General features: G+C 37.1%; 1 protein-coding gene and 1 long non-coding RNA gene across 2 annotated transcripts; one reads left to right on the top strand and one right to left on the bottom strand.

The window, feature by feature from the left end:
• The first annotated feature begins 64,308 nt into the window (after nt 1-64,308).
• On the top strand, nt 64,309-271,384 carry LOC141505506 (uncharacterized). The gene is made up of 7 exons (XR_012473622.1): nt 64,309-64,527; nt 105,293-105,427; nt 244,660-244,738; nt 249,317-251,670; nt 252,098-252,186; nt 260,598-260,683; nt 271,302-271,384. It is a non-coding gene; the product is annotated as an uncharacterized LOC141505506 (long non-coding RNA).
• LOC141505505 (small ribosomal subunit protein uS13-like) lies at nt 187,342-187,827 on the bottom strand. The gene has a single exon (XM_074211394.1). The coding sequence runs from the start codon at nt 187,804-187,806 to the stop codon at nt 187,348-187,350; it is 459 nt and encodes a 152-aa protein (XP_074067495.1). The 5' UTR covers nt 187,807-187,827; the 3' UTR covers nt 187,342-187,347.
• Nucleotides 271,385-288,358: the final 16,974 nt, after the last annotated feature.

Here is a 288,358-nt window from a genome sequence, read left to right as displayed (position 1 = left end):
AATGGCTTTTCATTTCCTATGACCTTAAGTCTAAACTCTCCAAGTTGAAATTCAAGGTCTTCTAATATCTGGCCCTACATCACTTATCCAACTTTATCTTTAACTAATCCTTAGCACATATATTTTCCTCTGTTAGGGTGTTAAGGTTGGACCATTCATTAACCTTAGGCAAAATATTTGTCAACCCCCCCCTGCAAAAAAAAAAAACAACTAAAAACCTTTTTTCTCATCTGTTTTATTATCTATAAAATGGGGGTTAAGTACTTACCCAACCTATCTCATAGGTCTGCTGTAAGAAAAAATGAAATCATATACATGAGCACACACACATATGAATATAAGGATGGAACCACAGAACATTTTATAAATGTTAGTTGAACTTTGTAAGATAGTCCTTTTTAAAGTCATATGGATAACCCAAATTGCCATTATGAAGGGTTATTAGTATACTAATTTATATATTCCTTTTTATTCATTGGCCCTCATGGTACAATGAAAAGAGTGTAAAAAAACTTGAAGTTAAAGAACCCGAATTTAGATGTCAGCTTTGCTGATTACTACCTGTGTTTACTTTGGAAATTACTTAACCTCTCAAGACCTCAGTTTTTTTCTATCTTAAAAACAAGGAAGTTAAACTTTTTTTTTTTTTTGCAAGGCAATGGGATCAAAGTGATTCACTCAAGATCACTCAGCTAGTAAGTATCAAATGACTGAGATCACATTTGAACTCAGGTTCTCCAGACTTCAGGACCAGTACGGTATCCACTGTACCACCTAGCTATTTTTAGGAATGCTCAATGGGAGAGCTGTGATTCCGATATCCACATCACTAAGATAGTGTTATGTGCAAAATGAATCCTCAATTGACAAAGCTACCCAGTGAGCTGAATGATAATACATACATACTTTGCATTATATGTATAAGTGTACAACTGATTAAGAATCATGGCAAGCTAGGGAATAGAATATATTTGAACCCCAGTGTTAGATGAGTGAGGTTTTGGTGCTGAAATCTAGTCCTTTATCTCATAAATACAACCTTTGAGGTAGACTTTGGGAGGGGTAGCAGAGAATAAAACTGAAGAGATAATTAGCATGCTTAGGTGGTTCAGTGTCATGCCCAAAACAATGTTTGCCAAGCACCTTCCCAGCCTACTAGAGGGACCCAGAGACTGCTGCTTGCAGCCTTTCTCTTAGGAGAATCTATCACAAGACATTTGCAAATAACTATGATTTCCTTAAAATGGAGGAAAGAAGCAAATTTTCCAATTACAGACTTGGTGATTGCTCCAGCTTGTTTAATTAATGGAGTGTGCATCTGTTTGTGGAGGCATTTTTGAATGTATTTTTTTTCCTGGAGTTCCTTAATTAGTTACAAAAAGCTGCAGGTGTACTGGCACAGACGATTAGTGGAGCTGGGATGTCTTCCAGAAGAGAGAATCTTTTTTAATGTAAATATTTAGCAGTATGATGATGAGTTTTATTTTAAAGTTCCCTACACTATTTGGTTTGTGTGCAATGGTGTTGTAAAATATATTCTGGCTCTGCTTGGGTTGTTGACAAAATAAATTGAAATGGAAGAGGCCAATTTCCATGATGACAGATACTTATATATGGTTAGATTATTACCAGAATGACAAGTTATTCTCACTTTGTCACTGTAATACAGCTGTCTAGTCTTTTAGGCAAAGCATTCCCAAATAGAGTTGCAATGTTGCATACAAATTTTGTAGATTGCACCACAACATTACACACATTTGAAATGGGTGTCACTTTATGAGAGCTTTAGTAATACTGCCAAATGAAGAAAATTGCCTTGCCAGTGTTATAGGGGTGGCGGGTTAACACTCTTGTATGTATTATTTCCTTCCCCGCATCCCCATCATTTATGAGAAGTGATAGCTTTTGCTTATATCTGCAGTAATTACCATCACTGGATTTGAGAGATGATGTTGTCATTCAAAAGGTGTTCAAGGCTGAACTGATAGAAAATGGGATGTGCTCAGTGTATGTGCTGGAGGATGGGGATGGTGGTTTCAGGGGAATGAATGTGTGTACTCACCCACCAGACAGGTACTTGTGCTCTCCTGGGAAGAACCTGGATGTGGGAGAGCAGAGTTCTATTGCAGCTAAGCCATTAGTTTTGTGATTTTAGACAGGTCACCCAATCTCTAATTTTTTTCCACCTATAAAATAGGAGGAAAGCATACCTACTTTATATACCTTACATATTGATTGTTTAGAGGGAATTAATGGATGGGATGGGAAGTTTGTCTAGATGACCTCCAAGTTCACTTTCAATCCTGTGTCTAGGATTCTAAATAAGATAATGGATGTTAAAATGCTTTGGAAAGTTAAAAGCTCCACACATAAACTATTATTTATTGAAGTAAATTTTTCAAGATGAGCAATATGCTAAGAGATGGACTTTAAAAAAAATCTGAGCTGTAGAATTACTGTAGAATGTATATTTAACTATATATTCATGATAAATGGAGGGTACTATTACAATGCATAATTCAAAACAACACATAATTCACAAATCCTCTATATTTGAGGTGGTTTTTTTTAAGGGTTTGGGCAACTTTCTTAAATTAAGTCTTTAAGAGTTGCCTGGAATAGGGGGGCATTGTGCTTAAGTGACTTGCCCATGTTTACATAGTCAACATATGTAAGAGGGAAGATTTGAAACCATATTTTTCTGACTCATTATAAATGTGTAATCTAGAAAATTATTTAATCTATTATTCAGTCAATAACTATTTACCAAGAATCCACTATATACTGTAGAGTTATATAATGATATAGAAGACTGAGTCTCAGTTTCCCTATCTATGAAATAGGATAATATCCTTGCCTAGCTTCTTTATATGGATATTATTAAGAACAGATCATTGTGAATCAATTACTTCATAAACCATTCAATCCAATGTAAAAGAACATTTTTCATTCTTTTTAATACTGTAACATCATGAATTTCTTTCCTTAAAATAAACATGATCTGATGGAGTATTGGTATTGGTGTCAAAAAGACAGAAACTCAAATCTGGCCTCAGATTTCTAGCTGTGTGACTCTGGGAAAGTCACTTAACTTCTTTATGCCTCAGTGTAAAAAGGGGATAAAAATGGTACTTACTTCCCAGGGTTATTGTCAGGATCAAATGAGATAATGTTTTGAGTACAGTACCTATAATATTGTTTTTCTTTTTCATTAATTCCTTCCTTCTTTCCTTCTTCCTTCCTTCCTTCTTTTCTTTCCTGAAGGAATTTGCAATCTGAGAACTTAAAACATATAATAAATGAAAAGTAAAATAATGTATATGATAAATACTGAGTAATTGTTAGAGACAACAATACTTATGAGAATGCAGAGCATGATCAGACTCTATAGGCTGGGGTGGTTAAGAAAGATTCAAGAACTCTTAAGGTTTTAAATTTTGAAACAAAGTAGTTTTGACAAAATAGATAGTCAGGTGAGAAAGTGTGAAACATCAAGTTTTAGTCATAATATTAAATAATGGGAAAGGATCTTAAAGGTCACAGTACTTCCCACATAATAGATCTTCAATAAATGTGGAATGAATGAACCAGTGAATGATGCAAAATATTTTGGACAGTTGCCCATTTTCTCATTAAAGTTTTACCTTTTTTCTTTTTCTTCCCTCCCTCCATTTCTACCTTCCTTTCCTTCCTTCCACTCAAGTGCTAATAATGGTGTTAATTTGGGGGCATTTGGGAATTAATGTTGAATTATTGACCTTGGAGTCAGGAAGACATGTTAAATTTTTTCCTCTGATCTAAATGAGTTCTATGATTAATTGACTATTCTGTGATCTTACAGATTTAAGTTATATGGTATGAGTGATAGGGTGGTGCTAAACATAACTGAACTTAATTTAGTGACAACTACAACTGCCCTTTGCTGGAGCCTCCATTTTCTCCCATGGGTCAGCTTTACTTGCCCCTCAATTACATCTTCCTCAATTCATAGTTTAATTGTTTATTGTTAAATGCCCATCATCTTTATTAACACAATCAGATTAAAAATAATCAAAACAATGCTTCAAATAACAATAATATTATAACCTGGGGTTGATTTCTCCCATGGAAGGAAAAGGGATTGAGCAGATTTTTTTTTATTAGAAGCTTCCTTAGCAAAACTCTCTGAGGAGGAAAATATCTGGGGCCTGGAATCTTGATTTTACCAGTGGCAAATATCAGTTTTTCCTCATTTTCAATCATATTCTTCACTTCTTCCAGCTCTCTCTAGGCTGTTCTTGGTTTTGTCAACATTCTTGTCAGAAAGCTGTGTGAAAGTCTCCTCAAAGAGATCTTCATCTATACTTTGCATCCCTCCCCTTCTCTAGTCTTTGTGGGCAATACATCCCATCTTCTATTCCCTGACACAGACCAGGAAAGACTGGGACAGCTCCAGCAAAATTTTTCCTTACCCATTTCAGTTTGCAAACATGTAGATAAGTTTTTCAAAAGGCCAAGGAAAATGGAATCCCCAAAACACTGGGAACTGTTTGACTGAACACATCTCTCAATTTACTAGGACTCTGATTTGCTGCCCTCTTCCTCCATTAGGGTTATGAATGAGTTGCTGATCTGCATCAGTGAAAGTAGTTTCCATATGGGGAGTTTCCTTACTTTCTAGTTTTTCTTACACCTTACACCCGACTGTGATCTGTGATGTAGTATCTTATTTCACATAAGTATCTCTAGCAAGACACTCTATCTCCAGTCTCTCAGCATTTCCATTGGTTGTTCTGCCACGTCTAATATACCCTCTCTCCTCATATTTGCTTCCAGGTTTCCATCAAATCCTAGCTAAAATCCCACCTCGGACAGGAAGACTTTCTTAATTCCCCTTAATTCAAATGCTTCCTTCTATTGATTGTCCCAATTTTTAGTGTCTATATTTTGTTTGCAAATAGAGATTTTCATTTTCTCTTTCCTATTTGATGATGAGATCCTGAGGAACAAGGACCCACTTTTGTTTGTATCTCCAATGCTTAACATGCTGCTGGAACACAGTAGGTATTTAATAAATATTTTTTGATGGAATGATGAAATTTTCAATAATGAAAATCTTTAATCATCTTTTTTAATACTGAAATTGTATCTGGATTCACTTCAGGCAGTAATAATATTTGTAGTAAAAAGTGAGAATTTGAGGGGTGTATTTATAGAAATCTCACCAGGGGAGTAGGGGGCAAAACATTCAAAACCTTAGCTCCTAAATCTTTGAGCCAAGAAGATTTCCTATACTTTCTACTAGTATGAATAGAATTCAGCTACCCATACCAGATTTAAATGCTTTGAAGCTAGGGATTATTTTTTTTTGCCTTTTAATGAGAACCTAGCATAGTGCCAGTTGTTATTTAATAAATGTTTGTTGAATTAAATTTCTTAATTGATACAATTAAATGTCTTCTTATACTTTTAGAAGTTTCCATGAAAAAATCAGAACACATTTTATAATTAAACCTCAAGAATATTAAATATTTTATAACTTTCCAATCTTTCTTTCCAATCTTGGAACACTTGTCCTCTGAACAAAATCCCCCCCAAAACTGTATCAGTCAAATAAATGATTCTTCTTAAGCATAATTATAGTACTAATTGTTTACATTACTATTGTCTCCTTTCTTAACATTGCTAACATGATGGACTTTTATATGATAAAAGAAGATATGCATGACCCTTAAGCAATGTCCTTTATTGAGGTTTCATTGTTCCAAGCTTACTCTCTTAGCTTTCATTTGCTACTTTTTTGCTCTTTTTTAAATGCTCTGATTAGTGGTAATCACACAAAAAATAAATCTTCATGTCTTAAACCTTAATATCTGCATGTCCCAAAAGACTAACTTACATTGGTCTTATCTTATTTCATTAACTAGAGTTTCGTTTCTGGGCCAGAATAAAGGTTTGGAAACAAAATTGATGTTAACAAATCGTCCTGTGAGGATTTAGACACAGCTAGGTGAGCTTAGTTCATGCATATGTTTTATTTAACTTCAACCAAGACATGGTGCTCACATAAATAATACAATTAAAGAGTGAAGATACAGTTACTTGCAGAGGTTTAGTATCCTGAGACCAATTCTTATTATCTTGGTAGTGTAGTAGCAGCCTCATGGCACACATCCCTCCCTTCTAATTCTACACACCCCATTAAGCCTTGTCTTAGCCTGAAGGTGTCTAGGTGACAAAGTAAGGCAAGGATGAGATGATATGAACGGGTGTCACAATAGGTGGTGTGGGAATTGTAGCTGCTGTGCCCACCAACTGTGATGGGATGTTGATGAAATAAGCATTCTTTGTTGGCTTCTCTATTCAGAAAGCCTGGAAAGAGAATAACTATTAGTTTTCTGAGGAGCTTTTAGGAAATTTAAGGAAGTGTTTTATTTAAGATAAGAGATGTTCTTTCTGCATTGTGGAGTGGGAATATTGTATATAACTTATTATGAGAAAAAGTTTCAATCTTCTACTTAATTCTTTGTGTAATTAAAAATCCTAATATTTGAACTGTTTAACAAAGTACTCCATTTATATATGAATATATATAAATATAAATATATATATATATATATATATGATTTCATTTGATTCTCACAATAACCCTGTTAAATCAGCAAGAATTATTTCTATTTTTGAGAGGAGGAAAGTGAGACTCAAAGAGGTAAAATGTCCAAAGTTAAGAGCTAGTAAGTGGTAAAGGTGGGTTTGATTTATGACATAACTGGAAAGTATGGCAATGTTTACTCCTGTTCTGCAATGTGATATGGCAGATAAAACACTAACTTGATTTTAGACTATATTTATGAAAGCACAGAGTATTAAGTTTGCTGATACTCTGCCTCTGTCAGATCAAGTCTGGCATAATGTGTTCAAATCTAGGCACCATATTTTAGGAAGGCTATTGACAAGCTGAAATATAACCAGGAGGGCAGCCAAGATGATTAGTGGACTAGACACAGGGGAACAGTTGAAGGAAGAATTAGTGATGCTTATCTGGAGAAGAGAAAGCTTAGTTGGTAGCGATAGTGGGGTAACAAAATTAATATTTTCAAAACTTTAAAAGTCTGTCCAATGTGAAAAAGTTACTTTTTATGCTTCATTCCGAAGGAGTGAGGATTGCATATCAAAACTAGAACTCACTATTCCCATCTCCAACTCATCCCACCTCCATACTTTCATATTTCTGCTAAAGGTATCATTGGACTTCTAGTTACTCAAGCTTTCAATGTCAAAGTTAACTTATGACTCTTCCTTCTCTTTTAGACCCCAAATCCAATAAGTTGTAAAATCTGGTTGATTTTTCCTCTACAATATTTCTCGTAAGCATCTCTACCACCCTAATTCAGTTGTACTATTTTACTATTCACTTGTACTATTATAATATCCTCCTAAATGGCTGCCTACTCCCTTTAAGAGGGGACATAACTGTTAAATTAGTAATCCTAAAACATAGTTCTGACCTTGTCACTCTCCTGCCTAAAAAAACTTCAGCTCCCTATTGCCTAAAGAATAAAATATAAATGCCTCAGTCAGGTATTTAAGGTCTTTCACAGTCTGAATTGCATTTCCTTTTCCATATTTATTTTATGCTATTCTCTTTTACATATTTTACATTCCTAATTACATTTTAAAGTCCTAATAGTTGTTCAAATTTGACAGTCTATACTCTGTCCTATGCTCTTCACATTTTAGTATGCTCCCTCTGACCTCTTCCTCTTGGTAGTCTTACCTTCCTTAAAAACTCAGTGCAGAGACCACTTCCTGTATGAAATCTTTTCCAATATTCTTAGTTGTTGAATTCTTTTGTTCTCAAATTCCAAAGATCTTTTTCTTAGTTCTCATCCTTTTTAATCTTCCAGTAATTTTTGACATCATTAACTATCCCTTCAGCTGAACATTCTCTTTCCCCCTAGCTTCTTTGACACTGCTTTTCCTTGGTTCTCTTTTCTCTATCTGATCATTCCTTCCAGTTCTTTTTTTCTCTGGATCCTTGTCCTCCTCCATTTAAGTGTAAACTTCAAGGCTGTGTCCTGGGCTTTCTTTTCTCTCTCTGCGCTGTCTTTGGTGATGATCTCAGCAGTTTCCATGGGTTCAATTATCATTTCTATGCAGATGATCCCCAAATTCAGCTATAAACTCTACTCTGAACATATTACTGCCTATTGAGTCACCTACATGCCCCCTTAATATCTCAAACTCATATCCAAAAATTGAGCTCATTATCTTCCCACTTTCCCCAAGATCATTTTTCTATAAGCTTATCCATTTCTGTTGATGACCACACCATCTTTCTAGTTATCTGTGTTTATAAATTTAGTCATATTTGACTCCTACTTCTTTCTTGACAATAATATAAAAATCTGTTGCCCAATCTTATTCCTTTTACTTTCACAACATCTCTCATGCTCACTTCTCCTCTTGCCTCATTTAGCCTCTATTTTTTGTTCAGGATCTAATCATCTCCTGCCTGGGTTATTGAATAGCTTCCTTATTGTTCTGCATACCTCCAGTCTCCTGTTTCTTCAATACATCCTCTACACAGCTGGCCAAATTGAAACGCCTAAAAAAAGTCCATATCTAACCATGTCACCACCTTTGTTCAAAAATTTCAGTGGATCTCTATTGCTTTTAAGACAAAATAGAAAATCTTTAACTTGATTAAATTTTTTTTTACAATCTGGTTTCTACATATTTTTCCAGTATTATTTCATATTATTCCCTTTCATGTGCTCTCTGTTCTAGTCTGCAATTTGCCCTCCAAACTCTTCTTCATTGTTCATGAAATTTACTCTCCTGTCTATCAATTGGCACAAGTGGTCCCTTCATGTCTAGGATGTCCTCTCTCCTCATCTTCACCTCTTAGAGTTCTCTGTTCCCTTCAAAATCTAGTTTAAGTATTACAGAATCTTCTCTGATGCTTTCATCTTCTAGTGTATTCCAGAAAATTATCTTGTATTAGTTTTGTTTGTAAACCTATCTATTTATCCACATGCATAGATCGGCTACTTCAATAGAATGTAAGTTCTTTGAAGGCAGGACTTTTTCATTTTTTTCCCTTTTAAATGCTTAGCAGTAGCATACTGCCTGGTCCATAGTCAGTGCCTAAAAATACTCACTAATTGATTGAGATCTTTTATGATTCCCTTGTCACCTACTTCCTCTTGAATTCATTTTGTATTACTTTGTATGTATTTACTTGTGATAAACCACTCCAGAGTTGGGATTCTTTCATATTTGTTTTTATATCTCTACTACCCCACATAGTGTTTAATGTGTTTGTTGAGTTGAAGTGACAGAGACAATTTTAGATTGATACACTTTAAACTCTCCTATAACTTCAGCGTTCAAAAGTATAGTGAATTGCCTCAGGGAGCAGTTAATTCCCTATTTCTGGTTATCGTCTTCACAAATACTGGAGCTGTTGTGGAAGGTAGTGAACTTAAAATTTAAATATAAACCAGTGACTCCATTACTTTGACCACAAGGAGGTCAAAGATAAATTACCCATATTCATTAACTATTGCCACTCTTTTTTTTTTTTTTAGGTTTTTTTTTTCTTCAAGGCAATAGGGTTAAGTGGCTTGCCCAAGGCCACATGGCTAGGTTAATTATTAAGTGTCTGAGGTCAGATTTGAACCCAGGTACTCCTGACTCCAAGGCCGGTGCTCTATTCACTGTGCCACCCAGCCACCCCACCACTCTTCTTATTAGCAAGAAATTAAAATACTGTAGAAGATCATCAAATGGGGGAATGGCTAAATAAATTGTGGAAACTAAATATATATATATATATTAGAATGAAATATTAAAATATTGTAAGCAACAGTGACTATGAAGAATAAAGAGAAATGAATAGAACACTGGCCCAGGAGCCAGAAAGACCTAAGTTCAAATCTGGCCTCAGACATTCACTAGCTATGTAACACTGGGTGTTTCTTATTCTTAATTGCTTTAAAAACAATGGAATAGAAAGAAGTATGGCAACACTTATGTTAACTTACATGCCAAGTGAAATAAAAAAATTGGGAGAGTAATGTACATATTAATTGGAACCATGTAAATGAAATTTAAGAACATTAATTAAAAAACGAAATGGAATGTTGCAAAATTATAGTGACTAGGAGGAGGTATTATAATGTACCAAACTTTATTCTTTCCAGAAGTGGGGGACTATGGGTATGAAACACTGCATGTAATATAAGAATTGGTTAATATTAGTTAATTTTGATTTTTCTCCTTTCTTTTTCTAATTCCTTGTTATAAAGATGTCTCTCTGAGAAAGGGAGATAGGAGGAGTATATTGGGAAATGAAGGCATTGTAAAAAATGAATGATACAAATAATTTCTTAAAAGTATGAATTGTGTTAAGATGGTCTTTGAAATACTTTTCAGAAATGAAAGTTTATAAATTTGAGATGATAAAATAATCCTGTTTGTTTTCAGAGAGTTCCATTACTTAGGGATCTCTCTTATTTTATATTATACTGCTTTATATTGCCTGCTTTTCCTTGTTCAAAGAATTTGCCTTGGGAGAGCTCTAGGGCATGTTTTGAGAGAAGTCAAACTTTAAGTAGACTTTAAATAGAAATATTCATATTTCATTTTAAATTTTGAATGGTTATGAATGGAGAAAGCATTATAGTGATATTTATAAGTAAAAACAACTTCAGTAGCTGCATTTATATATATATATATTTGTACATTTATACAAATGCATATATATATATAGTTAAAAAATCCTCACTTTAAAACATATCCTTTAATCTAGCATCTTTATGTTCATTTTCCTTTGTTTAATAACAAAAAATTTTCTTCCCATTACTAAAAGCATCTCTTTTGACATAAACCAAAAAAGACATTTACACATCTTATATGCTAGTTTTCCCTGCATTTCTCAAAGCAAAAGCATTTCAATTAAATATTGGCTGAGGGTTCTTTTGAGGTAGAGACCTTTGGAAATTGCTCTAACCCTTTAACATTTAGAAAGGCATATTTATAGAAGTAGAATGTCTTTGCAGTATATGCTTGCTTTTCATGAAGGGAAAAATTGCTTTCTCTTTTACAAATCCCCACCCTTAAGACCATCCCAAGAATGAATGGATTCCATCTCAAATTTGGCCATTAGACATAATGGAGAGATAGTCTTGATGAGGTTTCCGAGAGGTTGGTATAGATAAATGTTTCATATAATTAGCTGCAAATGAGTGAGGGTTCAGGGCTCTGACTGAAATAATTCCTAGGCAACAACCAAGTCTTACTGATGAGTGCTGGGGAGCAGAGAGTCATAGGTACTCAAAACCTAGAATGAAAGCTTGTCTCTAGGTTCTGAATAGAGGTGGGGTAAGAAAAAGTGTAGAATCGGAGGTACCATATATAGACAAGAGAAGGCTCACTTTTAAGTCAGAGACCTGGGTTCAAATCCTCTATCACTTAATATCTCTTAATATCTTGGGCATTCCTTTCCCAAGGTAATTCCCTTCTCTGGAACTCAGTTTTCCCATTTATAAAATGAGAAAGCTGAACTAGACCATCTCTACATTCCCTTCAAGCTTTAAATTCTATGGTATACTGGGTAACTTTAATGTTAATTGAGAATATAAATCAAAGAAGGTCCCACAATAAGTAATGATCATATAGACTTCATTTGAAAATAAAATATAAATAGTCCAGGAATAATTCATCTCTTCAGGAATATAATAAAAATGTAGTTTTGAATTAAGAATAGATATTTGAGAATTAAGAATTATTTACACAACACTTCCTCTATTATAAATTATAGAGTTAAGAATATTGCCTAATCTTGATGAACAACTACTGAACCAACTCCCTTTTTTGTACCCAGACTTATGGTTTGGTCCAGTTTCAGTTCTGGTGAAGTCTGGCTTCAATTGGGAGAAATTCGGTTCCTTTTTTCTCACATTTTCTATCAAGGCCCCAGGAACAAATTTACTTATAGCTTAGCTCATGTCTAGAGGCCTACTCCCTCTCCCCCAAAAGGGGAGGAAAAATATACTCAATATACAATAAGAATCACTGAGAACTGGAAATTTATTTCTATTTATGGAAGAAATATGCAACTCAAATGATTCCCAGTCTGCACTAACATAATGACTTAGACAGGTTTCAGTAATTTAATTGCTATTGTAATCTTTTGGGAGGTTGTTATTTAAACCTCATCATAATATAAAGCATTTTGACACTTTGCTATATTAGGCATTTTACACTTCACCTCAACTCTGCACTGTCTGTGGTCAGGCTTAGAACAGTTGTCTTGTTGGTGGTCCTCTTCCAAAACTATTGGATCCCTCTCTTGCTGTCAATGACCTTTAACTAATGTGACTTCCAGACATTTTGAATTCATAAAGGGCACTCCAAGTCTGTACTTGTTCATCTCAGGAGAGATAAATTCTTTCCTTAAGATCAGGAAATACACTGGCCTTGGAGTCAGGAGTACCTGAGTTCAAATCTGACCTCAGACACTTAATAATTACCTAGCCATGGGCAAGCCACTTAACCCCCTTGCCTTGCAAAAACTAAAACAAACAAACAAAAAGATCAGGAAATAACAAGAGAAAAAGAGGCAGCCCAAATTAAGATTCATATTTGTTTACCAGGACATGTGCTCTATCTACCAATCCATCTGTCTTTCCATTTCTCAATTCATTTAGTCATTCATTCATTCACTAACATTCATTTATTTATTCATTTACCTGTCTTCATATTTGTCTATTTAGTAATTTCTTTACTTATGTATCTGCTCATCTATTTGCTAGATCTTTCAGTATGGAGGTGCAGTAGTTACCAAGCAGATCAACCTCAGTGTTGTTTGGTATGGAAGTTTAAATCTGTTCTCTTTTCTCAGCACTCAGGTTGTCTCTACTTAAGCTGCCTGATGATCCTCTGCTCCTGAGAGCTCATTATTTTAGTGCTCAGTATTCTAGTTGTCTTTAGCCCTACTGTAACTCAGAACACCTGCATTCAAGGTATCCATCAGTTCCAGTCTCCCCCAGTGCAGGAATCTCAGGCAGGTATAACCATATGCAATCAGGACATTTTCTTTGAATGCCATTGTGCTCATAACCACCATGATGTTGGGGTAAAGAAAAGTCAGACTTTCCCCAATCCTAACTGGAGATATTAAAGTTTTATGATAATACTTAAAGAGAAACTGAGCCAGAAACTATACCTTTTAATTGATATAACACCTTACTCTGCTGCATCTGTCATGTGGTCAAGAATGACTAAAGGGCTACTCAGGGTTTGCCAGCTTTGATCAAAAAGACAAAATCCTTTTTAGTGACAGAAGACGATGGAATGGTCAAAATTAAACCACCTCAAAGTTCTGATTTGGTAGAATAGAAACATGAATGACAGCTCTGAATACATTCTATGGACTGACCCCCCAAAGCTAATTCAGCCTCACTACAATTGCTTATTTCTAAAGCTCTCTTAAGGCCTTAAATGATATAACAAGCTATTTATATTGATGAAAGTCATCAAAACCATTAATTTTTTTTTAACGAATCCTTCCTTATATGTTTCCAGTTTCAAGATAATTCCTCTTTTTAAAAACTTCTTTCTGAATTTCTAGCAGTCTGTGCTCTCCTATCCAAAAGCATACTCTTTGGGCTAGGAGGATGCTATGACTCAGATTAGGAGATAGCTTTATCTAAGCAGCAAATCTGTATGCCTACAACTCCAGAGAGCTGTTGTCTTCAGAGGGCAGAGGAAGTGCTATTTAGGAGAACTGAGCTTCCCCCCCCCATCCTCCTGTTTCCTACTTCTAGGATATTTTCTTCTACTTTGGTGGTCTGAAGCAGAGAGGTTGCTTGGACAACCTTTGAATACTGAAGAAAGAGATTATGATTGTCTTGGAATTTTCTATACAGAGGAAATAAGATTCCCAATTCATTTAATTCAGAAAAAAATTATAAGAATGCATTGATCACTTATTATATGTAAAATGTTATGGGGGAATAGAAAGAATTAAATTAAATACCTGCCTTTAAGGATTTTATAGTCCTAAGAATAATGATATTGATTATTGTAATTATATAAATAATAAATTGTATAAATTTTGAAATAATATTATATTTAAGATGATGTAAATAGTAATACAATATGTAAAAATTGATAATATTCTTTTAAAAAATTTATCTAAGGTAATGGGATTAAGCAACTTGCCCAAGGTCACCTAGCTAGGCAATTGTTAAGTGTCTGAGTTCGGATTTGAACTCAGAACCTCCTGACTCCAGGGCTGGTGCTCTATCCACCTAACTGCCCAGATAATGTACTTTCAAAACATTTTGAAACGATGAATCCATTTCCTTGAAAACATATTAACAAAAGAGAAAAAATATAGAAGAATTGATCTGAGTTTGCAGTGAAAAAAAAATTAAGTCATTACACTCAAGTAGTTATAAAGAAGAAATCTCTAAGATCAAGGAGAAATAAATAGAATTTAAAGAAAAAACCCTAAAACAACCAACAAAATAGTATGAATGTAAGACACAAAGAGAATAATAATATTGATAATTTATTAGCTAAATTAATTAGAAAGAGTGGATTGCCAAAAAATATTAGAAAAGGGTAATAACAATGATAGCAAAGAAAGACAATTATTAGAGAATATAAAATAAACAATGCTTATAATAAAAAGTTATGGAATTTAAAAATTGTCAAAACCTATGAATAGATATTGAAAATGATCCAGTATCAGAAAAAAAGGCAAGTAGGTCATTAACTTGCAACTCTCCCCAAAATATTTTTCAAATGCAAATTCTCAAGAAACTTCCACAGAACAATCTTGATTCTATCTAAACTATTTTAAAAACAGCAAAAGATATTTCTTTTACCTAGTTCTTTGTGACAAATATAGTTTTGAACCTCAAGTTTATGAAACCAAGGCAGAAGGAAACTATAGATCAATATCATTAATAAATATCAGTTCAGAAAATTAAACAAAATATAATAAATAAAAATCATTATAATCGAGTAGAATTTATATCAATAAAACATGACTAGTTTAATGTTAGAAAAAAATTAGTGAAATATTAATAAAATATTGTTATACATAAATTGATGCAGAAAAAACCATGAACAAATATAATACCCATAACTGGGCATTATATAGAGCACTCATGAAACTGAGATGAGCTGCTTCTGCACACTTATGGAAAAACATGTATTCAGTGCTAAGGGTCTGATGCAGCAAACATTTGTTCTTGTAGTGGTAGCAAGGGATATGGGTTATGTCTAAGAAAACTGACTACTGAGTTAAGAAGAGTCTTACTCTTCTTATTCAGTGGACCTTATGGGGGGGAAAATACCTCTGCTCTGGCATTCTACTCTCCTCCTATCTATCGAGTATATAGGAGATTCTGACAGCCTCTCTGTTGGAGTTCCTGATTGTGGAATAGTTTGGAAATATGTGTGTGTGTGTGTGTGTGTGTGTGTGTGTGTGTGTCTGTGTGCAAACCTGAAGTATATGTGGATTGAACTTGAATTTCAAGGTTCTTTTGTATCATGTTTTTTTTTCTTTCAACTTAGGTGACTGAATGGTATTCTTAGAATGGATGTTTCTTTTTTATGTAATTTTTTCCAATTACATGTAAAGATAGTCTTCAATGTTCATTTTTGTAAGATTTTGTGTTCTATATTTTTCTCCCTCTTTCCCTTCCTTTCCTTGACAGCAAATAATCTGATATAGGTTAAACATATTAGGCTGGATATTTCTAAACTTGGTGGTAACCTAGTGAATTTGAGAGTTTAGACATTCCCACATTTCTCAGTTGAATAATAGGCTGGTGTTCTCTGAAACTATATAATGCTCTCAGAGAAGATGACCCTCCATAGGAGGGTGAGTTTAAGCCATGTCTTGGCTAACTAAAAGACACAGAACTTGAAGGAGCTATTCAGACAGATGCAGTTAAGATAAAGGGACTCTTCCACAGTCCCATTAATTCTTTCATGCCTCTGGGAATAGTAGAATAGGAGGTACACATTACTGTTTCATGTTAAGTCTTGGTTAATTGTGCTTGTGAATCTTTAAGTTTTTCTTTTGAGGAGCAGAAATAGTTTATATCTGATCTACATTTTAAGTTGAATATCTTTCTAGTCTCCTTGGAAGGAACTCTAGATACAAGACAAACTTAAGTTTAAAGTAATTCCTTGTAGTATTCTCTGAAGGTGGTGAGACATATAGATCCAGATAAAACAAAAAATGATGCTATTTTTTTTCTTCAGAGGTTAGTTCCCCCCGCCCCCTCCCAGGACTGAACCTGATCTGTGTAGACACAGAGACAGGACCACTTATTGGAAAAGACTTACATCATCGGTGCTGAGCTACAATAGAGTAAAAATCATAGGAATATATTTTTAAAAATTAATGCAATAGCAAACATTTATTTGAACCTAATAACACATAATGTGCTAGAGAAGGTTTAAAATCTTGAATAAGAGGGCATTGCCCACTCTCTCTATTATTATTTGACCCAGTTCTAGAGATGTTTGTTAAGCTATAGAAATTAGACTAGGAAAAAGGAGATTTAAATAAATAACTTTTTTTAAAGTTTTTTTTTTGTAAGGCAAACGGGGTTAAGTGGCTTGCCTAAGGCCACACAACTAGGTAATTATTAAGTGTCTGAGACTGGATTTGAACCCAGGTACTCCTGACTCCAGGGCTGGTGCTTTATCCACTATACCACCTAGCCGCCCCAAATTAATAACTTCTGATAAATATAAGGTTAAAATGTCTCTAGCTTCAGATGGTTTAGCTAGAGTTGATTTATTTAGAAAACTAAGAGAATGAATAATGGGTACATGTCTGACTTCTTTGGAGGAGGGGTAGTAGTGTATCTGAAACAGAGAGAGTTTGAAATGAATAAGAAAAGAGAAGTTATGCACATGCTTTATAGGATTGGGATTTATAAAGAAGTCTGAAAATTGAATTTGGAGAGGAAAAATTGGCATTAGATTGAAGAAATTTGAAGGGGTACAACCTCCAGGTGCAAATTCTACTTTAAGTGAGAGAAAGTAAAGGAGAAATAATAGGATTATGAATGATTAATGAAGATTAAGGTAGTTTGGTAGGTGGAGCCAAGAACTGACCTAGTGGGCAGGGAAGGAGTACCCCTTATATGGAACCATTGAACAAAGCAAATGGAGAAATTTTGAGTACTTTGGACAAATTCACTTACCTTGGCAGTGTCCTTTCTAGGGAGGTACACATTGACAATGAGGTTGACACACATACTGCCAGAGTCAGCTTAGTATTTGGGAGGTTCCAAAAGAAAATGTGTGAGAGAAGACCAAACTGAAGGTCTACAGAGCTGTTGTGCTGACCTCATTGCTATATACCTGGGAAACTTGGACAGTCTACCTATGCCATGTCAGGAAACTGAGTCTCTTCTATTCAAATTGTCTTAGGAAGATTTTGAAGATCACCTGGTAGGAGAGGATACTAGGCACTGAGGTCCTTTCTCGAGTTAAACTACCTAGCATTCCAACATTGTTATAGAAAGTGTAACAATGATAGGCTGGAACATGTTGTTAGAATGCCTGATGTACATTTGCCAAAAAAACTATTCTATGGAAAACTCACATAGGGCAAGTGCTCACAAGGGGGTCAGAAGAAGCGATACTAAGACACCCTGTAGATCTCATTGAATAACCTTAGAATTGATTGTACAGCATGGGAAGCACTGGCATAGGACCACCCAGCATGGTGTGCCCTCATCAGTGAGGGTACTATGCTCTATAAGAAGGGCAGAATTGAAACACTTCAAAGGAAATGTGACATGTGTAAGTTTAGAGTAATCACCCCAAGTGTTTACATGGACTATTTGTGCTCAACCTGTGGTAGAGTATTCCGAGTTTATATTGGTCTGATCAGCCACAGTTGTACCCACTGTGATTTGTCTCAAACATAGTGATGTCATTTTTGTCTTCTTCTTCGATAATGAAGGACAAGAATCAACCAACCAACCACCAACCATGTGGAGCCAAGATGGTAGAGTTCACAGGCAACTGAATTCTCCTTTCTCCTCAAAACATTGAAATAATACCTCAAATCAAATTTTGGAATGATAGGGTCAACAGAAGATCACAGGGAGACATTTTCCCAGCCTAAGGCAACTGAGGAGGTCTGAAAGAGAGGTCTCTAACACATGAGCACACAGACTCTAAGCAACAGAAGTGGGCTTTGGATGTTACTCTGACAGCAGCATCAGGAGCTTTTAGCCCAGAGATGGTAAGGGGAACAGACAACTGGTTGGAAAGAGACCATTTATTGTTATTGGATGAAGCTAGTACTGATTGACAACTCTATTGCCCATAAACAGTTCTGGATCACAGTTTCAAGTTGGAGAAGAAATCTTGTGATCAGTCACAAGGGATCAGAGGTACTGCTCACAGATAGGAGCACTAGCACTTGTGAGCAGGGCACTTTGTGGTACAGACCAGGGGGCAGATCAGGAGAGTAGTAACCACATTTTACCCAGTATCACACCAATTTGGAAGCACCAAAAACGTTTAGATTCCTAGACTTAACTCTAAAAATAGCAGCAAGGAAAGGTCCAAAGCTTGGCACAATGCCTCCCTCCTCCAGTGAACAGAGTCCAACTATAACATAAAGTTCAAAGTGATAAAATAGGTTGGGAAAATGAGCAAAAAAAATAACTTGACCATAACAACTGTCAGGGATACAAAGACATGAACACAGAAGACAATAAGAAAATGACTACAAACAAAGCCTCAAATTAAAAATGCTAATTAAACAAGGCCACTAAGAATTTTTGGAAGAGTTAAAGAAAGATGTGAGTGGTAGAGGAAAAAATTAGAAAAAAAATGAGAGTGAAGAGAAAATAGTATGAAGAAAGAATTAATAACTTGGTAAAAGAGGCACAAAAGTTCCCTGAAGAATTCCTTAAAAAGCAGAACTGGTGCATAAATCAGGGAACATCTGAATAAATTGTGGTATAAGATTGTAATAGAATATTACTATGATATAAAAAATGATGAGCAGGCTGATTTCAGAAAAACCTGGAAAAACTAATACGACCCGACGGAAAGTGATATGAATAGTACCTGAAGAACATTGTAGATAGTAAACAATAATATTGTATGATAATTAACTGTAAATGACTAATCTATTCTTAGTAATACTATAATTCAAGAAAATTTCAAAGGATTCATGATGAAAAATGCTACCACTTTCAGGGGATGAACTGTTAAGTCTGAATACAAATCATAGCATACTATTTTTCCACTTTCTGTATTTATGTGCATGTGTTTCTTTGAGTATCTGTTTTCCCTTTAGAGCATGACTAATATGGTAATATGCTTTACCCAATTGAACATATATAACCTATTTAATTTGGTTACTGTTTCAGGGAGTGGGGAGGTGTGAGAGGAAGAGAGAAAATTTAGAACTCATAAATTTTTTAAAATGAATGTTAAAAATTGTCCTTGCATGTAATTGGGGGAAAATATTATTAAAAAATAAACAAACCAGAATTGGTAAAATGGAAAAAGAGGTGAAAGAGCTCATTAAAGAAAATAATTCCTTAAAAATTCCAAGTGGGCAAATAGAAGCTCAAAATTTCATGAGATTTCAAGAAATAATAAAAACGATGTCAAAAGAATGAAAAAATAGAAGTAGGAAATAACTCATTAGAAAAACAACTTACCTAGAAAATAAATCCAGGAGAAATAATTTTAGATTTATTGGACCAACAGAACACCATGATTAAAAAAAGAGTATAGAAATCATATTTCAAAAATTATAAAAGAAAATTACAATATCTTAAATCCAAAGGTTAAAATAAAAATGGAAAGGTTCACCAATCATCTCCTGAAAGTGATCACCAAATAAGAATTCCCAGGAATGTTTTAGCCAAATTCTAGAACTCCCAGGTAATGAAGAAATAACTGCAAGCAACCTGAAGGGCACAATTCAAATATCATGAAACCACAATCAAGATTTAGCAGCTTCCACTTTAGAGAAGCAGAGGGCTTGGAATATGATATTCTAGAAGGAAAAGGAGCTAGGATTACAACCAAGAATAATTTACTTAGCTAAACTGAGTATAATCCTTTAAGAGAAAAAAATATCTATTTAATGAAATAGAGGACTTTTAAGCACTCCTGATGAAAAGATTAGATTTGGATAGAAAACCAGATTTTCAAATTCAAGACTCAAAAGAAGCATAAAATGGTAAAAAGGATAGAAAAATCAAAAGAGATTCAATAAAGTTAAACTCTTTACATTCCAAGCTAGGAGAGAAAGAAAATAGAATTCAAAATTTAAAAAAGAAAGAATCCATGAAAGAAGATTAATGAGTAAGGACCTGAAGAGAGGGACTAAAGAAGATAGTTTGGAAAGTAAGTTAACAATAGACAAGTGGAACAAAATTAATGGGAAAATAAAATTGAGGCAGGTATGTAAGGCAGGATGGGAAAAAAAGATACAAGTTTTATGTATGAAAGCAAGGAGATGTTGGAATAGTTATTGAAAGTAAGGAAAGGAAGTTGGATGTGGTTTTCCAGTTATTGTCTATTAAAGTTTTAATAATGTACTTAGGGCAGTTGTATAAAACTATATATAAGGACTTCCACAGGTTACATACATGTTGATAGTTTTAAAATGTTATATTGTTTATGTTTTATTATTATATTTTAATTTTGTTAAATATTTCCCAATTATATATATATTTTTTAGGTTTTTGCAAGGCAAATGGGGTTAAGTGGCTTGCCCAAGGCCACACAGCTAGGCAATTATTAAGTGTCTGAGACTGGATTTGAACCTGGGTACTCCTGAAACCAGGATCGGTGCTTTATCCACTGTGCCACCTAGCCGCCCCCCCATTACATTTTTTTGTTGCTGTTTTTATTAAAGATATTATTTGAGTTTTACAATTCTCTCCCAATCTTGCTTCCCTCCCCCCACCCCACCCCACAGATAGCACTCCATCAGTCTTTACTTTGTTTCCATGTTGTACCTTGATCCAAATTGGGTGTGGTGAGAGAGAAATCATATCCTTAAAGAGAACAGAATTCTCAGAGGTAACCAGATCAGACAATAAGATATCTGGTTTTTTTTTCCAAATTAAAGGGAATAGTCTTTGTACTTTGTTCAAATTCCACAGCTCCTTATCTGGACACAGATGGTACTCTCCTTTGCAGACAGCCCAAAATTGTTCCCTATTGTTACACTGATGGAATGAGCGAGTCCTTCAAGGTTGAACATCACTCCCATGTTGCTGTTAGGGTATACAGTGTTTTTCTGGTTCTGCTCATCTCACTCAGCATCAGTTCATGCAAATCCCTCCAGGTTTCCCTGAAATCCCGTCCGTCCTGGTTTCTAATAGAACAATAGTGTTCCATGACATACATATACCACAATTTGCTAAGCCATTGCCCAATTGAAGGACATTTACTGGATTTCCAATTCTTTGCCACCACAAACAGGGCTGCTATAAATATTTTTGTACAAGTAATGTTTTTACCCTTTTTCCTCATCTCTTCAGGGTATAGATCCAGTAGTGGTATTGCTGGGTCAAAGGGTGTGCACATTTTTGTTGCCCTTTGGGCCCCCAATTACATTTTAAACTGGTTCATGCAGTATGTGAAAGTGTTGTGAGCCAGTGTATGCTGACATCTCTGGCCTAGAGGATTGTTTCCTTTGTGATTATTTCCCTAGTGCTTAGAACGTAGTAGGCCTCAAAAATGCTTGTCAAATGGATGACTGAATGAATTAATGAGGTGCAAATGCCTAAAGTAGTTTAAAAACAACAACCATAAAAAACAAGGCTGAATAAAGCTCAATTAGCATGGAGAGTTAAGTGAGTTTTATAGTCACCTGCATGTGATGCGTATATTTCTGCTAGACAAATAACTGTTACCTAATGCCCTAAGTATCGGTTTGACTCTTAGAAAAAATGAAAGATCTTAAGGAATGCCCCTTTTCAAATTAAAGGTTTTCAAGGACTGTGACGTCTTCCTAAAACAAACAAAATTTAAAGTATGAGAAGTATAAGAAGGAACTTTATACCATTATGTTAGAGAGTTTAAGAATGTTTTCAGAGGAGGAAAGGAAGGAAAAAGGCATGCATAGAGTTAAAAACAAATTTGAGGCTCTTTTATAAAGAGAAGGGAGATATATGCTTTAAGAGCTTGGATTCCAAGAAATGCTACAGAAACCATCTGATGAGAAAGAATTTAGGAAGAGTTTAGAGAGAGAAGCAAAGAGGTGGTTGTGATACTCCTTTTAGATGCATCAAGGTAGATATTGTTAATAACAATGGAGATATCTAGGCTTCTACATAGTAGAAAACTTTTGCAGATTTATTATGAAATGACTACTTCTACTCCTTTTTTTTTGGAGGAATTGGGGTTAACTGACTTGTCCAGGATCACACAGCTAATAAGTATCTGAGACTGGATCTGAACGCAGAGCTTCTTGATTCCAGACCTGGTGCACTATCCCCCGCACCACTAGCTGCCCCACTACTATTTATTTCTAAATCATACAGGCACAAAAAATAATGCTTGAGGAATCTAAAAGATTTGTTTTTCTCTTTCATATATTATGATGTTTTGGAGGAGAAATTGAAAACCTCTGCCTATAGGTTATCTTGTTTGTTGCTACCTTTTCTCACTGCTATCTCAAAAAGGAAAGCCTTTTTGAATATGGCAGAGCGAAAATAATTTGGGAAATGAACTGCTGTCTAAGAAAGTAAAGTCTGAGAATAAGAATTAGAAGTTTTAGACCAGTACTTAAAATATGGGGGTAGTAGAATTCTGGTCAGGGAAGGAATCCTAAGAAGATGATCTTATTTTACTGTATTTTAAGAAAATCTAATCAAGAAGTTTCAAACTAAAAAGGATAGGGCAGAAGAAAATAGCATGCACATCCACTAAATTAAATAATGATTAAAAACAACAACAGCAGCAGCAACAATAATGACAAACATTTTATTGTTCTTTAGGATTGTAAAGCACTCTACATATATTAATTTCTTACAACAATCCTGTGAAGTAGGTGCTATTATTATGCCCATTTCACAGATGAGAAAATTGAGACACGAAACGTTTAGTTGACTTACTCAGTATCACACAGATATGAAGTATCTGAGGTAGGATTCAAAAACTCAGGTCTTCTTGACTCCATTTCCCATGTAGCATCCATTTTACATCCTAATTACCCTTTTTTAGATACCATAGAGATTAGCTACAGTGAAGGAAAGAGAAGAGATGTTGAGATATGCATCACAGGAGATAATTTCCAAGAGAGGTGTTAGTAATAAAAAAGTCTCAAATATCTACATACAAATGTCTAATATTTGTCAATAAGGAAGATAAACAAGAAACAAATTTGATTCACAGATAACACTGGAAATTTGTTGGATGAAACCTATGGCTGGAATATGACTCTGTTTGGGGATGCCTTATTCAAAAGAAATGAAATATTTAAAATGGATTGGGGCGAGGATGGCATTATATAGCTAGAAGATATAATCAGATGAGGAAGTCCAGGGAGCATGATAGAGAATATTTGGGTAAAGAACAATGGAGGGAGAAACCCAAGCATTTTTGTCACTGGAGTATATACAGACTACCCAGACAAAAAGAGGAAATAGATAAGGATGTTATAAATAGACTTATAGCCTGACACAGAAACATGAAATTGTAGCGATGGAGGTGGATTTCAATTATCTAGACATCTTCTGGAGCTTTCTTATTTTAAAAAACAGAACAGCTTATAACTTTTTGACTTGCCATAATGACAATTTCATTCTTCAACAGTTAGAGGAACCATGAAGGAATAATGTTATATAGGAACTGAATTTCATTGGTTGCTGAGGTAGAAATGGCGAGAACTTAGGAGAAAATTCCCTTCAAGTGTCTGTTATAAGGTAGAAGAAATCCAGGTCAGTCTGATATGCATTTTAGATTTGAAGAGAACAGTTTTCAAAGGGGTTAGAGAGGAAGAATAGGCAAGATTCCAATGACTACAATTCTAAAGGGGACATCATCTAGGAGGGATGGGAAACCTATAAGAAGGAAATTCTCAACAGGAGGAGAAAATGGGAATAGTTTGAGGAGAGTGATGTGAATGCAGAAAGAACTTGGCCTAGGCGCTGAGAAGATGTATATAGAAGATGGAAGCAAGTCAGTTATCAGAGAATGACTATAAGCTTGACACAATTGTGAACAAACAGCATCAGGAATTGTAAAGCTAAGAATGGGTTGAAGATAAGAAAAGGCTCTAATGACAATAAAAAGTTTTTAAAAAGTGATGTCAGGATTAAAAAAGAGGAAGTAAAAAGAGATAACTGGTACTTGTGGTAGATAGAATGATGATAAATGACAAAAGAAAGAAGGTAGAGCTGTTTCCTTTTTATTTTGGTCTGTTTTTCTTTGCCAGGAAGAATCATCTTTGTGATTGAAATGAGAAAAGCATAACTAATAGGGAGTTGATACCAAACATAAGTAAAACGTAATGTATTTTTGCTCTTAATGAAATTCAAGTTGCCAAGCTCAGATGGACTACATTCTTAGGTACTAGAAGAACATTGTCAGTAATATCGGGAAGACTTCAGAAGTCAGGATAAGGTGTAAGGGAATTGGAAAAGAGCAAATGCCCTGATTTTCCCACAAGGACTCAAAGCTTAGTTGTTAATGGGTCAAAGCCAATTTGACTTGAATGCCTCAGGGAACTATGTTTTACTCTGTGCTTTTAAACATTTTTGATTCATGCCTTGGATAATGGCATGTATGCATGCTAATTAAATTTGCAGATGGCACAAAGCTAGAAAGGATAGCTACCACAACCAATAAAAGAATCAGATCCAGAAAAATCTTGACAAGCTAGAGCTTTGGACTGAATCTAATTAGACAAAATTCTACAGTGATAAGTATAAAGTCATACTTTGCTTCAACAAGTCAACTTCACAAGTACAGAGTAGTGGCGCTACTTAGATTTGTTTGAAAAAAAGAACTTAATGAACTATAAGCTAAAAACAACCTAGTGGTATGATGTGGCAGCCCAACAATCTAATGTGATCTTGAATGAAATTTAAAGAAGAATAGTTTTCAGGATAAGGAGGTGATAGGCTCATTATACTCTGCCCTGATTAGGTTATAGGTTAATATTATCTTGAGTTCTGGAATCTGAAGTTTAAGAAAGATAATGAAATGTCTAGGGTATGCCAAGGGTAGAGCAAATAAGATAGTGAAAGAACTTAAATCTGTCACATGAGGATTGGTTGAGGGAAATGTGGATGTTTAGCTCAGATAAAAGTAGATATTGTGTTTGTGTGTGTGTGTGTGTGTGTGTGTGTGTGTGTGTGTGTGTGTGATGAAGAAGACAGCTTTATGTTCTTTTTTTCCCCAGAGAGCAAGACCAAGAACAATGGGCAGAAATTGCAAAGAAGCAAATTTTCAGGAAAAACTTTAGGCACTTTAAGAGTGCCTAAAAGAATAGGTGGATGTTCTTAAGAAGTGTGGGTTTTTATCTCTAGAGGGATCTGTTATTCAGGTATAGGTTGGACTATATATCTAGTGATGTTGTTTCCAACTCTAAAATTCCATGAACAGCATTAATTGAAATAAAAAACAACTTCAAAGTAGCAATATATAAGATACTATCAATATTTCTATACATCAATTGGTAAGAACCTGAAAAAGAGATAGAAAAATAGTTAAAATAATAAAAATGTTAAATATTTGAAAATTAAGGTATCATAAATTATACAGGACTTAATTAAAGTCAGATACAAAACAATTTTTACAGCAATTAAAGAAAGAATTAGAAAATTGGAGAGATATTCAGTGCCATGGTTAGGTTTAGCTTCATAATAATGATGACAATACATTGATATATAATTTTATAGTAACGTAATACAAATCCACATAAAGACTATATGACTTCTTAAATCAGGCAAAATAATAACAACAAAATCCATGTGAAAAATAAAAAATCAAGAATATCAAACAATACTGTGAAAAGAAAGAGAACAAAGGTAGACTTGAACTCTCAATCTTCAAATTATACTATAAATTGGTATTCAAATAAACTGATGCTGGATAGATTAATAAATTTGATTAGACAAAAACAAAAGAAGAACAAATGCATAACATAGTTTGATATTTGAAAAATCTAGGATCAAAAAAAGTGTTTATTATTAAACATAAGTTTTTTTGGGAGGGAAACTGGACAATGATTTGTGAAAAGTGAAATCAAAACCCTATACCATACACTACAATGAATTCTAAATACACTTAATAAATAAATACACAATTTAAAAACACTTTAAAAACATCACTCCATTCAAATTATTCCATAAGAGAATGAGATTGTTATATCTCTTACAACTGTAGAGACAGACTAGATGTTGAACAAGTTGTAACAGAAGAAATTATAAGAGATAAAAAAGATGAATTCAGTTGTATACCATATTATATTGTGTATTACATATCTGGTTGCATTAATTTATCTCTACAATCTATATCTCTCTTCAGGATAAGATTAAGGAAAACGAGTAAAAAAATCTTTGTATAAAAACTTCCTTCCAAAATCTTATACACAAAATTTGAGGCAGTCACTTAGATTTATCAGATTATGAACTATTCTCGTTAATAAATAAAGAACTCAAAGGAAATGGCCATTTCTTTTTTTTTTTTTAGGTTTTTGCAAGGCAATGGGGTTAAGTGACTTGCCCAAGGCCACATAGCTAGGTAATTATTAAGTGTCTGAGGCCACATTTGAACTCAGGTACTCCTGACTCCAGGGCTGGTGCTCTATCCATTGCACCACCTAGCCTCCCCTGAAATGGCCATTTCTTATAAATCAAATACAAGTTTTAAGCAATAGCTTAAAATTCAAAATCTCAAATAATAATAAATTGATGAAAATTAAAACAACTCAAAAATTTCTGCTGATTCACATTAAATTAGCAAACATAATCTGTACTGCTGTCAGTAGTGTTGTGAACAGGTCCAAATTTTTGTGAAAGCATTATAGGATTTTATAATGTGTTTCAAAAATATTCATATCCTTTGACATGCTGGTTTTATTTTTTGAACACTAACTCAAGGATGATTACTTCTAGAGAAAAAGAACTATCTGTATAAAAATGATGTTTCTAATACCTTTTTTAATAGCAAAAATCTTTAAACAAAAACGTGAGTTTTTAAATTAATTTTACAATAGGAGAATAAATGATGGTATGTGAATACAAAGGAAAATTTATAACAATGAGTAGCAATAAAAGTGAAGAATTTGAAGAACTATGAAAATTTTATGAAAGTATGTACAATTTAGAAAGAAAAACCAAATAGCAATCAGTTGAAGGCAATAGCAATACTTTTTGTGCTTGGTTTGTTTGTTTGCTTTGTGACAAATCTTTTTTAAAGTCAACATCCTCATCTTTTGGGGAGGAATAAACGATCTGAAAACAAAGGACATTATATACACATGTGAATTTATTTATAATCTTGGGGTTTTTCAGTGAGTTGGTTTTAACTTACATGTTTGATTTTTTAATTATTTTTCTTCTTTCCCTGACTGATTCTAAATGCTTTGGTGAATCTGTAATATTAATATTGATATTCTGGACTGTGGTGCAGATTAGAGTTGATTCTTGTTTTCTCTTCCTCTTGGACTTTTGTCACATGCTAATCTTCATTCTCCTTACAATTGGTGCACCTCCTTAACCTGATGATATTGATCTCCATTTCTCTGATTATATCTTTTAGGCCATTTCATTGATAATTTGTTGCAGCCCACTTAAATCTGTCATGTGTCTCACCATTGCCTTTTGAGTAACCTGCAAATTTAAGTTTTTGTAGACTTTGTAAAATGTGATATTTTGTGACATATCCATATCTTAAGGATATCCTTAATATACTTGTGGATTATTCTTAGATTTATTTAGAGATGAAAAAGTAGGCTATATCTTAGTGGTTATAGATGTTTCATTGTTTATAATTCATTATAACATTTATTAACATAATACTATTCATTATTTTTTTTTCATTTGTTGATCTACTCTTCTCACTCAGATATCTGGAAAACCTGACCGATTGTCTTCAAATTTGTGTCACCTTTATCAAAGTCCCTCCTCTGTCTGTTCTTGGTTTGCTATTCTCATCTTTGTCTTTAGTGACATATTTTTTAGCTTCAACTGTGGTAGTTCCAATATCATTGATATCAAGATGATTTGTTATACTAATTTTGAATGACTATTTAAAAATAATTTAATTGATATCTTTTGTTTTTTATGTAGTCTATTTCTTCATATTTCCCCTTCAACTCCTGGAAAGCCAATTTATATAAGAAAGAATAGTTTTTTTTTAAAGGGAAAAGAGGAAGAGATAAAAGTTAGCAAAACTTAGTACATTAAAAACATTTAAAATATGTGTAAGATTTCAAATCTATGGTCCTCTCATCTCTGTAAAGGAGTGAGGAAAGATATCTTCCTTGTACTTTTGAAAATCTTTTAGAAATTATTTCATGGTGGTTTCCCCCCCCCCCAAAGTATTTCCATTCTTCTCTGCAGTCATAATATTTGTCACTTGCCATTTCATTCACTTTATTTATATTAACTCCAAATTGTCCAAAATGGTTGTCTAATTCAAAGCTCCACCAATAAGGCACTAGTATGTCTATCTTCTTACATGCCTCCAACATTGACTGTTTACCACTTTTTGGTCATCTTTGCCAATTTGTTAGGTGTGAGGTTTTACCTCGGGATTATTTTGATTAATATTAGTAATTTGGACCATTCTTTCATATGGCTGTAATATAAACTGTTTATTCACATCTTTTGTCATTTACCTATTAGAGAATGGCTTTTGTGCACTCTCTCTTTAATATACAATATATTAATTGTAGTGAAGTCTTAGAGTTAACTTTTATCTGATAAATTTTGATTGATACCCATTCAATTGTTGTTTTACCATAACTAATCAGTATTCAATGAATATTTATTAAGCATCAATTAACAGTATCAGACACTGTTTTAAGCCACTAGGGATACAAGGAAAGGCATAAGAACATCCCTGCCCTCAAGGAGCTTCCAATCTAATGAGGGAGAAAGTACATAAAAAGAAGCTGAAAATCAGGGATGTTAGAATGCCTAACTCAGGGGGGGCATGATAAAATACTGAAGTAAGGTGGGAGATGAAAAGGTGGCTGCTTGGAATCTGGGAAGAGATTTCTAACTCCATCCTCTATCTCCTCCAGTCAGATAGAGGAAGGGGTCCTAGGCTCAGGGATTACTAAGGAAAAGTAATTTTTAGAGTTGAGTCAATCTTACTGGAAGGGAGTTACTGGAGACAATGGTGAAGTCCAGGAGATCAGTTAGGTGGAAGATGGTTCTGGATGCATTAATACTATTTGTGCAGTTTTCCATTTCATGTAATCAAAATTATTTATTTTATCTTTTATAATTGCTTCTACCTCAGAGAGATTAAATGATTTGGTAAATATCACAAATATTAAGTGTCAGAGGTGGAATATAAACCCAGGATCTCTAACTCTCAGCAGCTCTCTTTGCCCATTTTATTATAAATGATATTTGGTGCTTCATGTGTCTGGCAATGACCATCATCTTGAAAGTAAATTCATGATGGATTTATGTGAGGCTTCTGTCTAGTCTATGAACTTTTGACTTTTTGAGTTTTTTCCTTTTCTTTGGTTTTTATTCCTGAGTAATATTTCCCAATCTATTTTTTCAGAGTTTTCCTTCTTCATATTCAATTTTTCATTGGGAGTCACAGTATTAAAGAATATGTTGAATTAATTTGGAGACCTTATTTGGATTCTTTGTAGAATTTCTCTATTTTCTCAATCTCTGAAAAAGATATTCATGCATAACTTAAAATTATTTTCATTTATTGTGAACATGACATCAACATATCAATTGTCCAATGAAATTATTTTTCTTATTGCTTTTGAATATATGATAAAACTTATTCCACCAATTTTTTAATTTGTCTTCTTAAACATGATCTAGGAGAAATCTGTCTACTTAGCCATTTATTAGTTATTGGATGGAGATTTCCTGATTAGGTACCAAAAATTTAGTTAATTTTACAATAGCCTAGAATTCTCTGCTTCCCTTTATGCCACTTACCACCATCACTGAAGAAGCAGTAGGGGACAGAATTAGAATTAGGTTCATTTTGTATTTTCCTTTGCTTCACAGGCTGCAAGGGTTCAAGAATTTATTACCTAGGGTTTGGCCTATTGGCAATGAAGTCTCTGTTTGTAACTAAGTAGAAATGGTCAGAAAATAGTCTGCTGACAGGACTATAATCAAAGCCTTTCTAGCATGGTGAAAAAAACCAGAAATTACATTCTCCTGGAATGATCTTAAAGAACCCAGAGTCATCTACTCGGACATTACAAATAGCTCACATTTATAAATTACTTTAAGATTTATATAACATTTATTATAACCCCATGAATAGGTAGTTCAGATAGTTTATTTTATATATGAGCAAAATGAGGCTCGAAAAGTTTTAAAGATTTGCTTATGATCATACAGTAAGTAATTGTCAAAGCCAGGACCTGAACCTTTGTGTTGTAATTCAGGGGTCATGGATCCCTTCGGCAGTCTGGTAAAGCCTATAGACTATTCTTTTAAAAATATTAGCCTTTGAAGGGTAAAGAAAAATATTTAGAAAGGAATTATGAAGGAAACCAACTATATTAAAATACGAAATGTTATTTAAAAGTCTATGGACTCAAGACAGTTTCTTAAATAAAGGTTGCAACTCTATAGAAAACTTTATAAAATTAATAAGAATGAGTCATTCCTCAATTGATAAATAATCAAAGGATATGATCAGGCAGTTTTTAGATGAAGAAATCAGAGCTACATATAGCCACACAAAAATGCTCTAAATCATAATTGATTAGAGGAATGCAAATTAAAATAACTGAGATATCAACTCACATCTATCAGATTGGCTATAATGATAGAAGGGGGAAATGACACATTGAAGGGAATCTGGAAAAATTGAGACACTAATACATTGTTGGTAGAACTGATTCAACAATTTTATAGAGCAATCTGGAATTTTACCCAAGGAGTTATAAACTGTGTATAACTTTTGACCCAGCAATACTGCTATTAGATCTGTTTCTCAGATCAGGAAAAAAGAAAAAGAACCTACAATAAAATATTTATAGATGATCTCTTTGTATTGGGGAAAGAGTTGGAAATTTAGGGGATGCCCATCAGCTGGAGGAAGACTTACCAAGTTGAGGTATGTGATTGTGATGGAATACTACTCTGCTGTAAAAAATGATGAGTAGGTGATTTTATTAAAAAAAAAGATGAAAAAACTTGCATGAAATAATGAAGAGTAAAATGAGTAGAACCAAGAGAATATTGTGTATAGTAACAACAATATTGTTAGAATAATAACTGTGAACAACTAAATTGTTCTGAGTATTTTAACAAATCAACTTCAGAGGACCTCCACTTCCAGAGAAGAAATGAATAGGTGTATGTATTGTAAGATTTTATATGTGTGTGCATATAGATATACATATATATATATATATATATATATATATATATATATATATATATATATATATATATATAAATTGCGCGTGTGTGTGTGTGTGTGTGTGTGAAATACTGTCATTCTCTAGTGTGGAGTGAGAGGTGAGAGGGAGGGATAGAGAGAGTTTGGAACTTAAATGAACAAAAATAAAGAATTAAATTAAATTTAAAAATAATTATGGACTCTAGATTAAGAACACTTGTTTTAAAGCCTCTATTCTTTTTTAAATTAAATATTTTATATATTTATTTTTCCAACCATGGAATAGTAATTTTCAACAATCTTTTTTTTGTAAGGTTTTGACTATTACATTTTTCTCCCTCCCTCCCTTCCCTTCCCTTCCCCCTCCCTCTGACAGAGTAATCCAACATAGGTTTTATATATATATATATATATATATATATATATATATATATATATATATATATAAAATTATGCTAAACATAGATCCATATTAGTTATGAAGAGGAGAACCAAATCAAAATGGAGAAAAAGCAATAGAGAGAAAAAGCATAGTACAAAAGACAACTTTTAAAAATTAAATATAGTTAGCTTTAATCTGCATATAAACTCCACAGATTCTTCTCTAATATGGTCATTTCTATCACAAGTTGCTTCAAATTGTCTTTGATTATTGTACTGTTGAAATGAACAAGTCCATCATAGTTGATCAACACCCAATGTTGCAGTTACTGTATACAATGTTCTTTTGGTTCTGTTCATTTTATTTAATATCAGTTCTTGCAAATCTTTTCAGGCTATTCTGAAGCCCTGTCCCTTATGATTTCTTAAAGAACAATAGTATTCCATCATATTTATATGTCATAATTTGTTCAGCCATTCCCCTCAATTTCTAATTCTTTGCTACTATGAAAAGAACTGCCATAAATATTTTTTATATGTGGATTATTTTTACCCTTTTGTGAATCTCTTTGGGATACAGATCTAGTAGTAGTATTACTGGATCAAAGGGTTTGCATAGTTTTATTGCTCTTAGGTCATAATTCCAAATTGTAAAGCTTCTATTCTTTACATCATATCTCATTCTCTCTCTCTCTCGTGATACCTCCTGTCTCCAGGTCCTTGTATAGCTCTCTCCTCCTTGCCTAAAATATATCCCTTTCTTCTTTACTTCTCTGAGAATCCTTCCTACCTATACTGACTGTTTAGGAGTGGAAAAGTTGATGGGAGATGCTTGCTAGCTTCTAGTGGAAGCAGTTGATGGGGAAGTCTGAGTTTGTCTCTAGAACTCCTGAATTTTTGGTATGCCTATAAATTGTTTTTGGGTTGCCTGTATTCATTTAAGCATGCAGCCTATTTAGTGCTGTTTTAATATATTTGATTTATTCCATTTGTTTCTCCGCTTATATAGAAAGAAATAAAATCAAGCCATTCTTGTATGATTGATTTTATTGTGCTATACTAGTGTAATTCTGTGAAAATGAAGCATGATGAAAAGTTTTACTGGGAGGTGGGTACTGAATCAAACATCTTACTGGATAAATGCATGTTGATCGCACCCCTAAATTAGTGAGATGTACATTTTCATCCATTGAATGGATAGATCTGGGGTATAGAGGAAACAATTTTTCTCAGAATCATACAGAGATTGACATTTCCTTTATATTCCTTAAGGTGTTGGAATGTGTAACTGTTGGGCATGTGTATGGGGATTGACACTGCCTTGTCCTTAAAATTGATGAGAATATGCCTCTTGGTGAATTGGCAAGTCAGGACAAAGGATTACCCTTTTTAGCTCCAAGTACTTTTCCCTGAAAATCTTCTAAGACAATTATTTTTTCCATTCTGAAACTTTTTACTCTACACAAGCTTATTGTTGGGAATCTTAGAACAGTCTTACTGGCACTTATTTAAAAATGAGAGACAGTTTGTAAACAGGTTATGAAAATTATAATTGTTCTGGACCTTTTTAAAAATTCAAGTAGCATCAAACCTTGGATTTGCATACATTGACTGAGGTCTTCCTTAGGGATTGTGATCTCAGGAGGCAGTGCAGTACCCTGGAAAGAACAAGGACTCTGGAGTAAGAAGATATGAATTTATATTTAACCTCTGATATTTGACTAACTAGCAGACCTTGGGAAACTTATTTGACTTCCATGGGTCTCAATTTTCCTCATGTGTAAAATTCAAGGGGGAGGAAAATTAGATTCCTTCTGGCTTCCAGACCTATGTATGATTCTAATGGTCCCATGAATGCTCATCTGCGAGTTCTGAATGTTGGGGCCTGGGGTTGTCTTTGAGCAGCTTCAGTTCATCTTCCTCAGCTGTTGATTCAATATTTGTTTCAACAAGACTCAGTTATTCAGGGACCAGCTCAACAGGGCTTGAGTTTTCCTCAGAAAACTAGACTCCTGCCAAAAGGCTCTTCAGACAGTGACCCCTTCTCCCAAACCTGCTCATCAAGAAACTCATTACAGTTGCAACTGTGATCCCAGACCCAAGCAACTAAGCTGAGAATTGAACTGTGTTCTTTGAGATCCGGGGCAGGGAATTTTGTTCAGTAATGGGTGGTCTGCTGCCTCCTCACAATGTAGGCTCCTGACAGACAGGTTAATCAATATTATTGACTGTGGGATTTGAGAAGCCTGTCTGTACGAAGGGCCTTATTTGGGAACTTCACACATTTCACTGACCATGTTTCATCTAAATTTTAGAGTTTTATAGACTTTTGTGAAACACAAAGGCATCCCCCCCCCTTCCTCCCCAAGGATCCATGCAATTTCATTCTCAGGGCCCAGCTGCTCTTAATTTCATTAGAAGGGTGATGCTTTCTCAGCATGCATCACAGTAATGAAAACGAATTTGCTTAAAAATCCACACCTTTTTGCTTTTCCCAACCAGCTTTTTTTCCTTCTGCCTAAACCCCACGGCTTACCCAAGGATGTATATATTTTGTAACAGTAGGGGTCATCATTTCCCTTCAGTAATTCTTTAGAGACATTACCCCAGTTCCACCCCTCCCAAACTAACTGCACTTTTCTTTTTGTTTATGACATTAATCCTGAGGTTAAGGTTGGTCTGTGGTGAGCAATAATAAGTTTAACCTTTGACTCTGAACAATAAGATGTAATTTATCATTTGGAGTCTCTTTTGCAAGTGCTAGAACCTCCATTCAGTTTGGGATAAATTAAGAGAAATAAACACTTGATATTAGTGTTGTATGACTAAATGTAAAACTTAGGTATCAGGGACTTATTTATTAACTTCACTCTCCATATCATCTATGCTTGGTAAGTAAGTGCTTAATAAATGGTTTTCATTCATTTATTAATTTTTAAAAGCAAAACCTATTTTTTCTGATTTTTTTTTTTTTAACATTTCATAGCTATAGGCTTAGGACGAATCTAATTTCCATAGGACTGCACATTAGTATCTCAAAGGCAAATAAATTCAAGTTATTAGGCAGAAAGTAAAGATGAAAATGTTGGCTTGTGAACCAAATGATAGCTCATAATACAGGAGTAGGTGTGATGTTGCTTCATTGCCCTTTTGATTCTAATGAAGTGTCTGTTTAACAGTCTATCAGCAAAGCATATTAGTTAAATTAGCTTTGGAATATAAAGTGAATAATTGTTTCCAATAACAAAGCATAGTTGCCTGAGATTATTCACTCTCCAAATTCTTGTATTGTATTTATGTTGTAGCATTATGCTCATCTATTAGATTCTTTTCTAATTTCAGGAAATAGGTGAACATTTCAATTCCTTAACATATTTTACTTCAATTTTTAAGTAGAAAGAGATCATTCATGTTCCTGGCAGATGTAAAATAATGCAAACTGTGTATATTTTATGTTTTCTAAATGGACTTAGCAGCCAGTTAAGTTCTACAGTATCTTTATCTTTTTTATTGAATGACAATTCTCCATTTACCCCACTATGTCTTTACTCAAAACTGGGCAATGAAAAAATCCTTCAGTTCAGCTGGGTCTGGTTTAATGACACAGGCTTGGGAAAGAAAGCTCTTTCCCCAAACTCATAAGCATCATCAATCCATACAAAGTGTCCTCTTAAGAAGGTTACTATCTAACTATCAAGAATAGCAACAAATGAGACAAAAGTACATCCTTTTGTTAGATTTATATTGGAGTGTGGACTGTGTAGGTTGGCTATATAAGGAAGAACTGGAAATGATTATTTTAAGTTGAACCCTAAAATTGATCACTAATAAGAAGTTATGGAAATTCCTCTTATGAAGATTCATAAAAATTAGATAAATTTTAATCTGCCTGGGTAGCAGGTAGTTCTGGTGTGCTTGGAGGCAGGGGGGATGGAAGAAATTACCTCTCAAATTCTCGATTATCATGCAAGTTCTTAGAATCACATATGGATTTGATGCATAACTATTTTAGGTGTCCTTTGAGATCCATGGGGAAATATTAAACATTTGGTTTTTCCTCTGTTTCAGTCTCCCTAGGACTCCTTCAGGGGACGAGGTAAAATCAATTCAACCCTTTATAGACATGAGAGCCCCAAATAGGGGGAATTTAAAGGAAAAACAAAATATAATTCCCAAGAGTCAGGGATCCATTACAAAAAAGCCTGGCACAATCATTAAATTTCCACAATCTAGTTAAGGGTTGAAAAAATGCAGCATTATAGTTTTGGACATAATTTTTCTTTGTACTCTATTTGGATGGGGTATTAGAGGAGGACGTCAGAAGGCAAAACATACTGCTTGAATTAATATCATAAAAGGCTTATTTTTTGCAATTCTAACTCAGATCAATCTTTTTTCCTTGTTTTTTAATTAAATTAAAATTTCAGTTTTATATTCTCTTTCTTCCCTCACAAGCTCCCCCACCTATCAAGAAGGCAAGAAATACAAAACACATTCCAAATATAAGGTCTTAAAAAACAAATTTTCTCTTTAACTATATTCTAGAAAAAAATAAAGAGAAAAAATGCTTAAATCTGTCCACTGAGACTATCAGTTCTTCTGAAGGTGGAGAGAATTTTCATTGGGAATCTTTTGGAATTGTGTTAGATCTTTGTATTGATCAGTGTTACTAATTTTGTTACAGTTGATTAGCTTTATTCTCTCTCACTGTTGTTGTTGTTGTTGTTGTTTTGTGTGTGTGTGTGTGTGTGTGTGTGTGTGTGTGTGTGTGTGTGTGTAAAACAATGTTCTCCTGATTCTGCTCACTTTACTTTTCATCAGTTCATTTCAGTCTTCTCAGGTCTTTCTGAAATGAACCTCTTCATCATTTCTTATAGAATAATAGAATAATAACATTTATATTCTATAATTCATTTGACCATTCCCTAGTTGATGGGAATCTCTTCAGTTTCCAATTTGCCATAACAAAATGGAGTTACTATAAATATTTTTGTACATTTGAGTACTTTTCTTTTTTCTTTAATCTCTTTGGGGTACGGACTTAGTAAGCAGTATTTCTGTGTCAAAGAATATATTCAATTTAATAACTTTTTAGGCATAGTTCCAAATATCTTTCTTTTTTTTGATAGGCAATGAGGTTAAGTGACTTGCCCAAGGTCAAACAGCTAAGTAAATATTAAATGTCTGAGGTTGGATTTGAACTCAGGTCCTCCTGACTCCAGGAGTGCTCTATCCACTGCGCCACCTAGCTGCCCTAAATTGTTTTCAAGAATGGTTGGACCAGTTCACAGCTTCACTGTCAATGCAATAGAGTGTGCTTATTTTCCCATAGGTCCTGCAGCATTTTCCATTTTCTTTTCTTGTCATCTAAAGGGTATGAAATAGCACCTAAGAGTTCTTTTAATTTGCATCAGGACTATCTTTAAAAAAATATTTATTGAGAGATTAATATATTTCCAGTCTACCCCTTGGCAGACTGCCCTCAGGGATAACAGGTGCATGAGGGGAAACAAATTTTACACACACTTCCCTCAGCAGCAAGTGATCATGGAAGCTTAAAGGTCCACCATACCAATCTACTATTTAACAGATGAGAAAGTAGAGGCCCAAAGAGGTGAAGTAACTTGTCCAAAGTCACAGATATATAGCAAATGATGTGGCCAGGATTCAAACCCAAGAATTATAATTCTAGTAGAAAATGCACTTTATTAGAAATCAAGAACCTGGTTCTAGTCCTGACTGTATTATTTTCTAGCCGGGGACCTCAGGCATGTCTCATCTCCTCTATGAGTCTGTTTCTTCTTCTGTAAAATGGGCATCATCATTTCCACCTCACAAAATGAATGTTAAAACTAATGAATAAAAGGGTATAAAAGTGTGTTGCAAGATATCAAGCGATTTCCTATTGTGAGGAATTTCTTTTTAGGTTTTTGCAAGGCAAATAGGGTTAAGTGGCTTGCCCAAGGCCACACAGCTAGGTAATTATTAAAAGTGTCTGAGACTGGATTTGAGCTCAGGTACTCCTGACTCCAGGGCCAGTGCTTTATCCACTGTGCCACCTAACCACCCCTATTGTGAGGAATTTTTAATATTGATGCTTTGAATCCTAAACACTTAAATCTGTACAAGATAATTGATTGATGGTACTTCTTCAAACATAGGCATAACCCCTTGCAACTTTTTTTTTGTCTATTGACAGCTAGATATAGCTAATTACCTAACTGCAGCAATACATACAGGCCCTTGGACCAGTTCTTACCTAAAAGGAAGTATATCAAACTCCCCCGACTGAAACAGACTCTGCCTTATAATAATAATTCACACTTATATAGTACTTTTCATTTTATAGTGAACTTTCCTTATAGAAAGCATATAAAATACATGGTCCAGATTAATCTTTGTCTGGCACTGCATTAGACAATGGGCAACCCTGGTCTTCAAAGAGCTTGCATTCTACTAGATAGTTGAAGCACTATTGAGTCAGGAACTTATTGCTTAGTTGTTTTTCATTTGTGTCCAACTCTTTGTGACATGACAATGGTTTGCCATGTCCTTTTCCAATTCATTTTACAGGTGAGTAAAGTTAGGCAAATGGCATTAAGTGACTTGCCCAGGGTCACACAGCTAGTAAGCATCTGTGGTCAGGTTTGAACTCAGGTCTTCCTGACTCCAGGTCCATTGCTCTATCCACTGAGTTCAAATCCAAGATCAGATACTAGCTGAGTGACCTTGAGTAAGTCATTCAACCTCTATCCTCCTTGGTTTCCTCATCTGTAAAATAGAAATAGTAATGGTACCTACATCCCTAACTCTGAGGATCAAATGAAATAATATTTGTAAAGTACTTTGCTAGCTAATATTATTATCCCCATTTTGACAAGAGGTAATTTGATGGCTGATACTTTGAACTGCTACCCATCTGTTTGACTTTTGAACTCTGACCAACTTCTGATATTTCTTTGCCTCTTAACCTATGGGTTGCCTTAACCTTGATTCCTGACTTCTTACATGTTTCTTATCTTAGTCAATGGCATGCTTTTTAACCCTTGCCCCACTTCCATAGATCCATGATCTCTTGCTAATTTTGACAGCTGACAATAGGTCACTCCCATAATGAGAAAGCCTGGACTTCCCCCCATTAGGGTATTCAATGGGAACCCTGATCCATTATTATACAAGAACCTGGAATACCAACGGGAAACACTTTAAGCACTCCAAGTTCTTATGGCTATTTTAGTCCCCTTAAAATCTTGGATTTCAACATTCACCTTTCCTCCAATGAATTCAAGGTACCCAAGTTGCTAAGACTTGCTCTAGGTGCTGCCAGGGGAACACCCCCCCCCACCTAGATATGTGATTTCATCTCTATAGAGCAATTCAATGTGGTATAAAGAAAAGAACATTGGAGGAGAGAGAGGATTTGAGTTCATATCATACTGTTTTTTTTTAGTTTTTTTTTTTGCAAGGCAAATGGGCTTAAGTGGGTTGCCCAAGGCCACACAGCTAGGTAATTATTAAGTGTCTGAGACCGATTTGAACCCAGGTACTTCTGACTCCAAGGCCGGTGCTTTATCCACTGTGCCACCTAGCCGCCCCATATCATACTTCTGACACTACCTATCAGACTTTGGATAAATCACTTCACTTCTGTTTCAGTTTCCTTAATTATAAAATAAGTTGAATTGGAATAGATGGCCTCTGAGGTCCTTTTACATTTTATTATTATAATATTGATCTTATTTACTAATAAATATTAACTAATATTTGATAAGGAAACTTCTTCTACCAGTGTAGATTAGCAACCACTCTTCAGGTTACAGTGTCATAGGTGCCAGATTATGTGGGTCAATGGAAAGACTTGATCCCCTGTTTTTCAGTCAGGTTCTTTATCCACTACAACAAGCTCCTTCTCTATAAATGAGGCTCAAGAGAGTTAGGTGACTGGTCCAAGGTCACACAGCCAATTAGTAGAGGAGACTTAAAAATCCAAGTATTTTGGCTTTTTGTCTGATGCTTTCCATCATATACCACTCTCTGATGAGAGGAGAGGCTACTTTGGGCATCCAAATAGTAATGAACAGTAGCAAGAAATGTCCTTGTAAGTATTAAACTACTTGGGTTATGAACAGTGTGGAAAAAATAATTTTCTCCTCTATGTAGACATTCTTGGTAGGGTTGTATCACTTTTCTTTTGGAGGAAGTGGAGGGAGGGAGTACTTTACTCTGACAATTCTGTTTTTTATCCTGCTAGCAAATATTGTGAATCACCCAATTAGAGAAGCTTTTCTCTTCTCAACCATCCTGTCTCCCTCAGACCTCCCACTATGATACCTCTTAAAACTTAAACTCCTGAATCAAAGTGACAGAAAAACAACAAGGAGCAGCTGATCATTTTTTTTTTTATCTATACAGATCGCTTCCCATTTAATTTTTCTGATGAACTTCTTTGCTTTGGGAGCTAGCTGCTCCAAGATCCACATTTCTGGAGGAAAACCAAATATGACAACTGTGACAACCAGCTTTTGAGAAAAGGACCCTGACTATTTCTTGACTACATATATTCATGGTTAATTTAGGCACAGACTCAAAATACAATAAATATGTGGTTCAGTATTAGTCTTCCAGTTTTTCTGGCCAGACCATTTCTGATCTCTCTCTATGACTTCTGAATGTCTTACAGACAACACTTTCTATTTCTTTGTCAAATCTGGCACTTGAGATTATGTGTTTTCTTATGTTGGTTGATTGTTTCTGTATGTTATATATGCAACTGGATAGTGAACTTTTTAAAGGTAGAAATGACCCCTTATATGTCTTTGTGTTTTTATATAAGTTTTTGACAATACATATGTATATATATATAAATTATATATACAATTTATACATACATATATATACATATATACATACATATATATATACATACATATATATATACATACAGATATATATATATATAGATATAGATATATATAGATATAGATATATATAATGTTGATCTCCTTGACAGAATGTAAGCTCTGTGAAGGCAGGGGCCAGATCATTTTTATCTTTGTATCCACATTGCCTAGTATGGAATCTGGGACATTTTAAGTCTTTAATAAATGCTCATGGATTGATTTTTAGTCAGTATCCTGAATAGAACCAATATTGGCTATAGATCTGTAGGTGATATGATTGGTTAATTTTTAAACTCATAACTGTTTTGCTTTATAGCAAACAAAAATTGTTTGACATAAACATTGAACCTGGATCAAGAAGTGGTCACCAACAAATGTTCACAACTCTTTAAAACCTCCAGTGTATGTTAGTATAAACTGAAATAGGCCATTCTGTTTTTTGATGATTTTAACTGTGGAGGTGAAGTCAAATTGAGTCAAATTCTTTCTCTCATTGGTCTTGGGTTTGCCTTCTGGGGCTAAAGAGGGCTAATCTCTCTTCCATTTGACAACTCTTTAAATATTTGAAGTTAGAAATTCCATCTCTGAGCAAATTACTTAACCTTTCTCAGTCTCAGCTTCTTCATCTATAAAATTAAGATAATAATGGCACCCACTTCCATAGAACTGTTGAGAGGAGCAAATGAGATAACACATATAAAGTGTTTTATATACTTTAAGGATCTCTATAAATTCAAGTTAGCATTGTTGGTTGACACATCACATTTTGTTGACTCATATTGTGCTTGTTGTATACCAAAATTCATTGGTTTTTTTTAAAAAATAAAACTATTTCTTGCCTGTCTCTCTAATCCTATATGTGTGCATTTGCTTTTTTTCAACCCAAGGATATTATTTTATTAAATCTCATCATCATCTTTGACCCATCCTTCTAAGATTTTTCTGAATCCTCAGGTCTCTAGGCAAAATAACAATGTTCTCTCCTAACTGTATTTCACCCACAAATTTGATGTCTACCACCACTATCTCTACCAAAATCACCAATAAAAATGTTAAAACAGAGCCAATGGGAACTACTGCAGACTGCACCACAAACTTCCTTCCTGGTCTTAGAATCTGAGAAGCTGGGCTCAAATTCTGGCTTTGCTACTTGCTGCTCATGTGACCTTGGGCAAGTCATCTAATGGCTTTGACTTCTGTTTGCTCATCTGTAAAATGAGGGGAATTGGACTTAGTGACTCCTAAGGACACAGCTAGCATCAAATCTATGGGTTTAAGATTCAATAGCTTCCTTATAAGCTGAAAAATCTTGGTCAAATCTTTTAATTTTATTTCTTTGTTTTCGTATCTCTCTTCCTTCTCTGAAAAATGAATGATTTTTGCCCTGCCATTGAGCTTTTGTGAGGCTCCAGTAATATAAATGATATGAAAGTATCCAGTGAACTGTAAAGGAGTTCTCACATACTCACATACAGACATATAGGAGAGAATCCCATTTACACTTGTGACAAAGTCTACAATTCTATGTAGCAAATCCTTTTAGTTTTAATATTATTCCTCTAAACAATTCACATCTAGGATCTTAGGATCATAGATTTGGGGATGAAAGGGACCTTCTTTTTCTTCATAGAGGAGACTTTTAAAACTGGGAAGGCTTGGGTGCCAGTTCTACCTCAGATACATGCCGACTCTGTGACTATAGCTCCAGTTTCTTAGCATTTTGGTCACCCTAGCAACTCTTGGACTTTGTAAGTTACAGAGATTGCCATTGCCTCATTAGAGAGAGTTCCCCTACCTAGAGATCAGCTCATTACTATATAGCATATATATTACTATATAGCATACTATATAGTATGGAGCATTGGACTTTTGTTTTATTATTATTATACTTATAGGACCATATGTTTAGAGCTAAAAGGGACTTTAGAAGTAATAAAACTCAATCCCATTGTTTTACAGATAAATAACCTGAGACCCAGAGACATTAAGTGACTTGACTAGGGTCACACAACTAGCAAATTGAAGTTGAGGTAGATTTTGAACCCAGATCTTCCTCACGCCAAAGTCCACTATTCTAGCATCAAACTCAAACAGAAATGGGGACCACTAAACCATATTCTTTGGGTAGTGCCTGTTTACTTAGAAACCTACATATTAATATGTCTATTCTCATCTATTGTATTTTTATTTGTTTTTATCATATACATTTTAACCTAAATCATCTGGCATTTTGGAATATTTCTGCTGGTGTGTTTTGTTTGACACTGCTATTCTAGCCATTGCATGAATCGACCTCAACATAACTTATGATGAGCCATGTCACAACTATAACAGTCTGAAAACAATTTCTTTCAAAATAAGACTTGCCTGCTACTGTCTATGTGGTCGGTATCCACATGAGTCTGTGTATGGATTTATTACTTACTCTTTGGCCAAGGTTTATACAGAGCAGGGCTAGCCTTATGAATAAACAGAGTGGGTGGCTTTTTGTTTTGGTGTGATTTAAGGGATGCCAAAAGCATCTTCTGGGCAAAAAGTCTCTTTCCTACTTGCCTGCCAGAAGGGCTTGACACTTTCACCTTTAGAGTCACCCCTTAAAATACACATTTTTTCTAACAAACTCTATAGCATATGGAATTAGTAATTTGGTGGACTCTTGTAAGAACATAATGAGAAAATATTGTTGAGCATGAGGGAACAGTATTAAAAATGTAAGGGATTTTCTATTATTTATTCACAAAGTAGATTTTTTTACATTTTTAATACTAATGGAAATCCTCATGCTTGTATATTATTTTACAATCTTCAAATGTATATTTATTATTATTATTAATAATACCAATTATTAGTTTCTATTAATAAAATGATAGTTGACCTTATGCAGGACTTTATAACTTTCAAAGTACTTTACATGTTATTTTTCCATTTGATCCTCAAGGCAATTGTGTGAGGTAGTTAGTATAAATATTATTATTCCTGTTTTATAGGAGGGAAACTGAGGCATAAGTCTTTTTAAGAAGATCCTTAATTGGGTTTAAACATTCTATTACCTGGGAGGCATAAATACATTAGAACCTTAGAATGTTGAAGTTGTCCTAGCCTAACATTCATTTTACATACAAAAAAATAAGACAGATGCCATATCTTTTCTAAACTTTGTATTCTCTGTTATTTCTCCCAACTCATAGTAAGTCTGCTCAAGTGTTGATTGTATGGTACTGAGCTGATATGACTTGTTTAAGATCACACAATTAGTTAATGGGAAAGTCAGCACTAGAACGTAGGCCTCCTGATTCCTGTCTAGTTCTCTGTCCATTTTTCTATTTCTTCACTCATTGTCACAATTGTAGGAATTAGTTTTTCTTATGAAATCTGCCATTTCCTATTGTCATCCAATAAGACAGACTTCCCTGATGATTCCTCCTTGTTGACTGGCAATGGGATACAACATAGGCAAATTTGATGGTAGAGAGAAGGAAAGGAAAGGAATACAGGATATCGCTGTTTTGGTTATTAATAGGCAGCAAAAAGATTCTGGCAGATAGAGCTCAAAGTGATAGGAGTATTTTTATGTTCCCTGTTAATAGATGATGGTACCAAGACTTAGCTTCTGAAATAGAAGTAACATGTCATCTCTTAGACCAAGACTAGATAACTGACATGGTCCCTCCTATTTAAAAAAAGTCTTATTTTTAAATCATTGTTGAATCTCAATAAAACCAACTGAATTTGCTTAGTTAAGTATTTACATTAAAATGAATTATTTCAATGCTTAAATTATCATTGTACTTTTAAATTCACTCCTAAGTTCTCATGATTCTTTATGCTTTCATTCTTATTCACTTTTTTCTAAGGTTTCTCTTGCTCTAGTATTCTAGGTTCCTATGATTTTTTTTTTAACATGGAACAAATCTACTCCCACTTTCATGTGACTGATATTAAAATGTTCAAAAGCAATGTCTGTAGTTTCTAAGACCTCTTCTTCATTAGGTCACATATCCCTAGGTTCCTTAACTATTATTTATGTAACATAATTTCCAGTTGATCCATCATCCTGGTCACCTTTTTTGGATATGGCCCAATTTGTTGATGGACCTTTAAAATGTAGTACTTAGAACTGAGAATTATAATCTTGGTGGGGTCTCATCATTACAACCTAGATTGCTCCTCTTACCTTCTGTGTGTCTTTGTCCATTTTTTTTTTAGTTTTTTTGCAAGGCAAATGGGGTTAAGTGTCTTGCCCAAGGCCTCACAGCTAGGTAATTATTAAGTGTCTGAATCCAAATTTGAACTCAGGTACTCCTGACCCCAGGCCATGCTCTATCCACTGTGCCACCTAGCCACCCCTTGTCCATGGTTTTAATGGTGCAGTTAAATCAGGAGGGAGTACAGTGGATGTGACATATGGCATGGGCCCACATGCCAGCTTAGGTAGTAGGTGGAGAATTCAAGCAACCACTATAAAAGACTAAAGCCAGGTCCAACCAGGCAAATATTTCTTTAGCATTCCTAGATCTTGTCTGCTGATCTGATACTAAGCTCCAGTCCAAATCTCTGCCATCTCAACTGATTGCCAATTTGCATCAGCTTCTTAGATTGTGGTACCCTGAAGGATTCCTAGTACCAACCCAGTCTGACCTCTTGGCATTTTCTTGCCTGGTTTCTGCTTTGGAACCTATGCATTTTCCACTGAATTCCTGGCCTTGCCCCAGGTGGGAGATGACATGGTGATTCAAACACAGAATTCTACTAATTGTAGGCTAAGATTGTTTTAGCTTTTTCAGCAGACTCATCATCTTGCTGGCTCCTATTGTTTTGGTCATCTAAAACCTTCAGGTGTTTTTCACATGAATTACTCTCAAGCCAGGTCTCCTCTGTTCTGGACTTGTGCCATTGATTTGTTAAACCTAAATGGAGGATTTACGTTTGTCCCTGCTGAACTTAATCTTGCTGGCTTTGTTCTATTATTCCAGATGGTTGAGATAAATTTGAAGTTTGATTGGGTCAGCTCTTGTATTAGTGATTCTGCTTGACTTTGTGTCATCTGCAAATTTGATAAGTTTGCCATCTATGTCTTCGTTCAAGTCATTGATAAAAATATTGGATAGGACAGGGCCAAGGACAGAGTTATGTGACATACCACGAGATAACTTTGTCTATGTTGACATCGATCCATTAATCAACATTTTTTTGGGCACCATTGTTCAACAAACTGCTATTCCAGCGAATAGACTATTCCCTAGCCTGCATTTTTTCCCCTCATCTTATTCTTTTCAATCTTTGGATATACCAGTGCGTAGCTAGCTTGGATGGGGGCTGGGGAAGGTCTGTAGTGTCTGATAAGTTGCTGCTTCTATTCCAAATTTCTTTGGGAGGAGGAGATGATCCGTGATAAGAATGTGGGATTTTGGATAAAAGTAATTCTGATGTTCCTTTTACACTTTCTCCCCATGACTAATTCCTGCTGGGAGGGAGTAATGTTTGCAGGGCCCAGAAGAGCTTGTGACCTGAAAAGAAAGAGATTTTTCACTGCTATAAGTGCTTGAGCTTGAGCCAAGTCATGAGACTGAGCCAGGACCCTTCCTGCTTACAGTGAATAAATATGAATCTGACCTGGTGGAACTGAGACTAACCCCTACTCTACTCTATCTCAGCAGATAAACCTTTTCCAAGGACTTCACCAAATGCAAGGTCATTAAGCTTAATGGTTCAAAAATGAAATAAAAAGAACAGCTCAGAGAATAAGAAAGCTGCTGACCAGTATCAATGAAAGAGATGTTTTTGAAGTGACATGGGGAACAAGGAGGAAGGCATTCACAATCTCTGAAGCCTGACCAAGCCAAGAACCTACAGGGAAAAAAGCAAGAAATATACCCTTCTACTGTGGCATTTCTTCCTTCAGTGGATCTATGAATTCTTGGATGTGGGTATTCCCTTCAGTGGTGCAGGTTGCAACCCAATCATAGATCATCATTGTCTATACCCTTCCATAAATATCCCATGGGGATATTCATTCATTGGACTAAAGGCTTTCCTCTAAGGTCTTTTGACACTACATGGGTATCAATGGGATTTTCATCAGGAATCTCTCACTTTTGCTGCATAACTGTCCCATCTCTGATCCATGATTCCATCTCTGATCATTCATCTCCTAGATATCTTTCACCCCAGTTGAAGGGCAGCTAGGTGGCACAGTGAAAAAAAGAGCACTGACCTTGGAATCAGGAGGATGAGAGTTCGAATCCTACTCAGGCATTTGTCACTTACTGGCCCATGTGACCTTGGGCAAGTCACTTAACCCTGAATTCCTCACATCCAGGGCTATCTTCAGTCATCCTGATTCATATCTGGTCATTGGAGCCAGATGGTTCTGGAGAAGAAAGTGAGGCTGGTGACCTTGAACCCCCTCACTTAAATTCAAGTCATAGGCTTGGCATGGCATCACCTCTCTAATGTCATAGTCTTCTTTGGAAATGAAGGACAAACATCATCATCTTTCACCCACTTCTTACACCCAGTTCACAGTTTGTGATATATTGTAGTCTATTTAAACCTACCTTGTTTCTTTGGGTGACAGATAACTTTGATTCTTTAGTTATCATGGTGGTTCATGGTTTGTAGTCAAATTATATCATCCAGAAAACACTGATATTTAAAAGATGGGGTTTCATCTCACTGAGAAGCATGGGGTCATAGAAATTTTGTGCTTTCCCAAATGAATATACACATATCCATAATATACACACATGCACATATACACATGGAGGTGCAGTTGTATCATGATGAACATGTGTGTACAAATATGTAAATATATATGCACACACATAATAAATATATATATATATTTATTATGCGTGTGATAGACACTGAAGAATGACAATACTCTGAGTCCAGAATTCGACAAGAAGAAAAGAAAACTAGATTGAATTTGGGAAAGTACTGCATAATTTTCATGATCCCTAGCTTATAACTCAGAGGAAAATCCATCTTTTTAATACTGATATTTTTGATGATACAATTTGGCTATAAAGCCATGAAATACCATGGAACACACACACACACACACACACACACACACACACACACAGGCATAGAGATGAATCATCTCAATGGATTCACCATCCAACTGCATGTCATAGTTTAGTGTTCCTCATTCATTTAGTTTTTCCTTTGTGAACAAAACCCTAGCTTGTATACATTCAGATGAATGTTGCCCTCTTCAAAGTAGTCACTTTTGGAGGTTACTCACTTATCAGAAGGATGTAGCCAGTGCCCAGACATTTTTGGAACTCATCTCCTGGTAATGGCCTTTACTGTCTGTTTAGGAGCCCCATGAGAATGTTAGCTTTTACTACTTTATAATCACACCTAATTTTGCCTCCCTAAATGGTATAACCCAGTCTATTTATACAACTTACTCAACAGATGTGGCTCCAAATGACTTTTGGCTATTTCTAAATCAAATACACTTTCAATGAAGAAAAATTTCACATCATTGAGAATTTTTGGAAGAATGTAGCAGATTTTAAAAGTAATTCCCAAAGAGCAGTGATTCCCAGTTATAATTTGTATGATGGTAAAATTTCGGAATGAATTTGAAGCCTTCTAAGTTGGTTATTCTGAAGGGAACAACAGCTCTCTAGGATGTATAAATTCTGGTGTATTTGTTAAAACAGTAATTGTATCAGAAGGCAGCAAGGTGATACAGTGGATAAAAGGCTGGCTCTGGAATCAGGAAGCTCTGTATTGAAATCTGACCTTAGATGCTTTATAGCTGTGTGATCTTGAGCAAATCATTTAACTTTGCCTCAGTTTCCCCATCTGTAAAATGAGCTGGAGAAGAAAATGGCAAATAACTCCAGTATCTTTGTCAAGAAAGCCCCAAAATGGAATCATGAAGAGTTGGACATACTGGAAGTGACTTGAGTCATCTAGAACTCTATGTTGTGAACCTCATTGTCACACTGTCTAACAAGAACACTCCAAACACCTTTTAGATATGGAAAAAAAGGCTTTTTTCTTTCTTTCTTTTTTTTTTGTAAGGCAAATGGAGTTAAGTGGCTTGCCCAAGGCCACACAGCTAGGTAATTATTAAATGTCTGAGGTCAGATTTGAACCCAGGTACTCCTGACTCCAGGGCCGGTGTTTTATCCACTGCACCACCTAGCTGCCCCCCAAAAGGCTTTCTTTCATACCTAATCATACTTCTGCTCTAGTCCCTGCTTGGATCTATCTTTAATGTATTAAGCCAGTTATCACTGATCTGAGTGCCATACCTCATATACAGTAGGGTTTTTTTGGGGGGGGTTTGCAAGGCAAATGGGGGTAAGTGGCTTGCCCAAGGCCACACAGCTAGGTGATTATTAAATGTCTGAGGTTGGATTTGGAGGTACTCCTGACTCCAGGGCCAGTGCTCTGTCCATTAGGCCACCTAGCTGCCCCTCTCATAGATAGTGCTAATGGGAAACTAGGAAACAGGCTAAATATTTTCCTTTAGGTCAGTTGCAGTACGAACACCTCTATTTTAACACGCAATGGTGAATAAGGGGCAGCTGTTGTCTTTCCTTTCTTTTCCTTTTCCCTCTCTCTTTCACTAGATCTCTGAGGATTGGTATCTGCTCTGCAATTTACAAAGAAAGGGAGAGTTGCTTGCAACTCTTGGAAGTTTAGTGACTTGTTCAGGATCACACAACCAGTGTATTTCTGGCTCAAAGGTCAATTCTCTATCCATTATGAAAAAGCAATCGTTTTCAAAACATCAAAAATTTAGCATATTACTATCATACTTCAGTAGTTGTAGGTTTCCTTATAGAATCCTTTGGCTGTGGGTATACTCTAACACAGTATTAGTCATATCATTTTCTTACTTTTCCAAACTCTGAATGCACCACTCAGAACTTGGAGGGTTGAGAAATACACTGACTTCCCCCTTTCTCTTCTACCACAGATAACCTCTTCAAATCTTGCTATGGTTTAGACATAGAGGTTTAGACCTCTTACCCCAGATTCTTTCCTGGTATTATATAATACATTTATGCAAAAGGTGCAATGAAAAGAATCAATGGGGGCAGAGGTGGGACAGGAAAACTTCATTTATGGCTCATGAGACAGAACATGTTTCTACTGCTGTCAGTGCTGTTGGCTGATCTGAACATGTGGGAAGAAAAACTTCATGTGAACACTTCTGGTAGGAGATTTAGAAGTGGCCCTACTTGTCTCAGGCACTACATGGCTACATCTTTCCAGCCACAGGACTGTGAATTCAATGAGTTCTTTTGTCTTTAGTAGAAGTGTGCAGCTTGGAAAGAAACTGTTCGAGTACAAACACAGGTTAACCTGAGAGTCCAAACAGAAACTATGCTTGTAGAGAAGTTGATAATATAAACTTATCTTTCTGAGCCACATCTGAGAAACAGTTTGGGTAAAAAAGCATCATTATATCTGTCTTTCAAGCTTATAGAGGACTCATTATGATATCCCATGATCTCTTTTCCTCTCACTTTTTGAGATTAAAAGAACTTCCTCCCAAATACTTAAACCTAAATGTGAAATCTTGAAGACAGGGTTTATTAGAACAGCCTGTGATCAGTTTTACAGGTCACAATCTAATTAGATGGAAGAGGAACCTTAGATTTCATGCCCACTAACTATACCAGGAGCATGCTAAGTAGACTAAAGAGAGATTGTGACACCTGCCATGGGAAGAATGGAAGATTAGAACACCTGTGACCATGCTAGGGTACAATCAGGTTTGAGCTTTTGCCTCTGTAATCATTTCCTTGGTTGTCACTAGTTTGCTCAGATGTAATCAACTACCTTATGGCAACCACACAGGGACTAGTTATCCTCTGTAACTTGAAGGAAAGGATAGTTCCTAGAGACCCTGAAGAGAGTGAATGTTCCTTTTATTTAGAGCCACAACCCTGCCAAAGTAGGCAGACTCTCTCTCTCTCTACAGTCTTACATATGCTTCATCAACCAACAATGAAGAAGAATAAAAATAGCCCTGAATCTTATGCTAGGGAGGCAGTGGGAAATTCAAAGGTAAGAGCAGAAACGAAATCTACTGGGGTGGGGGTGTCATTGAGACAATGAAATCACAGACACTGACAGAGAACAGCATGTGCACAGTCCAGGTTTACCCAACTCACAAAGGATTATAAAATGGCATAAGCTCCTTTGATCAATCACTAGCCCATCTGGTCTAATAGGGATCAGTTGGACCCTTGACAAGCCCTGTATTCAGTACTGGGAGGTACAAGAGAATGATAATAAGAACTGATATTTATATTTGGTACTTTAAGAATTGCCTCATCATTAGAGGCAACTAGATGGCACAATGGAGAGTGCTGAAGGAAAGTCCAAGTTCAAATCTGCTTCAGTGTATGACCCTGAGTAAGTCATTTAACTTCTGTCTGCCTCAGTTTCCTCAGCTGTAAAATGAGGATAATAATAATAAGAGCCCCATCACTGGGTTATTGTGAGGATCAAATGAAATAATATTTATAAAAGTTCCTGACAATTGTAGGCACTTATGCCTTTCCCTTTTCCCCATCTGTCTTTGTATTTCCAGTATCCAACAGTGCATGGTTCAGTAGTTACCTAATCAATGTTTACTGATTATTTGGTTAATAAGAGAACCACAGATAGGAGTTGGAGGTGCTTTAGAGGGCATTAAGTTCAAGTCCTTTATTTTATAGGTGAGGACACTAAAAGTCAGAAATTTAGTATCTTGGTCAAGGTCAAATAAGTTGTGACATTTTTGGCCCTAATGTCTCCTTGAGGTAGGAACAGCAGATTTTTTCTCCAACAAAACTTTTCTTTTACTGTTCCCAATTACATGCAAAAATAGTTTTCAACATTCATCCTTTTGCAAGCTTTTGAGTTAAAAGACATTATTTTTACAAATGATAAAAATAAGGATCAGAGACCTTAAACCCTATCTCCCAATTCCAGGTTCCAGTACTCCTTCTGTTAAACTGCAATGTATCTCAAATTTACAAGCTCCCTAGGGAGAAGAGATGGCTAGGATGCCTGAAAAGACTAGAGAGTAGTACAAGAAGAATGTAAGCCAGGCTTGGATTGTGGAGTTCAGACTAGATAAGTGCTAGAGGAGCTGTGAAATGAGGATGAGCCACTGGAGATACAGCAGAAGAGGAAAGATTTATGGAAGAACTCAAGTTGGATCTTAGAGATGAACAGAATTTGGGAAAGGGAGAAGGCTGAAGTATAATAAAAATATTAATAATAAGTATTTATATAGTGCATACTATGCTAAGTGCTTTACCATACTAAGAGACAAATGATATTGCAACACAACAACCCTAGGAGGTTGTACTGTTACAATCCTCATTTTACAGATGAAGAAGCTGAGGCAAATAGATTAAGTGACTTTTCCAAGGTCACACAGCTAGTAAGGGTGCCATAGACCTGTGATGAATAAAAAGTTTGAGAGATATTTTCTGGGTAACTAAACTCTTTATTACTCATTTAGTAATAATTAGTAAAAGGGATCAATGACACTCTCAAATACCAAAGACCCCTCATGAAACTCATTCAATACTTATATGCTCTTGGAGGAGTGGGTGTTCCTGAGGGTGGTAATCTATTTAGATTGGTTAACAATTAATGAAAAGAATGAATGTTATAACGGAGGTGGACCAATTCTAATGAGGGCTTGGGGGACTTCTTAGACAAAGAGACTTATCTCTTATCCAAACTATCCAGACAAAAGAGGGTCAAACTCTGCTCAGATCTGCCTGAGTGAAACATAATGGGCAGAATTCATCTTAGATTAAATTTTTGGAAGGTTCTCTAGTTGGGTGGGGCAACAACTTCCAGTCAGGATGGAAAGGCATGTACCCCTTTGGATCCTGACTTGGCCTAGCATAGAATGATGATCTAGGAAGGGAAAAATCTTGGGTTTCCCCAATATCAACAATTAGCTATTTAATACTAATTTCTCTCAGACCAAATACAGACCAGTAACAGTTTAACTGAAATTTTTATTGATTTTTTTTAACTTCTATTGAGGTATAGAAAAGATTGAAGAATTGGAGAAAAAAGAAGTATAAAAAAAAGAGGGAATGAAGGTGAGAGAGATAGAAATAGACTGGGATTCAGACAAAGGCAGAGAAAGGGATAGAGACTAAGGGGGAAAGGAAGATAAAGAGGAGAGAGACAGATAGAGACAAAGACAAAGATGGAAGAGAGACAGAGACAGGGATGGGGGGGAGAGAGAGAGAGAGAGAGAGAGAGAGAGAGAGAGAGAGAGAGAGAGAGAGAGAGAGAGAGAGAGAGAACGAACACCAATTTTAAGATGGAACTTAAAAGGATGTTATTTCTGATTGCCTGTGAAAAAGACAGAGTTCTCTTAGAATACTTTTCCCAGGAGCTAAGAAACTTATCACTGCTACTGTAGACAGGACACCCATCATTTGCCATGAGAAACTTTGCTTGCCTTGTCTGGACCTTGGATAAACCCTTTACCCAGCACTCACAGAGAAATTCTCTTAGACAGAAGGGGATAGTTTTATGTCTCTCTGAGAAAACCAGAGGGTTAACTAACAAATGAATTCCTAAGAAGAGAGTTTTTACTCATAGAAAGGAGAGGAGAAAAGAGGGAGAAAAACCTTAAAGGCTGGATTCACAGGGGACAATCTTTGCTTCAGTAACTTTATATTTAGATTACAGTGGCTGGGAGTTAATTAGCCTTGCTAGTCTTTTTTTCCCTCCTCCCTCTCCTTTTTCAGACTAATTAGTAAGAAAACTGGATATAAAGAAAATCGGAGTCATTTTGAGAAGGGAAGAAGGAAGGCTAGGGGAGAAAAACACCCTCAACACTTTATATATAACAGCCCCCTTTGGAGGCTATTAGCTTCGTAATGACCAAGGATTGCTCTGGATTCTGACATGAGGAAATGCTGCAGTCTCTGGACTCATTTATGCAACGAAGGCTTTAATGATGTGAGGCCTAGCGGCTTGGCCAGAGCCAGTTGACGCCTTGTGTCACGTTATTTAATTATGCAATGATCAGCAACCTTTACATTTTAATTAGGGAGCCACTGTAATGAAGCCGCCCCCTTCTCTGTGTGGCTTTCTGTTCTGGAAAGGTCTTTTCCACTAATTGCTTGTTTGGAAACTTAATCTTGACACAGCTAGGCAGGTAGATGTTCCTATGTTTTATTCCTAATATGTTCTTTGGTCTTTTTCTTCCCCTCCTCTTTGTTTTGCCTAATTAGTGCTAATAATTTAAAAGCTGCATGGCATGCCTTTGATCCTGCTGCTTACTATACATATAAGCCATTCTATTAACAGATATTAAATACTGCTAATACTTGGTGACACACTATTGGAACCTGCTTGCAAACAGCCTCCCTGCTCTGCATCACAGAGCCTGGCTTGTCACACCTTTCATTCACTGGGTTCCAAGGAAAAGAAAGATTCCACAAAACAGCTTGGAGTGCTGTATCTTAATAACCGTTCACGGCCCCCTTTATAGTGTGCTGGCATTGAAAACTCGCATGATTTATTCCACGTTTCAGGATTTTAATGATTAATTCATGAATGTATCTGCAAGAATGCCAAGGTCTCCAAAATAATGAAAACCTTTTTTTTTTAAGTTGTTTGTTTTCATTTCAAATCAAAGCAATCTGTCTTGAGCATTTCTATCTTTCCCTCCCCCTTCCTCACTTGCTTTTCCCTGGGGAAAAAAAAAGAGAAAAAAATGGAGCTCATTTCATTGGGGTCTTGATAACGTTATGACAAGTAATAGAATTCATTTACATTTATCAAAATAAACAGATAAGTCTTCCATCTTCTCCCTGTTTTGGCTGACACGGTCTCTCACCCCCAAAGCACAGTTATGTGGGGCTTATTTAGCCAGGCTTTCCCCAGTCTTCTTTTGAATTCTATGAAATGCTATCCTTTATTTTGACTCTGGGTAACTCTGAAAGATTTGATAACAGCACCTTCCTTAGGACTCATAGAAGATCCACAACTAGGGAAAGGCCATAAAGTTTTGTCCTAGGGTAGAAAATTTTAGAGGGCACCCAAATCCTGGCATGCAATTTTCACCATCAGCAAATTAGAAACTTTGTGGTATCTAAGAGTATATTTCCTTTCCCCATTGCCTATGCCCTGGATAAATCTATCTTCCTCCCTCTCCTTCCCTTATTCCTCACTATTTTACTTGTTCTGAGAACAAATATTACTAGTTATTCTCAGTTTTCAGTAAACTCCAAGCTCTGAAATATGTCAGTGAATTCTGGCAGAGGATAGAGTTGATTGTATTTGGCTTTTGTATCCCATCCAAGAAAAGTAACAATTACATTAAAAAAATTCCCAAATAAGCACTGAAGTCCTGGCATAGCTGGAGTACAGAAGTTAATAGTTATCTTTAAAGTTTCCCCATTAGGACTGCCTCTAGAGAGATACTGTCTCTTTTTCATGGGGCCAATATATTATGCTAATGTATTCATATAACTTTAGTCCCATCATAAAGTGGACGGTAACAAAATAAGACTGATCTTCTGGGGACATATTCTTCTGTGCAGGCACATATCTTGCTAATAAAAACAAATTCATTCTAAATTAATGATCAGGTTGATACAGTGTTCCTTCCCCTCTGGAGAAAATAGCATTTGAACTGCTTGTATTTGACCTTCTCAATGAGGGACTTGTGGCAAGAGAGAAGAGAAGAATAAGGATGGCACTATGGAGAAGCTCTGTCTTGGGAAGCAGACAACCTGGTTTCAAAACCTGTCACTAGAATTTATTACCTGGATGACCTCAGGCAGGACATCTGATTTTTTAGGCCTCTATTGCCTCATCTGAAATATGGAGAGTTTGGACTCAATGACCTCTGAGGAACCTGCTCAATTTGTGATCCCGTGACTGAAATTTAGAATTCACTGCTCAACACTTTGATAGTGGCTCTTTCTTTTTCTGACTTAGTATTTCCAAATCAAAGGCATCAACTGAACACTTACTTATCCATGTATGTGTATGTGTGTATGTGCATGTGTGTGTGTGCATTCATGTATGTATATGTGTATATGTGTGTGTAATGGGGGGAAGAGATATGAATCAGAAGAAATATTTGACCAACTTTCTAAAATTAAGGTGATTTTTCACACAGGAGGATTAAAATAAACACACATTAATCGATTCGGGAGCAATTCAAACTAATTGGAGAATAATTTAAAAATGAATCAATTAAGGAGCAATTTGGTGCTAAAAGATGATTGAGAGACTTTATAGGGTATCTGGCACATAGTAGGCACTTAATAAATACTGATTGACTAAAAATGTTGGCTGAGTTCAGAGACATTGGAGTAATTAGAAATGGAATCATGGAAGAAGTAACAGTTGAGTTGGACTTTGAAAGATGAGTACAAGTTCATAGAATCACAGTCTCACAGATGGAAGGGACCATTTAACGCAACCAGTGCATATGAAATGTGCAATTAAATCCAATAAGTGATGATATAGCAGCATTTGATTGATGATTTCTATTTGGAGAAACCCACTCCCTTTTGATACAGGTAAGTTTTCTTTGGAACAATACTGTTAGGATGTTTTTCTTGACATCAAGCTTGAATTCATTTCTTTTCAATGTTCATACATTATTCCTAGTTCTGCTCCTTAAGGGGCCAAGCAGAATGAATAGAAATCCCTCTTCCTCTCATCAAGTAATGAAGATAGTATCACCTTCTTACCCTCTCTAATAACCTCCCATTGCTTAAGTCTTTCCTCCAGGTTAACCTTATTCATACTTCCTTCCAGGATTCTCTTCTTGTATGATTTTGAGGTCCTTCAATATCCTAGCTATCCTTTTCTGGAACCTCTCCAACTTATTAATAGGTTTCCTAAAATGTGGTATCTTGAAGGATGGGGGGGTGACAAAGCTTTCTAAGCAAGAGTAATACTGTGAGCAAAGTCCACAGATGGACTATTTGAATTGGGGAGTAGTGAGGAAATGATGCTGATTGTGCAGAAGTGGGCAAGGTTGTGGAAGTTATTCAGGACCAAACAGCAGAATGGAGCCATGGACAACAGACAACAATTTTTGTGAGTTCTCAAGAGGGGAAATAACATGACAGAATATTTTGGGAAGGTTAATCTGATGTTCTACATAGAATGAGTTAGGAAAATTAGAGACTGGAGGTAGGGAGATTCTCTAAAAACTATTGTAATTTTGAGGGGATAAGGACTTATGCTAAGATGCTGTCAGTGGGAATGTATAGCTAGGGAGAAAAGTTGTGAGAAATTTTAAAGGAAGAAATAATAGAACTTGGTGACAATTAGATATTAGGGATAAAAGAGAGGGAAAAATAGATGACTATATGCTAAATCCTAGGGACTGGAAAAAATGGTTGTTTCACTGAAAGAAATGGAGAATTTATTTAAAAAATGGTGCCAGTTTGGGAACCTATGTAGAAAAGATGATGAGTTTTTGTTCTTTTTTTAACCTGATGGTTTGGGATAATGATAGGGACATTCAAATGGAGATACATGGAACTGAAAAGACAAAATGAGAGGGTGGGGGTAGGAGATGGGCAGAGCAGTCAAAATAAAGATATTTCAGAGATGTGAAAGAGGCACCTTTAAAAGTGACAATAATAACATTTGTGAAACTTAAAAAAATCTGACTCCTTACAAACATCCCAGAATCCAAAATCCAAGGTGCTAGTCACAGACCAAAACAGATGTCTTTCTTGAATGACAGCCTAATTTTTCCTCTTACAACTATGAAATCTGTTCTATAATAGAGACTTTATGGGGTGTGCCTCTTGGGTGTGAAGATTTTGTGAATGGAAGTCATTGGAGACTTTTGTTTCTGTATGATTATGGACCTTGTTGATCCTGTGAGGGCTTCCCTGGATAGGAGGCTCCACGTCTGATTCCATGATTAGTTCTTAGGCTTAAGCCAATCTTAACTGCTTAACTATCAAATGTAATTAAAATGGAATGAGAAATACTTTCAAAGATTATTTTCTTTAACACTTCATTTTCACTGAATGATGTCTCTTGTAAGGTGACCCAGATCAAGAAGAAAAGAAAATATTTATCCATTCTTATGGCCTGACCCCTATAAACATTAGTATATTAACTATATATTCTGTTCACAGTGCTCTAATTGCTATTCATCATCCACAGCATTCTGTCTTCCACTTGCATCCTTGTACAGCTTGTCCCCCGTTTCTTCTTTCTCATCTCTGTCTCTTGGAATACTTAGTTCTCTTCAAGACTCAACCTTACTAGATCCCTCCCCTGAATGTTAAATGCTTTCTCCGAATTTATTTTTTCTATTTACTTATTTTTGCACATGCTCTCCCCCCTCCCCCAGTAAATTATAAACTCTTAGAGGGCAAGGGCTGTTTTCATTTTTGCCTTTGTATTCTCTGTACATAACACAGTGCCTTACAAACTAGATAATTAAACAGCAAAAAAAAAAAAAATTGAGAAATTTTATCCCTAAGTAAAGAATGCACAGGAGGACAGCTACATGGAAAAGTGGATAGAAAACCAAACCTGGAGTCAGAAAGACTCATCTTTCTGAGTTAAAATCTGACCTCAGACACTTCCAAGCTATGTGATCCTGGTCAAGTCACTTAACTGATTCTGTTTGCTTCAGTTTCCTTAGCTATAAAATGAGCTAGAAAAGGAAATGGCAAACCACTCCAGTATCTTTGCTGTACTTTAAAAAAATTCTTTTTTTTAAAATTCTACTTACTTAAGGTAATGGGACTGATTGACTGGCCCAAGGTCATAGAGCTAGGCAATTAAGTACTGAGGTTACACTTGAACTTAGGTCCTCCTGACTCGAGGGCTGGTGCTCTATCCCCTGTGCCACCTACCTGCCAAACTCCAGTATCTTTGTCAAGAAAAATCCCAAAGTCATGAAGAGTCAGATACAATGGAAATATCTAAACAACAAAGAGTAAACAGTCTTCATGATCCCTCTCTTTTCTTGTTACTTGGTGCCTGCCAGATCATACTTGACTTAAGTGAAAGATGGAGAATGGACTCAATGACTTTCAAGATCCCTTTAGTTCTAATTCTATGACCCTTGGTTGCCATCTCCTAGACTCAGTTCTTTTGACATGTGGGTTAATCTCTGCTTGCTGATCTGGCTAGAAGTCTCTCTCTCCACCTTCCCTCAGCACCCAGCACAGGATCACCTCACTTGGGCTAGTCTTATATTCTGGGGAAAGAAAATGTCTATATGGAGGATCTGATATCATCTGAAATATTCAATATGCTCAAACATCTTTTCATTCCTCTATACTGGCTCTCCCCAACTCCTTTCCTCTAAACTGCACAAATCTCAAAACCAGTTAACTTCCCCATTCCTGTATCCTTTGAGAAAATAGTCATGGCTTGGATGAAAAACATTAATTGTCCAGCAAAACTCTGTCATGACTAGAAAGCCTGATGCCTCTGTACCACATCTGATTTAGGAATTCTTATAGGGTCATATATTAGAGGTCATCTGGACCAACCTTCCCCTCATTTTGCAGATGAAGAAACTGAGTCCTATGAAGGTTATTACCTGCCTAAAGTCACCCAGAGAGTAAGCAGCAGAGATGAGATTTGAATCTAGATTCTTGAGTAAAGAACCTGGGCTTTTCCTTTAACTGAACTGTAAAAGAGGATAGTTTGTATATCTGAGTAGAAAAATGATTATCTTTTATGTTCAACACACACCTTTCAGTTTCTCATCCTGCCTATTATCTGGCTTTACCATCGTCACATATTTCAGGCACCATGGTACTAACGTGTAATTTGTCGTTGTAATTTCCATTTTATGACACAATTTGATTTACATTGCCTTCTTGCATGGGAGTGTTTCCAAAGAATTTTACTTACAACGTATATATTTTGCAAAATTGCTGTTCTGTCATAATGACTTTCCGGTGAGGTTAAAAATAATTCTCTGTAATTCAAGTAAATATACTCTAGAGAAGTTTCTGACAGCAAACCCTCCCTTGAACACTCAGGAGGTGTGCTGTGACCTACAGAACAACCATCAACAACTCATGCACTCCCCAAAAGACCAAAAGTAATGGACATATTTCCTGTCTGCATAGATGGATTTTTTTTTGAAATCTTCATGACTTTTTTTTTTTAATAATTTTTTTGGTGTTTTCTATTAACCATAGTATTCTTTCCTTTCTTTCTTCCTGAGAGTCATTGCATGACAGTATTTTTTTTGACAAGAAAAAAGTTAGCATAACTGATCAATATACATTGAGAAAGTCTAAAAACATACAATGTATAACATCTGCAAATCTCCCATCTATATGATGGCAGGTTGGCAATATATTTTCATATCACATATTCAAGTTCCACCTGACCTTTATGATTTCTTACACTTACTTTTGATTTTTGGTGTTATTATTTTTGCCATTTTTATTGTTGTAGTTACTGTATATATTTTTTTTTGGCTTTGCTTACTTTACTCTGCATCAGTTCATATAGAACTTTCCATGCTTTATATACATACATATATATATATATATATATAATTTCTTATGATGCATTAGTATTACATTAATATACCACAATTTATTTAGCTATTTCCCAATTGATATGAAAAAGCTAAGAATTGAAATTAAAGTTGATAACAAAAAGGGGTGTTGTAAATATTTAGGATTAAATTGGAATTTTTTTCTTATCAGTGGCTTCCTTGGGTTATAAGCCCAAAAATAGAATCTCTGGCTCAAAGAGTATGAACATTATAGTCATTTTATTTACAAAATTCCAAATTGTTTTGCAAAATGGCTGAACTATTTCACAATTCCACCAACAATGTACTAGGGTGCTTATCTTCCTACAATCCTTCTAACACTGACTGCTGGCATCCTTCACAACAAATTATCTCAGATGATTATTAGTGTTTGTGCTGAAGCTTCTGTACAAGATGACAGGAAGGGCTTGATCACTCCAGAGATGAAGCACTTCTGGTCCTTTTGAGGAAGAGTGGTAAAGCCCTCAAGAGGACACCTTGTCTAGACCCCTTCATGACAGACAGGGAGAGATTCTTCTTTCCCCAGTATGGACAGAAGGAAAGGAAATCATGAAAAAAATAATACATTTGTGTGGCATTTTAGGTTTATAATGCCCTTTCACATGTGTTATGTCAGGTGATCCTCCCCCAAAACACTGAGAGGGTCCTTATGTTTACAGAAGAGGAAACCAAACCTCAGAGAAATTAAATGATTTGTCCAAGGCTATGCAAGTCAACAGGCAGCAGAACTGGGACATTGACTCCAAGCTCAGTTATTTTCTCATAGGCTTATAATTCAGACAGTCAGTAAACACTTATTAAATGCTTACTATAGTATGCTAAGTAGTTGGTATGAAAAATGTAAAAAAAAAGCCAATCCCTACCCAAAAGAAGCTTACAATTCATTATTTATTTATTTTATAATTATTTTATTTTATTTTTTCAATTTCATGCAAAGGTAGTTTTCAACATTCATCCCTTTGCAAGTTCCATTCATTCCTTTGCAAATTATGAGTTCCACATTTAATACCTCTCTTTCTTCTCCCCTCCCCATGGCAGCAAACAATGTGTTAATAAAAGATAAAAACAATCTGTTTAACATATTTTTGTAATAGTCATGTTATGATTGAATAATTAGAATTGAGGGAAGAAAAACCCAGGAGAAAAAAAGAAAAAATGTAAAAGAAGTTTTAAAAAGTGAACATAGTGTGCTTTGAGGAGCTTACAATTTAATGGAGAAAGAACACACAAAAAGAAACTGAAAACCAGGAGGCGGAAAGGAAGGTAACAGCAGGTGATAGAAATGTCCAAAGTTCAACCAGGTAGGAAATGACCTTTGAAGGCCATGCAATCTAATCCCCTCAATTCACATGTAAGGAAACTGAAGATGATAATAGGGGATAAATGACTTGCCTAAGGTTACGCAGGCAGTAAGTGACAGAGTCAGGATTTGACCCCAGGTCCTCTGGTCTGCAAATTCAGTGCTCTTCATTATAACATACATAATAGTTATAGTTAATTTTATAATTCTTGCCTTTTAACTGAACAAAGAGGGTTAGTTTATTCTTTCCTTTTAATTTCTATGGAATTGTGGTTGTTTTTGAAGAGAAGGGCTGACATAGAAGAGAATAGATCTTTTCTAACCAGCTCCAGTAAAATTTCCCCCCTGAAACACTAGAACAGAATTATAGAATCTGAGTTGGAGAAGAATTCAGGGTCCATCAAGTTTAATCTGTCTGAACAGGAATTCTTTCTAGTACAATATCCCCAAGTGTCCAGCCAATTTCCACTTGAAGACATTAAGTTAGGGCATCCACTACCTCCCAAGGCAACCCATTCTACCTTTGGATAGCTTGTTAGGAAGTTTTTCTTTCCACAGCCTTCATAACTGTTGGAACATATTGTTCTCATCTACTCATTCTGCCAAGAAAAGTCTTCCCATTATTGGGAGAGGCATTCCCTTAACTTACTAAAGGATTTGAGACCTGTAGGATATCCTAAATTTAGGTTTAGCCTGTCTGCTGAAACGGTTTTACTGGGGTGTGGTTGCTGTACATGATACTGCTTCTTGGAGCCACAGGTGAAAATTGAGTGAAGCTGGACACCAAAGGTGAATGAGCAGCCTTGAAAAATAGGTCTTGGACAGCCCTCACATGAGAGGAGCTAATTCTCCCTGAACACCTCACACATTGCTGGGTAAACCTTAATAGATATAAGGCACTTCCATTTTAAAGAATTTTGCTTAAGAAAAATCATGTCTAGTGTTTTTAAAAACACTTTAACTTCTTGTTTTTTTTAAAAAATTTTTTCTTTTTAAAATGTTGAGTTCCAAATTCTGTCCATTCTTCTAACCTTCCCATACCCATTGAGAAAGTAAGCAATATATGTTATACATGTGAAATCATATAAAACATATTTCCATATTAGCCATATTTTTTAAAAGCAAGAAAAATAAAGAAAACGAGAAAAGTATACTTTAGTTCATACTCAGAGCTCATCAATACTCTCTGGAGATGGAAAGTATTTTTTCATCATGAGTCCTTTGGAATTGCTGTAGATCATTGTATTGATTAAGAGTAGCCAAATCTTTTGATCATCATTAAAACTACCCACCTCATCATTTCTTATAGCACAATAGTATTATATCACAATCATATATGCCAGGACTTGTTCAGTCATTGCCCAATTGATAAGAATCTTTTTGATTTCTAATCCTTTGCCATGACAAAAAGAACTGTTACAAATATTTTTGTACTTAGTTTCAGATTATTCTCAGTTCATTAATGTAACTATTCCTTTCAATCCCCTCCAGCATTTGTCATTTCTGATAGTTGTGAGATTGTATTTCAGAGTTTTAATTTGCATGTCTCAATAGTGATTTAGAGCATTTTTAAAAATTTGACTATAGATAGCTTGGATACAGCTAGGTGGCTCAGATAGAAAACTAGACCTAGAATCAGGAAAACCCAAGTTCAAATCTGGTCTATGTGATCCTGGGAAAGTCATTTAACCTCTATTTTGCTTAATCCATTGTAAAGAAAATGGCAGATCATTCTAGTAACTTTGTTAAGAAAATTCCATGGATAACATTGGTGTGCTACAGTTTGTGGGGTCATGATGAGACAGATGTGATTGAACAACAACATAACTAACTTTGATCTCTTCTACTAAAAACTACCTGCTAATGTCTTCTGACCATTTGTCAGTTGGAGAATGGCTCTCATTTTTATTTTGACTCAAGTCTATACTCAGGATATATTTCATTAATATTAATATTAGAGAAATTTGCTGCATAGAGTATAATTCAGTTTCCTTGAATATTTCTTTTAATTAAGTTTCTCTAGTTTTTTTTTTTGCTGTTGTTGTTGTTTCTGCAAGACAATGGGGTTAAGTGATTTGCCCAAGGTCATACAACTAGGTAATTATTAAGTGTCTGAGGTAACATTTAAACTCAGATCCTCCTGGCTCCAGGGTCAGGACTTTATCCACTGCACCACCTAGCTACCCCTACAAATTTTATTATTACCATTTACTTCAGATGATGAAACTGAAGTTCACAAATATAATTTTTCCATGGCCACACAATGATTAGGCTCTCAGAATCATAGACTTAAGAGTATTGGTGAATTCTTTCCCCCAAAGGGAATGGGATTTTTTGGGAGAAGCATCCCCATCATTACTGTGGGTCAAAATTCAAACTGAAAGCAAAGAGATGTATTAGAATGACAATTTTGTGGATTATCAGCTTCAGCTTTGTGGAGTGCAGATTAGATTATTTAAAATGACTTTTTAGACTATTTTTAGTAAACAGTCAATCAGCAGCATTCTGAGGCACTTAGATGAGATAAGAAAAGCATTTCACAGCAGAAGGAGGGGTAGAGAAAGAGGGGGCTCAAGTAAGGGAGAATAGGAAGTGTTTGACTTGCAACTGGCAGGATTCGTTACTAGAATAGGAAAACTTTCTCTGTTTAAGAGCAAGCTATAAAGACTTCCCTGCCAAGGTGGCGGAGAGAAGACAGACACAGTTCTAAAATCTCCTGATCTTCCCCCATATATGATATGAAATCCAATCAACAAAACCCAGAAAGAAAAGCCAGGAGAAAGAACATCTACCTCAGGATTTGTCTTCTGTGATTGTGGGTGAGTATGGGTGCAGAGGGTGGACTTTGCTGGGAACATAGACCAGTGAGAGACTGGGAGCCTGGATTAGCAGCAGATTAACTGGATTAGCAGTGGAGTTGGAGCCCAGGAGCCTGAGGGCTGAGAACTGGATGGCTTGATTAGTGGTGGAGCTAGAGCTTGTTCTACTGTGGGGGCTTGGGTCAACTAGGGAGCAGAGGCATTGGTGTTGGCACTGACCTTCAGAAGCTTACTGACAGGGCTGGAGGGAGAGTTCTGTTGCCAGAGAGCTGCAGACACCATCCCTGGGCTCCTCTGGTCAGGAGGAACTCAGAGTCCACGCCTCCATTTCAGCTGAAGCCTCTTCCCAGAACAAACACAATTACAGACTTTCTGCCCCAGGCTAAGGCCCAGCAGCAGAACCACCTCGGCTGACAATAGGGAGAAATATGACCTCACCCCAGGGTATAGCCCACTATTGATGGAAGACAAAAATATTTAACAGTTTCAACCACTCCCTCCACAGGCCGGTAGAGGGCCTCAATCAAGGTCACAGACACTCCAAAGAAAGCAACCAGTACCCCCTACTGGCCCACTGGAGACATTACACTCAGTGAGTAAAACCTCTAGGGATCCCAACACCAAACCTCTGTGAACCAGCCCCTCCCCAACTCAAGGTCTTAGTAAAATGAAGAAAGGCCAGCAAAAAGGAGGGTCCATAGAAAAATTCCTGGAAGGAAAAGACTTAACTTAGAGACTTAGAACCTCTGAGGAGAATATGATCTGGTCTGCAGCACAGAAAGATCTCCTTGAAGAAATAAGGAAGGAGTTTAAAAATCAATTGGAAAATTTGGGAAAAGAAACCCAAGAGAACATTAACAATTGCAACAAGAAAACAAATCATTGGAAAATACAATTGGACAAATGCAAAAAGAAAATAATTTTCTCAAAGCCTCAATTGGTCAAATGGAAAACTCTTTCAAAAATAGAATTGACCGATTGGAAAAGAAGTTGTAAAAGGTAAATGAAGAAAATTCTTCTCTTAAAAAAAGAATGGAGTCTGGAAACTAATGATTTCATGAGACAGCAAGAGCCTGTTAAACAAGAACAAGCTATATGGGGAAATGACCAAATAGTTTTACAATTTTAAGGTTTCTATGTAAGCTCCATGAGAGGAGGAACTCTTTTGCTTCTGTATTTTCTCATAATTTATGTTTTGGTTGCATTCCTCTGGACATCATTATGGTCTCTGGAATCTCTTTAGGCAGAAATTCAGGGTTTCATATCCAAGTCAACAAATTGTTACAGTACTGGATGGGACTCATCTACTATTATTTTCTACATTGTTAGTTCATCAAGATATTTTGAAATTATTGTAGTTTCTATTTTCTCCCACAAGAGACATATTTAAGAGATTATATAGTTCAATCACCTGATTTTACAGGAAATTGAGATTCAGAGAACTATTATGACTTGCTCCAGGTAGCACAATTAGAAACTGGTAAAGCCAAGAACTGAAATTTTATCACTATATCCAGTGTTTGTTTAATCATTAATTTGTTTGAGGATGAACAGTAGCCCCACAACTAGGATTTTTATTCTGTTTCTGATTGGAAGAGTTGGAAATTTGGGTTATACTAGATGCAGATTAAGTATTCTGATCTGGTCTCTATTTTAAAATGTTTTTTTTTTGGCATATATTATGATATTTAACACCATTTCATCATGAAAAGAAAAAGAAATCAATTAGGTAAAGAAGACCCAGGTGGGCCAGTAGAATGTAAACTCCTTGAGGGCAGGTTCAGTCTTGCATCTGTATTTCTGTGTTTTCTCATCATTTCTTACCCAGTTGTACTCCTTTTGATCTCATCATGTTCTCTGTATTCTCAACAACCTGTAAGGTATTATCAATTCTAAATTTCATACCTACTCAATATCTCTGGTGGTCCTCCCTCCCTCTAAATGGAGAGGATGGAGAGTGGACAATGGAGAGCTCTCAGATTCTAATCCTTTATTTAAGAAAGGCACTCGATGAAGTCATCTTATCATTTCCCACTTGACTGTACTCCTCTGGACATCATGTCCCAGAGCCTAGCAAACCCTCCCCTCCCTCTTCCTCACCATCCTTTCACCTTTTGCAGAATCTTTTTTGTGCTGTATTCCCCATTAAACTGTGAGCTCCATGAGTTTAGGGATCATTTTTTGCCTTACTTTGTATCTTTAGAGCTTAATACACTGCCTAGTATATGTTGGTATTTAATAAGGTTTTTTTAACTGAATAACTATATCTATATCCCTGGTACGTGATACATAATAGGCACTTAATTAATGCTACCTGATTGATTGAAGTCCTGAGTTTGTCACTTGCTAACTATGGAACCTTAAGTAAATCATTTCAGCTGTCTGGGTCCCTTTCATCATTTGTTAAATGGTGATAATGTGCTTTGCCCCATCTCATTGAATTGGCATGAATATTAAATGAGATAATAGATATAAAACACTTTATAAGCTGTGAAGTGCTATAGAAATGAGTTTCTAATATAATTTCCCTTTCCCCTGCTCCTTCCAAGCTGGTTTTTCTTTCATTCATCAAACACTTATCAAACATCCACTAATGTTCAAATAAATGTTGTATTCTCCAGCAGAATGTAAACTTTAAAAAAAGGTTTTATTTATTTTGAATTTTACAGTTTTTCCCCTAATCTTGCTTCCCTCCCCCACCCTTCACAGAAGGTAATCTGTTAGTCTTTACATTGTTTCCATGTTATACATTGATCTAAGTTGAACGCAATGAGAGAGAAATCATAGAATGTAAACTTTTTAAGAGCAGAGACTGTTGTCTTTGTCTTTGCATCCATGTGCAGAGTAAGTCTGGGAATAAATGCTTGCCGAATTGATTTTCAGAGCACTATCCTAGGTACTGAGAGATATAATATTATAGACATTTTTCCTTATTTCACTATGGGTAGGAAGTAATAAGGAAATAAAATTTTTGTCTCTGCCAACCAACTTTCCCTGGGTACCCAAGAAATCCTTGAACTGAGACTAGTGTAGTGGTACAAACACTGGAATGAATATACAACGTGGAGGTGGGGGTTTTTGCCCAGAGTGCTGGCTTTTCTGTTCTCAGTCTCCAAAAAAACCAGGATTTTTCTGGTTTGAGTCCTTCTGTGGACAGTGACAGTAGCTGCCTGACCCTGAGGCCACTGGTTTTGAAATGAATTTGGAGAACTTACTCTCCTTTCCTTCCCACTCACTCACTACAATTATATTCTAGGCAGATGGGTGATTCTGACACTTCTTAAGAAAACCACAGAAAGAAACAAATTTATGTAAAGCATTCAACACTCTAATTAAATTTCTGTGCAATCCTAGGGTTTGGGCTTGGATGCTGATTTGCACTTAAAAAATAAAGACACACACAAAAAAAGCCCATAAAATAAAAGCCCCAACCCAAGAACTCAACCCAGTAAAATGCTTTCATGTTGTTCTCTGCCTGACTAGTAAATGAAAGAACCTCTTCTATTTCTTTCTTGGACACCTTTGTTTTTGTTGCTTGATGGCTTGGAACAGGTCTCTTATTTAAACACAATTAAAACACAGTATCTAAAAGTGTATGAGTTCAGACATAGTGAAACTGGCAGAATGGAGGAGGCAAAGGAAGACGGACCAGGCAGAGGGTCCTCCCTGAGCAGGGGCAGTAGACCAGAGCCAGAGAATGCTTCTGCGAATCCCTCCCATTGCAGACACTTTGGCGGGGGTGGGGGGGATATTTGTAGACATGGCAGGAGGGAAGCCAGACATCTTATAAGAATTGATAATTCTGATCACACTGCTGTTTGTACAGCTGGTGATTGGATGGACTGAACTCATAACAGCACTTATTTATGTGATTCTTTACAGTGACAAAGTGCTTTCACATCCATTAGTCATCTACTTTATCTTCCCAACAATCACCTGGGAGATTGAATGGCACAGGTAATAATGACTTACTTTTTCACAGTACTTTTAAGCTTTACATTCTATGTTCCTACAGCTAGGTGGCAAAGTGAATAGAAAATTGTACCCAAAGTCGGGGGACCAGAGTTCAAATCTAGCCTTAGACAATGAGAAGACAGAGGTGGATAGAGCACCAGACCTGGAATCAGGAAGCCTCATCCTCTTGTGTTCAAATATGGCTTCAGACACTTAGGAGCTGTGAACTCTGGGCAAGTCACTTAACTCTGTTTGCCTCAGTTTCCTCATCTGTAAAATAACTTGGAAAAGGAAATGGTAAACTACTCCAACAACTTTGCCAAGAAAACCTTAAATGGAGTCACAAAGAGTTGAATATAATTGAAAACAACTGACAACAACAAGCTGTATGAACTTTGGGACTTAACTTGTGTCTCTCTCAGTTCCCTAATGGGAATAATAATATTACCTATTTCCCAGAGTTGTTGTGAGGATCAAATATTTGTGAAGTTCCTGGTATTTAACAAATGCTTGTTTCCTTGCCTTCATAATAGCTCTATGAGATAAGCAATGCAAACATTATTCTCATTTTACAATTGAGGAAATTGAAGTTGAGAAGTGAATCGACTTGTGCACAACCTGGTCATACAGCCTAGTAAGTGGTGCAGTTGATATTCAAACCCAGGTCTTCTGGCTCTGAATCCAGGACTCTTTCCACTACCCTACATTGTCCATGATCAGGAAAATAAATTGACTTGTCCATGGTTCTTAATAATAATAATTCATATTTAAATAGAAATTTAAGGCTTATAAGGGGCACAGTAGATAGCACATTGGACCTAGAGTCAGACTCATCTCTCTGTGTTCATATCTGGCCTCAGACATTTACTATTTGTGGGACCCTGGGCAAGTATTTAACAAACCTTGTTTGCCTCAGCATCCTCATCTGTAAAATAAGCTGGAAAAGGAAATGACAAACCATTCTAGTATCTTTGCCAAGAAAACCCCAAATGGGGTCATGAAGAGTCAAACACAAATGATAAGACTGAACAACAATCATTAAATCTTACAGAAACCTGGTGAGACAAGGTGTACAATGTCTCCTCATTTTGAGGAGAAGGGTCATGGATCAGTGGGGTGAGCTAAAGAAACTACTTTTGTTTCATATCATAAGTGACCTTTACAAAGTTACACAAGTAGTAAGTATCCAAGATATGAACAGAACCTGGGTTATACTCTATCTGTATCAAGACACTGAGACTCAAAAAGAAGTGACTCGAACAAGGATACATAACCCATAAATGGCCAATCTGGGACTTGAATCCAGGTTTTGGAACACCAAATCCAAGATGATTTCTGCCAAATACCTCATGCCACCTCTTACTTAACTCTGTTTTTCTGCTTCATCTGTCAAATCAGAGTGATAATACCAGTTCTACCTAACTCTTGAGTTATTATTGGAAGAATGAAATATGCATATGGCAAGCATTTTTAAAAGAAAAGTGTAAGGGCTTTTAAAAAATAGAAATGCAACTTTAGGGAAGGAGTCTTTTAATACAGCAGCCTCACAGGTTGGTTCTTCATGCCCTTCCCTTGGGTAACTAATACTCTGGGGGCCCCTGGGCACACAAGGGCAGGAGGAAAATGCCAATTAGTTGTGGGAGACAAATAAGCTATTTAAGAATGTTCAGTATCTTTTAAAAGATCTTATTCTAATGAATTTCAAGGAGAAAAAATATGCAGAGGCACCTTCTCAAAATGGCCAGAGGCAGTGAGGAAGCCGATTCCCTGAGCTCACAATGACTTAAAACAGAAGGTGTGCCATGTTGCATGCACGTGTGCATCTCAAAACAAGAACACTTCCTGCCTTGGATGGCATTAACCTTACCTCCTTGGTAGAAGGTGGAATCCTGAGGACCCAGGAAGGGCAGTGGAAGAGGTGAGAGTAAAAACGCTAAGAATAAAGCAGTCTGACTCTGTATCATAAAAATCCTTTCCTGAGGCTGCTTTTTAAGTGAAGAATATGGGTTCTCTTTAAAGATAATGCTGAAGGCTCTGCAAGTCAGGATATCTACTTATGTCCTAATTTTTAGCCAAATCAGACTTGGATCTACTGTTCTACTCTTTTAAAAAAACACTTGGTTCTAGATTAATGTTCTTGGTTAGCTCATTAGCAATATGGGATCAGATGACAGGAGAAGCAGTGGAACATAAACAGACACCTGGCCTCAGATTAAAGAGTTTGGTATCAAATCCCATCCATGTGGCATGTGCCACAGTATCTCAGTATTTTTATTATGAGTGGCAAAGGAAATGCTGATTTACAGTGATAGAGAAAATTCTTTTATCTGGAATGCCCTCATACCTCATAAAATCACAAGTCATCCCCTTTGTCTTAATATTAGATGACTGATGTCTTCACATGCCCCATTCTAGCCAGGAAGGAGTCTTCCCAAACTCTTCTCTTATGAAGTCAACCCAAGAAATGTTTGGAGGCATTTTATCCAGTTGTAGGAATGGAATTTATTTTCTTTCTTTTCCCCTAGGCCAGGTTGTTACAAACTAAGTCTCCATATATTGACTAGTGGTGGTATGGTTGTTTTAGAAATGAAGTCCTTCAGAACCAGAGTACAGGAGGACAAGGGGCAAAAGTGTCATTCCACATTTAGCTTGATCTTTCATGAAAGGTGGGGAGTGATGTCTTTACATTGGGGAGAGCTGTCCTATTCTTTTGTATTTTTCCAGTGCTTTTGTCTGTATACTTCCAAACAACCCAAGAAAAGCTGAAAATATTCTTCTTTTAGAAATGGTCAAATATTCAGATATTTGGAATCTGGAAAGCAAAACAGAGGGATGATTGTCTGGATTATTCAGTTTTTATCATCAGAGCATTTGTTGTCATGGAGACTTGACCTATGTATTCCAATATCCTTCCATTGCATGTATTCCAAGAATCTGACCATCCTTTTCAAAGAAGATAAGGGAATTTCTGAATTGCAGGGACCTTCTTTTTTGGAACAAAACACCTCTAGTACTTGAAACATGAGGAAGGAGAACATGGAGGAACCTCTGATTATATTCATTACTTAGAGAACTCAAGTATATGTTGCTCATTGCTCCGATATGCATAAATGAGTAAAACTCCTTTGGGATAGGTGGTGGATCCCAAAATCTCAGTTGAGAAAGATCTCAAGTCCACCTAGTCCAACTCATAGCTGAAGAAAAATCTCCTCTTCCAAATACTTGATACAGTTAACTTATTTGCACATAATCATCTGTATGTTATCTCCTCCATTAGGTCATGAATTCCTTGAGAGTGAAGACTATTGCTGTCTTTATGTTCCATGAATTTAGGATTAGTGCTGACTCAAAAGGCATTTAACAAATATGGATTGACTTGGTAATTCTGCTTTTGCTTAAAGATCTCCAGTGAGGAGGAACTCATTACCTCCCAATACAACCCATTCCACTCTGGGAAAATTTTTCTAGAGATCAAGCCTAAATTTGTCCCTGAATTTCACACCCATTTCTCTTTGTTCTGGCCTGAGACCAAGCAGGGAAATTCTAATCTCTTTTCCAAATAATGACCTTTCAAATACTTGAAGAGAACAATTATGTCCCCTGTTGGCTTTCTCTAAACATCCCCAGGTCCTTCATTCCAGCTCCTCATAAACTTAAGACCTTTTACTATGAAACCTACTTTCCTTTGAATGCTTTCCCACTAATCAGCATTTTTTTCTAAAATGTGTTACCCAGAATAGATCAAAATATTTTGGGCATGGTCTGACATCTTCTCACACAGTTTAAAATTATAATTCTTTTATTAGCTATTAGCTATGTGTGATATTAGCCATATCACATTATTGACTGAATTGAGCTTGTAGTCCACTTAAGGCCTCGGATCTTCTTCAGACAAACTCTCATCTAATCAAAGTCAAGTGTTTCACTTGCTTGCTAAACAGTGACTCAGTAGTTTTAAGGACCTTGAACTTTAATTGTGCCATCCTGAGATAGATTTCAGTGAAGGAAATACACTTACACTGACCTCTTAGAGCCTGCCTTCCTGCCTTGGCTCTGAGGGTGAATAAATTTATATTAATTATTCACTGCTCCAAGAGATCATAGGAGTATGAAGAGTACCCAAGACAGAATTGTCAGTTGTTCAATAATTTTCCTCATTTATCCTGGATTGGGAATTTTGAAGTTAAAAGACTTATTGACAAAAAACATCACTGTCAAGCTGAACCAATGTAGTGGGAGAAAAAAATACCACTGGAATTTGTGTTTCTGGGGTCAGATTTTCAGAAGTCAGAAATGGAGAACCACAAGGCAGGAATATTTTTCCTCAGACTCATGTCATATTGCTTACATTTGGGCCAGGCTTATTGGACAATTCTTAATTTGTTGGAGATTCTGGGATTTTGATTGGGGTTAAAAATGACTGGAAACCTTGCTTCAGAGATTCCTAAGATCCCAAGAGTTGATGCCTGGCTGCTTTTAGTGTCTATCCATTTTCTTTTAACTTGGTGCAGTGAAGAGCAATTTAAAGGACTAGAGTTTGATTCTGTCCATCTCTATTCTTTGACCTTCTTCTCAATAACCTTCCTTGCCAGAGGATCAAGACCTGGAAACTGTCTTTTGTCTCTAGAACTTCTGCCCATCCTGCTTGATGACTACTATTCTATTTCAAGAAGACCCCTCACATGTTTTACTACACTTTCTACTCTCTGGTCTTCTCCTTGGCTTAGCTAAGAGCTTTGTGAATACCTTTTCTGGTCTTAGATCTCTTCTTCACACTCAATTATTTATTCTTTTTTGAGACAAGATCTTCCTATCTTGCCCCTGCTGGAAGTTGAACAGCCACTCCCAGGCTTTATCCAGCAGACTGATGGGAATGTTGAATCGCTCTATTTCTGATCCAGGCTGCTCTTTTCTTTGGGTAGCCTAGTGATCCCCTACTCCTGTGATCTCTCCATTTTGGTCCTGAACTCAGTGTAGACAACTGATTAGCTTAGTTCATTATAGCTCAGAACTCTTGAGCTCATGGATCCTCTGATCTCAGCTCCCCAGGAGAAGGGATTATAGGTTTGTGACACAATGCTAGGACCAATGCTTGCTACTCCTCTAGTTCTGGAACCTTGATCTAATCAATTCTGCCCCTATTCCCAGATGAGCTGTGTCAATAGCCCTTAAGGATCCATTCATCATCCTAGTAACTTTCTGGACCAATGTGACCATCCCTGACAACCTATGTATGTTGTTTTTGTCCCTATTAAAATATAAGCTTCATTCTCTATAGATTTGTATTATGCCAATACTTAGTATAAGTGATTTTCACCAGTTCATTCTTTTACTTGCTCCCTTATTAAAAAAAAAGACATCCTGAAGCTACCACTACACAAGGATGGGCCATAATTTATACTAGAAAAGTTTTATGCCTATTAATTTCATGCATTTTGCTTTAGGCAGTTACTGAGGAGAGAATGACTTATAGAAAAATTATTTGTACTTACCTGCAAGGCTGGAATGAGTAAGAAGATTGGAGAATGTTTAACTTTCTCTAAAGATTTCAGAGAAGTTTATAGACATGATCTCATCTGTCTTCAACTCCAACTGAACAAAGTCAACCTAATCCAGAAGTGTTTTTGTACCTCTCAGTTAGGAAATGAAGAGGCAATCAGTCCTTCCCATTAGCATGTAGACAAGCCAACTTGACACCTTTCAGAGTTGTTTTTTTTTTTGGCAGGGGGTAGAGGGAGTTAAATCTCTTCTACAAGTGCAGAGTGACTTGAAAAATCTCAAAGTGCAGCCATTTGTCAAGGAGACAGTGATTTATGGAAGTAGATGAGAAAATGCACTAATTTAAAAGGTATAGTTCAGGTCTTGTTGTTACCTTTGTAGCTGGCCCTTTGACTTTCACTTCTAATCTCAAACAAGGAAAATTCCATTGACTTGGGATCTTTCTTAAATTGACAATACCTTCTTAGTACCCACAAACAAAGGGAGACACCCAGAAGAGTCTTCATAAAGCATTCCTATTGGTTTAACTCATGCCTCCTTGGTGCTTTTCAGTAATAAAATCTCACTGGTAAGCTCCCAGCCTAGGAAAGGATGGGAGAAAGGTAAATGAATTTTGAGACTGGGGTTATGGAATAGAATCTTAGTTATGCTAGGGTAACCTTGGGGGAAAAATCCTCAGTTTCTTCTTCAGCAAAATTAAATGCTTGGATAGATCAAGAGTTCTTAACTTTATCTTGTTTAATGGGTCTTTTTGGCAGTCCAGTGACACCCTTTTCAAGATAATGTTTTTAAAATGGATAAAATAAAATGTATAATTACAAAGAAAACCAATTATATTGAAATACTTATTAAACTATTTAAATAAAACAAGTACATGGACCCTAGGTTATGAACCCATGAGCCAAATAACTTCCAAGGACCATTGAAGGTTCAACTATGATTCTGTAACTCTGGGAAGTCCTGTAAAATTTGAGAATCAAGTCTTTTTTTTTTAAGATTGAAAATTTGAAAATCAAATATTTTTTAAGGTTGAAAAAAGGTACATGATTTATTATTTTTAAAATTTTCTTTACATTTAATTTATTTTCACATTACTACAATGTAAAAGTAACCATAATCCCCCCATGCTTGCACAAAGATAGAGAAACTTCAAGAAAAAAAAGTGAGAGAATAAGAAAAAAATATACTGAAGTCTGTGTTCAGATACCATCAGCTCTGTCTCTGGGATGGCTTGCATTCTTTATCATGTCCTTCAGAGAAGTTGCTTCAATATTTGAAAATCAAATCAAAGGAAAAGAGGGAAACAACATGTTACCAGAAGTTATACTGGATAGATAAGAGTGCTACTAATTATTCAATTTTACTAAGTACTCAATTTAGAAGTCCCAAACATATGAGACTTAGAGTTCACTCACTAAACATTGACCAAGCAGCTTTGATGCATCTAACACTATATAGTAAGTACTTTGGGGGACAAGGATAATAGTCTCCAGAACAATTACCAATAATTTTCAAATTCAGGATAAATGACACAAAAGGCACCCCCAGTTAAGAGAGTTGGTAGTGATGGGCAGAGGAGACATGGTCCATGGGAAGAGAGACAGAGTTCAAAACACTGTTGAGCTTTTACATTAGGCTTTTCATAGTCACCCTGGCTATTAATTCCTACCATCCCAAAGTTACTTTGAGTTTTGTATATATACTCATATACATGCTATCTCACTTTTTAGAAAATACGTTTCTTGAGGGCAGGGAATATTTAATTTTTCTCTTTGTATCTTTAGTCCTAGCACAGTGACAGCTACATAACAGACACTAAAATATGCTTATTTGATTGGTACAAAGGCACTGTTGTCAATGATTGGAATGGGGAGCCAGGCAGGATAAGGGATGGCAGGAGCAAATGCATAATGAAGGACTTCAAGTGCACTCAGGGATCTGCAGATTTTGCCTTCTCCAAATTTATGTCCTGGGCATGGTTTCAGATGTCACTGCGCAGTTATAACTTTGGCAGTCTCTCTTACTTCAGGAAGACATTCTCAGTGATCCCTTCTTCCTTGGAATTGCCAGCACTTACTGTCTATACCATTCAAGTGGCAATCATCAACAGTTCAAAGCCTTGTTTCTATAGTATGATGATGGCTAAGTCACCTCCTCTCCCTGGACCTCAGTTTCCTCATAAGAAGCAGGTGCTGTAATTTGCAGATGTGTCTACATGTATATGCAATATGCATAAACACACACATATAAATGTATATAGATGGGTATGTACATTATATATGTATGTAAAATGTATATAAAATTAGCCCCTATCTTCCAGAGATGTTGTAATCTAAGTATGCCTTAAGAATATGGAAGGGAAAATGCTTTGCACTCATTGAGAGACAAATGATATATAAATCCAGTCAAGTAGGTCACCACTGGTTGTGTTCCTCATTCTTCATTAAAAAAATCCCTTCTAACTATACGAAGTTTCTTCCCCTAGTAGTCCTAGGTTTAGCTCATATTTCCTCCAAAACTAACTCTCTTTTGATCAGATCCATAATTTCTTCAAGAGTGGGAAACTTTCCAGTCAAGAAGTTGCTTTCCCTGTGGGGCTCAGAAATATGCCTGTAACTTAAAGTCTTAGAGGGTTGCCTTGGGTACTGAAAGGTCATTTCACTTTGCCAGGGAACCCCAGAATATATCTAATAGAAGTAGTACTTGAACTCACATTTTCTTGACTTTATTGCCAACATTCAACTCTATTATAACACATTGCCTCTTCAAATTGTAAAATGATGTGTTCAGACTCAGTAGCCTCTGAGGTCCCTTCTAGTTATAAGCTTCTATAATTCTCTAGACCAAAACATCCTATACCATACTAGATCTTCAAATTCCTGAACCTAATGTCAGGAAAATTCTGGTTTCAAATCTAACTTCTGATACTGGCTGAGAGGATATGTGCAAATCAATCTGTTTGTATCTGAATTTCCTCCCCCTTAAAATGGAGCTACTCATCTGCAGGAGAGAGATAGTAGAGTGTCATGAATAGACACTTGGCCTTGGAGGCAGAAAATGTTGGGTTCTCTTCTGGTTTCTGAAGTATATTGGTGACCCCAGATAGTCATTTAATTTTTCTGTGACCAGACACAACTGTAAGAATAGAAGTTTAAAAACCAGTATCTTCTACACAGGTAGAGAAAGTCCTCACCAGCATCTGTTTCATGGATGAAATACCAGGTTTGGTTTAAAAAAAAAAACTGGGGTGCCTACCTCATAGTATGGTAATGAGGAATAAATGATTATTATATAAAACAATTTGCAAGCATTAAAGCATTATGTAAATGCAAGTTATTATTTTAACATTCTGTGTTCTCTAAGCCTCTTCCAGAATGGAAAATCTGAAAATATTATATGAATATCCTACTCAACTGCCTAGGATGCATTCCTATACCCAAGAAAGAAAATTTCAGAAAATTATATTTGGAAAATGTTTAGACTCTTAGGAGAGGCACCAGCAAGCACTTTGAACCAAGAAAGATGTCACACATTATAAACATGGCCTTGAGTCCTTTCTGAATGAGCTGATGGGATCATCAATAGTGATCAGGCTCTTCAGTCATCAGGTAGGGAAAACAACAGCAGTGGCTCTTGTTCCCAGAATGGAGTGCTTTGTTAGAGAGAGTCCTTGTGCTGAGACACAGAAGGGCGTGCTTGGAAAATTAAAGCCCAGAATCCTGTTACTCATCAAGGTGTCAGATGCTACTGATGGAGATGCAACGTAAGTCTTTTGTTCTTTCCTTCCTACTAGTAAAGGTTAGCTATGACGTTCTTCTCATTATATGACTCCCTAACCCATGACAGTGTAAGCTATTATTCCAATCAATATTTTTTTTACTTTAATGGACAGGCTAAATATGTGACAGAAAACTGCCAACTTTTCTAGAAGATGAGGACAGCAAAAATAATTTGTGGGGTCTCCAAAGTACATTGGAAAACCAGGATCTAGGTTCAAATCTCACCTCTGATGCTTGATACCTTAGTCACAGAAAGTAACTTCCATGGACCTTCATTTTCTGATCTGTAAATTGGGAGGGTTGAACTAGAAGGGCTTTGAGATTGCTTCTAACTTTAGATCTATGATCATATTTTATGAGGGGATTAACCCTCTTATGTACTGTACTCAAAGCTCTTGGAGGACATAATCATAGTCTACTATATTTCTTCTCATGTTGCTGAACATTGTTGGGTGGGCACAGAACATATCTTTTAAGCACTTTTAAGATTTGCCCAACACTTTACAAAACACTGAGCCTCCTACTTTGAAATAGATGCCACTAGAATGAGCAATTTAAGGACCTGGGTGGTATACTGGGCTTGGAATGAGGAAGATTTGAGTTCAAATTCAGCTGAATGACCTTAGGCAAGTCATCTAACCTGTCTGCCTCAGTTTCCTCAGCTGTAAGACAGGGATAATAATAATTCAGTTTCCAAAGTAGCAGTGGAAAAGTTGCTAGATTTGGGACTTCAGTTCAAATTCCAGCTCTCTCCCTGACTTATCTATGGGACCTCAAGTTCATAGCAGGCCCCATCTGTAAAATACAGGGTTTGGTCTAATCTAGAGCTGATGACCTGTCACATTCCTGAGTCTGGCCTGAATAAGGTTAAAATGTAATTGGGAAATTTTTAACAAAATAAATAAAAATGCAAAAGAATGTAGATAATGTTAATATGTAGTTTTACAATATTGACATTTTAGTGAATCCTATTTCTAAGTTTGATACCACTGGCTTAGAGGATCTCTAACATCTCTTCCAGCTTTAACTCTGTGCTGATATGAAATAAGTTATTAGATGAAATAAATGATCACTTTTATTTTCTCCTGTCTTGTTAAAATATGGATAAGTTTCTGGACTTTCTTTAGTCTAAAGTACCCTCTTCCAAGGATGGAATTACTGATCTCTACTTTTATCCATTCTGTCATCATGGGATCTGCTATATCTGGAGCTGGGTGGTGACTCATAGTGAAACATAGCTCTTTCATGGGCTATGCAAGTGACTTTTAGCTACAGTGGCTGCTGATGGTCACATTGCACACACTGACTTTTTTTTTTTTAGGATTTAGGTAAAAATGCCATCAAATGACAAATGCTTCTTATCTTAAGAGCAGCTCTGATGCCAGGAGCCCTTGACAAAAAAAAACCCAGCAAATTAGAGATGGAAAAGGCCTCCAAGAACACATTATCTGTCCCTGTTGAGGGCCTGTGGGATTTGTGCCTGGGCTCTGTTCAGATAGTTTATTTAGGCTAATTTTAAAATGACCATGTCTCGAAGGAAGTCATCTTGACCTTTGTGGTATTAGCAGAATGCTAAACTCTATCACAAAATACAGCTGTAACTTCAGATTTAGGAGGTATTTCCTTGGGTACATTTTATAAGAAATTAATGGCAGTCAATCAACCACTCAATAAAAATTTATAAATAAATATATACTGAGCCATCTACATATTCAAGTCAGGCTCTATGGGCAAATGAAAAAGGTATCTGCCTTCTTGATGTTATTTAAGGAGAAGTAAGGCCCTCTTCCTTTTCCTTTCCTTTCCTCCAAATCTCTCCCACATCTTTTCTGATGTCTGGAATTCCTTTCTCTTGGACCAAAGCCTTTTTCCCATTTTTCTTAAAACAAAAAGAGACATACTACAAATATTTCTGGAAATGGGAATACAGAGACAGACATTCACTCTGAGGGATAAAAATTACTGAAATTTTCTGCTACCTGGAGAGCAGGTTTGATAAAAGGGGGGGAGCAGAAAAAGGCAATAAAAAGAGGAGGTGACACATTTCAACAAATTCATTTAACAAATAAAAAAGAATTGGCCCTGCCCAAATAAGATGAAATTCTTGTTCTCAAAGAATTTATAATCTGATTTATATGCAAATTGTAAAACATTTCATATTTTTTCCTCTTCTTTCTCTATATCTCTATATTATGTGATATTATTTATATATTTATAATATACTTATTTATATATTACTATATATTATGTATTATATATATTATATATATGATATATGTATTTTTGCTAGATCTCATAATCTTGAGCATACTAAAAATCACAGTATAGTATTCTTTTCTAAGACTAATTTCCCAGATCCTGCCTATCAGAAAGTAGCTGACCACTTCTCTCTTTAGTGTTCTTGGTTTACCATATATGTATTGTTTCCCTCAATAGAATGTAACCCCACTGAGGGTGAGGTCTACAGTTAAGTGATTCATTATATGGAATGTTGAACTTGGAATCAGGAAGACCTGAGTTCCTATCCTGCTTCAGACACTTGCTAGATAGACAACTTATTATTTTTTTTTTATCAAATCAGCCTCAGTTTCCTAATTTGCAAAAACAGGGCAATAATAATGCTTGCTTCCAACACATATGATGTTGAACAAAGATGAAGAAAATCTTACAATTATTCTGATTCCACTACAAATTTATTCCACAACCTAAACTGAATTGCTTCCAGGCAATCTTTCTACGTCTCCTTTATCAACTGACTCTCCCACTCTTCCAAAATATTCTTCCAAACATTTTCATTCCTTCTTAAACCTCTCTTGATCCTTCCCACCCCCCATTCTCTCAACTGACAGTTTTTCCTCCTACAATATGGCTTCTGACCTTATCATTCCAACAAAATTGCTACCCCAAGTTATCAATGCTCTCCTAATTGCCAAAACCAATAGTCTTTTCTTAATCCTCATTCTTCTTGACCTCTTTTCAATCTTTGACACTATCACCCACTTCTCCTTGATTCTATCTAGGTTTTTGGGAGACCACTTTCTCCTAGTTCTCCTCCTACCCATCTGACAGCCCCTTCTTCATCTTCTTTGCTGGATCCTGGTTATACTAATTGTTGGAACCCCAAAAGGCCCTTTCTTGGGCCTTCTTTTCCTCTCCCAGTATATTACTTCAGGTGATGACCTCATCAGTTTCCATAGGTTTAATTATCATCTCTGTGCTAACCATTCTTTAACTATCTAGTACTAACCTCTTTGCAGTTCATCAGACTTCTAGTTTTTCATTCTTTTAGCAATTTTTAAATTGTTTTTTGATTCCTCACAAAATCATCAGCTTTCCCTAGCTCCATTCTACATTTGAAGGAGTTTTTTTTTCTTTAGTGCACTTTCTGGCCAATTCTGCTTTTTAAAGCATTCTTCTCCTCATTGATTTTTTGCACTGCTTTTTCCATTTGATCTAAGCTATTTTTAACACCTTCTTTTCATCAGCATTTTTTTTTGTATCTCCTTCAGCAAGTTGCTGACTTGGTTTTCATGTTTTTTCCTGCATTGCTTTCATTTCTCTTCCCAATTTTTCCTCTGTCTCCCTTACTTGATTTTCAATATTTTTTTGAGCTCTTCCATAGTCATATTTTTCTTGGAGGTTTTAGATACATAAGCTTGAACTTTGCCATTTTCTGAGTTTCTGTTTTGATCCTTTATGGGACCAAAATAATTTTCTATAGTAAGGTTCTTTTTTTTTTCTGTTTAAGCATTTCCCCAGCCTATGATCTAGTTTTAACATACTTCCCAAGCTTTTTTTTTTTTTAAGATTTTTCAAGGCAATGGGGTCAAGTGGCTTGCCCAAGGCCACATGGCGAGGTAATTATTAAGTGTCTGAGGCTGGATTTGAACTCAGGTACTCCTGACTCCAGGGTTGGTGCTCTATCCACTGTGCAACCTAGCCACCCCCTTTCCCAAGCTTTTGAGTGCTTTTGGGACACCTTCCCAAGGGACCTCAGTTCCTTCAAGGTCCTATGAGAGGCCTTGACTGCTTTCCTGTCTGGTCTCTGGATGATCTCAAGCACTCCCCTCTGCCCTGGAACTGGTGAGGAGGGTCCCTCCCTATGGCGATAGGGGGCCCCAGACTGTGACCAGGGTCTGAATATGAATACAACACAAGAGTCCTGTCCCAGGATAGTGGAGAGACCTCTATGGTCTCTCCCCACTCCCTTACCTTCCATGGGCTGAGCCTCTGGAAGCAGCTTCCAGGTGGCTTCCTGTTGGGTGGCTCCATGGGCCTACTTCCATTTTCAGATGGGGCTGTGGGCTACGATTTGTGCTGAGGGCCACACTGGTCTGGGCTCTTTGCTCACTTTGGCAGAAGTTTCCTGCTGATCTTCCAAGTTGTGCTTGGTAATCCCTAGGTTGGGAGGTCTGGAAACCACATCTACTGATATGAACTGGTACCCTCAGGGACCCAGGTGTCCCATGGACTGTTCCTAGAAGGCTGGATCTCCTTCACTCTGGTGCTGCATGACCCTGGCTGCACTGTCATGCCTTCTGACCCTGGTAGAATAGAGTCTTCCCAAGGATCTTCAAGTTACTTTGGGCTGGAGTATTGTTTCTCTGGGTCTTTCTGTGCATTCTGCCACTTTAAAATTTAGTCAGGCATAATTTTAAGGTTTTTGGAATATTTTGGAAGAGAGCTTCTGGGAAATCCTGACTTAATGCCACCATTTTGGTTCCACCCTTCCAGACTCACATCTCCAACTACTTTTCAGATACCCCAAGCTGCATATATAGTAGATATATTGAACTCAGCATGTCTCAAACATAGCTTATTATCTTCCTCCTTGAATCTAATCCTTTTCCAAAGTTGTCAATTATTATACAAGGAATGATCATTCTCCCAGTCCTGCAGGATCTCAGTCTAGATGTTCTCAACTCTTCACTCTCACCCTTCCTCTCATTTATCAAATCTGTTGCCAAATTTTATTGATTTTACCTTTGCACCATCTCTTAAATTTGCCCCTTTCTCTTTGGTACTTCCATCACCCTGGTGCAGGCTCTCACCTCTGCATGCCTAGACTATTGAAATAGCTTGCTGATTGGTCTGCCTACCACAATTATCTCTCCATTCTAGTTCATCCTCCATCAGCTGCTGTAGTGATTTTCCTAAAGTGGAGGTCCAACCAAGTCACCCTTTTATTCAATAAACTTCAGTGACTCTATCATCTCCAAGACCAAATATGAAATCCTGTTTGTCCTTCTATGACCTTCAAAATCACCCTTCTCATTTTTTCAGCCTTCCATGGACTCTCTCATCCAGGAACATTGGTGTCTTTGCTATTCCAGGAACAAGATACTCCCATCTTTTATCTCCTGACATTTTCTCTGGCAGGCTCCCATGACTGGAATATTCTGCCTCCCTATCTCTGCCTCATGGTTTCCTTCAAATCTAAAATCATTCCCTCTACCAAAAGCCTTTCCCAATCCTTCTTAATTCTAGTGTCTTCCCTCTGCTAATTTTTTCTATTTATCCTGAATGGTTTGCTTGTACATATTTGTTTGTTGTTTTGCCTCTTAGACTGTGAGCTTCTTGAGAACAGTCTAATATATATATATATTATATATATATATATATATATATATATATATATATATAATGCTTCACAAACCTTAAAACACTATATTAATGATAAGAATTATTTTGGTTTTGCTTTTGTATCCTCACAACATAGCACATGGCAGTCAAATGTAAGGATTAAATTAAGTGATCTCTTTACAGTTCTGACATTCTAGGGTTCTATGAGTTGAGAGAAGCACAGATTCAAACAGTAGTCCTTGTTATAATTAGGGCTTTTAGGTGATTGTTTTAATATAGAAACAAGAATTTTTGAATGATTGGAATTAACTCATATAAAAAAGTATTATTTAAAAAACAAACTAAAAGCACATGGACAAAAAACAAACCTGGAACATTATCATCACAGGCCTCCAAACTCACTAGTCAGCAGATTTTCTTTATTGGAGTCAATAAACAGATTTTACTCCCCTCTTAAAATTTTAGTGTCTTTGTTTTTTTTTTTGCAAGGTTTTATGGTACTTCATTCTATGAACAATCTTTACATGAAATGTTAGAGATGGACAGAAGCTGAGAACTTTTGGGGAGGGTGAGGCAAGTCCTTTCCTGAATTGGGTCTGGTTTTTCACTGAGATGAGCCAGCTGATATGAAAAGGAAGAGAGGACACAAGCAGAGAGGGAGGGGAGGTATGGCTGTCTTATTGACAGATGAGGTAACCCATTCTGGACAAGGTCAGTAGGTAGAAGGCACCTGTATACAAAGACATAGTCTGGAATATTTCAGGATGTTTTCTGAATCACTCTTAGTAGCCCTGGAAGCCAATTTAAAAAGAGACATATGCTCTTGGTATTTGACTAAACACAGACAGGCACTAAAATATGGTGTGTTCACAAGCTGTTTACAGGTGTTGAATTTTAACTAACTGGCATCTCCTTGGTGTCTATTTCAGGAGAGAACTAGGCTCATTAACACGGAACCTCCCAGACACACACTCTAGTTTTGTGGCATGGCAATCTGGAATGGTCCATAACACCCTCATCCCCATCATCTTCGAAGAAGATGAAGAGGCAGCATGGTATAGCAGAATCAGTTTAGAATTATAAATGTCTGTTCAAGTATGGGTTCTATTACTCGCTAAATGTGGGTAGATTTTGCTTTTCATCCTTTGGGCAAGTGATTTAACTGTTCTGAATCACAGTTTCCTCTTTTATAAAATGTGCATTACCTGCCTCACAGGTTTGTTGTATGTGAAGCACCTGTTCTGGGTTCACTCTCTCAATTTCCTCTCTCTCTCTCTCTCTCTCTCTCTCTCTCTCTCTCTCTCTGTCTTTGTGTCTTCCCTTCCTGTCTTGTGGGGGTGGGGTTAGCAGTAGTCCTCGCTCCCATCTTGCTGCTGTGTGCCACTGAATGCATCCACACTCTCTATTTCCCTTCTATTTATTTATTTATTATTTTCTGGGATTGGGTGAATGAGAATTCCAAGATGGGCATACCTAAGTGACCAGTGGGATTAGGAGATCCATCAAAGCCATAAGGGAAACCTTCCATTGATAAGTAGAGTCAGTTATCACTCAACTAAAGCAGGTACTTGACTACAAGGGAAGTATCTGGTGATGGAAGCAGAAAGATACTTCTCTGACAATTTAAAGATTGTGACCCCCCTCAAATGATGGAGGCAAATGTTGGCTATAGATCTTAGAAAGTTACCAAATCACCTAGCTTGGAGAACTAAATCTAAGATTCGTCATTAGCACACAATATTAGCCACTCAGTCAGGAATGACTAAAAGTAGAATCAAACTTCCATATTTTACATGCACACAGGAGGGGCAAATCTGAGCTTGCATTTAGGACTGGGCTCTCATTTAAAGTTTTTCTATTATATGGGAACCAAATTGGATCATATACATAAAGTGTTATAAAAGTGTGAGTGATTATCATTAGTGTCTAGGACATGTTGCATATTTAATAACTGTCAATTGTTTACTGAGTATATGGTATATGAAGCGTGGTATAGTTGCATTTGGATTCAGAAAACCCATGGGTTCAAACCCTATCTCCATTAATTATCAGTCAAATAACAATGGGCAAGTCACATAATATCTCTGAACCTTAGTTTCATCATTTGTAATGTAATGGAGGTTCTACTTGACTCTGGAATCCTTTGCTACCCCACATTAGTTCAGTGTGGGATATTTTGACTAATTATAATTATGCAAATATAGTTCAAGTCCCCATCTAAAGGATTTTCTATTAAAAAAAGAAACAAGGAGTAATTACAAATCAAATAGCAAAGCCTTGAATAAAGACTGGCTTGCAAAGTTAACAGAGAAAATAAAAGGTTAAATTATTTGAAATTTACTCCTACTACCCCTGCCCCTAACCTACTACCCTTTCCTGATACAGAAAGGGATATGATCCTGGTGGAGAAGGAAACAACTCCCAAGGGAATTCATGATGTCTATCCTTTGTTCTCAAATAAAACTATGACATCAGGAGGTGATGCCACTAAGTCACCAGCCTCAATTTCTTTTCCACAACCATCTGGGTCCAGTGGCCAGATATGAATTAGGAGGACTGGAAATGGCCCTTGATGCGAGGCAATCAGGGTTAAGTGACTTATCCAAAGTCACACAGCTAGTAAGTGTCAAGTGACTGGATTCAAATTCCTGTCCTCCTGACTCCAAGGCCTAGCTATCCTTAAGGAATTCATACACTAACATGGAAAAGGATTGTTTGTAGCTGGAACATTTCTCATAGTTCCAGTTTTTTTTTTAAATTGGTGGAATCTTGCTACTTCTTGGTTCTGCTAATCATATTTATCTTTGCATAGTTCCAGAATTCCTTTGGCCATTGTCATTCCATTTTGATGTTCACCCATCATTCACTGCTTTTTCCATGTGCTTCTGCTTCCCTCTTTTGATAATGTCACTTGCTTCTTCAGCTGCTTATTATTTGTTCCAAGAGGTACAGAGCTGATATTTGTTTGTGTGTGCATGTGGCTTAGCTGTCATCACAGTGCAAAGTCCCAATCCCCCCTTATACGTGTCTCAGTTTAAAAATATTGTAGTCCCTATATTCACTAGATATACAGGTACAGTTCATTGGTACAAATAAAAATTGATATTAATTTTTTCATAGTGGGGACATAGGTAATTATTTCAGATATATAGGCTGCATGCATGTACATGATTCATCATTTCCAACATCAGAATTCTGTCATGTAACAAATAATATATATTCAGAGAATGATCATAGCACATGCTTAAGTTAAATATATTGATCAAACACAGAGCTTACATGCGGTATACATTATGCATTAGAGATGTATATTAAATAATATACATCACACATACTTCACTAGCAGGCTCTGGGAACATTTGTAACTTCTGCACCATCATCCCTGGAAAAGCACATGTTAGTCTGGTCACTGGCTGACTAGTTTTGGCACTTTGGTCATTACCTGTTCTGAGTTCTACAGTCTTAGAATCCTCAATCTCCCTGGTCTGCAGTAAAAATCCCAGATCTATGGATAGCCCAGTAGGTCTGTCATTGTCTCTACAACCCCAAATAAGTTAGGTTCTATAATTAGCTTATTGTTATTGGACCTATTGCCTTAGGAACTGCACAGTTGTAAGAATTAAACAGGAAAGGGTTAATAAATGCATTAACTCCTTTACTTTCTCCTGCTCCTCCAACCTCAGTTAAATAGAAGACTCCCTCAAGTGCTGTAATTTCTGGCACTAATTGCCTTCTATCCTGTATAGAATTTGTAATAGTCCAATAGCCCTTTACTGCATAGCTCCAACTTTCGTATGGATATCAATGGTAGCAGCTAAGATAAAGCTCCAAAATTCATGCCCCTTTTTCTTGGCCTTAGACATTTTTTTGTTGTCATTCTTCCTACTACTAGGTTCACCATCAATATCTAAGGATAATGGGGGAGAGGAACTAGTCTAATATTTCAGCATTTTTCCATCTGATGGCAGACTCTCTTGAGGAATTCCTGATCTCTCAATGGTGTTTTTTGTCAAAAGAAATTATCAATTCCTTCAATTTGTCAGACATTATACTCAGCACTACAGTTACAGAGCCCAAAATGAAGCAGTCCCTGCCTTTGAGGAACTTATATTTAAGTGGAAGAAGCAACATTTGGAGAAAATTATATTGGCATAAATATGTTTATGCATATGTGTATAGTTGTGTGTATATGTATACACATACATACATACAAACAACTAGGTATAGCAACTAGGTAGAGCAGTGGAGAGGGAACCAGGCCTGGAATCAGGAAGACTCCTCTTCCCAAGTTCAAATCTGGCTTCAGGTACCTCCTAGCTGTATGACCCTGGACAAGTCACAATCCTGTTTGCTTCAGTTTGATCATCTGTAAAATGAACTGAAGAAGGAAATGACAAACTGTTACAGTATCTTTGCCAAGAAAATCCCAAATGGAGTTGTGAAGAGTCAAACATAACTGAAAAAATGACTTAACAACAACATATACATACACACAAAATAAAAACAAGGTAATTTGTGGAAGAGGGGAGCATTATTAGCTAAGGGATAAGGAAAGTTCTTATATAGAAGGCAGAACTTGAGCTGATCTTTGAGGGAAATTAGGGATTCTGGGAAGTCAAAGTGAGGAAGGAGCACAGTATGGACAGTAGTAGGTGCCAAGGTATAGGTGGAATGCCATGAGAAGAACTGCAAAAATTTCACTTTAGCTAAACTACAGAAGACATGAAGAGAAGTAAAATATAACAAAGCTACAGATAGTTTGGAACCAGGTTGTCAAGGGCTTTAAATGTCAAAGGGAAAGTTTATATTTGCTTCTTGAGGTAATGGTGTACAATTGATATTTCTTAAGCAAAGAATATACAAATCTGGAAGTTGTCTACATTTAAGTGATAGTAAATGCATAGGAATTGAAAGATCAATAAGTGGTACAGTCAGGCAGGTGGAAGGAGAACCACAAGAAAGATGAAAAAAAAAGAAAGCCTGAAGAAAGTATGAATGAATGGATGAAAAAAATTTATTAAGCATTTACTCTTTGCCAAACATTGTATTAAGTATTGAAAAGTGTAGAAAAGTGAGACAGTTTTTGTCTTCAAGGATGTTAATTTTTTTATCCTTAAAGATTTTATTTTGAGTTTTACAATTGTTCCCCTAATCTTACTTCCCTCCCCCACCCTGCAGAAGGCAATATGCCAGTTTTAACATTATTTCCAGGGTATAACTTTGATCCAAATTGAATATGATGAGAGAGAAATCATAAGGATGTTAAATTTTAACAGAAAGACAGCATAAACATGTATATTATATATACAAATATAAATGTATATACATATTTATATACACATTTATACATATATGAGAGTGAGAGGTATGAGAGAAAGAGGGGGGAGAGGAGAGAGAAGTGGGGAATGGTGGGTAGGGAGGGTTGTTTTATTTTGTAAGTCATATGGATGGCGAGTTGAATCACAAGGTAGTTGTTTGATATATTGGTTTTTTTCCTAGTAGAAATGCCAGTACTGATTTGATTTGGGCTCTAGAACTAGAAAGCAGTGTGGGCACACAAAGAGGAGGTAATCATTTGGAGGCATGGATGGGAAAAAGATGGACAGAGTGGAATATGAAACTGTCTGGGGGCCAGGGGAGAAAATATAACTACTGTTTTTGTCAGTGGAAGTATATATACTCAATTTTGTTGAATCCAAATGCAAATGAAGGTTGTAGCTTCTTTGTCTTCTGACATGAAGCAGGTCGTACACTGAAGATTCAGCAAATAATCCAAGGGTGTGATACCTCACCCAAATTCTCTTATTTAAATTCCAGTTATACATACACGTCCTAATCTTCCAAGTCTTCTTTCACACTCTCATTGTGGTTGGGGCATAAACGCTAGAAGACCCTATGAGCATGATTGAGGCCAAAGACCTTGAGGTGGTCCTTGAGGTCTTCCCTTTTTGAGAAGTCAGTTTTTGGAGACCATTCTCAAAAGAATCCAGAATTGTTCAGATGAATTGTGTGCATTGCCCCTTCAGGGGAGCTCACTCATTCAGTGATAATACACTGACTTTCCTCTTAGGTGTTGGGTTCATTCTTCAAACCATGGAGAAAAACCCAAACTTCCTTTGGATTTATTCTTGAAGGGTTTAGCACTTTCTCAATACTCTCAGGGAGCCTAGTGTGTTCCAGTACTCTCTGCTCTTACTCTTCTCTACTTTTCTGTATACTTTCTGCATAGGAGGCATAGATGTGAGGGTGTTTAAATTCTGAGTCCTAGATTACTCCCTGCAGTAAGAACCTTATCAATAATTTGAATTGGCTTGATTCTGTTGTAATTGATGCAAAAATTCCAGAAATATTTAGCTTGTGTTTTTTTTGTTGTTTTAAAAAGAGAAATTTCTTTTTCATTGTGTACTTAACTATCAATAAACCACAAACATTTGTTTTCAAAAAAGAAGCTTATATAGGAAACTATGAACCTGTTATAGATTGTTGCTTTTTATAGCTATACATATATATGTATATATGCCATTTATATAACATCTTACAGTTTGCAAAACACTTTACAAATATTTTTTCATTTTATCCTGATGACAACCTGGAGTGTTATGTCCTATTATTATCCTCAATTTTCAGAGGAGAAAACTGGGGCAAAGATTGTAGCTTGCCCAGGGTTACATAACTAATAAATGTCTGTGGCTGGATTTGAACTCAGGTCTTCCTGAATCCAGGGCTCAGTCCTCTTTCACTGTGGCATTAATAAGGGAGTAACAAAACTGCACTGTTTTTGCTTACATCTGCATCCATTTTCTGTGTATTTGAAAAAAAAAATGCTTTGTTGCTATTCTTTTCCTCCCATAATTATCACTCCTATCCTCTTACTGGCACTCATGCCTTACCTAGGGGAAATTAGAACTCATTATGATATAATCTAAATATATAAAGAAATGGGCAAAACATATGAGAAAGAATATGGTACAGTTAACATGCTTTGTGAGCTTCTAGAGACAGTAGCATGCTAGCAGATCCCCAAAGAGATGATTGACAAGAACATACCCTCCACCCTTACCAGGAGTTATTGTCTCAGTTTAAAACTCTCATAGAGAAAACAAGATGAACTGAGGAAAGTGGAAAAAGCCCACTTAGTCTACAAAAGCCAAGAACTAGTCAGGCACCAGTCCTATCTGAGCTCAGATATTTAATAGTTGTGTGACCTTGGGCAAGTTACTTACCCTTTCTCTGCCTCAGTTTCCTTAACTACTAACATCTATTTCCCAGGGTTTTTAAAGAGGATTTTATGAGATAGTGTTTATAAAGTGGTTAATATAATGCCTGGTACATAGAAGATATTTAATAAATCCTTATTTCCTTGCTTTCTTAGCTGGTGGTACATTCTTCAAGCATTCTTCATGATGTCTTTATTACAATTGTCCTTGGGGATCTACCATCCAACACAGCAGGACACTCCGTACCTTCAATCCTTGTCAATACTGCTGTGATGAATTCTGGTTGCTTCAAATTCAGGTGGAAAGAATCTAGGAGAGGTTGACAGAGCAACGACTAATTTCTTCAGGATACAGGACAGTTCCCTTCTGTGACCTGTTTCTATTTCCTTATGCTGGTCCATTTGCTTTATGCTTCTTCTCTCAAGTGTACCTAGCCTGCATGTGCCCAAGTCATTCAGCAATATCAAAACAAACAAATAAATATACCTCAGCCTCTTTCACCATATTTTACTGTAGCTGATACTGAGGCAGATAATATCATCCTTTGGGGCTGGTGCTCTTCTCATTGTGCATCTATGGGGCCCATATTCTCTATACACACCACACCTTTTATCTGCAAGCAATCTCTTGGCAGTGCCCACTCTAACTTTAGCATAAAATCAGGTTTCTTTAACAATTCTAAGAGGTCTAGAATTAGTACTACTGAATTGACTCTCTTGTATGGTGCTGGAGTACAATGATTTCTGGATGTGGAATCTTCCACATGTCTACAATGCCAAAAATAGGCTATTGGAGGCTCTCTTGCAATCAATCCCCTTGTTTTTCTGCATCAGACCAATGACATCCTTATATCATATTCTAGCCAGGCTTCTTTTCCCTGACCATAGACTTACTTATCTATAGCACTCCTGCCTCCATCCCCAGATCTCCCCTGAACCACACTAATTGAATGACAGTATGTCCTACTGAGCTAATACCTGCTGACCACTAGTTGACTTCCCAAAGATGAGGGAGTTAGCTCTGAGATATTGCCTATTGAGAAGGCTATGACACCAGACCATGGGATACTGGGGGGGGGGTGGTCTTTCCTCTTAACCAGCCTTTTACATCATTCTGTTTCATCCTGATTGTAAACCCTTTTATCAAATCTTAGTCAGCAGTGGTGGGATTGAGTACTAATTTCCAAACTTTCTTCTCATCGTTGACCTCTTAAAGGATCTGGCAATGTTCATGTCTCATAAGCTCAGAAGCTTCATCCTTCCATCTTCCCCTTATATGCTTTGCCCAGTATATCATATCCCTTCTTCCCCCACCTCCCACAATCCCTTAAATAATTCTCATCAGTCGAGTCAGTGAGCACTCCCTCAATCAATATTCCTTGATGAGGGTCTGGTCCTCCTCCTGAGAACCAAATCTCTATTACCTGAGTTGCCATGGTGCTCATTCGCTTAGAGGTAAGCAATGCACAATGACAGTGAGACAAAGTATGCAGGTTCACTTCAACAAAGAAGCATACAGTGACACTTCAATAACACCAGATATACACCGGATACTTGAGAATCAAGGTGCCTTGTTTGCTAATAGGACTTGCATAGGAAAAAAAATGCTGCCAAATTTCAATCTAGCCTTGAATGAAAAGAAAAGGAATATATGATTTCCTGAAGGTTTTATTACTTATTTTCAAGGTTTATTGTCACAATTAAAACTTTAAACATAAGTCAATCAATTATATCAATCCATGAACATTTATTAAGAATGTACTTATGTACCATACCACTCTGTCCTCCCCCTCCAAATTTCAATAGTTTTCTAAAGCTGATAGTCTTAATTTAGCCTAATATAATCCATAAAGCCAAAAGCATCACAAGAATCCTGGGCATGATCTCACAAAAGGAGCTGGATTCTCACTTGACTTTGAAGCCTTTAGATTCTGTGTTGTAGTTGATTCTAAGTGTGGAAATAAAGGTTCAAGCCCTGTCAAACCCTCTTCTACTCAATTCCATAGTAAATCATTGAACTGGGACATGGCAAAATAAGAAATGGAGAAAATCAAGCAGTAGAATTAATATTTGTCCCCTCTTTCCAAAATATGGAGGACTGACATCTTCCATAGACTTTTGTGGAAGTGGGAAGTGCTTCTAGTTGGAGAAGGCTTATCTTAGAGTTGAAACTCCTCTTACTTTTCCATTTCCTGGAAACTGGCTGTTCCTCTTTGTTATTCCTTTCCCTTGTAGACACCATTTGTTGCCCTTTCACTGAGCTGCTGTTATTTTCTACAGCTACTTCTTTGTGGACCTGCTCTTACCCAGGGCCAGCATTCCTTAGGGCTGATCATACATTTTTAGCACTTTAGTTGCTCAGGTCTATATCAAACTTGATTCACAGACAAAAGGGTCAGAGAGGCATCTAGGTTTTGCTTACTTGTACTATTGCTAATCATAGAAAGCCTAGTTTTTGTCCCTAGATGGGTTGCAAAAGAAACAAATTATATTGAAATAAAGATTCCCCCCCCTACCCATTCAAGTTCCCAGCCTACCCTGAATTCTATCTCAGACTCACTGTGGGTCCATAGACCTCAGCTAACCTCCTAAGTGATTCCCTAAGGATCTTCTAAATTTTGATGTATTGATATATTATGTGGGATATGCTTTTTTTTTTTCTGAGTTCTGTTGAGAGCAATTAATAAGTATTTACTATGTCCTGGCACTGAGAGAAATAAGACATACAACAATGCAATCATGAAGTTCTCAGGTGTTTCTGCCCATTCAGAGGATAACAAGAAAACAGTTGTTAATAGAGAGAGAGGTCTCAGAGGGTAGGTGGGACTTCAGCAGGCAAAGTATTGCAGATTGGAGAAATGGTGTAAGCAAGGAAAGGGATGGAAAGGAGAAAGGGCAAGGTATATTTAAGGAACAATGAGTCCTTTTTGTCCGATATGGCTTGTTTATGCAGAGGAGTAATGGGAGAGAAGTCTGGAAAGGAAGGTTGTAGAGGGCTTTGAATGACACACTAAGCCTAGGCTTTATCCTGTCAGTAGTGGGAGTAAGGGAGGGAGAAGGGAGAAGATTGAATGTTAATGTTTTTGAGACAAACATTGTGTAATCAAAGAAGCATATTAAAAACTAGTTCAAGGCAAGCAAAGGAGAGACTAGAGTCAAGGAGGTCATTTAAGAGGTTGTTGCAAAAGTTCAAAGTCTCCCTGTTCCATTAGGCAGAGAGGAAAGCAATCCTGGGATAGTAGGATTGTGAAGTCAATGGATTTTTCTTGTGTCTACAAGAGAACCAACCCTCCTGAGAGAGGATCCAATCCTTAGGCCCAAGGGAGAAGTGGGAATCAGCATTTCCCCATTTTCCACACTGGAATAACTTGGGAGTCCTCCGGCCCCCACAAGCCACTCATTAGAGCCTGGCTCAAGGCTTTTTCCTTCTCTCCCATACAGAGACAAACAGCCAGAAAGCAATTCTCGGCTTTTCTAAGCTTCAAAAGGCCGTCTCTAACTGGCTGGCTGGCTCGGGAGCTTAGCACATCCCGGCAGTAAACAAGCAGGCAGGACATGTTCTTTGATGAACTTTGCAGATTTAAACACTCAACTTTAATTACCGAGAGTTTTAGCTGCGGCACAATAAACCAGAGCTCCCGCTTTCCTCCATCAGGGATGTGTGACTGAGGGCCTCCTGGTCCAATTGCTCTCACTTATCCCCGTTCTCACAGGCCTGGTGGGGAAATATCACTGTGGCTCCAGCCGCCATGAAACGCCAGTGTCATCAATCAAATAAGAAAATAAAGACTAGGGATCGATGGCTCCCACCAACATGGAGGCTCCTGCCTCTCAATCAATCCCCTAGATTTCACAGTTCTGCTCTCCTCCCTCCCCTCTCGGTTTTCCTTTTGTCATTTTGCTATATGCAGAGGCTTAGCCAGGGAGATGGAATGATCGATATTTCTCGAGAAGCCCCGAGTGTTGTAGGACACCATTCTATGATCACCGGAACCTCTGGACTGAAAAATAGGTCCTTGAAGTCCCCCCCATCCCAGTTGGTTTCTCCTTAATAAAGGAGAATTACCCCCATTGGCTTTCTCACCCCAAGATCACCCAAACCATATTGGAAGATGTCTAATGGCTTGACCTGCCAAAACCCAGATCAGGTCCTCTTAACAGGGCACAAGGGTACCCCGGGTGGGGGGGTCACACCCACTGCTCTTTAAGCTACGGTCATGGATCCTCTTTCCCCCCCCCCCCACTTTTTGAGAAGGGCTGCCAATTCTAAATTTAGGGATCTGTGGTTCTAGTTTCTGCTCTTTAAAGTAGCACTACCCCTTTTCTCCATACATAACTTTATTCAAAGCTTGCCTAGGCTGACCCTTCATTATGCAAACAGGAACAATCCTTCCCAGCCTGGGGAGTATCTCAGAAACCAAGTCAGTGCCTGCTAGAGATAGGACTCGCTCTTGACCCTCCAAATAGTACCAAGATAAGTGGGCAGAATTAACCACCAGAGCCCTAATTACCCCTTGGTTCCCTATTAATGTCTTCATCTCAGCTCCACTCAAATGAATAATCTTCAGAGAAAGTCAGCAGGGCCACCTTGACACGTCTGAAGGGAGGGAGAGCAATTTATGGAATGGGAAGAACAGGAGAGAAAAGAACTTGTAGTTTGGGCTAAAAACCTTTGGCAATTAATCCTTAGAGCAGGCAACTTTCTCTTTCCACTCCCTGAATTTTTAACTAAAAATCTGCGAAAGACCTGAAAGCCTCCAAATGTTCAGGAAGTGTAAGTATAGTTCCTCATGTATTTATAGAGGGGGAAACGACACCTATTCCCAGGCATGCACCGCCTTCCAAATGCTTCTGAACTGCTCTCTAAAAAGAGAAAATATTGCAAGAGCAGGGTGGACTTTTCCCATTAGTCACTAATTTTCTATATTAAAATTCCACACTATGACATCTCCCCCACCCTCTTCCCTTTAAATTCATAAACCACTCTACTCAAAACAGAAACCTCTTATACTCAGAATCTAAGTAGCTCTCTCAGTCTCTCTCTTTCCTTTTATGGGGCTTATTCTCAACAGGTGACTCAGCTCAATCTATCCCATTATCTATAAACCTTTCAGATAGAAAACAGCTGGAAAGGAAACTTCTGAATAGAGCTTGAGAGCATCCTCTTAATGTGCTCAGCCACAAATGCATTGGGTTGGTTGTTGATGTGGTCCCAGGTTATTTCTTTGTTTAAGACATCTATGTAGAGAAAATTAAATCAAGAATGAAAACAATACATGAAATCGACCCTGCCCCCTCCTTTCATTCTTGGTGTTAGTATCTTAGTTACACAAATTTGGTCCATTTTTTCCTCTCTCATTCTTCTCATCTTGTTATATACATGGCTCATCCCAGTACAGCCACCCAAGCTGGTGATAAAGGCCCTGGGAGATAAAGGTTTTTTCCCCCCCTTTGTTTGTTTTTGAGGCCCATTGTACAGGTCTGAAGGTTGCAGTATGGTTTGGCTTAAGAAATTCCTCTTCACTGTTCTATGTGCCTCTGCAGGTTGCTGCTCTTGTCAAGCGGGGTGACATCTCCCTACCTGAAGACTCTCAGGGGGTTCCTGGGTATTGGTTATATTTTGCATGATTTCATAAAGTTCGGGCTTAGCATTTCCTGTTTTTAGAATAACCTCCAAAGTGTCAGCTGCCCTATGGTCTGTGGCAAACTTCACTTCCCCCAAAATGGATTGCAAACTGAGAAACATATACACCCTAGATCAAAAGGCTGAACTTTCTATGTCCAAATGTAAATGTGAGGTATAGATCTTTTGTATGGTGAAGAAGCCAGAAGGGTTGTACTTGGTACCCAAACAGAAAAGTCCCTTAATTTGGCTTTATGTTATGCCAAGTCAATCAGGGCTCTTTCTCCCAGGCCTCATCTGAGACAGCCCAGAGTCACTGAGGTACCTGGCAGGCCCCATGCTGAGCTATTACTAAATCCAGTTCTTTCCCCCTCCCCATTCCAGGCCTCTCAAAACCTCCTGACAGTATCTTCCCATCTCACTTTGTGGCCAGGAGATGAGACCCCTCTACCCCTGTCTAAGAGAACCCAGAATTCATGTTTAGGTCCACTCTCCCCTTTCCAGTGGTGATGGTCTGGTTCCCCCAAACCTTCAGGCACTCAGAATTTTCTGAGAACTTTCTATATGCCCTACAACTAAAGCCTCCTATATATATAGTGTCTCATCCAATTAGATTGTGAATTTCTTGAGAACAGAGTCTGACTTTTTCTGTTTGTTTTCACTGCATGAGCACAGTGTTGGCACATAGTAAGCATCAAATAAATGTTTCATTTATTCTTTCATCCATCCATTCATCAAAGAGTGACCAACTGTAGTAACTCAATTTGATGGTGGGGTTAAACAAAGTTCTGTAGATGACCAGTTGGGCTGTTGCTCATGGAAAGTCAGTATGAAAAGAATTCTAGATTAAAGGGGACTAATGATAGATAATGCTTTTGATGATATTTGTCCTTCATTCTTGAAGAAGAACATCAGAGAGGTGATGCCGTAAGAAGCACATGATTTGGATTTGAGTGAGGGGGGGCTGTGCTAGGTTACCAGCCCCACTTTGTCCTCCAGAGCCATCTAGGTCCAGAGGCCAGATATGAATCAGGATGACTGGATATGACCCTGGATGCAAGGCAGCTGGGATTAAGTGATTTGCCCAAGACATAACTAGTATGTATTAAGTGTCTGAGGCTGGATTCAAACTCCCATCTCCTGACTCTAAGGTCAGTGTTCTATCCACTGTATCTATCTAACTGCCCAAATGGTGCTTTTATCTATTCTGAGATAAATAAGAAACAGGGCATTCTCCTCACTTATTGGCTGTTTTGAGATTCTCTGATGCTGAGGCATCTAGAAATTCAGTAATAGAATGTATTATATGTAATGATGACAAGTGGCCAGGATTCAGAAAAGTATCATATTCCTTGATGGGAGAAGGATTGCCACTTTTGTAGTCTTGATTGGGAACAATGAAGAGGAGCTGGAAATATATGAACCTTTCATAAATTACCTCATTGTGGCGTGGGAAGTGTTTTGAAAAATGTTAAAGCATATTGAAAAGGTTCTCATTCTGGGGTCTCTAAACTTGTTAAAAAAATTTGATGTTTAGTTCAACCAAATTGGTTTTCTTTGTAGGCCTTTGATGGAGGTATCCCAAAAGTTTTAGTGCAGTGATGTTTTAATAATTTCAGATGTATAAATGCCATATAGTTATGCAAAATTATAGTTGGGAGGATAATTATTTAAAAATTTAAAATATCAATATATTTCTTGTTAACATTCAGTATATCACCATCTTGTCCTATATATTGCTCTAGTCAATTATTTTTTAAGTTAGATTAAGGAAGAAACTAAGAGGGGAGGCTTTCAGTGTTTCATTAATCATCCCTTGTAGCTGAGTAAAGCTTTGTGCTTTCCAGCTTTATTTCACTTGATCCTCTGAATAACCTGAAAGATAGGCAAAGTAAGCTTCATTATTCCCATTTTACAGATGATGAAATAAAAACTCACTCAGGTGAATTGATTTGGTCAAGTCCTTTAAGAAGAGATGTTTTAGGTCATGGGACAAGAAATAGGGAACATGCTTGGTCAGGGTGCCTTTGGGCATCATACTATATATCTATTTGTTGATCAATAAACACTCTTAAAGTGCCAACTAAGTGTATTAGGGGTCAAGTTTACAAATGATCTGTATGGTCAGAACAGTAACTAAGGTAGAGCAACCTGGGCTTTGTTCCAGGGTTCTAAATTTAAAGGGTGCTAGTAATAGCTTTCAGGAATATATAGAAAAATCACAGCTTAGCACTTACATATCAAAAATAATTGGTAAATAGGAAAGTCTGAAATGGTGGACTGAGCTAAACTGCATCTTCACTGTGCCCCCAAAGCAGTTGCATCATACCAAAGTCCTAAGTTCATTTTCTCCTGTCTTACCCCCATTTGAGGGCACATTTTATGTCTATGTGGTCAGAATACAAAAATTCCTAGTTGCATTTTTAAGTCTAGTTCACCAGTTTCAAAAATCTTCTCATGTATTCCCAGCTCAAATGAAAGCAGGCTTATGCCTGCCAAGTGCCCTTAGTAGACTGGGGGTGGGGTGGGGAGAAGACTAGGGAGGACCAAGGGGCATTAAAGGAAGGGAAATGTTGTGGCCAATTAGCTGAAATGTTACAGTCAGTGCATTCTCAGCTTGATGGGCTCATTAAGCATTAGAGAACTCTTTGACATTTTTTGGTTGTAGTAACAAGCAAGAGAGTGGACCCTCTGAATTCTGATTTTGCCAAACGTGTACCTTTACATTTGCAAATGGTCTTGTACTGCCCATCTTATTTGCGGAGACATAGGAAGCTCATTCCCTGCTCATTTTGGCAACTTGGGGTCCAGGCTCTAGTTCGAAGTGCCCTGCCTCAAAGCCCTTCCCAAATACCAAGGATGTTATCTTTTTCTTTCTTTCTTTTTTTTTTCCTGTCCCAAAGTTTAATACAAATGCTCAGTGTTCAATTGCCAAAAGGCTTTGGACTAATTTCGCCTGTCATTACCACTTGGTGAAAATGTCATCATTAGTGATCTGGGAGATGCTAAAGGAAGAAGGGGGGTGGGAGGGAGGAGGGAGAAGAGAAGATAGTCAACTGTACCAGCAGTCCTCCAAGTGATTCTAAAATGCCACATTAATTAGAGACCCACAATCCGGCTGTAGAACCACACATTGACAGGATGCTTAGATTCAGGGGATAAGGGGGAAGGACCTTTTTAGGGTTTAAGTTTTTTGTTTTGTTTTGTTTTTGTCTGCTTAGCTTGATTTTGGGGAAGCAGAGACACTGAAATGGCCAGAGACCAAATCACAGCTACCTGACCTTTCAGCTTTCTTCCCCTTGCTAATTGGTCAAATAACCTTGACCAAATCAATTCACCTGAGTGAGTTTTTATTTCACTGTCTGTAAAATGGGAATAATGAAGCTTACTTTGCCTATCTTTCAGGTTATTCAGAGGATCAAGTGAAATAAAGCTGGAAAGCACGAAGCTTTACTCAACTACAAGGGATGATTAATGAAACACTGAAAGCCTCCCCTCTTAGTTTCTTCCTTAATCTACCATGCAGATTCCTCAGCATAGCCCCAGGTGCCCTCACACTAATTACCAATGAGATGCCAATGGATCCTGAGCTGGGTAGAGCCTCCAGTCCCTGAAGTTCCACCTCAAGGACAGGAGAAGGGCACTGTCACAAACTCCCTCCTGGGCTGCATCCTAAGGGCAAAAGACTTGGTAGCTTTGCTTTTTAAATTGGCCTTTTAATTTTTCTTTCAGTGAAACTGAACACATATTCCTATGGCTCACCTACCCTGTCTCCCCACCTTCCCACCCTCCTATGTCACTTTTCAAATAGACAAGCTGTTTTCCCTTGCAATAATAACAAAAGAGGCATATTTTCCCCTCGGCCCAGTTTGCAAACACTTCCTCCAATCCGTTGTGACACATGGATGCATGCAAGGTGGAAATGGACAGTTTGGCTCAGCAGGGGCCTGGCCCAGGGCCCCCGGCAGATACCTACCATCGGTGCCTCTGCCTTCCCTGTCCCTTCTAGAACAGGGCCTGGAAAAAGCTCTCTTGCTGGGTAGATAGAGGAGGGAGGTCAGGGAGCCTGTGGTGTAGTGATATTGAGATTGGGCTCTCAATGCCAGCCTGTGGCAGATTGTAGGAATGACTTGTCCGGAGGTGGTGGCAAGGGGCCGGCTCATATTGACTGGCCTTTGGCTGCCAACCCAGCCAGGGCAATGTGACATCTTTCATTGTTTCTCAGTGGAGGAAATTTACAAATTTGTCCCAGATCTCTTCCCAGCCTTTTAGGCCATGGGCTCTGAGGTCAATGGGGCATTGGTCCTAGGGTAACTTATTCTGTCCTGTGATCTAGAATTAGAATGCCCAGTGCTGTTGAATTTACTCTTTGCCCACTGTATTTATCCAGCTGGCATTTCTACAAGGCTCCCTAGGGCTGCAGAGAGGGTAGCTGAAATGGGAAGTTGTACCATCTGCTCTGCTCAGTTATATCTTTCCTTTTCCTCAATGGCTTTCCCTGGAAACCTCTGCTTTCTTATCCCACAAAAGTCTTATTTTTTACCAGAGAGAGGAGAGAGACAGAGATAGATAGATAGATAGATAGATAGAGAGGGAGGCAGAGAACTGTCTAAAATTCCTTATATCTCATATTCCCTTAGTTTTGGCAAAGTCTGAATCTCTAGACTTGATGATCCCCTTGCTTTTGAATGCATATACTTGGCACATTTTAGCGGGGAGAAGAACTGGATCCGTGATTTCAATGATACATGTGATTCCTGGATGAAGAAACTACCTCTATCAATGTAACTATATTTTCCTTTAAACTTATGGTCCTAGATCAATGAGAAATTTGTCCAGAATCAAACAGATTATATAAGTCAGAGACTAGATTTGAATCTAGGTCTTTGTGATTTCAAGACCAGCTCTCTAGCCTCTGTACCATCCTGATTCTCAGCATACAGTAAGCACTAAATAAATATTTTCCATTCATTCATTCATCCTTTCATCCATCCATCTGTCCATTTGTTCACTCATTAGTTCATTCTTTCTTTCTCTTCAACTCATTTTCCCGTTGGAGGATTTGGTTGGTGATAAACACCGAGTCACTTGATTCTCTTTCTAATGTGCTATTGGCATCAGAACATTAACTGATGATATTTTGAAGGGAGTAAGATAGTTTGCTAATGAAAGGGCAATAGCTTTTGAGTCAGTGGGCAAATGCTGACTTTAGATGTGAGTAAGTTGTATAGTTCTCGGCCCTGGTTTCTGTAAGAGTTTTTCCTAGGCAAAACCCCTATGCTCCTTCAGTTCTGGGTCTGATGTTCCTACTGTGAGAAGGTGCTATGGGACAAAGTAAGATTCCTAGTCTTGTCCTAAAGAGGCTTATAATCCTAAAACTGTTATGGAGAAAGGATAATATAGGTGAGTTATTGTTTTTATTGGAAAGACATAACATCCACATAAAACAATTAGGCAATATTATGAGACATCAGTAATTAAGTGCTTGGATGTGTGATTCCTGGCAGTTAGAAGAGAGAGGAATCTCTCTGGCCTTGGAAAGTTGGGGAGGGGCAGTTGGACCTAGAACTTGACCAAGAAGGCTGTGGCTTGGTGGAGAGGAGATGACCTCTCAAGGTCTTTTTCTGTCCACAAATCTTTTGATTGAACAGAATCCAGGTGCAATGCTTTTCCTTTTTCTTTTGCTTCTCACTGGGGATTGAGAGGTTTTAAATTAAAAAATTGTCATTTCCTGGAACAAGGCAGCTCAGGGCCCTGGGGCTGAGTTGGGGAGGCCCAGCAACTTGCTGTTGCCTGTTCCCAACCTGCTTGGGCTGAGAGGAGGGAAAAGTCATTATGAGAAGGCAGATGTGCATCGGATTTTTGGGAATGACTCAGCAGCTGGGCTTGGGTCACAACTCCTTGAAGCTCCAGGGAAAGAACTGAGTCTGAGCTCACTTTCCTTTCAGCTACCATTTACTATCCCACTACCCAGTCTATCTTAATAATACACAAAAGGTTCCCAAGGAAGACTAAAAGGGAAAGGTCCCTATCCACCCCCTTACCCCCTACAGTTACTTCTACTATTAGATGACATTTATATAGTGATTTAAGATCTGCAAAGTGCTTTAAATATATTACCACTTTTAATCCTCACAACAACTGGGCAAGGTGGGTTCTATTATTATTCCTATTCTACAGATGGGAAAACAGAGGCTGAGGGAACATAGGAGTCTAGCCCAAGGCCACACAGCTAGTAAATGTCTGAGACAGGATTAGAATTTAGGTCTTCAGTCAATAAACATTCATTCAGTGTATAGAGCACTGGCCTTGGAATCAGGAGGATGGGAGTTCAAATCCAGCCTCTGACACTAGCTATGTGACCTTGGACAAATTATTTAACTCTGATTGCCCCACAACCAGGGCCATCTTCAGTCATCCTGAATCATATCTTACCACTGGACCCAGAAGACTCTGGAGGAGAAAGTGAGCCTGGTGACTTAGAACAGCACCTCCTCTCTCAAATCCAATTCATGTGCTTGTCATGGTATCACCTCCCTGATGTCATGATCTTCTTTGAAAAATGAAGGACAAACATTATTATTAGTCCCTGACTATTATGTACCAACCATTGTCGTAAGCCTTAAGGATAAAATTAAGAAGACAATTCTTTCTCTCAAGGAGTTTATAATCTTGGTGATGATAATACACAAAAGGAACCTGAAAAGTAGCAGGAAAGGAAAAAAGGTATTGGGGAAGCAACATAACGGAGTTATTCAAAAGACTTGTCAGGTGGGAAATGAAGATATAGCTGAACTAGGCTCCTTTCTTAAATGGAAGTCTTCACTCCAAACGCCACACTTTTCACTACACATAAGACTTTGTTTTCTTCGACTGGATCTAGGATTTCATCTTTGTAGAGAATTTCCAGTGAAGAAATACTCTCTATTTATGAAGAATGGTAAATTCTTGTGTGTTTGTGTGTGTGTGTGTGTGTGTGTGTGTGTGTGTGTGTGTGTGTAGGGTTAGAAGTAGTATTTAATGAGAGAGGTTAAATAACTTTCTTAGGGTCACAAAGTCCATAGCTTTCAGGTGCAGAACTTGGGTCTTTATTCATACACTGTCTACGTTAGCTGCATTGGATTACTCTTAGTTCCTTGGATACACTTCTGCTTTCAATTTCCATTACTTTTCTAATGCTCCAAATCCGGACTGTCTTCCCTCCCCCTCATTTCCTTAAAGTTCAACACTAACTGCCTCTTCCATGAAGCCTTCTCTGCTCTGCCTGTCAGTAAGAACCTTCCCTTTCAGAGACTGTACACACATCATATAACTTTGTTATCTTTTTAGTTATCCATGGTTATAGGAATAGGGATGAGGACTAGAGCAATAATTTCACTGATATAGGCAAATACCAGGTAAGGAAACTCCTTCTACTAGTACTATTCTGTAATCTGTAATGTATATATATACATATATATATATTTGTTTGTTTTTATATGTTTATTTATCATCTTTATCTCTTCCAATCATCATCATCATCATTATCATTTGTTGACACAAAAATATCTCTTTTTTCACTCCCACCCCTGCATGATGGTATAAAGAAAATAAGAAGCAGCTAAGTGGTGTAGTGAATAGGATGTTAGACCTGAAGTAAGAAAGATGTGAATTCAAAGTTGTCTTCAAGCAATTAACAGCTATGTGACCCTGGGCAAATTACTTAACCTTTGTCTGTCTCAGTTTCCTCAGATATAAAACGGGGACAATTATAATGTAGTCTTACAGAGTTGCCTAGATTACTGAGGGGTTGTCGGTTGTCTAGGGTCACATGGTAATATATCTGATGCAGGTGTTGAATCCAGTTCTTCCTGCTTTTGAAGTCAACTTTCTATCCTCTATGTTTTGTTTTGTCTCATTATTCATCATAATTGACCCCTAGACTGGGGTGGGGAATCTTTTTTTCTGCCAAGGGCCATTTATAACATCATTTGATTGCTATATTTAGTCAAATGTTTAATGAAGTCAGTCTGACAAAGCTCCTAGATTTATTGAATTTCAAGTCCAGCTTCAGTTATCATGGCAATTTCAGAACAAAACATAGACTGTTGGTCTTATACAACCTAAGGGTTGAAAGTTCTGCACTCCTGCCCTAGATAGTGAGCTTTTCCACTAGACTGTGAGTTACATGAGGACAGGGACTGGTCTTATTTAAACCTTTTATCTCCATTAGTTCTATGCCTTGTGTTTTGCACATAGTAAACCCTTAGTATTTGTTGAATTTGTTAAATTGAGTGTGTGAGGGCTTAGGGCAAATAGGGTAGTGATCTGAGTCAGGTGGGGTTAATCTTGGAGGATCATTTTTGATGGAACGGTTGATTTCATTTCCATTCATCTCTTTGCCATTCCCACCTGGAATGGAAGTGGGCAAATGGTTACATCAGAAATGATCTTACATTGTGTTTATTTAGTGATTCTAGTCTTTTCAAAAAAGCATCTCATTAGATCCTTACCTTATCCTACATCTTATATTATCCTCATCTTACAGATAAGAGGTCAAATGACAAGGTCAAATGGCAGATTCAATTATTCCAATTCTGTTTTTTCTTAGCTTAGTTCTTTTTCTAGCAGGCCACAAAAGAATTGGAATTTACTTTGGCAGGGTTAGGGGGGTGGATTTGGGGAAAACATGTGCAGAGGAAGGCTTGATTTCACTAGAGACTTATATGAATATCCTGGCAATAGTCCAGTCATGAAAGATTAAGACCTAAAATACAAGAATAGTCTGGTATACTGAAGAGACTAATGAATTTAGAATCAGGAGATGTAAGTTTGAGTCCCTTCTCTGTAATGTATAACTTGGGAGACCTTGGTCAGGTCACTTGCAGTTTGGAAACTCCTGAAGCCTCAGTTTCCTCTTCTGTGAAATAAGATTAAATTTCATAATCTCCATAGTCCCTTCTAGTTTTCATTTCGATGATTCAGTGGACTAGGCTGGTTGAATTGAATGTGAAAGTAAAAAGGACTATAGATCAGAGAAGGAATCAGGGATTTTCTTGGTTGGAGAATTGTAGACAGAACTGAATGGAGCAACTTGTCAACTTCAGCTAATCCGCTTATTTATTCTGCTAGAGCCGGACCCCTGGAATTGGCCTTGATGAAGACTCACAGTTTCCTTGAACCCAGTAGCTGAGCTTCAGCACTATCGACTGGGCTCTTTCCATGGTGAAGGAAGTCAATTCTCTTTCCAGACCACAGAATCAAGAGGTAGGGTGTGTTGTGCATGTGGAAGGGTCTGTGTATATGCAAAATCCCAAACCCCCATCTGCAGTGCCTGCAGTGCTCATAAGGACATTGCAAAGATCCATCACTTTCTTTGCTCATTTTTTTCTAAACAAATATTTTGCATTTTACTCCTTGCTCAGGCAAAACCCATCCACCTTATTCACAAGACAGCTTAGGGTTGTCACCAGGCAGCCAAAGGAGCAGCTTATATTGTTCGGGAAAAGATATTACAATTTTATCTACTTGTACTGTTCAATAAAACATTAGTATCTCAGCATTTTTATTTAACAATAGGCAACCTTAGGCCAGTAATTATGCAACAATTATAATCATAAAAACTGTCCCCCTGCTGCTCACCTAGAAACAAGAATATATTAAACCAGGACTAACCATCTAAGAGGCGAGCAGCAAACCCCACTCATTTTTAATGTCCCTGCAGTGCACCATGGGTAGCTAATAATTCACCCTCTAATTAGTATCCCTTCTGCTACTGTTGGCGCAAGGACAGACAAAGAGGGAGCCGCTTCGTTACAAACTTGCCTTGGTAATCTTTAAATGTCTTTCTTCTCGGCAGGTTGGATACACCGAGCAGGGGCAGGAAGGAATTCGCAATTAAGGGCGGGTTGCTAGCCTGGCTTGTCCTGACAGTGCATTCTTAGCCTAATGAGTGCTCCGAAAACACCCCAGAAGCCCATCCACCCGGCCGTCCCTCTTTCTGGGCTGTCGCGTATTTTTTCCTGATTGTCCTTCATTAGCTGTGGCAATAAAAAGGAGTTGGGGGCGGGGTAGGGTGACAGGATCCAGGGAAGGAAGGCGTGATGGGAAGGAGGCAAAATAGCCACTGTAGAAGCAGGCGGCCAAATGTCAATGTTTTCCACGCTCAGGGTGTTTGGAAAATATTCCTACTCAAAGTGAAGGGCAACGGTGTATGGAGTAATGAAGTGGTACACGGAAAATAGAGCCTTCAGGGAGGGAAGAGGAGAGCAGAGAGACAGAGTGTGGGATTCCGGTACAGAGAGAGAGAGAGAGAGAGAGAGAGAGAGAGAGAGAGAGAGAGAGAGAGAGAGAGAGAGAGAGAGAGAGAGACTGACACACAGACAGAGGCAGAGAGACAGAAACATACAAATAATTGATTCAGTCTTTCTTCTGGGGACTATTCCACCAGGAAGCAGTAGAATGGAAAGCTGACCAAACCTTGGTTGGAGCTGTCTTTCCTTGGGTCGGAAGAACCTTGAGACATCTTTGGCTTTCCACTGCCTGGGGGTTAAGTCCTCAGTGGGACTGGATCGTGAAGTTTGGCTTTGACAGGGGAAACTCACCAAGGACTTTAAGGGCGTTGAGGTGTTAGTCAAGGTTTAGAAGATTAACTATGTTAACATTAACTATGGAGAGCTTTCCTTGCTCCTACCAGACTTTTCTTAAAAAACAAAACAAAATAAACAAAAAACCCTCAAAATAATCTTAATAAATATAAATAAAAAATACTTGACAAACAAATGAAGATTCTACAAAAATAACCTCCATTTTTTTTTACAATTTGTTATGTTGATTGTGACTTTATAGTTTGCATAGCACTTTGAGATTTGCAAAGAGCTTATCTGATTTGATCCTCCCAGAGACCCTAAGAAGTAAATGTTATTATCCCCATTTTATAGTTGAAGAAATTGTGGCAGTCAGAGGTAAAAGTGATTTGCTCAGGGTCCCACAGAGAATAAGTTTAGTTTAAGGCTGAATTTGAACTCAGATTTTCATTGGGCCTAATGTGCAAATAGCAACAAGATCTTATTTACTTACATGTCCTCTTTTGATATTTTTTTCCTTCTTTACATTTGGGGGCCAGGAGGGAGGGAGAGAGTTATTGCTATTATTACTCCACTTTCAGGAAAGATCTATAATATTATTAATAAGGGTACTCCCTACACTGGTGTAGGATGCAACCCATCTATGCCTTGTCTTGTGTGATCTTTAGCAATGACTTTCCATAAATCTTCCAAAGAATATCTACCCAACATGCCATAAATATTGTTTCAGTTCTGCTCTTTTCACTCTGCTTCACTGCATAGATTTTCTCATTTGTTTTTGTATTCTCTTTGTCATTTATAATAGCATATGGTATTCTGTTTTCTTAGGATCATTGAGTTAGAACAGCATGGGAATTTAAAGGTTACCTACTCTAACTCCCAATTTTATGGTACAGTAATAACTAACATTATATACCACTTTGAGGTTTGCAAAGTTCTTTATATATATTATCTCATTTGAACTTCACAATAAGCCTTTGAAATAGATGCTAACATTATTTTCATTTTACAACTAAGGAAATTGAGGCTAAGTTAAGTGACTTGTCCATGGTTACACTCTGAGACATGATTTGAACTCAGATCTTCCTGACTTTAAACCCAGGACTTTATCCATTATGTTACTAACTACTATGTTTCTATGATGTGTTCATATATTCTTTTATCATTTGACTTGTGGGTTGGATCTAAATTTCTTTTGTTCTATTGTGTGAATATTTGTCAGGACTACTTTTGTACAAATAGATTTATAAACTAAAAAAAATACTATCCTTGAACTATGGCTCAAAGGCTATAAAAACTGTGCATACACTCTGATCCAGAAATAAAGGAAAAAACCTAATTGTACAAAAAATATTTATAACAGCTCTTTTTCGTGGTGGCAAAGAAATGGAAACTGAATGTCGATAAATTGAGGAATGACTGAACAAGAGATAATGATTGAAATGGAATAATACTATTGTGCTAAAAGAAATGATGAGCAAAATAGTTTCAGAAAAACCTGGAAAGACTTACATGAACTGATATAAAGTGAAGTGAGCAGAGCCAGTAGAATATTGTAAATAGTAATAGCAATATTGCACAATGAACAACTGTGAATGATTTAGCTATTCTCAGCAATAGAATAATCTAAGACAATCCCAAAAGACCCATGATGAAAAATCCTATTTGCCATCAGAGAAAGAAATGATGGAATCTGAATGCAGACCATGGTATACTATTTTTCATTTTCTTGTTTTTTGGCTTGAGTTTTCTTCAACAAAACGATGAATGTAGAAATGTGTTTAAGTGATTACACATATATAACCCATATCAGATTGCTTATATCTTGGTGTGGGGGGGTAGAATTTGGAACTCAAAAAAACCCCTTAGTGTTAAAATTGTTTTTGCACTGGATTTTACATGGGGAAAAACAAAATCTTATTTTAAAAATACTTTCCATGAGGGGCAACTAGGTAGTGCAGTGGATAGAGCACTGGCCCTGGAGTCAGAAGGACCTGAGTTCAAATTTGACCTCAGACACTTAAAAATTACCTAGCTGTGTGACCTTGGGTAAGTCACTTAAAAAAACCCTAAAAAACCTAAAAACCTAAAAAAAATGCAGCAAAAAATAAATTCCAAATGTATTTATTAGGAATGTGAAAATAAGAGCTCATATTATAGTTGAAAAAATCCTAGTTATGAAGTCAGAAGACTTGTATTCAAATCTCACCTCTGTGACACTTCTTTTGGGTTACTGGCCAGTTAATCATCTGTTGAACCAATTAATCAGTCAGCATTGTTTGCTAAATGTTAGGGTTAAAAAGACAAGAATGAACAGCCCCCTGTTTCAAGGAATTTATAATCTAGGAAGTCAATTGACTACCCTGAGCTTCAATTTCCTCATATATACAACATGCATATGCATATAAATATATATATATATATATATATATAGATGTATATACATGTATTACAGATATAGTATGTAGCATATAGGTAATAAAATATATGAATGTATTACCAATATATGTTATATATGTATAGTATAGATCTCTCTCTCTCTCTCTCTCTCTCTCCAATCATGTGCTAATGTAATTTTGCTTATATACTAGTATCAGTCATGTGGCACTGAAAGAAGATGTATGTACTATCAGGTAGATGCTTTATCTTCCAGGCTCTTTCTTGGATTGTTCTCAACTGAGAATTTCAGTTTAGCCATCCCAGTCTCCTGTTTGTTTTTCTTTGGAGACACAATCCGATTTGAATCAGTTAGGTAGTAAAACAGGACACCACACAGACCAATGACCATTAATTCAGTTGCTTTGCTATAATCCTGGGGGCCTGAGTTCCTGCAATTATCCTGGAAGCTATGGTAATACCTGATTAGTTTTTCCAAACCCTACAGTGGTCACATCCCACATCATGCCATGCTTGTTATATATCTTCATATGGACCAGTCATACTATTGAAATCTGGATGGTAACCCTGGCAATGAAGGTGGGAAGGGAAAGAAGAAATGACTGAATGATATTCTTCCTACTGGCCCAATTGGGTATTGATTGTTACAATTAGCATTAGCACAATCTATTGATAAGTATTCTGTGTATCGCACATCTGCCATTTGCCTACTCAATACCAGCATGTGCTGGAGCCAATATGAACAGGAGGGAAGGGGCAGTTGCAGACTTTATGGGGGGGGGTGAGATAGAGAGAATAGTCACCCTGTCCATCTAAATATGTCTCTCCCCAATTCTCTGATGCATGACTTCTACACATCTTAAATTTTTTCTTATTAGGACAGAGTAGACAGCACACTATAGAAGACTCCCCTACTATTTGTGGAACTTAGAACAAATCACACTTCTCTGGATTTCATTTTTCTGTCTACAAAATGAGGGGATTGAATGGTGGATGATGAAATCTAATGGATGGTCCTGAATTCTTTTCACTCTGCTATCCTATGATTCTCATCATTCATATTTCTACCTGTTTGTCTTATCTATCTATCACAGATATTTAGAGATCCATATGTATGTGTATATATATATATATATATATACACACACACATATATGTATGTATATATATATGTAGACTTTTTGTCCTCTCTTATTAACAAAAATGGTGATAGCATTTATACAAACTGTTAAAGTCTGCAAAGTATTCTAATTCACAATATCTTGGAAGGTAGGCATGGGAGGTGTGATGAAATTGAGGTAGAGAGTTTGAGAGACTTGTCAAGGGGTTACTCAACTAGGTAAGTTTTGGATGCATATTTTGAATTCAATTTTAGGTCCATCATTCTATCTACTGTGCCACTGTGCCTCTTTAACATATTTGACCAATTTGGTTTACTAGTTTTGCTAAATTTACTAGTTTACTAGGACATGAGAGACAGTGAAATTTTGGTGGTGGGAGACACAGCAGAGCCACAGTAGCAACTTTCCTGTATATATATATTGTCATTTACAATTCATGAAGCACTGTGCTTATAGTAATTCTGTAAGGCAAGTAGTGTATATATATTCTACCACTTTACAAATGAGAAAATGAACCTTCAGAAGTGACATCAACCACGTAGAAGAACCTGAACTCAAAACAGGACTGCTGCTATGAATCTTCCTTGATGAAGGATGATTTTTGAATATCTGGGGAGCCAGAATGAGGGATCCTGACTGTGAAGGAGAGGCCCAGGGTGGTTAGCCAGTAGAGGCAGGGGTACTGGGTCTGCAAGTAGGAGGAAAAGAAACAAGCATTGTACTTATTATGTTTAGACATTGTGCTAAGTGATTCACAAATATTATTTCATTTAGCACAACAAATTTGGAGTTCAGGGCTATTATTATCGCCTCTTTACATTTGAGGTAACTGAGACAAACAGAGGTTAAGGGATTTGCTCAGGGTATAGATAGTAACCCAATCTAAAGCTAGAATGAACTTTAGTTGTCTCTGATTTCAGGCTCAGCCCTCTATCCACTGAGCCATCTAGCTCCACCTGGAAGTAACTAAGATAAATTTCCCTTACTTTCTAATTTACTCAAGGAAATCTGGTTATTTTATCTTAGAACTCACATCAACATCCTGTCTACTTTCCACCATACCATACCATATCACCTTTCTTAGAGTTGTCATGTTTTGTCAGTATAGTCAATCAACACAACTAATCTCTTTTATCTCTGTTACATTTCTGTTTGCCCCTCCCTTAGACAAGTAAAGTGGATCATTTCTTTCATCAGACATTGCTCAGATGATGCTGATTCAGTGAGGGTCTCCAATTATATGTTCCATATTGAAGCATGGAAAAAAGCATATGTATATATTTTTTTCCCAAGGAGGCCTGGAAGATTTCCTAGGAAGACCAGTTCCTTTGAAATAGCTGAATACAATTAAACATCCCATATTAAATTTGGCTTAAAAAAAAGGCATTTTCTCTCTGAAATCATCTAATTAAACTCTGAGCTCAGACAGACCAAACACTTTATAGGAGAAAACATTTCAGCTTAAATCCAGGTCCTTTTCTTGAGACGAGAGAGAGAGAGAGAGAGAGAGAGAGAGAGAGAGAGAGAGAGAGAGAGAGAGAGAGAGAGAGAGAGAGAGAGAGAGAATACTGGTATCTTACTAGGGGAACAACTATCAGGCTCTCCTTTTCCCTTGATCCTCTACCCCTCAGAGGGTGACAGTTAAAAAATCCCAGGGTTTCTGGATCTGAATCCCCCTGTTAGTTAGCCTGGAGTGACTTTATCCATAGAAAATTGACATGGAATCTGGTCAGAGAGCAGTGAGGGTCCTTTAAATCTAGAGGGACAGACTAGGCAGGGCAGGGGTGGGGCAGAAAGGTCTCAATTGCTCCTGCATAAAAGGCAAACAATCCAAATCTTGAGAGTTAGCAGAGCTTCTGCTACAACAGAACCAGGGTCAAAGGGATTTTAGAGAGTTGTAAGAAACTGACCTTAAAGGTTACCTGGTCCAACCCTCTTATTTAAAAGCAAAGACTCAGAGAGCTCCTAGCCTGAGGTTACACTACTAGGAAGCAATGGAGCCAGAATTTAAAACTTTTCCTTCTAATTCTAAATCCAGGACCTTTCACTCTACTATCTTAGATGACTACAGTCCTTACTCTATTAAGCCTTTGGCCCCAGAGATTTTTCAGTCTTCTCCCCATACTTTTGGACTGAGAAAAATATCCTCTCTCCTGCATTATTAACCAACTTCACAATAATTGATCCTGCATTTAATGACTCTTATCTTGAGTCCTCATAACTCTTTGTCTGTATCATTTGCCAGCTGGCCCGGGTACAAAAGCAATGAGAACCAATGGTTAAAGTATGTCTGTAACTCTCCAATCAGTACCATCAACACTATTATGCATATGTGATGGTCTCAGTTGGTGATCACCCTTGAATGTTGGCTCATCAGGGATCCAAATATGTATGGGGTGCTATGGGAATATAGAAAGGAGAAATAAAAGACGTAACTACTATTTGTTTGAAACTTCGGACGTCAGGGTGACCAAATGGGAAATCTGCATGAGAACATAGATGAGAATGGCAGTAAATGACTTAAGACTGGGGAGAAATTGAAAGGGCTTTTGAGTAACTATACTCTAATTGAATTTCGAGGGATTTTCAGAGGTGGAACTAGGGCAGTACAATTAAGGCTTTGCCCTGAGATAATGAATTTAGAGGTGCTTATATCAATTGAGGGTAGCTAGATGATACAATAGAGTGCCAATGCTGAAGTCAGAAAGACATCTTCCTGAGTTCAAATCTGACTTTGGACACCGTTTACCTTAGTTTCCTCACTTGTAAAATGAGTTGGAGAAGGAAATGGAAAAGCACTCTAGTATTTTTGCTAAGAAAAATCTCAATATAGCATCATGGCATTGACATGATTGAAACCGAACAAGGAAAAATATCAATTGTATCCCTTCATAGCTAGGAAAAAACACCTTAGCATCTAGTTAGCAAAGTCATTAGTTAACATCAGAAGCTAACAGATGAAAGGCTATAATACCTGAAGATATACTAGGCCTTTTGCTCCGAGTATATTTTGTGGTATTTATCCTAGCTGCAAAAATGTTTAGTTATGGCTTGGGGACAGCTGTTTGTTTGTTTTTTTTACCCTAGGAAATAGAAAGTCCTCTTTTTTTATTCACCCCCTCCTTTTTCTCTCACAACTAACAAAAAAGTATTTCTCTTCTTTTCCAGGTCCTTGGAGGAGCCACTGCCTAATAGTAAAGACAGAACTCATTGGGCTCCTGCTGTATTAACTAGGTGTTAAGAAGTGAGTCTGGCTCATGTACTTGTCAAGCTGGTTGACTGATCACTCAGTATCAGGGTCCAGGACCTCCATGCCCAAGTAGTATTTTTTTCTTTTTCTGTGCAAGTAGTTTTGATCCCAAGGAGCAAGGGTGAATGGCAGCAAAGGAAGAGTGCATTTCATGTGAGATTCATCCTTTAGCTCCTATTTCAGGACTAGTATGTACACACATGCTCTCTCTCTCTCTCTCTCTCTCTCTCTCTCACACACACACACACACACACACACACACACACACACACACACACACACACACACACACACACACACACAGAGCCCTTCTCCAAAAATACACCTTGTTCAAGACCAAGCTAAAGCAGAATGTTAGAAATCTTATAAAAATAACAACCTAAAACAAAAAATTGGTCCCTTTATCCTGAACAGTTATTCTTCAATGATTAAATTACTGTAAATTAGTCCTATTTGCAGCATAATAAATGTCATTAAATGACTAATCATACACCTGATTATACAACCCACTCCTCCTCCCCCAATGTATTTGATGCTTCTTGCTCCTCATCAATCCAGCATCAACACTGAGATCTCATTAAGGCTGATGGATGGCAGAGAAAAGATTCCTAGTCATGGGACTCAGGGATGCATCCAAAGTATTTCACAGTGTTTGCCTGAAAGCCAGCATTGCCTCCAAGAGGGAAGGTGACCAGAGAGCGAGAGAGAGTGGACATGTCCCTGAAAAGCAATGCCCAAAGCATCTCCCTCTGCATGATCACTTTCTGCAATTGGTGATGGGTCTTAGTTCTGAGATGGAGGATTAAGTGTGTGAAGGAAGTCATTTAACTGAACCTACAAATGGGTTTGGGGAGTTAGTGGTTGATGGACAGGGTAAATGAGTGAATTGAAATGATATGGCCTTGGGGCCCACAAATGGGATATTATAAACTTGCCTGTTAGAATGGTTCAAAAGGACTTGTCAGCTGGGTGTAAGCCCATCCCTCAAAATGCAGTGGAGTCCAAACCGAATTGAGAGCAGAAAGTTTTATTAGGAGGAAAACCAGACATTAGTGCTGAGAAACCCCAGGACAAAAGTACAAGGGAGCTCACAGCCCAGGAAAGGCAGGGGAGATTTATGCTTGATAGAAAGGAGAAATAAAAGATGTAACTGCTATTTGTTTGAAACTTCCAATCTGCTTGGGGAAGTCAGGGTGAACAAATGTGAAAGGGGAGGTTTAGGGAGGGTTGGGAAAAAATGGACAGTCTTTCTCAGGAACAGGTGGGATACATAAGCAGGATATTTTGCAGGAACAGTTGACTGAAAGGCTGGTTTAGACCAATTGGTCAGCAAGGTCAACTGTCACCAGCAAAAGCATCTGGGAGTGAGCAAGACTTTGACTCCTGTTTGGCTCCTTTCAGCAAATAGCTTTATTCTGTGTTCAGTTCACCTGCCTGATAAAGTAATTCATAGAAAGGAAGAAATATTAATTTCAGGGGTACTTTCACAGACTTCTCATCACTCTTTTCCTTTCCTGTCCAGACTTCTAGAAATGACAAATCTCTCTATTTCTGAGTAAGGACTAGGAAGTCCTCAGTTACTAGGAAGAAGTTTACTTTAGTGGAAAAGTGTTGAGTTTGATTTCTTTAAAATTTTTTTTAATATTTTATTTGTTTTCCAATTATATATAATAGTAATATGTGTCCATCATTTTTTACAAGGCTCTGAATTCTTCAATTCCTCCCCTCCCCCCAAGGCTTTCTGACAGTCTCTACATTGTTTCCATGCTATACATTGATGTAAATTGAATGTGTTATAAGAGTAAACATAAACCTCCCCCCACCCAAGAAGATGAGAAACCTGAAGAATAGAGAGAGGAAAAAAAAACTACTTCAGTCTGTGTTCAGATTTCAATGTCTCTGTCTCTGGGGTGAGTTGCTTTCTTTATCATAAGTCCACCAGAGAAGTTGCTTCAGTAGTTTTCCCACAGTTGCTATTACTAGCTGTACCTCCACTCTATTTCTCCCCACTCTCATTTATTCTATTCTCTCTCTCCTTTCATCCCAACCTGTCCAAAAGTGTGTTGAATCTGAGTACCTTCTCCCCTGATCTTCCCTGTCTTCTATCAACTTTTCCCCTTTCCCTCCCCCAATTCCCCTTATCCCATCCCTTTCTTCTTATTTTTCTCTAGGGTAAGAGATTTCCTCACACTTTTAAGTGTGTATGTTATTTCCACTCTAAGCCATTTCTGATGAGAATGAAGGCTTACTCATTCCCCCTTGCCTTCCCACTTTCCACTCTATTGAAAAAGCTTCTTCTTGACTCTTATGTGAAATTTCTTAGCTTATTCTTCATCTCCTTTTCCTTCCTCCCAGTACTTTCCTTTATCACCCATTGACTCCATCTTTTTACTATATAATAACATTATTCCGCTCCTTCCTACATCCTGTCTATATATGCTCCTTCTAACAGCTCTTATAAATGAGAAAGTTCATATGAGTTCTCAATATCTTCTTCCCATGTAGGAATACAAACAGTTCAATATCATTAAGTTCCTCATAGTTAGTCCTCTTCCACGCCCTCTATGGTTCACCAGAGTCCTGTACTTGGAGATTCTGTTCAGCTCTGGTTGTTTCAATAGGAAAGTTTGAAAGTCCCCTGTTTCGTTGAAAGTCCATCTTTTCCCCTGAAAGAGGATGTTCAGTTTTGCTGGGTAGTTGATTCTCAGTTGTAAACCAAGATCTTTTGCCTTCTAGAATATGATATTCCAATCCTTACAAGTCCTTAATGTAGATCTGCCAGATCCTGTGTAATCCTGACTATGGAGCCTTGGTGGTTGAATTGTTTGATTCTGGCATAAGAATCTGGCATAGAATTTTCTCTTTGATTTGGGAGTTTTGGAATTTGGTTATTATATTCCTGGAAGTTTTTCTTTTGGGGTCTCTTTCAGGAGGTGACTGGTGAATACTCTCAATTTCTATTTTACCTTTTGCTTCTAGGATCTCAGGGCAATTTTGCTGTATTATTTCTTGAAAAATGAAGTCTAGGCTCTTCTCCTGATTGTGGCTTTCAGATAGCTCGATAATTTTTAAATTATTTCTTATGGATCTGTTTTCAAGGTTGGTTGTTTTTTTCCAGTGAGGTATTTCACACTTTCTTCTAATTTTTGGCTTTTTTGGGAAGAGTTTTATTTCTTCCTGATTTCTTGCAAAGTCATCAGCTTCCTTTATTTCCATTCTGCATTTGAAGGAGTTATTTTTTTTCTGAAAGCTTTTTTATCTCCTTTTCCAGCTGGCCAATTCTGCTTTTTAAGGCATTCTTCTCCTCATTTGCCTTTTGTTTTGCTTTTTCCATTAGGCCTAAACTGGTTTTTAACATATTATTTTCTTCAGTATTTTTTGTATATCTTTCACCAAACTTTTGATTTGATTTTCATGATTTTTCTGCATCGCTCTTAGTTCTCCTCCCAATTTTTCCTCCATCTCCCTTAATTGCTTTTCAAAGTCTTTTTTGAGCTCATCCATAGTCTGAGCCCATTTTCTATTTCTCTTGGAGGTTTTGGATATGGAAGCTTCGATTTTGTCATCATCTGAGTATGTGTTTTGATCTTCCATGGGACTAAAGTAATTCTCTGTGGTCAGATTCTTCTTTTTTTGTTGTTTACTCATTTCCTCAGCCCAAGACAGCACTTTCAAGGCTTTGTTTTTGTTTTTGGGGGGGACACCCCACTGGCACCTTTATTCCTCCTAGGTCTTATGCTCTCTTGCCTGTGCTTTGATATATAGGTGGCCCCCATACTTCCTTCTGCCCTGGGGCTATAAGGAGGGATCATGCTTTCTTAGTATGGAAGCCCAAACTGTAATATCTGAATGTAGGTAAACAGCAGAGTTCTACCCCATGGAGAGCAGAGAAATCTCTGCAGACTTCCCTTAGCATCTCTGGGGGTGAAAGCTGCTTTCTCCCAATTCTTGCTGCAGATTCTGTGGCTGGTGCTCCTCACTCCACATTCATTCTGGTGTAGCAGAATTCTCTCACTGCCCCTTCAAGATGTTGCTGGTGATCTCTGGGCTGGGCTGGACTATGCTGCTCTGTGGCTGTGGTTTTTTCCCAACCCCTGGTCCTGGTGAAACATACCTTTCCTGTGGAACTTTTAAGTTATCTTGGACTGGGAAAATGTATCACGTAGTCTTTCTGTGGGTTCTGCCCTTCTAAATTTTGGCTAGAGCCATCATTTGTTTGTTTTTGTTTGGAGTTTAGGGGGAAGGAGTTCATGGGAAATGCTACCTTCACACTGCCATCTTGCTGCCTTCACACCGCCATCTTCAAGCTTGATTTCAAACTTAGATACCCAATAGTTATGGGATCACTGATAAATAAATCATTAACCCCTCTGCACCTTAGCTTCCTAATCTGTAAAACAGGGCTGTTAATCATCCTTCTTCCCTTGCTTCTTTCAAATCCTAGCTAAAATACCATCTTTTATAGGAAACCTTCTGTTTATTTTCTTCAATTTCTCCTTTACATAGGTTGATTGCTCATAGTTATTTGCATGTTGTCTCCTCAATTAGACTATGAGCACCTTGAGATCAGGAGCTATCTTTTTTACTGTCTTTGTATCTATAGACATTGCCTAAAACATAATAGAATCAGATTGTTTATTGATTAATTGAATGACAGCAGAGTTAAAAGTGTTAATATTATTCTTAGTCCCAGATCTATCATTAAATCACTATATAATAGTGGTCAAATAATTTCTCTGACCCTGTTTCTTCATCTGTTAAATGGAGTTATTGTGAAGAAAGCCTTAAAATATTAGTCTTAATGTAGCGTTAATACTTTAGAGAAATGAGAATTATTTTTATTAATTCTGACTCTGTGTCACTAGTAGTGTGAACATGGGAAAGAAGGAAACAAGCAATATATTTATGCTGTGTCAAACAAATGTTATCTCATTTGTTCTTCACAACCACCCTGAGAAATAGTTGTGATGACTGTTTTACAATTGAGGAAGCTAAGGCAGACAAAGGTTAAGTAAATTACTCAGTCACATAGTAAGAGGCTTAGGTCAAATTTGAATTCAGGTCTCCCTGATTCTCAGTCCAGTGTTACATCCATAGAGGTTTGTGTGGACAAGTCATGAAAACTGTATGGGCCTCAGTTAGCCAAACTGTTAAGTGGGCATGATAGTTCTTGTCCACTTAGAGGGTTATTGTGAGAATCAATGAATACTAGATTTAAATGTTTTTGAAGATTATGAAATGCTAGATATGTAATTGGTTATCCATGTAACCTTGGACAAACCATTTAATCTCATGGGGGTCTTAGTTTAAAACTATTTTTTTGGTAGATTTAAAGCCTTTTACAGTTTAATTCCAGTTTACCTTTGCTAGCTATGCTACTATTCACTTAATCTCTGTTGGCCTGCTTCAACCTCCTCAATTGTAATGTTATACCCATTTGGGCATAGCAGCTACCTCTCAGGGTTGTTGTGAAGCTCAAATGAGATAAATTTTTAGCACATTTATATTAAGCCGAAAATACATTACTCCTCATGAACTCTACATTCTAACCAAATACAACTTCTCTACTTTTCATGAGACTGTCTTCTCATGCTTGAAATGCTCTCTCTTCTCATTCCTGTCTCTTGTAATGTCTAGAACATTTCAGGTTTTAGATCAAATGTTATGACCTTTGACCTTTGGTATAGCTTTCCTGATTCTTCAAGTTTTGGCTGCTCCCTTCCAAATATATATATATATATATATATATATATATATATATATATATATATATATATATATACATATTGAAAACCCCCCAACTATATCTTGTATTTACTTTTCTGGAAATTTGTTTTTTTCTCAATAGAAGGGAAGTTCCTTGAGGGAAGGGACTGTTTGATTTATTTGTATTCTCAGTGCCTAGAAGAGTATCTAGCACATTGTGGCACTTAATAATTGCTTATTATTATTTTTCTTATTATATTTATTTTACTCCTCCTCCTCCTCTTCCTACCACTACTACTATTATCACCAAACAGTCTGTAAAATAAGGATGGTGGGCCAGTGACTTTTAAAGTCCCTAACAAATCAAAAAGTTATGATTCTATGATTAGGTAAAAGACCTAAAGCTTTTGGCCTCCTAGTCTCTAGGAAGGGTCTGGGCAGCAAATGGTCAGATTTCTGCCTTCCTCAGGAGATCACAGTGCTGTAGTGAAGATGGAGTACCCTAATAAGGGCACTTAATCAGCAGTCTTTGCACTCATTAGAGTAAGTCTTGCTTTATAGAAACAGGTATTTTTCAATGAGAGGTCTGCAAAATCTTTTTCAGTATATTGAATCTCATTGTCTTATCTTGTAAAAATGAATGGCTTTTAGAGAAGGGCATTTGGGATAGAAAAAGGCCTGAAAATGTTACCATGTTAGGATGAGGGTCAGTTAGACAATGTTTAGCCTGGAGGAAAAAAAAGACACAGGGAGGTCATGATAAATGTCTTCAAGTATTTGACTGACATGCAGAAAAGGGCTTCTTCTACTTGACCACAGGGGACATGGGGCAGTGGACTGAAATCACCAAGAGATGGATTTTAGCTATTGTAAGGCAAAACTTCTTAACCAATTTTTGTTGTTCTTATTCAGTCATTTCAGTTGTATTCAACTTTTGCAACCTCATTTAAGGTTTTCTTGGGAAATGGCAAACCAATCTATTAGCTTTGCCAAGAAAATCCCAAATGGGATCACGAAGAGTTGGACATGACTGAAAAATGACTGAATAGCAAATGGCAAAGACACTGGAATGGTCTATCATTTCCTTTTGCAGCTTATTTTGCAGATGAGGAAACTGAGGCATATAGGTTTAAGTGACTTGCCCAGGTTCACATAGCTGGTAAAGTATTAAAGGTCAAATTTGAATTCAGGTCTTTCTGATTGCAGCAACAATAGAGTTGTTCAAAACTCAGCTGGGCTGTGATTCAGTGAATTTCTTCAAACTGAAAGTCTTTAAACAGAAATGGAAATTGAGTTGTATGTAGACTCTTAAATAATTTTTAGACTAGAATAGATGCCCTTCAAGTTCTCTTCCAGCTCAGGAAGCTCTCATGGTGGGACCAAATTCCTCTTCTTCCCTCACCCCCTCTAGACGAATACTAAATAATGAAATGAATGGGACAAATATTTAGGGCATGTATATGTGTAAACATGATAATTTTCTGATATATTTTCTCACCTCAGAATTGCCTTCACCTTGTAGCCTTCTCTTCTGACTGGTGAGTCCTTGTCTTGGAACATCATTTTATTAGGTAATCAGGCCATGATTATTTCACTCCCAGTCCTACTCCTCACTCTTTAGATTTCTCCACCCTTTCACAATGATCTTCAGCTTTGTTGCCATTCAGATAGCCTTACTTCAATGTCCAGCTTCTCTTTATGTGTTGTTGTCTTTCCTCATTAGAATGTAAGTTCCTACGGGCAGCTATGTGGCACAGTGGATAGAGCTCCGGCCTTGGAGTCAGGAGTACCTGGGCTCAAATCTGACCTCAGACACTTAATAATTACCTAGTTGTGTGGCCTTGGGCAAGCCACTTAACCCCATTGCCTTGAAAAATCTAAAAAAAACCAAAAACACAATCTAAGGTCCTTGAAGGCAGGTTTTTTTTTTTTTGCTTGTATTTTGTATCCACAACTTTTAACCCAGTATCTGGTAAATAGTAAGTAATAAATGAATTTTCTATCATCTATCTGTCTTTCTGTCTGCCCTTCTGTCTGTCTGTCTGTCTGCTTGCCTGTCTGTCTTTCCATCTACTTGTCTAGCTATCTGAATGTCATTTGTCTATCATCTATTTATCTATCGATCTTTCTATTTACTGATCTATTATCTGTGTGTCTACTATCTATCTAAAATGAGTTATGTTACAAATATAAATTCAGAGTAGCTGTTTTACCACCTTTGACACAATAGCTTTTAAATCTCAAATGAAAATTATTTATTTGACCAGGCTGTATATCAGGGGAAGGGATCATTCCTCTCAGCTGCTTGGTTCAGTTTTCTGGCTATTGGGAAACTTTTTCTTCCTGGATTTTAGAAATGAAGGGGTAGAACTCAGCTGAAAGAAAGATGGAAAACAAATGAAGGGTATTCATGTGAAGCCTCATTCTCCTGAGATGATGATATCCAATTGAATAATAGAATCACAGCATTAGACGGACTTTTAAAGGCCATGTAAATCTACCCAATGTAGGAACTATCTTTAAAGCATCCCAACAGGTGACCTATTGAATTATATGACAGGGAGTGAATGTCAATCACCCATTGAGATCTTAAATGGAAAATTATCCAAAAGTGGAATGGGCTGTCTTAGGACGTCAGTAGGTTCCCACTCATTGGAGGTCTTCAAGTAAAGGTTTGCTGGGTATGAGTTAGAGGATATTCTTCATCAGGTACGAGTGGGACTAAATGACTTCTTGACTCCCTTCTGACTTTGAGATGCTGTTGTTTAGCAAGACTAGGAGACTAAAGAACCATAGGCCTCATCCAGGTCAGAATGTAAGAATACTCACTTATTTCCCAGGTGGCAATATTTGTTCTTTCCTCTGACCTCATATAATGCTCTGTACTTTCTTTTGCTCTTACATCAGAGACCCTTCCAGCTCTGAAACTATGGTTTTATACTCTACACTTCACTTAGGATGTTGTACAGTATTAAATATTTGTGAATTGTCATATCTGTTCTGCTAGAAGGCAGAGAATAGCTTATTTATTTTGTATTTCTCCCAGTTTCAATACAGGGTATCCCATATGGCATAATGAGGAAATTCAATTCAGTAAGTAATTATTAGGCACCTACCACACACAAGATCCTTTTCTAGGCACTGTGGGGTTAAAAACATGAAGATGAATAGCAAATACTTAACTTTATACATGTGCTTCAAGGTATTAGATTTAAGTACATAGTGAAACAGATTATCCTTATTTTATAGATGAAACTAAGATACATTGAAACTGGATGATTTTTCTATGGTGATGCAACTATTTAATGTCAGAAACCAGGCCTCAGGTGAAGGAGTCCAACCGTGGACTTGGAGTCAGGGAAGATGAGAATTCATGTCCTGTTTCTGACACTCACCAGCTGGTGACCTTGGGGCAGTTAATGGCTTTGAAGTTCAGTTTCCTCATTTGTAAATGGGACTCTTGTATTTATATCAGAATGAGACAATGACATGTCAAAACTGTGTGTCACTGAGCAAGTCACTTTATCTCTGTCTCCCTTGGTTTCTTCATTTATGGATGGACATAATCATAAAATGTACCTCCCAGGGTTTTCATGTGATCAAATAAGAGTATTTGAGAAGTACTTTGCAAGCTCTAATGGGCTTTATAAAAGGCAGTAAAGTGCTATATAAATGGCAGTTTATTACTGCTATTACTATTACTAGTAGCTGCTGCTGCTCCTCCTTCTGTTGTTTTATCCTTCATTCTTGAAGAAGACCATGCATCAGGGAGGTGATGCCGTGACAAGCACATGAATTGGGTTTGAGTGGGGGGGGTGCTGTGCTGTCAACAGCCTCACTTTCTCCTCTGGTCATCTGGGTCCAGTGGTCAGATATGAGGCAGGATGAATGGGGATGGCCATGGATTCGAGGCAATGAGGGTGAAGCAACTTGCCCAAGGTCACACAGCTAGTCAGTGCCAAGTATCTGAGGCCAGAGTTGAAATCAGGTCCTCCTGACTCCAGGGCCAGTGCTCTATCTACTAGCTACCTAGCTGTACCACCTAGCTGCTGCTACTGTGCTGCTACTACTATTACTACTACCACCAATACTTCTACTTTGCTGCTACTACTACCACCATTCCTTCTCCTTTTCTGCTTTTTCTTTGTATTGCTGCTGTTGCTACTACTGCCATGACTACTTTTACTATTACTCCTGCTGCTGCTACTACTAATGTTACAATATTACTCTTCCAACCACTGCTGCTGTTCCTCCTCCTCTTTCTGATACTACTGCCTTTGTACTTATTATCATCATTGTACTGATGTTTGTCCTTTATTCTCAAAAAGGCTATGACATCAGGGAGGTGATGCCATGACAAGTGAGGGGATGCTGTGCTAAACCACCAGCCTCACTTTCTCCTCCAGAACCAGTAGCTAGATATGAATTAAGATGACTGGATATGGCCCTGGAAGTGAGGCAATCAGGGTTAAGTGACTTGTCCAAGGTCACACAGCTAGTGAGAACCAAATATCTGAGACTAGATTCAAACTCCCGTTCTCCTGACTCCAAATTCAGTGCTCTATCCACAGTTCTATCTAGCTGCTCTAGTCTTTTTACTACCCTTTAATGAGATATAACTTCTGACATCCTAAAATTTATACATAATTTACTTCCCTCCATTAGACATATACCATTCCCATCCTTTTTAAGGAAGACCTTTATTACTCAATGCTTATTCACAAGGATTTTTACCATCACAGATGCAGGATAGAAAAGATATCAGCTCCAGCAATGGTAGGTATCTCAAATCATTCTTCTATGACACATCACTACTCTACCAAAGCATAAGGGCACAGGATTCATCATCTGGTTATATAGTAAGAGCGGATAACTGCTAAAAATATATTTAAGGTCTCTAGAAATACCAGATACATCTATCCATCCCACTTGAATATCCTGGTGATGCTATATCTGAATGAAATTCAAGATGTTTTCTACATTATGCACATCCCCAGCCAGACCACTTGCTATCTTTAACATGGGCATAGTTGTCTTATAAACACCCAAACTTTCCAGTCCAAAGCATTTCAGTGGGATGCAATGGTTCTGAATATACTTTAACCATGATCTAAATATGTTGGATCCTCATGAATTGGTGGCATTGTTGAAATGAAGTCTGTTTTCTACAACAACATTCAACCTTTGTATGTTCTTGGCAATGTGGTATAGACAAAGAAAAATTGGATGTGGAGTCCCAAGACCTATGTTTGAATCTTTGTCCTGAAATGAAACATGCTATATGACTTCATGTAGGCCTCAGTTTCTTCATCTGTCAAATGAGGTTAGTCTATGTTGGAACTACTGTAGTTCTGTCTACATTCATATTCATTTGTAAATTCAAGTCTCATAGGACTGATACCATGACCAGGCTATACCAGCAAAAGACCTATATCATTATGTAACTATCAGATCAGCTGTTATACAGCTGGTCATTAAAAAGAGGTTCAAAAATTCTGGATCCTTGTGGATCAAATATGAGCAGTAACATCAGACCCCAATGCATCTTGGTCAAAGAGAGTAGGATCTGGCTTCTACAGATCCATTCCTATTTGTCTGCCTGTGTAACCAAATCTCTGGTGCTAGTGCTAGGTAATTTGCATAATATATGTGGTCTAACTTATTACTCTCTAAAGACTCAGGATGTTGATTTTAGGTTGTATGATCCTGAGTACTATCAGGCTCCCCCAACTGACCAACAGATTCCCTATACAGGGAAATACTAAGACAATGAAGGCCAGTGGTGAGGGTTCAAAAGAGGGAATCACAATGTGAGAGAGTCAGTGGCCATAGCATGTAGGCTTGGACTGAGAGCAGGAGAATCAGACTAACTATGGAAACTGTCTCATTTCTCTGTCTCCTCCATGTAGAATAATTGACTATAGCTGTTTCAGGTGTCAGGGTCTGGATACTTGAGAAGGAAGGAAATAAAGATTTATTAAGTACCCACTAGGTGGCATAGTAAATAGAGTGCCAGGTCTGAAATCAGGAAGATTCATCTTCTTGAGTTCAAATCTGGCCTTAGACACTTAGTCCCCATGTGACCCTGGGCAAATTTCCTCATTTATTAAATGAATTGGGTAAGGAAATGGCAGACCACTCCAGTATCTTTGCCAAGAAAACCCCAAATGGAGTTACAAAGAGTCAGGCATGATTGAAAAACAACGATGTTAAGCACTTTCCAAATATTATCATACAACCGACAACCTTGGAAAGTACATATTATTTTTATCCTCATTTTATAATTGAGGAAACTGAGACAAAATGAAGTTCAAGACTTGCATAAAGCCAGGATGTATCTGAGGCTGTATTTGAACTCAAATCTTCCTGCTTCTTGGTCCAGTGCTTTTTCCATTGTGCCATCTAACTCAACTTCCCCAAAGATCATCTCTCCTTTGACCAGGCAAAAAGACCAAGAGTGTGGGTCAAGGATGAGGTAACCCCTATTTCTCTAGCATATTCAATCTCCAATAAGGTATAAAGAGACCTGAATATTTTCATTGCAAATCTCCTAGTAGAATATAAACTTCTTGAGGACATAGACTAGTTTGTTTTAGTCTTTATATCACCAACACCCAGAACAGTATCTAATAGGTGCTGAATGAATACTTGTCAAATTGAACTGAGAATGAAATATAGTGAAATGCCCCCCCTTTTTAAAAAATTCCATTTTCTGAAGTTGGAGAATGATAGAAAATGTTTCTATTCAAATATACTTCATTAAGAACATCTCAACTTTTCCATTACTTATGACTGATGCATCTACTCTAATAATAAGGATGTTTACATTATAATCATCTGTTGAGAAACTTTTATTGATTCCACAGTGATATTTTAGTCAAATTATTTTAACTTTTGACTTAAATCAGAAAAAAAGATGGCTATTGATGAAGAAATTAATCAACTAAATCTAATTTTCATTGATTAAAAAATAAAAATCTTAAAAAGGCCTTCTTCAGTGTCTGATATGCTGATGTTTATTACTGGTTTGATTAGTAGTTTGGGATTAGGGGAATGAATGAAGTCTTTGTTTTGTAACTCTAGGTATGTAAATACAATTTGAAGTCCAAGAGAACCTTTTTTCCATCCCAGCCCTCTGTTTTCTATGGTACCCTTGGGATCAGGGGCTTTTCTCCAGGTCAGATGAAATCCAGAAGTTTGGTAAATTTGGGGTTATAGAGAAGCTGCTTTGTGTGTGTGTGTGTGTGTGTGTGTGTGTGTGTGTGTGTGTGTGTGTGTGTGCGTGCCCACCCTTCTGATCCCTGCCCCATACTTAGGGATCTTTGGCTCTTGAGGGGATGAATACCAGCCAAGAGGAGGCATAGAGCAACCCAGTGAGTCTATTCAATGTCCTGGCTATAGAGTGCCAGGATAGTATGGATGTTTAACTGATTCACTATAGAGACTTGAATAAGGTCCTGACTCCCTTGATAGGTTTAAGAAGGGGAATACTCTCCTTTCTCATTGTGTGGAACTGCTGACTGAGCTATTTGTCTGCAATCAGAATAATACTTGGATTTCAGTCCTGACTCAATAAATTCCTACCTGTACTCTCTCAATACTTTAGTTGTCTCATCTCTAAAATGAGAGGATTAAACTATATAAAATCTCAGGTCTCCCTCAGTCCTAAATGTTAGGAATTCTATCATTTTATTTGACCATTTGTCCTTAGATTTAATGCCTTTCATCTAATATTATCTCCAGTTTGTCCTGTGTCCATCTTTTTTGTACTTATTTTCCATATTGTCTCCCTCATTAGACTAGGAGCACTATATTTTTCATTTCTTTTCCTGTATCCCCAGCATTTAGTACAGTGTTTGGAATATAGCCAAAATTTAATATTTCTGTTAAGACAGAGTATCTTCTCCTTTCCTCTCCACCTTCATGCTATGTATTCATCTTAGAATGGACTAGATGAGTGATTCCCCATTATAGAGGGCATCCTCTAGGACCTCAGAAGAACTCCAAATTCCTAAACTATGGGAGAAGTGTCAGTAGCATTCTTCTCAACTAGTTGGACCCATTTAATTTTTCAAGTTCTTTCATTTCTCTACCTGTGGGTAATGTTCAACAAGACACCTCAAACATAAAGCTGTAGAGTTGACTACTATTCATGATAAAACAACTAGGCAAATAAAGTTTTTGTGGATATGCTTTAATGACAAGATGAGGACTTTGAGTTAGGATCTTGAGGATGCATTTATGCCTCAATTGGCTATTTTCTACTCTATGAGCTGAATAAAATGGGAGAAAAAGAACTGAATTGTATTTGGGAAATTTTGTTGTGTTTTTCATGACCTCACTCAATGATATTTATTGCAAATGTTTTTCTCAGAAATACCATCTAGAAGTGAGTTTGTGAACACCAATATCACCAAAGATTCAAAATTGTGGGTGACACAGAGGGCAAAGGAGAAATGAACAATGGGTCTAAGTAGGTGGGAGCATTCTTTTTTTCTTCCAGGTCAAATTTTATAATTATATCTGCATATAGTTATAATTTATAACATTTTTAAACATTTTGAGTTCCAAATTCTCTTCCTCCTTCTTGCCTTTTTCCTACTCATTGAGAAAGCAAGTAGCAGTGTGATATCAATTATACATGTGAAGTCATGCAAAATGACTACAGTCATTTTGGGTTTTTACATCCTTGAGTTTTTACAAGAGAACCTTCTTTCCATCCCAGCCCTCTGGTTTCTATGGTGCCCTTGGGATCAGGGGATTTTTTTCCCAGGTCAGATGGAATCCAGAAGTTTGGTATGCTCTGGTTGGGAGCATTCTTTTTTTTTAAATACTGGAAAACTTTTTATTGTAGCCAGAGCTATGCATGAAGTTTAGGTGATTCCAATCTTGTTGGCAACATCTAAAACATCATAGTCTGGAATAAGTTGGACTTAGGCTTTTTTCTTTCCATCAGACTGGATCAGTGTGTTGACCTTGGTCATGTCAATGTCATTCAGCTTCTTTACTATCTGCTTGATCTGATGCTTGACCTCGATGACCATAGTAAAGACTAGAGTGTTGTCCTAAATCTTCTTCATAGTAGATTCAGTGGTCAGGGGACATTTAATGATGGCATAGTGACCAGGCTTGTTTCTCTAAGGGACACTTTTCTGAGGGTATTTGAACTGCCTTTGAAGTCTTAGTGTCTTGGTTCACCAGAAGGTGGAAAACATACAACTCTTCTTTTTTGTGATTATTGACACCTTCTTGACTTTCTTGGTTTCCAGGCATAGATTTTTCTTATGTCTTGGGGGCAGGGACACAACTGATCTCTTCTTTGCCTTTAATACCATCTTTGGGAAAAGGCAATGGGAGCATACTTAATGATGATCAACATGCAAGAAGTTTAAGTAATATCACTGAGAATATGAAGGATCAGAAAAGGATGTCAGCTTAGAGAGAATGAGGGATGATCCTGAGAGCTGTACTGGTAGTGACAAGGTGGAGACAAGGTAGAGACCTAGGGGAGGACCTTCAGCCTTTTGGAAAGAGATTCTTTGTTGAGGACCCATGAAAGAAATACCATGGTAGAAGGTATGAATACTTTGTAATTTGCATTCCTGGAGTGAATGATCATTGATGAGTTCTCAAACTCATTAAAGTAGAGAAGTATAAATACAGAAAAAGGAAGAAAAACAATACATATATACCTATTCTGTAATTCTGATGATAGTAATAGAAGCCAATCCTACTTAAGCATCAGTGTGCTTGGGACTGGAGAATATGAAGGTAAAGAGGCAGTCCCTGACTTCTAGGAACTTTTGGTTTAGGAAAGAACTTATGTCCCTAATAGTGGGCTACAAGGCTCATTCATATAGGAAATAATTAGACAATCATATGAGCTATTTTTTGTATCAAGGGCTAGATCTTCTGACTTTGGATTTCCCTATGGATCCCAAAATGAATGAGGTCATGAATGAGATTCCTATTTCTCACCGCTTCTTGCCAATGACAGTCTTTTCTGACTTAGTTTGGCCCTTCAGGGAATGAGGGAGAGAAAATAAATTGGATAGAAATTTCTCATCTTTTAAATAAGTTACTGTTTCAGGTCACTGAGAAAAGATAGGAGAAAGATTTTTCAGTGACCCCCAATGACTTATTTTGGGGGCCTCTGCTCAGGAATAATAGAAAAAGTGGGATATAGAAAGGCAAAATCAAGAAGGAAAATAATTTTCTATGAACTTTTTAATTTTAAATGTATAGCAAGCAATTATAAAGCTTTGACTTCCCATATATTTTTCAGACTGAAGTAATGGATAAGTAGTACTCATGTAAGGTAAGAGGGTCGATTACAATGGAGAATGGAGCCCTCGATCAATGGAAACACAACTTTCTCATCTTCTGTGTGTCTTCTGGATGAACTATTTACTTGGACTGGATTTTAATTTACTAGTTAACAATTAGAGCCTGCTAAGAGAGGGAGCTTACTGACTTTTTGCTGCCCAATTATCTTTGGAAAATGTATTTCAGTGATTTGAACTTTTAATTGCAGCTTAAATCAAATGCTCATAGACTTAGGAGCCATTGAGTGGATGGTACCAGCTAATGATATATTACAACCATTGTCACCAACTTCCAATTCAGAGGGAAAGGGACACAGAGTCAGGAAAGAGCTTCTTCTTTCATTCTTTCCCTCTGATCTCCTTTCTTTTCAGCCTGAACCTTTGAAGGCACTTTTACCATAAATCTATTTCAAAGCTGATACCTCAGCAATGTGACTGACCCCAAAGCTCATTTCAGTCTGTCCTAAAATAGGACATTGGCTAGATTTTGTTTATAGAGATCCATTTCTTATACAAATCTGCTTTGTATGTTAGTTAAGGCCAGAGTATTCACACTCCAACAATTCTGGATCAAGGAGCTTGCTTTGGAATTCAAATTCACCAAATGGACTCGTGTTTCTGAATTCTTTATGCTACAAATCTCAGATCTGTAGCACAGCTTTGTGATCTCCCACAGTGAAGGGTTGTAAGTCATTGGGACTGATTCATTTATATAGACAGGCCTCATGTGAGAGCCAGGAGCAAGGCAATTCTCCTTCAGTCAACTCATTGTGGTTAATAAAAATTGCCTTCATTTTATGAACAGCCAATTTGCCAATTATCTGCAAAAAGTATAGACTAGATACCTTTAACGCAAGTCTTGGTGCCATAGGCTAAAGATTTCTAAAGCACTTTGGTTTCCTCTGCAGTAAGAGAGGAGATTTTTGTAGAATCACAAGAGTGATAGAGTTTCTTAACCCAAAACAATTCACATGAGCAACTAGTCCTTTTGCTGGACATTTTCATTACAGCACCTGCCAATGAGGAGTCAAAGGTCATCCCAGAATCACAAATATTAGAGCTGAGAGAAGTCTTAGAGATCATGAAGTCAGAAGATCACATATCAAAGATCCAGAGAAGGAAGGAACCTCAGAAGTCATCTAGTCTAACCTACCTGATGAAAAATTTATTCAAAGTAAATTAAGGGGATAGCCAGGCTTCAAGCCTAAGGTTCTTTCCAGCATATAAAGTTAACAAAAGTGTGTCAAATAACCCCATGGTTAATTGAAGATTTTTAGAACTGTTATTGTTTAGTCATTTCAGTTGTGTCCAATACTTTGTGGCTCCATTTGGAATTTTCTTGGCAAAGATTCTATAATAGTTTGCCATTTCCTTCCCCAGCTCATTTTACATATGAGGAAACTGAGGCAAATAGAACTAAGTGACTTGCCTAGGGTCACCCAGGTGCTAAGTGTCTGAGGCCAGATTTGAATTTAGGAAGACGACTTTGACTTAGACCTAGCAGTCTATCCATTGTACCACCTAGCTGACCTTTCCATGGCCTAGTAGACCAAATAACAGGATACAGATCAGGAGCTAGGGCAGCACACAGAACAGCCAGAGAAGCTGGTCATTGACAGATTTCTTTCCTCCTTAAAGATACTCCCATTGTCTTCTTTATGTAGAACCAGCTAGATGTGCATATTGTCCTATGAGGAGTTACTGGAGATGATTCTGTGACTAACTCACTTAGACACATCAGATGGGACATTTTCTCCTTTTTTCCCTCTAGAATGAGTGAAAAGATCCCAGAGAAACAGCCATCAGAGGCCATCTAGGAGGCCAATTTAATATTTGGAATGCTATTTAATTTTAAGGGGCACCTAGGGAGAAAGATCTATATAACACAGAAAGAGATGGAAAGAAAAGATAGAAAATAGAAAAAAATAGAATAAGAGGAATGGACTTAAAATTCAATATGATTAAATAGTTAAAGCTTCTACTATATGTAGGCCACTGTGCTAGGTTCTATAGTTACCAAGGTAAACTCTGCCCCACCCCAAATCCATACAATTATTGTCCTCAAGGAACTTATAATCTAATGGATGAACATGATATGAAGAGATCTATTCAGTCTTTTGCTTCAGATATCTCTATCCTGCACTGAAATCTTCTTTTGTGGCTGTAAGATGGCATGGAGGTTATTTTGCTTTCTCAAAGATGATGTTAGTACAGTGAAAACTCTGGCAGTTCCACCAAATTGAAGAAAAATTTGAAGTAAGGCACATTGATGAATCATATATATTTAATGCTTTAACCAAGTTCATTGAGATTCTATATCAGGAGCTTGGCCACTAATTACTGCATCCCCCCTCCCCCGCAATGCTATTACACTCATGCATTGAGAGATAGTAATCTGAATTGGTGGAGGGGATATCCATGATAATTAAATTACAAATTGTTGAAGAATTGATGCTGAAAGTTCCTTTTTTAGCCAGTTTGTCATTGGCCAGGGATGTCACTTGAATGTGTCTTTGAAAAGTGGCACCCATTCCTTTTTTCTCTTGTTTCCTCTAAATTTAGAGTTTGCTTCTAAAGAAGTTTTGTTGATGTTTTTGGTTCGTAATCATAATCATTTCCTGATTTTCTCTTTCCTAACCAAAAATCCTTTCCTTTATCAAAGAACAACAATTACATACTAAGTCTAATGTTTGGTTTCTTTACTTTTCAATTGCATGTATATATGAATATATTTCTATGTTTATGTTTGTCTCAATGTTTGAGTTATATATTACTTTTTTATTTGGATCATATTTAAAAATTATTGATTCCTTTTGCTTTTACAATCACAGATATATTTCTGGATATGTTCAACATCACCCAGAGAGTCTTTTCTTGTAGTAAAGAAAAACAGTTTAGGAAAGCCAAATGACAATAACTTGATCTGACAGACATTCTGCACCCTCACAGGAAAGGAAAGAAATGTATTTCCTCCTCTTTTTGAGTGATATTTTATCTGCCATCTATTTTAAGATATTTTCTTCCATTTAAAAAAAATTTGCAAACTAGAGTAGGGTGTGCTAATGGTGTGAAGTTGGTTAGAGGAAAAAGAGGAGAACCTAAGGAGGGGAGTTTGGGAGGTGGGGCTCTGAAAACATGACTCCAGAGAGAGAGAGAGAAAGGAGACCTGAGGCAAACTGGCATGATGAGCAACATGGTTTTTTTATTGAGCTGTTCTGGAGAAAATCCTTGGTATGGACCCCTGTTCAAGGGCTCAGAAAGTAGAATGGCAACTGCATATAGTTCCACTCCTTACTGCCTTGCTCACTACTTAGATGTGAGCTTTTGATAAAGTGTAGTTTCACTGGGAACCAATCTCAACATAGGTGTTAACTCTGTTTTCCCTCTTTTCTGTTTTTTATTCATTTCTCATTGCAGCCTCCCACCCTCCAGTCCTTAGGCTCACCCATTTAAAAATGCCAAACTATTCCAAAAGAGATTTTAAAATGTGAGGAGAGAAGGTAAAGCAAATACCAGTTGCTCATTTGCCAATTAGTTCCATGTTACCTGGGATGAAAGGAAGGAAAAGAAAAACACTTATTCAACACCTGGTAGGTCCCAGGCACTGTTCTAAGTACTTTACAAATATTATCATATTTGATCCTCACAACAACTTTGAGAGATAAGTCTTATTTTTATCATCCCTATTTTATAGATAAGGAAACTGAGTCAGACAGAGACTAAGTAACTTGGCTAGAATCACATTTGTTGTGATTATTTGTTCTTGAAGAAGACCTTGTCACCAGGTCATGCCAAGTACGTGAACTGACTTTTAGTGAGGGGGTGCTGTGCCTGGTCACCTGCCTCACTTTCTCCTTGGGAACCATCTGGGTCCAGTGGCCAGATATGGATCAGATATAAACCTCCTAGGATCACACAGTTATTAAGGGTCTGAGGCCATATTTGAATTCAATTTTTCTGCCTCTATCCACTGTGCTACCTAACTGCTTCTGATTCAGGGGATGAGAATAAAGATTATTCCAGAAGCATAAAGAACATCAGAAATGACACTCTGGGTTAAGACATAGGGTTCACTAGATCAAGATGCTGTCTCTGATGGAGAGCCTAAGGGTATATTGTGAGACAGTGTGGGAGGCATCCTCTCTAATGTACCTTTTTTCTTTCTTTCTTTTTTTTTTTTTGGTCTGTGATTTCATTTAGTGTGGGAAGTTTTTGGCAAGGGATTCTACCCATCTGCTATACAGGCATCTGCTGTACAATTTACAGTCTTGGATGGTTGTCTGGGTATCAAAAAGTTAAGTGACTTGCCTAGGGTCACCAGACAGTATGTCTGAAATAGGACCTGAATCCTGCATTTCTTGAATCAGAGACCAGTTTTAGCCACTCTGTCACACTCCTTCTCTAATGGGACAAACCCTATAGATCCCAAGTTCCTTTTTAATGATCCATCATGTGTTTTTGGAATCTATTTGCATATATTATCTATGCTACTTCTTTGAGATTATGGGTTCTATATAACAAGAAGTTACTTATACCTATTTGTGGCTCTACAAAAAGGAAAAATATCATTGTGCTAGGAGCCTGGAAGCATGAGTGATAGACTCAGCTTTGACCTAAACTCTCTGTGACTTTGGTTGAGTGATTTATCTTTTCTGAACCTATTTCTTCAAATATATCCTCATCAAATGGGAATATTGATGTTGAACCTGCCTTATATGTTTATCAAATGGGATCCATTTGGTTGGAACTGCTTTTGTGGTAGCTCAACATATAGCACCATAGGATAGATGGATTCCTCTTTGACATAAGATATTTGAGTTGAAGACATTCTGTGGTAGTGATTGAACCTGATAATAATATCACCTTATGATTAGAAAGGTCTCTGACAGACATTATCTCATTCTGACTCTCTCTAAATAGCTCTTTGAGGTAGGTCGATCAGAATTATTCCAGTTTCATAGATGAAGAAATAGAAACTCTTGAGAGAGACTACTTAGGGCCATACAATATAGTGTTAAAGCTTAGATTCCAAAGCAGTTCTTTTGGCTCTGAGTTCTGTTCACTTTCAACAGGGCCCTTGGTCTTCAGGTTCCTAATTTCATATTGAGGCACTGCCCAGAGTCATGGGGACTTGGGCAGCTGTTTTTAGTTGATAAGAGGGACTGACTAGTTACAAAGTCAAAGAAACCACCCATACTTTAGTAGCTAGCAGTGTCCTTTAAGAACTAGTGCAGAATATTTGATAAAAATACGATGAGAGATCAGAGAACAGTGAATCCTATTTAGGGGAAAATCTCCTTTGAAAAGCCTAGGGTAGGTCATGTTTTTTTCATGCTTGTCAACTAGGCTGAATAATTTGCTTAAAATAAATAGGAAAGAATAGCAAGTTGCTATATAAGGGGAATGTATCGGACTCTTGCCTAAATGTTCACCTTGTTCCAGCTCCTTGAAATGCCTGCCTTCATAGACTCTTCCTTATTAAGGGAAGTTTGATGACTTCTTGGCAAAGTCACAAGAACACTCTGGTCCTGGCCTATTCATGAATTTCCAATGCAAACAGATTTGATTCATCACTGATGTTGAGAAAACCCAGGCCTCACATTTGTCAGGTTCTGAAACACCAGCCAAATGAGTTTAATACCTTCTCATTGTTGTCTTTATTAAGCTTCTGTTAAGCCAATCTTGGATAATGATGCTGCTCTGTCAGTGGCCTTTTAATAAAGTAAGCTTGCCTGTAAGATAACCTCTCTAGGGAGACGGAGCTCAGCCTGCAAGGGGCTGAGATGCTGGTGATGGCCCTGAGATCTTCACTGAATCACAGGGAGCAGTGCTAATCGCTTCCTTTCTGTGATACTCAATGATGTCTGATAGGAGGGCTTTGGAAATGAGTTTTCCTAGGTAGCTGACAATCCTCTCTGTCCTTCAGACTCTTAAGGGAGAAAAATCTAACTCTTCTTGTTCACCCATTGTTACCCATTCTCTTGGTTAGCAAGATAATTTGTGATGCAAGTTTACCAGCACTTAATTCACCTCCATCCCATATGGTTGAGAATGTGGATGAGGATGGGAACTTGAGAGACCAGCAAACCTCCCTATCTCTCCTGTCTACTAGCCCTGAGAGTATTGTAAAAGACCAAACCTGGGAAAAATAGAAAGTGTAATTTCATATTATCCCTGTAATTAGTACCCAGATTCCTCCTTTTCTCTATCTGCAAGACCCCATATCCAGGGCTTTAAAGCTGTACCTCTGATTCCAATATTCCACTTCCCTCAGAAGCCCCCTTTCAATGAGCTACATTGAACAACAATATCTAGGAGTTTCAAGCAATTTCAGTAGTCAAATAGTCTTGCCTGTACCTGAATAAGAACACAGTATTCTTGACAAAAGATATTCTTTTGCTTGAAAATCTCCATTGATGAGGAAGAAAGGAAATAAGCTTTAGGCACTTACTATATATTAGACATTATGTTGAGTGTTTAAATCCTGGGAGGTAGGTGCTAGCAGGCAGAAGTTATGTGACTTACCCAAGGTCATATATAGCAGTCATATAGCTATCTGAGGCTGGATTTGAACTCAAATCTTCCCAACTCCAGGCTTGGCACTCTGAGCTACCTAGTTCCCTCTAATGAGGAACCCAGTTTCCTTCCAAGGTGACCTATTCTATATTGGGATAGTTATAAACTGTTGGGAAAGTTTTCCTTCCACAAAGTTGAAATCTGCCTCCTTGTTACTTTCAGTTCTCTCCTCTGGGTCCACAGAAAATGAACAAAATCCTTCTTTTGAATGAAAGTCCTTCAAATACTTGAAGACAAATAACATATCCCTACTGCTACTAGGCAGAGTTGTAGATTGAGAGCCAGTCAAGGAGTCAAGAAGACTCATTTTCCTAACATGATCCAGGTATATAGTTATGACATCAGCATGACAATTCTGTAGACCTTCAATTTGGTAGTTAGCCATAGATTAACCTTTATAAGAATTCCAAATTATTTTAGTCTACCTCAATGGAAAATATATAGATTCTAAAAGCTATGGGTCATTTAACAGTCAGGTCATATTTGAAGAGAGACAACTACCTGGTAGTAGTTAGATATTTAGCTTCATTTTCTTAAGTCAGACAATGAAGTCAACCAAGACTTTTTTTATGTCCTTCTTGTAGATGAAAAGACCATGAGAGAAAGTGACCTATTCTCAAATCCAGGAAGATGTGGGTTCAGGGTCTTCCTCTGACAAAGGCTGTTTGATCTTGGGTAGAGTGCTTTAAGTCTGTGAATTACACAGAAAATATTGGTTGCTTTGGTAGAGATTAGTTTTCATACTGGGATTTTCCTTATGCCAATACAATTATGGAGCCAATCCTTGTGCCTATTCCTTTCAAAATACATTCCTGTGGGTTATATATTATTCAATAAATCTTTAGATCACTTGAGTATAAGGCTTTATATCTGTTCCTTGAAATTAGAAATCTGACTGGCACATTTGGCATCATAAACAGAACAATAAAAGGGAACATATTCAATTGCCTTTATCTAAGATGAGAAGCTCTGAGGGCAAGATGTTGAGAGGAAGGAATGTATCAAACTGACATGAGTTCCAGGTTGGAGGAACCTAGACCTGTTATTTCCTATTGACAAGAAGTTTTGCAGCTGTCTCCTGCAGATGGATGGAATGAGGAATATCCCCTGAAGGGAAGAGAATTGACAGATAAGGCAGAAGTCAAGAAGTAGAATTTAGCAGTGGGAAATATAATCAGGATAGAAATTATTAAGGCTGTGCTTGGCTGCTTTTTAAAAAATTTTCAACATTTTTATTTAAAGTTTTAAGTTTCAAATTCTATTCCTCTCTCACCCTTTCTCCCTTTGTGAGACAAATAGATTTGTAATTTGCAATATTTTCATATTAGTCATTTTGCATAAGATGAGAATAAAAGAAAAAATGAAAGAAAGTGAAAATAGTAAGCTTCAGTCTGTATTCAGGCAATATCAGTTCATTCTCAAGGTAGACTGTATATGCTTCATCATTAGTCCTTTGGGATTGTCTTGGATCTTTGTAATAGCCATCATTCACAGTTTATCAAACAATATTGCTGTTACTGGGTCCAACATTCTCCTGGTTCTGTTAACTTCACTTTTCATCAGTTTTTTGAAGTGTCTCTTTTTAACATTTTTGTTAAACACGTTTGCATATTAGTCATTTTCTGTATCAGGAATTAGGACAAAGGGAAAAGAAAGAAAACTTTGAGATAGGAAGGAAAAACATGAGGAAATTTTAAAAAGTGAATATATTGTTCATCCAGATTCTGTACTTTGTTTTTTGTTGTTTTTTTTCCTTAATCAGGATATGGATGGTATTGTCCATAACAGGTCTCCCAGTGTTGTCTTAGATCTCTGAACTGCCGAGAGTTGCTGCATCCATCAAAGCTGGTCAACTCACAGTGTTGTTGTTAATGTGTACAATGTTTTCTTGGCTCTGCTTTCTTTGCTCAGTGTCAGAACATGTAATTCTTTCCCTGCTTCTCTAAAGTCTGACCATTCATGGTTTCTTATAGAAAAATAGTACTCCATGGCATTCATATATCATAACTATTTTAGCTATTCCCCAGTTAATGGGCATCCCCTGAATTTCCAATTCTTTGCCACTGCAAAAAGAGCTATGAATATTTTGGAATGTGGGACTTCTTGCATTTTTCTATGATTTCTTCTGGGTCAAATCAGTTTTATTTTGGTATAGTTCCAAATTGCTCTCCAGGATTGTTGGATTGGTTCATAACTCCACCAATAATGCATTAATGTCCCAATCACAACCTCTTCAACACTGATTGTTTTCCCTTTTTGTCATTTAGCTAATCTGACTGGTGAGAGGTGGTATCTCACAGTTGTTTTAATTTGTATTTATCTAATCAGTAATGATTTGAAACATTTTTTCATATGACTATATTTAGTTTTAATTTCTTCCTTTGAAAATTGCCAGTTTAAATCCTTTGACCATTTATCAATTGGGGAATGACTTATAAATGACTTAAATTTGATTCAATTCTCTTATATATTTTGGAAATGAGACCTTTATCAGAACCTCTAGTTTGAAAATTGTTTCCTAAGGAGTGGCTAGGTGGTGCAGTGGATACAGCAAGGGCCTGGGAGTCAGAAGTACCTGAGTTCAAATGTGACCTCAGACAATTAATAATTAATTACCCCGGGCAGCTAGGTGGTGTAGTGGATAAAGCACAGGCCCTGGAGTCAGGAGTACCTGAGTTCAAATCCAGTCTCAGACACTTAATAATTACCTTGGGCCTTGGGCAAGCCACTTAACCCCATTTGCCTTGCAAAAACCTTAAAAAAAATTAATGACCTAGCTGTGTGGCCTTGGGCAAGCCACTTAACTAACCCCCATTGCCTTGCAAAAAAACAAACAAACAAAAAAAGAAAATCGTTTCCTAGCTTTCTGTTTTCCTTCTAATCTTGGCAGCATTGGTTTTATTAGTGCAAAACTTTAAAATTAGTATAGTAAAAAATCATCCATTTTGCAACTAATAATGTACTCTATTTCTTGTTTGGTCATAAATTTCTCCCCTTTCCATAGATCTGATGGATAGAGTATTTCTTGATTTGTTAATTGGTCTATAGTATCACTCTTTATATCTAAATCCTGTACCCATTTGATCTTATTTTGGCATAGGGTTTGATATGTGGATCTATATTGTTTTTGCCATACTATTTTCCAAATTTCCCAATAATTTTTATTGAATAGTGAGTTCTTATCCAAGAAACTAATGTCTTTGGGCTTTTCAAATGATAGATTACTATAATCATTTACTACTGTTTATTTTGGACCTATTCTAATCCATTGGTCCATTAATCTATTTCTTAACCAGTACCAGGCAGTTTTTATGACTACTGTTTTGTTGTATAGTTTTTAGATCTGGTAGAGTTAGGTTACCTTTCTTTACAGTTTTTTCATCAATTCCCTTGATATTCTTAACCATTTTTTTTGTTCCAGATGAATTTTGTTACTATTTTTTCTAGCTCTGTAAAATAATTTTTGGTATGGTACTAAACAAGGCATTTAATTTGGGTAGAGTTGTAATTTTTATTATATTAGCTCACCTAAACATGAACAATAGACATTTTTCCAATTGTTTAGATCTGACTTTTTGTGTGAAAAATGTTTTGTAATTGTATTTATAAAGTTTCTGGGTTTGTCTTGGGAGGGAGATTACCATCTATTTTATGTTCTCTGCAGTTACTTTAAATGGAATTTCTCTTTCTATCTCCTGCCCTTGGCCTTTGTTGTTTATATATGGAAATGCTGATAACTTATGTGCTGCTTTGCTACTACTTTACTGAATTTGTTAATTGTTTCAAGTAATTTTTAAAATAATTTTTCTTAAGTTCTCTAAATATACACCATCATATCATATGCAAAGAATGAAAGTTTTGCTTCCTTATTGCCAAGTCTAATTCCTTCAATTTTTTTCATTCTCTTATTGATAAAGCTAGTATTTCTAAAAAAAAAAAATATATATATATATATATATTAAATAGTAATAGTGATAATGGCTATCCTTGCTTCACCCCTGATCTTATTAGAAATACTCCTAGTTTATCCCCATTGTGTGTATATATATATATATATATATTATTTCTGGATGTTTTAGATAGACACTGCTTATTAATTTAAGGAAAACTCAATTTATTCCTATACTCTAGTGTTTGAATTGGAATGGATGATGGTGTATTTTGTCAAAGGTTTTTTCCAGCATCTATTGAGATAATCATATGCTTTCCTGTTGGTTTTGTTATTGATATGTTCAATTATGTTGAGTATTTTCCTAATATTGAACCAATCATGATACTTGTTATAAATCCTACCTGTTCATGGTATATTATCCTAGTAATAACTTGCTGAAATCTCTTTGTTAACATTTTATTTAAGGTTTTTGCATCAATGTTCATTAAGGAGATTGATCTAAAATTTCCTTTGTCTGTTTTGATTCTTCCTGGTTTAGGTATCAGTACTGTATTGGTGTCATAAAAGGAATTTGGTAGAACTCTTTCTCCTATTTTAAAAAATAGTTTATGTGGAATTGGAATTAATTGTTCCTTAAATGTTTGGTAGAAGTCACTTATATGTTTATCTGGAACTGGAGGTTTTTTTTTTTCCTTAGGGAGTTTTTAATGGTTTCTTTAATTTCTTTTTTCTGAAATGGAGTTATTTAAGTATTTTATTTCCTCAATCTTGGAAGTTTGTATTTTTGTAAATATTCATCCAGTTCACTCAGGTTATCAGATTTATTGGTATATAGTTGGGCAAAATAGCTCCAAATTATCTCTTTAATTTCCTCCTCAGTGGTGGTGAGTTCACATTTTTTATTTTTGATACTGGTAATTTGTTTTTCTTCTTTCTTTTTTAAATCAGATGAACCAAATGTTTATCTGTTTCATTGTTTTTTTTTTTCCATAAAACCAACTCAGTTTTATTTATCAGATCAATTTTTTTAACTTTCTGTTTTATTAATCTCTACTTTGATTTTCAGAGTTTCTAATTTGGTATTTAATTGTGGAACTTTAATTTGTTCTCTTTCTAGCTTTTTTAGTTGCATACCCAATTTGTTCTTCTCCTTTTTCTCTATTTTTATTCATATAGACATTTAGAGATATAAATTTCCCCCCCTTAAAACTGCTTTGGCTGCAGCCCATAAATTTTGGTATGATATCTCATTGTTATCATTTTCTTGGATGAAATCATTGATTTTTTTCTATGATTTGTTGTTTGATCCACTTGTTCTTTAAAACTAAGTTATTTACTTTCAATTTATTTTTGGTTTATCTTTCCATGACCTTTTATTACATGTAATTTTTATTGTATCATGATCTAAAAAGTATGCATTAATATTTATGTCTTTCTGTGTTTGATTGTAAGGTTTTTATGCTCTATATGGTCAGTTTTGGTAAAGGTGCCATGTACTGTGGAGAAAAGATATATGTTTTCTATCCCCATTCAGTTTTCTCAAGAAGTCTATTATATCAAAATTTTCTAAGATTTTATTCACCTTCTTTACGTTGTTGTTTATTTTGAGGTAAGATTTACCTAGTTCTGGGAGAGAAAGGTTAAAGTCCCTCACTATTATAGCTTTCTGACTTTGTCTTCTTTTAATTCGTTCAGTTTCTCCTCTAAGGATCTGGATACTATACCACTAGGTGCATATATGTTTTATAGTGATATAATTTCATTGCCTAGGTGCCTTTTAAGAAAATGTGGTTTCCTTCCTTGTCTTTTTTTTTAAGTTTTTTTTTGCCAAGGCAAATGGGGTTAGGTGGCTTGCCCATGGCCACATAGCTAGGTAATTATTAAGTGTCTGAGGTTGGATTTAACTCAGGTACTCCTGACTCCAGGGCTGGTGCTCTATCCACTGTGCCACCTAGCCACTCCCCCCCCCCCCAATCCCTTTTAATGAGATGTTTTTGCTTTTGTTTTGTCTTAGATCAGGTTCTCTCTCCCTGATTTTTTTTTTTTTTAGGTTTTTGTAAGGCAAATGGGGTCAAGTGGCTTGCCCAAGGCTACACGCCAGGTAATTATTAAGTGTCTGAGACCAGATTTGAACCCAGGTATTCCTGACTCCAGGGCCAGTGCTTTATCCACTACTCCACCTAGCTGCCCCCCACAACCCCGATTTTTTTTACTTCCTCTGAGGCATTATATATTTTGCTCCAGCCTTTCATCTTTACCTTGTGTGCATCTCTCTGCTTCAAATGTGTTTCTTGTAAAAAACATATTGTAGGATTCTGGATTTTAATCCATTCTGCTATCCACTTCCAGTTCATTCCATTCACGGTTACAGTTAAGATTACTAATTCTGTATTTCCCTCCATGCTATCCTTTCCCATTTGTACTTTTCTCTTTCCTTTCCTCTTATTCCTCCTCAGCAATGTTTTATTCTCTTTTTCCTTTAACTTTGTTTTAACTTTGTTTATTTTTCACTTATACCTTCACCTTCCCTTTTATTAGTCCCTTCCTCCCTTTTCTTTCCTTTCTCTCTCCCCCTTCTCTTCTCTCACTCCCCTGTAAGGTAGGAAAGATTTTTAAACCCAATTGGGAATGTATAATATTCCCTCTCTGGACCAAATCTGTTGAGTAGGATGTATAGTGTTCACATCATCCCTTCTTTCCTTCTACTATATTAGGTCTTTGTACCTCTTCACCTGGTGTAGTGTATCCATTAATGCCTAGCCATTTCCTAGTAAAGTCTTTCTTTTTCTGTTTTTATTGTTTTTATCCTGTCTTGTTCTTACATTCCTGCATGGCTCTTATCTCTTTTTTCCATTTTTCTTCTTCTCTTTGGTTTTTAATTCTTTTTTTAACGCTTCTGTGAGATTTTGAATTTGTGTCCAATTCATAGATTCCTTTGAGACTTCCTATGGATGCAATTTGTCACTGCTTTCTTATTCTGAGACAGCATTTTTATCATCTCCATCTGAATAGTAGTTTTCTGTGGTTAGCGTTTTTTCAGATTTTTTTTTTTTACTCATTTTGATTGTTGAGCTCTGCTCCCAGGGAGTATAATCCTGAACTTTTTATGCAGGGGCTAGGCTTGATCCCTGGCTTATAGCTGGCCATAATTTTGTAATTATATGGAGCTTTGATTCCTCCTTTATGTCCAGGTTCTGACTACATAGTTTGTTCCCAACCCAGTTCTGTATTTTGCCCAAGTGTTCCCAGTTTAGACTTTAGGATTGGCATCCTCCCTACTGACTTGCTATCTAGCTATTGGGACCTGAGATGCTATTTAGCTGTTGGGATCTGGGTTGCTCTGTGGCTAAAAGCCTTCTGCTGATTTTCCTGTTCTGCTTAGCTGGGCTTTACCTCCCCTTTTCCCTAAAGAGAAGACCTTCATTCAAGATCTTCCACTATGTCTACAGTTGAAACTTGTTTTGATTTTTTTTTTTTTGTGAAATCAAGCTTTGATGTCTGTGTAGAAAAATTCTGGGAGTATGCTAGCTTCATGCCACCATCTTGGCACTACCCCAGAAATCCCATAAAATAATTTTTTGATAGTTTGATGGTATGGCACTGAATAGATTAATTTCAGTAGAATTATCATTTTTATTATATTGACTTAGCCTATCCATGAACGATTAATATTTTCACGATTGTTTAGATCTGACTTTATTTGTATGCAAAGGGTTCTATGGTTGTGTTCATATAGTTCCTAGGTTTGTCTTGGCAGGTAGATTCACAAGTATTTTATATTGTCTACAGTTATTTTAAATGGAATTTCTCTTTCTATCTCCTGTTTCTAGATTTTGTTGGCAAAAAAGGGAAATACTGATGATTTATGTAGATTTATTTGATATCTTGCAACTTTGCTAAAATTGTTAATATTTCAAGTAGTTTTTTAGTTGGTTCTCTAGGATTTTCTAAGTAGAATATCATATCATCTGCGAAGAATGTTTTCTCAAGGCCTATTCTAATTCCTTTAATTTCTTTTCCTTTCTTCATTGCTGCAACTGACATTTCTAGTTCAATATTAAATAACAGAGGTAATAATGGACATTCCCGCTTCATCCTTGATTATATACAGATGATACCTGCTGATCATTTTAGATGATATTACTTATCATTTTAAAGAAAGCTCCATTTATTCTTATGCTCTCTAATGTTTTTAATAGAAATGGGTGCTATATATTATCAAAGTTTTTTTTTGCATTTATTGAGATAATCATTCTGTTTGTTTTGTTACTGATATAGTCAGTTATGCTGATAGTTTTTCTAATATTGAACCAGCTCTGAATTCCTGGTATAAATCCCACTTGGTCATAGTGTATGATCCTTGTGATTATTACTGTAATCCTTTGCTAGCATTTTATTTCAAATATTTGGATCAATATTTTCAAAATGATCTATAATTTTCTTTTTCCTTTTTGGCTCTTCCTGGTTTGGATAGTAACACTATGTTTGTGTTATAAAAGGAATTTGGTAGGACTCTTTTGTCTGTTTTCAAATAGTTTATATAGTTTTGGGATTATTCTTTAAATGCTTGGCAGAATTTACTTATTAATCCATATGGTCTTAGGGATTTTTTTTCTTAGGGAGTTCATTGATAACTTGTTCAATATATTTTTCTAAAGTTGGACAATTTAAGCATTTTATTCCTTCTGTAATTTGATAATTCATATTTTTATAGTTTTTCATCCATTTCATTTAGATTGTCAAATTTATTAGCATATAATTGCGTAAAATAGTTCATAACAATTGTCTTAATTTTCTCTTCATTGGTGGTCAACTCACTCCTTTTATTTTTGCTACTAGTATTATTTTATTCTTTCCTTTATAAAAATCAAATTTACTGATGGCTTACCTATTTTATTGTTTTTTCATAAAACTAGCTTCTAGTTTTATTTAGTAGTTTAATTGTTTTCTTATTTTCAATATTATTAACCTTTCCTTTGATTCTGAAGGTTTCCAATTTGGTATTTAAATTGGGATATTTAATTTGTTGGGGGTTTTTTTAGGTTTTTGCAAGGCAAATGGGGTTAAGTGGCTTGCCCAAGGCCACACAGCTAGGTAATTATTAAGTGTCTGAGATCGGATTTGAACCCAGGTCCTCCTGACTCCAATGCTGGTGCTTTATCCACTATGCCACCTAGCTGCCCCAATTTGTTCTTTTTCTAGCTCTTTCAGTTGCATGCCCAATTCCTTGATCTGCTCTTTTTTTATCTTTTTTTTTTGATGTAAGCAATGAGAGATAAATTTTTCCCCAAGTACTGCCTTGCCTGCATCCCATAAATTCTGGCAATTTATTGTTGTGATTTTCTTTAATGAAATTATGTAGTTTCTATAATTTGTTCTGTGATCCAATTGTTTTTTTAGGATTATATTTTTAACAAATTAATTTTTAATCTTTCTTTTTATTGTCAATTATTAAATTTAATTTTTATTCTATTATGATCTTAAGAGGATGCATTTAATATTTCTGCTTTTCTGCAAGACTTTTATGTTGTCATGGTCAATTTTTATGTAAGTGCCATGTACTACTAAGAAAAAGGAATATTCCTTTCTCTTCCCATTCAATTTTTTCTTCTAGAGATCTATCATACCTAACTTTCCCAAAATGTTATTTATTTTAATTTCTTTCTTGTTCCTTTTAAAATTAGATTTATCTAGTTCTGTAAAGGGAAATTTGAGGTTACTCCAGGATACTTTTAATATCTATTTCCTCCTCATTCAATTTCTCTACCAAAAACTCATATATCATTTGGTGCACATGTTTAGTATTGATATTACTTCATTGTCTATGATACCATTCAGAAAGATAAAGTCTCTTTCTGTATCTCTTAATTAGATCTAGTCTTTGCCTTAGCTTTGTCTGAGATCATGATTGTCACCTCTACTTTTTTTTGTTTTAGCTGAAATATAATAGATTCTGCCTCAGTCTTTTACCTTTACCCTGTGTGTGTATCTTTTTGCTTCAAATGTGTGTTTTGTAAAGAACATATCACAAGATTTTGATTTTTAATTTAGTCTTTTATTTATTTCCCATTTTATAGGTGAGTTCATCCCATTCACATTTATAATTATGTTAACTGTGTTTTTCCCTGAACTTTTTTCCTCTTATCTATCCCCTTTTTCCTACCCTCTTACCTTTCCCTCCTCATAAGTATTTTACTTCTGATCCCTGCTTTTCTCAATATGCCTTCCTTTTTATCTCTGTCCCCCTGTCTAAAATCCCCCATCTCTTTTTACTCCCTTATAGGGTAAGATAGATTTCTATACCCAACTGAGTATGTATCTTATTTTCTTTTTTGAGTCAATTTTGATAAAAGTAAGATTTAAGCTTTGTCCCTCTCCCCATCTTTCTCTTCAATATGAAAGCTTTTTCATGCCTCTTTTATGTAGGAAAATTTAGCCTGCTCAAAATCCCCACTCCTTCTTTCACTGTGTTTTTCTTTTTTACTCCTATATTTTTTTGGGGGGTATCATCCCATCAAAGTCATCTTATATCCACACCATTTATCTATACATGCTCCTACTAATTGATCTTTTAGTAATAAAATTGTTGTTACAAATAGTAACTTTCCATATAGAAATATAAACAGTTTAACCTTTCTAAATTATTTGTTTTTCTTTCTTGTTTATTTTTTACCATTTTATATTTTTCTTGAGTCTTGTAGGTGGTGGTAAATATCTTTTTTGTTCAGCTCTTGTCTTTTAATTAGAAATGCATAAAATCCTCTATTCTGTTAAATTTCCATTCCCCCCACATTGAAATATATATTTAATTTTGCTGGGTTCATGAATCTTGGCTGTAATCTTAATTCCTTTGCCTTCCAGTATATCATATTCCATGCCATCTGTTCACCTGTAAAATCCTTACTGTAGCACCACAATATTTGTATTGTTTCTTTTTGGCTGCTTGTAGTACTTTCTTTTTGATCTATCGTCTCTGGAATTTGTCTATAATGCTCTTGGGAGTTTTCATTTTGGTTTCTCTTTCAGGTGAGATTCTTTCAGTTTCTATATTGTCCTTTAATTTTAATATATCAGACCAATTTTCTTTTATTATTTCTTGAAAGGTGTTGCCAGGCCTTTTTTTGGGGGGGTGGGTGGAAATCGTGGTTTTTCTGGATCTATTTTTCTATGTCATTTGTTTTTCCAATGAGAAATTTCACATTTAAAAAAATTTTACTTTTTTTGATTTTGTTTTTGTTGTACTTGATGTCTTATAGAATCATTAAGATTTAGCAGAATGAAAATTCTAATTTTTTTTCATTGAGCTTTTGTATTTTCTTTTCCATTTAACCAATTCTATTTTTTTAGGAAATTATTTTCCTTGGTAAATTTTTGTAGATCTTTTTTCAAGCTATTGATTCTTTTTAAAAAAAATGTTTCTCTTGCATTACTTTCATCTTTTCCCCCAGTTTTTCTTCTACTTCTCTAATTTGCTTATATAAATCCTTTTAAAACTTTAGGAATTCTTTTTGGACCCGAGACTAAATTTTATATATACATATATATAGGGTTTTTTTTTAGTTTTTTGCAAGGCAAACAGGTTAAGTGGCTTGCCCAAGGCCACACAGCTGGGTAATTATTAAGTGTCTGAAACCGGATTTGAACCCAAACTCCAGGGCCTGTGCTTTATCCACTACACCACCTAGCTGCCCCCAAATTATATTTTTCTTTGAGGTTTTACATGTAGTCATTTTGACACTATTGTCCTCTTCTAAATTTATGCCTTGATTCTACCTATCACCATAATAACTTTCTACAGTTAAGCTCTTTTATTGTTTTTTGCTTATTTTTTCCCTCTTTTTTTTTGTGACATGTTATTTTTATTGAGAATTGGATTCTGGTCCTGCACTATCTCAAGCTTTTAATGCTGGTTTTCACTGTGCTTCAGGGCTAATTGCTTGCTTTCATTGGAGGGTAGGTTTTCCCTCTGGCTTATTCTGGGGGTATGGGGTCACCCTGTAGGTCCCCCCTTGGTATGGGGTTTAATTGTTGGCCTGTTCCAGGGGTGGGACCCTGCTGCTGGGTTCTCTCTATTGATAAGCCCCTGGGGTGGGGTCACTGTTGGCCAGCTTGAAGGTGGGGCTTCACTACTGGTCAGCAATGGGCTGAAGACTTTGCTAGTTTTTTCTGGGATGGGGATGCAGGGGTAGGAATATGCTGTGCTGCATAGATGATTCATATGCAGGAAGGCAGAACCCAGATTCAGGTTTTGCAAGTGGATAATTCCACCTCAGAACCCTGCTGCAGGCTGGCTGCAGCTGCTGGTCTAAGACCTCACTCCCTTCCCATCTTAGTGAGACAAACCTTTCTTGTCAGGCTACTTAGCTGCTTCCCTGCTTCTAGATAAATTATAATGCATTGTTTTTAGTTGTTTGGAGGGGAATTTTGTACTACTTCAGAAGGTTTCTTCCTCACTCAGCTCTTTTGGCACCAGAAATCCTACTTGGCTACTTTTAAGATAGGTTGTAAGCTCTAAGCAATTGCTGAATTTGACTACAAAATTGAAGAACTGAGATGTAGTGAGATGGTAAAATTCCTTGTATCCTCTTCAGAGACATGAACATCATCTCAGTGTGAACTGAGGAGGCTGAGATGAAGAGGCAAGTTCTGGGGAAAAAAAACTTGTTGACCTAAAGAAAATAGTTAAAATGCAAAAAAAGCAGGTCATCCTCATGATAGAAAGTGGGTAGTATAGGAATTAAAAGATAATACTTCATTTTTTTCTATCTCCTAGGGTTAGGACAGCAGATAAACTTATAATACTTAATATGTCTCTAATAAAGCAAATTAATAAATTCTTTTAAAGTTTCAGGGTTATTTTTCATGTTTACATGTATGTGTTGATACATGTGAATTTTTTGTACAGTCTGAAATGTATGTTCATCATACATCATCAAAGTAAAAGAGAACTTAATATAAATATCAGTTTTTCAGCTGAATCATTTTCTTATTCTAGCCATCTAAGGAAAAGGCTTTGTAGTCACAGATTTGCTACAATAGAGAGAAAGATTTGAATTTAGATATCAGTATATGAGCCAATTTGAGGTAGCCAGGTAGTGGAGTAGAAGAGAGAGTGAGGTGGACTTAAATTCAAATCTTTCTTCTGATACTAACTATGTAACCCTGGGCAAGTCACTTTGAGATAGGTTTGTGACTTAGTGTTCCTATATGTAAAATGGGGATAATAAAAGTGTCCATCTGCCAGTTATTCTGAGCATCAAAATCCGGCAAACATTAAGGTGCTATATAAATGAATAATTTTTTCCCCATGAAGAATATCAATTCTACTGTCTGAACTTTTCCCTATATTTTCGTTTTGATTATATTAATTTTAATTCTTCTACAGGTTTCCTAGAATTTAGCAGAATGAAAATTAAAATGAAATGATAACATTAAGAAACTCTACTTCCTCACAAAAGAAGTTTTATTTTAACATATTAATATAATGTGGTGGCAGTGGTAGGGTGGAATAGGAATGGGTCTTTCCTTAGGCTGAAAATAAAAAAAAGTAATGAATAGAAATATTATTGATCTTTCTGATCTTCTAAGTCTTTAATCTGGTAATAGAGGTACATCTCCTCTCTAATGGAATCCAACTGGCCTCTAGTTTTCTTAGGTGTTAATTAGAACTGAATGGCTCAGTTAGTCTGATTTTTAAAATGATTTTATCTGATGATCACTCACATATATGACTAGTCACAGGATCATAGATATAAAGTTGAAAGTGATGTTAGATGTGTTGAATCCCAAATTTTATAGCTGAGGAAACTAAGGCTCAGAGAATTTAAGTTCCATATGTTTCTGAGGCAGTATCTAAACATAAGTCCCTTTGACTCCAATTCCCATCACCCTATCCACAAAAACCTCTTTGGGGAAGCTTATGTTTTAATTGAGAAATGGACTTAAATCACAATTGTGAGAAGCATTGTTTGTTCTTAGACTTAGGGAAAAGTTTGGAGAAACCATTGCATGCAGCATAATCAGAATTCCATTTGAGATTTTTTTAACTGAATTATTCGGATCTCTACTTGGAAAGCTCAGGTTGTGGTACAGAATGTATACAGGTGAGAAAAGATTCATGCTGCCAGGCAAACTGATGCCTCCTGGCTACTTCAGTCTGTCCAACATGCTCTTAGGTAGCAGAAAATAATCTGGAGCACACATTAAGAGGTACTGGTACTCATATATTGTTGTGGTTCAGTCATTCAGTCACATCTGACTCTTTGTGATCCCATGGCACACCAGGTCTTCTATTTTCCACTATCTCCCAAGTATATTCATATACATGTTCACTGCTTCCATGACACTGTCTATTCCTCTTTTCCTCTGCTGTCTCCTCGTTTTGTCTTCAATCTTTCTCAACATCAGGGTCTTTTCCTTTCTTCTCAAATTGGCCAGTGTTTAGACTTTAGCTTCAGTATTTGCCCTTCCAGTAAATAGCCTGCATTGATTTCTTTAAGTATTGAATGATTTGATCTCCTTGCTGTCCAGCAGACTCTGAAAAGACTTCTCCTGCACCACAATTTGAAAGCATCAATTCTGTGGCACTCAGCTTTCATTTTATCTCAACTCGCACAGCCATGGATAGTGACTGGAAAAATAACTTGATTCTATGGACCTTTGTTGGCAAGGTGATGTGTCTGACTTTTAGTATGCTGTCCTGATTTGCCATAGCTTTCCTTACAAGGAACAAGTGTCTTTTAATTTCATGGCTGCAGTCACCATCTGTAGTGATCTTTGAGCCCAAGAATATAAAATCTGATATTACTTCCATTTCTTCTCCTACTGTTTGCCAGAAAGTGAAGGAACCAGTTGCCAAGATGTTAGTTTTTTTGATGCTAAGCTTCAAGCCATCTTTTACCTGTCCTCTTTCACCCTCATCAAGATGCTTCTTAATTCTATTTCACTTTCTGCCATCAGAGTGATATTATTTGCTTATCTGAGATTGCTGCTATTTCTACCAGCAACTTTAATTCTACCTTTTGATTCACCTAGCTTGGTATTTCACCTGATGTATTCTGCACATATGTTAAACAAATGATGTGACAATATAAAGCTTTGTTGTACTCCTTTCCCAATCTTAAACCAATCACTTGTTCTAATGAAAAAGTCAAATTGTTGCTTCTTGGTCCTTAGGGAACAAGTAAGATGATCAGATATTCCACTTGCAGGGCACAAATCATCATACCCAAGAATTAACCACAGGTAAGCACTAAGTCCAGTGGCATAAGAAACTGAATCCCTGTATCCATAATGGGCAGCACTCCTCTGCTGTGTCATGTAAGGTTGAATGAACCCCAATAAGGGACCAAGAATGGGAATAAGAAAAAATAGTAATAGTAAAAGTGAAGAAGTTTTGTACCTGAAAAATAGCATAGCTGGTTTTTCTTTTTTTTTTTTTTAAAAAGTTGCTTTGCATTTTTATTGTTATCATTCATTGGAATAGATTACTTTTTCACTTTTTTCTTTCATTTAAAATTTTTTTGAATATTTTATTTCCTCCCAATTACATGTGAAACGATTTTAACATTCTTTTAAAAAAATTTCGAGTTTGAAATTCTCTTCCTCACTTCCTCTCTTTTCCCTGAGACAGTAAGCAATTTGATTTAGATCATACATGTGTAATTATGTAAAATATATTCCCATATTAGTCATGTTTTGAAAGAAGACACAGAACAAGAAAAATATTATGCTTCAATCCGCACTCAAACTTCTTCAATTTTTTTCTCTGTAAGTGGGCAATTTTTTTCATCTCAAATCATTTGGAACTGTCTTGGGTCATTGTGTTTCTGAAAAGAGCTAAGTCATTGATAACTGTATAATAATGTTGTTATGTATAAAATATTCTCTTTTTTTCTCACACTTCACTTTGCATCAGTTCCTGTAAATCTTTCCAGGTTTTTCTGAAAGCATTCTATTCATCAGTCCTTATAGCATAATAGTATTCCATTACAATCATATATCAAAACTTGTTTAGTCATTCTCTCCCCTCTTTTTCTGAATCTTTACCATAACAGAAGGATCTGCTAAAAATATTTTTGTACAAACAAGTCTTTTCCTCCCTTGTTTTTCATCTCTTTGTGATACAGACCTAGTGGTAGTATTGCTGCATCAAAGGGTATGTTATGTACACTTTGATAGCCCTTGGGCATAGTTCCAAAAGAATGGTTGGATCAGTTCACAACTATTGGTTTTCTTTGACTAGAAGCATCCTACCCATGGTTGGGTTGAAGTGAATTATCATTTGTGTTCATAACTTAGAGTGGAAAAAGGAAGAGTGGCCAATGAGGCAGCCTAGCATATGCAGCTTTTTCTTATATGATATCACCAACTGCCTACATATAAAACAAAGCAGTTCTTCCAGTCAATGACAGAAACCAAGGATTATGGCCATAAGACTGGCCAGAAAGGATTAAACAACATCTTTTAATTCATTCCTAGTGGGCATTTCCCTTGGTGTACATCAAGAGTATTGACACTACCAGTGCCTCCAGCTTATTTTTCAATATTGTTAACAGTTTCCATGTTAGACTTTAAGCTTATTTGTGGTAGGCAGGTTTTATGTAGGAAATTAAGCAATGAGCTTGAAAGAAACTTCAGTAACTGTACTTATGTATCTTTAGTCAAGGGGTAGAATGGTTTAGGCTGGTTTCACTAGGTCTCTTTCTACAGTGGGAGGAGGGAAAGGTAGATAGATGGATTAAGCAAAGTCCCTGACATGAAAGGAATTACTGACCAGCTGGAAGTAGTCTTATCTGCTTATCTTAGGTACATTTTTATTTTCTCATTATTTATTTATTTATTTGTTTATTTATTTATTCGTTCCTTCATTCCTTCCTTCATTTATTTATTTTTGGTTTTTGTAAGGCAGTGGGGTAATAGGAGCCAAGGGTCATACAAATAAGTAAGTATTAAATGTCTGAGGCTGGATTTAAACCTAGGTCCTCCTGACTACAGAGCTGGTACTCTAGCCACTGTGCCACCTAGCTACCCTGATTAGTGATTTTTAAAAGACATCAATTTGGGAGTGGAGCCAAGATGGCACAGGAGAAGAACCTCCCTTAGGTGCTCTCTCCAAAATATTTCAGAAACCTTAAAATTATGATTCTAAATTTTTGAGAGAGAGAATCCACAGAAAGATCTAGTGAGGCAATTCACTAGCCCAATGTAACATGGAAAATAGTGGGAAAACTGTGTTTCATGGGGTTGGAGGAGTGATACTGTGCCAGAACGAAGGAACTTCAGCCTCCTGGAAACAGCCCCAGGGTGCCTGGGAGCATTGGCTCCTGGCAGCAGAAGCAGTTTCCTGATCTTCACACCAGGGAGCACCAAGCACAACTTGGAAGATCAGCAGGGAGATCTCTGCCAGAGTGAGCATGAAGCCCAGGCCCTCAGCACAACCACAGCACTCAGTGCGACTGTGGCAGCCCAGATCCCAGGAAATGGAAGAAGACCTGTGGAGCCACCCAGCAGGAGCCTCCAGGAAGTTACGCCCTGAGTGCTCATTCCATGGAAGGTAAGGGAGTGGAGGGAGACTGCCAAGGTCTGTCCTCTGTCCCTGGAACAAGACTCTGGGGCTTTGACCACATTTAGACCCTGGTCACAGGCTTGCCTCCCCACCCCATAAAGCAGGGATCCCCCTCACAGTCCTGGGGCAGAGGGAGGTTCACTTGTGGTCATTCACAGACCAGGAGAGCCTCACACACTGAGGTCCTTGTGGGGAGGGGGTATCCCAATAATACTCAGGAAGCACCCCAAAACTAGGCACAGGTGGGGAAATGAGTAAACAAAAAAAAGGAACCTGACCATAGACAATGACTTTGGTCCCATGGAGGACCAAAATACTCAGTCTGAAGATAAGAAAGTCCAAGCTTCTGCATCTAAAGACTCCAAGAAATATAGAAGTTGGGCTCAGGCTATGACAGAACTCAAAAAAAGATTTTGAAAATTAAGTAAAGGATATAGAAGAAAAATTGGGCAAAGAAATGAGAGAGATTCAGGAAAAACATGAAAATAAAGTCAGCAGCTTAGTCAAGGAGATCCAAAAATATGCTGAAGAAAATAGCATGTTAAAAACCAGCTTAGGCAAAATGGATAAAACAGTTCAAAAAGTTATTGAGAAGAATGCTTTAAAAAGCAGAATTGGCCAGATGGAAAAGGAGATAAGAAAGCTCTCTGAGGAAAACAAATCCTTCAGATGTAGAATGGAGCTAAAGGAATCTGATGACTTTGTGAGAAATCAAGACACAATAGTTCAACACCAAAAGAATGAAAAACTAGAAGAAAATGTGAAATATCTCATTGAAAAAAACAGCTGATCTGGAAAACAGATTCAGAAAAGATAATTTAAAAATTATTGGAATACCTGAAAGTCATGATCAGAAAAAGAGCCATGATCTCATTTTTAAAGAATTTCTACAGGAAAATTGCCTTGATATCCTAGAAGCAGAGGGTAAACTAGAACTTGAGAGAATCTACTGATCTTCCTGGGAAAGAGATCCAAAAAAAAAAGAATCCCAAGGAATATTATAGACAAGTTCCAGAACTCCCAAGTCAAAGAGAAAATATTACAAGCAGCCAGAATATCGTGGAGCTGCAGTCAGGATCACACAGGATTTAGCAGCAACTACATTAAGGGCTCGTAGGGCTTGGAATATATTCCAGAAGGCAAAAGAGCTTGGAATGCAACTGAAAATCAACTACCCAGCAAAACTGAACATCCTCTTCCAGGGGAAAAGATGGACTTTCAATGAAACAGGGGAATTTCAAATGTTTCTGTTGAAGTGACCAGAGCTGAACAGAAAATTTTATTTTCAGTTATAGGACTCAGGTGAGGCATAGAAAGGGTGGATGAGAAGGGCTAATTATGAGGAACCTGATGATTAACTGTGTGTATTCCTGCATGGAAAGATGATACTCATAATACTTATATAAGCCTTCTTATTTAATAGAGCAGGTAGGAGCTTTTATAGATGAGGCACAAGAGAGAGCTGAATTTGAAGATATAACATATTGTAAAAATGGAGTCAATGGATGAAAGGGAAATGTACTGGGAGAAAGAGAAAGGAGAGGCAGAATAGGCTAAAATATTTCATATAAAAGATATTTCATGTAGCTTTTGAAATGGTATGGAAGCAGGGAAGGCAAGGGGGAGTGAGGGAACCTTCATTCTCATAGGAAATGGCTGAAAGGAAACAGCATATGAACTCAATAGGGTATAGACATCTAGAAGAAAAAGGAGAGAAGTGGGATGGGGGAGGGAGGGATGTGGGTGATAGAGGAGAGGGTAGATCATAGGAGAGGATAGTCAGATATAACACATTTTATTTTTTACTTTTTGCAAGATGCTGGGACTGGGTGCTCTGTCTGCTACACCACTCAGCTGCCCCACAGCACATTTTTGAAGAGGGACAGAGTGGAAGGAGAGAGAAAATATAATATATGGTAGTGGGGAGGAATGGATGGAAGGAATTACACTTGATCTTAGCCAAAAGGCCGAGAAGCGATCGGAAGGAATTACAATCAGCAACAGCAACTGTGGAAAAATATGGAAGAAACTACTATGATGAACTTGTGATAAAAAAGTGATCCACCTAAGACAGAAATGATGGTATCAGAACACAGACTGAAACACATTTTTTTTCTTTTTCTTTTCTTTTATTTCTCATGAGGTTTTATACTTTTGTGGGGGAGGGGGTATTAATGTTTACTCTTAAACAAGAATATTTTAATAATGTGTAAAATAAATTAAAGAAAATTAAAAAATTTAAAAATTACATCATTTCCTTTGGTTTAAATGTTAAAAACTGCATAGCATCTAATATTTCTGCTAACTGACTTCCTGAGAGCAGTTACTTTTTGCTGTTTAATTTCCTTTACATAAACAAATATGGAGAACCAGAAAATAACAGTAAAATAGAATGCATATTTTCTGGAACCTTTCTGTTATGAGTTTGCCTATTTATTCAATGCACTTTGTTGTTAGATTGACTGTAGTTAGATGGCATTGTCTCTTCTTTGAAATCTTTGGCCTGACTAGTTCAATCTTAATATAGAATTTCAAGTCCTTTCTGCCCCACTCAATACAAGTCCTTGCAGGGATTTAGAGTGGTCAGGAGCCCCTTTTCAACATTTCTTAACGAATGGGAGGGACAAAGACAAAAGTGTGTATGGTGATGAATGATAGAATGTCACCAATAATTGCCTCCGTCTCTACTGAGATTCCCTTAGCTATCTTTTAAACAAATAGAGGCAGACTAAGCAGTTTTATTTGATTAGTAGTAGTTTTTCACAGGAATCTAAAGGGAAAATATTTCTTGAAAGGGTTCTGAGCTAAGATTAACAGGAATTATAGCATTTCACTTTCAGGAAGACTTCAATTTAATGATCAGTGCGATCTAAGGATTAATTAGTAGATAGAATTTTCCCCACTGTGGTCCAGATCTATGATCTTGTCAATGTAGGAGTCCTTTAGGAGAAACTCCATTTTAATGATGCCAGTGGGTAATTTATCTGTATCTTGGAGCCCTAAAGTGTTGCCGGGGGGGGGGGGGGCAATGGAAAGTTAAAAAAAAAACTTGCCCATGGTCTCAAAGTTAGTAGGGGTCAGAGGTAAGATATGAAACATATTGAAAGAGATTGCTGAGATAGTACCCAATTTTATATTTCCCTGAATTTGGTGTTTGTTCCTCCACAGAGCTTAACATATTTTTATATTTATATAGTCATAGTAGGGTCCACACTCTCTTAGTGACTGTGATCAAGACTCAAACGACGAGTAGATTTCTTTGAGACTGAGGGAAAATATGTTGGTTAAAGCCAGTCATGCCAGCCTCCTCCCCTTGCCCCTCCAATGTAAGGATTGTAATAGGGAAGAGAGATTCAATTTTGGATCATAAACTCATAAGCTTAGAATTGTAAAGGACTTGTTCTTTTTTGGTCTCTGAAGACTCAAAAGAGACAAATTAAGGCTTAATTTTGGAAAGAAAAAATTCCCAACAGCTACAGCTGTTCAGTAGTGTCTAATTCTTTGTGATCCCATTTGGAGTTTTTGTTTGTTTATTTTTTGCAAGGCAACTGGATTAAATGATTTGCCCAAAGTCACACAACTAGATAATCATTAAGTGTTTGAGGTTGGATTTGAAATCAGGTCCTCCATCTAGGGCCTGTGCTCTATCCACTGCACCACCTAGCTGCCCCTCATTTGGAGTTTTCTTGGCAAAGACACTGGAATGGTTTATCATTTCCTTTCCCAGCTCATTTTATAGATGAGGAAATGCCCAGGGTCACACAGCTAATGATGAATTCCAGATTTGAACTGAAATCTTTCTGATGCCAGACCAAGTCATCTAGCTGCCCCATGATGGGATTCTCTCTAGAATGAATTCTTACTCAGGTACAGATAAGATGTGTGTGACTCTGGGCAAGTCACTTAACTCTGTTTTCCTCTTCTATAAAGTAATCCGCAGAAGGAAATAGCAAGCTACTCCAGTAGTTTGTCAAGAAAGCGGGGTCATAAGGAACCTGAAATGACTGAATAACAAGATGATAATAATTATAAATAATAATAGCTAACATTTTATAGAGTGCTTTAAGGTTCATAAAATGCTTTAGAAATAGGTTCTCATTTTATTTTCACAACAACCTGGAAGGTAGGTACTATTATTACTCCAGTTTTACAGATGAGGAAACTGAGGTAGACAGTGGCTAAGTGACTTGTCCCAGGTCACACAGCTAGTTTGTAAATATTAGAGACTAGATTTGAGCTCAGTTCTTCCAGATTCTTGGTCCAGAACTCTGAATGACTATATGTAGTTTGTATAATTAATACTTACTGGGAACAGTGTGGTATAGGAAAAGAGTATTGATCTGGAAGTCATACCCGGGTTTGAGTACTGGTTCTGTTTCTTATTAGCTGTGTGATCATGCATTAAGGATTTCCCCCCTTCTGGGTTTCAGTTTCCTCCCCTGTAATATGAAGAGGTTCGAATTGATAATTTAAGAATATAATGATTGTTCTTTCAGTTCCAGCTCTATTACTAACTCATCAAGTGACCTTGAGAAGTTCACTTAATTTATATGTGCCTCTATATCCTAATAATGCAAATGGAGGTCAAGAGATTAAAATTTGTCAAGGACTTTGAAAAATGTGAATTATTAGGCAGATGAAAAGTGCTATTCTTATTCCTTGGGTCCATGCAAGGAGTGGTACTGTTTCCTGCTGTGCTAAAGCCAGATAAGAGTCAATTCAGGGTGTTGCCAACCTGGAATGGGTTCCATGGGGTCAGACTGGGCCATTGCTGCCTCAAAGGAGACACAACATGATTCTGTCACTGACTCTGAGATTTTTTTTCTTTCAGCTTCTTGGTCTGTAAAAGATATGGCTCAGGAGGTAATACTTTTGTCTAATAGTACTGGTCTTTCTTCAGGTCTGGTTTACCTTGTTATCATTTCAGTTTATAAGATGTAAACCCCTCTAGAATAATTGTTGTTTATTGAAAGCAAACTTAATTGCCACTTTTTCAAGTTTCCTCTCCAAATATAGTTCCTATTTCACTTCTATGGCTTCAGGTGGGGAAATAGGAATTACAACTAGAAATCAAAAGTAAGTAGTTCATTATTAGTAAAAAATTAATGGCATATTCTTTGTTTGTGCACAAATAGCAGGACTATTCTGTCACTCTTATTCAAAATCGAGTTATCCCAGGTGTGAGGCAGCTTTAAGACAGATAGAAATGGCATTCTGGTAAGAAGGTCAGGAGAAGCATAATCTGAGGGAAGAGATCCTGACTTGGAGACAGGAGAAATCTGCATTTGAATCCTGGCTTTAATGCTTGTTTAGGTGAATGATCAGGGGCAAGTCAATAAGCCTCAGTTTTCTAACCTATAAAATGGGAGATTATAAGTATACCTAATATTTATTTCACATGGTTGTTATGAGGCTCAAATGAAATGTTTGTAAACCATTTTGCTTATCTTAAAGTGGTCTATAAATGCCTTGATCAAGTCCATCTGCAAAGTTTTCCTCTACTCAAATCTTTTCTTAATGACTATCATTGTGCCTGAAACCCCACTATTAGAGCCTTATTTCTTTGGAATAATCATTGCTTTTTCCCTAGAATCCTCTTTTTAAATGCAAATGTCCTTGGAGGTGGTGGTGGTGAGAATCATAAATTCATAAAACCTTAGTGTGAATAGGTTTATTAGATGCTTTCATCTCTGGCAGGAGGGACTTGAGAGAAGGGGGATGGTGGAATAGGAGCATGGGGAATGAGGAAAAGGAAATTATGGCTTGGAAAATGCTCTCTCTATAAAATGAAAGGAGCTTTAGATGGGAGACAGAAAATCTGAGTTCTAGTTCTAGCCTTTTATGCCACTCTGAGAAAAACACTTTGGCACTGTGACCCTCAGTTTCTCCATCTATAAAATTTGGGAGTTAGAGAAGATGAACCCTTAAGTTCCCTTCCATCTCTCATATTCAATGATCCTTTTTTTTCTGGGGACTATTCCTGTCCTTTCCATTCACCTGGTATGAGAATGAACTGGGCAGCTATTATTATCTAAACCATCATCATTTTCTGCACTACATTTCAAACAGGTGGGGTTGTCACTTTAATTAAGATTTACATAAGATATTTCCTCCAAATTTTAGATTTTAACTTTTCATATAGTTTAGAAGCTTGCTCAGAACAGCTTTTAAGAGTTGATTGCTAAATATCCAGTGTGAGTATTTACACCTTGGAAATGGACAAACATTAGAAATCAGGACTTGATTTATTGTTATGTTGATTGTTTAGACACAGAAAAGTGGTGAAAATATTGATAATTCTTATTAATTTGTCTGTAATATGTATATTTTTCTTTTCTGAAAACTGGTTAAACATTTACCAGTATACCCCTGGTACCTTTTGACTTTGACTTTGGCTCTTACTACATTTTGCAGATATCAGCTAACCTGAACACGTCCAGACGAATTGACCCAGATTCTCTTAGGGTATCTACTCCTCTCATGATAGAAAACTATGCAGGAATTCTCTCAGAACAAGAGAACTCAGAGTCCAAATAATAGTCCCCTTTACAGCATACTATAAAAGTAGTCATCCAACTTTTGTTTGGATACCTCTAGTGAGGAGGAATCTATTACTTCTTTCTCATCATCTTTTTAGGCGTTTTTCCTGTGTGTGTGTGTGTGTACATCTTTTCAACTCTACCAATGCTTGTTCTTCTTTAAAACTCAACAAGATTAACCAATTTTTTACATCAAAACCTTCAAGTTCATGAAAATAGTACTCATATCCTTTTCCTACCCCTCAAGTTTTCTTTACCCAGGGTAAACATACTCGCTCTTTTAAATGATCCTCATGTAGCAAAATTTATTCCCCATATTTAGAATTCTCTTCCTACTCATTTCTACCTCCTTCCTCAAGTCCTAATTAAAATATCATCTCTAACAAGAAACTTTTTTTTAGTGCTTTCAATGGTAGTTGTTGTTCAGTTGTAAGACTCTTCATGACATCAATGAGGTTTTCTTGGCAAAGATAGAGTAGTTTGTCATTTCCTTCTCCAACTCATTTTACAGATGAGGAAGCTGAGACAAACAGGGTTAAGTGACTTCCTCAGGGACATGCAACTAGCAAATGTCTGAGATTGTATTTGAACTCAGGACTTCTTGACTCTAGGCCTGGAGCTCTATCCACTGTACTCCCTAGCTGCCCAGCTTTATGTTAGTACCTTCCTTTAATAATCACCAATCTTTTCTGTACCTAGCTTGTTTGTACATAATTGTTTTCATGTTGTCTCACCCATTAGAATGAGCTCTTTGAGATTAAGGACTGCCTTTTGCCATTCTTTATGTTGCCAGTGTTTAATACAGTGAATAGGTACCTAATAAATATCAGATGACTATCTGATCGACCAACCTAGCTTCCTCCCTCTGAATGTTTTCCAAATATTAATCTTCTTCTTAAGAATTCAACGGGAGGGGGGGCAGCTAAGTGGCACAGTGGATGGAGCACTGGCCCTGGAGTCAGGAGGACCTGAGTTCAAATTTGACTTCAGACACCTAATAATTACCTAGCTGTGTGACAGGGCAAGTTACTTATCTCCATTGCCTTGCAAAAACCAAAAAATAAATCAATCTAATATTCCAGATGAGGCCCAACTAGGGCAGTGAACACAAGAACTGTTACTATCTGGCTATTAGTTTTTAAAACTGGGGCTTGTCTTCCCAGTCTCAGGTCTAGGTTTCTTTATCACTGGGTCCTGTCCTTCCCATATGCATATTCTATAATCCAGATATCCTGACTACATTAGCCTACTTTTTGTTCTTCTCTGTACAAAAACTAGCTCTGTCTCTACACCTTTGCACCAGGCATTCTCCAGCCCTGGAATGACATCTCTCCACCTTTGCCTCTTCTTAGTTTACCTGTTTCATTTGAGACAGCTCAAAGTACATCTTTTTTTCAGGAGGCCTTTTCAGGTGCTCCTCATCCCTTTTCCACCACTTCTCCCACTTTCCAGTTTCCTCTGATGCTTTCCCCCTGAGATTTCCTCCTATTTATTCTGTTTACACTTTTTATGTCTAATTATTTACGTGTTGTCCTTCTAATTACAATGTGAACTCTTTTTTTTTAGGTTTTTGCAAAGCAATGGGGTTAAGTGACTTGCCCAAGGCCACACAGCTAGGTAATTATTAAATGTCTGAGACTGGATTTGAACCCAGGTACTCCTGACTCCAGGGCCGGTGCTTTATCCACTACGCCACCTAGCCGCCCCATACAATGTGCACTCTTTAAAGGTAGATATAGCATTTTTTGGTCCCCTAGTGTTTAGGACTGGCCTAGGCATTTTCCTAATGAATGTTTTTTTTGACTGACTAACTAACTCCTATCCCCAACCCACTCCCACCTCACTCCCATGTTTGTTTTGGTAGGCAGGCCACAGTGAGTCCTTTTTGTCTAGATTCTACTAAACTAGCGGATAAGTGAAATGACATAGATCTAGTATACCTAGATTTTAGCAAAGTTTTGCATAAAATTTCCCATACTGTTCTATTGGAAAAGAGGAAAAAATATGGTTTAGATAATCATATAATTAACTAGTTGTTAGGGATTCAATGCCAGCATGGCAGGAGATCTCGAGTGAAATAATCAGAGATTTGTGCTTGGCTATGTGATATTCAATATTTTTTTCAATTATTTGGATAAAGGCATAGATGGTATGCCCATTAAACTTGTAGGTGACTAAAAGTTGGGATGATTAACTACTTCCTTGGTTGGCAGAATCATGATCCAAAATTACCTTTAAAAGCTAGGACATTGGGGGCGGCTAGGTGGCGTAGTGGATAAAGCGCCAGCCCTGGAGTCAGGAGTACCTGGGTTCAAATCCAGTCTCAGACACTTAATAATTACCTAGCTGTGTGGCTTGGGCAAGCCACTTAACCCCATTTGCCTTGCAAAAAAGCCTTAAAAAAAGCTAGGACATCGGTCAATTCTATGGAGATGAAATCTAAGAGAAATAAATGTATATATTTAAAAGTACTTGGGATCAAAAAAAATCAGCTTCATAAGGATGAGATGGGGGCAAGATGTTAAAAGTTACTCTGTAAAAGATCTGGGGGTTTTAGTGAACCAAGCTCACTGTGAACCACAGAATGATATTGTAGCCAAAAAATTTCAGGCTGCATCAAGAAGGGACATATTTCCCAAGAAAAGTATAGTTATAATTCCACTGAACCATGCTCTTGTCAGGACTCATCTGGAGTATTAGGATTGGGCACCACAGTTTAAGGTCATTGATAAACAGGAGTGTTCAGGGGAAGTCAATCAAGATGGGGAAGAGCCTTGAGCCCATTTTATAAGGTGCTAGGGGCAGATAGGTGGCACAGTAGAGAAGATCAGATTTGGGACCAGGAAGAGCTAAACAAATCCACAGACATTTATTTATTGACTGTGTGATCTTGGGCAAGTCTACTCTGTTGTAAAAATGAAAACATTAATAGTATCTACCTCCCAGGTCATTGTGAGGATCCATTGGGAGGAAATAATTGTAAAGTGCTTACCATAGTTGCCTGAGTCATAGGAAGTGCTCAGGAAATGTTAGTTATTATTATTTTTTATTATGAAGGAACTAGGGATAATTAGAGTGGAGAAGAGAGACTCAGGGGCAACAGGCTAACCACCTTCAAGCTTTTGTGGATAAGTATCCTATTTGTTCTGTTTTGTCTGAAAGCAAAGCCAGGAACAATCAGAAAGTTATAGAGGCGAGTTTAAACTTGATGCCAGATGTCAGGAAAGACTTAACAATTAGAACTCCTCCCCAAATGGCAGTAGACTCAGAAGGGAGAGGGCTCCATGGAAGTTTCCAGAGCCTGGATGACCACTGTGATGATGTGGATTCCTTCAGCTATCGTTAGTCTCTGAAAATACCTTAAAAAAATTTCAAGTTCTCTGATTTTGTGCAAATGAAGTAATTATTTATTTCTTCCACTGAGACCTTGAAGTACTTCCATTTCCCCCTTCTCTCCCTGTTCTGTTCTGCTCCCAGGAGGCACTGCAGAGAAGACCAGTGCATCATCTCAGGTGCCCTCACACCTGAAATTCTCTGGGTCAGGATTCCAGATGCCCTCAGTCCTTAGCCCTTCAATCAGTCCTGTGGAGGGAGAGGCTTGTAAATTAGGCACTTCTGTCTAATGGCAGGGGTGTAATTGGTTAAGGGGCATCGATGAAGAGGCTGGATATGTGGAGAGCCCTAATTAGAGAAAGGCTCAATGTAGTCTCTGATGGTGAGACTTCCTGTAGAATGTGACCTTTTGTCCTGAAGCAACAGGGAAACTTCATTTCAGGAGCATTTGTTTCTCCAAAGGTGGGGTCTGCTCTGCTTTGGAGAAAGCTGGGGCAGAGTTCAGTGGTGGGGGCTTAAGGGTGGCACTGAGATGTTTACGTAGAAAGTGGAACACTGGGGCATGGGCCATTTCCTGACTTCATAGAGTTTCCACAGAGAATAGCTGACATTTGAAAAGCCCTTACTTCACAACAAGATCACAATAACTTTGGGCAGTAGATTCTCCTATTATCTCCATTTCACAGTTAAGGAAACTAAATGATTTGTCTTTGGTCACAGTCTAAAAGTGAGATTAGAATCCTGGTCTTTGTGACTGTGTTCTAGGCACTGTGGGAGAGGCCAGGGAAAGTAAAGAGAGGATTTCTGTCCTTGATCAGCTGAGGAAGATCTGATCTCTGCCCTCTGGGAGCTGACAGCATGACCCAAAAAATTAGTTTATCAGAAGTAAACTCTAAAAACCAGGGGAAAACTGGAAAAGAATAGAGGTAGAAGAGGAAAGAATAATAACTCCTATATCTATGAGGCTTTAACATTTGTAAAGTATTTTTCTTATGAAATATTTTTATTCCCATTGTACAGATGGAGAGGCAGACTCATTGAGGCTAAGGGGCAAGCCAAGATAAAACATCTAGGAAAGGTCAGGGCTTGAATTCAAGTCCAGGTCTCTGGATAATAGATTTAATATTCTTCCTTTTAAATTGTAGTTGCCTAGGGAAAAGGACATGGGAAAGGTGGTGGGAGATCCAGTAAGATCAAAGGATGATTGAGCTAAAGGGAAGAAGAAAGGCTAATATGATGGGATCAATCCCTGCCAGGATTCTTCCTCCCTTTTTCTACTTTGTTTCCTTTTGGGGAATTAGACCAACTCATGTTGTGAGGTAGGATTAAGGGGAGATAACGTTGGTAGATTTTGGGGCCTATCACAACGAATGACAGACATAACTACATACACAGATGCTTTTTGGTTCCCTTCTATCTCCTTTTTCTTATTCAGTTCAGAAAGAGTTAACACAAGGAAGAGCTTTCTGTTTATGTCTGTGGTTGACAGACGGTGAATTCAGTGGGAGACTTGGAGTTCACTGAACTTTAGAATTCGGGTAGTCTGAAAAATAATTGGTTGGTGAAGCCAAAGAGCCTTTCCCAGTTGGGCCCCATGCTCTGGGAGTTAGTGGGTCAACCAACAGCAGTAGTTAGCAGTCTGGGGTCATTTCCCAGTTAATCCATATCCATGGAAACCCTCAGGCTTTTACTCTATACTTAGCCCCCAGTGTGTGAGTCCTGGGTGGAGATGGTGGGCAAAATCCCAGGACTTTCCTTCATCTATCTGGCCTAGGTCTTTGTGGGCTTAGATTCGTGGGTTAAGTGTTCGAAGGGACTTTATAAGTCATCTAGTGTAGACCCTCCACACCTTCCTTATTTTACAGAGAAGAGCACTGAGGACCAATGTGGGGAGGGGAAATCTCTTCATTCAATCTCTTCTTTTTCAGATGCAGAAACAAGGGTCAGAGAGAAGAAATATCTTGACCAGTCACATGATGAGTTAGTAGCAAAGTTGAGGATGGAATCTAAGACTATTGATATAGCCCATTGCTTCTGTATGTTCCTGAATCTTGCATTTCCTGGGGAATGCTAGTTAACCAAAATATTAAGGTTATAACACACACACACACACACACACACACACACACACAGAGAACTCAAAGAGAAGGTGAAATCTCAACATTTTGATTAGATGGCATGACATTTGTTTAAGGGAAGGAATTAGTAAGTAGAAGACTTCTGTTATTTATTATCCTACTGGGTAATTTTTTTTGGTGGTCAGGAGGATGGACTAAGATAAGGAGAAGGGAACCATGGAGTAAATCAAGTTTGGCTCCTTAGGCCATATATCACATGCCCTGCTCCCTACTAGACCAGTGTGACCTTGCCCTTAACCCTGGACTTGTGAGCACCTTCACTGAACTTTCTTCTGTTGATATCAATGTAGTTTGACTTTTTGGGGAATTGGGATATAATCAGTGCTTACATTTGTCCTAGTAAATCTCAGCTGTGGGTAATGCAGTAGATAGAGCTTTGGATCTGGAGTCAAATTTGATCTCAGGTACTAACTGTGATCTTGACGTGTGAATTGTGTGACTAGCTGTGTGAACTGATCTTTGCCTAAGTTTCCTCATTTTTCGGATGGGGATAATAACACCTGCCTCCTAATTATTGATAGGATCAAATGACATAAGATATCTAATATGCTTTGTAAACCTTCAAGTGCTCTATGAATTTCAGGGATTAAATCCTTAAAGAAAAGCAGTTACAGATTCTGAGCCTCAAGGACCACCCCTCTAGTACTAAATCTGTTAAGAGGCCTGAATCTGGGAAGGAAAGGGGCCAGGAATTCTGCTTGCATGCACCATCAGCCTGTGTCACTGAATTATTTATGTTCATTTCAGTTATCCTTTTGTTCAGCAGAAATATGACATGGCAATCTCATGTAATAAAATCACCCATATTTTCTGATGTGCAGTGGGATGAAGGTAGAAATTCTACCCCTTACTGTGTAATGTTAATTGAGTTGCATTCCAGCAGGAGGTGGGGTGGATGCTCCTGGAGTTATTGATCTGTGAGTAGAACATATATTATAATGTTGTGGAACCCTATTTTACATAGGGGTCAAAAAATGTCTGCTCATTGTCAGACTGACAACAAAAGAGTTGCCTTATTCATTTCCCCTCCTCCCAGGGGACTTTTGTAATAGGGAAGGGATAGTGTAGGCTTTCTTCTCATTTCTCCTTTCCCTACCTTTTCTTCTACTCACCTTTCTACCCTACCCTCTCTCTTCTCTTCTTTGTGTCTGATCACAGTAAACTCCCATTTATTCAGAATCCTAAACATCAGAAACTTTGACTATTAAACTATTGACCATATTGGTCCAGTACAGTGATAACTCATCTTCATGATAATCACACTGCAAGAATTTATAGGTTCATAAATTTAGAACTGGAAGGAAGCATAGAGGCTCTCAAGAACTGGTCCAACTCTTCAGTGAACAAATGAGGAAATTTACTGGATTCCATAGCAGCTAGGTGCTGAGCCTGGAATCAAGAAGTTCAAATCTGACCTTAGACACTTTCTAGCAAGTCACTTAATTGCCTTAGTTTCCTCATCTGTAAAATGAGTTAGAAAGAATAGGCAAACCATTCCAGCACCAATGCCAAGAAGACCCTCAAATGAGATCACAAAAGGCTGAAAAGCAAAGTCAAATGATTTGTCCAAGATCAAACTTATACTAAATGAAAAGAGGACAGATAAAAATTCAGGTCCTCTGATTCTAAATCCTGCATTTTTGACACTGAGATACATAGAATGTCAAAACTGAAATGGACCTTGGAAATCTTTAGTTAACCTTCTCATTTTATAGAGGAGAAAGCTGAGGTTCACAGAGGAGAAATTTGGAACCTAGATACTGACTCCAAAAGCAAAGCTTGCTCTGCTAATAAAAACCACATTAATTCTTTGTTGTCCTTCTGAGTCATCAAAAACCAAATTCTATTCATTCTAGTTTTTAAATATGATATGTATTTTATTGAATGGGCAGCTGGGGTGATTCAGTGTTTAGAGTGACAGACCTGGAGTCAGGAAGACTTGAGTTCAAATGTGGCCTCAGACATTTACTGGCTATGTGACCCTGGGCAAGTCACTTAACCCTGTTTGCCTCAATTTTCTCACCTTTAAAATGAGCTGGAGAAGGAATGGGCAGTCCACTCCAAGATCTTTGCCAAGAAAACTCCAATTGGGATCATGAATAGTTGGATATAACTGAAATGACTGAACAAAAACAGTGAAAATATTATATGTTAATTCTTTGAAAATTCATTTATTATATGCATGGTAGTTTTCAAGTAACCAAAATACTATATTAAATGTAACACTCCATTTGCTAACAGAAAATGGACAAATAGAAGTTCATTGTATATAATAGAGCAAAGGAATTTGTATTAAGGAAAAAATTAAGTAAGGACATATTTGCAAAAAGTGACTTAATTGGTACTGAATATGTGCCAATTTCTCATATGTAAAATATGAGAAAAGAGAAATATGAAAAAAAGTTTGACTTGCTTGTTTGACTTAGTTTGACTTAAACTATTAAAAACAGAGTATAAAACTTATCATTAAATACCATTTAAATTGGTCTTCATTTCACTACTGTGATCATTTATCAATGGAAGGAGAGAGAAAAAATGAGAAAGCAGAAAAAGGGAGAAGAAGAGTGAAGACATACAAAGGGGGAGACACACAGGAAAGAAGAGAGGAAAGAATTTAATGGAGAAGAAAGACAGGAATGGAGGTAGAAAGAAGGGTTGAATGAAGCTAGATAGATTTTAAAATGTTTAATAATATTTTAATAGTACTTTAACATTTGTAAATGCTTTTTTTCACAGCAATATTGTGAGTTAGGTATTACAATTGTTGCAATTTCCATTTCACAGGTGAGGAAATTGAGACTCAGACAGGTTAAGTGTTACCAGAGATCATACAGCTAATAATTTCTTTTAAGTTTGAGAAATTCAGAGTCTTCTAGTCTGTTTTCTAATGCTCTTTGAAATAAATTAACTGATTAACCACTCTTCATAGATCCCTAATCATGCTACTTCTTAAGCATTTAAATGTTTTACTATGACTGAACAATAGGAGAGTTTGGCCATAGTGGAAATTCTTCTCCAGACTTTCTGCAGCAATGACCACAATCAAATGTAGAGTTTGTTTAGCAGAAGGCTGAGGGCTATATCCAACTCCTTTGCTGGAGATTTCTCCCCTGATAAATAAGTCACACTGAGTCAGATCAGATTATCTCCTTGATGGTGGTGCCAAGAATCGATTTGTGAGTAAGCATAGTGACTGATTGTTTTGACAAGATAGAGATGTCTTCCCAAGGGGTGGAGAGGACATGCTATCATGGAAGGAACACGGGATTAGCTAGAAGACCTGGTTTCAGATCCAGGCCATTCTGTTTTCTACTTGCTTGGCTTCAGGCAAGGTAACATCTCTTAGGAATTTTCCTCATTTGTTAAATGAGGAGATTAGACTGGGTGATATTTAATGTCTCTTAAATCATAATTTTTGAAAATCCAAGATGGATCTATTTTGTGGTCAATCTCTCCAGACTCTGACCTGGTCTTAACTCAGAAACATTCTAGTCAGATCTGTTTTATAAAACCCAGGGTGGAGTGCATTGTTAGTACTGAGCACATGTCTATGGATTGGGCACTATAAATTCTATTCCTTTAGATAGGGACATTGTTGAAGAAATGATCACAAATTTCCAGAACACTTGATATTTGTGTTTTTTTATGCCAGAATTGTTGCTCTGCTTTATTTTATCAATTCCAACTCCTTTCACCTTTCATAGAAGTTACTCTAGAGAATAAACCTGCTATTTTCACTGTGAAAATGAGAGAGAAAATGAGAGGAAATAGAGAGGCATTTCTCCTCACAAATATTATCTCATTTGATCCTCACAACAGCCTTGGGAGATGGATGATTTTATTGTTCCCATTTTACAGATGAGAAAAATTGAGGCAGAGAGAGGGCACATGACTTGCTCAGGACTGCACAACTAGTAAGTGTCTTAGACTGAATTTGTATTTAAATCTTCCAGTTTCCAGACCCTCTAACTACTGAATGACTAGCTACCTGTTTTAGTTATGAGATTATTCTCCTGAAAGAATTTCTTTTGAGGTCATCTTCTAAGGCAGTGTGATACAAAGGAGATAGTACTAGAACTATAGTCAGAAGATTTGCATTTTAATTTTGACTCGTGCATTTGCATGATATAAAACTTTGAGCAAGTCCTTTATTTCCTACGGGACTCAGTTTCTTCCTCTGTAAAATGAGAGTGCTGGACTAGATGAATCTTTGGTGTCTACTCCTTTCTAATTCTAAAATCCATGGTTTTCCTGAAGTGTGAGGAATTAGACAGAAGAGAATCCATGCTATTTTAACAACCTACTCCCCCACCCCTGCAAACTCCTATGCCCACCCTGAGGATGACAGTGTTCAAATCTGAAAAAAAAAACAGACACACATTCCAGCTGAGTGTGAAGCCTATGCTTGCTTAGTAAGAGCTGCACACCACCCACGAAGGTAACCAGCTCAGAAGCCTCTTAGCAGCCGTCAGTGGGAGAACATTTTCAATGAGCACATGGGTTCTGTTTGCTTTCTAGAACAGTATCCATTTGTATGACACCTCCCAAAATAGCTAGACTCGGCCATCCGGCAATGCATGCTCCTACTGTCATTCAAAGTACATCTTTGGCAGACAGCAAAGATCAGTTCCGAGCCTATCTGCACTTCATTTATATTCTCTAATAAGCTAATATTGGGCTTCAGTCAATGTTTTCCATCAAGCTCATATGTTTGCGACTTTCACAGCCTCTCCAGATCCCCATAGATAAATCTCCTTTTGAACTGTCAGCACAAAGAGAGTGAAACAGCTTAGCCAACAACTCAGAAATGCTGCAATTGAAACAACAAACTGATCATAGTTCCTTTCTTTTATGACTAAGTATCATGCAGTATATTCTTTTCCCAGTCCCACGTGCAGTGGGCTTTACTGATGTCAGGGCAACCTGGCCTTAGCAGGGATCTATGCCATGGTAACAATTTGAATGACAAAGAATAAAATTAGTATAAAGTCCAAGGATAACTAGGTGGTACAGTGGATAGAGCAGAAGACTCATCTTGCTTAGTTCAAATCTGACCTCATATACTTATATCTGGGTGACTCTGGGCAAGTCAGCTAACCCCCTTGAGGTTCAGCATATTCATATGTGAAATGAAGGGGTTAGACCAGATGATCTTAAAGCTTTAGATGTATGGTCTTGTGACCTATGATACTAGTTGTTACCAAGCAGCAAACAGAAAAGGGGTTAGATGCAGAGCAGACATGTCCATCAACTAGAAGTATGGGTCAGTAACATAGCAATAGAATTTGAAGGGTAAAACAGCTAAGTGTGGTGTAAGGTCAGTTAAAAGAATTGGGTATCTCAACAAGTTGGAACACAAAATATAACCTTCCTATTTTCTAATTTGACTCATTGACTCCAAGACAATATCTTGACTTATAGGAGCAGCAGTTTAAGGACTAATTCTGCCCTTTATTGTTCTTTGGAAAGAGCTTCAGCTCTGGACACCTCCCCACAACCACTGATGTCCCTAGCCTCAGGAAGAGGTGGCTTCTATGGAAAAGTGATTCTCATGATGGTGATGGGTGTAAAACAGGATACTTCTTCCACATATCTGTTCTATGTGGGGTAATGTCCCTAACTAATACTTGACCTTTTCTGCCATAGATAAGGACAGGTCTGATGCTGGAATGTGCTCCCAGCCTTGCAGAACCATGCCTCCAAAGGCAAACATCTCTGTCCTTGCTGACAAATGGGAAGACTCACTGTGGCAAGAAAATGAGTGGCGTTTTAGGTCCCGGTAGAGACCCGAGGTTTCATTTGGAGCCTGGCTGCCATGGGAACGGGGGCTTGCATGAATGATCAGTGCAATTGGAGGGAAATTTGTTTATTTCTAACCTCCCCCCTCAGGGGTGCTCAGGGTTAATTTTAGCTATTGCTGAGAACCCAGAGGCACCACACATTTTTCCTCCTTAGGAATGTCCAAGGCTCCATTCCCTCTCAGCCCCAGCTCCTCCTCTGAGAAATTGAGACATGTACATGTGACAATCCGTTTCCATGAAGACAGATCACTCTCCCTGCAAGGTCAAAGCTCTACCAGTCCACGTTTCTTGGCATAACTATCAGTCAGAAATGACAGCAGACAATCACCTCCCAGGCCCTGCCATTCCGGCTTGTCAAAACCTTTCAAAGGAATATTATGCCCCATAGAACTTCCCCTGTTGGACTCTTCATTTGTTTACTGCCACCTCCTCTCCCTTCCATCTTCCTTCTATGGAGGATTGGATTAGCACATATCAGACAGTATGACAGGGCTCAGAAGGCAAGAGAAAACATTTGGTAGATGTTATGAATTGGGAGGAGGAATTTATAAGTCACTTTGAAAGCTCAAGAGTCATATCTCGCGTTTGAATTTAGAAAAATTGGAACAGTCAAAGCCTAAGAATGACTTTAGTGTATGGACATAATCAGAAATTTATTCTCCTTTTGGAAAATCTAATGGGTTGTAGATTATTTATTACAAATTGGCTTGATACTAGGGTTCAATTTCCATAAGTTTCAACTTGCCCCACAATATAACATGGGGAAAGAATGCAGAGAATTAAGGATTGTTAGGACGGAAGAATTAGAAGGGACATTTGAGATCATCTAGTCTGAATATTTCGTTGTAAGGAAGCAGAAATGGAAGCCCAGAGAGAAGTGACTTTTTCCTAATCAAATCATTGAACTGAACAAATATTGATCAGTTGCTTGGTGTGTTCAGTTATAGGTAGTTTGGACTAGAATTATGGATTTAAAGCTGAAAGGAAGCTTTAGGTCAAATTCAATCTCCTTTTAGAATGAGAAACAAACTCAGGGGCTTTGAATTACTTATTTAGGGCCACTTAGCTAATCATTTCCTAAGGTGGAATTTGAATCCAGATCTTTGACTCCAAGTCCAGTGCCCTATTCACTACACCTGTTTTCCAATCCTGTGTTCTTTCTATTATATCACTCTACTTCATTCATGTGGGTTAGAGCCATCTGCCCCTGAGAAAAACTAGGGAAGACCCATGAAGTGTTCCCACTCTTTGCCCCAATCTCCCTCTAGAATTCCTCTCAAAGTGGATAGGGTTCCAATTCCACAATACACAGTATACCCCATAATATTTTTTCCCTTCCATTTTGAAGAAGACCACAACAGGGAAGTGATGCCACAAAGTGACATGGGGAAGGAACTCTGAGAATTGCAGATTCTAAAGATATCAAAACTAGAAGAGACCTTTGAGTATCCTTGACTATTATATTACTCTGTTAGGGGTAGATCAGAGACCAGTGAACTCTACCACACCTGCTCATTTGAGTTGGAAAGGATATATATGGATATTTAAAACACTGAACTAAAAGTCAATGTATTTAAATTCTGTCTTTGCCTCTAATATTAGCTATAGATGAACTTGGGGAAATTACTTAATTGAGCCTTAATTTCCTTTTTCTGAAATGTGAGGATAATAATACTTGCACCATTTATGTCACAAGGTTGTTGTGAGGGAAGAGTAGCTATAGAAATGTGAGTTGTTATTCTCAGCACTCTCCAGAATGTGTTCCCTTCTCTGATTGTACCATCTTGATTCATTCATTAATTTACCCATTCATGAATTCTGATTTATGTGAGAGGGATAAGAAGAAAGTATGGCAGATATGGTATTTTACAACTGGCTGACTCCATCTGGAAGGCCTTGAGCTTTATTAGAAAAAAACATAGTTAGACTCAGAGACAAAAGACCTTAGTTCTAGCTGATTCTTTCTAGCTGAGTGACCTTGGTCAAGTCTTTCTTTTAAGTTTCTTCATCTATAAATTGGAAATAATAACATGCTGCATACTCCTAGAGCTGTTGTGGGAGAAGTATTCTATAAATCTTAAAGCACCATTGACATCTGAGCTACTCCTCCACAACTTGAGATAGTGTTGGTAGTAGGATAGAAAGAAAGGATCATTAGAATAGCTAACATTTAAATAGGGCTTTACAATAAGAAATCCAACTTTATTAAGTCTCAGAAATACTGAGCTGCAGTTTGATTTCTTTGGGGGCTTACATTTCTACCTCCTGGACCTTTTCCTGCCTTTCTCCCTCCTTACTTTTCTGCTTTCAGAAAAGAAGAAAAGATAAGCAGGTTATTCCTCCTGTTCAGTAACATTGATTAAGGTATGATTACTGGCTCTCACAGTATAGTTGTATTCAGCTTTAAGCAAGTATACTTCTTTTATCTAATGGTTGGTTCTGAAAAAGTTTATTAGGTTAAATTTTTACAAATTTGATTCTGTTTTAAATGTACCAGGGGAATCTCATTACTTAAAGGAATCATGTGGTGAATTCTTTGCCCAGTAAAGACTTATCTTCTAATGTATCATTTTTTTGTAAATCTAGATATTTATAGAATTGGTTTTTAAATAGTGGGGTGCATATGTATCTAGAAATTCAATTTATAAAGCAGATAAATGTATGTTACATAAAAGGTCCTTCATCAATATATATATATATATGTATACATTTATATGTTTGCTTTTTTAAAAAATAGAAATTCACTTTTTCTCACTTTAAGCATGTATGGTCAAGATAATGAACTCCCACATTGGTCATGTCACACATTTATATACACATATGAATATTATATATATAATTATGTTTATATGTACACATACACATATTTGTCAATCTACCCTCTGAGTTCATCATCTTTCTATGTGTAGTGTGTAGCATGTTTCATTAAGAACTCTGGAATTGAGGTTGATCATTGGATTAATCATTGTTATTAAGCTTTTCAAATTGGTTTATTGTTACTATTATTTTCATTGCATAAATTGTTCTCCTATTTATGCTCAATGCATTCTGCATAAATTTATATAAGTCTTCCCAGGTATCTCTGGAATCATCCCTTCCATCGTGTCTTACAGCATAATAGTATTCCATCATATATATATATATATATATATATATATATGTATATGTATGTACACACACACACACACACACATATATATATATATATATATATATATGCTATCATTGTTCAGTCATTATTCAACTGATAGACATCCCCACAGTTTCTTATTGTCTGTCATAATAAAAAAAAGTGCTGCTATAAACATTTTTTGTTTATATGTGTCCCTTCTCTTTTTCTTTTATTTCTTTGGTATATTGATCTAGTATTAGTATCTCCAGGTCAAAGGGTACATGCAGTTTAATAAACTTTGGGGTATGGTGCCAAATTACTTTCCAGAGTGGCTAGACCAGTTCTCAACTCCCATACCAGTACATTATGTACCTGTTTTTTTACAACCTCTCCAGCATTTATTTTTTGGTCAGTCTAAGGAGATAAGGTAGAACCTTAGAATTGTTATAATGAGTGTTAAATAGTATTTTAATTAATATTTCTCTAATTATTAATAACTAGTTTTTCTAGAATTATGTATAATTCAGAGTATTTTTTCATGTAACTATTGATAATTTGATTTTTTCATGTAATTACTGACAGGAATTTCCTATTCCTAATCTTTGACCACAAATTGCTTTAAATAACTAACTCTTCCAGATAGTTCCTAGCTATGGGAACTAAACCTGTTTTTGCCTCAGTTCTGAATTTTGTTTCAGCAAAAGAGAAGAAAGCATCTCTGGGTGTATAGTGGCTTCAAGCTCTAAACACTATTGTGCAGTTTAGAGCGTGTTGGGTCCAGTTTGAATGAAACTCCAGTGTGAGTCCAAGACTGGATTGTTAAATTTTCAGGATGGACATTTACACTACAGAAATTGACAAATGCTACAAATCAAGACTTGATCTATTGTTTAATTGTTTAGACTTAAGAAAAGTGATGGGGAAAGTGTTAATAGTTCAAATTAAACTTAAAAGTATGTTTGCCTATGGGTTATTTTTGTTTGTTGGATTGTTTTAAGAAAGCTGCTTGTTAAATTTTACTGGTACACTGGTTTCATTGCATGAGAACAAAAGATGAGTGAGAATAATCATGACAGGGATAGGGAGTGATTTTGTAATTTCTTTTAGTATGGGGAACTCCTGGGTGAGGCAATTAGCTCATCACATTTCCTGCAACATAGTTTTTTTTAATGTTCCCTAGAGCAATGATATCAAACAAGAAGAGAAATGGGACCTTTAAACTCTACAAAAGGACCCCCATAAGGTCAAATAGTAACTTAGAAAAATCACATAATAGCATTATCTATTTTTAATCATTTTATTTTATTAAATATTTCCCAATTAACATTTTAATCTAGTTCAGGTCATTCTGAGGAATTCTGTGTATGTCTGCCCGTTTGAAAACTCTGACCTAGAAGCACTAAGAGATTAGGGAACTTGCCCAGGGTCACACAACTAATAATTTTCAGAGGCAGGAGTTCAACAGCAATAATAACAACAATAGCTGCTATTTAGATAGCATATATATGTTTGGAAAAGTGTATATTTTGTGCAAGTATTTGCTGAGAGAATAAGGAGAGACTATGGCAGCTTTCTGGGCTGTGGGATTAGCCATGGGGCTCCTTTACCTGTAATCTGTATGTTCGTTGAGGTGTATGACTATGTTTATCAGGGTAGTAGTTTTAGCTAGGAGTGTGCTGAAGCTAGCTTGTATAGGCTCAGGAAAGCCAATGATTAAATTTTTAGCATGAGTATTTACATCTTGGACATTGGCAAGCTATGATTCAGGATTGTTGATTGTCCAGATTTTAAGGAAGTGATAGAGAAAGTAATAATGCAGTTTGAATTTAAAAGTGTGTCTTATGTGCATTTTTGGAGAGCTGGTTGTTAAATATTTACCAGCACAACCCTAGTTTTAGCTTGATTTTTATTATTCTGCCACTCCCCCATATAAAACAAACAATGAAATTAGCTATAATATGAGACCCTGTTAGAGCTCAGAATTGTGAGTTTAGGTTAACTCATCCCTGGGTTCCAAGTTTTGAAGGAACTTTTTGCAAACTAATAGATTTAAATAAGTGCTAACATGGTTGTATTTTCTTGGTCCTGCTTAGATGACATAAACCTTTGCCCAATTTCGGTTTAACATATCTGGATATAGTCTGGTAAGTAAAGAGGTCCTGGATACTTTCTCCTTCTGAGAGAGGGGATTGGCAAAATTTAAATTTACAGTCAAACTCAATCAAATACTAAGCATTTATTAGGTGGTATAGTAGATAGACCTCGATCTCAGGAAAACTTGAATTCTAATCTTGCAAGACTCTGGGCAAGTCACTTAATCAGTTCCCTATTTCCCAGTGTTGTTGTGAGGATCAAATGAGAATATCTTTAGAATTCTTAGCACAATGTCTGGTACCTGGGAGGTGCTTACTAAATCTGTGTTCCTATCCCCATTTCCTATTAAGCATCTTTTCTGTTATAGATTATTAATACAAAGACAAAAAAGGAATCAGTCCCTGTTCTCAAGGAGCTTATAGTATGTCAGGAATGATAGATAACCTGAACTTGGATAGGCATGCACAAACCTATACAAAGGAAAGGAATGAATTACCATGGATGATGCTCCAGTTCATGGCCCTTCTGGATAATTCAGGGTCAAAGTAGATTTTCTTTGGGTTGAATTGGGAACTTAATGACCAGTTCTCCAATTCACCTAGCTTATGTTTTCAGTGCCTGCTCAGTAACAAAAGAATCAGATGGGAGCAGGTAATGGGGCTGATCCACAAGGTCATGGTCTACTTGAGAAGATCAACTTCCAAAAATGAAAATGTGATATCATTAGGGGACAGTCTAGGCAGTGACATCCAAACCACACCATCTAGAACTTGGTCATATGAAGGCCAAAGAGATTTTTGAGGAGAGACATTATTGTGCTCTGGAAGAATTCAGAAATGCCTCCTGGAAGAGATGGGTCTTGAGATGGATGCTGAAAGACAGTTAGGCTAAGTCTTCGATTCAATCCATGTTCTTAACCTCCCTAATAAAGTAGTTAATAGGTTTCACCTGCCATTTTCTCCCTTCTGCCCAAGGGAGACGAAGAAACTGTCTTTTATCTAATATCGGAGACTGGGACACTGAATGATTCAGTGGATTTAATCATTCAAGAGGCAACTTTAGTCCAAGAATGTGAAATGAAAATCAGAGGCAAAGAATCCTTTCCATGTGTAAATATAATTAGTGTGGCTATTATATTCTAAATCCTCCCTAAGCCTTGGCACATAGACACCAAGAGGAGTTTCTCTGACTCTTGAAAGGGGAAGCCTTTGCTGGTCTGAGTTAATTTAATTTGATTTATTTTAGAAACGAGCCTGTGTTACAAGTACAGTTTTACAATTTCAATATGCAAAGATTAATTTACATTTTGAGCTAATTAAGTAACTGAAACACCCACTAATTGATTATTACATGAAAGAGAACACATCAATTTGGAAGACTACATTCTATAAGGTTCTACAGTATTTACAAATTTAATTGCCAATCAAAAATTATTCTTTTGTTGGCTAATAGATTTAGCCAATTAACCTTTGGTTGGATTTTCTATAATTTCTTGAGTTCAGCAACATTCAGCTTTAGCTCTTTCTATATTTTCAAATTCATTAATTCCAAAAGGCCAACTCCAGCCATTGTTTCCATGGATTCTTCTTTCCTAAAACAAGAATTTCCTCTAGAGAAGAGGAATGTCTGAATCCAAGGGTAGTTGGATATGCTGGCAGAGTAAGAAAACTCCATGGAGTGTGTGATGTGAAGAACTTTTACAGATTTCTCCTCTGCCATTCCTATCCAATATCTGCTACAGTTCTGCCCATGGTACCTAAAATTCAACCATTAGAAATCCATTCCCATGAGTTTAGGCTTTGAGTCTTCCATGTATCTTTTGCTTAAATGTTTCAGGAGGATGGGCTGTTTGAAGGTAAGGGTGTAGTGGAAAGAGTACTGGTTTGGAATCAGAAGAAATCTGGCTTCAAACATTCAGAAACTGTGTGACCATGGGCAAAACACAAGTTTTGTAGTTTCTTCAGTTAAGAAAGGAGAATAAATATTACTTGTTATTAGCCACTCAAAGAATTGTTGTAAGGAACAAACTAAATGATTCATGAATCAAATTCATGCTGTCAAAAATCATCTTAAAGTACTAGATAAACCCTAGAAGTTGTTATTGTTGTTATTAGTAGTGTTGAGGGTGATGATGATGGTAGTCCAACTATGATGGGATGGCCACGTTGTTCAAATGCTGAGCATATACTTGCCAGAAAAGACTATTTTATGGAGAATGTACACAAGACAAGTGCTCACAAGGAGGTTAGAAGAAATAATACTGGGAGACCTTGAAGGTCTCTCTCAAGAACTTTGGAATTGATTGTACAGCATGGAAGACACTGGCCCAGGACCATCCAGCATGGCATGCTCTCATCAGATACTGTGCTGTGTTCTATGAGCAAGGTAGAATAGAAGCAGCTCAAAGGAAGCGTGACACCTAAGTTTAGAGTACTTCCCAGTTAGTTACATGGACTATTTTTTCCTGACCTGTGGTAGAGCATTCTGAGTTCATATCAGTCTGATCAGCCACAGTCAGATACATTGACTCATTACTAACATGTCATTTTGATCATCCTTGATGAAGAACTAGTACCAACCAACCAATGATAGCAGTAGTAGAGGTGGTGGTGGGTGATGGCAGTAGAAGTAGTAGGAGCAGCAACAGGTCCAGTTATCCATCACATAGAGGGACAATGTCAGAAAAGGTATTTAGAGGGGCCCAGAAGTTGAATGAGGTCTAGCTATAGTGAATCATGGTGAATATAGACTACCTATTATCTAGGGTCTCTTGTACATAGCAATATAAGCTTGTTGTTTGATTGATTTGATGAGCATAGAGGTTGTTACTTGGAGTGTAGAGTATTTGGTCAGAGCTGGAGGAGTGTAATTCTGGGAAAGATGGAGAGACTTGGAGTTGTGTGAAGCAGCAGTACCCACAGTGCTTATTTTGTGTTTCATAGGATCATACTCTAACTTCCCAAGGTTTGGGGGAGATTTATTGTAAATTATATACCACTTTTGCTACTATTTTGATTAGTATTCTTATTCTCACAGAGTTAGGCAAGGAAAGCCTCCAGCACATTGGATGGACTCCCTCTGACAAACTTAAGGGAGAAACCAGAGTTGGATAGGAATGGGTTGCTATTTCTACAGGGAACATCCTTGAGGAGGAGAATGCAGAGCTATGTGAGGAGAAAGAGGCTTACAGTGGAAAGAATACTGGTTCTGGAATCAGAAAGCAGAGGTTTGAATCTTGCTTCTAATGTTTTCTGGCCTTTGACTTTGAGAGTTATATAGCCTCATATGTAAAACAGGGGAGAGATGGTGGATTAGATAGTTTGTGAAGCCTCTTCTAGTCAAAGATCTATGATCCAATGAGTAGTATTATTATCTTTAACGTAGTGAATAGACCAAGAACTGCCCTCTGCATCAGGACATTTAGATTTAAGTTTGCTTTTGAGAAATACTGGATTTACATTGGGGTAGCTGGGCAGTGGATAGAGCTCTGGGCCTGAAGTCAGGAGGAACTGAATTCAAATCCAATTGTAATCACTCACTAGTTGTGGGACTCTGGGTAAATCATTTAACCTCTGTTTGCCTTAATCCAGGGGTTGGGGGACTTTTTTGGATATTTATAACCAGTATTCAGGGGCTATATTTTGTCAAACATTCAATTAATTCATCTCTATAAAGCAGCAAAATTTATTGAATTTTGATTCCCCTCCTCCCACAGATTGGAGGTTCCCCTGTCCAGCCTTAATCCAATAGAAAGTCAGACATGACTGAACAATAACAAGGGCTTTTCCACATGACAGATTTTAATAACAGCAATAATAATAGCTAGCAAATTATATGGTACTCGAAGATTAGCATTATATTTCACAGACATTATCTCATGTGATCAAATATTTGAAAACAATCATTGCCCAAATTCCTCCCACCAACCTCCCCGATATATATGTTTTCTCTCAAAATAAAATATCCTTAGTATTTTCAACCAGCCTTCATAATGTACATTCTCTACTACCCTTACAATTCTGGTCACCTTCCTCTAGACTGTCTGATTTGTCAAGTATCTTTGTAAAATGTAGTACCTAGAATTGAATATAATAAATAGTCCAGATGTGATCTTACCAGGACAGGCTGGAGATTCCCCTGCCCAGTCTTAATCCAATAAAAAGTCAGACATGATTGAATAATAACAAAGACTTTCTGTGAATGATTTCAGCCATCTCCAAAGATGCTCTTCTGTGTGGGGGGGTAGGAAACTGGTTGCTCCATTATTAAAGAGATTTAGAGTGGGGAAGTATAATGGGATCAGATTTAAGACTGGAGAAGAAAACTGAGAGGTCATCTAGTTCACTTCTTTCCCATTTTATAGATGAGGAAATTAAGGTCTAAAAAGTTTGTGATTTTGCCCAAGTTCACATGGATATTAAGAAGAAGAGTCAGGATCCTCAATGACTACAAATCCTGTCCCTGGCCACTGTACCAAATCTATTGATTATGATTCATGCTCAGAAGAGGGGTAGTAAAAAGGCATTGTTTTTGTATGAAAGAGCCTCTAGATATGAGAAGAGATCTCCACTCAATTCTTTGGCAAAATCTTCCTCTCTCTCTCTCTCTCTCTCTCTCTCTCTCTCTCTCTCTCTCTCTCTCTCTTGTTTTTAGAAGGTGTTCATAGGCACTGAATATTGCATTTTATTTTTAGATTTTTAGAAAACTATACTAATCAGTTTTGCTGATCTTCTTTTAAAATTTTGTTCTATGGGATGGATCTCTGAAGGGGAGGGGAAGAATACTGAGGGAAATTTAGGTTATTGTAAAAACAAAGTATAATCAATAAAATATATTTTTATAAAATTGTTCTAGGTTGTATTAGGAAAAGCAAAAGTATTCAGAATAAGAGAGATGATAATGCTTCTTCCTGATGAGGTCACATCTGCTCTGTTTATTATATTCAATTCTAGGTACCACATTTTAGAAAGATCATTGACTAATCGGACAGTCTAAAGGAAGGTGACCAGGATTGTAAGGGTAGTAGAGAATGTACATTATGAAGGCTGGTTTAAGATACTGAGGACATTTTACCTTGAGAGAAAACACACACACACACACACACACACACACACACACACACACACACACACACATATATATATTTGGGGTTGAGGTGGGAGGAATTTGGACAATGATAGTTTATTTTCAAATATTTGATCAAATGTGATAATGTATGTGAAATGTAATGCTAATCTTCAAGTACTATATAATTGCTAGATGTTATTGCTGTTACTAAGATCTGTCATGTGGAGAAAGGATCATTTTATTTACTTCTTCCCCTCCCTCAACCCCACCGGACCAGTGCACACAAGTTGTAGAGGAATAGATAGACCTTTGGGGAAGTAGAATAAGCTTCTTCAGGAAGCAGTGGGTTCCCTTTATCACAAATAAAAGTCGAAGGACAACTTAGCATGGATATTGTAGAGGATTTTCTTGTTTAGGTCCCAGATGGATTAACTGTCCAATGAAGTTCTTTCTAGTTCTGAAATTTTGAAATTCCACTCTTCCAGGAGGCAGGTTACCTGCTTTGATTGCCAAACACATTGGGGCATGTCACATTATCTCACTTTCCTCTTCTGTAAATTGAAAGGGGGGGATGGGTTGGACTAGGTTGATCTCTAAGCAGCCCTAATGATTTATAGTTCATGTCTCCCCTCACAGGTCTCTGTCCACCTTTCCTCCCACCCCATAGTAATCAAATGGGGTTTTTCTATAGGGGATGGTATTGCTGTGAAGATCAAATGATAACAGTACAGTTCCTGGAATATAGTGAACTGTATAAAAATGTAACTCATCATGCTCATCATTATTATCACTCTAAGAATTCCTAGCTTCAAACCTCACCAAGATCAGCAGGACACTGGAGAGAAGAGGGGAAATCAAGGAAAAATTGGAAACCCAGAAAAATGCCCTGCTCTCTTAGAGTTGACCTCCATCTCAGCCTCCTGACCCAGTCTAGGAATCAGGATGCAACGAGAGGGTATTTTTCCCTTCTTTAAGAGAGCCAGGCCAGGTGGTAACCGTAGGATATTCCCCACTCCCCAGTAACCCCTGACTCTTTCTCTCCCCAATCTGTCAGGTCCTAATCCACCAGACACCTCATTAAGTTTCAGCAAGTAACATTGGAGGCAAGGGCAGCACCATATTCTTTAATTAACACCCTACTTTCCTGACTTGAAAATTTCTTTTTTGGTCTGGGGCTTAACACCCCCCCCCCAACAACTGTCATTTCATTTAAGATCCAAGGAATGAGCCCCCATTACTTTAAGGCAAAAAGAATAAAGAAAGCAAAAACAGATTCCTCCCCCCCCCAATTGATTTAAAATGTCTAAGTCTCTTCATTCCTAAAAACGAAACAGCATTTGGGTGTTTTATTGGCCTGTCCCTCTCCTTCTTGCCGTTCCACATTTGTGAGGTCTGTAATTCATTATCAGTGGATTTGCATATGTTTTTACTACCGGCATAGGTCACTCCCAGAACACTGTGCCACTGACAGGTTTATAATTCTGCAGACACAGGCTGGCAGATAGACATGTCTCCCCCACAGAACGGGAGTGTAAATTTTACTGAGTAAATAGAACCAAGCTGTTTAGTATAATCATCAGAGGAGATAGATGCAGCCAGCAGGCAAGGGATATCTTTTCTGTCCCTGGGCCAGAGAGTTCGCATGTGTGTTTGTGTGTGTGTGTGTGTGTGTGTGTGTGTGTGTGTGTGTGTGTGTGTTTGTGTATGTGTGTGTTTGTGTGTGTATGTAGAGGGGCGGATAGAATCTTGCATCTTGCTTCAGGATCTGGCTGATTGAGTGGTTTCCAAGAACAAAGCCCTCCTTCGGAGTCCACTGAATCAGGTTTTACTTCACCTTACTCTATTTCTCTGCCTGGCTTTTTTGAAAAAAAGGAGCTGAATCTTACTTGTGAAGGAGATTGTGTTTTATGGATACTTTTCCTTCTCAGAGACTGACAGGGGGCAAATTGGGAGGTACAAGAAGAAGGAGAGATATCTAAGTCACAGAGATCCAGTAGGGCTCTGAAGAGACTTCCTAAACTAGGGTGGACAAAGGTGAGAGGAGGGCTCATGGAACTAGAGAAATGTTAGAGCTAAAAGGAACTTTAGAGACTACCAAGTCCAAGAGCAGGTGACTTCCCCAAAGTCACATGGTATTAAGTGACAGGGTTTAAAGCCAGTTCTTTTGCCTCCAAATCCAGGACACTTCCCATTATATTCTTTACTTTTGATTTCAATTAGAACAGGATGCTTGCCACCTTATTCTTTACTCTCCCCCTTTCTCCTTCAGTCTAGGACTTCACCAAGTAAATGACTGACAGCTCCACAAACCCTGACAGCTGCTCTAATCCCAGCAAGGGAAAGAAGATGTCTCAGTTTTCTGTGATGGACTTTGGTTCCTTCAGCCTGAAGGCCTGAGGCCAAGGAATTGGTCTGTGCCAGCAGTCCATTCCCAAATCATGGTAATGGCCGACAGCTTCTTGTCACTATCGGGAAGAAAAATCTCAGCAACTAACCCATTTTTTTTTCCTTGCTACCCCCCCACCCCATATTGAGACCATAACAACTAGGGTTGGTTTATTTTTCACTAGGTCAACCAGTTGTTTAGAGAAAGTTTGGATCCAGATAAAAAAAGTAGGTCCATGATCCTTGTTTGCTTAGATTCCATATATCAAGGATGCTAGGACAGGAATGAAGTCTAGGAAATGATTGGGGAAGAAAAAGAGTTGAGAAGGAAGGGAGAGGAGTGGAAAGGAAAGGGAATGAGAGAAGGAAAAGGAGAGTAAAATAAAAAGATATAAGAGATTAAGAAAGCATAGTGCCTGTCACATAGTAAGCACTTAGTTAATGTAGTTGACTATTAAGAGAAGAGAGAGGGAAAGAGAAAAAAGGGTAAGAAGAGAGAAGAAAAAAAGCAATAACAATTCACACACACACACACACACACACACACACACATATATATCCTTAAAGTAACAGTAAAAATGTCAAAAAAGATGACCAAAGAAAATGATATTATCCTTAGAAACACCATAGATATTGAAACAATATTAATATTAAATAGATATTCACTAAATGCCCTAAGATTTAAGTACATAAGGAAAAAGGTAATTAAAATGAAAAAAGACTTTGACAGTAAGGCAATAATTGTAGGTGATTTTAACATTTCTCTTTTAGAACTGGATGAGTTTAACAGAAAGATAAACATGAAGAGTGGATAGGAAAGAGTATCGAAAAAACTAGATTTGATAAATCCATAGTCATTATTGAATAGTGATAATAAAAAGTATACTTACTTTTCATAGTACCTGTACAAAATAGATCATGTTCTAGGGCATAAAGAACTCAAAATATAGAAAGAGAGAGTAAATAGTGCCCTTTATTTTCCAGAACTCCCCATTTTCCTGGCCTTCACTTGAAGCATGCTTGAGCCTCATCAGAGGCTAGTCTTAATTTCCACCTCAGGCTAGAGGACCAAGGTGGTCAAGAGAGTACTCAGACTTGGTTAACATAAAGTCACATCTGCAACCAAAAAGGAAAAGAGAGTCACCTATGGCAGGACAGAGAAAGTGTATCTCTTAATGAAGAAATTTCAAGTTAAATCCAGGAAAATGGGAAACTCTGGGGACTGTTATACATTTAGGCATGATTTATTCAAGTACTGCCAAACTCCCAACTCCTTGGATAGCTTTACCTATTGAATGGGTAGAGTCCATTTCCCTTGAAATCACCTCTTTGGCTGAAGCTGGGTTCTTAGAATACCATTGATCCTTTTCTCTTTAATTACAGGAGATTTTCTAGATACTTTTATGCTGGGATTAAGTCAGGATTTAGGCATAATGGTTCAGTGGAGAGGGCTGGACTTCAAGTCAGGAGAGACCTTGGTTTTAATCTACCATCTGAGATTTACCTTCTTTTAAAATATGGGCAAGTCACTTAATATTTTTGAACATCAATTATCTAGTTTATGAAACAGGAACAATAATAATAATGATGCTGTTTAGGATCTACCTCCCAGGGCTGTTTTGAGACTCAAATGAGAGAATCCATATATGAACTTGTACAAATTTTCAAGTGCTGCATAAATATCTGCCAGCATTTTTTTAAGGCAATGGGGTTAAGTGACTTTCTCAAGGTCACACAGCTAAGCAATTATTAAGCCTCCGAGGTCAGATTTGAACTCAGGTACTCACGATTCCAGGGCCAGTGCTCTGTCCACTGTGCCACCTAGTTGTCCCTGCCAGCAATCTTAAAAGAAGTTTCCTATGGAGTGGACTATATAGAGAGGCAGGAGTCCTGAGTTCTAATCTGTACTTTACCAGTGATGAGTTGTATAGTCATAGGCAAGTTCCTTCCTCCTTTTGGGCCTCAAATTCTAAGGAAGCAAAGGAAGCATGTATTTGTTAAGTGTCTAATATGTGCTGAGGAGTCATGAAGAGTCCTCTGCCTGACTTCAAATCTGGATAAGTCATGTACTAGCTGTGTGACTCTGGGCAAGTCACCTACCTCTGTTGGCCTCAGTTTTCTTATCTGTAAAATTAATTGGACTCTAGTGTCTTTACCAAGAAAACTTCAAATGGGGTTATGAAGAGTGAAACATAATTGAAATGACTGAACAATAACATAACAGCAGCAAGTTCCAGGAACTAGATTAAGTACTTTACAAATATTATGTCATTTAATACAACAACCTTGGGGATAAGTACTCTTATTATTCCATTTTGAGGATGAGGAACAAGAGGAAAAGAGAGGTTATGCGACTTAACATCACACAGTAAGTGTTTGAGGCTAGATTTGACCTCAGGTCTTTCTGATTCCAGGCCCAGAAATCTATTGACTGTTCTATCAGCTGCCTTTTTTTTTTACATTGGTTGATTGATTGATTATTATCCTTCGTAATTGAAGAAAGCCATAACATCAATTAAATGATGGAAAAACATACTCATGTTGACTAAAGTGAAAGAAACATTGTGAAAAGATATCCTACTCACTGCCTCATCCAGAACCATCTACACTTTGTGGCCTGTTAGTAATAATGTATGTCCTTCTTTTTTTGTTTGTTTGTTTGTTTGTTTTTGTTTTAGGTTTTTGCAAGGCAAACGGGGTTAAGTGGCTTGCCCAAGGCCACACAGCTAGGTAATTATTAAGTGTCTGAGACCAGATTTCAACGCCGGTGCTTTATCCACTATGCCACCTAGCCGCCCCTATGTCCTTTGTTTTTGAAGCAGACCATGACATCAAGGAGGTGATGCCATGACAAGCATGTGAATTGAATTTGAGTGAGGTGGGGCTGTGCTAAGTCACCAGCCTTACTATCTCCTCCAGAGCTATCTGGATCTTGTGACCAGATATGAATCAGGATGACTGGAGATGGTCCTGGATGTGAGGCAACCAGGTTGAAGTGAGTTGCCCAAGGTCTCACAGCTAGTAAGTGTTAGAGGGTTTTCCCTATTCCAAGGCCAGTGCTCTATTCACTGTGTCATATTAACAGTGCTAGTCTGGTGGCAGTGGGAGGCCTCGGGCATTTAGATGTAGTCACTCCCTGGTAATGGAGGCACCAAGGTGTTGTAGTAATGCTTGAATGACAAGATGGTATTTTTGGCAACAAATTTGTGACACTATTGTAATGCTAACCTGTCTCTCACTGGACTAAATTTTTTTTTGATATAAGCTATTTACTAATAGATGAGACCAGTGAAGATGTTTACTTCTTCTTGGACACACCCACAGTGCGACCCCTGTGGCCTGTAGTCTTGGTGTGCTGGCCTTGGACCTGGAGACCCCAGAAGTGCCGAAGCCCACGATGTGCCCGAATCTTTTTCAGTCTCTCCAGATCTTCACACAACTTATTGTCCAGACCGTTGGCCAGAACCTGGCTATATTTTCCTTCCTTTACATCCTTCTGCCTGTTGAGGAACCAGTCTGGAATCTTGTATTGCCGCGGATTCTGCATGATGGTGATCACACACTCCACCTCATCTTCAGTGAGCTCACCAGCCCTCTTGGTGAGGTCAATGTCTGCTTTCCTCAGTACTACATGAGCATATCTTCGACCCACACCCTTGATGGCTGTGATGGCAAAAGCTATTTTCCATTGTCCATCAATGTTGGTGTTGAGCACTCTCAAAATGTGCTGGAACTTCTCGGGGTTTACAAGAGACATGGCTGCAATGGCGGCATGAGACCCTTCTCTGGAAGAGGAAATGGAAGTTATGTGGTCTCCTTATATAGTGGGCCTTGAAGCCTGGACTAAATTGTTATGGCGATTTTTGAGATTAGATATTTTCTAATAGAAGATAGAGTTTCCTAAAGGGGGATATATGCTGGGATATTTTTAGCTCTAAGGATATATAATTCCAATTTCTCTTATATCTAGTATATTTTGCATATGCACTTTATTAGTGAGAGGTACCAGCTTTGCCATAGATTTGAATGAAATCCTACTATGTCTAAGAACACAAGATAGAGGTTTTGTGTTTTCACCAAGTACATATTGGAAATACATTTTAGTAGGGGCTTTCAATGCCTTACTCTAATGGAAAAATACAAATTTCTAGTTCTGTGGCAGACCAGTTGGGAAAATATGTTTGCAAAGGAAATTCATTGATGTCCTTGAATTGCACCATTCAACTGACCAATTACCCTTGTACAAGGTTGGGGAGTCTTCCTTGATTCTCTACTGAGTTGCCTAAGTTCTTATTGCTTTTATTTCTGTCTTCTGCACAGAAAGGGATGACTTCTGGTGTTACCTTGAGGGAGGGAGGAAGGTAAAGAGAAGGAGAATATAGAGGTATGGGCAAAGTTCTGTTCTTTTCTTTTCTTTTTTTTTTTGCAAGGCAATGGGATTAAATGATTTACCCAAGGTCACACAGTTAGGTAATTATTCACTATATGAGGTCAGATTTGAATTCAGGTCCTCCTGACTCCAGGGCTAGTGCTCTATCCACTGTGACAGCTAGCTGCCCCTGGCAAAGTTCTTTCAACTCTTTTTTTTTAGGTTTTTGCAAGGCAAATGGGGTTAAGTGGCTTGCCCAAGGCCACACAGCTAGGTAATTATTAAGTGTCTGAAGTTGGATTTGAACTCAGGTAATCTTGACTCCAGGGCCAGTGCTCTATCCACTGCACCACCTAGCTGCCCCTTCTTTCAACTCTTATTGAGGAACCTGTATTTTCTGACACAGAGAGGTGTACTGAGCAAAGGGGTGCCATCTTTGTCCTTTCCAATTAAAATCCAGATGATTTTTACTATTTTCAAAATAAATCTTTTGAGTAAATGGGAACTTTTTGTCAGTTCAGATTTTTCCCTCCCTTCCTCCTTCTCTTCTTTCTTTTCTCACTCTGACCTTACCACTCTTCCTTACTTCTATAAACCAGGGCTAAGAACCAATTTGTATGAGACTGACCCTTCCAAGTATAAAGAACAGAGTTGGTCAGAGTTTGGGAGAAAAGAGAACCTGAACTTCTACATCTTCTAGAGACAAAACAGATTTTTATTCTTGCCAAGAGGGAAGGCAGGAAATTGGTGCCTGAGGCTGGCCACCCTTCAGAGAGAAGAATTATTGGATTAGAATTATATCTATTTGCCTCCCTTAATATTGTTAGTTTAAAGGGAAAAAATTGCTTCTGATTACTATCTTTAATGGGGAAGACAAACCCCAAATTATATATCTAAATCTTGATCCCCCCAGTTCCACAATGAACACACATAGTAAATAACATTAATTCATTAAGTCAATCTCAGAACAAACAAAAATCAGAGGTCTGTCTGTTTGTATCTATCTATCTATCTATCTATCTATCTAGTCATACCAGGAAGTTATTTCAGGTATGGTTCCAGACCACTGCAATAAAGCAAATATCCTAATAAAGAAAATTACAAATTTTTTAATTTCTCAGTGCATATAAAAGTTATATTTACACTATGCTGAAGCCTATTAAATGTGCAATAATAATATGTCTAAAAATGTTCATAGATCAATCAAAAATATTTTATTGCTAAAATATAGGAACCAACATCTGAGCCTTCAGTGAGTTATAATCCTTTTGCTAGTTGAGGGTCTTATCGAGATAGATGACTGTTGACCAATCAGGGAGGTGGTTGCTGAAGGCTGAAGTGGCTGTGGCAATTTCTTAAAATAAGACAACAAAGTTTGCCTCATTGATTGACTAAATATCATTGTTGGGTTATCAATTGACCTAATTTCAATATTGTTCTGTCTTAGGGAATAGTGATACCTGAGGAGAGGGAGAGAGATGGGAATGGGGTGGTTGGTAGAACAGTCAGAACAAATGCAAACTTTATTGATTAAGTTAATTAATTTTTATGGGCACGGTTCATGGCACCCCAAAAAAATTACAATAGTTGCAATAAAGATCACTAATCATATATGACTATAATAGATACAACAATAATAATGAAAAATTTGAAATACTATGAGAATTATCAAATTGTGATACAGAAACATGATATGAGCACATACTATTGGAAGAATGTACTGTTAGGCTTGCTCAATGCAAGATTTCTACAAATCTTCAATTTTGTTTAAAAAATGCAATACCCGTGAAGCATAATAAAGAGCAATAAAATGAGTTTGTCTGTAGTTATATTTCTCTATGTATACATAACTATAACCATGTAGATATAATTTTTTGTATAAACTTATAAGCTAACTATATAGGGATATTGATATTGGCTTGAGAGAGACAGACTGAGACAGACACAGAGAGAGACAGACAAGAGAGAGATAAAGAGAAAAAGACAGAGACAGGAAGGAGGAAAAGAAAGAAGGAAGGAAGGAAGGAAGAAGAGAAGGAAAGAGGGAAGGAGAAGAGAGACAGAAAGACACACAGAGAGAGAAAGAGCTACAGCCAGAGACACAGAGATTAGAGAGATAGAGACAAAGAGACAGAGAGACAAAGAGACAGGAACAGAAAGACAGAGAGACAGACAGACAGACAGACGCGCACAGTGACAGAGAGACAGAGAAACAGAGTGAGATAAGCTGGAGATAGGGACATGATGAAAATGTAAACTTCTTCCCAGAGTCTTTCTCTCCCTTCAGGGACTTGAAGAGAGTCTGGAATCATGTATATTCTCTCTAGAAGCTTGAAATCAGAAGATCATAATCTTTCTTCCCTTTAGTCCTCATCAGATCTGCCCTCTAGTACAGGTGAGGAGCATCAGTGCTGGATGACTTTTTTCACTCTAAAATACATTGAATTTCCTTTTAGCTAAAATATGCCCATAACATCAAAACTACCCTTTATAAACCTTTCCCTCCCCAACTTCTCTGAATCCTATATTTGCATGTGAAATTCTAATGCTTGAATAATGGTACTTCATTAGGAAATGCTGATTTTGATTAATGATCTTCCCCTTACCTTTTATATTGTGGATTTTTTATTTCTGGTTAGTTATAGTTACTCATGCAGATGGACTTTGAACCTTGGGATAGCCTTTGGTGAAGGAAGATCATTCTATTTGTCCTGCCTGGATTCAAGTCCACAAAACAAGATGCTCCCATACAGGGAACCCCATGGTGTCCTATTACCTTCTCTGCTTTCCTGCTTCCTTTTATATTTTGGCTTTCCTTTCAGATTACAAGTTCTGGAGGTCAGGGACTACCTTTCTTTTTTATTAATTTGCATCCCCAACAAAAATCCTCAACAATTGCATCTCCACAGTACCCCCAGGATAGTGTCTGGCACATTGTAAATACATAATTCATTGGATTGGATCATATTGACTCAGGAAGACACTAGAAGTTGATTGGAGAAGGAGCAAATTGGTTCTTCCCTTTAAATCAAGTAACAGGTTCACTGCCAAACCTCTTTAGTTGAAGGTGGTAACCACAAGTTCAAATTTTGATCATTCCCAATCCATCATCACCCTGTTGGTTTTGAGAATAACTTGCACGTGTAGTAGATAATTCAGGGGGAGGTGATGCCCTTCCAAGAATGTTAGAGCAGATTTCCAGGGGAATAAAAGAAGAAACTACCATTTTACATTAAAGGAGGAAAAGGTAATGGTCTCATTCACAGGGCATCAGCACCACAAACATAATTGAACACCTTTGAGTCAAGCAGACTGAGTACCTGGTATTTTATTTGCATTCATTCTCTCATTCTAAGATAGAAGTTTGTCACTTTGTCAATAACTCAATATATGTCCTTGGGCTTTATGTATGGAAAAACTCTTTACAATTAGGAGCATTTAGAAATGGAATTCACTGACTTAGGAGTGAGTTCCTCATCACTGGAGGTGTTCATCTAGGAGTTGTATAATCATTTGGCAGGGAAGTAATAGCAGGGAGACCTGTCCAGAATAGGTAACCTCCAAGATCCCCTACAACTCTGTCTGTATATAAAGGTGTGTCATTCTTTTTTACTAGACATGAGGTTTTCTGTCCTTAAAATGAAGGAATCAAATGAGATAATCTCTAAGATCTCTCCCTGCTCTGACCTTATCAATAATGATAAAGTCTGTGATGATCCTGAAAGCCCTTTCCATATCTGATAGTGTATTTCCACTCTGGATTCAGAAAATGTTAGAACTTAAAGATGAGCAGCAATTCCATGGTTCACTTAGCTAACTTAATAGATATGAATCTTTGGAAAAGTCATCTAACTTTTCTAGCTCTCCATTTTTTAAATCCCTAAAATGAGGTTGTTGGCTTGGATAAACCTGAAGGATCTATTGTAACTTTAAATCCCTGCATTGAATAGGAAGGCTAGGCTTGAGTCAGTGAAACTTTGGAAGGGAGTAAACACAACTTCCACAAGAAGATGGACACACTGTCTTTTTAGGATGCTAAGTGCTCATGCCTTGACCCTTGACTTAGGGAAGCTGAATCTAGCTACCTGAATCTGCCTCTTTGGAAATTTCTCTCCTTGGCAAATGATAGCCCCGGGCAGAAATGTCTATTGCTATTGGGGGTGCAGCGACACTGGCACCTCTGATCTGTTACAGTTGTGTTATAATTGCCATTTTCCAAAAGTGTGGCTTGCCTCATTAAGCTAGAAATAAACATCTTATATTTTTGTCTTTGTGATTTGCCTGAGAGTGACTATTTCCATTCTTGTTTTCCTTCTGCTGCCCTCTTTTTCTTACCCCTGGACTCCTTGTTTCTCTTCCTCTCTGAAAAACTGAATCTTAGACTGTCAGTGACACCAGGGTCAAAAATGGGGTGGTTATAATAATACTTTATTTGAATGTTTGAACATATATGTGTATATTCGTGTGTTATATGTATGTACATCAAATCAGAATAGATAAATGTATAGAATATATAGATTTATAGTTATGTCTAGAGAGCATATCTATAGATCTATAGTATATATTTCTGTCTCTATATATTCCATACATATTTATTCTGTTCTTATTTGAGGTACAAGGGTAACTAAGTGGTATAGTGGCTAGAGCACTTGGAGTCAGGAGGATAGGAGTTTGAATCTAGCCTCAGATACTTGACACTTACTAGTTGTATGACCTTGAGCAAGTCACTTCACACTGATTATCTCATATCCAAGGATATCTCCAGTCATCCTAATTTATATCTGGCCACTGGACCCAGAGAGGAGAAAATGAGACTGGTGACTTAGCACAGTACCCTCTCTCTCAAATCCAATTCATGTGTTTGTCATGGCATCATCTCCCCTAATGTCATGGTCTTCTTCGAGAATGAAGGATAAACATCATCATTTGAGTTATATCTATAGATAGATATAGATATACAAACACAGATATATTTCTTTGTGTATAGATAGATAGCTGTTCTTACTGGAAGTAGACAATAACCCTGTGAGGCTGGTAGGATAGGAAGTTATTATTTTGTAGACTGAAGAGGTAGTGTGATGCTGTGGGTAGGGAGCTGGCCTTGGAATCCAGAAGACCTAGGTTCAAGGCCTGCTTCTGATACCTACCAACCATATGATAATAAGCATATTAAATTCTCATATAAAATAGAAATACATGCAATAATGCAAGCAATAGTCTCAGACTATAAATTACAGAATTGTTGCAGATTGGTTTCCATGGAGAGAATTTCCACAATGGGTATTCTTTGTACTGCTAAAAATCATGGGTCTAGACTTCACTCTTTCCCTCTTCCCTCCAAATAAGTCAAGATGTTGAGGAAATTAAGGCCTAGATAGAGAAATGATATTTGTGGAGGAAGACACTTCAAGAAAGTCAATTAATATACAGTAGTAAAGATTTAGAGTTTTAACCTAGCTGTTATTTTTCAGATCAAGAAACATGGAGATTGAAGGGACTTGCCTAAGATCACCCAAGTTTGGGATTTGAACCCCAGAATCAATGTTCTTTCCACCATACCATCTTGTCTTTTGCTACAGTCAGGACCACAAGAGCCAATTGTAGACAGGGGAGAAAGAGAAGAGAACAATATTTTTCATGGACATGCCACTAGCTTTCTGCCTCTCTAGTGGCACTACTGAGCCTGGTCCAACCAACCCTTTCACAGGAATGGTCTCCTCTTTTCCAGTTTTCAGGGTCCAGCCTTTCCTACTCTTGAGGCAAATCACTTCCAGCATTGAGACAGGAATATGTGCAATGGCCAAACCTCTTTGAAGCTCATCTTCCAAATTCCATTTTCCATCCATTTTCCTCCAATTCCATTTTATTTATTACCAAGAGGCAAGCAGATGGAACCATTTTTTTTCTGAGTGACTTAAAAGAGACACATTGCTATTGTGTAGCCAGTTCTGTAACTAATTTATCACCTGTAACTAATTTATCACATATCCTGTGTTACAGTGGATAGAACTGGATGGGGTGCAGCATAGTTCTCCTCACCTGGAGGATGTAACACGTCATTGGAGATTTTCTTGGTAAAGATATTAGAGTTGGTTGTTATTTTCTTCTCCAGCTCATTTTTCAGATGACAAAACTGAGGTAAACAGGGTTAAATGAATTGTCCAGGATCACATAGCCAGTGTCTGAGTTTGCATTTGAACTCAAAAGTTGAGTCTTTTTGACTCTTAACCCTGCATTCTATCCACTAAGCCAATAAATGAATGTATTAATTGGTGAAATATCACGGGACCCATACATTCATAGCATTGCTGTCTGTGGAAGTTTGCGTGTCTATGGCTTTCCCACTGAATCTTTTACTATGATCCTACCTATGAACCAGATTGAATGAGATAAAATATTCTTAAAACAAAGGCAATTTCCTACTGCCGATGTTAAAAACAACAATTAGCACACATTAATTTGGAAAGCTCAGAAGATGGGTCATTTGGAAGTAGATTTTTGCCTTCTTAACCCATTCTTTATAATTTTCACTTGTTGAAATGATTAGTCAGGAAATAAATGAAGTAATATATGAATAAATGAGTTAAATAAGCATTTGTTAAGTGTTTACTATGTGAAGTACTTTGAAAAATTCTGGAGATAGAAGAGCAAAATAGTCTCTACTCTCAAGGAACTCACTTTCTAATGAGGGAGACAATACATAGAGAAAGCTTTGACTACAGATTAAGTGGAAAGGTCCCATAATGTTGAGGATGCTGTAGCAAAGTGATATCTTTTTAATTCCCTTTCCTCTATTAAAATCATATCATTTTCTTGTGATGAACCATTTGAATGAACCAAGAACTTGGGTAGGAATAATTTTATTTCTTGTCTCTTTAGTTGTGATTGCTGAAAAATTGGAGACTTATGGTACCAATAGAAGCAGTTGTAGGCTGTGACTTCACAATGATGACCATGGGAAGTGACCTGTAAGTGGGATTGGTATTCTGGGCATATGACTACTCCTGGGCTCCTAGTGGTGGCCATGGTAGTGACTAGGAGAGGGGGCCCCTTATCCACAGTGATTGTTTCCTTTAGTGATGGTTGTGGAGCTTGGATTAGAAACAATACCAGTGGTCTGAGACGCCATTGATATTTCTGGGATCCTTAGGATAGGTATGCTGGGACCTCTTTATTGTGGTTTGAGGGGAGTTAGGTGGTAGTCAAGATGGTAGTGATGATTTTATTTGCTTGACACAAGTTATCTCCTGTTTCCTTCTTAGGGTGCCTTGATACTTCAGTCAAATTGACTTAGGAAGCATATATCAAAGCTTGGGATTGGCCCAAGTTGTATGGTTTTTCCCTACTGTCCAGATAACTTAGGAAATAGAATCAAACAAATATGTTTTTAATATCTTCCTCCATGGATCTTGAGGGGTTAATTTATCACAAATATCTGCCCTATTCTCACCCCTGGTGAGCCATTAGGTACTATAGCATCTCATGCCTGTACATTTAATTGCCTGGGAACAGAGAGGCTGTAGGGAGTAAGAGAGAAACACAGAACTGAAAGCTCAGAGGACCACAGATACCACTAGTGTTTTAGATAGGACAACACTTATTCCACAGTGATACAAACCAACTGGAATGTGGAAGGGGTACCATGACCACTGAACACCAGAGTTTCATAACTTCTGACATAGACAATACCTCAAAAGGTGGTGCTCAGGATGCTGTTAAATTGACCTTGTAACACAGGATCAATTGGTAGATTCTTCACTCAAGGTTGAAAGCAACTTATGGCATGATATAAAATATGTCACATAGAACACAGGTAAATGCAAAATACAGGTACCCCCAGGGAAAGCCAACCAGGTAATGAGATTGCTCAAGAGTTGCACTTTTCTGTCATAATGAGCTGACTCTTCCAATAAGCATTTATTTTTTTATTTTTTATTTTAGATTTTTCAAGGCAGTGGGGTTAAGTGGCTTGCCCAGGGCCATACAGCTAGGTAATTATTAAGTGTCTGAGACCAGATTTGAACTCAGGGACTCCTGACTCCAAGGCTGGTGCTCTATCCACTGTGCCACCTAGCTGCCCCTGCAATAAGCATTTATTAAGGACCAGGTGTACCAAGCACTAGGAGCTAGGAATACAAATACAAAGAAAAGACAAATCCTACTTTCAAGGGTTATCCTCCCCCTCTTCTCTCCCAACTGAGGGAAGTAATATAAGTACACAGATGAATATATATATATATATATATATATATTTAATATATTTAAAGACACAGAATAATTATACAGAGTGTTAATAACTAAGCTATTTAATTAATAAATCTTTTATGACCCTACATTAGTAATTTTTCCTCTCCAAGAGAAAAACTTTCCTTTTCATCTCTAATAGGTGAGGATTGAACTAGTTGATCTTGGAAGTACCTTACAGTTTTATATCTAGAAACCTTCTTCTATTCAATGGGAAGAGAACAGGTCTAGAAGACAGAAAATCTGAATTTTAGTGTTGTAGTTCTCAGTGCGACCTTACCTGATCAGATACTACTTAGCTTCCTTTCATCCCTTGTAAAATGAAGGAGTCATGCTAAAATGATAGCCTAGTTCCCTTCCATTTCTATGATTCTGTGGTTCTGGGTTGAGGGGGAAAAAAGATTGGAAAAGGAGGAAAAGATGGAGGGGCTAAACAGAGAAGAAGGGAAAGAATGGCAGAAGGAACTGACAAAGAATAGTGGTCATAGGGCTCTGGTACTAAGGCCTATAAACAGAATGCTTCGCCCCAACAAAGATTTAGTCATAATCAGGCCAATAAATTTATAATCTGAGAGTTGGAAGGGACTAAGAGTGATATGTGCAGAATGAAGTCATTTGTCTTCTCCTGGGGGTCCTTAATTACTTTTACCCTGGGGTGAACAAAATTGGGATTAGCTGTGTTTGAAGTCAAAAGCTCAGGACTCCTATCTATAGACCCTTGCTAATATGTCAGGCCAAATTTCTAATTTCACAGGGTCATAAGGTTGGGTTTCAATTCCCTATTGCATTATGGTCCTGTGGAGTAGGCGGACATTTGAACATAAACTACACACAGGAAAAGGGTATAGTATTTATTTAACTGAAGGGAAAGATGATGGGTGGGTGCAGCCCTGGGGAGCTGAAGGGCATAGAAATTTGCAAACAGTCCTGTCTGTCGGTGACTATTGGGTAGGTTTTAAGACTATCCTTAACTGATAATAGTAGAGCCATCTCAAGAAGGAGAGTTATAGTTTTACACCTCATATTAGGATTAAAGATTGAGGGACTGGGTTTACTTCCTATTGCTGCCTCCATCTATAAGAGGGTCCCCTAGTATAAGTGTCATAGAAGAGAGTATGGTACAATGGAGAAAGGTTGGTAGATTTGGAGGTGGAGGATTGAGGGTGACATCCTAAGTGCCATTTACAATTAGTGTAACCATGGTCAAGATATCTGTTCTTTAGTTTATTCATCTCTAAAATGAAGATTTGGACAAGATGGCCTTCAAGCTATAAATCTATAATTGTGGATGTTTGACAAAACATATCTTCAAATCAATATCTATTTTCCTCATCTATTTAAAAATTCATGAACTCACTATGTCCTGTTGAATTCAAACAGGTGAATAGGTAAACATCTGAGTGAAGGAGACAAAGAGAAATCTTTGTTTGGAGATAGATATGTGCAGTACATATTAGGAGGTGAGAAAGCCAGGTTATCTAAATTGTACTGAAATCTAAGTGATTGGGAGAAATAATAATGATAATTTATGTAACAATTTATGGTACTTTATTAACACTTTAAGGTTTGAAAAGTAATTTACACATATTATTTCATTTGATACAACAATCATTTGAGGTAGGTACTAGTCTTTATTTTTACAGATGAAGAAACTGAGACTGAGAGAGAATGAATGACTTGCTTAGGGTCATACAACCCAAAAGTATTTGAATCTAAATTTATACCCAGGCTTTCCTCACTCTTAATCCAGAATGCTATTCACTAGACCACTTGACAGAATAATTGGATTTTGGACCAAAGGTCAGGTTGGAAAGTCTGCACTAAATTAGGATGCAAAATATAGGTTGAGCTGAAGAGCTAACTATCTGTCTAACAGGATCCATTCCCCATTCAGTTTTTTAAATAAAGATTTTACTTATTTTGAGTTTTACAATTTTCCCCCTAATCTTACTCCCTCCCCCCACCCCCCAACAGAAGGCAATTTGCCAGTCTTTACATTGCTTCCATGGTATATATATTTATCCAAATTGCCCATTAAGTTTTTTTTAATGGCAGCTCTTGGTATTTTGTATCCTCTTTTCCCTGTTGAGATATTGTTCTGGCTTAAGTTAGGTTAGAGTCCATGACGTCAAGCTGTTACTTGACTGGATCCAAGGCCACAAAGCTAGATAATTATTAAGTGTCTGAGGCCGAATTTGAACTCAGGTTCTTCTGACTCCAGGGCCGGTGCTCTATCCACTGTACCACCTAGCTGATCCTTATGATTTCTTAATGAGGGAAAAGAAGTCTTGGAGCAGGCAAGGGAACATGATGACTGTCTTCATATATTTGTTAGCTGTCATTTAGGGGAAGACTCAAGCTAGTTTTTCTTGACTCCTAAGGGCCGAACTAGATAATAATATAGGAGAAAGTCACAATGAAGCAGAATTAACCTTGTTTTATGGAAGCATTTCTTAATAATTGGAGGCAGCATGAAGAGGAAAAGGAGGCGTATGGCTAACTCCTTGTCAGGTATGTCCTATGTGGGCAGGAGGTCATCTCAGTGATTATACGATTGGCTTGTCTCATCCATGACAGCACAACACTGAGGAGGTCCTCAATAAATGAATCTGTTGACTCATTGATGGTAAAAGGACTGATGTACAGAACCTCTCACTTATTCCACACCAGAAAAAAGAAACAATGTCAGAAGTCATATGCCAATCCAGAAAGCCTGACACTCTGACAGTGTGACCAAAAACCATGGTGGGGGGACACTTAGAAAAATTAGGGGTTTGAGAAGGTAAAGGAGAAAGGGAGGAAAAGTGAGGATTGGGAAAGAATCAATAGAATCAATAATTAATACATTTTCATGATCCAATTGAAAGAGCAGGAGTTGGGGCAGCTAGGTGGTACAGTGGATAGAGCACTGGCCCTAGAGTTAGGAGGACCTGAATTCAAATTCGGCTGTAAACACTTAACAATTACCTAGTGCATGACGTTGGGCAAGTCACTTAACCCCATTGCTTTAAATAAAATTAAACAGAAAGAGCAGGAGTTTCAGAATTAGAGGACCTGAATTCTAATTCAAGTTTTAGCATTTATGTCTTTTTGACCTTGAGTAAATAATTTAACCTCTGGGCCTTGGTTTCCTCATCTTTAAAATGAAAGGATAGGATTTAATGACCTTTAAGGTCCTTTCTATCTCTAAATCTTTGAGCCTATGAGGAAAAGAAGAGAGAGATACAGGGCAGAAAGTGATGGTTCAGCTTGGGGTGTCATTTTGGGAGGTAATAAAACATGGGGGGGGGCTTCCTAATAGAGACTCTGCTGATCCTAGCCAAGCTCTTGAGGGTGAGCTGCACCCACTGGACTCTGGCCAAGTCTCTGACTCAGTAACATAAACTGTCCTCATCACTGGGAATGGACAGTGACATGGGATTTGATTTCTTTTCCCCTGACGCTGGATAATTCTGAAAGTGGCGATCTTGCTGAAATTGCTGGCAAAGGTTGCAGATGGCTCCCTAGTAGTCTCCTTCCCTGACGTCTCCAATCAAAGGGAGAACATTGATTGTCCTTACTAATCGGATCTGTCTCCCCCCGCCCCCTTCTGTGCTAGAGAGCATATGTTGAAGAAGAGTTGAGCAGTCTGAGCATTTCATTCAGGCCAAGGTCATCTGTTCTGCATAAGTTACCCAATGGGTCTGCCATTGCTCTTGAATGACTCTACAAGCCTCAATATTCCTTGAACATTGGTAGCAGCCCGACTGATATCTTATGTATATCATCAACCAAGTCAGTGACTGCTATGTGGACCAGGAAACCTGATCACCCACCATCTCTTTATATACTAGGAGACTTTAGCATATAGATTAGTGCTCCCTCAAATTTCCTAACATTGTCATTCTTCATTCTCTTTAAATCCAATGACATTCTCCTCCACTTCATCTCCCAGGGATGGTATAATACCCTATATCTTATCATTACTCCCTAGTGTTCTGCTTCTTTAATCAAAACTCTAATATTTCTTTATCTTCACATAACTCCTATCATTTCCATCTCTCCCTATACCTCCTTATGCTTTCCTAAACATAGTCTTCATTCTTATTAATCTTCAGTACTTTTTCAAGTCATTATCCCTGCAACAGTTTCATTTTCCTTCCCTATTTGAAAGTTAAAGTTGAATAATTCAAATCTGCACTGTCATCAATTCTAAAATACCTTGCCTCCTTGACTTGTCATTGCTCATCCTTTACCAAACCCCAGTTCTGGATTACTCCAGTCATCTATGTCCTCTCCTTCTTATATCTACTGAATGGAAGAAGTCATTAAGTTCTCTTATTAGGGGCCTACCTGCAAGAAGGCAATACTTTTATTCCTCTCTAATTGATTTCTCATCTTTCTTCCCACAAAACTATCCCAAACTTGATATATATATATATATATATATATATATATATATATATATATATATATATTATATATAAGTTTACTTTTTAGCATTTTTTCTTTCTAAATTTTGAGTTCCAGATTCTCTTCCTCCTGCCACTCTTGTCCACTAATAAAGACAAACAATATTATATCAATTATACATGTGAAATCAAGCAAAACTATTTCCTTATTAGAATCACAAAAAGCAAAAAATAAATAAGATAAGAAAATTATATTTTAATTTGCACTCAGAGTTCATCAGTTCTTTCTCTGGAAGAGGATAGCATTTTTTCAAGTCCTTTGGAAGTGTCCTCAACACATCCAGAACAGAACTTAATATCTTTTCTTTCTTCCCCACCCCTTTTCAACTTACCTATTTTTCAAAGGCACTAGTAGTTTTCCATTCCTTCCAATTCAATAACCTTAGTTCCATAATTGATTCCTCACTCTTTCTCACCACACATATCTAATCACTAGCCAAATATTGCTGCCTCCACTATATCTCTATCATTTAATCTCTTCTCTGTTTCCATAACCACTACTTTAGATCAGCCTTTTTCACCTCCCATTTAAATAGATTATTATAACAGCCTCCTAATTGGTCTCTGATTCCCTGTCTCAAGTCTCTCCCCTCTCTAGTATATGCACTACACAGAGCCCAAAAATATTTCCCTTAAGATAAGATCTGACCATATCTCTACCCTACTCAAACTCTAGTACTTCCTTATTACCTCTAATAACAAAACTCATTTTTCTATTTAGCTTTTAATGTCCTTTGTAGCCTGGTCCCAAAGTATCACTTTTAGCCTCATTCTATTACCTCCCCTCCCCACTCTTTGATTCAGCTAAATGAGTCTGTTTCTCATATATATTTCTCCTTTTGCTAACTCTGTTTCTTTGACTATTATACTCTAGACCTGGAATGCTCTCTGCCCTTTCTATGGTCTCACAGAATCTTCCTTTTCTATCAGAACATAACTCAAACTCTACTTTCTACTTGAAGCTTTTGCTAATTCCTGTAACTGTGTTGCCCTCTTTCCCTAACTACCTTATATTATTTTATTTTCTCTTTTTATTCTATACAATATTATATGTGTGTGTGTGTGTGTGTGTGTGTGTGTGTTATTTCCCCCATTATAATGTTAAGTCTTTTGAGAGTAGGGATTGGTATATAGTTGGAGTTTAATAAATGTTTGTTGATTGATTGGCCAAGATTCCTCAGGGAAGGAAAATTCTTTTTAAAAGTTCACCTTTCTAATAAGTCAATACATTTTGCATGACCTCATATGTTTAAAGGGTGTCATATTGCTTGTCTTCTCAATGAGTGAGGGAGGACCTGAAAGGAGGGAGAGAATTTAGATTTCAAAAAAAATAATTCACTATTTCCAAATTTAAAATAATAGATGATATCCCTCATTCTTGCAGTGTGCCCCCCTCTCCTCATCTTAGCCCCTTAAGATTCTTTTTTCCCCTTTATAGATTAACTGGATTCCTACCTTCTCTGTAAGGCCTTTCCTGATTCCCCTAGTTGCTGGTACCTCCCTCCATTCCATAACCTTGTATCTGCTTTTGTCTTGTATTTTGTATCTACAGATATATGTGTATACACACACACACACACATACACACACACACACACACATTTATATGTATATTCATATGTTATTTCTCTTGATAAAATATGCTAGTTCAGGTCAGGAATTCTTTTATTTTTCCTTCTTATTCCCAGAACTTAGCATATTGCTGGGAGCTGGTAGACACTTAAATGCCACTTGTTAGTTGCTATTGCTATTGGAAGAGACCATAGAGATCATCTAATGCAATCTGCTATCTTCTTCTGATTTTTTATTTGTATCCCCAGCACTAAATATAGTGCTTAGCATATCATATATTACTTAATGCTCATTCGTTCATTTGTTTCTCAGGAATCTTCAGTCTCTGCTTGAATATTTCCAGTGACATTCCAGTGAGTTCCAGGGAACTCAATCTACCACCAAGGAGTCTATTCCTTTTTGGAAAGGGGGGTGGGTGGGGTGAATAGGCTACATTGTTTGCAAGACTGAGTCAAAAATCTATCTCCTTATAACTTTCATCCATAGTTCTCCTGGTTCATCTAGCTCTCCACTCTTTTTTTTAGTTTTTTTTTTGCAAGGCAAATGGGGTTAAGTGGCTTGCCCAAGGCCACACAGCTAGGTAATTATTAAATATCTGAGACCGGATTTGAACCCAGGTACTCCTGACTCCAGGGCCAGTGCTTTATCCACTGCACCACCTAGCCACCCCAAGCTCTCCACTCTTGAACCACATTGAAAAAGTCTTTTTCTTCCATGTGGCAGCTATTCAGATAGTTTAAGGCAATCAAACTTCCCTCCCCCAAGTCTCCTCATCATCCTATGTGGACCTAAGGTGACCTGATCCATGATGAAGAGAAGGAAAGTGACTTGTTTCAAGTCACATATCTAGTCAATGCCAGTATTTGGATTTGAACCCAAGTCTTCTAATTCCAGTGCCACAGGCTCTTTACCTCCCAATGCTGCCTGTCTTATGTAGAATTTCAACCTTTACAATTGCCTTCCACAGTTCCTGGGCATCAGGTCATGCTGAGAGGAATCAGAGGATGATGTCGATGCTGGTGATGTAGTATTATATCATTATAACAGATCTAAGAATAGAAAGTTGATTGCAATCCATAGAGGAGATGAAGTGGAAAGTGCATTTGATTTGGAATCTGCTAACCTGAACTTGAGCCCTCATTTGGCTACTTATTGGTAATATAACTCCGAGCAAATCATTTAATCTCTCTGCACCTTGGTTTTCCCATCTACAAAATGGAGATATTTCTGCTACCTCCCTCAGAAGTCTGTAGTGAGGAAATTGCTGCCTAAATCTTAAAGCAGTATTAAAATGTGATCTATAATTATCATTATTACATCTGAAAGGTGATCAGCAAGGACTAATTCTTTGAATGCTAAATTGTCATTGTTACAGGCTTGCTTATTTATTTGCTATTATTAATATTATTATTTTGAGGTGGGAATGTTTCAAGGTCAATGGAGGAGGATATGAAAGCAGAAATGTTATTAAGGGGAGAGCAGCACCCTAATCAAATTTGAGCAAAGACATGATAAAAATTAACCTTCATTTGAATATATAAACAGTTGTGGCATTTGGGAATTTAAAGCTGCCCTTGCCTTCGGTCACAGGAGAGAGGTATCTAGTGATTTATCTGCTAGGTCTTTTTTAGTGCAGGAAAACTTTATTCTAAAAGGTTTTTTACACTTGAATAAGTGCTAAATAATAATAATAAGTGGAGCCGGAAGCAAACTATTGCTATCTGAAGGGTGTCAACAGAGCCAAGATAAAGAACGGAGAGTTCTTCAAGGGAGTCGGGGTGTGACAAAGTCTGTGCTGATGAATGCTGACATCCCGAATAAAATCACTACATGCCTTCACCTAGGTCAAGAAACGACATTGTTTCCCTGAGCCCCAGTGACAGCGAGGTGACAGAGATTAATAGCTTGGTATTGACTGAGCAACTTCTAGTTCCTTATCTTTGGCAAGTCAAGGCTGTGTCCAAGAACTGAAAGTATTATTAGACTTATAATTGCAAAGACATTTAAAGGGTTTCCCCTTAAGGGACTATGAAATCCAATAAACCTTTCAGAGAACCTCAAGCATTCAAGAATAAACCTCTCGCAGCCTGCGAGACAAGTACGCTTGGAGCCAGAGCAGGGGAGGTAGGAGTGGGGGGGGAACCTTGAAGCCTCCAACATTGAGTAATGTTTGATTTATGAAGTTGGTTTTGAATTTGTATCAGTTGTTTTATTAAAAATATATGAAAGGATGTTTTAAGTATGAGCGAGTGCTGTTCGCTTTTGTCTCAAGTAAGCAGTTTACTGACTTGGGCTGGCCATCTTTCCTATCCTATCAATGAGATTCACGAGGGTTCCAAGCACTGAAGCTGGGTGGCTAATTCGCAGGGTTAATTCAGTTTGACTGGGATTAAATCTCAATTTCGCACAGAGTTTTCAGAATGAAGGTTGAGGGTCTGGATAAAGACTGAGGGAATGTCTGTCTCTATGTGTCTGTGTGTATACGAATGCTTATGTTTTTCATTTGTAAGCAGACAACCAAAGCACATACTGATTACTCAGCATTCTCTACCTGATTTACTTATTAAGTGACAATGTGAAGAAAAACAACCTTCCCAAAGACAGTTCTACCTTAATCATATCTCACAATTCTATAACACCATTAAAGCTGACAAAATGCTTTTCTCATAGGAAGCACTTCTTTGAGCTTTGTGCTTCAAGGATTGTTATCCCCATATTACAGACGAGAATACTGAAGCTCAGAGAGATTAAGTGACTTGGTCAGTCACAAAGTAAATATTTCATTTGGGAAGCCAGGTCACCTGATTATGACTCTAACCTTTCTATTCTACCACAATGCTCATCACTTTATAATGTTGCCATAATTCTAGGACAAATTTGTGACAAAGGTCCGAGATAAGGTTTTGTTGCTTTATTTTTGGGACATCTAGACAGGTTGCTACAGGGATCAGAGTAGACCTCTACTAGTTCTTAATCCCTGCATGAGGAAATGCTAGAGAGTTCCTTTAAAGAACTAAGGCTGGGGCTGCTAGATGGTGCAGTGGATAGAGCACCTGCCCTGGAGCCAGGAGGACCTCAATTCAAATGTGACCTCAGACACTTAATAATTGCCTAGCTGGGTGACATTGGACAAGTCACTTAACCTCATTGCCTTAAATAAATAAAATAAAATAAAGAACTGGGGCTGTGGTTCCTAGACAAAAAAGGGGACATGGGTACTATTTGTCATTCATGCTTTTACTCTGTTATTTCAAAGATCTTTCATTTCATGGGTGTGTGTACCCCCTCTACTAATGCAAAGGATAATCTCTTTATTTTTAGGAGACCGTCTTCATGAGTTTCTAGAACCAAAGAAATTCATTACCTGGTGGTCAATCCTTAGTTGACTTGATTACGTATCCCCAGATACATAATCTTTTACTGGGACAATACAACTCTATCAGAGTTTGTCTTCTGCTGGTGTCATCTCAAGGAACCCAAGGTTACTTTGGTACCACTCTAAGTTATTAGATCTCTCTATGTATAAATATGTTTGGAATTTACAAAATGATAAGTAAGCAATAGAATCAATAGTACATTAGAAATAGAAGAGATTTGCTTTACTCCTACCCAGCATCATTTTATAAAGGTTCTGGGAAGGCACATGACTTGTCCAAAGTCATTCATCTTACCAGTGATGGATGTGGGACTAGACCCCATGTCTTTTTTTTCTTTTTGCAAGGCAATGGGGTTAAGTGACTTGCCCAAGGTCACACAGCTAGATAATTATTAAGTGTCTGAGGTCAGATTTGAACTCAGGTCCTCCTGACTCCAAGGTCAGTGCTCTATCCACTATGCCACCTAGCTGCCCACCGGTTTTTTTTTTACCCTTTTTTCTTTTGAATTTCTTTGTAGCAGAACCATCATCAATAGCATCTGTGTCCTTAATTGTTTTTCTAGCAGTATTTACCTCTTTGGACCTCATTTGTAAAACAAGGTGGATAGGGCAGATGATTTCCAAAGTCCCTTTCAGCTCTAAATCCAGTGTTATTCTCTTGATGAAAATCACATATGGACTGGTTGACTGGGTCTGGTAGGGTTAAGGAATACAGTGTAATGGGTATGATAGTGAAGATTTTGTGAGGGAAGGGTGAGGTTAAATCCCCACCTCACTAAATGGAATCTACAACTTTGGTCTTTAGTGGAATTCCATACAGATCCCAGTGATCTTTGTCTTTTGCAAATCCAAACTCATGAAGGATAACTTTCTCTTTTATCACACCTCCATCATTCCTTTATCTTGTGTCTTCATTGCACTGGTCTACACAAAAGCTTTGATGTGTCCCTGCTTGGCTGCTCCCTATGCTATTTCTCCTAATCTTTCTCATTTTAAATATCCTCTAATGCTTCAGGCATTTTCTTTTCTTCTGAAATGTCTAAAGACAGGGTGGCCCCCTTCCCTTTGGCAGAACAGATACCTCTGAGGAGTTGATAAGGAAACAAGCCCTTTCTTGGCATGTAGGGACCTTGCCAAGCTTCATTAATCCCAGCCTTATTAAACTTGAACTTTAGGCAGCTAGTAGAGCAAGCTTCTGACCGTTGGCTCCAGTATTTTGGGATTCTATAATTTTCTAAATCTTTGATTCTTCTACCCTGTCTGTCTGCATTCGGCTTCAGGGTCATTCATGCAGCAGGGTGATATTTGTTCCTTTGATTTTTCAGGGGTTGATCTCTCCTATTCTGCTATATTGAATCAATAGGGACTGGTCTATTGTGAAGTTTGTTTGAAAGGTTAGCCTTCAATAATTCTGTCTTCAGTTTCATTTTTTTATTATCATCATTTGATTAAACTTGAGCAAGAGAAATTCTTGCCTCCTTTGGGGTTTGGACACCTGGGAGAATTGGGGAATGGAAGAGTGTCTATAGTTGCAATTTCACATAGAAGAGCTCTGATGCTATCCAGAGTAGAGTGTATATTTAATAGTTTGAAGGAAAAAGTAACATTTTTCATAGCAAGATAAAGTTTAAAGGAGGGATTGATTATAACAAATAATTTATGCTTGGTGAGTAGACCATAGGTTCATAGGGAAGGGACTTGCAAGTTATAATCAAAATCCCTCATTTTTTACAGATGACAGAAGTGAGGTCTTGAAGAGCCTGTAATTTGCCTAAGGTCACATAGGTATTAAGTGGCAGAACCCAGATCCTAACTCAATTTCTTGGATGCCAATTCTGTTACATTTTTGACAACTAGGATTCCATGGCTATCAAGTGTCTGAGCATGGATTTGAACTCATATTCTCCTGACTCCTTAGCTGGTGCTCTATCTTCTATGCTATCTAGTTGTCCCCTCCCTCCTGCCATTTTTAATTCTCCCACTGCTTTTCAATATCTAATTCAACCTTTGCAATAATCTTGTGAAGTAGATATACAAATGCAAAAATAATCCTTGTATGCATAACTTTACTAATGGTATTTACTCTGATCAATACTGTCAGTGCTTCCCTTGAATAAAGTTCCTCTATCTATCATTCAGGGGTTTCTATGATTTGATTTCTATCAGATAACATTATGAATTATATTTATCTGCATTTTTGTATAATTTCTTTCTAGGTCATGGGTTAGTAGGGAACATGCCTTATCTATGTTTTGCATCACTCTCAAAACCTATAATAGGTTTTTGTGTTTGCCAAAAGAATGCTAATCTTACAGATAAGGAAACTCAGGAATAGAAAGATTAGATAACTCATTCAATTCTACAAACTTAGTAAATGACAGGACTGTGGCTATTGCAGATCTCCTGAAGTCCAACCCAGGATTTTTTTAACATCAGGAATGTGATCTGTAACACCCCCCCTTTTTTTAAGATTTTTGCAAGGCAAATGGGGTTAAGTGGCTTGCCCATGGCCACACAGCTAGGTAATTATTAAGTGTCTGAGACCCGATTTGAACCCAGGTACTCCTGACTCCAAGGCTGGTGCTTTATCCACTATGCCACCTAGCCACCCTTGTAACACCCTTTAAATAAAATCAGAACAAGGAATGTTTCTGCTCTAATGTAAAGAATTAAAATTGTGCTTCTGGTTCCTTGGAGGCTTTGAGTCTTCAATATAACACACACAACCTGACTTAGGGGATCAAGAGCTGGAGGTGGGTTATGGTTAGGTGAGGAATGGATCTTAGAAAGTATTAATTTCAACTCTACCAGCCTTTCCATAACATCCTTCTCTTTGGTCCAAGAGCCTTACTTCATGGGACTTCACAGCAAAGTCAAGCCTGACTCCAGAAAAATCCTTTCTAAGGATACTAGGGTTGTCTAGTATCTCAGAAAAGACTACCTTTTCCATCTTACTAGGCACAACAATATTTGGCACTATGAAAAGAGTGCTGGGTCTGGATTCAGGAGGATTCATCTCCTAGTACAAATTGGTTTCAGATACTATCTACGTGATCCTGGACAAGTCACTCAATCCTGTTTGCCTCAGTTTCTTCATCTTTCAAAATGAATTGGAGAAGGAAATAGTAAATCTTGTGGTATCTTTGCCAAGAAAATCCTGTTTGCAGTCATGGAGAGCCAGACATGACTAAAAGAAAAGGACAACTACAATTGGCTGACTGGACCTATCTTTAGAAGGTTGGCATGGAGAGTCCTATGAGATAAGATAAGATAAGATTATGGAACTAGATGTTATGATTATTTGTAGTATAAAGGGCTAGACATAGGAGACTTCTGGGCTGGTGGTAACTTTATTCTCAATTAATATTTAATGCATTCAAGGAATGCATATCGGGTAGTGTAATAAACAAAATGTGATTTACTTCAGATTTAGAGTTGAAAGACATAGAGTAGTAATGGATTTGGAATCAGGGGACTTGGCTTTATTATCAATGTAAAATTGGCCAAATATATCTCTGGGTCTCAGTTTCTCATCTATAAAAATAAGGGTGTTGGATATGATGGTCCCTTGGAGACTTCAATCTTGATACTATCTGGAGATTGAATTCCAGCAGTTAGTTCTGCTACTGACTACTAGACTTTGAACAAGGTACAAACTTTCTGGGTCTCAGTTTCCTCATCTGTAATGTGAAGGCAGGGGGTTGATTAGTTTGTTTTTAAGGTCCCTCCCAGATATAAATCTATGATCTAGTAACTAGGAATCTTAAATAGGAGCTACAACAGGTGAGGGTGACCCAAATACAGATGTTAAGCAAAAATTGATTTCCTTTGAGATAGGATGCCAGTGCTATCTCATTGACTTCTGAGATCCTAAAACCCTCCAAAAAACCCTTTCAAGAACAAAAAGTTCATTGCTTATCCTGAAACATTTCTTCCTCTTCCTTTTTGTCATTTCTGGATACCCTTTATGACCTAGATTGTTATTCTCATGACCCCATCTTCACCTAATGGAGGGGAAAACATTGGGAATAAATGCTTCCTTTGGGCATTTTGGAAGTTCTGATTCATGAAAGCCTAGAATAGCTTTGTGATACTAAAAAGAAAAAGTATGTGTGCTTCCCTAGGGAGTAATGATTTAGCGATATTCCCCCAGGAAAATTAGCGTCTGTGTACAACTGTTCAGCTCTTCTTTCCTGCCTCCTGAGAGATAATTATTCATTTGTAGTTTATTAGCTAATTATGCATGGGCATAAGGAGTATGAATCATTTCATTTCATTGATAGCAATTAACTAGGGCTTATTGGAGCCCTTTCAGTTGGGGATCTTGGTATGTTTAGACAACACAGACTCAGTGAAGGTGTAGAAAATTCTCAGCATGTACCTTTAGTCAGCAGGAATGAAAGAAAGCTTCTAGTCTTCTAGGAGGATATTGATTTGTTCCCCATTTTCACTAAGGGAATGGAGCTTAACACTGAATAAAGAAGGATGGTTGGTAGAACACCTTAATCATCAGTCCTCCCAGGTTGTAGGAGGCAATGAAGGTAGTCATAGGAAGTAAGGAAACAAGCATTTATTAATCACTTACTGTATACTACTTTTGTGCTAAATGCTTTACGAATATTATCTCATTTGAGCCTCAAAAACAACTCTGGGAGGAAGATGCTCTTATCATCATGATTTACAATGGAAGAAACCAAGATGAATAAATACTAATGATGGGCTAGATTTGAACTCGGGTCCTTCTGATATCAGATTCAGTGCTCTACCTCTAATAGCCTTCATATTACCCTTTGATTTTTCCCTATGAGCTCTGATCTCTATTTTTCCATTTGATTTTTTATGATAGTCCTGAGACAAATTACCGGAGTATTAGGATATAACTCATTAAAATGTAAGCTCCTTGAGGCAGGGACTATTCTTGCCTTTCTTTTCATGCCCAGTGTTGATTTGAACATGAAGTAGGCCTTCATAAATGCTTGTGATTGATAATTATGCTTATTTAAATTATGGATTGGGAGAGGCCTAACAAATGAAGGATTATACAGAGTTACTAGTAACTCTGAGTTACTACTTGGTTCCTAATGTTGACTTACCCATGGTAAACTAGAAAGGCTTGAAATTGTGCCATTCACCTGGAAGAAATTTGCTTCATGATCCAACACCTAGTCCAAAATTCCATTGTACATTATTGCTAATCAATTTATAATCCATTCCATCACATACTAGTTGCCACTTAGCTTCTCCTGTTCTCAGTTGCCTCATCAATAAAATGGGGTTAATAAAGTCTTGCAGATAGAAGTAAATGGGTTTGACCAGATTCGATTCAGTAAACATTGATTTAACTCCCTCTAGGTGTTACTATCCTTGGTGCTGGGAGAGACATAAAGTTACATTGTGCAGTCTCTGCCTTCATGGTGTTTATAGTCTAGGATAGGAATAAAAAGTAACAGTACTTCTTGATAAATACATTATGTTTCAGTAGAAGGTGTGACAAAAGAATACAAATAGCATTCTCCTGGTAAGCTATCAGGGCAAACAATGTTGCATCTCCAGCTAAGGAAGACCCTACTTAGTAATCTTTCAAGCAGGTAAGATAGATCATCAAACCTCCTAGGCTTCACTTTTTTGAGCTATATAATCAAGGTATCAGATTAGATGACCTCTGAGATCTTTTCTAGTTCCAAATGAATAATTATGCTATCTGAATAGGAAAGGACTCCAAAATACCATTTTATTCAGTCAACTTTGCTCCAGATGCAAGAATGGTGATATAGTAGTGACAGGTGGTTAGAGATAATATGGTAGCAGGATTTTGTGACTTGGGGGTCAGGCAAGGAAGCCCATATACAGTTCATTTGAGACATGCAAGGTACAATCCTGGGATATTGGACAACTGCCTTGGGAAAGACTACCCTCCCAAGTATTGGTGCTCTAGGACAGAGCCCTGATCACCATGACCTTGTTAAACATCTCTTCTTCCAGGTCTAAAAGCTATGGCCCTTTAATTTTCTGACTCCTAGTCACATCAGCTGTAGGATGCATTGTTACTCTCTTGTAGATGTCTATTTTATTCACCACTTCCAACACCACTTCATCAGCCCCCCCCCATGTCTGATTCTCTTACTTCATATAAGAGAGTTTTAATTAAAGTGAAAGCAGGTGAATGAGTTTTGAAGAGTTATGTGATTTCTGCTCTTTGGGATCTTTAGGAACCAAAACCTTTTTTAACTCATTGCTAACAGAAGACATGGAAAAAGAGAGTGAAGCTCATTATACTCCATGCCTAAAAACAAATAATATCTTTAATGGGTAGGTGGTCAAGAGTTCTCCATTTTTAGAACTGCATGGTTGTGATTTTCCTTGCTTCTCCAAGTATCCTGAAATCAGAATTGTAGAGATGGAAGGTGCTTTAGAAATTATTTTATTCAATAGCTTCCCACCCCCATACTTTGCCTTCATGACTTTGACTTCTGGTATTTAGAGGTAGGATGGTATAATGTAAAGAACAATAATAATGATAGCTAGCATTAAAATGGTTCAACGAGTTTTGCAAAGTGCTTTGCATGGATCAGCTTATGTGATCCTCATAAGAACCCTATGAGGCATCTGTGATTCTCCCCATTATACAGATAAGAAAACTAAGACTGGAAAGTTTAGTGACCTGTGCAACGTCACATAGCTCATAAGTGTTTAAAATGGTCTTTGAGGTGGAAACTTCTTGACTTTAAGGTATCAGGAGATCAGAGAAATTGAACTTCTCCTGAGCTTCTATTTCATCCCTCTACAAAAATGATCACAGTAAGCCTTTTGCTTCTTTTCTGGTATAAAAGATAGGAAGAATAAGTGATGTTCAATTCATTTCAGTTCCACCAGCAATTATTAAATGCCAACCAGGTACCAGGCCCCCTGGGATGTAAAGATATGTTGTTGAGACCTCAAGGAGTTTGCATGCTGTTGAAGGTGGCATGGTTGTGAAAACAACAATACCTTAGATTTGTAAATATAAAATGTGTACTAAAAATAATACAGTCATTTAGATGGACACAGAACCCATGGGATTAGAAAAGACCTCGTGTAGGAGATAGCAATTGCATTAAGTCTTCAAGGGAGTGGAAGATTCTGAGTCTGCTATTAGGAAGGAGGGCATTACAGGCATGGGGCATAGCCTGGGCAAAAGTATGAAGGTTTACCTAGCCATTTGTAAAAATTTTCTCATTTGACCCTCATGACAACTCCTCGAGGTAGTTTTAACAGGTATTGATTAATTAATTGATTGATTGATGATGATGAGGAGGATGTTCAGTCATTATTTTTTCAGTTGTGTTTGACTCTTTGTGACCCCATTTGGGGTTTTCTTGGCAGAGATTCTGGAGTGGGTGTGCCATTTCTCTGGTACATTTGTCAGATGATGAATTTGAAGCAAACAGGGTAAAGTGACTTACCAAGGATCACACAGCCAGCAAGTATCGGAGGTCAAATTTGAACTCAGGTCTTCCTGACTTCAGGACAGGGACTCTAATCACTGTGTCACCTATCTGCTCTACTACAGGCATTATAATCTTTCTCTTTTTGAAGATGAGGGGAAATAAAGATCTAAGGAAGGCTAAGTGATTTGACTAGGTTTCACAGTAAGCAGAATTCCTGATTCTATGTCTTAAAATTCTAATCACTACCCCACACTGCCCTATAATGAAAACACTTTATAAATAGTAAAATGTTAATGAATGTGAGGGATTTTCCCAATGCCACTAGATCATCTCCACTACCCTCCTACCCCACCCCACCCCACAATCCCAACAGATGAATGGATTGGGATAATATATCTATAGCCCCAGCAATGTAATCCCCCTAGATCAGCTGGTAGCTTCTGTCATAGATCAGGGTCAAGAAAGGTTCCATCTAAACTAGGGGACTGGGTTTTCCAATGACGAGCTCTTTAATGAATTTATACCTACCTTTGGCTGCTGCTAAGCTCCCCTCCCTAGCCTGCAACTCTTGCTTTTTCATTGTGCCATGCAGCTTTCATCTCTGGAGCAGAGGGAAGCAGCTTACAATATTGCGGATGCCCCCATGATTCAGTGCCTTAGATCAAAGCCAGGTTCACGTGCAGACACAAATTGACTCTGGCTGCACCTCATTACTGTGGACCCCTAGTCTATGGAAGAAAGCTTGGGCTAAGGATGGAGAGCAAGCCTCAGCTGCTAAGCAACACTGCCTTGCTGGGACAAGCAAAATAATCTCTCTCCAACAGCAAGCTAAGCAATGACCTCACATCTCCATGAATCAGTTCCCAGTCTCAGGAGGTCATCTGGTTCAGTCTCTTGGCTCAAGATAGCTATTCACTCAAACTATGTAGATTGGGTGATTTCAATATCATATTTAAGGTTCCCCAGAAAAGGAGATCTCACAAGTTTCCTTGATCTCCTCTCCAATATTTAATTGTTTATAGCATCAGGGAGTTCTCTCTGGGAGTTAAATTAAATTTCCCTTGCCTGCTTCATCCTCATAGCTCTATCATCCTTCATTGCAAGTGAAGTCACATTTTTAAGTTTCATCAACATCATCATGTTGACTTAAGAGTCTGAAAGTACAGGTAGGGACTATGGGATTTGAAAGAAGATAGAGTTCTTTCTCTGTTCCTGCCCTCTCTAAAGAATGGCCATCATAATATAATTTTGTTCTTTTTCTATTTGTTTCCATTTTCCCCAAATCACCAAAGGAACAAAAGAGACTGTTTTGTACTGATTTTTGGTTTAGAGTCAGAACACAGACTGTCCTTGGTTCTGGGAGAAGGTGCTACTGCCTGACAGGACAGAAGCCTGGCATTGCTTTTCCTAGACTAGAGATAATTATGCCAAACCTCAGAGCCCTAAATAGCAATTTTGGTGCCTAGGGAGAGTGTTACAAAACAAGCCAGGGCAAGCAATAGGAAATGTACCTTAAATCAAATTTTAGAAACACATTCAGTTGCAGAGGGGAAAAACGCCTGGGTTACCAACAAACATGAGCCTTAGAATACTATGAAGCTGATTTGGGGTTGGTTTACCCACCCAGGGAAGGAAGAAGAAGGAAGGAAGAGTTTTACTTGGAGTATGCCTGCATAGGGAAGGAAATGTAGTACCTGGGAGCTTCCAATTTTAATGTATTATTCCTGACAACTAGGAACTAAGCTCTATTGTTTCTAGATGGTTTCTGATAGCCTGTTTGTGTGGTTATCAGAAGTTAGGGGATCATTGTGTGGTCTGAATTAAGTCTCAGTCTGACCAAAGTAAGATTCAATTTGTGTTCCAAAGATTCTGACTTCTCCTAGTTTCCATGCCTGGCTGCACTACCCCACTGGCAAACCTAACTCTAATGTCTCCCTTGGTTCAAACTCTAATTCTGTTGCGTATTACCTCTGGCAAACCAAACAGAGGACAAATGACACAGAACAGAAACAAACACTTCCATGCCCACTGATCTGGAGCTCAGTTATAAAGAGGGAAATAGAAGAGAAATCCCCCACCTCTCATTGACCAGATCATCACATCCAATCTGAACACAGCAGGTAGGAGTCCTTGAAAAAGCATAGCCAAAAAGATGATATGAAGAGAGAGTTACTGGCTTGGTCTTACCAGTTATAAAGTTAATGAGCAGCAGTTTGGACTTGAACCTGGGAATGTGCTCTTAAGGGAACAAAGCTACACTATGGAACCTAATCTTCTTCACCCCAGAGACTGAGGTGATATAAGTGGGAAGGAAGAGTATGATCATTCCTTTGTAAGTCAATATTCCTTTGTAAAAGCTCCTTAGTTATATGACCTCGGGCAAATCCCTTGTCCCAAACAATTCTCTAAGATGAATAAAATGGATTCAGTCTGTGTCTGGAGATAGGCCTTAATCAGTAGACTGGACCAGGGTTCAGTCTGGGTTATGGTCAGGGTTCAGTCTTCTACCTGTTGAGGACAATTCTGTCTATACCTAACATCATAGCAACAACATGTTGTGATTCAATATTGGGTTTAGAATCACAAAACCCTGAATTTGAATTTGGCTTTTGAACCTAGTTGCTTGACTTTGGCAATAACATGTAATTTCTCAGTTTCAATTTGTTTGTCTATAAAAGAGATAATAGCAAAATACCTACTTTACAGTGTTGTGAAATTCAAAAGAAATTTTATGTGCAAATGTATATATATATATATATACATAAATTGCAAGAGTTGTCTTCTACATGTAGCATGGGGGGTATCATTGTGTAGCAAGATGGGAGGCAAAATAGATATATCCAGTCTCTTCTTCCTACCTTTTTCCTAAGGAGACTTCAATTCCCTACCAGGAGGGGAAGCAGGAAATGGGGGGGGGGTAGAGCAGAGGTTTAACTACTCTGCTCTCCTCAGAGCATATTATTAGTGGAGGGTATGTGTTTTTCAGGATCATATTAAACTTTTGATAGTTGATCAGTCCAACAATGAACACACATAATAAGTAACTAAGAAACTAATTTGTCTAGGTCCATATCTAGAAGTTAAAGTCGGTATACAAAGAATATATGATAGAGTGAATTTAGAGTTAAAAAAAATCTAATCTAAATGACACAACTAAGCTAAGAGAGAAAGAGTTCCAGATGTTACCCAAGGAGATATTCCCTGAAATCTCTCAAAGAGAAAGCTGAGGATAGGAATATGATGGAGAATGTCAGTTCCTCTCATGTAAACTTCTTCCTAGAGCCTTTCCTTCAATACCTGAAGTGAGGCTGTCATTGTCTATTATCTCTCTCAAAGCTGGAATCCAGAAGTGCCTTAAAGTAATTACATAACCAAAAGAGACTCAAAATTTGAAAAAAAAAATTGAAGAGCTCTCCTTTCTCTCACTTTCACCAACTAAGCCCCACCTTTCATACAGGTGTGGGGCATTGATCTCCACCATTAAGGAGCAGGTCCCATACCAATGGGCTTTCACGCTAGGGTGACATTCCTCCCCTTTACCAAACTCTTTGCAGTCCTTTGCATAACTCTGTTTGGACATGCAGTATAAGCACATGCATTAACACTTTATATCAACAGGGATGATTTTCCTGGCAACCCAGGTAAATAGTCTTCAGTATTGTTGAGACAAATAAAACAAATGCATATTAACAGTACATGGAGTAGACATGGAACTGTACAGAGAATTACCTGAGAGCATACTACAATAACAATATATCTAATGGAATACAAGACATATCATATGTGCACATTTAAAAAGTACATGCATATCCATAGTACACAGCAATCAATTAAAAGCAATAAGCATGGATAACTAACAAAGCAAAGCTGGATAGCTGCAACAATAACACTATTACTAGGTCTCTACATAAAATACAACTTATTGATAAGTATCAGCATATTCACAAAACAATTAAAAATCAGGCATTGTTAAAACATAAACATAATATAAAAGTCAAATAAGCATAACAAAAAATAAACAAGCATGCTCCAAAAGTAGTAATTCATATATAACAATAAAAATATGCAATACACATGAGACGTTTTTCATAACATCAGTCTCTAGGAGTGTTGCCTACATCCATGTGAAACTGCATCTTCAGATGTACTATGATATTATAGCTTAATCTGGTTATCTATCTAATAGACCCAGGTCTCTTGTCATTGATTGATCTCTCTGTTGCCATGCTAAGTTATTAGTTGTGACTGACCATCAGAACGATTCTAGGCTTGTGTATCTACACTTGGGATGGCCCCATGCCAGACTGGCTATTAGTATATTCTTGCACTATTGTTTGAATTTGTACTTGAGAGGTCTCTATAACAGTTTTGGGCAAGGAAGGAGTTACCTCTGTGTTCAGTTCTTTTGCTCTATGTTAATACACAGTTTCCTTTACTGGATACATTGCTTTCAGTGCCCATAAATGCATCAGAAAGTCTTTGTATAGCTGGTGAACAATCTCTTTTCTTTTTCCTTTTTCTAAATGAGTGCTCATCAGTTCTCTCCCTTGCTCATTAGAAAGCCCAACTAACTCTCCTATTGGAAATAGATGGTTATAGTGAATAGTCCTAAGAGGGCTCCCTCCATTCTCTGAAGCTATTTTATAAACAACAAGTTGCCTCAATTATTTTGTATGGGTTAGCTTTCCATAGGTCATTTAATTTGTGATTCCCTTGAATGCCAAGGTTTCTTAATAGAATTCTGCCTCTTCATTGGAGGTCTTGGCACTATACTCTGGCCTCATTATGCTACTTGTTTCTCTCATAAATCTTCTGAGCTGATGCTGTGGCTATTTGGTAGGCCCCTCTCAAGAGTCCCCTCCAACTGAGAGACATACAGAGTATGAGGAACTGCATCATTTCCTTTGTCTGAGGTACCAACACACAGGGAAACAAGTAGGTGTGGTTCTCATCCAAACATGAGCAAGTATGATCTAAAGCCTGTGCATGAAACTTTGATCTCTACTAAAGGAGAGAGGTCCATACCAAAGGACTTTGAGACTGGTGTTACATAAATAAGCAAGCAAGCAAGCAAATAAATAATTAAGCAAATGAAAAATAATGAATAAAAATGAATAAACACATGTATATAAATACATCCATATGTCTATATGAGCATGTATATACACCACAGACACACATGTGTGTATGTGTGCATATATGTCTATCTGACACTCTAGATAGAATTAGGAAGTTCTGAGTTAGGAAGACAAATTCAAATTTGGCCTCAGATAACTACATGGTAATGGGCAAGTCACTTAATTAGTATCCAGCACATGGTATGTATTATATAAATGCTAACTAATGCCAACAACAATAACAACAACAATAATAATAACTATACGAAGACTTTTGGATCATCCTGTATATGTATGGTTACATATATAGGCTCCATATAAAATATACAGGAAAGTATATATAGGGTATTTCAAAACTCTTAGTGCAGATTTAACCCAATAAAATTTACAACTGCACGAGGAATTTTGGAACACTCTGTGTGCATACATACAAATATACATGCACACATATATTATTTATGTTTATTCATATAAATACACACACTTTGCAAACCTTAAAGCACTATATAATTAATGTCTACACTTATCCTCAAATTGTTATTAGAATGAACCTTAAGTTAAAAAAAAACAGCATGCTGTAGTTATTATAATGCTGGACATGGGACTCAGAAGAGTGGGTTCATATCTTTATTCTGATTCTGAATCTGAAGATTCAAGTCTTTATTCAGCTTCAGATTCTTCATTTTTAAAAATGGGGATAATTCTATTGGAGCCACCTACTTGGGATCATAGATTTAGAGCTGGAAGGGACCTTAAAGGTCATTTAGCTCAAAGCTCTCATTTTGCAGATGAAGAAACTGAGGTCCGTAGGGATGAAGTAATTTGCTCAAGGTCACATGGACAGTAAATGCCAAAATCAGTAATAGAACTTTGACATTAGATAGTCAGCATTCTTTCTGCTGTTCCCCTTTGCCACTTTGACAGAATTATTCTAAAGAGAATGCTTTGTAAATAAGAAAGGACTATAGAAATGTGAGTCCTTATGGGTCACTGGCCAGGTCTGTGGTCTGTTTCCTTTCTTCCCTCTTAATGTTTGCATCTCCCCCCTTCATCTATCCTGTGGCCCATTCCAACAGGCTTTTTGTTTGAGAGATTCCAGAATTGCAAAACATAAGTGCTAGAAGGGTCTGTCGACCTTTCCCTTCATTGTACACTAAAGTGTTAGTGTACAATTGGAATTTCTGTAGCACTTAAAAATTTCCAAACACTTTATATACATGATCTCATTTGAGCATCACAATCACTCTATTTTGCCAGTTTTCCAATTGAGACAACTGAGGCTCAGAGAAGCTAATGGGCTTACTCATGGAAACGTGGCTGGTGGTTTTTCTGACTCCAAGTTCAGGGTTCCATCCATTGTCTTACAAAGCTTCTCATCCCACAGATGAAGGTTCATAGTGGTTAGAATGATTTGCCCAGTGTCCCACAGCTGTTTAATTATGACAGTCAGGGCTTTAATAATAACTGAAATCATATAACACTAAGATTCACAAAACATTTTGCATTCATTGTACCATTTAATCACTCTCTGTTCCCCTAGCCCTGTGAGTTATAAACTATACTCTAAATTATCCCTCATTTTATGGATATGGGAAAAGTGAATACTGTATTCTTTCCATTATTTTGTGATGCTTTTTTTGATATAATCTGGGAATTATTTGAAATGGGTCTATGGGGAATTAGTCTGGGACAGAGGGACAGGAATCCAAAATTGTTGAAATTCATCATAATAGTACTGGAATAAACTAAACTATTCTAAGATATTAGCCAATAATGACTGATGATCACTTCATCTTCCTCCTAAACTCCCTCCATCCCTCTATATTTGAACAAGGGGACCTTTCAAATGTAACAAAATAAATCCGTGATGGCAGAATTGAGGTAAGACATTTTTAGATGGTGGTCGGGTGGGGTCCTTCATGTCAGATCAAGTAGGAGAGACCGTCTTGTAGTAAACAGATTCTCTTCAGGAGACCTGAGTTTGAATCCTTTGCTGTGTGACCTTAGGCAAATGACTCTCTCTTTCTGGGTCTCCTTTGTAAAATGAAAGGGTTAGAGAAGATGATTTTTTTTATCATTCCTTTCTTTTTAAACATGTTAGAGTTTCTCTTCTGAGTAATATTTAGAGAGGTTGCTGAAATAGAATCTGGGCTTTAGAACACCTTTGTCTGTTGCCTCTGGAAATGCCTTCTAGGCTGCTGTTCCTCACATGCCATGTTCATTTTCATTTTAATATTAGGCAGAGGCCACCAAATTGCATTTCCTTCCTGTTAGCTTCTAGTGCATTGCTTATTCCTGTTTTATTCCCCCAGCTATGGCAAAATGTGATTGCAGCTGTGGGCCACAAGTCAGTGGTCCCTGTGGTCACCTTGGCTCAGCAGTTATTTCTGCTATGATAGAGTCTGGAGGGTCTTTCCTCCAAATAGCTGGATAGAAGTCAGCTAGAAGCATCATACAGAGAGGTAATCCTGAAAGGCAGGAAAGTCTGGGTTCAAATTCTATCTCTCACACACACTGGTAAGTCACTTGGCTTTTCAATCCTGCCTCCTACCCCCAAATCCCCAGGGAATAGGCAGCTAAGTGACACATATTTCTGAGTTCAAATCTGACCCCAGATACTTACTAGGTGTGTAACCCTGAGCAAGTCACAACCCTGTTTGCCCCAGTTTCCTCATCTGTAAAATGAGCTGGAGAAGGAAATGGCAAACCACTCTAGTATCTTTGCCAAGAAAGTTCCAAATGTAGTCACCAAGACATGCTTGAAATGACTGAACAACAAATCCCCAAGGGAACTCTTTTTTTTTTTTTGGCAAGGCATTAAGCAATATTGGGATTAAATGACTTGACCAAGGTCACACATCTAGGTAATTATTAAGTGTTTGAGGTCAAATTTGAACTCAAGTCCTCCTGAATGGTGCTCTACCCACTGTGCCACCTAACTACCCTCAGGACTCTTAAAGATGGTAGGTTGCAGAATAGATATTGATCTGCCAATCTGTTTTGGCATAAGAAGCCCCTTGCTGAAATCCTGGAACTGATCTCTTAAAAACAATTAAAAATATATATAAATGACTATACCATCATTGCAATTTTATTTGCACAGTAGACTTGAGCTAATGGGGCTGATGTGATGTGAATGGTAGCACACTTTAGAAAGGACAGTGACAGATTAGAGTATGTTCAGAGGAGAGTAAGCAATAAGATGAGGGGACAGAAGACCATGCCATATGAGGAATGGATAGAGAAATTGGGGATATATAGCTCAGAGAAGAGAAAAATGAGGAAGGTGATGATAGGTGCCTGCAGGCAGTTGAAGGGCTGTCATAAGGAAGAGGAATTAGATTTGTTCTTCTAGGTTCCAGAGGGAAGAACTAGGAACAGTTGAGTGAGAGTCATAGAGAGGCCAATCTGGATTTTATGTAAGGATGAGTTTCCTAACAACTAGATAAAAATAAGGACTGGGTCTGGGATTTAATTGCTTTAGGGAATTTCCAGATGAAACTTCCTCTATCTATGCAGGTTGGTATCTTCTCTGCGACTGATCTCCTGAGAGAATTGCCCTGAAGCATTAGAGGTTAAATCTCTTGCCCAAAGCTATACAGCCAGTGTGTTTCAGAGATGTTGCTTGAATTCATGTCTTTCTGCCTCCCAGGTCACTCCTTAGTTGATTTTTGGTTGTTCAAGAGTGTCTGACTCTTTATGATCCTGCAGTGTACCCATACTCCATGGTATTTTCTTGGCAAAGATACTAAAGTGGTTTTCCATGTCCTTCTTCAGTTCATTTTACAGATGAGGAAACTGAGACAAACAGGACTTGCCCAGGGTCACATAACTAGTAAATGTTTGATGTAGGATCTGAACTCAGGGCTTCCTGACTCTAGGCCTAGCGTTCTATTCACAAAATCACTTTGCTGTCTCCTCAGTAATTTCATTCATAATTCTATAAACATTTATTAAGCAACTAATATGTACAGAACTAGATGATCTTGAAGGTTTCATAGAACTCTAAATCTACTGCCTTTTGTTTTTAGCCTTATGCCCGTTAAAGGGGCATACTCATTACTCCCCTTGATTTTCCTATACCTTAACCAAATGGGGCTATTTATGGCTCCTCATTTTTTTCATGTTCCTTCTCACTTCTATGTCTTTGCTTACCCATTTCCTCTGTTTGGAATGCTCTGTCTCCCACATCCCACCCACCAAAATCCTGTCCATCCTTCAATGCTCAGGTCAACCATCTTTTCTTTGAAGTATTTTCCAATCTTTTCTTGCTTGGTAGAGTAGACTGGGAATTGAATTTATACAGTCAGAGGATCTAGATTCAGATCCTGGCTCTGTACACTTACTAGCTATGTGACTATGGGTATCAATTTCCCAATTTCAGTTTCCTAATCTGTAAAATGTGGATATGAATATTTGCACTATTTATCTCATAGACTCATTTTGAGGTTCCACTGAGGTAATGCATGAAATTGACTTTTAAAGTCTTTAAACTCTCTATAAAAATCAACTAGTTTTCTCTCTCTTCTCTGGTGACCTGAGTACTATGATTATACTTTCTCATTACCCAGAAACATTTCTGCTTTTGTTTAGATGATTGAATTTCCTGTTTTCATCCACATATCTATGACTTAGGATAAAAGGCCTAAAGAATTTCCCAAGGCACCCAGGAGTAAGATTTTGATCAGGGTCTCAAGGTCTCAGAGTTAGTAAGTTTCTGAGTCTGCATTTCAGTAGTTCTTATATCCCTGGTGATCTCCAAGACTCTTTCAGGGGGACCACAAGGTCAAAACTCTTTTCATAATAATATATAGTGATCATTGCCTCCTCTCTTTTTCAACCATATATCTGTATGAGACTAGATTTTCTTCATATTCTTCAACCAAACAGAAGTTTGAATGCAGAAGCAGATATGGAAATCCATATCTTTTATTAAGCCAAGCATTAAAGAGATTTGTAAAAAATTTCTAAAACAATGACACTCTCCTTACTAATTTTTGTTGTTTTGGAAATACAGTCATTTTCATAAAAAATATGGTGTTTATGTTAACATGTAAATAAGTTTATTATTTAAATGAATTAGCAAATACATATTTTTAAAAATTACCAATTTTAATTTCTACTGTGATAGATATTAATGGATATAACCTAGAGCAAAAGCTCTTAAAATTGTTCTCTGGTATGTGGCAGTAAAAATATTTCCAGGAATGCTATCATCAGCTATTGTGAAGTCAAAGAAATTTATAACAGCTATAGTGAAGGTATTTTCCATTGTACCTTTTATTTTGAGGATATCCCAAAGCTCTGAGTTGTAGGTGGGTTGTAGGTGGTAGTGGTTCTCAATAAAAGTTTGAGAACTGCAATTATAGCTGAACCTACAGCTGCCTGCCTCATATTCCCATAGCTATCTATTATACCACCTTGGCTAAACACTTTCCACAAGTCACCTAACTTTTGTTTACCTCAGTTATCTCATCTATGAGATAGGCACAAAAATAGCACCTATCTCCCAGTTATTGTGAGGATAAAATGAGATAATATTTGTCAGACACTTTGTGAACTTTGCACTCAGACAAATTCCAGTCATTATAATAATAATAATAATAATATCATCATCATCACATATGTGTACTTGTTTTATTTCTTCTACTTGATTACAAATTTTATGAGAACAGTGACCATATCAATCAATTCAAAGGAGCATATTAGCTATTATTGGCCAGGCATGGCGGTAGATTCAGGATATTCAAATACGAAAAGGAAATTAGTTTCTACCTTCTAGGAACATACAGCCTATAAAGCTATTCATTTTAGATAAATAGGGGTTTTTAACTCAGGACTTGAGAACTTTAAATATATGGATTTTTAACATAATTGGCTTCCTTTTTAATCATGTGTGCTTTATTTTGTACACTTAAAATCATTATTCTGAGGTGCAGATAGGCTTCCTGAGACGTCCAAAGAGTTATTAATTTTTTTTAGGTTTTTTGCAAGGCAAATGGGGTTAAGTGGCTTGCCCAAGGCCACACAGCTAGGTAATTATTAAGTGTCTGAGACCAGATTTGAACCCAGGTACTCCTGACTCCAGGGCCAGTGCTTTATCCACTGTGCTACCTAGCCACCCTGAGTTATTAATTTTTAAAAAAAGAATCAAGAATCCATAAGTACAATGCCTTGAAAATAATAAGTACTGGGTGAAATATTTTTTGAGTGCATGTCTCTAGGAGGTCCTGAGACAGTAAAATAATGCTGAGAATTTCTGACTCTATGATGGGGTGGGGGAGATAGTCTAGTCAGGAATTATTCCTAGGCCCCTAAAATCAATTAATATGGGTAGCCACCTTTGTTGCCTGCCTTAAGGTTAGTCATGAGGACCAAGAAGTTGGTAGTTTCGAAGATCCCAAGATACTCAGCACATCCCAATCTGCTGAAGTAGTTTGTCTTGGAGGTGGGGCAAATGGGGGCAGGTGGCCTGAAGGAAATTGTGTGGTTTCACCAAGGACAGCACCTGTCATATCTCGTCTTCTTTTCATAACTTCAAAATATGAAAGTCATAAAACTAAACCCAAGTGGGGTCAGAAGTCGCTGGCTCTTTGGATTGATGTTTAGACATGTTTTGCTTCATTACCCTGGCACACATTTCTTTGGCTGTGTTGGAGCTTTCCCCAAATTAATATTATTCAAATGAGGCAAATGAGATGTAGCTGGAAGAAATGACAACCAGCAGCCCTTCCACCCACAGCAAGGAGCCTCAGGACACACTCAAAATAAAAAGTACAATGGAGATTACCTTCTCTGTAATTGTTATATATTTCTTTGACCTCACAATAGCAGAAGATGGCATTCCTGGAAATATTTTCTTACTGCCATGTACCAGAGAACTATTTTAATGAAGACCATAGGGTTTACTGATCACTCTTAATGAGCGAGGACCAAATGACCTGCAGGTAAATTGCTACCTATCTTTAGGAACAAGTCGATGGATGATAGTGAGTTAGGAAATGATGGAGGTGTATGTACTTGTGCAAACTAGAGAACAAATTTATCAATGTCCTTAATATTATCTATAATAGACACTTCAGGAGCCGGCCAAGACTCTGCTGTACCACTGTTTGAGCTCCTTCCAATCAATAACCTTAGTTACACTGAGATTTACTGGTTCCTATAAACAGTCACAGGAGTAATATTCAAAGAGACTAATGTCATTTCAGCAAACAAAACAAAAAAGAAAAACAAAAAAATCAGTTTGCACACTTTTAATTTCTCCTGGTTTCTTTCTGTAGGACACTGATGTAACTTGACTGAAATGTTGCAATGTTTCATCTCAGCAAATGTATGTGTGACCTTATACATATATGTATAAATGATGATGGTGTTTTGTCCTTTATTATCAAAGAAGACCATGCCATCAGGGGAGGTGTGATGCCATGACAAGAATATGAATTGAATTAAATGGGGGGCGGTGCTAAGTCCCTAGCTTCACTTTCTCCTCCTGAGTCATTTGGGTTCAGTGGCCAGATATGAATCAAGATGGCTGGAGATTGTCCTGGATGTGAGATGTTCAGGGTTAGGTGACTTATCCAGGGTGACACAGTTAGTAAATGTTAAATGTTTGTGTCTGGATTTGAACTCCTGTCCTCCTGAGTACATACTGTGAATCAGGAATTGGGAACTATTTTTTTTTAAATCAAGAGTCAATGATCCATGAGAAAAAAAATAAAGATTGATAATACTAACAATCATTGAATTTATAAAATTTGTAAAGTGCTTTGTTTCCATTATTTCATTGAGTCTCAAATATTCCTTTGTTTTCCCAACTCGTGCTTCTGATTACTAGACATATTTCTGAATCTAATGTTTTTGTTTTTGTCATTAGAATTTTGTCTTTGATATATTCCTTTCCTCTTGGGCTGGCTGTCTTCATAGTACTTTAGGCCAAGGGATTCTAATTAAATTTTCTTTAGTTTCTTTCTTCTAAATTTTTATAATATGCTCTTCCCAAAACTCTTGTATATTACATGCTATTATCATTTTTATTCTCCTTTATTACAAATTCCCAGATAGTGTGGTCCCCAAGGTTCTCTTCATTTGTTTTGGAAAGGGCAGTGCAAAAGGTGGTGCAGTGAATAGAATACTAGGCCTGAAATTAGGAAGATGAGTCTTATTGAGTTCAAATCTGGCCTCAGACACTTGCTTATTGTATGTTTGTCTTAGTTTCTTCATCTATAGAATTAACTGAAGAAGGAAATGGTAAAACTGCTCTGCCAAGTGTATTTCTGCCAAGAAAATACCAAATGAGGTTAAAAAAAAAGTCAGATACAACTGAAATGATTGAACAACAATGACATATTCAAAGGACAGATCATTATAGAAAGATAGTGGCTCTCATATTTTTCTTTACATTTTGATGAATAAAATTATTTTAAGGCAAGTGAAAAATTTACTATCTTATTTGTATTTGTAGAGAGAGTGAATTCTAGTATATGTCCAGATAGTTGAATCTTGCATTACTATTGTATGGTGTTTCAGCATCAACTTTAAGCTCTATTTTATGAACTTATTCCTTTCTTTCTCCTTGTTAGGTTATCATAATTATAAAATTGGAAAGGGGAAGGGAGCTCAAAGTCCATTTAGTTCAAATTTTAGAGGGCAAAAAATCCCTTTTAAAACATCACTTAAGAGATAGTTCATCAGTTTTCACTTGAGAACCTATGATAAATGAAAAACTTCCTATCTCCAGGGCAGGCCATACCACTTTGGGATAGCTTTAATTGTTACTTTTTTCCTTACTTCAAGTCTAATTTATAATATATATGTGTAATACTGTTATTTCTTTTTCTTCTTCTCTTGACTTATTCAAATGTATTTTATCATACTTCCCAATTTCAAATTGTATATTTTTTCATATGAATTTGACTTCTTTAATTTGTACTTTTTTAAAAAAATACTTATTCCAAACAAAATACCTTTCTATAGCCACATGTTCATCAAGAATCACATCTTATCATGTTTAAGCAATACTCACTAGAGTATTCTCTAGAAATCTCTAGTCTGCTTTATTACCTTTGATTATCAATTTGTACATTGGTATCTAAGGCCATGAATTTATTATAACTTCTCTTCTTGGATACTAAATGATCATAGGATCATAGATTATAACTGAAAGGGACTTTTATGATCCTCTTGTCTAACCCACTCATTTTACAAGTGAGGAAAAATGAAGATGTGGCTTTCCAAATATTACACAGATAGCATCACAGATGGGATTTAGACCCAGGTACCCTGACTAAAGAATTTTTCCATTCCCTCCTATACTTGTAAATTACTGGACCTTTTTATGAATGGTATTTTCTTATGTCATATCTGCCAGTCCTTATGGTACTTGCCCTGATTGGTATTTATGTAGTTTATTATTCTTAGTTTAAAACTTTCTTCATCAGATTCACAAGTTTCTAGACAATCAACACTCCTATTATGTGATAGGATCTAGGTATATGAAGACAAACATGGAAGAACAACTTCCTTCAATGAACTTACACTTTATGGGTAGGGGGAACATAATCTTGCATAACTAACTATAAAATATATGCAAAATATGAAACAATTTTGGAAAAGAAGTAAAAGCATTAAAACATGGCAGAAGCAAGAAAGTGGTACTTAATCTTGCCCTTGAAGGAACATGTCAGACCACCTGGGCAAAGGAGTAGAGGTAGGAAATGGAATGTCATATACAGAGAATAGAAAACAAGTCAATTTGTTTGGAACTTAAAATGAATGAGGTGGAGTATCAAACAGATAGCTGGAAAATATAAAGTGGACCCAGCTAAAGAGATAAACTTGCATTTTATCCTAAAGGCAATGGGGATTCTTGAGTTGGGAACTGATATAGTCAAAACCATATCAAACCAAAAGGATAGTTATTTAACAATAGAACAGAAGATAGACTGTAGAAAGGAGAGGTCAGATATGGGGAATCTACAGTTTGCATTTTTTGAAGTGAGAGCTGATGAAGTCTTCTACTCAGCTCTTTCAAGTTTTTTTTTTGTATTTTTCATACTTATGGGTTTTACTTTTATCTTAGCATTCCATTTCATAAATGTATCTAAATATATTTAGCCATTCCTCTATTGTTTTTTATTTAGCTTTCTTTCAGGTTTCTTTATTTTTCTTTTGCAATTGTATATAATGACTTTTGTGAAAATCTCTGAATAAATCTCATTGTTTATCTTTGATAAAATCTTTGAGAAAAATCTATATTCACCACACTAGAATAATGGGTCAGTTTGAACGATTATTTATGTAAATTTTACTACATGCTTACACACTGCTTTTCAAAAAAGCAAGCTTGTAAAAGTTCACAATTCCACTAGCAAAGAATTTCACTACAACTCAACTAATATCTAATAAATATATCACAGTATCACATTTTATATTTTTCCTCTACTAGGGTAGAGTTTAGGGTAGGGTAGGGTTGCTATGTTATGCAAACTTTTGTGTTTTCCATAGTCCCTAACAGTACTATGTACAAAGAAAGTACCTAAATGCTCATTGAATGAAGTAGAAAAGGAGAAAGATAAAAAGGAAACCAATAGAGAGAGAGGAGGAAAGGAATCAGGAAAGAGGAAAAGTAAAAAAGGGTAATCAGGGAGGTAGGAAAAAGAAAGAAAGGAAGGGAGTAGATAAGAGAGAGAGAGAGAAGGGAAAGGGGCAAGAAAATAGGAAGGAGTAAATAGAGGAGTTAAATGAAGATGGTGATTCTGGGTGTCAAAGTCACACTTCTCCCCAAACATTCTAAGAACCAGTCCTGTATCTGAGGAAAGGTCAAGGAAGATGTGTCACAGGTTCTAGACTTGTTTTAATACATTCAATGATAGGTCCTCAAAATGGATCATCATTCTCTCTCATGTTAATTCTACTTCAACCCTTCACTAGTAAGAGAAATGATTCTTAAAGCCTTATTAGTCTAGAAGGACATCTATAATACTACTGTAGGGGTTAATTGCAATGATGCTCTGACCTACTTAGGTTTTGCAATGTGTTTTAATGGTAAGAATACTTACAGCCAAAAACTCATCATTCTTATATTTCAAGCTATGGTCTTAGGTAACCTTCACACTTTTTGGAGCACTGGAATGAAATAATGAAAGCAATAGTTTTGGGAAATTAGTCCGGCTACAGGAAATAGTATAAATCAGAGAGAGGAAACTCCAGAGGCAAGGAGATCAGTGACAAATCCATGTAGAGATGTTCGTCAAGTAGTTGGGAATGCTGAGAACTACAGGGAAAGATTAGATTTGAATATAGATTTAGAGGGAAGCTAGGTGGGACAGATAGAATGCCAGGTCATTGTCCTGACTTCAAATCTGGCCTCAGACACTTACAAGCTGTGTGACTCTAGCAAGTTACTTAACCCTGTTTATGTCAGTTTTTGTCATCTGTAAAATGAACTGGAGAAAGAAATGGAAACCACCCCAGTATCTTTGCCACGCCCCCCATCCTCCAAGGTCAGGAAGAGTCAGATATGACTGAAATGATTGAATAACAATAAAATATAGAATTTAGAATAATCTAAAAAATGAAATTTTGAGAGCAGATAAAATTAACAAAGGGGAGAATGTAGAAAAGAGTAGAGAGTAAGCTTGAGGATTGAACTTTGGGGATATCAACATCAAGGAGGTTGGACAGGGTTTTCTTAACTCTTTTTGTGTCATGGAATCCTTTGACAGTAAAACCTACAGACTCCTCAGAACAACATAGGATTACAAAGGAAGCCAAAGATTAGTGAAAAATTAAAAGATAAATTTTTACCCCCTTCAAGTTCATGAACCATGAAATCTACCTGTATTTAGCATCCTGAGGTAGGAGGGTGAAGAATAAAGGAAGATTAGAGACCACAGTCAGAAAGGGTAGGGGGGTGAATCATCAATGAGTAATGTCACAGAAGGGAGGGGTGATCAATAGCATTATGTTCAGTAAGGTTAAGGAGGATAAGAAAGGAGAAGAGGTCTTCGGTTTTAGCAATTAAGAAGGCACTGGTGACCTTGAAGAGATAAATTTCAGTAGAGAGTTGGGTCAGAAATGATGATTATAAGGGAGGAAGGAGGTAGGGAAGAAGTGAATGTACAAAATGTAGATTAATCTTTCCAGAATTCTAGCAGTAGAAGGGGGAGGTAAGAGAGACAGAGCAATAGCTCAAGGGGATGGTAGATTCAAGGGAGGGTGTTGTTTGTTTGTTTGTTTTAAGGACAGAGGAGATAAAACATATTTGTGGGCAGTGGGAAAAGAACCAGTAGAAAGAGAGAGATTAATGATGAGACAGAGAAAAAACACAAACAGAGAATGATTGGCAAAGTCCTAGAGAAGATAGGAGGGCCTATGGCAGCAATAATAATAATAATCATAATAATAATTGTTTATATATTGTTTTAAAGTTTGCAAAGTGCTCATATTATCTTCTCGAATATCTTAACAATCTTATAATTTAGGTTCCATAGGTATCATGGTGCTTATTTTACATAAGAGGAAAGTAATATTAAATTAAATAAATTAAATTAAAATAAATAAATTAAATAAATAATTAAACATTAAAAGACCTCTTGATCACATGATGATCTGTGCTTCAAGCCCAGCATTCTCTTTACCATGCCATGGTGTCGGGGGTCGGAAGAAGACCCCGGACACCATGGTTAGTCTTGTCATCTGCTGAGATTGGATCAAAGTAAGAGAATATGTGTAAGGATAGAGGAAATTTTAAGGCATGGATGATAGGTTATGAGGGAACTCAGAGCAGAAAGTTGAATTGGACACCTGAGAAATTTTGAAACAGCTGATTGGAAAAATATGGTAGAATCAGTATAAAAAGTAAAATAATTCAGTTGAGGGCATTTTAATGGACCCACTTAACAGTGTTTTATTATTTCTTCCAATAATACTCACCAATCTGAGAATAAGAAGTGAGATTGATAGTGGGGTGAATCAGGATAAGCAGAGGAGGATTTTGAAAGGATAAGGGATTCATGGATGGAAGACAGTTTCATATTGAAATGTCTAACAAGAGCATCAAGATTTTGAAAGAAGGGAGTAAAGGCAGAACAAAAGTTCAGAGAAGAGGAAACAATCACAGATCTGGGCATCATGAGGGTGAAGGAAAGCTTCAGGAAGAATGAAGCATAAATGGGTTAGAAGAGCAGAGATGAGGTTTCAGATTTTTGACTTCAGGTGGGGAAGTAGTTTGTGGTTATGGTCAAGTTGAAGACATGCCCATTTCTAAGCAAAGTAAAGGAGATGGCATGTGATCTGAGGAGCTTGTTGGACTAGGGAAGCTAGTACATAAATAATTATAGAAATTCTTGGATTCCCTACTTGCAATGAAATTCTGGTACAATAGCTTTCTGGCTTCTGCCATTGACCCTGTCCCACAGCCTTCTTCAATTTTCCAGCTCAGGAAGCTAATCCTAGAAGCTAATCCTTACCAGTCATGTCTTGGGTAATGAGGTAATGAGGTCAGATGACTGTGCCCATGGTCTTTTCTATGTCTGCTAGGCACTCAGACACCATTTCTTTTTTTAATTGATATTTTATTTTTTCAAATATATATATTATGAAATTTTTTTCAACATTCATCCATATTCATATATATATATATGTGTGTGTGTGTGTGTGTGTGTGTGTGTGTGTGTGTTTCAAAAATTTCCTTCCACTGTACTTCCCTCTTCCCTCCCCTCAGCAGTGAATAGACAGGTTAACACTATACATACATATTTTTGATAATCATGTTTACAGATTAGTCATTTTAGGTATGAGGAATTAGGATTGAGGGAAAGAGATACATAAGAGATAATTTTGATAGAGCGTTCATCAGATTTTGAAGGATTTTGCTTTGTTTGTTTTTCTTCCTCTGGATGGAGATAACATTGTTCATAATTGGTCTAATATGGCTGTCCTAGCTTTCTGATTTGCTGAGAGGAGCTGCTTCCATCAAGGTTAATCATCTCACAATGATGTTGTTAATGTGTACATTGTTCTCTTGGTTGACCATTTGTTTTTAGCCTGGCTCCTCTTGCTCCTACCTGATATGAAGCAGGTCTCAAATGACACAGACCAAATCCTGCCATATGGTTGAACTGTCTCATCATGTTTCCCTCAACAGCCCTCTTTCTTTTTACTGCTACCTTACCTGGTTACTCTATGATAAGTATACTCTACCTCTCTTATATTCTTCCTATTCCAGTGATTCTAAAGTGTTGGCTACTAATGCGTAATTCTCATTCCCCACCTTCAATTATCTACTTTCTTACTCCCATCCCCCTTAAGGCTCCCTCATTCCAGATTTTCCTTCCTCTTTTACATTCTTTAGATATCTGCTCCATCATAAATTTCATTTCAGTTTAAATCTCTTTCCTTCTTATTCCTTCTGGTACTCACTGAGACCCGATTCCCTCCTGATTATGATACTTCCCTCACCATCATTTCCACAGCTTGTTGTCCTCATGTTGTTCTCATGTCTTCTCTTCTCACTCTTCACTGTTGGAGGTGGAAGAATAAAATACTCCCTATTATGTCCAGACTCTCTACCACAATATACACCATTACTCAGCAACTTCTCTTCCTCTGAGGTTCATACTATTGACAAATCCACAAATCCACAATGACATCCATACTGTCATTCAATTTATTACCTGATCCATATCATTCTGACTGCTATCAGTCAAATCCCAGGATATTTTTCTTTCCTAAAGGAGTTCAATGCCTGATTCATAGTATTTCTGTTTATCCCAAACACCTGCATTCATATTAAGGGACTTCAACACATATATTGAAGTTCCTTCAAATACCTTAACTTCTCAGTTCCTTATTCTACTCAATTCCCATGATCCACTCTCCCTATATTTCTCTTCCTCTGCTCATTTAAACTCCTTAAAAAAGCCATTTACATTAGATACCTTTATTTTCTCCTATTATGTTCTTCTAAAGCCCCTTCAATTTCCTCCTAACCTCATCATTCAACTGAAACTGTTCTCTATCAAAGTAACAATGTACTTTTAAATGTACTCAAATATAATTTTTTCTCAATCTTTATTCTTTTTTTATCATACCTCAAGGTTTTTTCCCCCAATCCTTATTCTTCTTTATCATACCTCAAGGTTCTGTCCTTGGCCTTCTCTTTTACTCTGTACGCTTTCATTCAGTGAGGTCCTTAGCTCCCATGAATTCAGTGAACATATCTATCAAGATGCTTCCACATCCCTCTTTTTAGATAACTTTATATCATAAACTACTTTTTGGATGTCTTGAACCTGATATCATATAGTTATCTCAAATTCAACATGTTTGAAACAGAACTCTATTTTTCTCCCCAAACCCTCTTCCTTTATGAAATTCACTGTTATTGATGGTCCACTATTATTTTCCAAGTATTCAGACTTGGTATCATCTTCAACTCACTCCACACAACTTATACACTCCCAAATCTTGACATTTCTACTGTCATAACAGCTTTTATGCATATACATACAAATATGCATATGTAATATATACACTCATATATCTATATATTTATAATATATAAAGATAAAATACAGACACCGAGCTTCTCTCTCAAGCTGAAATGCCAAGTATCCAAACTCTACTTGTAGAGCAACTCCAAAGGGCTGGCTACATATTCAAATTCCATAAATATATTAGTCAAAAGACTATTTTGTGGAGAACTCACACATTTTCACACAGAGGTCAGGAAAATGTCATACTGAATTCAATCAAGATCTCTCTGAAAATTTTTAATATTGATAATCAACATGGGAGATGCTGGCACAGGACAGTCCAGCATGGCATGCTCACATAAAAGAAGGTGCTATATTCTATGAGCAAAGCAGAAAGTGGTTGCACAAAGGAAATGTGAGGTGAGAAAATCTAGAAGCATCTTCATCCCAAATGTTCAAATGAACTAATTGTGTCCAGCCTATGGTAGACTTCTGAGCTCATATTGATCTGATCAGTCAAAAGTGATATTATATCTTGACCAGAATTGTGATGTCAATGATCCTCTCCTAGTACAAAAGACAAATAATGACATAAAATTACATAAATAATTGGGAAATATGCATGTGTACACATAAACATTATATATTGTTAGGGACTGTTGTGTATGGGAGCATTGTAAACTACCATCACCTGGTGTCCTTGAGCACCAGAGTCTTATCTTACTAAGTACCGTGGAAGTGGGAGTGGGAATGGATTAAAGACTGGAAAGGTATTTAAGTACTTGTGTTTTGGTAAATAAATGGAGCACTTGGAGATCTTGATGGTACTTGTCTCCCTTGTCATACTTGTTTCCCACCCCTCCAACTCTCACCTTGGGGAAGATTGAGGGTGTCCAGAACTGGGACTCAGCATAGAGTCCAGGAAAGGGACTTAACAATTGACGTCCAAACTGGGACTCAAGATATTGACATCTGAACTAGTACTAAACAATATATACATATGTATAGGAATATATGTTTGTGACTATACATACACATAGACACACACACACATACATACATATGCACAAGAGCCTTTGTCAATTTGGTAATAAGATTTAGGTATGGATTGTTTTACATCTGTATATGTAAATATACATATATACATATAATTACATATATTATATATAATATATGTATATTGCATCTACATGTCATAGCCTAAATCAGCCTCACGTCATCCCTCTTTAAATTTTTTTTGTCTCTTTATCTCAGTATATGAATTTTCTTCCAACTCCAATTTATCCTTTACTTAACTATGAAAGTAATCTTCCTAAAGCACAGGCAGGCAGATACGTTACAATTATTTGTTAAGAACTTACTATGGGCCAGGTGCTGTGGTTAAGCACTTGGGATACAATACAATCAGTTTTACCATATATACCTGTGGTCAAACATGAATTTGTTCTAACAAGAATGAGATATTACAGAATAATTTGAGCAGAACTATTATTCCCAAGATTTCTTTTGCCCAATTTTATTTGTGAGAAACTAAAAGACGATGAGCCACATCCAACCACATCTGCATCTTCAACTTTTCATTAGATTTTAGAGAATCCTTCTTGTACCATTTTACAAGAACTCACAAGCTATACATAAAAACCTTTCTGAGATCTACTTTCACAAAAAAACTTCAAGTTTTTTCAAAGTAAAGTGCCATGTTTTACGTATATCTCCTGATTTAATAGGAGCTATGGGAGGAGGAGGGTTGGCCAACACCCATACACTTAAACCCCATATGTATCCTTCCACAGCTTTCCACCATAGTGCCTTAGTGTGAACTAGGACACATGCCAAACAGAAGCCTAGATAGTGAATGCTGCTGGTATTTATTTTACTATTTAAGTATTTAACCATGTAGTGTGTATAAAGTTATTTTTATTAGTGCCTATCTTTTTATTTTACATTGAAAATACTATTATTTATTTTAAACCTAAATTCAAATGGAGAAAAAAATTACCAAGTAACAAAGAATACAAAAGAGGACTCAATATAATATATTTCTGTTTCAAAAGACCATATATAATAAATACCTCACATTATCCTCAAAGATGCTCAATTTTTCTTTGCTTCCATGTTGGTTTTCTTTTGATCTCTGCTGGTCCCTCTTCACTTCTCATCTCCATTTTAAAGAAGGCTACAATTAAGCATGGACACACACACATTCATACATATATATCCAATTGTCATCTGTTTCTCTGAATGTGAATAGCATCTTCCTTCATAAGTTCAAATCTTCTCATGCTTTTCTAAATGAACTAGCTCATCATTTCTTACACCTCAGCAATATTCCAAACTAATCACATCCTGAGAGATTGCCTATGAAAGATTTTTCTCCAATTTTCTGCATTCCTCCTATTTTTTGGCTGCATGGTTTTTATTTATACAAGAAAATTTAATTAAAAAATTAAAAGTATCCATTTTATACTTCAATAATGCTCTCATCTTAAAATATAGTTTAAGATCTGATACTGCTGTATCTACTTCCTTTACATCTTTCCCCCTGGGATTTCTCTGAAGTACTTCATCTTTTGTTCTTCCATTTGAACTTTATTATTATTATTATTATTATTATTATTATTATTATTATTATTTTCCAACTCAGTAAGGTAATTTTTAGTACTCTAATTAGAATGACATTGAATAAATAGATTAGTTAAATAAAAATACTATTTTTAAAAAAATTGGCTTTATAATGAACAATAACTTCAATTATTTAGAACTGACTTTATTTGTAAAAAAAAAGTGTTTTATGTTTTGATTCATATAGTTCCAATGTCTCTTGGGAAAGTATTCTCAAGTATTTTATGCTCTCTAATTTTTTTGAATACTCTAAAACAATATTAACAATATTAAGTAATATTCCCTATTTTTCTCTTTTGATTAAATCTACTTTAGATTCAGTTTTTTCTGAGATCATGATTACTACCTCTAGTTTTTTACATAATAAATTCTACTCCTGATCTTTATTTTATTTTTGTGTGTATCTCTCATTTTATAGCAATTCCTGAAAGCAACATATTATTGAATTACCATTTTTAATCTACTGTAAGTTCCCATATTTTGGGTAAAATCATTCTATTCACATTCTGAGCTATATTGTGTATTTTCCTCCTTCCAATTTTTCTTAATTATCCTTCTCACACTGTTCTTATCCCTTCTGACTCCCCTGATTTACTTCTACCTAATACCTTGTCCTCCTATTCCTTAACCTACCCACTACTATAACAGTTCCTTCCTTTTCCTCTTCCCGCTGTCTTCTTTCTTTTTGTATTTAGAATAATTTTTTACCTTTCTACATATATATGTTGTTCCCTCTTTAGCCCAGACTTGATGAGAGTAAGATTCTATCACTATATGCCCTTCCCCCTACTAGCTTCTTTTGTATATTTTTCCTTTTATTTTTTTGAGAGTTTACGTAGGGAAGTTTATTTATTTTTTTGTTTTGCTTTGTTTTTTTAATTTAATATTTATTTATTCTCATTTTGTACAAATAGTTTTCTTATACATTAATAAAATATTCTTGTTTAAGACTAAACAAAATACCCCCTCCCCCCAAAATATAGACTTGCTTGAGCGATAAAGTAAAGGGGAGAGAAAAAAATTAAAATTAAAATAAAAAAATAATAATAATAATAATAATAATTGTAGGTATGACCAGGTGGTGCATTGGACAGAGCACCAGCCCTGGAGCCAGGAGCACCTGAGCCCATATATGGCCTGGTACACCCAACGATCATCCAGCTGTGTGACATGCAAGCCACCCCAACCTCACTGCCCTGCAAAAACCAAAACAAAAAAAAAAAAGAAAAAAGACCCAAAATAAATAAAATAGTAATAATAGTAGGGGCAGCTAGGTGGCAGACAGAACACTGGCCCTTGATCCAGGAGCACCCGGGTCCAAATCTGGCCTCAAATACCCAACAATCACCCAACTGTGTGGCCTCAGGCAGGCCACCCAGCCCCATTTGCCCTGCATCCCCCCCCCCCAAATAATAATAATAAAAAATGTGCTTCAGTCTGTGTTCCAACACCACCAACTCTGTCGTGGGTGGATCACATTCTTTATAAGTCCATCACAGAAGTTACTTCCATATTTTTTCCACCATTACCATTGCTCATCGCAACTCCCTCCTTTCGCATTTCTCCACCACCATGTACTATATTTTCTCTTTCCTTTCACTCTGACTCTGCTGTAGGGTAGCTGAGTGGAACAGCAGACTGACCCCTGGCCCTGGGGCCAAGAGGCCCTGAGCCCCCATACCACCCCTTAGGCTCAGCATCCACCTGGCCCTATGGTTCCAGACAGGACATCCGATCCCAGCCCCTTGCAAGAAGTAAAAAAAGAAAATGTGTTATATCTGACCACTCTCCCCCATGGTCCATCCTCTCCTCCATTACTCATATCCCCCCTTCTTTCCTTCTTATTCCAGATGTCTATACCCTATTGAGTATATATGCTGTTTCCTCTCCTAGCCACCTCTAATGAGAGCGAAGATTCCCTCATTCCCCCTTGCCTTCCCCAATTCCATATCATTGCAATAGCTCATTGTAATAAAGAAAAATCTTATTATATGAAATATCTTGGCCTATTACCCCTCTCCTTTTTCTTTCTCCCGTTACATTTCCCTTTTTTTCTATTGACTCCATTTTTATACCATATAGTCAAATTCAGCTTTCTCCTGTGCTTCATCTATAAAAGCTCCTTCTCCCTGCTCTGTTAATTGAGAAGGTTCATATGAGTATTATCAGTATCATTTTTCTATACATGCAGTTCATCATCATTAAGTCCCTCATATTTTCCCTTCTCCTCCAATCTCTATGCTTCACCTGAGTCCTGTATCTGAAGATCAAACCTTCTGTTCAGCTCTGGCCATTCCAATAGGAACATTTGAAATTTCCCTGGTTCATTGAAAGTCCATCTTTTTTCCCTGGAAGAGGACATTCAGTTTTGCCAGGTAGTTGATTCTTGGTTGCATTCTGAGCTCTTTTGCCTTCCGATATATTATATTTCAAGCCCTAAGAGCTTTTAATGTAGTTGCTGTTAAGTCCTGTGAGATCCTGATTGCAGCTCCACAGTATTTGAATTATGTCCTTCTGGCTGCTTGTAATATTTTCTCCTTGACTTGGGAGATCTGGAACTTGGCTATAATATTCCTGGGGGTTGTTTTTTTTGGGATCTCTTTTTTGAGGAGATCAGTAGATTCTCTCCATTTCTATTTCACCCTCTGTTTCTAGGCTATCAGGGCAATTTTCCTGTAATAATTATTTGGAAATGATGTCAAGGCTCTTTTCCTGATCATGACTTTCAGGTATTCCAATGATTTTTAAATTATCTTTCCTAAATCTGTTTTCTGTATCAGTTGTTTTTTCAATGAGATGTTTCACATTTTCTTCTAATTTTTTCATTCTTTTGGTTTTGAAGTATTGTGTCCTGATTTCTCGTAAATTCAGCAATCTCCCTGAGTTCTATTCTTTGTTTGAAGGATTTGTTTTCCTCAGAGAGCTTTCTTATCTCTTTTTCCATCTGACCAATTCTGCTTTTTAAAGCATTCTTCTCCTCAATAACTTTTTGAACGGTTTTATCCATTTGACCTAAGCTGGTTTTTAGCATGCTATTTTCTTCAGCATTTTTTTTGGATCTCCTTGACTAAGCTGCTGATTTCATTTTCATGTTTTTCCTGCATCTCTCTCATTTCTTTTCCCAGTTTTTCTTCTATCTCCCTCATTTGATTTTCAAAGTCTTTTTTGAGCTCTGTCTTAGCCTGAGCCCAATTTCTGTTTTTCTTGGAGTCTTTAGATGCAGGAGATTGTGCTCCCTCATCTTCAGACTGAGTGTGTTGATGCTTCTTGGGATCACAGGCAAAATATTTCTCAATGGTGTTCCTCTTTTTTCTCTGCTTGCTCATTTTCCCAGCCTGAGCCTGGTTTTGGGGTGCTTCCTGAGCTTTTGGGACACTCCCACAAGGATCTCAGTGTGTGAGGCTCTGTCCTCCATCCTGGTCTGTGAATGACCATAAGCAAACCCCTCTGCCACGGGGCTGAGGTGGGGGGGCTTGTTGTTCTATGGGGAGGCCTAGACTGTGATCAAGATCTGAATGTGGTCAGAACCCCAGAGTCCTGTTCCAGAGACAGAGGACAGAGCTGGGCAGTCTCTCTTTGCTCCCTCCCTAGGCTCAGCATGCTCACGCCCTGGGGGCTCCTGCTTACCGGCTTCTGCTTCCTGTTCCTGGATCTGGGCTGCCAAGGGGACCACGTTGCTTACTATGTTCCCTGAGGGCTGGGTTTCACATGCTCGCTCTGGCAGAGGTCCCTGCTGTTCCCCCAAGTTGTGCCCAGTGCTCCCCGGGGCATAGGTCAGGAAACTGTCCCACTGCTGTGAGCCTGGCTCCCAGTGCCCTGGGGCTGCCTCCAGGATACTGAAGTTCTTTTGCTCTAGCGTGCCACCCCTCTGGCAGGCCGCCCCTCTGATCCCGGGGAGCAGAGCCTTTCTGCTCTTTTCCAGGTTACCTTGAGTGGGAGAACTGCCTCATTGGGTCCCTCTGTGGGTTCTGTCTCTCAAAAATTTAGTTAGTCCTTAGTTTATAAATTTTATGAGAGAGCACCTAAGAGACTATCCTCTCTTGTGGCCATCTTGGCTCCGGTCCCTCCTATATTTTTCTTTTAAGCCTCATTTGTATGAGCTAATTAGTCCTTTTCATATTTCTCTCCACAATTAAATTTTTTAGAATCACATCATCATACACAACTCAGCCCAAGTCTTTTTTTCAAATTATTCAAATAATGATGACAGTCATGAGTTCTGATGATAGTTTAACATTTAAAAGTAAACAATTTGACCTCATTGAATTCCTTATTGAGTTTACCTTATATTTTTCCTGAATGGTATTTGTTGAATTTTCCCTTAAGTTCTGCTATATTTTTGTCACAAATACCTGTTTTTCAGTTCATTAGATGTCCATTCTTTTTTTTTTTTTTTGATTCAAGATTATTGTTAACTTTGCTGGATAATTACCCTTGGCCATAACTTCAACTCTTTTGCCCTATGCAATATGGTATTCCAAGACCTATGAATCTTGAACATAGCAGCTGCTAGGTCTTGTGCACTCTTTAATTTAGCTCCACATTATTGAAGTTGTAGTTTTCTTCATGTTTCCGGTATTTTCTCCTTAATCTGGGAATTTTGAAACTTGACTATGATACTCTTGTAAGTTTTCCTCCTGGGATCGCTTTCAGGTGATCATCAGTGGGTTTTTTCCTATTTCTGCTTTCCTTTTTTTTGTTCTAGAACTTCAGGGCAATTTTCCTTGATTATTTCTTATATTATGATATCAAAATTCTTTTTTAAATCATAATTTCCAGGTAGTCCAATTATTCTTATTTTCTTCTCCTTAATCTGTTCTCTAGATATGTTGTTTTTCTGATGAGATGTTTCACATTGTTTTCTATTTTTTCATGATTTTAATTTTATTTTTATTATGTCTTGGTAGAGTGCTACTAGCTTCTTTTTTTGCCCAATTCTATTTTACAAGGAATTATGATATTCCTTTAGTTTTTAATCCTCTATTTCAAGTTGGTTGATTTTCTTTTTATAATTTTCTAGAGTTTCTTGGTTTGTTCCCCCCTCCCATTTTTTCCCTTCACTCTCTCTTATTTGATTTTTAAAGCCTTTTTAAAAGTTCCTCCAAGATTTCTATATGTGCTTGGGGCCATTTGACATTTCTCATTAAAAAAGGAATGACTTTTTTTTGCTCTATTATCTTCCTCTGAATAGGAAAGCAGATCTTTTCTATCCCTATAGTAGCTATCTATAGTTGAATTTATTCTCCTTTACTTATTTATTTTTATTTTATTTGGTTTTTAGCAGCTATTAAAAGTAATCAAACTATAGTTCTCCATATACAGGTATGGGGAATAATGCCCCAAGTCTCGGGTCCTTCTTACTGTTATTTTTCTGAGGTCTTTCCTAGGGCTTAACCTTGGGCCCTCCACTCCACTCCTAAGCCACTGCTAGGACCCCTAACCACACTGTCCCACAAATAATCTTCTTCCCTGTGATCCCTCCAGTGACTGTAAACTACAGCTGTACTTTCTGCCCTGAAACTGAAATCAGGGACTTTACTCTCTTGCAAGTGCTCACAGCCAGCAGCTACTGCTGCTGCAATTACAAGGTGTATCCTAGCTCCTTCACAGCTGCAGCCTTGAGTGCATCTGGTTAGCACAGCTGTTCTTGTCATCCCTCAATAATAGAAGTTCCAATCTTTTCCTACTCAGCTTCAGAAACCCACACTGTCCATGACTTGGCAGTTTCTAAGGCTGAAGCTGTCTTCCAACCCAACTACTTCCAGGGCTTGTTGTATTTTGATTCTGTGGAGTTAGCCTGGAGATGTTAGCACTTCACTCAGGCTGAACCTCCAACACTGAAGGTAAGGGTCTTTCCTGAAGTTTTCATAAATTGTCTTAGGATAATAATTGCTTAACCCTAACTTTTGTTTATTTGTGCTGCTCTACATTACCTGAGGTGAGGTTCTTTCATGTGTATGTGTGTGTGTGTGTGTGTGTGTGTGTGTGTGTGTGTGTATGTGTGTGTGTGTGTGTGTGTGTGTAGATCTAGAAAGTCAAAAGTTTTCTGATCTGCCTTGCCATCTTCTCAGAACCTTCTGGTTCCTATCCTTTTAAAAACATTTTATTTTTCTCCAATTACATGTGAGAATAACTGTAAACATTTGTTTCTTTAAAAATTCCATATTCTCTCCCTCCCTTGTTTTCCTCCCTCCAATTGAGAAGACAAGTAATTTGACATAGGTTTTACATGCAAGACATATTTCCATATTAGTCATGCTATTATAAAGAAAACACAGACTAAAAAACCCCCAAAGAAAAATAAAGTAAAAAAATATGCATCAATTTGCATTCAAATTCTATAAACTCTTTCTCTGGAGATGGATAACATTTTTCATTATAGAATCTTAAGAATTGTCTTGGATCATTGTATAGTTGAGAATAACAAAGAGAGTCAGAGTTGATTATCACAATATTGCTGTTACTATGTATAACATCAGTTCATCTAAGGTTTCTCAGGCTTTTCTGAAAGTATCCTACTCATCATTTCTAATAGCTCAATAATATTCCATCATAATCATATACTATAACTTGATTAGCCATTCCTTAATTAATGGGTATCTCTTCAATTTCCACCACTAAATTCCACCACTTGCCACCACTAAAAGAACAGCTATAAATATTTTTGTACATAATGATTCTTTTTGTTTTTGTTTTGTCTTTATGTTTTTTTAAATCTTATTGATGAATCAAAACTGCTAGTTAATATTCATTGACCATAAATCTATGGGGGAATGATTATTCTTATACATTTTTTATAAATTTATATTAATAAATTTTTAAATCAGTTTTCCATGTTTATAAAATAGGACTTTATCAGGGCTACTTCCTGTAAAATTTTCTTTCATAGTTTTGATTACTATTTATTTCTCTCTATCCTATTTCCCCCATTTATCTCTCCCCTTTCACTCTGTCTTTCCTCATAAGTTTTTTGCTTCTGACTATTAGTTCCTCCTGCCCTCCCTTCTGTCAGTCCCCCTTCTCTTATCCCCTTTCTCTCCTATTTTCCTGTAGGATAAAATAGATTTTAATACCTAATTGAATGTGTATGTTATTCTTTCTTGAGTCAATTCCAAAATTCCAATGAAATTAAGGTTCAAGTAGCCCAACCTACCTTCTCCATCTTCCCATCCACTGTAAAAGCTCTTTTATGTGTCTTTATGTGAGATAATTTGCTCCATTTTATTTATTCCTTTCCCCTTCTTTCAGTTCATTCTTCATTCTCACCTCTATTTTTTAGGTATTATCCCATCATATTCAATTCACCCCTATGCTTTCTCCATATGTTTTGTGTGTATGTGTGTGTGTGTGTGTGTGTATGACTTTTTACTGCTGAAATAAATCATTAATTCCTAGGAATTCCCAGAATCATCTTCCTATGAAGGAATGTAAATTGATTTCTCTTTCCTAATTACCTTTTAATTCTTCTCTTGAGTCTTGTATTTGAAAGTCAAATTTTCCATTTAGCTTTAGTTTTTTCATCAGAAATACTAGAAAGTCCTCTATTTCTTTGAATATCCAGTTTTTTGATGTTAAGGATTATACTTAGTTTTGGTGGGTAGGTGATTCTTGGTTGTAATCCAAGATCCTTTGCTTTCTGGAATATCATATTCCAAGCCATTCAAATCCTAAGGTAGATGCTGATAAGTCTTGTGTTATTCTGACTGTGGCTCCATGATATTTGAATTGTTTCTTTCTTGCTGCCTGCATGATTTTCTTCTTGACCTGGGAGTCTGGAATTTTATTATAATATTCCTGAAATTTTTCATTTTGGGATCTCTTTCAGAAATTGATTGATGGGTCTTTTCAGTGTCTTTTTAACCTCTGGTCCTAGAATATTAGGGCAATTTTCTTCTACATTTTCTTGAGAGATGAACTTTTGATAGTTTTGTTTATCCTTGATCTATTTTTCAGGTCAGCTGTTTCCCTGAGAAGCCCAATGTCGAGTCCAGAGGAGGGAACCCAGGCCGACATCAATATGATGCATAAACTGGTTCGTTTATTGATCACAGGATACATAATTTTATACTCTACATTTACGTAACCAATTACATAAGCATTTTAGCAAGCATTGTTTTCACATGCATACCTTGTGTATGTCTTAGGTGATTGTTTTGAGAACCAAACAGTGTTTTGATAAACAGAGTGAATATTGTTTTGAGAACCAAACAGTGATTTGATAAACAAAGTGCAGAAGGTAATTATCTCAGAATGCGCTATCTATCTGAGCCTGGGAATGTACCTCCTCAGCTCAGACATGAAGCTACTCCCTTGTCTAAGCTCTGAAGCACATCTTGCTTGTTAAAGCACATAACTATTTCTGTATTAACCCTTCATAGCTCTTAGCCTGAAATACATATGACACAACAACCCAATATACATTTTTTTCCTATATTTTTCCTTTCTTTTTGATTTTGTTTTTATTGCTTTTTGATGTTTCATGGCGTCATTAGTTTCTACTTGTCCAATTCTAATTTTTTTAAGAGTTATTTTCTTCATTGAGCTTTTGTACCTCCTTTTCCATTTGCCCATTCTACTTTTTTAAGGGACTCTTCTTCAGTAAATTTTTGTACAACTTTTTCCATTTGGCCTATTCAACTGTATAATGTGGATTTTTTTTTTACAATTTAGCTTATTCTGTTTTTAAACTGTTTATTATTTCTTCATGATTTTCTTGTGTATCTCTCATTTCTTTTCTTATTTTTTTCCTGTACCTCTTTGATTTTATTTTTAATATCTTTTTTTTTGAGTGCTTCCAGGATATGAGACCAATTCATATTTTTCTTTGAGGGTTTGGATGTGGGAGCTTTGGTTTTGTTATCTCCTTCTGAGTTTCTGTTTTGATTTTCCCTGTCACCATAGTAACTTTTTCTGGAACTGTTACCCAGGCCTGCAGTCTAGATCCAAGTATGATAAATTTAATAGAATTCCATGTCTAGTGCCATCAAAGGAATCCCTCTAAGATATAGGGTAAAATGTTCCTAGGTGCCAGCCAAGTGAAGTTCCCCTGCAAGGGGATGACAGCTTTCACTCTCCTTTCTTCCTATTCTCCCATATCTCCAAACTATATCCACATCTTCCCTACCCTCCCTCAGATATGATCTCAAATTACTTTCCTTTTTTTTCCCAAAATGAGAACTACAAAATTCAGGGGGTGGGGGAGGTAGATAAACTGGACAATTCCTTGTCACAGGTTGTTACATTATAAAGTCCTCTGCTTGGTATTTAAAGCTCTTCATAACCTGACCCCTTCTTTCCTTCTTATTCTTCTGACATTTTAATCCCTCCCATGTATTTTAAAATCCAGTTAATTTGACCTCTGTGCTCTGCCTCCAACAAAACATTTCTCATCTCTGAGACTTTTACTGCCTGTCTCCCTAACCTAGATTGTTCTATCTTTTTCAGATTCTACTCAAATATCACTTTCTTTTTACTCACTTATTTCCATTTTATTTTATTTTTTGTTCTAAATTCTGTGTTTCTTTCCTGACTCTCCTCCACCCATTAAGAAGGCAAGAACAATGAAACTCATTTCAAGAATGTACAGACAAAAGAAATTTCTGTATTAGCCATCTACTCTCTTACCAAAAAGGGTAAGAAATAGAAGAAAAATATGCTTCAATTGCATTCTGAGTGTATCAATTCTCTATCTGGAAGTGACTAGTATTTTTCATCATGAGTTCTTTGGAACTTTGAAAGATCAGTCTTCTAAAAGTTGACTCTTTACATTATTGATATAATTGTATATATTATTCTCCTGCATCTACCCTACTTTGTATCAGTTCATAAAGTCTTACCAGGTTTTTCTGAAACCCTTCCCTTCATCATTAGAGCACAATAATATTCCACTTCAGTGTATCACAAATTATTCAAGCATTTCCCAATTGATGAACATCCTCTCCCTTTCCAATTCTTTGCTACCAAAAAACCTATATTTTGACATATTGGTCCTTTTCTCTTTTCTTTGATCTCTTTGGAAGTTATATTCCCAGTAGCAGTATCAATAGGTGAAATGATATATAAACAGTTTAAGAACTTCTGGGACATGATCTAGATGGCATTCCAGAATGGCTTAACCAGTTCACAGTTTCACCAGTCTTGAATTAGTATTCTTGTAATTCTCATTCAGTATTTGTCATTTTCATTTTTTGTCATCCTGCCATTTGAAGTGGTACCTCAGAGTTGTTTTAATTTATATTTCTCTCATTAATAATGTCAAATACTACTTTCCACAGGAGACCTTTCCTGTTCCTTCTCCCCATACCCTCATAGTTATTTAAATGTTGTTTCCTCCATTAGAATGTGAGGTCCTTGAGAACAGTGACAGTAGTTTCACCCTCCATTAGAATGTGAAGTTCCTGAGAGCAGGAATTGTTTTGGGGTTTTGGGGGGGGTATATTCAATACTAAATACAATTGCTTTAAAAATAATTTTTGGCCAATTTATTTTACCTGGCCTTCCTAGGTTATAGTCATTCTCCTTTCTTTCCTTGCATCCAAGGAAACATCTGAATAAGTAATCTTGTCCAAGAAAGATGAACATTCACTTCCAAAGCCTAAAACATTGTGGAGGCAATTGTTGACACATCAAGTTTAATGAGCTGGTGGTAGATTGTGGAATGTACTTTTATTAACACAGAACCCTACCTCCCCTTCCCTACCCCCACTCCACATACCATGTTCAGCATCCCAAGTCAATATGATTTGTTTAAGCTTGTTAAGATGACTGACAGCCTGGTTATTACTTCTGCCCTCCAGTGACTGGCCTTCAAGCGGATATTATTAGACCCTTACACTGGCTAGTTTGGGCTTGAAAAACACTCCTCCTTGAGGAAGGTTTATAGATTATGTTTTTTTTCCTGGAAATAATGGACATTTCTATTGTTTTGAAAGGAAAAAAAAATCCCATAATTGGAACACAAATGGAATGTGCATTTAACTTTTTCAAAGAATATTCCTATAAGACAAGGTTGATAATCTAGCACCTTTTAAACTGTACTTATGAATCAGACTTTATAACCAGAGTCCAGAGGTTTTCACTCATGCATACAGTAATAGCTTCTGAAACCAAGGTTTGGCTTGTTCAACCAATGGTTTTGGATGTTGAAAGTGAAGATTGACATCTCATTGAGTTAAACAGTTCTTTAAATTGTGGAATGTCATAGAAATCTGGGAGTCCCTCTTAACATAATAATATTTAACCAAAAAAAAGCAGGAGAGGGAGGAAGGGAAGCCCTTTTACTACAAGGAAAAGTTGTGATCTGTGCAGAAAATCAAATCAAAATGGTTTTCAGAAAATTGACAAACTGAACTAAACTTTATTTAATTTAATTTCAAAAAGGATAGCTCTGGAAATAACATTGTTGGCTATGTGCGCTAGAAAAATCAATGATACAATTTTTGCCTTCTTCCTTTTTACTCCCTTGCCATCCAGCTCTATAATAAGTCATTTTGACTGGCCAAACAACTGGCAATCCTGTTGGCCCCCTTCTGTCTCGTCAGTTTTAGCCCCAGAGGTATCAGCGAAGAGTCTGTAAACTTCTCCTCTACTTGCTGCTGGCTTTGGTTGATTTGCCACTTTTTCTTTATAAATTTATGACAGGTTTATACACTATTCAATTCCCTATTCCAAACTCCTTTTATTTTGAGTATCAGGTGAGGAAAACACAACCAAAAGGTCGTTAGAAAGTAAGCTCCTTGAGGACAGGTATTATCTTATCATTGTATCTCCAGAGCTTAGCATAGTGCCCATTAATTCATGCACTAATATATAAGAACTCATATATTTAAATCCCTTTAAGGTTTTCAAAGGATGAGACAACATGATAGAATGGATAGAATTCTGGCAAAGGAGTCAGAGGACCCAGGTTTTAAGTTCAGATCTGAAGCTTACTATCTTTATAACTTTGGCAAAATAATTTAACATTCCTGGGCCTCAGTTTCTTCCTCTATAAAATGAGGAAACTGAACTAGATAATTTTCATCCCCAAATTGTGATTGTAAGTTTTTTCCTTATAACTACTCTGTGAGATAGGCAGGAAAATACTTCATTTCACAAATGAGTATACTGAACCTTATAGAGATAAAATCCAATGTGTCAAAGTGCTAAGACATTCTAGAGCTGGCATCTGATATTACTTTCCAAACTCAATACCAAAACCCTTTTGGCTAAACTATAGGGTCTTTGGATAGGTCCCACTTCCTTCACTGACCACACACTTTTTCACTGATCACCTTCTCCTTTCACTTGAGACTTTGAAAGGAAGACAAGGAAAGAAAGAGGAGACAAGATAGAAAAGTGGGGGTCCCTAGGGTACTTGGAATGGGTGAGCTCTGAACTCTAAAACAAGAGGTGCCACTCCAGCCTATCTTGGCTTCTGCTTTCATAACCTGCCTGAAAAAGGCGAGTTTGCTTGGAGAGAAATATATATATACACACACACACATATATATAAACACACACCCTATGTATTTATGTATGTAAATATATACATGTATATGTATTAAAATATATAATTCATCTAGCTATCATCTCTCTCTCTCTCTCTCTCTCTCTCTCTCTCTCCCTGCAGCGAAGCGGTGCAGTGGATACCAGTCCTGGAGTTCAAATCTGGCCTTGGACACCTGACACTTTCTAGCTGTGTGACTTTGGACAAGTCACTTAACCCTGATTGCCTTGCATCCAGGGCCATCTCCAGTCATCCTGATCCATATCTGGCCACCGGACTGAGATGGTTTCAGAGGAGAAAATGAGACTTGTGACTTAGCACAGCATCTTCTCATTCAAATCCAATTCACATGCATGTCATGGTGTCACCTCCCTGATAACATGATCTTTTTTGAGAGCAAAGGACAGACATTATTATTTATCCCATCTATCTATCTATCTATCTATCTATCTATCTATCTATCTATCTATCTATCTATCTATCTTGATTACAGAATATTGGATCCCAAAAGGACCCTTAGAAATATAGTAACTTAACCTCTTCATTTTACTGGGGTGAGGGAGGAAGGGAAGGAAATAAGTCACAGACAAATTAAATGACTTGGCCAGGATGAAAGCATAGTACTTTGTCTTGAAATCCTCTACTACTGTGCTAGTAAGTGAAAGCCTTGTTTAATCTAGGGGCAAAGGAAAATAACCTCTTCTGGCAGCAGCTCTGGCCACCCTCAGGGAAACCACATGGGACTACTCAGGTCTCTCCTCTCCTAGCCTGACCATTTCCAAGACAACTAGTAGTTCTCAGTCTCAGAAGAAGCTGTTGTAGACACACAGGGTAATAAGTTCAATAACATCTCACATAAAGATGGGAAAACTAATGGATATCTGGAGTTCTTCAGAAGCAGTGAGGCATAAGCAATTGGTCAAGGGATGAGATACAATGTGCACCTACTAGATTTGTCAAGTCACTTGAACTCTTAGGGGAAGGGGGATTATTATTAATTTCCTTATCTATAAAATAGGAATAATATTTGAACTGCTTTTCTCATAGTGCTGTAGTGAGTGAAAGTGCTTTGTAAAGTTAAGAGCAATAAATAAATAAATGAAAACTGAAGTTGAACCAAATGATCTGGTTCTGATTGAGTCAAAGCATTTGCAGCTTAGATCATCTTTTCTAGCTCCTTCATTTTACAGATGAGAAGATTGAGTGGGGTCCAGAGAGTTTAAGTTTGTTCAATATCACATAGGTAGGAGGGCAAACTATTGACTCCAAATTCAGTGAGATTGAGTTTTTGTCATTTTTGCTCCATACATTTGTTGGTGGAGTGAGAAAGATAAGAAGATACTTTGACTGTAAAAAAATAATGTCCTGTGAAACAATGAAGTCTAAGGGGGAAAACCTAAGATAACTTATGGAACTATTACCCTTTTCTCAGTATATTCAAGTGAAAAGTAAAGAGAACAAGTCTTGAAAATTCTTAGGTACGGTGGCTAGAAAAACAATCAATGTATACTACAGAGAAGGAAAAACAAGACAAAGTAGCAGGAATGAAGATTTGAGATGATTGTGTTTACAAGAAACCTGTGATAGGAGTCAGTGTGGTGTAGAGTAAGGGATGCTCTCTAGTCTAGTGAGTCAGATGACTTAGAGTCATTTGTTATTTACTAATTGGGTGACTTTGGCAGGTTATATCATAGTTCCCTCTGTAAAATGAGGGGATTGGAATAGATTAGTTTCCTTCTAGCACCAAGTTCCAAAATTCTAAACAGTCAGCAAGTGTTAAAAATCCCAAACCAGATTGAATTAAATTCTCCAAGTATGAGAGAAAGGTTGTTCAACCATTTCAGTCATGTCCAACTTTTGACTGTATTTGGAGTTTTCTTGGCAAAGACACTAGAGTGGTTTGCCATTTCCTTTTCCAGCTCATTTTTCCACATGAGGAAACTCAGATAAACAGTGACTTGCCCAGGGTCAAACAACTAGTTAAGTGTCTGAAGTCAAATTTGAATTCAGAAAAAGGAGTCTTTCTGATTTTAGGTCCAACTCTTCATTCACTGCACCATCTAACTCCCTTATCCAGCATTTATGAAGCATCTAGAGCCCTAGATAAGAGTCACATAATAGGTACAAGGTACTGTGCTAATCTCTGGGATTCTTCAGACTCTTAGCCTGGAACTCTTTCTACTATTTTCCCGAGTGGGTTACTCTAGATCAGGGCTGTCCAACCTTAGGTTATCTTAGGGCCATGTTAAAATAAAATAATTATTTGAAGGCCTCACCAAGAATAAAAAAGTACAGAACACTAATATAATAGTTAATTTATAGTCTTACCTTAGTTAAGTTTAGCAAGTGCCACAAAAAGTCATGGTACTTTTAACTTCTTAGGAAGTCAGAGAATGGATGTCATCAATATGATAAGTGAAGACATGAAGTGCAAAAGCAAATACAAAACAACAAAGTGACAACACAATAATATAAAGGTAGGTGCATACCAACTAGTCGGCATCATACAGATAGAACACATCCCACAGGAGTGATCACAAATTCTGAGCAATTTGGTCTGAATATAATACTGCTTAAAAACACTAAAGAAAATTAACATCAACTATATTAGATCAAAATCTAATATGCATTATATGCAAATTATTATTTCATTTTTTCACCCACAGACAGGCTGCATAAAAATCACACTGCAGACTGCCTGTGGCTGGCATGGACAGGCCTGCACTAGACTAAGGTTCTTCCCAATCCTAATAGTCCAGGTTGAATGAAATATTTCTGGAAATGTTTTGTGAAGGAAAACAAAAAAGGAAATTGTATTTAGAATGTCAATTTTTTTTTGTAATTAGACATATTAGGAGAATAAATTCAGAAAATTCATATTTAACCATCATTATTCTATCATAGAAGACATTGTGCTGATGCTGGAGATACAAAGACAAAAAGGAACAAGCCCTGCTCTCAAGGAGCTTACTTTCTACTTGGGATGGCTACAGGTACAGTATAAGATTAATGCCACTTTATAGGGGACAAAGGAGAGATATAGACGAAGTACTTGGGGAAAAGTTGAGGAAGGGAAGAACTCTTTTAGTTGTGGAAAACAGTTTTTAACTTGGATCTATCAACCCCTAACTTTTCTGTAAATTTGGATGAGAAAAATTACATCTTTATTTCAATATAATTGGCTTCCTTTGTAATGCTATGCATTTTATTTTATATGAGGGTACATAGGTTTCACCAAAGGGGTCCATGACTTGGAAAAAAGTTAAAAACTCCTCTCTGGGGTAGGGTTGGGGGTGTCAGGGAAGCCTTCATGGAGGAAGTGGCATCTGAGCTAAATCCGGAGGGAAGATAAGGATTGTAGAGATGAAGGAGTTGCATACTTCAAGCATGGTCTAATTGAATATGTAGAATCATGACATGCCATGTTCTGTGTAGGAAATAGCTTGTAACCCAGTTTGACTGAAACAGTGAATGAAGAAGAATAATGATGATGATGATAATAATGATAATGATATGGCATAAGACAGGAATAAGTTTGAAGACAAATTTCAAGACTTTTGATGCTAAACTAAAGAATTTCTACTTTGTCCTACAGGTGATGGGGAATCATTAAAGATTTTAGAGTAGAGGAGTGATGTGACAAGACTTGGGCTGTAGGACATTAGCTTGACAGCCATTCCAAATCTCCAAGTCTCCATAGATTAAAGAGGGAGGTGAGAAGACTAATTAGGAAGATAATATAGTAGTCTAGATGAAACATGATGAAAGACTGAACTAGACTGTTGGCAGAATCATATGATTGCATAGCTGGAAAGAAAAGAAAATGAGTCCAACCCACTGACCACAAAAGAATCCTTTTCATAACATCACAGCTTATATAACAGTAAGATGCTAAGATGTCTCGGTTTTATTTTTCACTGGAAAGTTATGAGCCACTAAACAAGCTCTATAAAAATTATACAAACACACACACACACACACATATATATATATATACATATATGTATACACACATATATACATATACACAGTATCTTCCTGAAGACTTTCAACAAAGGGGCATCCATAACTTCATATGGCAGTATTTTTAAATGTAAGCAAGGATTTCTTTCTATCAAGCAAAAATCTGTCTCTGAAATGTCTTTACAATGCTTCTTGTTCTGCCTTCTGGGGACACAAAACAAGTTTAATCTCTCTTCCATATAACTTTCTTTTAAAGAGCTGAAATCATGTTTCAGGTTCCATTCCTATTCTACTCTCTTTTCTTTATCCCCCCTCCTCAGTGGTTCTTCATTGTCTTCTAGTTAACATTCAAACTCCTTTGCTCAGCCTTCAAAACAAAAGAAGCTTGAGATCTAGGAGTTCAATTTTGGGGGAGTGTGGAATCAAGCATGTGAGGAAGAGCTTCGCTCAATTAATAAACAGTTATCAGAAACTTAGACTGAATCTAAAAACTATTCCCTAGACTAATAATATTTAAAGGATCAGATAAATAAATTCTAGCTCAGTACCTACTATTTCTGAGGAAAGCAGAGTGGCCAAGCTTCTAGTTCCAACCTCCTGCTTCCCCTCAGGGAAGGAAATCAAATCTCCCTTGAAGAAGGGTAGAGAGAGAAGAGGCTAGAGTTAACAATTTTTCCTCTCTTTGAATCACACAGTAGCATCTCTATACTACATCATATTTATGATGTATTTTTAGACTTTTAAGATGTTCTGATTGTGTTGAATTAGAGGGTGGGATAGAAAGGTAAGAGAAGGAAGGAAAAAGAGAAAGAACATATGTTTAGCATCTCCCAGCATCCTTGTTTACATCCCTCATCACTGTCTGCTGAGCTGTCCATCAATATAAATCCATCCTGGAGCAGAATAACCATCATCAGTTAAGATTATTGATGGCTGACCCAGTTCTAATGGGCAGTTTAGTAAGTCAGTGAATTGAAGAAAGAAGAGAAAGAAATAGGATCTTCTGACTACATATTGTTGTGCCTCACAACTATAAAGGAAATCCCATTAGTATAATGTGCACATGTTCATCTGTTACCTTCTCTGGAGGAAATATTTTACCTATCTTTAACCAAATTCTGATTTGGAGATAGATTTATGTTAGGTACCATTAAAATATTTATTAATTTCTTTTATTTTTATATCTTTTGTTTTCCACTTCTGCATATATTCCTCCACTCCTTCCCACCCAGAAAGCCAGCCTTAAAAGAATGAATAAAAAGAATAGAAAAGAATGAGAAAAAAACTTATTACTAACAAGTCTGACAGCATTTGCCAGCCCTTGGATTTATGGAGTCCAAAGGGGAAAAGTCACATATTTATTTTCACTAATCTGAATGAAAATTAGCATTTCTTTTAATTATGAATTTAAAAAAGACAAAGAATTTTCATGACTTGAAAATCATTTTAATACAAATATTACACATTCAGATTCTAGGCTCCTTTTACTCTGCAAAGAAGTAAGGAGGGTAAATTTCCATATTTCTTTTTCAGGCTAAGTTTGGTCATTATGATTAAGTACTCAATCAATAAACACTTATGAAATACCTACTATGTGCCCTAAGTGCTTATATATTAAAGTGTTGTATTAAAAAAAGACAAAAGACAGTACCTGCCCTCAAAGAGCTCTAATACTCTAATGGAGGAGATGATAGGCAAATATGTATATGCAAACTAAATACAAGATAAATAGGGAAGAATGAAATGAGAGAAGGCACTAGAATTAAGAGGGGTTTGGAAAGTGTTCCTGTAGAAGGTGGGATTTGAACTGGGACTTGAAGAAAGCCAGAGAGGTCAATAGTTGGGGTGAAGGGGAAGAGCTTTTCAGGCACAGGAGACAGCCAGAGATAATGTCAGGTGTGAAGACATGAAATCTTGTTTATGGAACTCACTTTGCAAGTGAGTGGGCTAAAGTCATTGTATCATAAACTAAGTGTAGTGAGAAGGTATAAGAAGACTGGAAAGATAGGAAGAGGACAAGCTATGAAAGGCTTCGAATACCAAACAAAAGATTTTGTATTTGATCCTGGAGGTGATGGAGAGATATTGGAATTTATAGAGTAGTCTGACATAGTCAGACCTGTACTTTAGAAAAATCTCTTTGGTGGCAAATGGATCAGAGTAGGAGACACTTGAATTTATCGGACACATCAGTAGACTATTGCAAAAGTCCAAGCATAAGGTGATGAGGTCTTATACCAGAGTAGTGTCAGAATCAGAGGAGAGAAGGGGGCATATTAGAAAGATGTTGCAAAGGTAAAATTGACAGTCTTTGGCAACAGGTGAGATATGGGGGGGATGAGAGATAGTGAGGAGTCTAGGATGATCACTAGGTTATGAATCAGAGGGACTAGGAAAATGAATTTATTTTAAAATAATAGGGAAGATAGTAGGAAGGAGCTAATGGAGAACAATAGTAAGTTCAAGTTTTGGACATGTTGAGTTTAAGTTGTTTACTGGACATTTAGTTTGGATGTTGAAAATGTGAGGCTAGAGGTCAGCAGAGACACTAGAGCAAAAGAGGTAGATTTGAGAATCATTAGTCTAGAAATGGTAATTAAGTATATGGGAGTAAGGAGATCATCAGGTGAAGTAGCGTAGAGGGAGAAGTATAAAGGATCCAGGACAGAACCCTGAGGGACACCTATAGTTAGAGGGCATGATCCAGATCATAAGCCAACAAAGGAGACTAAGAAGGAATGACCTAATAGGTAGGAGAAGAATCAGGAAAGAATGGTGACTTGAAAACTTAGAGGATAGTATAGAGAATAGGATGTTATAATACACTGTCAAAGACTGCAGAGAGGTCAAGGAGAAAGAGGATTGAGAAAAAAGGTCATTGGATTTGGTAAGATCACTGGTAGACTTGGAAAGGAGTTTTGGTGAAACAAGGTTCAAAACTGGATTGCAATGAATTAAGAAGTGAGTGAGAAGAGACAAAGTGGAGACAACTGCAACTAGACTTCTCAAGCAATTTAATCACAGAGGCTAGAAGATGTATAGGTGATGGTGAATTGAGAATGGGGGACTTGTAGATGTTTTCAGGCAATAGGGAAGGAGCTAGCATACAGGGAGAAATGAAAATAAGTGATAGAGTAAGGATGAAGGAGGGAGTAATATGTTGAAGGAGAAGGAATAGAATAGGATCACTTGAGCAGGTAGAAGGGTTGGCCTTGGTAAGAAGGAAGAAGACCTTTTCTTATAAGAGAGGGATGAAGAAGGTGTAACTGATAAGTTACTTGAGAGTTATGAGATGAAGCAGAAGGGATAAAAGGTAATTCTTGGTGGATGGTTTCAATATTTTCTTATAAAATTGAGTTAAGGTTCTCATCTAAGAGGGTGGGAGAAAGGAGAGCCACAGAAGGTTTGAATTAGGGTGAAAAGGTTTGGAAAAGGCAATGTTGAAAGTGGGATAGTGAATTCATAAGGAAGGTATGGAAGGGTTCCAGAAGTAGTAAGGGTCCAATGGAGGTTGCATAAAATAAATTTGTAATGGACTTATTGAGAACAGTTGTATGATTATCTCCATCATTACTCTAGCATATGTGTAAAGGTGAAGACAAAAGTAGTGGTTGGTAGGAGTAAACCAAAATTGAGACTTGGCAGGGTATAATTGGTGATGTGATAAGGGAACCAGAGATGCAAGAGAAGAAGGAAGTGAAAAATGAACTTATTCACAAAGGGGTCAAGAAAGAGAAAAAGTCAGAGAGACTGGAGGAGAACTAAAAATTCAAGGGAATGGAGATCATGATGTGGAGCAAGTTCAGGCCTTAGTATGGAAGGCAGAGTCATTAGTTTTGAGAAGAGAAGGGAATTTCAGAATTTTTCAACATAGAAATAGTACATTTGTGGGGAATAGGATTTGATGATTTCCTGCAGAGATTCAGAATCACTAGGATGTGTAGGATATGACCAAGTGTGAGAAGGTTCAAATATCAGAGAGCAGAAAAGTAAAATGGAGATGAAAGACAGTCAAATTGTGAGACAGGTGAGCCCTATCACTATTCCTCTTCCCTCTGAAGGCTAGAGATTAGGCAGGAGACAAAAGTCCCACCTGCTCCCCTCCCTCTGACTTTCTTTCCCTTCCCTCAAGGGATAAGAAGATACAAATTCTAAGGTCAAAGATGTCTCTCCTCTTCCAAACTAGAAGCACTCTACATGGAAGACAAGAGATCAGACTGGCAGCAAGAGATGAATTCAGCTTTGTGCTGGCATAATTGGAAGTCACATAGCCAACTTCTTGCAGTCTTTGCTCAGGTGACATGCAGCAGGAGATGGTAGGTGTGGTGGAGATCAGAGGAAAATATCAATTGTTTTCTCATCTTAGATAGGAGATCAGACAGGTTCAAGAGAACATTGAAGTCTCCAGTAAAGAGGAAATTGTAGTTGGGGTTGTCAACCTGGCCCCTTACCACCTATCCAAAGGGGTCACAATCAGTAGGAGATGGAAGATTAACTGTAATGGTCCAAGGAGTGCATGCTATTCATTTTCAATTTTTTTCATTCTTTCCATTTACCTTACTGTAGTTTTGAATACTTTTCTTAATGGTTCTGTTTTTTTCTCTCTTTTTATTACTTCCTATAATTTTTTTTAGCATAGCTATATTTTATTACATTCATTTACTACAATTTATTTATCCATTCCTCCATTTTTGGGAAACAACAGTGGCCCTTAACTCAGAGAATCTGAGTTCTAAAATTTACCAGCTATGTTGTTACCTTGGGCAAGTCACTTAACTAGACTTGAGATATGAAGCCTCTTTCAGTACTAATCTGTGAACCCATGCCCTTATGATTCTAATTGGTCTCTTTTTCTTTGCTAGTACAAAAAGTGTCACCACATTTGGGTATATATCTGAACTTTCTATTTTTGTATATAGGTGGCATACAGTAGCCACTTTATTATTACCTTGTTCTGAATTGCCTCATCTTGATTGTCCAATCTCTTCTCCCCTTTCTGCTCACAGAATTTACTTTCAGCTTGGATATGGACAGAAGACACCTTTTCCCCCCTTGTTTCTCTTCTTTCCTTCTCATTATAATCCTGTCTTAATCTTTTTATAGACTCAGAACCTGAGGAAGAATCAAAGTTATTGATCCATCTGATTTTTTTGTCTCTTGGATGAGACATTCTGACAATTCGCCATTCTCCTCTCCACCTACAAAGCCAGATTATTTGCAGGCAACAGCATGAATCCTCTTCTGTGTGAGAAACTACTTTATGGACTAATACAAGGCAGGATCTTATTTAGTTTCACATTAATTTGATGATAGAAGAAAGGAAGTCACATTTTTTTCCTGATTCACAAATATCAATAAAACCACCTAGAGCTCTGGGAAATTTTCATTGGCCAGCTTTTCAAAGGTTCTACCTAAGTTACATATATTCAGGACAGAGTTGCCCTGCTACTATTGTGTTTGGCTATTATTGAAACAGACCAGAGATCATGTTTGCCATCACTGAAGGAATTCTAAGATGAGGTGCTAAAATTTTTACCTTTAAGGTGATTTATTATATATGTCTATATATATATACATGTATTTTAATATTTTTATTTAAAGTTTTGAGTTCCAAATTCTATCCATCCCTCTGTTTTTCCATTCCCCCCTCCCTGAGATGGTAAGCAATCAGATATAGATTATACATGTGCTTTAAGGTGATTTAAATCCATGTTAGGATGGTATCATAAGTCCATACTTCCCTAAATGAAGGTAGTCATAAAATCGGTACCTAATTGATTTATGTCAGCCCTTGCTTTTAGGAGAAGGATGGTACTGGGTGGAAAATACAATATGGGAAGCAGTTTAATTTTTTTTTGATTAACCTTTCTCTGGTAGCATGTAATTATATTAGTAATCGGAGTCCTTCGAGCAGAATCTCAAACAAAGGATTAGTAAGATAGAAGATGGAAGAATGCTGACTTCACAATAACTCACTGCCTTCCTAAAGTGATTATATAAATAAATTCAAGCAATATTTTCCAAGACGCTGGAGTCTGATCATAAAGGCGTGAGGGGGCCAGGGGCCTCCACATAGTCTCTGGTTGGCCTGCAGTAACTGATTGCCTGTGGTTGAGAAGGGCAGTCCCCGGGTGGTGAAATATCCAATCTTTCTAAATTATCTGTCAACGTTCAGAAATTATTGAAGATAGGCTAGCTTCTCCAGCAGGGAGCAGAGACATATTTGCTTCATCTAGCTAAGCAGCTTGGTTAAAATGGAAACACTTCTGCTGTGACCTTACACTGAAGCTCACCTGGTTTGTTTGGGTCACTTGGTGGTAAGGAACAGGGAGATAAGATGGGCACAGGGCTGTCAGAGGACTCTGCCGGCTTCATAGATCCCATGGAAACAGTAAGCAGGAATAAGGCACCAAATTTTGAACTCCTTTCTTAAGGCTAAAATGGGAATCCTGCCATAATTCCTGCCCCAACTAATGAATCAGGAGGGTCAGCAGCATATATCAGTGCTAGGAAAATGGCATCTGGATTGTTTTTAAGAGATTCTTTGAAACATCTACCAAATGGCAGGATTCTCTCTCAAGTTAACATGATCAAAATAATCAAAATCAGAAAGGCATGACGATTCAGCTATGGGAGCAGGATGGCAGTTGCCTTTACCAATAGCCTTAACAAGGGCATTGCCTCTGTCCCACTCTGAAGGGATGCCTGCAGACAACAGATAAAATCAGGGATTGCCTTGGTCTCTGGATTGGTGTTCCCCTAACTGAACTATAAACTGAGGTTTCAAACTGTGTAGGAAGGAGGGATAGTTGACAAGTGGAGTTTTCTATCATTTCAAGTGAAGGCTAGATGACTATTTCTCAGAGACATTGTGGAGGGGATTCCTGTTCTGAGGTAACCTTAGAACTCTGAGAATCCATGATTCTGAGACCCCAAATGAGTTCTATTAGTGACAAAGTAGTGTAACTCTGAGGAGATTGGTTACCTAGTAGTTTTCGCCTATATATCTGTGCTGTGTATGGCTCTGGAAAAAATATGGTATATTGTATTTTGCATATATATATATGTATATATATATACATGTGTGTGTGTTAAATTGTAACTAATCATAGAGCATTAAGAGGGATTGGAAAAAGCTTCTTATAGAAGGCAAAATTTTAGCTGGAATTTGAAGAAGTCAGGATGACCAATAGGTGGAGATGAGGAGAGATAAAATTCCAGTCCTGTGGGATAGCCAAGGAAAAGGTAAGGAGTCAGATGATGGAGAGGCTTGTGTGAAGGACAGCAAGGAGACCAGTGTCACTGTATGGTAGAGTATATGAAAGGTAGCAAGCTAGAAGAAGACTGGAAAGATAGGTAGGAAACAAATGAGAAAGGGAAGACAAACAAAGGATTGTTGAGCCTGGAAATAAATGCTGCTATTATTATCTTCATTTTACAGATAAGGAAACTGAGACTGAAAGGAATAAAAGGATAAACCCAGGGTCATAGAGCTTCACATTGAATGCTTGAGGATTATATGACAAGGTATGTGATACTTTGAAAACATATGTTATCACAATGAAGAGATAAGGAGAGAGCAACAAATATCCAGTAAAAAATAAGGGCAGACTTATCTTTCTAAATTCATATCTGACCTAACTGTGTGACTGTGGGGAGGCCACTTAACCATATTTGCCTCAGTTTTCTCATCTGTAAAATGGGATGTGGAGAAGGAAATGGCAAACCATTGCAATATCTATGCCAAGAAAACCCCAAATGGGACCAAGAAGAGTCAGACACAACTGAAAAATGATTCAGTAACAAAACAGGTGTGCATGATGTTTCCCCCCATTTAAATGAAAGCTCCTTGAAAGTAAGGATTTCTTCATTTTGTTCTTTGTATTCCAGGATAATTCAGTATCTGGAACACAGTAGGTTCTTTTAAAGTGCTTATTTGTTGAATCTTGTACCCCTGGTGACCTTTGCTACTTGCTACCTATAGTATTCTGAGCAAGTTAATTAACCTCTCTAGATGTGTTTTCTTATTTGTATAATGAAGAGGTTGAACTAAATTTTCTTCTGGCTCTAAATCTTTGAACTTTTTTTAAATTTTATTCTTGTATTGAATAACTTGACATGCATGCTAGTTTTTTTTCCTTCACAGTTAGATTTACAAGCTCCGTAAGGGCAATAAATAATTTGATAAACACCTTAGTGTGAATAAGTCATGCTCCTAATTCAGTGTGCTTATCTGTTTCATGAGGTGGATTTTAATAGTTGTCATACTTTGATACCAAGAAATGTAGCTTTATATTTGTAATTTCTGTAATTTCAGACATCTAGAAGGACTGGTGGAAGATATTTGGGAGGGAGAACAGACTGTTATCATAAGACTTCTTTCTAGAAGGACTTAGATGTCATTTGGTTCAATCCTTCTATTTTACAGATGAGGAAACTGAGTCTGCATAAGGTTAAGTGATTTGCTCAAGTTCATAGAAGAGCTGGAATTCAAATAATATATTCTCAGTATCCACCAAACCATGCCATGTAGGTAATTACCCTTCACCTCCTCCATGATCATAGCTTGGCCTCTGGACTCTTTTAATCAGGGCCTTTGGATCTAGAGATCCAAATTGTTATCCAGAGAAAATATCCAGAAGAAGCTGGTTGGCTCAGTCATTAATTCCAAAGTTGGTTGAAGTTCACTTATGCAACAAACAATTATTAAGCAAGCACTGTGGAGAAAGCATCATTCCAAGTATATATAAAGTGGAACTCCCTTTTAGGAGCAGCAACATTCATGGGAACTTAAGAGAACTGAAAGGAATGTTTAAAGCTGTCTAGCTCACTTCCCTCATTTGAAAAAAATGAAGCCCACTGGCAGTGATTTGCGTAAATTCATACAGTATTGAGATGTGAGATATGATTTGAACCTATATTTCCAGACTCCAAATCCAGCAAATTCCAACTCTGACACAATGCCCTCAATCTAGTAGAAGAATCTGATGTGCATGTGAGTAATCAAATATGAATAAGACCATAAAAATGCTATGAGAAAGTCACATTAAGTGACATTTACAGTATATAGTGAGGTAGTTTTTAAAAATTTTTTCTCCTCTTTTTTATTCATTAAAAAATTCAATATTTTATTTTTTCCAAGTACAAGTAAAGAACTTTTCAACATTCAATTTTTTTGAAAGATTTTGAATTCCAAATTTTCTACATACATTCCTTCTCTCTCTCCCCTACCCAAGACAGCACACAGTCTGGTATAGGTTAATATATTGAATTTTGAGGTTGGCTAAGTACTTTACTTATCTGATTTGAGCATCAAAACTACCCTGTGAGGAAGGTACTAAAGGTTTTTAGGGGTTTTTTGGCAAGGCAAATGGTGTTAAGTAGCTTACCCAAGGTCATACAGCTGGGTAATTATTAAGTGTCTGAGGTCAGATTTAAACTCAGGTAGTCCTGACTCCAGGGCCGGTGCTTTTTCCACTGCGCCACCTAGCTGTCCCTAAAGGTTTTAATGTAAAAATAAATTACAAGTTTTCTTGATTCCAACTTCAGTACGCTAGTTATCATGCCTAAAGAGTTTACTTCTTGTTGGAGAGATCAGGAAAGAGGTGACAGAGGAGATGACATTTAGTCTATCTTTGACTTGGAATCAGTGAGTGATAAAAATGATGGCAGTTTAGTATCTTGGAAAGAGATTTGGAATCAAAGGGTCAGGCACCAAATCCCAAATCTGCTGGTTGATACCTATATGATTTTCAGTCATTTTGAGACTGACACACTCTGTTGCTTCAACTTCCTCATCTATAAAATAAAAAGATTGAAAGAGATCTCATCATTGGAAAGAGTGCCCTAGTTTTGAAATTAGAAAGAACAAATCCTGACTTTTCAGGTTGTTGTGAAATTCAAATGTGGTGATGTATATAAAGGACTTTACAAATCTTGAATGTCTATCATTATTATTATCGTTATTGTTATTATTATTATTATTCTCATCTTTATTCTAAATGGAATCTATATAAAAATGGCTTCAGGACCACTCCCTATTACTATATTAATTACTGTCTTATTCTTCTGGTCCTTTTAAAAAAGGAGTTCAGATAGAAATGGTTCTGGGACATATTGATTTATTGCATTTATCTTTTTATATTTAATATTCTATAGACTAATGTGTCAGTGAATGAATGGTTGTTTTTTAAAATGGAGTAAAATTGTTGGATTATGTACATCTCCTTTAGGGTCATGGAACACTTCTTTGGGACCACTTCAGGAGCCTTATAATGGGAATAAGAGCTTCATCCTATTTGCAAATGGTTTGATTTTTTTTCTATTAGGTCTCTAAATTTTGAAAGCTTTTAATTTTATGTAGCTTAAGGTTTATGACTAGTCAATATGGCAACAACAATGAAATACATTGTTCTTAAATTTTTATAGATCGCTATTATGTCTAGAATCTTCTGACTCCAAATCCCTTTCCAATATACTGTGCTGTTGTCTTTTTTTAATCACTTATAATTCCAGGTCATAGAGAGATTAAATGATACCTATTCCACCAAACTCTTCCTGATCCCTCTAATATGAACTTTCCTGGCATGGTACTTAAGAGAGGTGAAGCCAGTTTAAATGTTCAATAGTTTTATTGTGATGATGCTTTAGGACAGTAAAATCTATTTGTTGAGATCTCAAGAATATTTTTGGCTCTGCATTTGTAATATGAGATTTATCACTTGTTAGTTATATATAAAAGAGAGCAAGCTTCTGGTATATAATTTTGGATACTTGATCAAATCTTTCTAGATAGTGATGATGATGATGATAAATAGCCAGAATTTATAGAGTTTTAATTACAAAACATTTTACAAATATTATCTCATTTTATGCTCACAAGAATCCTGGGAGGTAGGTGCTATTTGTGAGCCTCATTTTACAAGTGAGAAAATGGAAGCTTAGAGAAGTTATATGATTTGCCCAAGGTTGCACAGTTAATAAGGGTTTGAGGTTTGATGTGAATTGAGGTCTTCTTGACTTCAATTCCATGCTCTAACCAAATACTCCAAAGCTGGAGGCCATTGTCAGTCATCTTGACCCATGTCTTGCCAATGAACTCTGATGATTCTGTAGGAGGCAGTGAGACTGATGACTTTGCATGGGTCTCTTAAATCTTATTCATTTGCCAGTCAAGACATCACCCACCTTATGTCATTGGTCCTCTTTGAGAACAAAGGACAAACATCTAAGCTGCCTCTAATGTTTGGTAGATGCTAAATTTTTGCAACCTATAGAAATGTGTTTTGTACTTTCCATTATTTTGTTATGTAAACTGAATCCAGGCTCCTTAAGAAAATAGGCAATGAGGTGGCACAGAGGATAAAGTGCTGGACCAGGAGTCAGGAATTCTGGTCTCAGATACTCACTACCTGTGTCACCCTGGCCAAGTCACTCAACACTCTGCTATTATGATTAGTTTGTTCTTTCTTTTTTTGGAGCAGTTTTTTTTTCTGGTTTTGTTTTTAGGATTTTACAAGGCAAAATGGGGTTAAGTGGCTTGCCCAAGGCCACACAGCTAGGTAATTATTAAGTGTCTGAGATCGGATTTGAACTCAGGTACTCCTGGCTCCAGGGCCAATGCTCTATCCACTGCACCATGTAGCGGCCCCTTTTGGAGCAGTTTTGAAAGAAATAGTCCTCAAATAATTATCCTGTATTTATTTTTTTTAATTTACTCTTTTACAGGTCATTATATAAGTCAACAAAACTGATTTTTGTAGTTAAATGAGTATTAGGATGTAAACTCATCAGTTTTAGGCTCACTGAAAATGCCTTCAATATAATTCAAGTAGCTGAAATGAGAATGAGGTTATGTATTATACATCCTCATCTTGTTCCCACATGATTTTCATTTCTTTAGCTAGATCTTTGAATATTTGGGATGGAAATATCTTAAAAACACCCTTCTTAAAATCTTATGAATTTATTTTATCTTGATTTCAAAAAGACATGGAATCACATATTTTCACAGAGTGAAATAAGTAGAAACATAAAAACAAATTATGCTATAAAATAAATAGTATAAAAATGAACAATTTGGGGACCTTTATAAATTGCTGAAAAATAAATGAGAATCAAGAGAACAATGAATGGCATAACAACTGCACTGCAAAAACAACTTTGAAGACTGAAAGATCTATAATCAGTACAATGACCATCCTTGATCACACAGGACTGATAATGAAAAGTACTATCTATAACAGAGAGGTGATGGATTTAGGTGGCAGTAGATAAACCTGTATATACGCACAAGAACACATATGTATACACACATATGTATATATTCAAATACAGCCATTGAATTGATTTATTTTGTTGGACTGTTTTACAAAAAATTAGTTTTTCTTTCTTTTTTCCCAAAGGAGTGGGAGGGCAGGGGAGAGAAAATAGATTTGTGTCAATTAAAAGTTAGAGACATGGGGGGTGTACTATAGATATGAAATATTGTATCAACTTTCTGATAATGTCACTATATTATTAGTTTTATTAGAATGTTCTACTTTATTATAAGTATATAAAGCTAGAGTAATCTGTAAATATTTATAAAGTAAAAACAAAATACATCAAACATCTAAAAATTGTTATTCCTAAGTGATTGTGCACAAATACTTGGTCTTTGATAATGGACAAGTTTCAGTTCTCCAGGATATTTTGAAGGGTGTTTTTGTACAATTCTAGCCACCTTGCTTCGTCTTGCTATTTGTTAGATATTAAATTTTGGTAGGCTACAGTGATATATTATATCATGCTATTTCCTCAAATAATCTATATTGCTCACTAAGTCTAGGATCCTTAAGGAAAACTCCTATAATTTCCAGGAATATTGAGCTGGTCTTGACTAGCCATTATAAATCTTTAATTTCCACAAATAAAACTGCATGACAGTTATTTTTGAGAATTTTTTTTGTCAACAAGATGGTGTCTGGGTTGGTGTGGCTGTTATCTACACCAAGCCTCAAGAACGGCTTTTTTGGATTATCTGGATATTTTTTTAGATTTTTGGATCTTATTCATTTAATAATCTCCATCAATTGATAAACCTCTTTTGGTTACAATTGACACATCAATAACATATGCTTCATATCATTCCTGGATGAAGTGATATCTGCCTATTTCAAAAGAATTTCTGGAAATTTTTTTCCCTGTGTAATATGTGTTCTAAGAGAGTTTCTCAATCCTCTTCCTCCTTTTTGGCAAGAAAGTGTTAATATTTCTATAACTGGCTTAGGGAAATAGGTCCTATTATTCATTAATACTATATGGATTTTATTAGGATACTTTCCAAGTCTGTTATAGTTCATTTTATAATTCCTAAAATGTTCATTGAGTCTGCTATTGTGTGGATGTTAATTGCTTTTAATGTATTCCTCCAATTCAACTTTGATTTTAGGAAGCCAGTAAATATCTTGCCATATTCATCCATAGAATTCTCTTTGATATCTTTACTCAATTTAACTGCTCTATAAGAATATAAGATATTTGAAGTTGTAAGAGTAAGTTGGTATTATCATCTTTCTACTCTTCTTCCTTCTCCTCCTCATTTTCACCATGTGGCCATTTTATTGCTTCCATCTTGATATGATAGAGTTTAGATAGAAATGTTTTAGGAATACATCAATATTGTTCTACTATTTGTTTTGTTTGTTTAATGTTCTGTAGACTATTTCACAGGTGAATAAAATGACTACTTTAAAATTATTATTATCTCATTTCTTTTTACAGTAACTTCCATTTTTTTATTTTTATATTTTCACTTTTATTGATATGTTTTGTTTTTACATTACAGATATTTACAGATTACTCCCAACCACTACTACATTTGATGTCTCTTGTAATAAAGCAAAAACAGCTAAGTAAAACTAAAAATTGTGACCTCATCTGAAAGAGTAGGAAACATTTCATATTTCACATTTGTAGCATCTCTCATACTTCTCTATTTTTTTAAATATCTGTTTTTCTCTCCATTCCTCACCCAATCTACTGGGGAGGGGAAGGAAAAGGAAACTTCCAGTAACATATATAATATTCAACTAAAATAAATTCTCCTATTGATTTTACTCACCTACACCCATATACACACAAATGTGTGTCTTTATATTTGTATATTTCATTCTGCACATTAAAACCTTTCTGTCATGGATAGCATTTTCCATTATAGTTATCTAAGATCATGAATGGTCATTGTGTTGATTGTATAGCTTATAGCTATATATCCTTAATGTATATAGATAGAAAATCTATTTTTACAGATGTTAAACATGTTGAATAAAATATTAGCCAAAGGCTAAAATAACATATATCAAAGACTAGGTTAGATTTATACCAGGAATTCAGAGTTGAATTAATATTAGGAAAAATATAAATTTACTAAAGCATATTAATAATAAACAACAAAAACATGTGGTTAATAGCAATAGATGTAGAAAAGCTTTTGACAAATTCAACACCCATATCTAGAAACCCATACATTAGAAAAATGAAAACAAATGGACCTTTCCCTAAAATGATAAATTTCCATTATTATTATTATTATTATTCATCTTATTTTCATTTCTGGAGTACAGAGTTAAACAGAGATAAAAAACTAACGTGTTATTCTTCTTTTATATTTAATGCTCAATGGGTTATTGCACAGGAATATAAAATAACTGTCTTTGGTAATTAAATTTTAAAAATTGGAATGCAAACTCATCTCTAGAAGCTCACTAAATGCAACTTCAAGATGACTCTAATAAGACAGAACAGCCAAAAGGGGAAAAAGCATTGATTAAGCACCTATCATGTACTAGGTATGCTAAATGTTTGCAAATATTATTTCATTTTAATCTCACAGTGGCCTTGAGAGGTTATTATTTTTTTATATTTATAGTTAAGAAAACTGAGGTATGCAGAGGTTAAATGACTTAATCAGTGTCTGAGGCTAAGTTTGATTTCACTTTTCCCCAACTCCAAATCCTGCACTCTATCGAATTCAACATGTAGAACATGTACCTCATCTTGATCCTACTTGGTTTTGATTTTTTCTGCTCTATCTCTATATTTTTCAAGCTTTTAATTCTTTGTTGCTTAGAGATGATGAGTTTTTGGTGTGATGGCATTTATTAAAAATGCTGTTCTTAAATTTTATGAGTCACTGCCATATTTGAGGACAATGGTTTTGTCTGTGATAATAGTCCATAGTATATTTATGTTGAATTATCAATGATAATATGTTATTGTTGTTGTTGCTATTTATTATGGCATCAAATCCACAGTGGACAGAAGGTCTGCTGATGATGATGATATGTCCCCTTATTTCACCAGTGATTTTAAACACTCTGCCTCCCTCCATTCCTCATCTATAGTTCTATGTCCCTTGAAACTGCCTGCTACCAGAGACAGGTGAGCTATGGCTCCTCATAAGAAAAATATAGATTTTTTTTTTAGGCTTCAGGAAACCATATCTGAATCAACATTATGGTATTGACTCTGTGAGCACCATCACAGACTGGGACGTGTGGTTGCCACGGGAAATGCAATCAACTTCTTGGCCAACTCTCATTCTCAGCAGTTCTCACAGGCGCCATTGCTGATGGGTCTGTTCTTTTTTCCCCTTTGAAGACAGAAGCTCCTGGAGATCATACTACAAATGAGGATCAGGTGGGACAGCAAAAGGCTAGATATTTCAGACATTGAACTCTGATAAGGATTGGTAAGGATACATTACAGCTGAGATTACAGTGGAGACATATTAGGACCACTTCTTTTGTGTGTGTATTCCATTCCTCTTTAATTTGACTTCAGTGTCTAATATTCCCAGCTTTATATTAAAAAATTACTTCGGGTTATATGGAGACAACATGGCATATGTGAAAAGAGTCTTGGTTTGGGAGTGAGGATATCTAAGTTTTAATTCTAACTCAATCCTTGACTTTCTATGTCTGAGTTTAGACCTCAGTTTCTTCATCTGTAAAATGTGTATACTTAGGAGCTAATCCCTAAGTCCCTGTATTCCACATGACCTTTTAAAAAATGCAAATATTTCAAAAAGAGTAGGCATAGCATATTAAGTGACTCAATTTTTTACATTTTTGTTATATTGACTGATATCAGATCATTTACTTCATAGTTAAGTGGTGAGGGAAGGGAAGAGAATGATTATTACAAAGCATCATCTTCAAGGTCCAGCCTCAGACACATGAGAGACAACATATCCTCAGAAACCGTAATCAATACATTTTATGTCCTAATTTCTCCTAGGGGAAATATCTTAATCTCCATATTCCAGAAGATCACAGAACCATAAAGTTTTAGAGCTGGATCTCAGAATCATCTAGCCTAACCCATCTCTGAAAATGAATTCTCATTATATTATACCTTATAAATGGTTGTCCAGTCACTGTTTAAAAACTTCCAAAGATATGCTTCCCCTAGAAGTAACTCATTAAACTTAGTTCCAACTTTTTTCTAGTTTGCTTTTTTCTTGATCTAATTCCATACATCCCAAACATGAACCTGATTGAAATGCAATGGAAAAATATTTAACAAAATAAATAAAAATGCATTAGAACATACATAATATTATTATGTGGTTTTCTCAGTCACTATGTGAGCCACAGGGCTATTAAATGGACTCATTTTTGAGTTTGACATTGCTGTGCAAACATTGAGTCAATGTAATATGATAGAAAGAGTAAGTACTTGCTTTGGAAGTAGAGCACATGGAGAGAGGACAATCCTGTCTCTTGGTCATAGTTTCATCAACTGTAATATGAGGGTGTTAGAGATAACCTTGGAAATAGGTCTTTTCCAGCTCAAAATCTATGATCCACCTAGCTTTTCCAATTCTGTCTTATACAATTTCTTGCCAGTTTGCTGCTCTTTAGTTTCATCTAAATTGGAATATATATTCTGTCTCACCAGTGACTGGACTTGAGTTTGAATATTAGCACTGTCACTTATTATCTGTATGGTCTTGGGAAGGAATATCTGGGTCTCAGTTTCCTCACTTATAAAATGAAGGTACCTTCCAACTTTAGGTTTATGTTGTTATTGCTGTTTAATCTTTTTCAGTTGTTTCTGACTCTTCATGACCTCATTTGAAATTTTCTTGGCAAAGATACAGAGTGATTTGTCATTTCCTTCTCCAACTCATTTCACAGATGAAGAAACTGAGGCAAATCCAGTTAAGTGACTTGCCCAGGATTAACTAGTTAATAAATGTTTGAGATCATATAGGAACTCAGGTCTTCCTAACTCCAGATCCAACACTCTATCCTCTGTACAGCCTAAGTGACCCAATAGTTGATCTTATGGCAAATATGACATCTACTCTCCTAATTCTGTTTATGCTCACCTTTTATCCTTGGGATGTCCTTCCTTCCCCTCTTTACCTGGTGAATTTTCTTTGACCACCATTTATAGTGCCCTTTCCCCTCAAATATTAAAAATCACTCTGTATCACTCTCTCTTTGAAATTGTCTTTTGTGTACATTAAAATTATCTATGTTTGTGCTTTTGTCTCCCTATTAAACTGTAAAGACAAATCTTATTTAGGTTTTGTATCTTCCACCAGAAAAAAAGGTCAGTGTTCAACAAACAATAGATGCTTAATAGTTCTTGGTTGAGTTGCCTAATCAAGTTTCAGCTAAGCTCCATGCATTAAAAACATAGTCTTGGGGAAGCTAGGTGGTATAGTGTATAGAGCACTGATCCTGGAAATCAGGAGGACCTGAATTCAAATCTGGCCTCAGACACTTAATAATGACCTAGGTGTGTGACCTTGGGCAAGTCACTTAATCCCATTGCCTTGCCAAAAAAACCAAAAAACAACAACAACATAGTCTTTAATGGATTCACAAAATGTCAGAGCCTAGTAGAATTCACTGACTTAGAACTAAGCAGGAATTTACAAACTAAATATTCCAACTCTTTTTACAAATGGGGAAGGGAAGGAGGGAGGGAGGGAGGGGAGAGAGAGAGAGAGAGAGAGAGAGAGAGAGAGAGAGAGAGAGAGAGAGAGAGAGAGAGAGAGAGAGAGAGAGAGATGCTCTAAGGCACAGAGCTCTTAAGGGGCAGCTACAAACACTGATCTCTCAAGTCACTGTGCTGTCTATTCATTCAGGGTCCTGAATCTCTGGGGATCCTAAGAACTGTCGTGGGACATGGCCAGAGCTGTGAATGGATTGCTATCAAACCTAGGTCACCGAACAGAAACCATTTAAATGGACTAACTCAAATGTGCACTTAGTGGAGATTTAAGTCCTCACTATCTCACTTTAATTAAGTGCCAAGTGATTATTAAACAATACATTTATAGAATTTTGACAACTGGGTAAGAGCTGTGCTTCTCCTACAGTGAATATTCCCCTGTAAATATGCTCATAATCCTTGACTTGCTTTTAATTAACACAACTAGCCCATAAACCTATTTATCTTTCAGGGAGAGATGGTTGTTTTGTGTGAGATGAGTGTCAATAGATAATTAAAATGTTTTTCCTTGAGAATGTACAACTAGCTGGGATCTATGAGTTTTGGATCTGATATTAATAAAGGCTGTTATTGAAGTTTAATACTTGCTAACTATTAATTACATAAAGCCATATCCTTTTAATGGGGCAGCTAGATGGTATAGTGACTAGAGCATTGGGATTGGAGTCAGGAAGACTTGCATTCAAATCAAGTCTTAGAAATTTACTAACCATATGACCCTGGTTAAGTCACTTACCCCTGTTTGCCTCAGTTACCTCATCTGTAAGATAAGCTGAAGAAGGAAATGGCAAATTACTCCATTATTTTTGCCAGAGAAACTCCAAATGAGGTTATGAAGAGTCAGACATGACTGAGCAAATTTTTAACATCAAAATTAAACAAATACAAAAGATGTATTCTAAAATGTGACTGAGTGTGTTGGATAGCAATTATATAGTGCATCTGACAAAATGCTTATTACTTTTTTTTTAGGTTTTTGCAAGGCAAATGGAATTAAGTGGCTTGCCCAAGGCCACACAGCTAGGTAATTATGAGGTGTCTGAGGTCGGATTTGAACTCAGGTACTCCTGACTCCAGGGCCGGTGCTCTATCTACTGTGCCACCTAGCTTCCCCCATACTTTTTTGGATGACATTGATGTATCTCTCCTCTAGTCTTCATTAGAATGGACTGTTTATTCCTGTTTCATTTAGGGAACTCCATGCATGTGTTTTGGGCTGAAAGATCAAGTTTTCCTGGGCCATGCTTTCATTTAGAAGAGTCTTCAGGCAAGTGATTTGGGGACCTTGGCCCAAATGATGATGTATGTGAAGGGCCTTCTGTAGAATTGGAGAAGACAGGAGCTTTTCTGGGGTAGAACATAGGACTTTTTCCCTTTATTTTCTTTCCTTTCCTCTTTGCTTTTTTTTCCCTTTCCTTTCCCCCCCTCCTCTGCCCTCCCCTCCCCTGCCCTCTGCCATCCTCTCCTCCCTTCTCCCTCTCCTCTCCACTCCTCTGAATGAAACAAGGAAGTCCTTTGAATTCCTGGGTCCAGGAGGAATGCTCTCCTAAGTGAGAATCAATGGTTATTGTTTATAGTAAAGAGAAATGCCCTCACTGAGCTACAGATCAAAAGTGGCCATCTGTGTCTTGACACAGATACCATAACAGTAGCTAGTATTTTATGGCACTTTGATGTTGCAAAGTGCCACACATTCTATTTTATTTGATCTGCACAACAATATTTTGAAGTGAGTACTATTATCCCATTTTACAGATAAGGCAACTAAGTCTGAGAAAGGTTTAAAGGTGAGTTGCTCAGGGTCATAAAATTATTAAGTGTCTAAGGATTTGAGCTACAAGTCAAATGTAACACCCACAACATCACCTATCTTATACCATAACATATATTTTTCTTAATGTTCTCACTTATAGAAATACTCTTGCAAATATGATGGGATGGGGGTGAACTGTGCCTTGATTCATGGATTCTGTTGTGATGCATGCTATGATATATAACTAGTTGAGTAACCTCAGGAAAGTTATTATAATTTTCTTAAACTTAATTTCCTCATTTGCAAAATGAGGAACATAATTTTATTTTCCAGGGTTAAAAACAGTGCTTGTGGTTGCTCATAAACCAGTGCACAGAAGAGTAGTAAACATAACTTTCCCTATATAGTTAGTTAATAGTTTAACTAGTTAAAAACATTTAAGTTCTCAGAATTATCTCTGAAAACAACTACACACAAAAAACTAATGCTTGGGATAGTTTCCCTTCCCCTTGAGAAGCAGGACCTTACTTTAACATAGAGTTAAAAGTCAAGAAATAGATTGGAAAATGAGCAGTCAACAGAAAAAAATTCTGACCATGGAAACTTACTGTAGTGAAAAGGAAGATTAAAACACACATTCAGAAGAAGATAACAAAGTCCTGCATCCAAAGTCTCAAAGAAAAATATGAATTGGTCTCAGACCATAGAAGAGCTCAAAAAGGAGATTAAAAAGCAAATAAGAAGGGTAAAGGAAAAAAATGGAAAAGAAATGGTGGTGATGCTTGGTAAAGAAGATGCAAAAAATGCTGAAAAAATAACACCTTAAGAAACAAAATAGGCCAAATGGTAAAAGAGGCACAAAAATCCAGTGTAGAGAATGCCTTGAAAATTAGAATTTGTCAAATAGAAAGGGATATATATATATATATTCATTCTGAAGAGAACTACTTAAAAAAAGAATTGAGGAAATAGAAGAGAAGGGGCAAAAGCTCAATGAAGAAAATTCCTTAAAAGTTAGAATTAGGCTAATGATGGAAGCTAACAAGCTTTATAAGATATCAAGAAACAAACTCTAAAGAATGAAAAAAATAGAAGAAAATATGAAATATCTCATTGGAAAAACAATTGACCTAGAAAATAGTTTCAGGAGAGATAATGTGAGAATTATTGAATTACCTGAAAGTCATGATAAAAATAAAAGAGCCTAGGCATCATCTTTCAAAAAATTATCAAAGGAAAATTGTCCTGATATTCTAGGACTAGGGGGTTAAATAGAAATTGAAAGAATCCACCAATCACCTCCTAAAGGAGATCACAAAATGAAAACTCTCAGGGAATATTATAGCAAAATTCTAGACCTCCAAGATCACGGAGAAACTATTGCAAACAGTCAAATAGAAATAATTCAAATATCATGGATCCACAGTCAGGAAAACACAATATTTAACAGCTTCTACATTAGAGGATTAAAGGGCTTGGAATATGATATTCTGGAAGGCAAAAGAGCTATGATTAAGAGTCACATATCCAGCAAATGAAACAGAGTTCAATGAAATAGGGAACTTTTAAGTTAAACAGGAAAGAGAAATCATAAGGAATTTAATAAGGCTTAACTGTTTTTATTCTCACATGGGAAAATGATATTTATAATTCCTAAACAATTTCTCATTATCAGGGCAGTTAGAAGGAGATACATAGTCAGAAGTAGAGGTGTGGGTTGAATGGATTGGTATGATTATCTCAAAAAATAAAATTAAGATATAAGAAAGAAGAAGAATACACTGAGAGAAGAGTAATGGGAGAGAAAGAAAGGGACAAATTCTCTTATAAAGATTCTTGATAAAGATTTTACAGAGGAGAAAAATGAGGGAAGTGAAGAGTGAATCTTATTCTCATCAAAATTGACAAAGATGGGATATACATACTCAAATGCATGTAGAAATCTACCTTATCATATAGGAAAGTAGGAAGGAAAGAAGATAAGAAAAGGTGGAGAGAAAGCCAATGGAAAGGAGGGCAGTTTTGGGGAGGTAAAAGTTAGAAGCAAAACACTTTTAAGAATGGACAGAGTAAAAGGAAAAAGAGAGTAAGATTTTAAAAAGGGGAAAATAGGATAGAGGGGGAGATACATTGTAGGTAATCATTATTGTAAAAAAATTTCACAGCGAGTTTCCTTAATAAAGACTTCATTCTTAAATTATAGAAAATTGAGTAAAATTTGTAGGAAATAAAAGCCATTCTTCAATGACAAATGATCAAAGATTTGAACAGGCAGGTTTCAGACAAAGTAATCAAAGCTATCTAGAATCATATTAAAAAATTCTTTAAATTACTATTAATGAGAGAAATGCAAATTAAAACAACTCTGAGCTATTACTTCACACCTGCCAGATTGGTTCATATGACAGAAAAGGAAAATGACAAATGTTGAAGGGAATGTGAGAAAATTAAAACACTAATGTGCTATTAGTGAACTTGTATATTGATTCAACCACTCTGGACAGCAGTTTGGAGTTATGCCCAAAGGACTTTAAAACCATGCATACTCTAGTATAACAAACACTATTAGGTCTGTATCCCAAAGAGATAAAAACAAAAAGGAAAAGGACCCATGTGTACAAAGCTATTAATATTAGTTCTTTTAGTGGTGGTAAAGAATTGGAAATTAAAGGGATGTGTCTATCAATTGGGGAATAACTGATTGTATATGATTGTGCTGTAATGCTATTGTGCTATAAGAAATGAGGAGCACAGTGGATAGAGCACCGACCCTGGAGTCAGGAGTATATGAGTATCTGAACTCAGCCTCAAACACTTAATAATGACCCAGTTGTGTGGTCTTGGGCAAGCCACTTAACCCCACTGCCTTGCAAAAACCTTAAAAAAAAAAAAGAAAAAAATGAGGAGCAGGATGCTCTCAGAAAAACATGGGAAATCTTACATAAACTTATGCAAAATGAAATGAGCATGATCAAGAGAATATTGTACATAGTAACAGCAGTTACTATGATTATGTACTATGAGTAGTGACCATTCTCAGCAATTAAATGTTCTAAGACAATTCTGTATGACTTCTGAGGAGAGGTACTATCATCTTTATTTTTCTTGGGGTTTTGGGGGTCTACTTTGTTTACTTTAACAAAATAACTTACATTGAAATATGTTATACATGTATAACTATGTCAAATTACTTACCTTCTCAATGGGGAAGAAGGGGAAAGAGAGACAGAATTTTGAACTCAATTTTTTTTAAAAGTTTGTTAAAGTTTTTATATGTAATTAAAAATGATTTCTTTAAAAAGAATTTTCTTTCATATAGGAAACCTTCCAAAACTTAGGAGGCAGATAATTTTGCTAAAAATATATTGTGAAATAGCAGTTTTAAGGGACTACAATGTTTGAATTAAAAGATATGAAGAAAATAGACTCTGCGTAAGGAGGTGGTGGGGAAAGTACAATAGAGTCACTTCTTCAATCAATCAATAAGTATATGTTAAATATGTCTTATGTGGTATAAAGTGACTCATGAGCTGAGTCCAGAAGAAACCAGAGGTTCTAAAAAGAAGAGTTGAAGAGGAAGTGAGTTTCAAAACTGGGGGACTGCCAGTTCAAAGGCATAGAGAGAAAAACTCTTATAATGCCTGAACTGTAGAATGTGTGGAGAGCTGTAATGTGAAATAGCCCCCACTTCTCCAGCAGCCTCCTCGGAACGAGTGTTCTTTAAAAAGGTAAGGGACTAGGGCAGTTCGAAGGAGATAGATGATGAAGAGCTTTGTATGTCAAATATGTAAAGATCCCAGAACAGATTCGGGAATAAGGATCCATTGTAGTTATCAAAATGAAATGATCAGACCTATTCTTTAGGAAAACACCAAAATGTGATATATATCTATATCCATAAATATGTATATGTGTACATACACTCACACACAAATACCCCACATATGATAGTTTGTTCTTTGCTCTTGAAGAAGATCATGACATCAGGAAGGGGATGCCATGCCAAACACATGAAATGGATTTGAGTGAGGAGGTGCTTTGTTAAGTCACCAGCCTCACTTTCTCCTCCAGAGCCATCTGGGTCCATTGGCCAGATATGAATCAGGACAATTAGAGAAGGTAATCAGTGAGGTAATCAGGGTTGAGTAACTTGCCCAAGGACGCCCAAGTAGTAAGTGTCTGAGACTAGATTTGAACTCACATTCTTCTGACTCTAGGACTGGTATTCACTCTACTTCCTAACTTCCCCTGACACCCCAGAAATGTACATATGTATATATGAGGTACATATATATATATATATATATATATATAATATATATATGTGTGTGTGTGTGTGTGTGTGTGTGTGTGTGTGTGTGTGTGTGTGACTTTGTCTCTTTTTAATATACCCCCAGTAGGGGTGTGTGTGTGTGTGTGTGTGTGTGTGTGTGTGTGTGTGTGTATACCCGTTTCTGTCTAATAGTAGCCATTTTTAGAGCAGGGAAGGAGGGGGGAAAAAAAGAAAAAATTTACATAATATTTTTTTCTGTATTTGAAAGGAATAGCAATTTGTGCATAGCAAATTTTCAGTTTCATGTACAATGGTCTTTATTATTATAATGTTTTGAAAATGCTTATTTTAATCCATAAATTAAGAATAAAATAAAAAAGGAGTAGAGCAAACTTCATTTTGGGGGAGAGGAACTAAAGTGAGGAACCAAGTTTGTGTGTGTGTGTGTGTGTGTGTGTGTGTGTGTGTGGACTAGGGTGTAAAGATCAAAGTCTTCCTGTGATTTTAGTATCATGGCTTTTCCCTGAAAGAACCTTGGAAGTAACATTCCCTTCCCCCACCAGCTGCTTCCTTCCTCATGAAACAAGGAAGTTGGATGAGATGGTCACTAAGGTCCCTACCAGCTTTTGCTTTTCACAGATCCCTTTGGAGGTTCTCATTGTCCTAGTGGCAGTTTTCACTCCAGGGAGAGCTAGGAAAGAGCCACCCTTCCCCCCTTCTCTGAAGAGGCAGGATTATGGAATACCTACTTTTCTTTCCTCCCCTAGTTACCATAGTATCCTGTTTCCTTGGTTACCAGTGACCAAGGAGAGGACAGGATTTTGATGGAGCTTTCTAAAGAGAGATGTCAGTGAGGACCTTGTCTCTTTTTTAAAGAACACTCGTTCCGAGGAGGCTGCTGGAGAAGAGGGGGCTAGGACACTTTCTGTATGAAGATGGAATTTTAAAATTTCATCTTCATGAACTGAACTGAAGCACTTAAAAGAAGGTCTGTGAGGAAAGCAAAGCCCTGGAGCGCTAGCTAGGCAAGGGCATCACTGCAGAACATGGACGAAGGTGAAGGCCCAGATGCTAATTAAGAAATAATTTCTGAAAACACCATATCCAAAACAAAATGCATGTAGCTAATCCACATTGTAGACTGTTTCAATAATTCTGTGCTATGGATTTGTTTCAGTGGGAAGAAAACTGGTCTTGGAAACAGAAGATCGAGACTCTTATTCCCTGCTCTGCTATTTGCCAGCTATGCCACCTTGGACAAATTGCCTAACATCTGCAGGCCTCAATGACCTCAATGTACCTGGAAAAGGGGTACAATAATACCTGCAATTTCCACATTATGGAGCTATTGTGAAAATACAATGTATGTTATTTGTAAAGAGCTTTGTTAGCTGAAAGTCAATATATAAAAATATCAGATGCTACTGCAGACGAGATAGTCCAGGTTAAGTATTTTGTAACAATAAAGTACTTCAGTATTTTTGATTTTGTGGGAATGGCCCTTCCCTTCACTGACACAGGTCTCAATCCTCTAGAAATTATTAGTTGATCTATATTAGGTTCTGTTGTCAAAATTCATTGTGGTCAACTAGGCAAGATAGTTCTAGTTGACAGATGGTTGGCCAACAAATACCAGTTCTTTACTGGGATCATATTGGACTCTCTTATAGACCCTCCCAGAGCTTGAGCCTTGCTAATATAATCTTTGAAAACTCATATTATGCTCCATATCATTATGCTACATCAAAAATCAGTCTTTGTAACTGTTTCATGGAGAATATATATTCATGGGGGAAAGGCAGCTAGCTACAAGGTCTAATCTTTTCCAAAGTGAGAGGCTTTCATTTTAGTTGATCAGAGGACAAGTAAGATTAGTGTAGAATAGTCAGAATTAAGTTGCATCCCCAAGATAGAAATAAAGAACCAAAATTAAAAAAAAAACTTCAGGAATAGAAATTGGCAATATGAATCTCTAGGTACTATTTTTTGAGAGGGATATCCATTGCTATTCTAATATTCCGATCTTGAAGTGTCATGCACTGATTCTGACTATGAAAACTCTAACCAGTTGGCTTCAAGAGCAGCATGGGCTAGATTTTACAACTCAGAGTGTGTAGTGACACCTCACATTCATATATGCAGTTTTGTTGTTTACTCTTCTTTCAGTTGTATCTGACTCTTTGTGACCCCTTTGGGGATTTTCCTAACAAAGATACTGGAGTGGTTTGTCATTTCCTTCTCTAGCTCAGATGAGGCAACTGAAGCAAACAGGGTTAAGTGACTTGACCAGGGTCACATAGCTAGTAAATGAAGCTTCAGTTTACAAAATTAGTTCTCTTACAGTCACATGAAATAGTTAATGCAAAGGTTATTATCTCCATCTTTCAAATGGAGACTCGGAATAGGCAAGACAGTTAATAAGGCCATACAATTAATTGGAGACAACCTGAATTTGGAATCAGAGCACCTAAGCTCAAGTACTAACTACTATTAACTATCCTTATGAGTGTGGATAACTTAGATTGCCTCTGAATCTGTTTCTTCATTTGTACAGAGTAAGTTAAGGTCCATTCCAGTTTATCCCCACTGTAATGGGGATAAACTGACTTCTAGGGAGCAGATGCTTGTTGAATGGTTTCAGTCTAAGTGACCACATGGAAACTTGGGGTAAGCCTGTGACTGAGGAATTGTTATTTGTGATAATGAAAGTCTACTAATTGGTTTCAAAAGAATTCAGGGGTTGTTGAGCCAGAGCTAAGTGGGTATACAAATGGGATAATCTACCTCTTTGATTACTTTCTTTACTTTAAGGCTTTTAAGAGGTTGGACTACTTTGAGAGAACTCCAAGAGCTAAGTGGGAGAAATGTTGACTTACTCTTTCTCCCATCTGGTCAGTTGTGGTCATGATGGCCTCATCTGTCTCCTGGGAGTAAATGATGGATTATATGGACATGTCCAGGCAGTGACAAGTCCAGAGTCATTGGGGAGGCCAAGAAGTCAGAATCTGAAGTTGAATGTTGGCAGTAGAAGTGGCCCCTAGGATAGTAGTGGCTGATGGAAGTGGTTGGAATTGTATCAGGAACTTTGATCCAACAACAACAAACTGATATGGATAATAAAAGAAAGGCAGCTTCTGGGAACTTCATCCCTTGTGGTGGAAAGGGATGCTGGTAATGGACTGTGGAAAGGAACCAACCCCCAAAGTTCATCAGAGAGTTACTCCTAAAGGGAACTTTACAAAGATTCCTGGAAGGGAAGAAAGGATTTCTCAGGTCAGAAATTTATAGGTATAGCCACAGGTGTCTTTTGTTCACTCAAACCTTGCTCTGCAACCCCTGGGCCATTATTTCTTCTGCATGTATAGTCAATTAGACTTTTCATTATAATATTGTTGCTATAGCTGTTCTCATGCACACCTCAGTATCATTATATTCTAAGTCTGCACCCATTCTTCCCATGAATAATGTTGGACAGTGTCCCTTAAGTTTGGAGGAAAAGCTATTTTTATTATAGCTGTTTAATAAACACCTTTTTCTAAAAGCTAATTGAGGCTAACCCTGAGTGATCATGGGGAACACATTGGTGGAAGTTAGTGAATGATAAAATTAGAAACTTAGCCTCTTATGGTAGTGCTCAACATGACTTTTGAGTGTTCCTTGAATAGGAGGGAGATCAAATCAGTCGATACTTAAAAAAAATATATTTCAAGCTGTTTACTGGAAGGTCAAATACTAAAGGTGACTCTTAAATACTTTGGTCATATAATGAAAAGATAAAATTCAATGAAAAGACTCTGATAATCAGGAGATTGAAGGCAAAAGAATAAAGGGAATGGTAAAGAATGAGATATTTAGATAATGTGTAGAAGAAAATAAATATAAACATCGAGTGATAGTGGAGGATAGAAGGGTTTGGCATGCTATGGTTCATGGGGTTATGTAGTCTAGCACAACTGAAAGACTGAACAACAAGCTTCTTAGGATTGCTCCTGGTATCCCGAGAGTATTAGACAGCCTGCTGTGTACCCAACCTATCTCTGAAATACAAACCAGGCAGAGAGCCCTGGAGAGGGAGCTACCTTGTATTCTAAGTTAATTCCTGCTCTTGTTTTCTATAGTAAGGCTCCTTTCAACTCTGACTTTCTCTCTTCTAAAGTCCCTTCCAGTTTTAACTCTGATAAAACTATGACTCTCAGTCTTGTTCCTATCTCTCCCTGTGGAGAATATGAACCAGAAGGAAATCTGCATCTCATGCAAATGTAAATTAGGGTCTTGAAGGAAGCCCAGCCAACTTGATAGGGGGTGGGGGTGGGGGGGAGTAGAATCTGTGCTGAGAAGGGCAGTTCTCACAATTCAATCAGAGACATTGGGAAGGGAGGGAGAGAAGGAGATGATTTTATTTTGCTACACTTGCATAATTGGTAATTTAATTTTCTGTTGTTTTGCTGTGATCTTCTCCCCCCCAACCCCCCAAAGTCAATCAGGCCTTGTTTGTTCTATTGACCTTCAGTTCAGTCATGGAGGCAATAGTATATCATGAATCAGTCTCTATCTCTACCTTTACAATAACATTGCCTCTGTGACTGAGCACTCTTCCACATGGTGGCTGGGGGCCAGGGCTAATAATTCATTGTGGAGAGCTTTCAAGTGGGGTCAACGAACCTTTCCCTGGGGAGTCAATAGGACACAAAGGGCAGAATGACTAGTAATACTTGCCATGCAAGTCTGAGAGCTCTGTTTTCCAGAAGGTCTTTGGGAGATTTTTGAAATAGAGAGTGACCACATCCTGGAAGGATCAGAGCAAGGGTGGAAGCAAGTCCTTCTAGGCCCCAATAAGCTAAGGGGAAAATTCATGAGGACATAGTCTGGGAAGGGCTTCAATGTGCTAGATTCAGGCATGAACCATAAAACCTTAGAGCTCATATTCTCAAATAACTTTAAACTCAAGTTGGTCAACTTTAGTCATCATCAGTCAAGTTCATTGGGAGATATGTTTCCTGACATTGTCTGTCAAAGGTAAAATATGATAATTATCCTAATGGTGGAGATGGAGGACATTGAATTTACATAGAAATTTATAGCTCCAGGGAAGAGCAAGATCATTAGAGGCAGTCTTCCTAGAAAGAGATTCTTGTGGTTAGGAAACCTGGACTCTCCTATCCTCATGGCTTTAAGGAACCTAAGAAAAAAGGCATTCTGATAGCCATAGGAATTTCCTCTTTTCCCTGAGAGATATTTACTAAGTTGAACATTATCAATGATCCAAGATGGAGCCAATTTGTTTAGTAACTGTTGAGAACAAAATGCTTATGAGGACAAGGTCCTAGATTTTAGCTTCTTAAAATTCAGGGAGCTTTTTTTCTCTGATCCCATAATTGCAGAATGCTTTTTCAAAGAGTCATTCATAGCTAATCCCAACAGTGACAAGTTGAGAATGTGGGTGGTGGTTTGTAAATCCATCCCACCTTATTTGAAAAATAAGTCATGTTCCTCAAATAATGGGCCAGTCAGAATATCTCTATGTGTTATTATATTCAGTATAACATAGAATGTCTATGTGATATATGGAATTCTTCTATGTTATATCCTCTGGGGAATCCTATCTGTGTTCATTTGCCAGAGACTGATGGAACACCTACTATGAAAATAGCAGTGTACTGATGACTCTCATTTCCACATGCTATTTCTAATCAACTTGAACTACTACTACTATTCTCAAAACTTAGAATAACATCTCTTGCTTTGAAAACAGGCTATCTACTATGCTTGGGATTCATTCCCCCTTCATTTTTCCTTAGAACTTCCAATTTTCTTATGAGAATATGCTCAAGTGCGCCCTTCTATTCTGATTCTCCTTGTAATTAGTACTCTCTCCCTCCTCAAATTTTCTCCTCTTGATTTCTGTGAGCTGTCTTCTTCAAATGTAAACTCCTTGAGGGAAAGACTGTCTTCTTTTCTGTCTCTTCAATGACTTGCCAAGAGATTTGCACATATTAGGTGCTTAAATGTTAAACTATTGAGTCAAACGTGGTATGTGGAGTTCTCTATCTTTGTTAAAGGGCCTCTATTCATCCTGACTTTTTTCATACTTGGCCTAAGTTTTTAGAGGCTTTAGTCCTGTGCTAGCATGACTGACTTAAAAATGTGGTAACCATGGTGACAGGAAGCCTGTTTATAAAACAAAAAGGGGATGGAAAAGAAGTCTTGTAGAAGATAATGGAAAAGATTAAGTTGTTAGCCTGAAGAATAGAATAACAGATTAAAAGAATGTTCCTAAGGGCCCTGTGAATAAAAATGGTCCTTTACCTGAGTCTATGATACAAGGTGAGAAGTCACATAGAATGGTAGGAAGAGCAGTGGACCTGAAATCAGAAAACCAGTATTCAAATTCCAATTCTACCCCTTTTTTATGACCTTGAGTAAGACATTTAACTTCCCATTGATTTCATGACTCATTAATTTCAGGATGCCCAGAACCCTTCATTTAATCTATTACGGAGTACCTAAAAGGAGCTCAGACCTATACTTAAATGCAAGTATCACATTAGCCTTAATAGAAACCTCATAGTTAAAATGGATTCTTTTTGTGGAGCAGCTTGGTAGTATGGTAGATTGAGCTGGAGTCAGCAGAACCTGAATTCAAATCTGAACTCAGACATTTACTAGCTGTAAGTCTCTGGGCAAGTCACTTGACCTCCAATTACCTCAAAAAACGGGGCTCTCTTTTTGGAAAGAAAAAAAAAACCCTGATAAAATTGCACATTGAAAAATGATTTGAATCAATCCAGACTTGGGGAAAATGTATTACTTTGGTTTAGACATAGACCTTCCCTGCAAGGGAAGATCATGGTCTAATTGGGGAGTCAAGATTCATACATACTACAGTTAGAGAACTTGCATGACTTGTATTGTCAATGAAGGGAATGGAGTGAGAATGCTCCCTGTTAGACATAGTCAGGGAAGGCGAAATAGGATGGTAATGAGCCCTAAAGGATAAGTCGGACTTGGATAATCACAGAGGAGGAGAGGGTACCCCTGTGGTGGTACAAAGTCAAGGAGATAGGAGCAAGTATGATGTTTTTTGGGAATGGCAGGAGTAGGGGGGAGGAGACAAAGCATGGCTGGAAGGGACTTCAGAGGACATTCCAGGCATAGAGACAAGAAAGCACAAGTCATCATATCTTTTTTTAAAAATTTTATTTATTTATATGCACATGTATATTTTTATGTTACAAAATTTCCTTCAACCCTCCCTTTCCCCCCCTTCCCCTCAGCAGCAAACAATCAGGTTAGCATTGTACATACATATTTTATATGCATGTTTACAGATTAGTATTAATTATTTTCAGTATGAGGAGTTAGGATTAAGGGAAAGATACATCAGAGATAATTTTTATAAAGTGTTTAAAAGAATCTGAAGGGTTGTTTTTATTGTGTATGTGTATGTGTTTTGTTTTGGTTTTTTCCCTCTGGATGGGGATAATATAGTCCATAATCAGTCCAATACAGTTGTCCTAGCTCTCTGGACTGCTGAGAGGAGCTAATTCCATCAAGGATGTTCATCTCACAATGTTGTTGTTGATGTGTACATTGTTCTCTTGCTTCCACTCCCTTCAATCAGCATCAGATCCTGTAAGTCATTCCATGATTCTCTAGAGTCCAACCATTTATGGTTTCTTATAGAACAATAGTATTCCATAGGATTCATGTACCATAACTTGTTTAGCAATTCCCCAGTTGATGGGCATCCCCTCAATTTCCAATTCTTTGCCACTATAAAAAGGAGCTGCTATGAATATCTTGGAACATGTAGGGCTTTTCACTTTTACTATAATTTCTTCTAGATTTAGACCTAGAATTGGAATTGCTGAATGAAAGGGTATGAACAGTTTTAATGTTCTTTGTGCACAGTTTCAGATTGCTCTCCAGAAAGGTTGGATTGGCTCACAACTCCACCAGAAATGTATCAGGAGTCATGTTTATCATTATTGTTTGTCCTTTGTTCTCAAAGAGGAACATGACATCAGGGAGGTGAGGTTATGACATGCCGGTGAATCAGATTTAAATGATGGAGGGCTGTGCAAAATCAGCAGTCTCACTTTCTCCTCTGGAGCCATCTGTGGGGTCAATGGCAAGATATGGATCAGGATGATTAGAGATGACCTGGATGCAATGGGAGACAATGACTTTTTTAAGCTAAAGTCTTTAACAGGTCTCAGTTTGACTGAGGCAATGCTCAGTCAGTGATTAGAACAGGCAAGAAAGAAGTGAAGTAAAAACTGGTCTCTTACCTAGTCAAAAAAAAATCACTCTGGCAGGGGAAGACCCTCAGGTTTTCTGACCAAGACAGAAACAAATGCTATTTACATTCACTCTGATTCAATCAGGACCCCATCAATAACTAAAAGACCTATTTGGTCCATATTTCATGCATGCTAGTGTGGTACTTAAACAGCCCATATTTTATTCCTCTTGCTGCCTTGTCAGGCCATCTTCTCTTGTGCCTGTTATTTCCTATTTGTCCTATATAGAGTTTGCTCTATTTGAATATTGTCCTCTCCATTAGATTGTAAACACCTAGGTTATCATAGAATCTCTCACAGGTAGATCATAGACCTAGAGCTGAAAGGGATTTTACAATTCATTTAAGTCCAGCTCTTTGTTTTACAGATAAGGAAACATAGATCCAGAAGCGTAAATAACTTTTCTAAGGTCATAGATATAATAAATCACAGGGCTAAAATTTTGAAGCCATGTCCTTCTCCAAATCTACAGTTCTTTCTACTTCTTTCCACTGTGTCCCCTTAGATCAGTTGGGGTCTAATGACCACCAGCTTGGATCATGACCAAAATGTGTGAATGTGGGTTCTCTCAGCTCCATATTTAGTACCTTATATTTATATAGAGGGAAGCAACATTGCACAGCAGAAAACATATTGACCCTGGCATCAGAGGACCTGGTTTCAAATCCTGCCTCTCTTTTATTTCTTGTATGATCTTTGAGCAAGTCATATATTTCCCTGAACCCAAGCTTCTTCATCTGTAAAATGAAGATCTTGTCTTACCTTGATCTGATGATTCCCACTTTACAGATGAGGAAACTGAAGCTCACAAAGATTAAATGATTTGCTCAGGGTCACACAACTAAGAAATATCAAAATCAGACTAGATCCTAGAATGATTGACTGTCCAATACACTTTTTTACTATGCCAACTTTAACCTTGACTCTAACTTACCTGGGTTGTATGGAGTGTGACTTTTACAATATGTTCAATGGATTGGATCTGGAATTAGAGAAGCTCAGTTCACATTCTGTTTCTGCTATTTGCCCCCTCTATAACCTCGTGTAAGTCACAACATCCTGGGTCTCAGTTTCCTTCATCTGTTCTGGCTCCCTCCTGACTGTGATAGATTTGTCTTTTGTTCTGTCTTGCCAGAAAACAGACTTCCACACTATTTCCACTTTTTGTAGTCTTTTGGCCCTATTCTCTTGTATGCTTTTGGCCCAACTCCCCATTATAATGTTGTTTTCCTCTATCAGAATTTTGACTCTTCAAGGTTAGGGACTACAACTCCACTGCTTAGCTTAACTTAACTTAATAAAAGCCCTATCTATCTTCTGTCTGTCTGTCTGTCTGTCTATCTGTCTATCTACCTATCTAACATCTATTTATCTATCTATCATGTATCTATCTATTCATCTATCTACTCTATCATCTATCCATCATCTATCACCTAGCCATCTAGCCATCCATCCATCCATCTTTCTTCTGCCCATCTATCTGTAAAAGATTCAATGATGCCTCATTATGCTCACAGTCCTTACATAATAATAATAATAATAAAGATTTTTTTAAAAGTACATGTCCTCCAGTTCCAAAGTCTGCAGCACTAACTGCCTAGCACAGGCCAGGTGAGAAATCAGAAAAGTCACAGCAGTACAGCTGGGAAAGCTGTTGAGTCTGTCACCTCCTTAGGAGCTGAGAAGTGCCAGACCCCGTGATTGGGAACTGCAGCCACTGCTGTCTAATAAAGAATCCCTACAGACAGGAATGCCCTATCCACCCAATGCTGGGAACAGAGGTCATCATCCCTTAGCCTTGGAAAGCTTGAGGCTGCTCAGTAGCCCTCTGTATTCTCCTCATGTCCTTTCATATACGAAGGCCCCAAATGAAAGATCCATCTGAAATCACTGTCCTTGAAAAAGAATGAATCCTGGGAATCATAAATATGGAGGCTTCGAAGAGGGAATCTGGTCCCTGAGAAATGATGTTCTCATCTTGAAAACTTGCGCTGATGCAGTTAACCATCTTCTTAGGTAACCTGTTACACTACTGGGCAGCTCTAGTTGTTAAGAGGTTTATCGTTATATTGAGACAAAAATTGTTTCTCTGTAACTTCCACCCATTGATCCTACTTCTGCCCCCTGGGCTCAGGAAAAAAATAAGTCTAATACCTCTTGCACATGACAGCCCTGCAGTTATCTGTAGGTAAGCTATCATGTCCCCCTGGAGTCTTCCTTCCTCCAGGCTAAACATCCATAATTCTTTCCATTACTCCTCATATGGCAGGGTTTACAGGCCTTTCACTTCCTCAACCATCCTTCATGGGACATTCTTGTGATTATCCTTGTCCTCCTGCCTAAAAATGGGATGCCTGGAACTGAACACAACACTCCAGATGGAGTCTGACTGGGGAGAGTCCAGGGAGACTGTCATCTTATTCCTTTTGGACATTATAAAGGCCTCTAGTCATCCATCCTAAGATTTTGGTAGAATTTTGATTTTTGAGGCATAGTGTTCAATCATCAAGTATTTAGTAAGTACTTATAATGTGTCACAGTACAAAACACTACAAAAAATGAGACATTTTCTGTTCTTGAAAGGCTTATATTTGACTAATAACAGCTTACATTTATTCTGTGCTTGATAAACATTATCTCATTTGAGCCTCATGGCAATCTTTCTTTTTAAGTTTATTTATTTATTTATTTATTTATTTATTTAGTTAGTTAGTTAGTTAGTTTTTTAGTTTTTGCAAGGCAGTGGGGTTAAGTTTAGCTTGCCCAAGGTCACACAGCTAGGCAATCACTAAGTGTGATTGCCTCAGAAGGCAGGATCCAAACTCAGGTACTCCTGACTCCAGGCCAGTGCTTCATCCACT

The sequence above is a fragment of the Macrotis lagotis genome, chromosome 1 (genome assembly GCF_037893015.1).
Source record: "Macrotis lagotis isolate mMagLag1 chromosome 1, bilby.v1.9.chrom.fasta, whole genome shotgun sequence".
NCBI classification, from domain to species: Eukaryota; Metazoa; Chordata; class Mammalia; order Peramelemorphia; family Peramelidae; genus Macrotis; species Macrotis lagotis.
This window is presented reverse-complemented; position numbering and strand designations above follow the sequence as displayed.

Excerpts from the sequence above, each read along its gene's own strand:
- LOC141505505 (XM_074211394.1), bottom strand. The coding sequence starts at position 187,806 with ATGTCTCTTGTAAACCCCGAGAAGTTCCAGCACATTTTGAGAGTGCTC.